Source organism: Chelon labrosus (assembly GCF_963514085.1).
Source record: "Chelon labrosus genome assembly, chromosome: 10".
Taxonomy (NCBI): domain Eukaryota; kingdom Metazoa; phylum Chordata; class Actinopteri; order Mugiliformes; family Mugilidae; genus Chelon; species Chelon labrosus.
In genome coordinates, this window is record NC_140360.1 from 18,041,617 (window position 1) to 18,276,296 (window position 234,680).

The window sequence follows — 234,680 nt, forward strand, 5'->3', positions numbered from 1 at the left end:
ACCTTCAAAAGCATGTTGCACTCAGGTAGATTTGATGAGTCATGACTGGAAAAATCACTGCACAGATATAAGTTTTTTTGTCCTTGCTGTCAACTTAGACCAAACCAAAAGATATATTTTCAATGTAGAGTTGACCACGCTCACTGCTGCAAACTGATAAGCACGCAGCCACGCAAACTGCACCCACTTTCCACACAGAATACACGTTCTTCACTTAAATCATTATGTGAATCTGGGATTTTAAATCTTATCCCAATTTCACAAGATAACCAAGGTGCCGTCAGTTGCTGGGAGATCTCCAGGGATCCTCTGACTAACATCTAAGAGGCTGCACTTAATCAGACATTACAGAGGGGAAGTCTGGAGTACGGTATCAATAAAGCTTTAAATAGGGTGCAGGAGCTAATGTTAAGTCCTACGGTGAAGTTTTAGGTACTAAAAGTAAAGAGAGTGCATGCTGTAAATAGTTTTTTTCTTCATTTAATGATAGAAGAACTGAGCTGAAATCAAGGATAAAATTCCAATGAAAGTCAATACTCTATAATTAAGACCCCATGTGTGAGCTTGGAGCTACCACGTAGGTCTGACATGGGCGGAGGCAAAGCTTTGTGCCGGAGTGAAGTTCCTGTGGTCTGTCAAACACATCCTCTGGCAGGGCCTAATGTGGCGTGTGACACGTCACACCCTATCACTCTGCCTTACTGATGACCAGCCGCTTACGTATGCCGCGTGCACCACTGGATCCCAAACCAGACACTGTCAGGTGTGATAACGGTTTGAGCGCCAAACCCACTCTGAAGCCTTGCCCTCTCCCATTCCCCCACAATTCATTTGATGCCGCAGCCGCACGACTCGCGGTCTGCTATGCACCACTGCAAGCATTCGCTCTGTCCTAAAGATGCTTTTATTCCCGTTTCACCTGCTCATTCCCTTCAGGCTGAGAGCCAGCGATAAAACGGCCGCTCCGCTCCCTCAGACCAATGAACCAGTCTCCGTCACTGGGGGTTTAACAGAGATAAGGACTGACGCTGATCCCAGCTGTTTGGAGGGAATCAAAGACTTCTACATTAGCTGGGGTTCACTGTTACACAGTCAGAGACTACACCAAATACAATTCAATGTAACCTATACGTTATGTATCCAATATGTCATCCTATGGGATTATTGTACAACACTAATCCTCAATCATCCCCTATTTAGAACATCTATTGTAATTTATTGGCTTCTTCTTATTCCCCCTGCACTTTGCATTGATATCAGCCTTTGGACAAAATGTGCAGGCTCACATTTGGCATTGGAGGTAAATGCGCCCCCTCTTCCCCCCAAACAGACACTCATTATTTCAATCCTCACGAGGCTGCGGACAGGCCCTGCCTATCTGACAGCATTTGATGCTCTCCTACTCTTAATCTCCGTGTCACCGTTTCTTCCACTTGATGGAGACCTTTGTTTAAGCATGAAAAAGAGACGGTTCGGTTTTCAGTTTGTTTTTTTTCCCCCTGCACTGTTTCCGTCCTGGATCTGCTGCGAGCACGTGTGGTTTGTAACGATTTTGTCACATCGGGAGAGAATTCTGCAAAACGCTGAGCGGAAACCCTTCCAGACAAAAAATGTTTTCATCACAATTGCATCAGTTATTTCAGGATGTAAAAATGAGGGCATTACAGGGGGGATAAAACACTGTAATAAATGAATATTTTCTGCAAAATTTTCTTTTCTTTAAATCAATCTCTGCTGTAACTAATATTTTGGGGACTGGGTTGTAGACTTTCCTGCATGTGTGTGTAACAAAGCAGGTAATTCAATGAAAGCACATCAAATAGTGAGGCGTAAGATCTTTCTACCTGAAGCATCTTCATGCCCTGCCTGATCTAACCTTTTTTCTTTTTTCTTTTTTCTTTACAGTTTTTCAGATCGGTCCCCATTTGCTCTCTTTGGTTTTCAACATGAAGGGGAACGCCGAAGCAGATAATAAGGCAGTCTACTGTACAGCCTCTTGGTACGGAAGCCTGATAAAAAACAAATGTGACGGTGGAAAGGGAAGGAAAATCGTCAAGGAGCAATTTTTCTGTGCTGGATTGTTCTCTTTGATCTGGAGTGCAGTGAAAGGAGGGCATTATGTAACGTCTTCAGCACACACATGGCCAACTGTGTGACTGCCAAACACACAGGGGGGAGTGGTAGTGGTGTTGGTGGGGTGCTGTGGCAAGGGGGGAGGGGGGGGCAGACAGACAAGGAGGAAAGAGATCGGTGCCATGGAAGACAGTAGTGGACGGCCGTGAGAGGAAAAACACGGCTGCTCATATTGGTGTTGGGTCACTTTCCTTATTAAGGCTGCTCAGTCAAGCAGCTGTAATTTGGGCCCTAACAAGCCTCATAATGAGACATGAGAATGCCCCTTAGTGATGGTTCAAACATTTATCTGCTGTTCAGTGCCCAAAACCCATTGTCTCAGTACACATGCTTTCTGCCTGTTGTGAAGAGAGGAAATTTGAATAATTATATGGGGTCGCGATCTTGTAGGAAAAGTACAGTCTCGAGCTAACGAGAAATATTATTAGCCCATCATTTGTGTGCCCCAATTGGAAGCAATTCATTATCTTGAAGGAACAACAAAACGGCAGCGCAGTCGAGCAGCAGATGGCCCTTTAAATCAATCATTTGCAAATCAATAATATATAAAAGCGCACAAATTTTTCGCCAACTATGTCAGTGGGAGATCACTGGCCGCGTCGGCGATGTAGCAGGCCAAACGTGTGCAACAAAACAGGTCATAGATGGAGCTGATGCAGCATATAGAGGGACGTAAAGGAGAAATGTATTAATAGTAGCCTGCCAAGCCGGTGTAGCAGGCACGCCACACAAGAGGGCCTCGCCAAGAAGGAGCTGTCTTAACTGATGGAGGGAGGAAGTGAGGAAAAGGCACAGAGCGATTGGTAAGAGTGCGTTTGCGGTGGTGTGCGGCTGAAAACTGATGCTGAGACGGCCTGACAGGGTCTGTTTCTGTTCATGGCAAGACTGTTATCCAGAGTGACCGTGTTGTCTTCCCCTCCCGCTACAAAGGTTATGCCATTGCCAGCAGTCCACATGACACAAAGAATGAGCCACAATTGCCTGAGCCGGAGACGTTCATCAAGTCGGTCTTAAAGCGCATACAACCCGGCGCTTAATTCATACCAAATTCAGGAGTCACACACACGAATAAACCTGCGCTGGATTTCGACGTTCTCTCCTCTTGTTTACGACCTATGGTGCGGCTGCGGCTGCATTTTAGAAATGACGTGCTCGGTAATCGGGTGTGTTGGGCTGTCAGCTCAGGGTGCATGATCTTGCCAGCATGACTCAAGTCTGCCCGTGAGCTGCTTCCTGTGCCTGTGCATCTACTCCAGTTGCTCGTATGATCTATTTTAGATTCTTTTGCCCAAGGATGTGTGTGCATCCTCACAGCAGAGAGCCACAGAAATAAGGAAAAAAAAAAAAAAGAGGAGGGGGAATAGATGATGTTCAAATAATCTACAGGCAATCATGCAAATTCCCCAGACGTGGTGCACTCAGGGATGCTGTAGATAGGGGTGCAGCTTTGGATTCTATTCAGGCACAACAAATTTGGAATTATGGATGAATGAGATCTCTGTCAGCCATTTGTGCAGGCCAACATGTTCTCAATATGTGAGCCAACATGTGTGACACTACAAGGGCCACTTTCCCCATTTAGCCTCTAGTAAAATCATGCATTTATCCAATTGAATTAATTATTACTCCATACCGTGTCCAGAGTGCACCGTGTTAAACTGCTCTCATTGGTTCCTTCCTTTTACGTAAGCCGGACATCAAAATGGAGAGGACAGTGCTCGACATACGCGTGTCTTGACTATGCCTGAAAGCAGCAGAGTTCATCGTGTTACTGAGAGACCAGTCCTCCATTGCGAGCGCAGATGTCGTGCTCCTTGTGGCCTTCACACATTGAAGAGGCCAAGCCAAATTTGGCGTGACCCTGATGTGTCATCTTGATTTAGACACTAGTTTCCCGCCGACCACCGATGCGGCCTGATACTTCTTCTGCGTGCCCGCGTGGGGATCTGCGATTGGCTTAACGCGAGCAGGAAAATGTGGATCTTCTCGCTGTAATCCCGCAAGAGCAGGCTTCCTTGGAAGGCATGGCGCGGCAGAAGCAGGGGCATTGTGTGGTTGGTGAATGGCTGGGTCTAATCTTGTGGAGGCAGTGGTCTGTTGGAGGGGCTTTTGAGCAGATCTGAGCCCGAGGGGTGAGAGCAACAGCAACAAAAAAAAAAAAATCTAATTTGCCAAACTCAAGTGGAGGTATACTCATTTACATTTTCATTGAGCGTTTAAGGATTCTATTTATAGGGTGAAATTTAACTATGCTAATCCACCACAATGTTTCCAATACATAAATGCATCCACAATGACATTTCATAAAAGATCCTTGAAAGCGGGAGTCTGGGATCCGGAGCCACGTTGGGTTACGTCGACAATGCATTCTGCTCTCAGCATAAAAGCAATGTGCTGTTACTCGAACACCCGCTTCACATGCAAAGTACATTTTCACATTACTAACAGACAGACTAAAGAAATGCTGCATCCATATCAATCTTTTCCCAGGATGATGACGCTCTTTGTTTGATCTCAAGGGACTGAAGAATTTGTGGGTGCCTGTAGAGTAGTTTAACGCTGCCATCTGCTGGTTGGTCAGCTAATCCCCCTGATCCAACCACAACTATCACTCACTTCATCCCATTTCCATAACAGCGTATCAAAATTGCTTTCTAGGTCAACGCAGGAGTCTGCATCAAACAATCCTCACCGCAGAGTTGTCGGCGAGCATAATTTCCCCATTCCTAACTTTAAAAGTAATGGATTTTTCCAGCAGCAATTATCCAGTCTTTTGTAACCATGACACCAAATCAAACAAACAGCATCTATGGCCAGCAGAGTGCAACTGCAATGTCTGGGGGAAGACGTCAGCTGCTTGTCAAGAACAAGACAACTTAGAATTTATTGCCCGCACACGCGCAGTCATTAGGTAGAAATAGAAAGATATTAAATATACAGCTGTTATGAGACCACCTTGTCAACGGGGTTTTTAATATTCTACTGGAAAACTAAATCTGTGAATCACAGGAGGTTTTGATTAATAACAAGCAAGCAGGGCGGAGACCCAAGTACAGGGACTGTGAGACAACAGAGACTGACTCACTGCTATACTGTGAATATTCCAATAGTTTCAACTAAAAGGTCAAAGTTTTATTAGGTTTTCAGTCGCAAACAAACTTTAAAAAAATATGTATATTTTTCCAAATGTTAACACAATGTTAACTTTTGGAAAAATCACATGTATTAACTGTCGGTAATAACCCAGTAATTAGTAGCCCCCACTTGGGCACACGTCACAGCCGATAAACACTTATTTCAGGCAGCTCAAAGTCGTTTTGTTCTCTATTTGGGACATGTTGCTCAGTCTTTCTTACAGATCACTTTAAGTTGATGATACTTAAGGCTGTTTCACAGATTATCTACTCATAGATTGTCAATACTTTAGAGATTATTCCAAAAGCAGTGTAGTTTGCGATGAATTTTAAGGTATGCATTGGATAACTGGATGCACTGTTCGAAAGAAGGCCCAACAGAGGCTGTACTTCCTGCGTCAACTCAGGAAGTTAAACCTGCCACAGGAGCTGCTCTTTTCATACTGCAAACACATTCGATGTTTGTGGACAAAGAGCTACATTTCAGCTTTATTCTTATTCTAATGTTGTCTGCATGCTTCAGACATTGATTTTTCATGAGTTTGGATGTCTTCTGAGGAGTCATCCATGTACAATCTATCAAATCTTTTGCATCAGTGCTACCGTGAATCACCCCTCTTGTGCCGCTCATAAAGTTGTACTTTAGCTTTGTGAGGTGATAGCTATCCTATCTTAGTCTCACTCTACTTTGTGTGTATACTTGAGCTTCATTTTCAGATGATTAGCCAGTTGTTTAGAAAAGTCCCGCTTTGCCGACTGAAGCCAAACAAGAGCCATACTCTCGCTGCATATACTTTTTACAGCATTTGATTTTCTAAAATAAATGCTGTGTGGGTGGAGTATTACAATAACTTCAACATTGGGGACACAAGATAAGGGTATTAGAAAAACTAGCAAAGGAATTTTGTTTTGTGGGGGCTAGGGTCACTTTAATCTTCCCAGAGAGCCAAACAAGTCTAAAAAACAAACTAACATTTACAGAATCCTGCATCGACACCTCCAGGCCCAAATATGAATACGGAACATAACCTCACATAAATAAAGGTAACTTTTTATATTCATGTATTAAACAGAACGGCGCGTAGAGTAACATGTAGATTAACTGTTATGACATCCATCTAGTCCTTGCCCCCCTGTTCTGAAGTGTTCTTTGACAAATCACCTAATACTGTAGCAAGTGTCTAATCAAAGTAGAGAATGAGCAATGACGCCTGATTACATGATTTTAAAAAAGGAGCACTCTAATCAGTGAAACCACCTCCTTCTCATTGACTCAAGTGTTTACAATGTCAGTGCGACAGTAACAAACGTGTCTGATACGGCAGTGGAAGAGATTCACTCGAGAGTGACTAAAGGTCACGTTGTCAGGCTTTATGACTAAATGCATGTCACACATACAGCCACAAAATATAAACGGGTCCTGTGGGAAAAAAAAGTATCTTAAAACTGCTGTTTATGCACAGCAGATTGATGATGAGGGCATTCGTGCACCTCTCTCTGAAAACCTTTCAGACTGACTTTTGGGTTTTTGGACCACCACGACCAAGGCCTTTGTTGCTCAAGTAATCAGTTAGGCAGGATGTCCAACTCTAGTCCTAGAGGTTCCAAACTTGTTTCTGTTTCACAACTATTGAATCCTCTGGGCTCCTGAGAAGACACGAACACATTATGCCACAGATTCCAAACAAGTTCTGGAATAAAAAAAAAAGTCACTCTTTTCCATTTTTCAACTGAAAAAAATAAATCTAAAAACATGTATTTATTGTGTTATTATGGGTTATTGAGCACTGATGAGTAAAAAGTACAAAAATTGAATCTCATCCTGCAAAAAAACCTTCATACACACAAGCAATTGCTTGAACCTATAACTTTGTAGTTGCAATAGTTTCCCCATCTTAAAATGCAGCCGAATGTAATTTGTGATTGCTTTACCAAAAGAAATTGCATATTTTTTTAAGTGTCTTTCTATGTTGTGAGCCTCACTTAACTACATTTTTAGATGAACAGTCAGTTGCTTAGAAGACCAACAATTTGCTGAAGTTTGAAAGGTCGAGAGTTCATCAAGATGTAATTTTTGTTTTTGACACAAATTTCACACTTGAAGAAACAAAGCTCATTGGTATGGTTTTCTTTTTTTTTTTCCTCATCATTACTGCACAGGGGTAATGTTTTGTGAAAGCCAAACAGACAGTGTCATGGTTACAGAACGTAGTTGCTTTTAGGACTGCTTTATGTTACAGTTTTAGTCATTTTTAAAATGATGACATAAAAATGAATAATGTAGGCATTAAATGTTTATTTGGAAGAAATGTTAAGTACAAAAAGTGGTATTTTCTTCCAGAGAAATAAGGTCAACGGTGAACAAACGTTTTATTTTCTTCTATGTGGATGACACCTAGAGCAGGTACTTTCTGCAAACAGTCTTGAGATACAGGTAGTCTAAATAAAGATATTAAATAACAATGTCCTAATACCCCAAACATATAAACTGAAAACTCCACTTGTGTCAAACAAGAAGATCCCATTATAATCCCTAATTTCTACCATGGTACACACAGAAAGCTAAAAAAAACAAAAACAAAGAAAAAAAACTCTAAACTGTTACAGAAGTCTCTCCGACATTGTGCCAAGAAAGACTTTAATCCAAAATCTGTTGTGTTCCTGCACTTATTAATCATCTGACAACTGTGGGAAAACAATCAACTTTTAAAAAGTAGATGCATGGTTAGAAAGTAACTAACATCCATGCTACAGATGAGTACATTACTCAGAACAGAAATAAAATATCTATGATCATTCCGCACGGCGCAATGATGGTCTTATGAGTAAAATAAAATATAAAGACAGGATAGTGTAACAACTTAAAAACTGCAGAATATTAATACGAATGTAAATGTTTTCACAGACAGTTAACTGACAAAACAACAATACAATACCATATCAATCAGTGTTCACAAAAGGGTTAGACTATAATAAGAGAATTTCAAAAGAGGGACATTTAATTTACGCAAAACTCAACTGCACTAAAAAAAAACAAATGAGTCACTTAAACCCTTTCTCCATAATTAAGAACATTTTTGCAGCTCACACCTTGATTTAAAAAAGACAAACATACTTGTAACAGGCTAAACACAACTGAAGTGACTGGAAGGGTTAGGCAGCAGCAGTGGAATGTCGATGCCTACTCGTTAGTTAAAAACAACAACATATTACATGTGCATCAAAATCTTATTTTTAAGGGTAGTTGAGGGTTTTGTTGTCATGTGTTGTAGTCATTAGAAAGAAAACACCTTCTGTCACTACATTTTGCCAAAAGTCAACGTGAATCTTGATTATGCTGAGAATAAATAAGGCCACTGCTAAAAAAAAAAACAGTGCTACAGATCCGATTTAGCTGTATTCAGTCATGTGAAAAGCTACAGCGTCCAGCTCCACAGAATAACACAAGTGATGCAGCCTACTGAACTGCATTGAGACAACCTTGCCAGAGGCTGTGATTTTTTGTAGATGGTTGCCAAGATATACACCTACATATAGTAATGAAAACCGGATACAAAAAATATATTGAGTACAACTGTACCAGCAGTGAGTGTTTCTAAAATGTTAGATAAAAAATAAATTCTGAGTAAATATATCGTATAGAATAAGGTTTGTAATAGAAACCAGCTATTTGAAACATGCTTTCTAGTTAGAGATTTCTTCTATGATTGATATTAGTTTGCTACGAAATCAGCCACAGTGAGTGTATAGACAGGAAACTAAAACTATTTATTCAACAGTGGATACGTCCAGTTCACCATCATAATAATAATCTAGTGTCTTCAGAAAGCGGGGGGACCAGAGCCTTACTTGCATTATCACAACCTCAAAACACTAAATGCATTGTGGAACGCTTTAGTTTCAAACGAAACAGGTAACCTGCTACCTAAACGCTCAGAAACGTAATAGTGCAAATGAGACCTGGCTGTCCTTTTCAAGTAATATTGATTCAAAAGCAGTGTGATTTTAGAATTACAAAAAAAGACTAGGTCTATGGCTTATATATATATATAGCTATATATATATATTGATGGAAAAGGCAGGAAATTTCTTTGGCTATGGAGGCAAGTGAACACTTTGCTGATCTCATTATCTTTGCAAAATTTAATATACGATTGTTCATTGTTTCAGCGACTAACATCGTCAAGTCATCTACGCAATATGAAGTTTCTCCTCTGTGACAGGGAGGTTTGCCAATTTAAGATTACAAAACCGCGCTGAGTGTTCTAATAGGAAGTCAAACTCAAGGTCCACATGTGAACAGCCTATGTGAGCACCATATGTCTTACACTGTTCTTGGCTAAGGGAAGTTGATTCTTGGCAAGGAAAGACAGTGGGCAATATCCACTCTCATATGCACACAATTAGGAAGAGATTGTAACATTTACTCCCCTCTGATTCAAGGATCAGCCTCTGGACTTTGAGGATCCCCACCCCTGGCCTTGATGTGGAGCCAGGTATCTCCCAGCGCCTTGGCAAAGTGGTCGTCCACTGAACCTGTGATGGACACCGAGTCAGACACTGCCTCCGCTTCTTTGTAGTTCTTTCCAAGGCTGCGACGGAAGTGCTCCTCAATCACAGGATCGCATACTGCATTAGCTAAAATTACATTATGTGTGAAGGAAAAAACTCATTATTACTAATACATGTACATCTAATGTAGTCAATAAAGAGAAAGCAGCTTTGGGAATATTCTCGGTAATACATTGTCTTTAAAAATGCCTTTGGATGGCACATATATTAAACATTAGAATGCACTTTTTTATTACTGTAGGTCCCAGAAAACAATGATTAGTATTTTGGAGCCTAAAAAAACAGGTGAAATATATTAAAGCCATTTACATCTTAAAGGCAATTCATCTATAATTATTAATGAATCTTGACAGAAACTACTTTTAAAAGGACTGTTTTGTTCTCAGCACAAACACATATCGCAGAATACAGTTAAAACACCTTAGTATCATGTGATGTATATAAAGATTTTTATCAGTGAGCTTTACATCAAAACTCCATCGCATACAACAGATGCAAATGTTACTATGCATGTAATTTAGTAGAATAGAAATTGTGCAATTTAAAAGGCTTACCGTTGGTCTTTCTCTGATCAATAGGTGGGCTGGGAGTGCAGCCATTCATGTGGCAGTGTGAGAGATTACAATTGCGGTTGCTCGCAGGGGCACAGGTAATAACTGAGGGACGATTCTGTAAGAGGAAAAGGTACAACTGACAAAGTGACACATAGGTTTTGGCACACCCTTGATGATCTCCTCATGTAAAAATACTGATTAAAATAGTAACCAAAATTTCATCCTAAATGCCACAGTGTATGAACAAGTAAATACAGAGATTTAAGTCTTTAAAATTTTTAAGTAGGTACTCAAAACACAGCAGAGTAAAGATAATCATCGGCATTATTCAGTGTAGTGAAAGACAAACATCCAAGCAAAGTAACCATAAGGAAATGATTTTTTTTTTTTTTTGAGAGGAGGAGGTCTTTAGGTGTGAAAACTATTACGTGAAAGAGTAGTTTACTGACCAGAATTACTGGTAAATCTTGTTTTTTTGGGGTGCTTGTTCTCCAGTAATGAGGCATGGATGCTCGTCTGTGCTGTTAATATGCCTCCAGCAGTGGAGAAGGGCTTCTCTGCTCTGTTATGCAAACCAACACACGGCTGCACCCGCAAAGTTCACTATTAAACTCGACTCGGTAGCTGCAATTATCTCCGGGTCAAATCTGGACCTGACGCGTTAATATATAAGACCACACTGGTGATTAAAGACACAGGATACACAGTCATATATTTTAAAGTGCTTAATTTTACTTGTAAAATGTGGGGAAAATTTGAATTTAAATCATTAATCATAACCCATTTGGCAAAATCAATTGCTAACGATGTTCCTACTCTCTAGGTTACTTCATTTTTTAACAGTTCTAACAGTAAATTTGTATTACTCTATTTTGTACCTATTACACTGCTTTTTTGCCAGAGGATACCAAACTTGGAGTTTGTCACATGAACTTGTTATTGAAAGACCAGAAGAAAAAGAAAGGCTAAAAAAAGAGAAATGTGTGTGACCGCTAAACAGAAATAGAACCAAAGATGGGGAATACAGTACCGTGGTGCAGGAGATAAGAAACATCAACAAGGAGTACCATTGTGCTTTTGTAGCACATGAGCCGCACAGTTACATATTTGGGCGTCAAGCGGACACCCATACAAGGGCCAGTGCTGACCTTTATTAATTTACATCAAGCAGATACCTCTAAGCTATGCAGATGGATGAACTTGACTTTAACTGATCCATATGACACTTATTTTATCCCACATACTGTCTTATAATAAATATCACAGTGCTTCCATTTTTAACAGTGAAAATAAGATGTACTCTCCAAGTATTACAAGTTGACATACCTGCTGCCGCTCTGCAGTCCCTCTTATGACAGACTTCGCTATTACGCCAACTCCAATGTTGTGGCTGCTTTTGGTCAGAGCCAGAGGCTGGTCTACAGCATAGCCAGAAATGGAAGAATACAGGTGGTTCCCATGGAGACCATTAGAGGAGGAAGTAATGTGCTCCACAGGACTGTGGCTCCAGTGCTCATTGCGGTTGTCTCCAGCAGAGGGACGGGCCCTTGATACAAAGAGTACAAATTAAACCCATACCAGCAAAAGCTTCACCTCTTTAAAGACAATTTTTTTTTCCAGCTGTTTGACAACTTTGTTGTGTTTTTGAAATCCCTTATGGTTAGGGGCATGTTTTTTTTACCACACTATTCAGACTGAATGGTTTGACTTATCCTGGACTTGAATACAATGCATTCATTTCCATTTCTTGCATAACAGAAGTTTCATCTTTTTATTCAATTACAGAAAATCATTAAGAAAACTGTGTCAGTGCATGTCACATGACCAAAGATGAATACATTTAGAACACTAACACTTTGAACACAATTTGTTTTACTCGTGAATTTCAGCAAACAAGGCAGTGAGAATGCCAAGACCGGCATGGGATAGTAATTAATACTTTAGTAAGGCACTTACAGCTGAGTGGCAAACAATCTGCTCATTTTGGTCATGTGGTCGTCATCACAGTTGATTCGGTCCTCCATTTGTTCTTCGCCGTACTTTCGCTTGCTCGGGCAGTGTGGAGGAGGCCCAGTTATGTTGGGCATGGCAGTGGACAGGGAGGGCATCCTGGACTCATCTGTGGCAAATGAATTGGGAGCACAAATTATCTAAATATAGATTGAATGTATTTACCAGCACATAACTTCACGCCAAGCATAATAAAATACAGTGGTTTCATCCGTATTTAATTGCATAATTTCCTTTTAATACGTAGTTTTTTTTGTTTTATTTTTTTTAACTAATTATGTTGTCCTTAAAACACTAACTACGAATGACAATGATGATTAAGTGTTTTGTAAACACTTCAGATAATGGAACTCGGACAAATTTACAGCTTCAATAAGACAATTTGTTGAAGAAAACTGACCAATTAAAATAACATCTTACGTCTTACTTCTTTGTCTAAAGAAAACACCACCACCAACAATTTGGTACACACATACATGCATTTTAAATATTCATAGAACCGCCTGCAAACAAATATTTTTCTACTAGTCCAGAATAATAAATTTTGACGCAAACTCTTGCAAGATGTGCCAGGTGACTGGAGGTCATGTCTACCTTATAATCAGAGAAACGGCAAATACAAGTGATCCTGGGTATTAACCAGCTGCCATGCTAAATACAAAAAGTCGAGGGCTCCATTTGACCATAAGAGATGAAACAGAGTTCTGAAAGCAACCGTGATCAAGAAGGTCGGGAATGCACTAAAATAAAATAAACCCCAAAGTAGTTGTGTATATAAAACTAATCACATATACAGCAGTATTGTAGATGTTGTAGAACATTTATTTGGCAAAACTGCGTTTACTTTACATTTATTTTAGTAGTATTATACATGGCCTACCTATTAGCACTGAAATGAAATTGGATCCTGCTCCATCAAAAGGGCCAACATGAGAATTTATACCAATTTAAAGTGAGTGTGCGTTATGTATACATTGTTTGGACTTAGTTTTAACATCTAACAGCTAAATAAATGAGCTAGATTATCTTCTGAAGATATTACAGCTAATACTGATGGTTTCACTGCCGTTTTTAAAGTAACATTATTAATCACCACAGTGACTCAGTGTTGACTAAAAAAAGTCAAACACAATGTTTTAAGTAACCCCAGGCGACAGCACAAGTTAAACGCACTTCCCGACTGATTTTCTAAAAAGAAAGGCGTAGCTTAAATTGTTTGCATGAATCTAGCCATTATGTAAATAGGTGATGCGAACCAAAACAGGTGATACTGGTATTATAATTAGTGAAACCGCAACGTGTCAGTTTCACAAATAAGTTACATGTTACCAGACAAAGAAGCACTATAAAAAAATAAATGTAAACTAACCTTCGTAGTGCAGTCTCCCAATGTTATTGTTCATCTTGTCCAGGAACTGAGAGTTCAACAGGTCCATTCTAGTGAAAAACATTTACACGAACAGGCTAGTTGCTAACATCGATGTTAGCAAGCTACACCGCTGAAGACAACAAACAGTCTTATAGCCTAGAGAAGAGATAAAACAAGGGGAATCCGATCAATGGACTGGGTTGAAAACATTGCTTACATTTGAGGTCATTTAAAGAGAATATGTAACGATCGGTGTACGTTAGCGGTTAGCTTGTTAACGATAGGTGTTTTGACGCTGACGTTACCGATTATATGGCTAGCTAAACTAGCTAAACGAGCTAACTGCTACGATGTTAGGCTAGTTTAACCCAGCTAGCATTTAGCGCTACAAAAGTTAGATGTGCCATCTAATATGTGAATAATAACACAATAAACAAGTGTGTTAACATATCTAAGATTAGTTCTCGCGATTATGAGCTTAGATATTCGAGCCAACAAGCTATTCAGCGTACTTTAGCTACTTTGTCCATAACGCAAACTAACGTTAGCCAAGTCGCTAACTTCGTAGTTTGGTAGCTCAAATGTTCCAAGATTCAACTAGCAAAACCGATGAGCTACACGGGTGACGACGACGGGTTCCGTTGTTGGTTTATGTCTAAAAGACTTAATTACAAAAAGCGTATCATTATTAGTCGGTTTTACTTACTTCATCGACAAAATTAGGTTTTACAGCCACAACACCATGGTTAGAGCAGCTTGTCTGTGCACTGCCTTCACGCACTTTCCCACAGTAGCAGTCCTCAAACAAAAGAGAGCTGAGCGACCCTAGCGGACAGACCAAAGACTTCAAATAAAAGACAAATAAAAGGTGGACAGTGGGAAGTTAACCCGTCTCAGACTATAAACTCACATCCCTACATATAAATTCATACAACCTGTAATATTTACTGTGACGTTTGTTTAGCTGCACAGCTCTGCAAATGCTCAACAACAACAACAACAAAAAAAAAAAAACGCTTTAACACATATTTAACACTAAAATACTGTCAAAAGTCGAATTATTTGACGCTAGAGTACTTGTTGCAATTACAACTGCCTTATCTGAGTAGCTGTAAGTCACACAGATGTTTATGAACCATCATGTGGTCGATTTTTATTTATTTTTTTATTATTGCCACTGTTGCCTACTCTGTGCATCCTGATCAACAGCAGCCTGACAGCCACACAACCTACTGGGGTCATGCTGCACTGTTGTTGGGGCCTCACATTAATTCTGTAACGCTGAAATAGAAAAGCTTAACTTCAACAAAGTTGAGGTTTATTTTATTGTTTACTACACCACTCTTACCAGTGGGGGTCACCATAGCACACATCTATAACATTCAGTGTAATCCACAGCCTCTCTCAGTAAATCCAAATGCCATTCAGGTTATTATCATAGTCTCTCAGACACCCAGGTCTAGTTTTTATGGTTTTTCAGTCATTATCTTTTTTTAACCCACTTTCTCATATAACATACTGTTCTGCACAAAGAGTACAAGACAGACTGTGCATGACCTTTAATTATATGCCTCAACTCTGCATTTGGGTTTTACAATCTGTACAGCATACACCATCAGATCAGTTTAGGAAAACCATACCCTCAGTTGCAGTTACAAATAGACTTGGCAGAGAAAGAGTAGACCAACTGTGTAATAGTGAAATCGCAATTAGCAGTGGCAAAAATGTAATCTATATTTAGAGCTGAGGTTGCTATACCAGGACAATTATTATTATAACTGGTTCAATTATTAATTTATTTTTAAATTCTATTAACGTCCTCAGAACAGAAGCTCCATCTTCATTTGTGTGCAGCATTAGGTTCAGTACATTGGACATTTGAAAAAGGAAACATTCATCTTCTAAAAGTATATTTTGTAGAGACGTTATATTATATGTCAATTCCATATATCCAGGAAGTGTTTCAAAACATTGGCTATATATTTAAATATCTACTAGCTACTACTATACTGCATGTGTTTTATGCTGTGTAAAATTTGCAGTGTAGTTGTATGCACTATAGGTTGCAGTCTTTTTGTGAAAGTAGCCTAGCGTCATATTTGCAGTACTATATCTAACTACCCATTATAAAGATATAGTAATGAAGGGGGTCTGTCTGTACCTGTGAGCACAGAATCACTTGTTAATCACTCGCAGACAACTAGTGAAATTATTTAGCTTTATTATTGTTTGGTAGAAAAAAAATCATTCTGAGGGATAAAGATCGTTTTGCTTCAGTAAAAATATGTATAAATTCTTGGATTATTTTTCACTTATCTTTGCATCTATCATATTCAGACTGTGTCACCCCTTGACCTCTCTCTGCATCACACCTTATTGGTTTATTGATCTGTTTCCTGGCCTTTTGCTGCGTTGGAGGTAACTTTCATCACACAGCTTTACTTCCTTCTTTACAGACCAATTCAAGTGAGTAAGAGCAGCAGTGGCAATTGTTAATTTTGTCACACAGTTGTTTTGTTTAATTGGTAATGATGTTATTGAGATGTTTGCTTTTTTCCAATGAAATTAATCTTAATTAGCAAACACTTTAGTACAGAGAAATATTGAAAGCTGTGTCCTTGTGCGTTTAGATTTTATGAGTCCAGCAGGAAATGTGTCTGATAATTGCACGTAATGAACTGTGAGTCTCATGATGGATAAGTGCTGGTCAATTAGGTCTAATAAATCTGTGAGATTTAATGAATCTTGGAGGAAATTTTAAGAAGTAAAATCAGTAGCTATTGAAAAGAACAATTAAGAGAGAGGGTTTATTGCATGCATTTGGGTCTCAAGGGACGGCTGCTGACGTTTTCCTCTCATTCAATAGTGCCCACTAGTCCTAACAGCCATTTTAGATGTCAGGGCTGCATTTTACACACACAGAAATGCTGTGCATGTCTAGAGGGTGGAGAAACCTGATGAACAAGAGCAGCAGGAGTAGGGCTATTGGGATGCAGCACTATACAGTATACCCTCTTGCACTTCCACTGGAAACCCCTCTATTTTCCATGCTGTTTTTCAAAAAAAGGATGACGCCTCTGAGGCAGTAGAAAATGGGGGAGGGGTAGAGAAGTCAGGCATGCCAGTGAGAGAGAGAGAGGAGAGTAGAGGACGAGAGGAAGAAGGGGAGGCACAGGCGGAGCATCATTTGCAATGCTGGAGGAGAGCACAAGCTAAGGGGATTGGTTGCAGGAGAGTGTAGCGTCACTGCCACTGAGGGGGAGCTTTGAGGATGCTCCGCTAAACTGGGAGGGAATATAGTCGCTGGGAGTTTGCATAGAAAGCTCAGCCATTATCAGTTGGACACTGACAACAGGGACTCCTCTGCAGAATACATTTCCACACCCTTGTTGCTTGTTGACTCTTCTGCTCTCTGCCAGCTGCAGCCATGAATTATTTGCGTCGGCGTCTCTCGGACAGCACGTTCATCTCCAACCTGCCCAATGGCTACATGACAGACCTTCAGAGGCCTGACCCTGCTCAGCCTCCTCCACCTGCTTCCACCTCACCTGCCAAGTCTCCTACAGCTGGGCCAACACCTCCTCCAGCCACTTCCCCCGCTCCAGAGCGGAAACCTCAGCAATCTCAGTCGACAGGAGCGGGTTTCTTTAGTTCCATCACCAACGTTGTTAAGCAGACAGCTGCCTCAGCAGGGTTAGTGGAGCAGACCCAAGTCACGACACCAAAGAAGTTTAAGATTCTCCTGGTCATTGATGATCCACAACAGGAGTGGTAAGACAATATGTTGCTCTACTAAGTCTTAAATAGATCATCTTGAGTCATTTATATACTATGAATTGGTTTTTTGCATAATCCTTAATGTTGCTTTTCACCTCATGATTCCTTTGAATGTAGCCGTTAGGTAATGGTTAAAGTACCACTGAAAGAGCATCTGTAGCCAGCACCCTGCAGATATGAATGAGCACTGCTGCTGTGGTTTGATGGTACAGCACGCCAGTGTCACAATAGAGGCAGCCAGTACTTAAGGAAATATGGTCCATTGATTCTCAGCAGTAATGACATAACGCCAAGATGGACGGTTTTATGGTCTTCTGTCCTTTCTGTGTTGCAGTGAATGCTTTTCTGATGTATTTTATTTTGTTATACACCTGGATATTTTTTTTTTTTTTCAAATTACAGAATTATCCACAGTATGACCTCTGCCTTTGTCCATTTTCAGAAATAAGTGTTCTACCAGTTGTGCAGAATTAGGAAATGCACATTATTTCTGTGGATGTAGTCTAAATACTGCAGTGCTTTCCCTCCATCAATGGGGTTTCCCCCTGCTCACTGATTGCAGATCACATGGCATGCCTTGCACTGACATAGATAAACATTAATGTAAGAAACGACAACCCATGGTGCATTAGCTTTCATTCCACTGTAAACGATAATACAACTGAGAAGGGAAAATTTACAACCTCATCTCCATAGATATGTTCCTCAGTCATGCTGGCAGGAAAGGGCCATCGGTGTCATCAGCGTTAAGAGCCTACCTTAAGGCATTTAAGCCGGGACACTGCCAATCAGTGTCCTGGGGGATGTTACTTATAGGTAGCTTAAAACAAGCATTCTTGTCAGTCTACTGTGTTGAAAACTAAAATCACTCTGCATGGGTCGACACTGGATTCAGAAGGAAATGATGTTGTATAGAGACTCATCCTGTTTAATAGTAGAGTGTGGTAACAGTATCTCCTCAGGATGAACATTTATTTGCAAAGCTGGCATATTTTCCACAGCGATGTGTACACCAGAGCATCCTTTATGGTTTTCAGAGACATTATCAGATGCCACCTGAAGATTCAAGCATCCTCCACTTATACCAAATCCAAACAAACAAATCTCTTTTATTGTATATGGATTTCTTAACTGTCAACTATCTGTGTAACGACTAGATGGCAAATAGCTGACAGATCTACCATTTGGTGATGCAGGGCGTAATGTGGCACTCACGTATATCAATATGTCGTCAGTGATGTGTACCACGTAGAGGCGATGGCAAAATGGCCACCGTTCCTGTGTGTTTATCCACACGGGACTGGCCTTTTATCCAACAGAAAGTCTGATCATTGCTAATAAAATCAGACTCTCATCAGGGCGATGGATGGCAGCCAGTGGAAAGGAAGTTGCTTGTTGAAGAATAAGGATTATTGTCCGATGTGCCAAATACAATGAAGCTGCTCCACAGATCTGGCAGAGAAAGACTATTTCATACATTAAACTAAAACCATGTCATTTTTCAAAGGTCATTCTAATAAATAATGGTGAGCAGGTTGAGCTGGCAGTAAGGTGATGTTCTGCACTCTGCTCACCCATTTTTTAACAAGATGTGATATGAATTCCAATACATTTGATAAAAATTGCACTGTATTTGGAACTGTAATAGTCTGAAGTGTTCATAACCTCTGTAGTCTTGTTTCTTGTGTCTACATTGTGCCCAGCCTCTCAGGAATATCTCACTGAAAGGGCTTCCTCTGTCTGAGTGCCGCATCTATTTTTTATGGCTGCTCAAATTCACCGAGGGGGAGGTCACACATGTTTGTTCACTATGTTTGGTTTCATCTGGTTGCTTCTATGAGACCTCTCACCCACTGGTTGTAAGTCACTATGGCAGTGCAAGTCAGATTTGGTGTACAAAGTGTAGTGTTGGTCTGCCTCTGGTGTATGGCTTACATAGCGCTATTGTTTGAAACGGTGACTGTTTGGACAGTAAAACATATAAGGATTGAAAGGGATTTGGAAAGAAAAGTATTGGTGGAAGTTATACATGATTTATTGCATTTGGCACTCACAGTGAGAGGACAATATAGGTGTTGGCAAGATAGAAGAAGATGAAATGTCTCTTTATCTTTATGCGGGTTTCGGTGAGTACCAATTTTTCTCTCTAATGTTGTTGATTCTGAGGTATTGTTTATGCGCTCCATCTCACAGCGTGACAGGCAGTGTCCGAACCTGTCTCCGCCTGCTGCCTCTAATAAAAGCCAGATTGATGAGGCCTGGGCCAACAGGAGCAAAATCTGGAAAGTTCTTCAAACTAATTGCATCTGGCAGAAAGCTCATCACAATCTGTTTATTGCATCCAATAATAAAAAATAAAAAAATCAAATGATTAATATGTGCGCTATAAATCCCTCCCGTTTCAGATGTATTATTGTGGAAGGGAAATTATGTGTAGTTTGCCCCAAGGAAGTACTTTACAATACATAACAGTACTTAACAATACAGGATAGGGATAGCACAACATTTGCAATGTAAAGAAAAATGTAAGATATTGTTATGGATGCACAGGGACTTAACAAGTTGTGTGAAGCAGAATACGCCGATCTGCCACAACATTATGACAGGAGAAGTGAATAACACTGATCATCTGGTGACAATTCAGTGTTCTGCTGGGAAACAAATAAAAAACATGAAGAACAGCACAAGGTGTTGACCTGGCCTCCAAATTCACTAGATCCCAAACTGATCAAGTATCTGTAGGATGATCCACAGAGGCCCCTCCCCTCAACCCATAGGACCCAAGTTCCCCCACTAACAACATTCTGTTGCCAGACACCACAGGACACCCTCAGAAGGCCCATGTCCATTCTCTGATGAGTCACAACTATTTCAGATGCACAAAGGAGACTTACACAATATCAGGAAGGTAGTCATAATGTTATGCCTGATTGCTAGATTCACCAAAGATACAGAGGCATTCTGTCATTCAGCCAGCGTTTTACTTACTTTACGTACGTTTCATCTGCTTTGTTAGATGAGGCTGTCACTCATCCACAGAGGTTTATTTTGTTCCAGGAACACCATGCTATAAATTACTCTTATGACAGGCGGAGCAGATGGTGCACTGTCGTATTTATCAGACTAATGTAGGCTGAGATGCACTGTTTCCTTATCCTCTCTCTAATGTAGTTCAGTTTAAAGTAGAAAGACTGTGACTCCTTTTTAACGAATCACCAAAATGTTCTGATTCACAAAAATCAACAGTTTTAACAGACATCAGGAAAAAGATCCTCTGCGCTGTAAACTTAATCGCATTCAAATATTACTCACATGTGAGAACTAATGTTGTGGAGCCAGAGTAATGAGACATTGAAATTCAACAAGGACTCCCGCTTACCAGGCTCTCGGGTGAATCATCTCAGTGATATGTAATTTGGAAAGACTTTGACTGTGCAGCCTGCTAGCATCAGTGACATTCCTTAATTTGTCATTGTTTGTATTGACTTACTATTTCAAAGTTGAGATGATTTTTTTATTTGGTTTCTTATATTTAATTCAAGTCAATAATGCTCCTATTGATTCTTACAAATGAATGATCCTAGTAAACATCTACGATCCTTCTTACAAAGCAGCCACAGGGCACAAAGCCCAGTGACTAAGTCTAATTTTAAGGCTAGTAGACTAGGGCAGAAGCACAAGCATAACTAATACATGACATCAAAGCTCAACTTAACACAGAATTCGTATTGGTTTTAACCAGAGCAGCTGGTTGCTGTGAGGTGACTATTAACTACTGATGCATATTAATGCAGCGCACTGAAAGGTCCTGTCCTCTTTCAACGTGTGACTTATACTCTGTATGCAGAACTGAGCTGTCCTCTGCAGAGTGATAAAAGCGTGGATCAATCGCACAGTGCTATAATCTCGCCCCGCGTGTTAACAAGGATTGATATTTGAATGTGCAAAATGAAATCAGAGGCTCACCGTCTTGGTGTCTCATCTCCGGTTTCTATTATATTTGTGTACTGGCAAAGAGCATTCATCACAGTGCAGAGTAGGTTATTCACATTTTAATTTGTGTTTTCCTGCACAGCCAAACAGATCCCCAGTGCTCTAATTAGATTGTGAATGAATTATTCAGCTCTGCCTTCTCATTTAAGACGCGGGGTGTGTGACGAGAAAACGACACAAACTAGGAGGAAGTGAGAACTTCAAAATATATTTATAAAGCCATACTGGAATATGGGTGTTCTACAAATTTGATCCGGATGAACTGATCATAATATAAAACTGTTGCACTGCAGTAGATGACGGCTAGTGTGAAACGTGGAGCAGTGGAAAGTAAAAACAAAATGTAACGTTCTCCATGGCAACTTGAGGAAACAGAAGGAAAGGGGTTCTTTACTGAGCTCCTCTTAATATTGATTTACTACAGTAGTTTCAGCTGTCAAATCTTATGTTGTCAGGGTCAGTCCCTGCACATCGGTACAGGAAAGATAGCCAAAGAAATCGAACTCTGACAATCACCATGTGGCTTCTGCAGTTTCCATCCCTGTGTGGTTTTGGGTCACTGATCCTGTCTTAATCTTAACTGCGGTGGGAAGGGTTCCTCTTCAGCAGGTGAAGAAGGATCTGTGTGTGGCATTTGTAGTCAAGTCAGAAACAATGCTATCTGTCTTCTTTTTATAAGTGCTGAGTCACATGTCACGACAGAGAGGCGCGGCCATTTTCTGAAAATTTCCACGAGGAATTTTACATCACTATATTGTCATGTAATTAAACCCATAAGTTGCCCAAAACGCTTCACCGTATCTGTGTGTTCTGTGCAAGACTTGTCTTTAAACTTATTTTTTTTTAAAGTGTGGCTATGTTTTAGCACCAGGCTGAGAGGGAAAGGTGTGAGAAATGCTGTTTATCAGCAGTTGGAGGAGCTCAAATGGAAACATTTGTTCTGTATTATTCGTGCATTCACCAAAGTGGTTTATATGCAACAGTAATTCATTTCTGAGGTTGCTAGATTGCTAGATTTACACTGTGATCGTTAATCAACTGGGAATTTCCATTTTTAGGATGTTCTGTATCTCTGTTATTTATTCTGCTTTTGCATTAACATTCATTCATTCTTTTTACCTAGGGCCAAATTATTCCGGGGAAAGAAAGTACTTGGGGATTATGACATCAAAGTGGAACAGGTACGTTTCATCCAGTCATATCCATTTCAAGTGCTTATGCAAAACAGAGAAGAGAGTTGTAAATACTCTGTCCTCGTATATCGTTCAAATTCTCAGGCTGAATTCAACGAGATCAACGTCGTGGCTCACGCCAACGGAACTTGCAACGTCAACATGCAGGTTCTCAGAAATGGCACCAAGGTTGTCAGGTGAGATGCACACATCAAGATGCATGCCCCCGCACTGCTAACAGCTTTTATTAAATGCAGTCTGTCATTTTTTTTCTGGTTTGTTTTTGTCACACCTTTGCTGCAATTTTATTTTTCCAGGTCATTCAAGCCGGACTTCATCCTCATCCGTCAGCATGCCTTCAGTATGACCCAGAATGAAGATTTTCGCAACATGATCATTGGTCTGCAGTATGGCGGTGTCCCGAGCATCAACTCCCTCGAGTCCATCTACAACCTGTGTGACAAGCCGTGGGTGGTAGGCACTTGGCACTGAGGGAGTGCTTCATTGTAGAACAAAGAGAGAACAACAATAATGATCTTTACTGGGTTTTGGGATTGCATTTTATCTTTTAGCTCACTGGATTTTTGTCTGTACAAATGATTTGCCTTCATGTGTGTGCAGTTTGCCCAGCTTATCAACACGTATAGGAAGCTGGGTGCTGAGAAGTTCCCCTTGATCGAGCAAACCTTTTACCCAAACTATAAGGAGATGGTGAGACCCGCATCACCACACCATTTTTTTCTGCAATGAGAGAAAAATTCAGAATGCCTTTCTGACATTGAACTGCAAGTTTGCCACTGAGGACAATCTAAGACAGTGACACAAACTATACTTTCTCACTTTAGGTAAGCATGCCATCATTTCCCGTTGTTGTGAAGATTGGACATGCCCACTCCGGTATTGGAAAGGTATAGAGCTGTTTCCTGTCTCAAGTTATATGTATTAATTTACTGTATTTTACTGTTTTCAGTATCATCACATATCTGTTTTTGTATGTGCGTGTGTGTGTGTACAGGTGAAGGTGGACAACCACAGCAAGTTCCAGGACATAGCCAGTGTCGTGGCTCTTACCCAGACCTACACCACCACAGAGCCTCTCATCGACTCCAAGTACGACATCAGGATCCAGAAGATTGGCAATGACTACAAAGCCTACATGTATGTACAACTACACCGCTGCTACTTAATCTAATAATTAAACAAGAAACAAAACTGAACTTGTTTTTTGTCATCAGGAGAACGTCTATATCTGGCAACTGGAAGACCAACACAGGCTCAGCCATGCTAGAGCAAGTGGCCATGACCGACAGGTGAGAGTTACATAAGAACCTTATACAAACACAGAGATTCATTTTTCAATAGCAAATGTACTCAGTCTTTAAGAATAATCTCTTACATGTGCTGACCTGTTCACTGTATGCCATGTACAGTATAATAGCATGTTCTGCCGCAGTGGAGACAAGTGATAATCAGATGGTGGTGTCTCATTGTGCTGCTGCTGGTTCATGAGTCATGCGTTGATTGTCTGTTTAGGTACAAGCTGTGGGTGGACACCTGCTCCGAGATTTTCGGGGGTCTGGATATTTGTGCAGTTAAAGCTATTCACGGAAAAGATGGCAAAGATTACATCACAGAGGTAGGAGTCTTGGATTACCAGGTTTGAAAGCTCCAGGAGTCAAAGTTGATAACATAACATAAACATATACTGTATTTCTTCAGGATATGAGTCAGAATGATTGTGACAGCTTTTGTACCAAAGCTAAAGTGCAGAATGAGTCTCTTAATTCTAGCAATGACTGTAGACGCACGTGTCCGGCATACGCCGACAATCTACAATCCATTCTCTTCTTTCAGTCGTCCTCTCCAATGAATGCTTTTATGTTTGGACTATTGTCTCTCCTCTGAACGACAGGTTTTTCTTTCTAATCTGGAGCATCAGAAACGTTTTGTCGGATGCTTCCTAGGTTCCATTTCATTCTTCCTGAGCACCAGAGGTGGTGAATTCATAAACCCATAGATACATTCGTAACTCTCTATTCTCCACTATAGGCTCAGCCGTTCTAGTATTTGTCCAGTCTGTTGCTACAGTTGCGCTACCTTCTTCAGCTGCTGCCCGCTACCCAGTGTGGAAATGTCACCACAGACACAAAATTACAAACTCTATATTACGTGAAATACGGAAAGATTTACCTGATTTACCCATTCAGCAGCGTGTGACCTCAAATGGCAAAGCGCTCAACTATACTGTAACATTAAGACGAGCTTTACTTACACAATTTCTCTGATATAAACAACTTCCATGTGCCACAGGTGGCTGGTTCTGCCATGCCCTTGGTGGGGGAACACCAGGCCGAGGACCGGCAGCTCATCGCTGACATGGTGCTGGCAAAGATGAACCAGTCAGCAGAGAAGGAAGCTAACGCTCCACAGAGACCCACCACCATACAGCCGACACAGGTACAGCAATACACAGAGATTGCTATAGATTGGTTGTGTTAGTTTACTATCATTGCTTATGTAAATATAGCATGTGTTTTTAGACCTTAGGAATAAAAAAGGATCACAGTTGTTGATGCATGACTTTGATTCAAGGCTGATTTGACGCATGATGATGTTTTTTATTTCTTTTTAGGGAGCTGGCCAGAAGGGAGAGCTCACTGGTGAACCCACTAAGAACGGTGCTGGTCGTCCACCTCAAGGTTGTCTGCAGTACATTCTCGACTGTAATGGCGTTGCAGTGGGTCCAAAACCAGTCCAGGCCAACTGAGTAACGCGGGATGAGAGGGGAAGTCTCAGAGTCTAGATAACGATAAAGTACCTTAGCCGAACACAAGCGCAGACGTTGAGTGTGGATGCTGATAGCTAGAATCAGATCTTGGTGATGTGAGCTTGGTACAGCTGAGCGCTGGCCTGGACTGTGTTTTTTTAACTCTATGCAGTGTCAAAATGTACTGTCTACTCGTTGACCTGTTGATTTGTGTGCTTGTATAGGTCACATATGTTTCAGTAGCTGTGGTTTTCTTCCTTTGGGGCTGTTGTTGATGATGTAAAAAGCAGACCGTGCCTACACTGAGTTCAGTGCTGCTCTGTGCAACCTGTTTGACCCAGCTATGAATTTTTTTATTTGCCCCCAACCCCCGTATTATTATTATTTTTTTTGTTCTTTTGGTGTGTACCTTTAGATATTGTTCAAACTGTGGGCGATCGTACAGTTTGAAGTTTGTGTATATCTCAATATGTATACGGTAAGTGGGTGTGTATGACTGTAGTGGTGATTATTTTCGTACTTACACTAATAGATATTTATTTTTGTTTTGCATGATTGATACAAAGGCAGGTGCAAGCCAGTTATAAGTGTCCGATCAAGTGGGATGTTCATGTAACGCCGCTGTTACATCGCTGTCTTTATCTAAGCTGTGTTCCCTGTGATTCATGCATTGTGAATCTGTCATAAGAAATGCATATATAAGTTACAGATACACACATACGTACAATAGAGACATTCAGTATTTTTGCCTTTCTTTAAGTGCATTTCTTCCATCCACAACAATGTCACCGTGTCATCAGAAAAAGAGATTATTTAGAGCGATTTAAGAATAAGAAGAATTAAAATTAGATTTATTAAAGATTATATTACGTAGGATGCTGCGCAGGCGTCTGCGCACACAACTTCAATATATTTGTATAATTTTAAACCAAAGAATATATTTAATTTCAATCAGCCTTTGCACTCAAGTTACCACACAATGTAAATACCAGTGAGGAGACTGCTCACCCTGCAGTTTGTCGCACGGAGTGTGCAATTTTATCAGACAGCAGCGCTCCAGGATGATTTCAGCGTGCCTGTTGTAAATCAGAGCTGAGCTGCTGCTGCTGCATTCAAATCGTCGTCGTCCTTTTTGCTTTCAGTTGTGTGCAAGCAGACATTTCTGATTACGAAACGCTGTGTAATGTACGATCTGCTACGAAATGCCAGACATAAAATTCCCCCCTGTGGCTCTCGCACTCTCATGGAGGTGTTGCCATGACAACAATGCATGTGCTCTGAGGTTTAGTGTGGACTACTGTTGTAGTAGTGCTGTGCCTGTGTTGCTGCCACTACTAAGATACCTGTGATTTGATAGAAAGTGCAATACAAATCGCGTTTCCTTTAATTCCTTACATCAATAATGTGCTTAGTTTGAAATCAGATCTTCCATCGAGTTAGTTCTAAAAGCTATATTCATCCACACGTTGAATTGTTTTAAAACATTTCAAAGCAATTTTTTCTTTCTTTCTTTTTTTTTTTTTACACAAATGTCACAAACTGGTTGTTGTCCGCTGGCTTTTGTGGAGGCCATTTCATATATCTAATACCCTAAATGGTGAAACAGCTAAAAAGCAACCAAATCAACTGTAAAAAGAAATCTGTACCGTTTTCCAACAATTTGTTCGTTACTATAGTATAAAGTGTGTCCAGCAAGCTCTGTGTGCAGTTCTTTTCCAAGTTATATGAAGTGCCATTTGTATCTGTGAGCGTATCCTTGTGCAAGCCATGCCTGAGGCTTTATGGACGTGTTGTTCTGTTTAATAGGAAATATGCCATGACATTGATTTCCAAGGGAAGAACATGCGCGGGTACCCCAGTGTTATAGCAGCATGGTTAGGCCTTGGTTGTTGGTGGTCGTGATTAAACATTTGAGAAATTATAACTGGGCATGTTTATTGTGCTGAGGTGAAACCTATGTCTTCAGACCTGGTGGACTGTAACTATTAAGGGCCGTGGTACGTTTAAAACTGGTGTTGAGCTGTTTAAATCAAGAGCAGAATACAGTATAATACTATGGAAACAAATTCCTCTCTGGATATTTCCCTCTGTCACTGGCAATAAAGCTTCCTTTGCAATATATGCTTGGTCTGTGTCCTCATATGCGTAATGTTTGAGTAATCTGTTAAGGAAACACTTATTATAGACTTTACAGTAGACAGATGTTCAACTGCTGGCCACACACACTGCACAGCTATCATTGCATTGGTTCCAATGCATGAAGAAATATCTGTTTTGAAGTAGAAGTTACTGTATTGTGATAATGTACCCCCTCTCCTCTCCCCCCGCTTTGCTCGTGCCTTTATTTTGTGGTCTTTGTCTTATATGTCAAGAATATCAGATACTATATTTGAAAACAGAACATACACATATTAACATACTAACATCACATTTTAAACTTTCATTCATCAGTCTGTCTTCATAGCCATGATGCCTGAATATCATAAAATATTTCTTGTGCTGATATCAGGGGGCCCAGTGGAACCCCAAGGATCACTTTCACTAAGGCCTGCTCCAAAACCGACCATCAAATCTCCTGCAAAGGATGAAAGCCCAAATCTCAGCCCTGCAGCACAGATATTTCAGTCTGTGCACCAAGATATTTTAACACCAGAAAGGCTGCAGGTCCAGTGTAATTTTAACACTTCTCTGCATCCCGAGAACCAGGGTCAGTCTCAAACACGTCGAGAAAACACAGCTACCAGTCTGCAGACAACGGTGGAGCATGAACGAGAGCAGCTGGAGGGGCAGGAAACTGGGGGGAAACCGCAGGGACTTCCACAGCTAAAGTAAGAATGAACAGCGTCAGTTGCCGACGCAATAGCAAAGATCCTAGCTTTCTGAACTAATCAAACAGAGTGTATTCAACTCTCGTGTGAGTTCACTTGCACTGACTCACTCTGCACATGAAAAGTCACGATTCTCTTGTCTTCCAGCAAATCCCAGTCTCTGAGGGATGCCTTTGGAATGAGAAATGCGTCCTTTCTCCGCCCCGACAGTGAAGACCCAGCGAATGCCGACACCATCCGCAGCTTAAGGGAGTCCTTTGCAAGTCTGTTCTCCGAATAAATAAACCGAGACTTCACTCTGAAAGCCTTCCAATCAGAATCTGACTGCGGGTGTTTAATTGCTGTCAATCAAATCTGTTCAGACAACACCAAGACTGAGTTCAGTCTATATTTTTGATTGTTGTTTACGCAGCCATTCACATTTTGTTTTCAGGGGTTCTATGGTGAAAGTCTTTTCAGTCTACAGTAGATGTATACACTCTCAAGTACAGTGATTTGGCTTGTGATTGACTGATTGTACTGCTTGACTAGAAATGTATTTTTTAGCTGCTTGATTACCCACTGCCAATAATTATCAGTAACGCAGTCATGACCATGTATGCCCTACTAGCACTTAATGCATTGCTGTGTTTGCCAGTGTCACATTTGCACTGTTAATACTGTGCAGTGAGTTATTTTATAACTTTATGTTTCTGTGAGAACTCCATTGTGATATGAGTTATTCTTTATTTAGATCGTCCCAGCAGGTGTTTAGATTTCTATTGTTGTTGCTAGTATAATTACCATTGTTCTAATATTTGTACAGAATATTAGTATTACTATTATCATGTGAAGTCATCCTGAAACCTTAAAAAAACCCTCCAGACATGTTTCGAGTTGTAAAAATATAGTACACTTGAAGTATACAGCTAGTGCACCTGAGCTGATTTAGTTTTTCCACAGAAAATTGGAACTGACCGTGTTAATGTCATTCATATCCAGAGATGTACATTCATGTAAGCTGCATTAAATCATGATTGGCTTGTGACGTCTCAAAGTCACATATACTATAACCTGGTGTTAACTGGTGTGAATGCACTGATGCACTCAGATCCAATATGGCTGCATATCGCTCTTGTAGCAACGTGTCCTGGCTCACCCTGAAGGACTGTGTAGTCCACAAGCCATCCCCTGCCTACACGGAGTCTTGCTCACATTAGGGTGAGTACTAAACAAAAAAACCTTACCCGTCACTAACGCAGATTACACAGTAAACATCCAATGTACAAATGTTCTTAGCAATAGGTCTTTACTATTATCTGTTCTTTGACCTCTTAACAACACCCACACAGCCAAACATCAGATATGCTTACAAGTATTTATGTAAACTCAGTAATTATATGAGGCCTTCTTCTCATTCATCAAATGATGGACTGGTTAGAACTTAGTAAACTGCCAACAGCTGTCAGCGCTGCTTCTTTTTCTGCCTACAGAGCAACCATGAGTAATCGACATGTCTGCAGAGGCCCTTCTGTGTTACAATGCAAGCATAACTTTGCCAGAAAGTCTCATATACTGGAGAGTGATGACGGCGTATTAGGCTGTCACATCTGTTATTTGTCTTGGAAACTGTAAACATTCGTACAGCAGGATAATTTTGTTTGTTTCAGCGAATTATCAGCAAACATCTCCCACAGATAAAATGTGTTCAGCATGATGCTTATGTCAGACTTCCAGATGGTGGTGACGGTTTTTTTTTTTTTTTTTTCTCCCGGTAACGAACAGACTGACCTGGCCTGGTGATAGTGAAAGTCCCTGAAGGACTCGGAGCGATGGTAGGCTCCTGAAGCTCCAGCTGAGGAGCTTCCGTCTAGACTCCTCCCAGCTGTCTGCCAGGCTGCTGCACGACGTGAACAACTTGTGCCCTCTAGGGGGAAGCTGCACTGGCCATCTGCTGCAGAGGAAGAGGAGCACATCCATCCCTTAATGAAGGAGAGAGTAAAGTTGACATAGCATAGCATAGCATAGCATAGCATAGCATAGCATTGAGGAAATTATTTTTGAGTGAATCAATAAATGCTTTAGTGTATGAAATGCCAAAATGGCATGACAAGATGACAGCCTTGACTGTCTCATTCTCAAACAGAGGTCAAAGATCCAAAGTTATTGAGGTTGCAGCGATATATGACGAGAGAAGATGGAGACAGGGAGACCTTGTTCAAAAAATGACGGAAAGCAATTCATTAAGTTAATAACTGTAGATTGTTCTCCTGTCAATTAATGAATCATTTCAAATCAAAAACAGAATGATACCAACAACTTTGCATTGCTTATGAAAACACAACAGGGTTTTCTGTCGCCTTCTGGTGGTAGAGTTAAGCTACACACTGTTACATAACCATTTGAGCCGCATGAGTGCATCTCAGAATTTATACAGAACACATGTCACACAATTTCTAAAAAACACTAATGGCAATGACAAATATTTTTCTAGCACCTTCATGGATAAAGGCGTGGCCTCGCGCTGTAGGAACATCAGATACTAACAATTATTGTCTTTTTATTCCCAGATTAGAACTGAAGGACATAATGGAGAGAGGCAAATAGCCCTCTTGGCAGACGTCCTCAAACAAATTGAAGCGCTCCCATAATAGATTGGTGCACCATGTCTGGAGGTTGTGTTTTGTCAAATCACATTAGTTTAATGCTTAGAGGAGAAAGCATCCCGTTCTTCCAGAGTCTTTCTTTGTCTGGAGGGAATTGTGCTGACACAGCGTCATGGCTTTGCAATACGCTCATACATTTACCCTGATGATGTAATAACTTAAAGGCCACAATTTATTATAATTAGCGGTTAAAATTACAAGTTGGATATTAAGTGCATTTACTCACATTTAATTACATTTAATTTAATTACACCTGTGTACACCTTCCTGTTTCTAAATACTTTCTCTGCATTTTATAATCAGCTTCATTTTAAGCTTATGAAGTACAACATATTACATATATTAACATATTTATGTTAAAGTGGTTCTCTGCCTTTTTGGTTGACCTTGTTTTTTCAGAGATATACGAGCTCTACCAAGTGATTTCCCTTCTGGGTATTCGTCTAAATAATTATTTGTGGTCACCTGAGGAACAATGATGCAGCAATTTCCATAGAAAAAGAAAAAAAAAAAAGCAGAACTTTTTTTTTTTTTACCTCATTGCTTATTTTCCTCAGTTTCACGTTGTGATCCACTGAAGTAACCTGAACCTTAAGTTAGGAGGCCTAAACTGCCTAAACTACTATACAGGAAGTAGGTGCTTCTGCAGTAATGCATTAACAACATAATAAAGCAATTTATATCAGTCACAGAGGACACTTGTGATACATTTTCTTGATAATTCTTCTTCCACCACAGATATCTAGACGGCCATCATGCTGGAAGAACCACTAGATGGAGCTATGGTATGTCAGGGAAGTAGGACACTTGGACCTTGTGCTTTCTCAGGATGCAGGAATAGAACAGATAAACACATATAGAACAAGTGTTGCAAAAATAGATGACTGATGGTTAAGCAAAGGCTTTGCTGTCATTGTGTTGCTCTACTTTTAACGACACTTACTTCACCCCAGTGCTGATGGTGTATGATGAGTGACCAAAATGATCATTAGCTTGCGTGCCCCGGCTTCGCCTCAAAGGGTCACAAAGCATGAAAAATAAACACTTATCCCCACATTTAGATCACAGCAAATAACCCATATTTACTATACATTTGTACTTTGGACTGAATGCAGTCAAGTGGTCCTGCTTAGCAGGAACTGCACGCTGGATGTTTACACTAAAACAAAATATAACTGTCCTCTCTCGTTTCCACCACATGTCCCCTCCCTTGCTGAATGATTGTTGTTCCACTCAGCCTGCCAGTGGCGGTGCAGTGCACAGGGTCATCAGCCAATGGTGGAATCCCTTGGTGGCGTGTCTGGATCGGATCCCCTGTGAGGTTACACCACGTTGCCACTGCAACAGCAAACATTACACCCTGCCACAAAGTCTTGCACATGTGTGGGATTTTGCTGTGTTAAGAGAACAGTATAATCTCATGCTAGCTGTCCACATTATCTGCTTCAACTTTTGCATTTAAATTAAAATTTGCGTCACCGACATGTTGAGTAACGAAAACATTTCCAAAACAAGAAGAAAGGATCCATGCAGTCTATTTTGGCAAAGGAATTTAACTTAATTTTATTAAAATATCGAATAAACAACTTTCTCACCGAGTTCAAAATAAAACGTTAACCTCCTGAAAGTGACATGATAAACAAAAACAAATTAGTCTCCAAATCATTTTAAATATTTAAGACAACCGCCAAATGTCCAGCTCGTGTGACCTACCGATGGTTGAGACCGACAAGAACGTGTAGGTATCTGCAAGTTGGTTTACACAGAGCACTGAAGGCGCTTTTAACCATTGCTTTAGCTTAAAATGTGCAGATTTCCATTTCCATCATGCTTGCTGACTGACAGGCTATAATTCATCCAAAATGACCCAAGAAGGAAAAGCAATTAAAAGAAGTCAACAACAAAAAAAGACAAAAAAAAAAAAAAAAAAAAATCCCATGTCTACTCCATTATCATTTAAGACAATGCAAAATCAACTACTACTGTGCAACTAAATGGACTACATCCAACGGCTTTGTGATATCAGGAGGAGGTGAAGTTGTGCAGGATCTTAGTCCAGGCTTTGTTTCCTCTTAAGGCAGGTAAGCTTAAAAACTCCTCTTCATCAGTGTCCAGGCCGGCTGATAGAAGGGTGTGCTTCACGTCACTGAAGCCAAATCAAGAGAAACATTCATCTTTCTCTTAAGCTTCCTTCAATGTCTGTTCATTGCTGTCTTAGGTAGGTGTGCGTGCATATATTTACAACTTATACCAAATACAATGCCAACACGAAGCCTCTGCATACTTCTTAATACATGTGGTGATAAGCAAGGCATCACCTCGATGTATCCTTTGCCAGCGTCTTCATGTGCACATCCATCTGGAATCCATCACCACTCTCATTTCCTTCCACAGTTAATCTCAGATGCAGTTCTCTCTGCACTTCCCTCTCTCCTCGTTTCCTGGCAGATTTTATTGATCAGCACGGGTTTAAGTATGATTGCATGTACATCTGTTGGTCTACATTAGCATCTTTATGGAGAGAATTTTGGGCGTACAGAATGTTTGGACTGATTTGTATATTTGGAGGAGGAAGGCAAGTTTAATGAGAGGAGGAGGAGGAGGAGGGGCAGTGCTGTGGTCTGATCTGCTAAAAAACAGGCAGTCTGGTGGAGGTCAGAGTACAGGCATTGATATCCTCAGTGTGTGAGGCTCTGTGCAGGGACGGTTCTGAGGCACTGCGGTTTATCTTCGGGAGGGCATGCTGCAGGAGCTCAATGGAGGACAAGATCTAAAAATTCACGAAAGAGAAGATTAAGATGAGTTGAACTACACACTCTTAATTCAGCTTGACTGTCTAACGTGAGAGTAGCTCACCTGTGGAAAGAGCGGCCTCTCGTCCTTGGACTTCTTGATGCAGTCTGCCACCAACCTTTTCATGGCTTTGGGACAGTTCTTGTAGAGTTTACTGAGGTCTGGGGACAAATAGCCTCTTCCCACCATGAAGATAATCTGAAAGAGAGGGAGTCACAAAGAGTTCAACTATTAAAGTCCGTGGAACTACAGCAGACACTAGTTCAATCATAAATCAGTCGTCCATCTCAGAGATACTTTATAAATATGGCCAGTGAGTCTAAGGTGACAGACATCTAAAACACTGGAGCTATTGTGAAGGCATGAGGGCATGATGTTGCAAAGATAAAGGATGATAGGAGTACTCTATGTGCTTGCCAGATCAGCTGAGTACAAAGTCATTCTACAGTATCAAGGAGAGTAGGATACGACAGTGGATCATAACACTTTTTATGGGAACACTTTGTTCAGAACTCAAATCTTATTTAAATACGGACCGAAGCGAAATGAAATGAGCAGTGGGTCAGGTATGATTCCGTCCAGTTCTCATGGCCTACGAGTTGACCAAAAACTACAGACACGCACGTATGAAGCCCTTTTCTCTCACACACATACAGGGTTGTGTTACGGGCTCTAAAATTAGGCCGCTGGCTCCATGGCGCCCGCCTCTGTTCCATGGTGGGCCTGGGGCCAGCTCCACCACCCCCTTCAGACAGTGACACAGTGTCTTTCCACCATCTTCTGGCCTGACCCTGGGTCCCAGGTGAGGACTAAGGCCTAGTCACATGTCTGATTGTGTGGTTACAGCTTTGTTTTGAAATAATCAAACTTAACAACTTGGGACGACAAAACTGGTGAAACCCATCATGCCACCTTAATGTCAAGACATGCACAGATGTGCTACTATACTATTGTCACCTAGCATACGGTAATACATCTGTAAATGACTTTACCTGATCTCTGATTGCTATCTGGGAATATGGGAGCTCTCCCGTCATGAGCTCACAGAGAACTATTCCATAGGAATAGACATCAGATTGGAAGCTGTATGGGTTGTTATCCTGCATCCGGATAACTTCTGGAGCCTGTCAACATACAATAAAAAGTAAGATTCATGGTGGGCATCTTATAATTTAAGTTTTTTGCTTTTGACAACACAAGAATCTCAGAACAGCCTCCGTATCGCTGTGGTAGATTTACACCCTGGAACATACACTTTTCCACAAGTTTTAAGGTTGTAGCAGCCAAGTTCCAACATTGATGACGGAAGAAACTGAACAAGGTGTTGATGCACAGCTTAAGTTCATAATGAGTGACCCACATTTAAGAGTGGTACACTGCTCTTAGGAGGTCACAGCTGTTATTTACCATCCAAAGAATGGAACCAGAAGGCTGCTCCACCTGATGTGAGCCGCTCCACCTGGCCTTCACCGTAGCAAGGCCAAAATCACCGATTTTCACCGTTAGCCCTTCATGCAAGAAGATGTCTGCGCTTCTGTCAAGGAATCTGATACAGCTACGACAAACTGATGAAAGATAGATCTTGTACTGCATGACGCTTATGGCAAGTGGTGTTATCTTAGTACACACACTGAAAAACCAATAGAAAGGATACTGTTGGACTTCATGTCGCGATGAATGATGTTCTTTGCGTGCAGATAGCTAAAAATGAGGGGAAACGATTATTATATCGCAGTTATTTTTAAACTGGTTTGTCAGAGAAGCCCCATACTTGATTACTTACTCCATGCCCTGAGCGGTCTGCCTGGCGATATCTATGAGCTGGATCATCTTGAAATTTGTCTCCAGGACATGAATGTGCTTGTAGAGGCTGCTACCTTCACACCACTGGGTAACAATGGCCAGGTTGTCCTTCGTCATGTAGCCCATGAACAACAGGATGTTGACATGTCGCGTTTTCCTGAGACAAGACGCAGAGGGGAAGAGGAAATCACCATATGAAAGATAAGATAAAAGTTAGAAATGAAGATGGTCCGGCTTGCAAAATATTGAAACTGCTGCTGTGTTCAAGTTATTTCTTACCTCAAGACGGCCACTTCATTCCTGAATGCCTGGAACTGCTCTGGTGTGGGGTCAGTCACCTTTAAAATCTTCACTGCTACATCACCTAAAACAAAAAAAAATAAAAAAATGCACAATAAATAAATGCATGTAATGCTGCATGCACATCTGTCATTTTGTGTTAAGTAACTCACTCCAGAATGTCATGAGTAGTATGAAAATGTATTCCTACCATGCCATTTTCCTTTGTATACAGTTCCAAAGGAGCCTGAGCCGATGCGGGATTGCAGATAAACCTCGCTGGCCTCGATCTCCCAGTAGTAACTGGAGTCACGCTTGTCCCGAGGCCTCTGGAAGAACACACATCAGAAAGATGCAACTGATGACACGCATTCATAAACTGTTAACTTAAGCCAATATTCCAAATGGCAGATTGCGCCAAGATGTTATGCGCCAAGTTATCAGCTTACAATTTTATTTTTCTCCTGAGTGTTAAAGGATGGGACCTTCTCTCTCTGGGCAGGTGCAGGGGCTTTGGACTGGGACCAGCCTGTGGGGCTCTGGTTGGGGGAGCTACCCGCTTTAAGAAAAAAATAAAAAAAGATCGTCAGATATTAAATTACTACTCACTCCTTTAAATTAGATTTTTTTTTCCCACTGTGCAATGCATGGTGGTATTAATCTACTACAGGACACATTTATTTGGGGATAATGCTAAATACAAATAGATCCTTTTAAAATGCAAACATAGTATACATATATAGTGAACATCAAAATATTTATTTTCTTTTTTGTATCATATTCATATTCAGAGAGTGCTGCAAACATCCCAGATGCAATACTTGATGATGTACAAATGAACAGAGGTGGTCAGTGGAATGGAAAATATATAGATTAACAAAGGTGCTCAGGGGTCTACCTCATCCAGTTTAGTCTTGAATGATATCAATGACAATTAAATGTGACAAGTGACCTTACAAAGGTGCAAGTTTGAATACCTCTTTGTTTTAAATAAATGCACAATCAAAAAGGGAAGTGTAGAACACATGGGAGGAGCCATAACACAAAAGTGCATGACATAAAACTTGCAGGACAGGCACTTACCCGAATCATGATCACGCATTGCATCCTTAAGAGAAGAAAAGAACGCAAACAAAAGATTGGTTAGCTTGTCCAAACAGAACACCATGTGCTGTTGTGTCACTCATGGTTTGACTGCAGAGCTAAGATATGAATGCAGATAGCCTGTTTGAAAGGCATACCATTCAGACTGCACACAGACACTCTGCTTTCTAACCTTTTCTGGACTCTCAGGTGAGGCCTCAACAAAAGACTGGGAGAAGTGCACAATACCTACTTTCCTCTTCAGCCAGAATCTATGGCACCAGGAGCTGGGGGAGGTATTCAGGCAGTCTAGCTACTCCCCAGAAGGGTACAATACAACAGGCCAGTGAAGAGACAGGAGGAAAAGGGACAGAGTAAAGGAAAGTGAGGAAGGAACAATCACAAAAGAGATGCCCAGGTTTCTACCTGGGCAGTATATAGGGGAAACTGTCTACAAAGCATGACAAACTAGAGCGCTGATTATGCAACAGTGACGGTATTAAAGCAGAAACTAGAACTGAACAGGGGGAAGTCAAATGTCACACGTATTTAAAAAAAAAAATGCAAAAATAAGATGCCAACAGGGGGAATTACAAAAAACAGACAGAGCCCTGTCCAGGTGGATTACTCAACTCAGAGGTAGATAAGAAGTAGAAAAAAAGAAGACAAAGATAGTTGGAATGCCTGAGATGTACGAAGGAGGGCAAGAACAGTCTCAGGCATGAGATATTTTAGGAGTGGCTGCCTGAACCTACAGGAGTACCCAAGGGGCCCATATGGTGTGTAGTTACCTCGATCATGCTGCTGTCTACAGGCAGGGTAGTGCTAACCATGTGGACGTTGGGTGTAGAAGTGGAGCGCTGCCTCTGGGAGAGACCGCCGCCTGTGGGTGGGTAGGGTGTGGTGTAGTTGAAGGCGTGGGGGGTGGAATATCGATGGGCTGAGCTGTGAGGGTGAAATAGTCAAGTATTAAGACTGAGCTTGTGACTTCAAAATAGCACCAACCGCTGACATTTAACAGGAACAAATGCTGAATTCTGTAACTTCTTTAAAACTGGACTGCTGTGGGTGTGGTGGCAGTTGGTGCAGGGGCTTTCTGGTTTCATTTCTGTCATTTTCTCTCACTTTCCCCATTCAAGCATCATATACTGTGTTTATGTTGTGCCATCAATAGACAACTGATGGATAATCACGCACCATACTTGATGGTTACAAAAAAAATTTATTGCCGCCTTCCCCTTGTGTCATTGCCAACTAGCTTTACACTGTAGAGGTATTTTGCTCTTGATGTTTGCCAAGATCGGTACTGGTTCAGTTGAAGAGTACAAAGCTCACAAGCCAAACATGTTAATCTCCAAACAATCTGAATGTTGGTCTGACTTGAAATGTTAACTTACAGGCAACGACATCTAACTAAAATACACACAAACAAAAGAACAAGAGCACTGTCAAAAAAAAACCTGTCCATAAATAAACCTCTGAATTCAGTCAGAGGCCTTGCTACACATTCTGCTAACCATACTGCGCTGTGGCTGCTGGTTGAAACGGGGTCAGTAGAACCCCAGCTGAACGACATATATACATGCAGAGATCAGATTATATCACACCTTCAAAAGTGAAAGAGAAGAAATACCCCTTTTGGCAACGCAAAACTATGTTTCAAAAGAGTATTTGAGAGTGCTCGACGTGGAACAACTCAATACTTTGTGAGTGCTAATTTGGCAGCTCAGAGTGCTTTTTGAACCATTTTAAGTGCCACTGAAACAACAGACTCTTTTCTTGCCTTATTACATCAGCTCTTGGACTGGTAAGCCCCCATAAAGCTGAGGACGTCACTAAAAACGGGATTTAATTCAATTACAATTAAGGGTCTTTGGAAACATAACTACAATCGTGTTGCAGTCAAGTATAGACCTGTGAACGTATCTCAGTTTACACCGATGTTTAACGCCTCAATTTTAGAATCATGAATCCACAAAAAGTTAACGCGTGCTTTCTGTTTGCTTTCGGTTTTGTGGGCCAAGCAGCACCCTCATCATCGGCTCTCACAACTAGAATGACTTGTGGAGACAAACCACAGTAGGTTACACCATTGAGTGCATCAGCAGCATTACACTGGACAAAAATCACCTTCAAACAACCTAACATGGGCATTCACAACCGCTGCTTTCAGAGACTGTGTACTCTCTCTACACTGTGCATGTTATTTGCCTGCTCTATTGCTTTAACTCAGATTTTACAGGAGTGGCTGTTTAAACGATCTACACGTGGTGATAACATGAATGCAAACAACGCAGGATTTAAATTATTTCTTAAAAAAAAAAAAAAAAAAAATCAGCTTTGTGTAAGTTTTATGAGGAAGAAAAACACATTCATTTAAAACATAAATTTAAGTCCACAGAATAGTAAGCCCTTAATCCCCAGTAGAAAAACAGGTATGGGTCTGTGGTTATTCATGAAGTTTGCATTTTGTCTATGCATACATTTAAAAAAAACAAACAAAAAAAAAAACTAGGGGGACAGGTTATGGACAGACTAAAGACAACATTTTTGCCCCACCTCGGAAACCGTGTTAAAGATTCCCTCATACGACGGGATGTCAGCGAGGGCAGGGACGGGGCACCACTCTCACCTGGTGTTGGACACAACCTGAAGACAGAAGCATAGGCTGAATACTTTATAGTTCCTGGTTATATGCAAGTGCTTCATCAAATAACAGCAGACTCCTTTAGACGACAGGCAAAAGGGCTACAGTGATATTGATCTGCAGCCTGCATGCAAAATAATACTAATAAACCACCATTCTGAGTGCAAGTATGCAAAGTCATGTATGCGCTTAGTGCCAGTACACTTTTCTCTTTGTATCTTAGCAGCACAATGAACAGTGCTTTATATCTGATTATTTTAAATTAAATTACAAGCTTCCATACAAAGAATGTGAGTATGTCATGCCTCTTTATTTCACATCTGTTAAAATAAATATTGTAAGAGGACATAAAGAAAAGTTATGCATGGTGTTTTTTTTTTTTTTTTTTAAATTATACTATCATATACTTACAAGAGTTGTCTGATGTTGCTCCAGTCCACACACATAGTGGGCACTTTGGTGCTACAATGCTCATGGAATTTGTAGCCGCATGTTTGGCAACGGAAGCCATTCAAAAGAAACTTCTGGCAAATATCACAGAACGCTAGTTTCAGGTATGTTTTCCGAACCTGAGGATGAAAAAAAAAAAAAGTGTGTATTTAATAATTTAGTGGTAGGACTTTTTTGGCGATATTGCAAATGCTCCGGGGTAACTCACAAAATTATGCGTCGTCAAAGGTACGTGATCTAAAACCTCCACCAGCAGCTCTTCCCCAATCAGCGAGGCCGAGTCGGTGTTCCAATCCATCCGGAACTTTTTACTGATAAAAAGCAAAACAGAAATTAACAAGATATATGCAGCACGTAGGAGAGAGAGAGAGGTCTGGGCAAGCTTTGTTTGTCTGATCTGGTTACAAATCATCAACAGTCCTGAGCTCACCTCCTCTGTCCTGGATGCAGCCTGAAGACGGCGCAGCACTGAGGCTGCAAGCCTCGAACCTTCAATGCTTTAATCAGGCAGTTGAAAAGAGTCATGCCTGGTCGCACATTTACCTACGAGAAAGAAAAAAAATATATATACAGAAAACTCTCTCTTGTCAGCAAGGATACCAACTGCTTCGTATATTTTCAAGTAACTTAATAACAATGCAGTTTTCCTGAAGCCTCAAATGAAGTCAAAATGGGCTGAGAACTCAACTCACCACAGTGCGCTGCTGGTTTGGGAGGTAGACGCGGATAGTGCTGCTAGTCTTTGAGTCGGGCATCTTGCTGTCATCGGAGGAGCGACGCTGAATGTGAAAGTCCTGGACCATGGTTGGGGAAAGGCAGTGGCCGTCGAACGCAGTGTCCCTCATCCCAAAGCCATTGCTCAGCGTCTTCCACGCTCCCTGAAGGTGCTCCATTAGTAAGGCCAAGTGCTCGCAATGGTCTGAGGGGGAAAAAAATCAATGTTAGCTGTCAACCCTCTAAGTAAGGAAATTTATAGTATGCAAAATGTAGAATGAATATTTTACATTTGGACTTCTGCATAAAACTGTTTCTATAGCTATTATCATATCAAATTATTAATTAGTCAATGTGCAATTAATTTTAATATTTTTGTATAGTATTATTTTTTGGTTCTATTGTTGATGCAGCTTATTTTTAATGAAGCCACTTTGTGTGTATTTAAAGTTGCACTGTTTCAGAAGTGGCAGTTCCATTTGTTTTTTGTACTTGTACAATGACAAATAACTCTTCTAAACATTCGCCTTGTGGTTTTAAAAAGGGACCAATTTTTATACTAAGAAATCAAACTTCCTCGAGTGCATGACTGTTGAAACTGATTAGAGGAATGATGACCTTTCAAAGTGGGGGGGGGAGTATCAAAATAAAGAATCGACAACTTGTTTGATGAAATCGCTAAACATAATCTCACCAAGCGCACGGGTTCTTGGATTATGGCACGATTAGGGCCATTTCAGGTATGTACGCAGCAACTGTATCGAAAGGCGTGACGAGAAAAGCAAAGAGGACATTTATGTTCCGACCTTTTAAGTGGTCGTCCGTGCTTATTAAAACTCTGGGCCCTAGCCTGCTCTGCAATGAAAATTATAGGCAACATCCAGCAATTGCATTTTCCTTTTTAAAGCAAGCAGCACAGCAATGTAGACGAACTAATCCACTCAGACCTGGAGAATCTCAGGCCACCGCAGAGGTCAGTCGTGTTATTTACAGTGTACGCTTTCAACAGAATCTTTTGTCTGCACGGTCAGACGACAACAGACAACTAAAGCTCAGCAATTTAAAACACACGGCAAAGGATTACAACATATCCACAGAGGGACGATTTAAATAAACAGAAGATAATAATAACTTGAAAAATACTGGCTGTCTAAAACAAAATCTACCTTCATTGTTCTGCTTTGTTTTCAATACAAACTTTAGGGCTGCACACAGACACATACACTACTTTTCTGATTCTTTTGACTCTCCCCCTGCAAAACTGCTTCATTATCTCTGGTGTGCCTTCCACAAAGAACTGCTAACACGGTGGTGGAGTTATGATTTACTGCTGCTGAGCTGTCACAGCAGACATACTGGTTTGTCAGTGGTGCAGAAAAGCAGGAACCTGTGAGAACTGTGGGTCCTCCACACTATTACCCACCATGCTGCTGGAATTGTGTTCAAAACAAGCGCCGTGGTGCAGCCAGAAAAAGGGACACCATCAACAAGAAATGTATGGGAATAATTAGGCTTTACAAACCCTCATCAGCGTTGCATCCACCTAAAAATAAAACGTCTCTGTGAGGCGTTCAAAGTCACAACTGTAGGTGAGAACAATGTCAGCAGGTTAGCATTATTTGGGAGCAATGGGAGAGGGAGCATTAAGCTTTCACCAGAGCTCCAGCTAAATCAAACTTCTTACTGTGCATACAACAATGTACGGCCACTAGTGACACGCGTGCAGGGTTTGTACAGCTTTGGTAGCTACTAGCAGCTACGTGTGTTCTTGTAAGGCCTGGTAGATCCAGTTAAAACAGTAAAAAAACTGCCCGAAGGCCCACAAGAGGCGGACTTACGGCGTTAAACTTCACTGCACGGCTCTGTTCGCCCTTCATTCAAATTTCACTTGTTCAAACGCCGCATTTCTTTCTCGTTACGGTGTAGCGGTTCAACAGCCACGGTTAGCATGTCAAATATGTGTCAAAGAGTAGCAATGCTAGGAGGCAGTAGCTTGTAACATGCTCACCAAGAGAAGTTAAAAAAGTTGTGCTCCGCCATAACTTCGGGAAAAAGTGGCGTCGGTGACATCATCATATTTGCAACGCATTCAAAGAAAAGAGGAAAAAAAAAAGTCGAAGCTGCTAAAGACCTAGAAACTGTGTCAAAAATACCCCCGTATCCGGTAAATGTAGCATTAATGCGAGACGTGAAGGTCACAGGCGAGTCTCTTTTGCGAAGCACTTAAAACAACACAGGAAAAGTTTAATCTCCGAGTCGTGGTAAATGCGAGAGGGAAAAAAAACCGTCGGACCGTCAAAGTGACACGACGAGGGATATTCTTTAAATCCAGCCGAGCGCTTTCAAATTAAAACTCCCATAAGTCGCTCGGTAACGCTCCGCGCTGCAAATCAATATTTACGTTGTTCGGGAGAAGGTGAGGCGGGTTGAGTTGGTGTCTTTGCGTCCGTCTGACGCCAGTGATTGAAACAGGACCTTGCAGTCATAACAAGAGTTGCAAGCATCACTCACACTGCGCAACGATAGCACAAACATAAGCCCTCCCACTTGGGCAAAACTGGTTTATTTGTTCATTTTAGAAAAATCGACAGTTTATTTTGAAAAACCCCGGGTTGTTGATGTGATCACGTTTAACACATATGCACTTTAAAGTCCTTCTCTGTAGCCTGCGTCGCCCGTAAGACTGACGCCTTTCCCCTTGGCTTATCATCGCAAATATTTCCGTAAAGCTTGCTGCGTATATGAAACGTATTTAATTTTAAGAGAAGGTTTTAATATAGAAGTTGCAACAGTAGGCTATCTTTTGAAAAGCGAAGAAATCTGCCTACTACCGGTTTGGAGTAAAAGGAGTGATCCATGTTAGCTCCGAGTGCTCCATCATCTGGAGACAAGGGGACACTGCAAACATTTCAGTCTTGCCAAAACATTAGGTACACTAGTGAAAATTACTGAATTTTAATATTACAGTCCTGCACGAAATCCCCATGTACGACTGTTATAATGCTCAGTTTATGTGTCATTAAAACTGTGTAGGAAAGGTGGTAATCCAACTGTACGATCATTTTGGAGAATGTAGTTCACTGTGCTGTTAAACTGTATTTAATTAAATACTAACTTTAGCTATCCTACTGACTAAAATGGGGTTGTCAAAATAATAAAAACATGTTTTGGTACACAACACAAGTAAATAGCACCACAAACCACAGTCTTTAAATGAAAACAAAGTTGAACAGCTCTCTATGTTATTTTAAATAAATGCTGAATACCATAACCTTCATAAAGCTAAGCTAATAGCTAAGATTTAGTGCATGACTTATATATTAGAATAACATTTCTTTTCACTAGTGTACCTAATCAACTGGCAAGTGAGTGTATGTGGTGGTCAAAAAGACAGTGGAGACATGTATTATGGCACGTAGATTAAAGTAATAAAATAACACCTACATTGTGTGGACCCAAATGCATCATTCTTTTAGTTGAATTTCAATATCCGTATTCCCGACATCATATTCATTTCCGTCAGCCAAGAAGCTAATTCTTTCCCAAACTGGCCCTGAAACAGAATCATCATGAAACCATAGCCTCTGCACTCACCATGTGTTCACCATCTCATCCCGGTCTGGGTCCCCTGAGGTGCACTAATCACATATGGCTCATAGGTCCTTGCAGAGTTGACACCATCTGAGAATAAAAACAATGCTCTTAACAACCCGGTATGTATGTCTTCGTGGGTTCAGCATACATTGTGTCCATAAAAAAGCAGCAGCAGCAGCAGCAGCGGACAATTTAAGCCAGGCATCAAAATCACAAACCCATGCTGCTTTCTTGTTCCCACTTTCATTCTACATATCAAACTTTACAAATTACTTTACTGAAAATGGCATGTTCGAACAGCTACGCAGTCTAACAAGTAACAGTGACAGCAAATAATGTTCCTGAAGATGAGGGCAGGGCTTTGTCATTGTGGAGCGTTTTAAGGTACTCCACCCCACATGCAACAGCATCACTGTGTTTCAGTCGGTGGCGGATATTATGCAGACCCACCTCTTACCCAATTCAAAATTAGACACCACACGTTGTTATATTTCAACCTGCTTTGAGTTAAAAGCTGTGCGCTGCAAAAGCAAGCCCGCAGAAAATAGAAACTGCTGCCTCAGAGCGTTACAACCAAAGCCACCTTAAGACTGCGATGACTGAGATCTTTCCCACTTATTGATCGGCCAGAGCACTCAGGCCCGTTAGCTGAGATGCGAGATGCTTGGACCTCCCACAGATCGTGTCTCTATCAGTCCTCTTGTATTCAAAATAAGATGCAATCAGGGCACGTAAAACAGTAGAGGTAATACAGCAATATGTATGTGAAAGCATCAGTTTAAAGCACATGCACACTCCTGTATGCTTGTTTTAATCTAGAATTAGGTCTGTTAGTCCCAGATGTTTGAAAGTTTTCAGAAATATATATTTTTAACGTTTGTTTCATCAGTTTAACTTTGGGGCTTTTCCAAACTAAATATATAGCCTATAAATTCTCATTTTAGTTATGTTTAAAAAGTGAGGAAAATATACATATGTTTTTTTGTATAACATTTTAAAAACAGTATTTACTATTCATCGGAATCTTGTAACAGTTACCAGTGATTTCAACCAAATAATTTGGTAATAATTCTTCTCCGAATATACAAATCTCTGTAAGGGCTTTTGCACTAATTGCATAAATCTGCTCCTGATATCTGTCTTAGTTTCTGCAATTGGCAGCAGTTGGAATCCCATACACACACATAGTATACCATAGTTTGTCTAGATCGTGAATTATTTTAGGCTTAATGAAATCAACATTTAAATTCCTGATCCTTAAAGATTTTCAGAAATATTTCATAAATTTGTTTAATTACTTTAACTATACAGCATTCACAAACCAAATGTTTCTGTTGTTTCGTGTGTGTTCAAAAGTGGGCAAATTACTTGAGTGTGTTTTATGTATGCTGTTTTTTAATGTATGTATTGGTCATCGCACTAGTCAAAATTATCAGTAAGTTTGGCCTAATAACTGAAAATGGTTCTGGATAATTCGGTCGTCATTAATTTACTCTCAGATTGTGATGTATTTTAATTCCTCACATTTTCATTTGAGTTGACCAGAACCTGATTCAGAAATCTCTACAGGTTATTGCACTGATTCCACAAACACACAGTGTTTTTGAGATCTGTATTAGTCACTGCTGTAAGTTTAATTAAATACAACTATAAATGTTTCAAGGAACTTCTCCATTCTGACGCTAACATAAGTAAGAGGTATAATAAAGTAGATTAGAGAGGTGTCTGTAAATCCTTACAAGCCATTTGATGAGGCTCTTCAAATTGCTCACAGAGACCTCCAATATGCAGATTTATCTCAAGCTTTATTCCATCACTAAAGTAATAAATAATAAAAGGGCCAGGGGAAAAAAGTTCAGGTTTCGTATTAAAATATTAAGAATAGTCAATCTATGTGAAGATGTCTTGATTTTTGGAAAATACCTGAAGAATTAGAGCTAATAATAGCAGTGTGTTTAGCTGTGCTTGTAGCAGATGTGTACATGTTGTAGTGTGAGTATATTCCTGTTGTAAACGGTTCATTTTAATGAGTTTTAAACGTTAAAAATTAAGTGGGTAAAATAAGGTCAGTCTATTAAGGGAATAGGGACCGTTCTAGCTCCGTGATTGGCTGATTCATAGAGGCGGTGTCCGAAAATCCTCGAGTCTGATTGGTCGCTTGCAGACTATGTGGCCAATGACTGTGCAGGTTTTTACTGGATACTGTGAATGACAATTCAGGAACTCCTGTTCACACCGCATGTAGCGCAAAGAAGGAGGCGTAAACACTGACACAGCTAGGTAGCCGTCAAGGTAAGCAATAAAACGGTATTGGCATTAATTTAATCAAAAGATGATTTATATCTATTAACTTAGAAACTACTGCACGATAAAAGTAATACTGGCCGTAAATTGGACGTCTTATCGGGCTTTAAGTGTGAGTACGCACTGGCTTGGTTTGGTTTCACTAACGGAGCATCGGGTCTTGAGTCCGGCCTGCTAATGTTAGCTCGTCACAACGACTTTGGTGTTTGTGCCCTGCGCGGGAAATTTTGTATTTGTGGTAAATTCTCTCGAGCGCGCGTCAAAAAGCCGTCAAATGTAAACATTTACCGCACGGAATGTCATATCGCCACTTTCTTACTGGAGAAAGAGGATCGATCGTCGACTGAAGCGTGCTTCTTGGTCGTGGTCGTGAGGTGGTGTGCTAGCATGTGCTAGCCAGCAGCACCAGTGTCTCGCGAGTGCGCAGAAAAATCAACGTGACTAGGCCACCGTTAGCGTAGCCTCAACCTTTGGCATTTGATTGCTGTTTTGCACGCGCAAAACGCATCGGAATCGCGGTACTTTGATTTCGTACGGGGCTTAGCGACGCAGTTTTGCGCATTTGAGCGAGATATCTTAATCTTTAATAGACCTGGGGTTTGTTGTTTTTGCAGATGTGAAATTAACATAACACGATGCGACGTGCTGCCCTCTAAAGCTAAGTTAGCATACAATCAGCAGCATGCTTTCATTGCATGCTCGTTTCTGTGGTGGTCAGCGGTATGCAACATTTATTGCACTAAATTCCCAGTGGTTATATAAACTCGACTGCTTCTGTCACATTGATCAGATTGATCTAAAAGAATACATTTGCGAAAACGGAAGATTTAAGTGGCACTAGTAAGGAGTTAAAGACTATTTTGAGACTTAAACTGGAGGTTGGGGCCCGATTAGAATACGGTTGACCATTCATTTAATAGTAAATGATAAAAAGTAAACATGTTTCACAGTGCTATTACATCTTTTAAACAGACATTTAAATCCAGCAGCCTAGCTTTCTCATCCCGCGTCGTCTTTTTTGGGTGATTAATGCGGAGATCTTGATTACTCATTAACTCACATTCTTCCTGACTTGATGTCTTCAGCTCTGTCAGCAAACAGAAGTTTGACCTATGGCGATCACATCATGATCCCACTGAGGAAGCCCTGTAAGTTAGATTAGTAGTCAACTGTAGTGTAATGGTCAGCTATGATAGACTCTGCAGCTGAAGTATGTGCCCTCCTGTTTGGCTGTAGATTAGACCCCCTGGTAGTCATTATGGTAGAGTGAATCTTGCTGTGCTGGTGTGTGAGTAGTTCATGTTTGACTCGGCCATGAAAAACTGTTAAAATTATTGTAGTCCACCAGAAAAAAATATATATAAACCACAGAAGAGACAGTTTGTTCGACTCAGACCACCCTGCAGACGCACAGTCACTTGATGAATATCAGCAATTTACTATTGCTTATTTTGTATCGGAGTAAACCGCTGCAATTGATTTAACAGCCAACAAGCTTTTACACCAACTATTTCATAGTATAATATGTGTGAGTAGATCATAAGCGCATTATGTTGGTGTGATTGTAAGTGGTTTAGACAGATTTAGCTATTGGTGACAAGAGTAATGTGCCGGTAATGCTTTTAGGTTTTAACATCACGCTAAGCAGCTTAGTTTTTAAACAAGGAGCCACTTTTTTTAAGCTTTATTTCATCCAGAATATAATAAAATAAAAATAAATGTGGCTTCTAGCACGTTTTTCCTCAGAAGATAATTATCTTCCTTTGTGCGTTTGCTGTGAGGTGTCGGCGCTGCGGATGCCCAGAATTTGCAAGCTCACGAAACGAAGCAGAATGTTGTCGACTGACGTGTGTTGTATTTTTCTTTCTTTTTAGGTAATGGAGATGAGCAGCAACAGCGAGTGCTTTGGATGTGGCCGTTCTGGGCATTGGGTCAAACATTGCCCTAACGCCAGCGGCGCACGTGGACGTGGCAGGGGCCGGGGACGAGGCAAGGGTACTATATGCTATTCTGACTGCATCCATTCTAATTACAAAAAAAAAATACTCTTTTTTTTGTTTTCCCTCACTTGGCAGCTGTCGTTCAGGGTTTGATGTTGGGTTACGTCACAGCATTCACTATTTTTATACTGATAATAGTCCTAGGAGAAACAGTTTGGTGGGAAAGGCATAAACAAGTTAAAATCAACCATTGTAGTCTTCTGTTCATCTTTGCATACCTTTCTGTGTCGTTACAGAGCTGTTCTGTTATCGTTGTGGAGACCAAGGACACATGGCCAGGGATTGTGACCAAACTGAGGATGGTGTGCATTGCAGTTCTATTTCTTCTATTTCAATTCAATTTAGTTGGTGTTGAGAGGTATTTTATGATACAGCATTTAATGGAGTGATTGTAACAGTCTGGGGATTTTGTGCACATTTAAATTACATCTACTAAGATTTAACATTTTTACAGTTAGCCAATATTTTCTCAAACTCTTTCAGCGTGCTACAACTGCCACAGGAGTGGTCACATTTCCCGGGACTGCAAGGAGCCCAAAAAGGAGAGGGAGCAGCTCTGCTACACCTGCGGCAAAGCCGGCCACATGGCCCGCGACTGTGACCATGCCAACGAGCAGAAGTGCTACTCCTGCGGTGGGTTTGGCCACATCCAGAAACTTTGTGATAAGGTGAAATGTTACAGGTAAGTGTTGATTGGAGAAGCTTTACTGAGCTCCAGTGCCAGTATGTTGCCAACTTTTTGTGTTTGACTTAATAGTAAGTGACTTCCGTCTCTATTCCAGGTGTGGCGAGATTGGTCACGTTGCCGTGCATTGCAGTAAAGCCAGCGAGACCAACTGCTACAACTGCGGGAAGGCCGGCCACCTGGCAAAAGAGTGCACCATTGAAGCCACCGCATAATCAGTGCCCTCTGTTGCCCCTCCTTTTTTTCAGATTGATGGTTGGTTGTATTATTTTCTCTGAATCCTCTTCACTGGCCAAAGGTTGGCTAACAGAGGCTAGTCCCAGGCCAGTGAGCCTCTCGACATGTAATACAATGAAAGGGGTGAAAAAATATCTTTCTGCATTCAATACAAAAATGTTTTAGTTTGGTAGCGGTGTTATGTATAATGCTTTGTTAAAGAACCCCCCCTTTCCAAGCCACTGGTGATCAGAGATGAATAAATGGGACTAAACATATGGGAATCTATAGGACCTCTGAGCTTGTGGAAGTGTGTCTCAGTAAAATGAGACAGAAGAAGGGAGTAAATGGAAACCAGACTTCCATGTATGGTTATTTTGGTTTGTTTTAGTGGGATATGAGTTGGCCAAGAGAGTATGACATGGAAATAGTTCATAACATGATGCATTTCAGCCCTACAAGCAGCAACGTGGGCGGTAACCAACTACATGTTATATTACTAAGATATAAACAATTTTGGAGGTATTAAAAGAAACATGCTCTTTTATAGAAATCTGTTTACAATTTAAATATCACTTGGTAGTCCAAGGTAGACGTTTCCTTTAAAATGGCTTTGGAAATTTTTTTTTTTTCTTACCTTGGCAAAATTTAACATCGAGAACAGTCGTCAGAGCAGCAGAATTAGGAGTTATTTGGGAATGAAAAAAAAATGTTTTCACAGAAATCAAAATGTTATTTTTGTACAATATCACTTAGACTACTGTATAAATACCATTTGCTTGTACTCAGTTTTTAAGTCGGAAGGAAAGTGCAACTGAAGTCCTAGAAAATAGAAGTGTAATTTTAAACTATCAATAAAGCTGGAGGAGCACGGGGAGGAGCTTGTTGTCTGGTTTTAATGCAATACATACATTATATATATATACATATAGATGTTTAAACATGAGCCTGTGTGGCAACAGGTCTTCAAATATGTGTAAATGCAACATAATCTGAAAGATGACCTACAGGCCAAGATGATTTGGCTTTATATTTGCATATCTTTCATTTGTTAAGCTACTTTTGCAGGGCATCTGCATCACTACGCCCATGCAGTCCAGCTAAATTCATCTTAACCTGTGTGCACCTATTTGTGTAAAAGCACTGCATCTTTCTTGTGTTTTCAAATTGGGGGATAGGATTTGAGCTATTGAGCGGGTCTGATTCCTTCCTGCATGTTTAGCACAGCTCTAGGACATGAGAACTGACTGCTGCATGTGACCCAAGCAACCAAAGCGAACTGGTTTTGCGCCCTAAAGGAAGTTAAATCTCCGAAGGTTTCTACCAGTAGCCATGTTGTGCTCTGCAAAACATATAAATAAATAAATAAATCCCTCCCTCCGCCCCCGCTCCCCGAAGAAATCAAAGAGAGCTGCGGTGATCGCAGAGAGGGCGGCGATCAATGAGCCCTTGTCTGTTTCTGCACTGCGGTCCCATGTGTCCCGCAGATTTGCTGGTGCGTGCAAGGAGCGGTAAGCTCCACCTCGGAGCCTAAAATGGCAGCGGGAGTTGCAGTGCAGATGCAGCTCCTACAGCTCCTTCCGGCGGAGATGCAGCAGGAGACCCTCCTACTCCTCATGTGGCGTCATCGGATCTCGCCCAGTCAAACTCTCGGCGAGGAAATATCTGAGAAAAAAAAGAAAAACAAGCCGAGCAGTCCGTCAGCCAGCCAGCCAGGCAGCCAGGCAGCGCGGCCGGTGTGAGCCGGCTCAGGCTTCTTCATGCGGGGGTCGTTCTGATTCGATCGTTTTTCTCCTTTTCGTTTTTTTAAAACCCGGTGATAAGTAAAGGAGATGAGGGGACTCCTGCCGTTTTTTTGCCGGGGCCTGTGCACCCTGAGTAACCGTCCAGCCAGGCGAAAAGCTGGGATTGTCGGTACTCGGTGCGGGCTTTGCGGAACTCGGTCCGATAGCAAGGTACGGTCCGATGCGTCGCCGCTCCTCGGCTCGGGTGAACAGTACGCCGCTGACAGTGGCGACATGGCGATACTTTGTTGCTCTCTCTGCTGTTTTTTTTTGTTTTTATGTTTACGGTGTGTCCGATCGACGTTGCATACATTGTTGCATGCAACTTTGGTCAGCTGCGGATGCGCCCGGGGGATGGAACAACAGGGGAGCTGACATCAGGGGCAACAGCAGCAGATGTAGCTTTGCTGTGTTTCTTTTTTTTTTTTTTTTTTTTTTCTCACCCTCACGAGAAAAACAACCGCGGATACACTGTGTTCCTGGTTTGCCTTAACCAGACCCAGATGCAGAAAAGCACAAAGGAAACGCACAAAGATGTTTCTGTTTACTGGTGTGATCGGATAACTGTGAGATTTTCTACTTAAAGCGTTTCCAGATATCCCTTGTTTACTGCTGTGTCACCACAGGATTCCCTCTACAGTGGCTCCCCCCCTCCTCTAATAAAGGCCCAAACTGTTTCATTTTTTATTTTTATTTTTATGGCCACGAATATGTTAGAAATGCATCATCACGAGTGGGAAAAAAAGATTGTTGTACATGAATATACAATGAATTAAAACTTACTCATGCGTTTATACAAATCTGTGGATTAGGATTGTGAGCCATGCAGGAATAAAGCCTTTAACTGCATCATCTTTTAACCTAACACATAAATGACATTAGTTATTCACTTAAGCTGCAAATCCTCATCTGTTTCCACTATTTTCTTTACTATTTTTGTTAGAAATAGTACTTTTTTACATTAACTTTCAATCATTTACAGTTTGGTTTATGGTATAGACCCCTTTTGCAGAACTACCATTGTATTTAATTATTTAATTTGCTATTTTTTGTATTTATTTAAGTTTACTGCTCCGTCCTTCTCTGTATGCTGCTGTAACACTGCAAATTTCCCCACTGTGGGACAAATGAAAGGATTATTTTGTCTTATTTATCTTATTAATCTCTCCTCCCTCCCTTCCTGCAGCCACAGCCGAGGTTCGGGCTGCTGTTCGACATCGACGGAGTGCTGGTCCGCGGGAGGATGCCAATCCCGGCTGCGAAGAAGGCGTTCGAGAAGCTGGTGGACTCTCGGGGACGGTTTGTGGTGCCAGTCGTTTTTGTCACAAACGCAGGGAACTGCCTCCGGCAAACAAAAGCCGACCAGCTCGCTCACATCCTGGGAGTGCCGGTGAGTAATCACCACACAAGATTCTTTTATTTATTTTATTTTATTTATTTTATTTTAAAACCTGGTTACTCCTACTGTGCTGCCAGTAATGTTCGTTGTTCCATTTCCAGATTACACAAGACCAAGTCATCATGTCTCATAGCCCCCTGAGGATGTTTAAGAAGTTCCACGACAAGTGTGTCTTGGTGTCAGGACAGGGGCCGGTCCTGGAAATTGCTAAAAAGTATCCTACAAGCTTACTTTATTACTTTTTTATTTAAACTTTGGACTTGAATAATGCTCCTAATTTCTCCTTAACGCCTTTTTATTAGTGTGGGCTTTAATAATGTTGTCAGTATCGACATGCTGAGGGAGTCTTACCCACTGCTGGACATGGTGGATCACAACAGGAGACCCAAACTGCCGGTGAGAATTAGACCTTTTCCACGACAGACATCTCGACTTGACACAGTTCGGGAACGCACAAGTGTTGTAATGATGACACAGTTCCAGGGTCGGTGTCACTGAGCCAGCATGTACAAAAGCAGGACAACCATCACAAAATAGACCTACTGTGTGCTTTCCCCTCCTGTGACAAGTCAAGATGTCTGCTGTGATCTAATTAGATTTTGGCTGCGAAAGAAAAACACTACGGCAAACATTAAGTCTCCATTCTTTCATTTCAGTCCAATCCTATTGTCAATCTTCCAAAAGTCGAAGGTGAGAACATAGCTCTTATATAAAATGAAATGTCAGTTCTCAATGTCATTAACGTCTGCTCTGCCACATTTACTTTGATCATCGCTGATAATTCAGACGTTGCATCTTAATCTTTTCGCACAGCTGTGATTTTGTTCGGGGAGCCAATTCGATGGGAGACCAACCTGCAGCTGATTATTGACGTTCTTTTGACCAACGGAAACCTCAGCAATGTTCACCAAGCCCAAAGCATGCCTCACCTCCCCCTGCTGGCCTGCAACATGGACCTCATGTGGATGGCTGAAGCACATTCTCCACGGTAAGGAAAAAAGAAAAGAAAAGAAAATCAGTTTTCATGCATTAGCAGCTAATCCTCAAAGGGTCCGAATCAACGAGCTGAGGCGTTTTCCCATCAGGTTTGGCCACGGGACGTTTCTCGTGTGCCTGGAGAACATCTATAAGAAGATAACGGGCAAGGACCTGAAGTACGAGGCTCTCATGGGGAAACCCAGCGAGCTGACCTACCATTTTGCAGAGTACCTCATCAGAAGCCAGGCCATGGAGAGGCAGTGGAAGCTGCCTGTCACTTCCCTTTATGCTATAGGGTGAGACACAGGTTATTTTTTTTTTTTTTAAGTTTTATCTCAATTTGCAAATAAATGAAGGCAGCATTAAGTAGACATTTGATGCAGTCTAATGATAATGCAAGTAATATGAAGAGGTAGAAAGATTGCAGACTAAAAAGGAGGAAGTCTTATTAAGACTTTGTTCTATAGTTCTGTGAGAAAAGCTGACCTCTTCCATGTGAACTGCCCGCAAGTGCGACCATATCATGCCTTACTCTTAGAACTTGCAGATTTCACTTCCCTTTTTTATCAACCCCATTGTCGTTGTTCTGCTTCTACCGCTGTTATAAACTGCCGCTTCATCGTTGCCTAGAGAACCAGGAATTAAACACACATCAGTACGCACTAACTCGCTGCCTCATGCACCGATTAATCTCTTTTCCCCCTGCCTTCTCAGGGATAACCTTATGACCGACATCTACGGCGCCAACCTGTACAACCGCTACCTGGAGGAGAGGGCAGCCAGAAAGAACCCCAAAGCTGTTGCCAAGTTGGCGGCCGCCACCGGGTCCACCGCGGCGGTGCCCAGGGAGGAGGAGGCCGAAAGCCTGTGGGAGAGCGAGCTGGCACTTCCCTCTGCCACTTCCTGTAAGTCCGTCCTGGTCTGCACGGGCGTCTACAACCCCAACGAGGAGGTGCCGTGTGACGCCAGCCACTGCATCAAAGAGACTGTGTTCCACGGCCACCGGGACTTCAGGTTCGACCCCGCGCTGGTGGAGCCGGGCCACATCGTGAAGGACGTGGCAGAAGCTGTTGACCTCATCTTCGAGCAGGAAAAGTTTGTGCCTCAGTAGAGCCATGAGCCGACGGTGTTAGCCCGGGGGTACCACTTAATGCATAAACCTGTAGGAGCCGAACACTGTGGACTTTGTTTAACCACCTGGCAGGGCGTTGACAAAATATAACTCATCTTTTAAACATTAAGAAAAAAAATTTAGAGAAAATGAATCGTGTAACTTTTACCATTGTCGGCTCTTTTATATAGTTTTTTTTTTCTTCTTCTTGTGGTAGTCTTCAATTACTTGTTTTTAATTAAGCAAATGTGTAAGAAGCTGCCTTATTTGACCCTACTAGGTATTTTTTTAGATGACGGTAATGTTTCCTAAAACCATCCTATATTTATTACAGGACTTTGCCGGTGTTTTTAGGCATATTCAAGAGGCGACTTTTATTATTGCATTTTTAGTCATTTGTTTACCCATCTATCCTGGAAAATCTATGCATGGATATGAGAGTCATACTTGTACTGTAAAGACGGCTGTGTGATGTGCAATATTGTCCTCTGGTAGTACCGTCCGTCCGTCCGTCTACATTGTGTCTAGTTGTGAGGGCCCTGACCAGTATTTGCACAGATTCCATCTTGGCTAAATGTTACCATACCTCCCTGCCGTAATCGGTTTGTTGTAATTTACAAATCCACGCTTTGAAAAAGGTAACAGAAGAAGCTAACCGGACTTTTACTTACATCAAAAGCGTTTACTGTCCCATTTGTAGTAATCCACTCATTGTAAATACGTTAAAAAAAAAAATATATAAGGAATAGTTACACAAGTTTTGCAAACTCTTGTCTTTTTCTTTTAACTAGAAATACTGCACAACTGATCAGAAATGACCGAGATATTGATGGACACCTATAACAGACTAAATAATGAGTAACAGATCAGTTGCAGGGCAATTGCGTATCTTGCACAGACTGATGAGACATCTTTCACTACACCTTGATCAATTTTAACTAAATTAGCAGTATTTCACAATGCTCTAACGTCAATAAGTAAATCCTTACAGTGAACAGCAGAAGCTTTTGTAGAATAATTTGCCACATACAGTAGGTTTCTGTTGCGTTTGTAAGATGTAAGAATCAAAATATGCAGATGAGGTGTCAAGAAACATGAGTGTAGCTGTTTGGCAACAACTGCTTTTTTTGTAAAAAAGAAAAAAAAAACTGCAAGGGGTCAGTTTCCCAGCTTTGACACTGCCCTCAGCTCAAGTCCTTCAGGTGGCCTTGATCTTTATATTGTGCTTCTTGTGTAACACATCCAGCACTTGTGGCAGTAACTCCATGTTGATCAGCGGCCTTTCTAGATCCTCCGTAGCGTCGAGAAAGTCTGAGCTGGAGCCGACTTCCGACAGCCCGGTGTTCAACCTCCTCCTGTGTTTGGGCTTCAGCGAGCGCAAAGAGTCGGCCTCGAACCCTGAATGTCTCTCGTCTATGTCCAGAGTGAAGGTGGACTTTCTGGCCAGACTCAAGCTCCACAGAAGCAGAACGACCAGGCAGCACAGAGCCACTCCTATTATGGCGCTGTAAATCCCATCTGTGCATCTTGCCGGGCGGCAGGATGAAAAGTGGTCATCGGTGAGTTCGGTGATGGCTTTCTGAGCCACAGAGCTCGGAGTGGAGCAGACGGGCTCCTTCACTACAATATCCCTGTTCCTCAGCAACCAGTTCCTCAAGTATTGGATCCTACAGTCACAGTGGAAGGGGTTATTGAACAGGGAGACCTTTCTGAGGCCAACGTGTCCGTCGAACAGACCTGGAACCACAGATGTGAGCTGATTGTCCTGCGCATTTAGCTCTGTGGTGTCTGGGGGCAAATGAGACAGCTCTGTGAGGTTTTGAGAGCTGCAGTCGACTTTCAGTCTAGCTGGCAGGAGAGCTGAACAGAGGCAGGGGTTACCAACACTGCATGCACTTGGTACGGTAAGGAGGAGGAAGACGGCTAGACTTAAACTGGAGCGCATCCTGCAGGATCAGGGAAATGTTCAGAATTACTAACGAGAATACTTTAACACAGTATACACTTAGCAAGTAGTCGCAGTATGTCCTTAATTCAGATTATGTACACAAAGCTGTGTATTAGCACAAATGACAAAAGGAACAGCATTTTGCAACAGTTTAACAGTTTAAAAGATAAGGTCAAATTAAAAGGGTGTACAAACCTTTCAGAGTAAAGCCAATGTCAACGTTGCTTCTTGTGGTGCCACTCATCCTTAAAATGTCATCCTATAGTCACCGTTCTGGCCCAGTGTAACGTCTGGAGTATTTAGGACGTTCTCCTGACCCCGGGGTATCTCCTCACTGTAGCGTTACTAAACTCAGAATAATCACACACCCAACACAGAGCAGCGTCAGCGTGAGGCATGAACCAATAACGCTGCACGTTTATGGCACGTATACCATGAAGGAAATCCATCTGCTTACAAGAGATAAGAGTTTATCTGGTGAAAATAGTGACGGAGGCTATCTGAGGCTCCCCCTGCACGGTGTTTATTACTGACATCCACTGCAGCGCTGACTGCAAACTACAGCCGGGAGAACATGCAACTTCATGTGGACTGGAATGAATCTGTTTCTTAAGGGAGCTGCAAACCAGAATGGATGCAAAGTTAATCCCGAGAAATCATTTTCACAGCTTCAGAGAGGTGTTCTGAAGCCGAGAAGTAAAGAACATGAGGTTTTACTTTCACTGCCTGATCCTTGGAGGAACCGTTGAGCGGATACATTTCTCACCCATAGGTGGTGTAATGGCACAGATTTTCTATCTCATTTGATGTGTCTTTAATGCATGCCCTCTAGTGGAACTGCTGCAGGACCAGTGCTGGAGTCTGGAAGTGGAAGATATGAGAGCCTAAAGATAAGGCACTAATGTGAAATGCCTTGCACGAAAAAAAGAGGAGAAAAACTGTTACTTTCATTTGATTCACAGTGACACTGATCAGCAGTAACACAAAATATATATAAGTGTGCAAAAAACAACACGTGTGTACCATAAGTCATATAATCGTTTATTTTGCGTTCTCAACATTGTCACAGTTGAAGTTTTACAATAACTGGGATCTTACTGACTCACTACTCACTGTACAAACAGAATGCACATATAAATGAGGCCATTCCCGTCTTTTTCCTCTTTTTGAAATGTGTCTCACGCCGGATTGATCAGCTTGCAGCAGGATGTGTGTACATTAGTCTGGGAGCAGGAGGGGGTTGCATCGTGTATGGAAAAAAAAAACAAAAAAAAAAGAGCTGGATGTAAATGGCAGCGAACTTCCTAACAGTCTGTTTTTGATTTCCACGGCAAATGTCAGTTCACAACAGCCGGAGGCAGAGGCAATCGATATGTTCATATATCACCCCGCTCGCGTCCCGTCTATGAGGTGATGTATATACATCCTGATCTTAACTGCGGATATCAGAATAGAGCACTGATCATATACACATTATGTACATCTCCTTTAACCCCAGTCTTGGTCCCTTTACAGCTTCATAAAGATAAACCCCTCCTACCAAGCAGCGCATCAGTTTGCACATCAAAATCCCATATTTACACGATGAAAGCCCTCAGCAACGGAAGTGCAATGTTCTTCATGTTTGTAATTTACACAATGGCTTCGTCGATGAAATGCATGCCGAGCTTCAATAACCAACGGGCTAACATGAAACAGCAAGAACAACATCAGGAAAATTCCAACTTAAGTCAAAATTTATAGGCTGATTTTCTTTTTCCCATCAGCTCACAGTGAATAGGACACATGATGCATCAGATCCATGCAGTGCATTGTTGGGGTACGTTCTCACAAAGAATGACTGGAGACATTTGAAGCACTACAACACACACCAAAATAAACAGGTTCACCGGTTTCACGTCGTCCCAAGATTCCAGAACAATAGCAATAGACATGAAATCGATGGAAAGACACATTCAGCTGATCATTAACGTCCCATATGTGATATGTCTGTCGTCTGGACTCGCTCCGTCAAAGTCACACGAGGAGAAACGTGAATGCGCCCGACTTATGGCAATGGTTTTCTTTGTGAATGTTAAAATACATTTACAACCTGAATATTGGGACAAACAGTTTACTGTCACTAATTTACACACTTGAATAGACTTTTGTTGAATGTAGAAAGTTAATCTTTACATATACCCAGTTCTTTTCTTCAGTTTGCATTTTGTATATTATAACTGCATTTCCTGAAAAAAATGAAAGTGTTCTTTCATATGTGCTTATCCAGCAAAATATTTCTGCTCAGCCCAAGGAGAAGCATATTCCTTTTATTAAAATATATACACACATTCTTCTTTCCACTGTGAACTGTGTTAAGTATTTATATATATATTTTTGAATGAAAAAAGAGATTTTTTTTTTTTCTTTTTCTTTTTTTTTTCACCTGAATCTCGTTCCGGACAACAAGATAACAGACTTCCACTCTCAGCACAAGCCTGCTTTTTCTGAACATGATTGCACTTAAACTTGCTATGGTAACACTGATTTGTTATACAATGTGCAGAGGATAGCCTCACATCAATAACATTACATGCAAAAAAATCACTTACTAGACATTCCACTGAACTCCGAGCCTGCACCTCTCGTAAGACCGCGAGGACAGCCAGACATTAATTTACCGAGAAAGACTCTGACAGGGGTCAAAAACAAAAATAAATAAATAAAGACGCAACATGGAAGGAAAAAAAAAAAACCAACAAAAAAAAGAAACGCACAAATAAAAGGGACACCTTGCTTGTTCTTAATGTACAAAATCAGTACAAAGGTATTGCACATATGATAGAAAAAAATGATGAATAAAATACTCACTCTGTAAGAACCGATTTCATTCGTTCACCAAATCTGGTCGGTGACGAAAAAATATTCTAAACAAGGCAAAAGATGATTTGAAGTGTTTCTATTTTTAGTTTGAAGAGTCAAGAAAGCAGCTGTTGGACGTGTCAAAAGGCAACAGACTTAACATTTTTCGTGCGTCCATTTGTAACAGGAACTGGGCCTCAAAGTGTTTAAAATGTCTTTTTTTTTTTTAAAGTGGCCACAGTATGAGAAGGAGATAACAAGCAATCTAGTTCATCAACCGCAAGAGCTGACAGGAAATGTCTGCTTTGGGGCCTCGGCTGTGACTAAAAAGCGTTTTGAGGCCCGTATGCAACAGCTGCCATCCAGAAGCTCCTTATGATCCATTCAGAATAGATTATGGGCCGGACTGAATGGGAGTTCACTCCTTTCAGATCTACATCCTGTTACCACACAGTCAGGATAATACTGATAAAATTCATTTTTGCTGATAATAATAATTGTAAGTATAATCTTACAAATTACTTTACACACAATATACTGTACATGAAGTCTTGACTAAATAGATTATGCATTGATAATTGGCACATTTATTTATGAGAGCTAGGAGACAACACATATAGCTGTCATCTACAGTAAATACAGCACTAGAACTACTATGACTGACTCGGTCGACTCAGTTGTTCACCTGTCCTTTGATTTAAGTTAGTGTGAAATGATTATATCTAGGTTTGTCACTACGTATGAGCTCTACGGGAGGCAACGACAAATAGCATTCATATGATGGTACGGTCTGCAAACCAAAGATTTGAAAGTTGACTTCCGAGAGAAAAAAAAGCAAAAAAAAAAAAAAGCTGCGCACAAGAAACTGTGCCATCGTTGTGACAGAGAAAACAGTCAGCCATGTTCTCATCTCAGGGCATCTTTCCTCTTGGTTATGTAAAGGTAGGACAGGTTATTGAGGGAATGAGGCATCGGGGAGCGGCTTGTGGAGAAAATACATTTTCTCTTCAGCTGTCACGGCCGGCCGGTGTGTGTGTGCCTGTGTGTGTTTGTGTGAAAATCCATCTTCCTGCGCAGAACCCCCCCTTCCCCTCCACGAAGCCCTGAATGGGACCAAAGCCCCTGATCAGGCAAACTAGTAAAGGCCCCTAGTGGAAGATTTGAGTCCGATTTCCATCCTGCATATTAGTTGGACCTGGATGTGAAAAAGGTGACTGCGTGTGATTCGTTTCCATCACAGCAGCAAAAACACAGTGGACAGGCCATAGAGTTATGCTGTCAGTCCCTTTGGTGTAAGCAATTGTCCCTCTTTCGTTAAGTCCCCTCCTTGCTTCTCCTCTCTGTGTTAGGAGCATCACACTACGGTGCTGATGCCACTGTGTTTGGGTTTGGGTCCGCCAGGCGCCGAACCCGCTTGCTGACTGTGGTGGTGAGGGGCGTGCTGTGAGTGGGAGGCGTGATGAGAATGCTGGCTGTAATGGCTGTGCTGCGAATGGGCGTGTTGGTGTGGGTGCGAGGCGTAGGCCGGGTGCTGGTGGTGGTGCGTGTGGGGCGGGGGGTGGTAGTGGTGGTGGTGGTGGTAAGGCGGCGGATTCTGCGGGACTTGGCAGTACTGGGAGTGGGGGCCGTGGAGCTGGGCCTGCACCACGTGAGCCACCTGCGCCGTGTGGTGCAGGTTGGTCGGGTGGGGCTTGTGGGATATGAGAGTGGGGTGGCCGGGCGGAGGGAAAGGGGGGTGGCTCTGAGATGACGGTTTCCCTCGCTTGCCGCCAAAGAGCGACCCAAGGATGGAGGTCGATGCTGAGTTGGGGATGGAGGGGTGGCCGCGGGGTGCGCCCTCACGCGGTGTGGTGGCTCTCCGGCGTGTGTGCGGACTGCTAATGATGGACCCCTGCAGGAGGGAGAAAAGGTAACAGCATGTCCGTCAGACACCGTGCTACTGCACAACACCTACTAAACTGCAGCCAAAAGGCGCCGGCAGAATGAATTCACAGTTTTCTTATTTCCGATAAACAAGTAGCAAAATGTTATAGGGCATGCAAATGAGAAACTAAAAATGTTTTCATGATAGGCAGCAGCAACTCTAGGAATATTTCAGCTTGGGCAAACACTTCATGATTATGGGAGCCTATATTCAAAGAAGCTCTGCTGATGTCGGGGAGCTAACGGTCTTGAAACAGTAAATCTGTAACAAGTGACATTACATACAACTGTCAGGAGCAAAAATAATGACATTAAGAAGGGTAGAAAAAAAAAAACATTTTCAATCTTCAATCCATTAAATGTGCCAAACCCTCTAAGAGTCACACATGCAACTTGTTATAAACAATGGAGGCACAGTTTCCACATGCAGAGGGTGTGGCAGGCAAACTCGTCATCCACACATTCAACTAGAAGTCAGAAGGCAGGAGGAGGAACTAAGCTCTTGTGTGCAGACTTCTCAACAGGCCTGGACACTCCCAGGCATGACTTTCTCCTAAAAAAAAAAAAAAGTTTTTCCTTTGGCACATGCTTTATCTTAAACCAGACCAGAGGGTGTCTTTGAAAGCAGAATGAAATTTCCAGGGTCCCAGACTTCAACCCGACACATGAACTCATGGACACATGAAATGAGTGAAACATGAATGAATGAAATCCACATCTCTCTAAGTCCATGTGAAGCCCATCGGTTAGACCTCTCACTACGAAGGCTATGTTCCTCCCTGAACTTTACAGCATTTAAGAGAAGTTGTGGATAAGAGAGACAGGAAGACCCAGACAGGAAGAGGGGCTGCAGGAGATGGACAGTTCCCTAGTGTCTTTCAGAGCTACCACACTGCCAAAGAGAAGAACCAAATGAAAAACCGCTTGGATGTGATTGAATGAAGGACAGAGACAGGCGGACAAGGGGAGGGATCGGAGGAGGCATTAGTAGAGTCATGCTTGTTTGAAGGTAAAGTGTATATTGGTCATATAACATGACCAAAACAGGAGATCTCTGGCTTCCAAAAAGGGGCAGGATCAGAGGCAGGCAACCCATGCATGCACACTAACTGAGGCAAGCAGGTTATAAGGCATCCCAGGAAGAAAAATAAATGATCCAAACAAATGGACGGAGTCTATGAAGCAAAGAAGGTGTAAGACCAAAAATAAATGGAGTGTTTCACAGTGCACATCATCACATAGAGAGTAGCTTGGATACCAGCTGCTTCCAACTTACTTCCATATTGCTGTCTAGTGATCCTGCACTGCTGCGACGCCCCCGCTTGCCTGCCCGAGACATGCAATACCAAAGATTAGAGATCGACAGCACTTCTGGACCGACTACAGACGTTTAGGCCGCCCACCATGTCCCGTAGGGGGCAGTGCAGTGGATTGTGACTGTGAGTAAGGTCTAAGTTTGGGCAGAAAGGGGAGACGGCATTCAGGTCTGAGAAGGTGGTGGTTGACACGTGGTACTGTGGTTTTCTTTACGGTGAAGTCACATCTTCACTCAGGCTGAACGCTAAAGCTGCTTTGAAATTTTCAGTGATTTGATTTTTTAAAACGCACTTCGAAGCGGAGGCTGAGCCAAGCAGTAGTTTTAGAAAATTTAAATGACACATCCAAATAAATGCAGACTCCGTGAGCACCGAGGAAACGTCCTCAGCTTTACAAAAAGACTGCCACCTATTTGTAAAAGCCTGAAATCGAGGGTTGATGCCGAAACGAAATGACCGTTGTCTCGATGCAAATTTGACAAATCGTTCTTAATGTCGTCCCAAGATTTTCCACACAGGTCAGGTTTGGCAAAAAGCCAGTCTCAGTGACAGTCACAAAGGAGGAGACACATCAAAAGCATTACAGTGGTTGCTGCACATGGAATGTACAGGCATATACAGGTCTGAGGGTGGACAGAGCACTTTTGCCGTTATTAGGCACACTCAGCCGATGATATATGACCAATAATTACACATAAACAGGAAAATACCTGATGTGTATGGACGTGACACAGTAAATACATGTGAAATGGAGTATGGCAGGAAAGGAAAAAAAAAATAAGAAGAAAACACTTAACAAAAATGACCCCACTAACATGCCACGTCCTGCATTGAAAAACACAGGAGACAGGAGGGCAGAGAGGACTTCTATGGACTTCTTCACTGTCTGACCTATCGTTTCCCATCGAGGTGGTGATCATAAGAACAAAGCATATCATATTGCCAACAGTGAGGCAGGCCCTGAACTGGATTTCATTTTGTTATCAAGTTAATCACCTGATAACTTCACATAGCTGTTATCTGTAATGAATGAAATGTATTCCTGCTTCAGAGACACAGCGGCTGTGTTAAACACTGATATTCATGGATATGGAATGACTGTTAACGCCAAGTTAAATCTCGATTCTCTTCGCTGCTTGCGATTGGTACACATCAGCACGGGCTTGTTCGGTTCACAGATATACTCGAGAAGCAATGACACATGATTTCTGAAATATAAAATAACAGATTATTGTGAAATGTCTTTGGATAAAACAAACTAAGAAATGCAAAAAAACAACTGGCTAAGCAATAAAAAAGTGACCATAAAAACATGAATGAAAATGTTCATAAATAAACTCAGCCGAATGAAGAGGGGTGAAAACTGCCCGTCAATTTCATTCATCATTGAGAAGACAAATCTAGAAGGACCGAAGCTCAGGTATGTCCCTATTAAGTTGTTGGAGCACACTTTAAGTTTCTCTAAACCAAAGTATGCAGAGTACAGAAGAAGTTAAACATTGTCCAGACAAAACCATCCAATCATGAGGGAGTCAGATAATGGATTTAAAGGGGAGAGCTCTAAAATCAAAGTATGGCGCCATGAAACAACATTTTGCTATTTTTATCCCCAGTGTGGTGGATGACAGAAGGAGAGTGCTTTTCCATTTAAGAACCAGCTGATAAAAAGCGGGACGTTTCGGCTATACCTGCTTCAGAGAGGTCTCGCAGGGAGCTGCTGAGGGCACTCCTCTTCAGGCCCTCTCCCATGGCGTAGCTGTCGTCCAGACTGGCACGGTTCATGTTCCCATTGCCAGCTTCCTTCTTCAGGCCGGAGCTCTGCGACATGCTGGGCCTCACCACTCCCTTCTGCTTCTCCAGCTCAGCTGTGGGAGGGAGCCATGGAAACACTGAGGTAAGTGGCAGTGGTTTTACATCTCTGGTTAAGGAATTATTATTTTTTTTTTCACTTTTTTCTGTTATATATTTAGCCACCTTTCAATATTGACTTTCAAACATCGTGCTCTTGTATGTAGCCATCGAAACACAAATGAATGTCCGGAATAATCTGCTCTCCCTTCTCCCTAGCCGTCCTGTGAACTCTGTAAACATTCTCTCTCGTAAACTGTGGCAGTTGAGTAATGAGGACCATGCCCTGTTTCTACTTCACGCAGCCTGAGGTGGACCAAATGAGAGGGGGATGGGATGGGGGAGGAAAAAAAAAAAAAAAACTTCAGCTCACACTCTATTCTGTATTTCTCCATTTCCTGGACCTCGGCAATGGACTCTCGCAGGTCGTCTGTAAACTTCTTCCGGTCCTGGGGGTTGGGCGCATTAAAGTTGATGAGCACTTTGATGTCCGCACCTGGTATCGCTGATGTAAGTCTGATTCCATTTGGGTAATCTGGGGCAATGGCAAACAGAGCGGGAGAGACATTTACAAAAAGGCCATTGATCACAAACGGAGGTAAAACACATTGGGCAAATCTGTGTGAAGTCTGGAGAGTATAAACAATGTCACAGCCCATTGGTTCGACTTTCTGCCGAGTGTGTTACTGTGCTACACAAAGCCTTTTGATGTAAACACTGTCAGCTAACACGATGCAGGGATTTAGACTGAAAAAAAAAAATAAAAATGGAAATATTTGGTGCAACTTACACTGGTTTTCAAACAGCATGACTTGCATCCCATACAGAGAGAAGGACTGCCTGAAGCTGTATGTCACTGAATTCTTCTTTTTCTGGAAAATCTTGGTTACCTGAAACCATGCCAAGAGAATAGTATGAGGAGATGGGACGAGAGGACAGGAGATGAGAGGAGAGGAGAGGAGGGGGCTTTTACCACTAGGAGGTCATTGAACAGGAAGATCTCCCGCTGATGCAGGCCTAACTTCTGGAGCTTGTTGGGGTCTGGGACTTCAAACAGGCGACAGTAACACACCAGCCGGCGATGGGGCAGCGACAGCACCTACGAGCACAGATACTTACACTTCAGAGGTAATTATGGCCCGAGTTCACGGGGTAATAAGGAAGTTATTCTGAGAAAATTTGAAAGGAGGTGCGGCCGAGGGGGTTGATTACAGAGACAGCAAACTGTGCATATATTAAAAATAATGAATTAAAAATTATGACTTTGAATGATTTAACATGATTTATGGATAATTAGTTTACTTACACATCCCAGGCCATGGTGGAGTGATCCGATCTAAAAAGAGAGAACAAAGGTTTGTGGATCACTCACACTTTTGCCTCTCTCCTGCTCATTGGTGAAGCCATGTAAAGATTTGCTCTTAAAAACATCTCACTGGCTACGGATACAGGGTGGCGTTCTTTGTTTGACTTGAAGGAATCTGTAGTTATTTTTGAATGATCACAATCCTCCCTTAAAAGCCCTCTCACTGCGGCACTAGTGGACCTGGTTATCATAGAGACGTATTCCAATGTGGTTTTTATGCTAAAGTGTTTCACCAAGTGTCCTCCTAAATTATACAGCTAAATGGTGACAAGGGATGATTATTTAATACATTCAATTATTACTGCCAGAGAAGAACAGACTGCCATTCACTGAAAACAGAAACAAAGTCCTTCATGCACGACAGGCCTCTCCCCGAGGCTGCATGGGCTAATCACACATTCAACCTTCACACATGACGGAGACATTATGGCCGGTAGAATCATGCAGAAAAATCATGAAGAAATGCTGACGTACGCTGCTCTCAAACAACAAACTGGCATGTTAATGACATATTAAAGCAACTTATGCCTTTTAGTTAAACAGAGGCAGCTTTGCTGCATTTTGGCTTCGCGATTACTTCTCTATCTAAAAATAGGTTGGTACTTTAATGTGCTCAGTTGGCAGCATGTGCCCATTTTTCATCACTCTGCAGCACCGGGCAACATGTCTCCAAGGTTTTGGGTGTGTTAAAATCACCAGCATGAAGGTCTAAACCCAGGCAAGTCCTTATTCATACAATGGTGCCCAAAGGTACAAAAAGACTTCTTTAAATCGCCCTGTTCCTCAGTAATTTTAAGATTAGAAATAAGAAGAAAAGTAGCAATAGGTCAAGACTGTGAGTACACATCTTACATCTTATTTCCTTAGATGCTCCAAAGATTGAAGCGATAAAAACATTAAATGGAATAGAAACTTAAATCTAAGTAGAAAGACATAAAAAAACATTACTCACTGGTTTCTTTCCCACAATGAGCTTCTCAACCTTCTGCACCTGTGAAACGTGGTCTTCATTTGTCTTGAGCTCTCGCTTACGAATCCTCTCATAGATGCCGACCAGAGTCTCCCGGGGAATGTCCTCTCCATCGTCCACACCTGGAACACAGGGACGAGCTGAGTTACTATGCAATATACTTTAGAAGGGTTTAATTTATTTTTTCAATTATTAGATGATTAGGAGAGTGGGAGAAGGCAATAAAACTAAATAAAACTACCAATTTAACTGCGAGTGACAATCAAATTCACAGATGAATGACTAATACATCTTGGAATGCAATTTTGAAGAACGTGAAACAAAAGTAAATGGATTCATATTAGTTTTGTCACCTCTTAAATTCTTGATGAAGTCCTCCAACTTCATCTTCCTCTCGGGCTTGACATTGGGGCTGTACATGTCAGTGTTGAGGAGGATGATTGCAAAGGCCAGGATGAAGATGGTATCAGGGTTCCTAAACTGCCGCACCACCGTGGGGTTACAGATGCAGTAGCGCTGGCTAGAGACACAAGGCAGGAGAACAATGTCAACCGCCTCAACTTTGCAGGTTACGTAGCACACACACAAACGAGGCATGCATAGTGGGGAAATATTTTCAACACTGCCTGTAGAAAGCAGAAGTAAAACTGCAACATGTTCTCTTTATCAGTAAGTATCTAGGTAACACAGCTGTGAGGAAGAGTGATAAGTTTTTTCTATGCATTATCAACGCTAACACTAATGTTTTTGTTGCTCTGTTTGGGGAACTGCACACTGGTTATTCAGGACCAGGATTCATTTTCAACATAAATGCTCGGTCGCTTATTATGTGCACAAGTGTGTAAAGAAGCAGATTATAATTGTTTTCTCTTCCGTCTTTCTTCATTGTGTTTAAATGTCAAACTAACCTGAAGGCTTCAATCAGCCGCTCCACCTTCTGTGCCTCACCCTGGACACGGATGTGGTTCTGAAATTTCCTGAGGGCCTCGTCAAGCTCCATGCCCTGGAAGTCCATTTCATCTACCACACAGCTGTTTAATGAGAGGAGAGGCAGACAAAAACAAAACTGCATAAAACATGTCACGGCTAAAAACCAATACTTTGATATCTTAACAAGGATTGTTTGGCCAAGATTGTGTCATGGAAGATATTTCAGTGACTGTAAAAGGAAGGAATTCGTCTGAGCATCTTTGTGCCACATGTGATTCTGTGCAGCCTTTCTTTGTAAATAACATAACCAAGTATGTTTTGGAATGTGCACCCAAGTTTAGGAAAGAACTACTCAAAAAACTTACTCAAGGACATCTCTGTTGAACTGTTTCTGCCGATTGCCGAGAAATTCTCCAATCATCTGCCTGCTTAGCCCTTTCCTTTGCAGCAGGAAGTGGGCCACGCCGACCGGTGTGTCTGGGATGAATCCCCTCTCAGTCAGGTACTGGATGCCTTTCTCTGGCTTCCTGAAAAATTCAACATGCACCAGGATTGTACTTTTCTGGATAAATTCAAGAATCTATCAGTGCTTAATTTTGACTCGGCATCCATGCTCAAAGCATCCATATATTGGCTTATGTCTAATCTCTTGTTCCATCTTATATAGTCCATATATAGCTTGTGTATCGTCTGTTAATAATAAAATATTGCATATCATCTGCATTGCTGGAGAATCACTAACATGTGGAAATAAACTCTTTGAATTGTTTTGTTTGTATTATGAGGAAACCCATATTAGTGAATTCTTGGCTCAAGTTAGCTACTCTGAAAGATGAATTAACTGTTCATTGAGGACCATTATACAGAGTTTGAGCGAGCACATGTACAGAATCCTGTTGGCCGTAATTGGTGACAGGTGTTACTTGAGCCATACTGTCCCAAAGCTGGCTAAACATTACCAGCCCTAAAAAAACAGACACACCTTCTTCAAATCTCTAATCAGTATTACATTGTCGTCATGTCAATGTTTACTCTTAAAGAAAGAGGTTTCTCGGGACAGAATAAATAATGATATTCAGTTTTATCAGTTTTATGAGGCAAGTAAAGCCACATACTCTTTATGGCCCTAATGATTTGTCTCTAATAAATAAATAACTCTATTAGACATGAACGCAACTAATTGCAGTTAATGGTGCCAGTGACTGCATGGATATCCAAGAGGCTTCTCTAACATCGTGTTACTCAGCTCTTACAACAAATCCAGGTCGTGTACCTGCTCCATCAGAGTAGGAGTACCTACTTGTTGAAAAGATTCAGGCCGATGCGGTAGTGTCTCTTGCGAATAACATCGTTACTGAAGATGGGCGAATCCCAGCTGTTGCGAGTCTCTTTGTGGTACGTCTGCTTACTCAGCGTCTGCTCTCGTAAGCTGTCTCTTGACGAGGACTCCGAGCTGCAGTTTATGGTGTCGTTCGAGTTAGATGTGCTATTGATGCTGTCGTTGTCTCCATCAGAGAAATCTGACTCGGACTTGCTCTGCCGGTTAGCCGAGCCGTTGATGGCCAAGTGGCTTTCTAGCTGCCGGTGGCGGTGGCGCAGAGGTGCATCGTCATCACGGACAGGAGCTCGTGGAGGGGGTCCGTGGGAAATATGTTTGGGGCTCGCCTGGGACGATGTTACAATGTGGCTGTGAGGTTCATACACAGGTGGACGTTTGACGGAGCTACGTTCAGACCGATCACTGAGCTCTGCAGAGCTGTCACTGGGAGGCTCAATGGTCAACAGAGGAAGATGGTCCATTCTAAGACGTTGCTCTTGGCACTCCAGGGAAGGAGTGCTGCGGCAACTTGTGTCTGTATCGCGACCCTCATCTTTGGGGTCAATAGGCCAGTATTCCTGGGAGGAGTTAACGGACCGCAAACGTAAGTCTGATTCAGTGCTGGAAGGATGGTCCCCAGACCTTGACAGAGCAATAGAAGGAGACATGTCCTCCTCATCGATAAACAGAGTAACATCACTATAGGATGCCATTGTTTCATCGTGCATCCGTCCAGCTGCCCTACGGTGGGACTTCACCTTATAGGGAACTTCCCCCTCGACCTCGGAGCAGCCTATACCCTCTGGATCAGGACCCTCATCGCCCTGAAGGCTGCGACAGTTCAGAGCATCATCTATCGACTCAGCCAGAGACTTGACCTGCCTGGAAAAGGCGTCCTCCAGCTCCGTGATTGCATCCGTCAGGTCACCCTGCTGTGCGGGGTGAGATATCATGTTGGCCTGCTGGTGGACCTCTATATCTCCACATTCAGACTGCACCATGGACAGCGGGGTGCCATCCTCCGTCATGGACACCTGCCTTTCTTCGAAATATGAACTGTGCACTTTCTCAGGGCCCTCAAATGAGAGCTGCATTCTCATGTTAGAGCGAACAATGCGTCTGGACATACGGTTCTCTGACATAGAGCTCCTGAGCCGTTCAAAGTTCTTGTTCATTTGATACTGACGGAAGGCTGTTTGAATGGTGCGAGCCGCATGCCGAGTTATGAATCGTCCACCATATTTACGCTCCAGCATCTCCACCTAGTGAAAAGAAGAAGCAAATAAAGTCTATAAACTCATCCTCCTAAATGTTACTGTTAAGTAGCTCTCCTTGTCAGCGCCTCTGTGTATCTATGAAAGTTCCCTACATTTTAAGTATCAAGAATAATCTCACACAGCTAAAATTAAACAAAAACTACAACACTTTCAATATATGAGCTGAAATCTTGTCCAAAACAAACCTGTTTATCCTGGAGGTCAGCAGAGAGCTCATAGCTTTCAGAGAGCGAGCGAGACCGCTTGATGGCCTCCTCCTCCGCCTGTTTACGGAGGATGGACTGTGAGTGCTGGAGCTTGGCCCGACGGGGCCTCTGAGGCCCAGGTTGGACGCCGTGGCTGTAAAGTGGGCTGTCAAATCGGTCGGGGCTAATGGCTGAGCCGTGAGTCACCGGGCCCTGGCCATAGTTTGCCCCACCATCCAAGGAATGGCCGCTCTCACTAGGCCGTCCATCCCCTTCCACACTGCAAAACGAGAACGAAAGAAGGGTTAGAGACTTTAGAAAGAAAGTTATTCCTTCATTCATTATTCGTAACCGCCTTTCCTCTAGAGGGTCGCGGGGGGCCAGAGGCCAGAGGCAATTCCACATTGGGAGAGAGGCAATCTGGGAGTAGAGTCTATCATAATGTCTATCATGAGGCTAACTAACCTACAGCCAATTTAGAACCACCAGTTAACCTAACAGGTGGGAGTCGTGGGAGGAAGCTCAAGTACCTGGAGAAAACCCACACAGGCAAACTCCAGACAGAAAGCCAGCCTCCTCTGAGGCGTCGGCGCTAACCACTGTACCGCCCTTGTAAAGAAAGTTATGAAAATTCAGCGTCTGAATTAAAATCTGAAGTGTTATGAGGTTAGATCCATTTGTTTTATCCCCCCCTAAATATCTGAAATATAAATATAAATATCTGATCTTAACTTAGCTTAACTTCTATCTTGAAATCAGAAGAAACACAACCCACATTTCATTCAGTCAAAGGTAGACTAGTATATTGTATACAGTACTTCACAAGAAATTACAGTCAAAGTATAGCATATCATAGCTTTTGCTACATTCAGAAATAAGAAATGCCAACCAAAACTCTCCGAATATGAAACATGTTCAGCGATCCACTGTCCTTGAGTAACTACCTCTTATGCAAATAATGAGAAAAAAAAATAGAGGTTACTCACTCACTCTTACATTCTGCTGTTTTACAAGGGGACTGCTTATTGCGAAAAGATCGTCTATTTTCAATAAATTGCCAACTCTTCCTCCATATTTTGTCCACCATACTTTCAGTCAAGTGAAGTCCAGAGTACACGGGGCTCCTCCAGGAAACCAGAGTTTACGCCACCACAAGGGCCAATCAGTGCAAACGTGAATTACACCATGTTTGCAGGCGCAACGACATGCTGTCCCAATACAAAGTCCAGTTCTGAGTGGAATGACACAGCAAATACAACTTGAGCGGCCCCGTAGAAATGCCAAAGATGTCGATTTCTTCAATAACTAATGTCACGGTAACTAACATTTCTTCTTGTCCATGGCGTGGCGCATGCAAAGTTTACCCACAGCCCGTGACTTGACACACCCATACAGTGTACACAATCCACTTCCTTCATTAGACAGCCTGAAATCAACATTCAGCAACGACAGCCTGCCAGAAAACAGCAGCGGATGCTGAAAAAGTGGAACTGAATGTGGTCAAAAGTTCAAACTGCAGATGTACTGCATGTGTAATCCCTAGTTGTGAGTTAATAAAGATTCACTGAACAGGATAAAAGAGGAATACAAAAGATGTCCATTGAAGGTTCTCAACAGAGTATGATTAGTATAAATCATTTATTTTGTGTGAATTATTAAAGCATATTGATAGGATTTTGCTGCCACTAACGACAGAGAGGGAGACAGAGGGATCCACAGAACATTCAGTCTGATTCCAACAACGTCAAATGGATGTAACTAGGAGTGATATTATGTCCTTGGAGCAGAATGGATGTTTACTTCCACCAAATGCTGCGGCAGAGTGAATTCTTGTGCACCACGTGTCCCCCTTTCTATCTGTCAGAGAGGAGATGACCCATTGAAAGTCAGACAAGGCCATCGTGACACAAAAAAAACTTAAGTAAATGCTGATGGACTCCCACAGGGTTATGGAGGGACTCAGTGCTTAAGTGCGGACCAGCGCAGTGCAACGGGGTCAAACAAAAAGGCCTTTAAACTGCTGGAAGAATACCAGACATTACTCAACACACTAAAAATCATACTGCACTGGATTATTGCCACAGGAACAAATCTCCATCTGTCATGGCAAAATGAAAAGCTGCCATCCCCGGAGAGAAAAGTCACACTACCTTAACTTAACTTTCACTTTCTGCATTAGAAATGTGATTACTGACCTAGATAAAGTGAAGTCTGTGTATATAGCTGTCTTAGCTGACAGGTTGCATGTGCTCACTCCCTAGAAACATTTTAGCATTGCTAGTTCATTTGTTGTCCATTAGTAAACACATTTACTCCCCGAGATGAGGACAGTAAATGCCTTTAATTTTCATCTAGCACCATGATCAGGTCAAATCTGAATCTGTCCAGTACTCAGATCTAATGATAAGCCCATCTTATCAAGTTAGCAAATGCTAACTGAATACCTGCTAAACTAAGATGGTGAACTGCTGGTGAACCACTGCTATGTCTGAGTACTTGCCCACAGAGCTGTTAGCATGGCTGTTATTTAGTTTTATTGTTTTTTCATCTGTATTATTATAGGGTACTTGCTTTTCCATTTGGTTTGGCTAATTGCTTGTGTAATTACAAACCAAAATACATTTCAGTCAATATAATATGACAATGCGACTGTGGGAATAAGAATTTAATTTAATTTAAAGAACTGAAAACACAAACTGCGTGCCGCTTTAAATAGCTGCAACATTGCTCCTCTGGGGTTTGCCGTCTCACTCCATCAATCCCACAAACATTCGAGGCACAAAGTCAAAACTCCAGCTACGCTACCGGCTTTGCCTTTCCCCAGTGGGACATGGTTGGTTGGGGCAAACCGTCACCTTTATTCCCCTTTGGTTTTTCTGGTTCGCTTTCTACCGACCAAGTATCCAGACAGTGTGTGATTGTGGGTACATGGAACAAAGAGAGTGAGAATAAGTGCTGCACTTTTTGCTCTGAGGTCATTGAATACTCTACAGAGTGAGGTCAGTTGCTAACGATGGAGGGGGAAAAGGAGGGAAAAGAGAGAGAGAGAGAGAGGAGCATTTTAAAAGCTGATATTTTTAGCTGTGATGGAAGTTAGAGGGGAAAAAGATGGAGCGAACTTAGCAGAGCAAGGACTGCATGACATTAATCTATAGTAGAGGTAGTAGTAGTAATGGTTCAAACAGAACACTGAAATGCACAACATGTTGTATCTTTGATATATGAGGATTGTGGAACCACTATTGAGAGAGGAAGGAGAGAGCAGCCATGGTGGTCCCAGGATCATTTCCTTATAGTAACTGTGCAGCCCTTGAAATACGATCTCAGAATATTAGCACCGACTGTCCCTCCGTCTGGCTCTTTATCCACCAGTAGTTCCCCTGTTAGTTCTGATGTTGGCACGGGTAAGCACGTCAGCGCGGCTGGCAGTGATTTTCGGCCACGGGATCCAGGGATTTGGAGGGGTGGGGGGTCGACAAGCGCTCCTTCCTCCCGCCTTCCCTCCCAACACATCCTGAACAAACAGGCCCGGGCCCCTGCCCAGGCCTCAACCCATTCCATCAGTCGGACCTGAGGGAGAAACATTCCTCCATCCCGGAAAAGAGGAGTCACATCTACAGGAGTTCTGGGAATAGAAGAAGGCTAATGAAGTGCAGGCTGGAGCTGTGGAGGAAGAGAGAGCTGCAGAGTGGAACTAGCATATCTTCCAAACGAAGTCATAGTGTAGTCTACAAACCAAACGGAAGCATAATTCCATTGTAAACTCTAAAGGTACTGCATAGACTTTCCACAAGTGACTCCTTACTTTTGCCAGAATTCAGATATTGAAGAATGCAGGTAACCCTGACATCCTTTTGCCATTTTCTGCTGCACAGTTAATTCAACAAGGTTTCTTTTAAACCAAATTACTTGAAGTGCGAAGTGTGATGACGTGCACAGAAAAGACCCAGAGTCACTTCAAGTAAGTTTGAAAAAGAAAGTTCAATCTTATCTATGGTACAATTCCTTTAATGGAGTAAACTGATGCCTTAGAAAACTTTATGTGGGAGGTTTAAGATAACACATACTATTTATAGGAATCCGTTTTTATGTGCGCGTAAACGCAGTCAGTGAACTGACCCTGGCAATAAAATCAAACAGCACTTCCATATCACACTGCTCACCCAAAAGGCAATGACAACACACGGTCCAAGCACAACAAAAGCAGATGTTTTCCCTCTTTTCAAAGTGACTCAGAGAGCTCATAAATACAGACGCACAAGCCAGATCCAACCAGATGCGAGGGAATACGTTTTGTTTAGGGAGAAGGTCAGGAGACCACACACTAACGCAATAATGAAGACCAGGATTAAAAAAAGGCACCAGTAAACACTCAGGTGTATCTGGTATTTCAGCGGCAATAACTATAGTAGTGAATGATTTTGCAAGAGCTATAAAAAGACAGGAAGGAGCGAGCTGGGAATTTACTGTTTGACACAGCTGCAAACTGGAAAGCTGCACTGGCCAGCACACTGACAGTACTGCTCTGGAGAGTTTGCAGCAGACAGCAGACAGTACACAGCCGACTGGAGTCTCATAGTAATGGCAACTACTGTTTGTTGTATACTTCAGTTAGACTGCTTCCAAGCTGGTATTTGGCGTCTAATATCACCAGAAATGAACAGTTTTTAACATGTGAATGAACAAGTGACTATCAGTTGTTCATTCATTTCTATACCCGGTTATTCCTGTTAAGGGTCGGGGGGGTCTGCTGGAGCCTATCCCAGCTGTCATCGGGCGAGAGGCAGGGGTACACCCTGGACAGGTCGCCAGTCCATCACAGGGCGACTATCAGTTGTATGTATGTAAAAAGAAATCTAAGCTTTGTCCAAGTTATTGCACTTAAAATACCCTACAAAATGCCACTGTGCACAAAGCACAACAATATTCAGCTTCTTTGTTTGCCTAAAGTCATTACCGACTAATGACAATTAGCAGTTGTGATATTTTAATTGTGTAGAGCTTCACATTTTTCACAACGACTTCAAATAAAAGCTCTATACACACAGCACAAGACAGGTGAAGCAAAGAAAATCACAGCAACTGCAATGAGCAGGTTGCCGCCATCTGCATACAGTAATCGGAAATCAATACTCTTCCCTTGTTAACTGCCAGGTCTCATTCTGTCTGATCAAGGCATTCCTCCTCCATCCTGTCAAGACTCAACAAAGGCAACAACAACAACAACAACAGCAGCAGCAGCAGCAGAGCCCCTGTCATTATCTTTCACTAATGAATAATTATGCTGTCTTTCACACTACGCTCAGCACCTGCCCTTGAAGATCCAGCTATGAAAAAAGCAAACAGTCACGGCCACCGAGTGGGAGGGCCGCAACACACCACAGGAATGCCCTTCAACCGAGCTTGGGGGGGGGGGGGGGGGGGGGGGGCAATCCCACTCACAGGGGGATTTTGTACAGTTAGGCTAAACACAATATGATAGCGCACGCAGTGACTCAACAGAGGGGACATGATCTGTTTTCCATTGTAGTGAAATCAAAACTGAAACAGCAGACTACAATATAAAATTCACGATTTTGTATTTCGTTCCTCCTGGCATCTTCTAATGTGCAGGAAAAAACAAAACAAGTGCTTTAATATTATGTGTGATCAGTGTTTTTTTTTCCACACACAGACACACTGCGTCTCTTTAGTTTAATAAACATAGCCTTATGAGGTCTGGCAGCTAGGTGTATACTCATTCAATGACACACACACACACACACACACACTAGAACAAACAGGCACATTTTACACTCTCCTATTACTCTTACCAGCCGTTCAGCTCCAGTTCCAGCAGCGACTGAGTCTTCTCTGAGTTACACTGCAAACACCACATGCTGGCCGCCACTCACAAGACGATGTACTCCAAACATTAGCGGGTCCCCTCACCAGTCCCCATTACTGCCTAAAAAGGCTTCTATAGCACAGACACATCTCAAAACTGCCATCTGCTATAGCTCGTAGCTTGTCGCTCCCATCTCTTTGCCTTGTGAGAGAAGCTTCTTATGGACTGTAGGCGTGCATGGTCAGAGCTAAGTGGCAGCCTGTAATCTCTGACAGACAAATGAAGCTCTTTCTTTTTCTCTTTCTTCCTCTCCGTACTCTGTGCGCCGGGATGGTTGGAGTGTAGGGGGGGGGGGGAGAGGCTGGGAGACAGGGGAGTGTGAGTTTCTGCCAGGCCCTGTGCAGTATGGAAGAAGGCGGGGTTCAGGGAAGGGGGTGTGAAAGGACGGCAGCTCTGTAGCTGGGTAGAACGGGAGAGAAGCGGATGAAATACCTCCTGTATGACACCAGCCGTGCGAGAAAAATGATTCGGAAGCAGGTGATGGAGAAAAAAAACAAACATTTTCAGGCACGTTATCAAAGAATGTGCAAGCATGAAAAGGAAAGCTCGGGACGCTGGGATCGAGGAATGAAAAAGGGTGCCAAAAACACATAGAGGACGTGCTTGTGCATGTAGCTGTGGTACATATGACGGAGAAAAAGGTAAAACAACAAAATATGAGGGGACACCAGAATAAATAAAGGTTTGGAAGTGTTTGAGAGAACCTTCTGTTAGCCTTTTTTCACAGAAGGAAAGGGACTTGCTGGATAGACATGTCAAATAAAAGAGAGCACCTCTATTAATAGAGTCTTTCAAGGTTGAGAAGTGACTGGTAAGATGTGCTCTAAGTAAAGAAGCAACAAGGATTCTGCATCTTTCTTCTGCAGAAATGAATCAGTCCAATTTTATATCCCCATTCTCTTTAAATCAGGATTATTTAATTTCTTGGATAATGTTAAAAAAAGAGAAAGATTTAAAAAAAAAATCCATCCGTATTGCACCATCAGTGCAATGCTGCCCAGCTCCAAACATACAGATGATCCCGTACTGACAGTGCCTCATCACTGAGTTTCACAAGGACTGTTGAGACAGGCCAGAGACTAATCACCCCTTTGAGAGAAGGGGGTTGGGGTAAACTGCCCCCAAGTCAAAGGTATTTTCTATCTAATGACAACAGGCACAGGAAACAGAGGAGAATGGGTCCCACATGGAGCCAGTTTACAGGGACACCAATCATCCACACACACACAAACACACAGACCAGTCTCTAGAGGGACATGTTGAATTCTTCTAATTACAGGCTTGAACGTTTAAAATGATCACCTTCTCTGGACTGTTTTCATCTGAGGCCTCAAATGAGAGGAGGCTGAGAGACAAAGAAAAGAAGAAAGAACGACTAAAAGTGAAAAAAATTGAATCTTAACATGTGTCACGGATCACAGCAGGGGATATGCGCAGGCTTCGCTGCGAGCGTGTGACTCAGGCAGAATGATTATGTGCAGAAAGGCACACAGACAGTAACTGGCCAAGTGATCTATTTCAGTTTGAGACCTTGGACCTACACTCTGGGGGCTACAGCTGCTAATGTCTTGTGGAGCTGCAGATACTTGACTCGACTTCTCACCTATCATGCAATCTTACTGAAAAAAAAGAAAAAAAGAAAAAGAAAAAGAAGACCTCCTCTTAATAAAACTTCCATGCTCATTATTCTATAATTTTCTTCCACTTTACCCAAAAGGCACACACAGACGGAGGCATTTAGTCTGAAAATATGTGCATGATATTAGACATTAGGACCACAGGGAGCGGCTAACAAGTTTATTTGTTTGTGAATGAGACATGAAGTAATATCGTGGCCTCGTTCCGAAGGCAAGCGTGTGATGCTTATAAGCCTGATGATTGTTTCAACATGAGGCTCACGGGCAGAATCAGTTTAAGAATCAAGGAGAGTTGCACTGAAATCATCTAATGAGGTAAATTCCAGGCAAAGCCGAGCAGTAAAAGTTTTCACAAATTTAGTAAGCCTGAGTAATTCTGTCTGTCTGCTTGCCTACATGTTTCCTCCTCCAGTGTTATGATGCAGTCTGGTCGTCCCGACTGGTGAAGGCCCACTCCATCTGAGTGAGTCCTGGCTGCACAGGGTTTTGCTCCAGAATGATGTCATTGAGAATTCCAAGCTGAGGCCCACTCTCTGCTCATAAAACCCAATTTCTTCAACTCAATACATATGGTCGCTCTGCATTTCAGCTCATACTCAATCACCCCCTCCCCTTCACTTTCAGTGCCCTCTCCTCTGTTCCCCTTCCTTATTGTTTTAGAGTAACAAAAGCTGGACGCATCACACTCGGGACGAGGCTAAAGAGGCATCCGCGGGTCAGCTACAGGCAAAAAGCTTTTATCAGGTGCATTCCCACACATGAAGTACCTGAATATTATCAGGGAAGTGAAAAAAAAAATAAACTTTCTCATTGCAAAAAGAAAGACAAAAGGCAGAGCAGAGGAAAAGACAGAGTGGGGAAAGTGATAGCTTCCTGGAAACTTGGTCACAAGATTTTGGCCTGGTGTGATTCGTCTACATGACATCATGAATCATTTCTGATTATCTGCTTTTGCTGGACGCTGAGCGACTGAGACTAAGAAACGGAAAATAAAATGAAAACTCAGCTCTCGCCGTGCCTGGAAACAATTACAACGGGCTGATGTCATAGTTTGATATAACAGCGTACTAAATGAGATGTAGTGGCCCGCGCTAAATTCGTGAACAGAGTGGACTTTGTATAGGAGGGGGGAAAAAAGAAACATTTATTTTTTTTCAGGAACAAAGAATTTCTGTGCATAAGAAAGATCTGGCAGCAGATGTATAAATAGCTGAAATAGGAGTAATTAAAGGATATACTGCCTCTGCTCATCACATGCTGGCTGCAAAGCTGGAGCAGATGTGTTGCCTGTGGGATCCTAAGGGAATGATCAAAGATCTTCACAGCAAGTGATGTCTGAGAGGCTTTTCTCTTTTCCACAGTTTGTACATCACGGCAGTGAGCAGCAGTGAGTAAATCCAGTCTAGATAGAAACAATCTGACTGTCCACACACATGCAAGCTGAGATGATTTTTGCTACATCTCAAAGTGTTAGCACCCCAGATATATCCTCTCCTCACAACTGGGTATTTGACCTTGCAATATTTTTGTAGTACTGACAGAATAGCGTCTGATCAAAGACTGTCGAGTACTAAAAGTGGGCTGTGGATTCCTGGTCATAGCTGCTGACGTAGCCTTTGAAAGAGTAGTTGATATACTAAGAAATGTGCTCGATTTACTGTCTGGAGTTAGATGTGAAGATTAATACCTGTCTGTTGTCTATGTTAGAGCCATGAGACGGTTATAGTAGATTTGCATTGAGCCTGGATGCAGTGGGAACTGTATGTGAGGAGGGTACTTTACCCAGCCTGAAATGAATGAATGAATGAATGAATGAATGAAGCTTTAATTTGGAGAATGTATCTGTGCTGGCAGTTGAGTTTTAGGGCACAATGAACAGATTGTTATAGTTTATATATATAGTTTATGCTAAGCTAACTGGCTCCTGGTTGTAGAACTACATTTGGACAGAAATTATTTAAAATTTTGTTTAGTTTTATTAGTAGCACTGGTATTTTTATAAAGAAAAACCGCACAGAGCCCTACCGCTGAGTGTTTAAGTAACACCTGGGTAGCCTGCACACAGGCTCAGTTTCGCTCCTCTGTCTTTTCAGGGTGGAGCTTTGTTCCCGTTGTGTTTGTGTGGGTGTCCTCTGGTTTTCTCTTACATTCCAAAGACATATGCAGGTCAGGTGGAGACGCGAAAATGCGCTAAAATATGAATGCGGGCATCTAGTGACCTGTTCCTGCACATTACCCTGCCATCCTTAAAATGACTGAGTGAGCAAGCAGGGAAATTGCATGAATAAAATGATACCCTTTCAAAGGATACCAAACAAACTGTGCCTTCACAACTCAACCACAAGTTTGTGGACTCCTCTTTCAGTGTTTGTACTTAAAATTAAAAAAACAAAAAAAATAAAACGTTTCACAGAACCACAGCAAATACAGCTGTACTTCTCCTGATTGCATGCACGTACTTTCTCCCTCTCTCTCACTAGCTGTAAAATACAAACAGAGGTCATGTATTGTGTACTGCTACCATTATTAGAAGCTTTTTGTCCATCTACAATATGTTCCTTTCGGTGCACTCCATTACCAGTTTCCATATTTCTCTGAAGCTCTCCGCCATAGCCCCACCTCAGCAGAGAAACGTACTCCAGCACAGTTCTCCCTTGCTAAAAATAGACCCATGTGAGGTGACACGCTCTGCTAAACCCTGTGAAGGAGACAATGCTGTGAAGAACAAGACAAAGGATGCACATTAATGCAACAGAATGGACACGAATGCGCTGCCGATTCCATCTCATTATCTGCTCCTTTGTGCCACATCGGTGTGCAGAGATTTTCAATGACACTGTTAAACTCTGAGGTCGCCTGGAAGACTCAGGCAGTGTCTCCAGTGGTTCGTGCTCAGAGCAGCCGTGACTGTAAATGTGACAAAGGCCACAGCAAGTATAAATACTCACGGCGGTCATGGCGACCACAGGAGCCCAGCACCGCAGCAAAAGTGACAAAACAGACCCGGCTCACAGTGGGCTATCAAGAGGGACATCGCCACCCACTGGTTAGAAATGACACTACATGCTCCCTTGAAGAGGAAACACTAGGCCTGGAGCAGACATGTGGCAGTGATGTCATTCTGGAGGACTGAGGTCAGACATGTTTGTCAGGGCTTGGAATCGGGAGGGAGGCTGGGTTATTCAAAGGCACCGGGATGTAACAGACCAGCTTTATCTGGTTGAGAGATGTTGGTGGGTCGGGGGTGGGGGTTGGTGGTGCAAAAATCTATTTGAGGCAGTAGCAGAGTCACACCTGTCTCAAGTCACGCATAGTAAGGCCCCGTGGTTTAGCACTATACGTCAGTATGAACTTGTCTTGTCTACAGCATATTCAACACATTTTCCTTTCCTCTCTTTTAAAGCAAAAAGTTTCATATTGGAAATAACTGAGCAGTGCAAGCTGCTGCAAGCATTCTTTGTAATGACTGAACATATGAAAACATGCTTTAACTTAAAGTGTAGAATACAAAACCACAGCAAAATATTTCTAATGCCTCCATTCAGACATTTTAAAGGCCCCCACCCCCCCGCCCCATGTTCCTAAAACATCTGCTTTACTGCCTTACAGCACCACGGTGGCCCATCAATCATCAGAAAGAGTCACGATTTGGATAACATCAGCCAAATGCTTCAAGGAACGCGTTGCTCTGCTGTCTTGATTCCAGGACCTATTTCCAGGAGCCATCCATCAGAAAAATAAAAGCATATCTGTCCTTTGATATAAACCAGACATCTTCCCAAAATAATTATTTGTGTGTGTGTGTGTGTGTGGGCGCGTTTATGTGTGTTTGTACGTCTGGCAATCATTTGGGAGCCGTGAGCTAAATTGCATTATTGAACTGGGTAATTTGACTGGAAGGGTCACAATGACAATAATTTAATCTTCAGATCAGATTCCATTCACTTCCGACTGCATCAGTGAGTCGAAGCTGATAATCGTGAGCACGTTGTGTTGCTCAGTCATCCAAATCACTCACCAAAATTTCATTAGCTGCCGAGCACGAAACAATATTATGGTTTCGAGCTGATTGTAGTTGTAATTAAATTTCTCGTTGGTAAACAGGCGCGCTAACCATTAAAAGTATGATGCTGCAGCAACTGTGGATATAAATATGTCTCTACAACAAAGCTGGAGGTGTCTTAATAATGTAGTGGCAGATAGAAGTGATTCATGTTGAAGAAGAACAGATAAAGGGAGGAAACTCAGATTGAAACCTCTACATTCCTTTAATACTCAGACTGCTTACATTCCACTATTACTCACCTAATCACTTTAGCACACTCAGGCTTGCTTTGCGCTCCAGCAGCCCTCAACTCCACAGTCACCCTTTCCTCAATGGCAAAACCAACTTTGTCTTCACGGCATCCACAGCGCTCAGCATAAACACTCCCACTACTGAGCCCTGAGGAGCGCCTCCCAGCTCGGCCATCTACACTGGCACCAGTCATTGTTTGTGTTGGCACTGCACATAAAGGCAGCTTTTCTCATGTTTGCTCCATCATGGCTTTCCAGTCTTTGACTCGGGAAAACAGTCAGCGAATAACAAGGGCTGCCCTGTGGTGATGACCATAAGACGCCTCAATATGTCAGGACCGCCAAATAATAATCCTTGTTTTCTTATGTAGACCCACAGTCCTAATCCTCCGTCTGTCGCTGTTTGATTTCCGCACCATAAAGAATCGTTCTTTCACCCCTTGGAACTGAAAGCAATGAAACGTATTTCATTTTAATGGCCCTCATTAGGCTGACAGGCAAGGAATGATTCAGGAAACATAATAATGTTATTTTAGAGGAAAGCGCCTAAAACTGGAGGGCTGAATACAGATGTGTAGTGAAGTGAAGTGAAGGCAGCTAAGAGCATCGTGATCAGCTGTGTAAATACTGTAAAGTCACCTGAAGATACAGCATTCATATAATTAATTTAAACCAGGAAATTCAAGTCGTTCCACAGAGGAGAGCTTACTGTAAAAACAAATGTTATTTCAGGCTTAGCTGTGCTGGGCAGGAACCTCTGGGTTGAAGAAGCTGAGACAATGAGGAAATGCCAGAAACTACAGTTCCACAAACGGCCACTTGTCTGGCTCAAAAGAAAGTCAAATCTCATTGACCTCCATGTAAAATTGTTTATATATACTGTATGTACACTGATCAGGCATAACATTATGACCACTAACAGCAGAAGTAAATGACATACAATAACATATCAATACAGTGTTCTGTTGGGAAACTTCTGGACCCGGCGTTCATAAGTGTGGATGTTACTTAGACATGTACCACCCACCTAGAACAGACCAGGTACAGAGGCCCCTCCCCTCAACCCATAGGACCCAAAGGCCCCCACTAACAACATCCTGTTGCCAGACACCACAGGACACCATCAGAAGGCCCATGTCCATGTTCTTATGAGTCACAACTGTTTTGGAGGCACAAGGGAGACCTACACAATATTAGGAAGGTGGTCGCTTGATTGGTATATATAACTCACTTGTTTAAATTGGTTTAAAATGATGCCTAATTAAGGGTGTGACCACTTTGAGTGACAGGTGTGTGTGCCATCGCTTGCTGTTTGCTTAGGGCCAGCATCTAGTCACCTGTCCTTCTAAGTTCTATAAAGGCTCCAATTCTTTGACCATTTTTAAATTAGCTGAGAGTCAGGCACTGCGCTCACCACACTAAGCTTCAAAATCGCCTTTCAGGCATCATATTTAAAAGTTTCGGTTGCGAAACAAATCCAGAAAAGAGTACGCAGGTTGAACAACTTTAAACATTTCAAGTGTGCTGGAAGCAAACCTAAATGCATTTGCTATTGTATGTCCAACAACATTTCCTATACATTCTTTTAGTCGCTAAGAGGTCAAGAAGTCGGAGCTTGGACTAACTTAGAAAGAGCAAAACTGCTGTGTCAAGTTCCCTAAGGAAATCCTCCTATTTTTCCTCTTTTGTAAAAACTCTGCACATCCCAGCAAAAAGACAACCTTCATTCCTGACCAAACATGAGACAAATCAAGACACATGTGATAAGAGCTCGGCCCCACTGTAATGAAAACTTGATCTGTTGTATTTAAATATTAATTCAAAGCCACACCTGAAACCGCCTCAACAATAAAAGCCAGATTAAAAAAGAAATTATTCATGATTCCCATCTCTCTTGTATACGTTTTCCTAGAGACATCCATGTCAGGGTATTCTGATGTTGACAATGGGCCAAAAAGAAGTTATGAAAGAAGAAAAATGACTAACTGCTCAGTGAATCATCTTCCCAAAGCCACACAGACAGCCAGGAAGCAATCAATCACAGGACAATAGCAGAGAGATAAAGCAGTCATCCTCGATCTACGTCCCTTTTCCTCACAAGTGTGGAAGAAAGCGGGAGGAAACCTTTTGTGCAGGTCACGAGAGTGCTGAGAAATGGATTCGTGTTGACATATTCCAGTGGAACAAGATATCCTGAGTGTACAAGTTCCATTCATACCGCATTTCCACAAGACCTGGTGGGTGCAAGTCAGCAGATATTTTTCACATTCAAGCAGGCTGCAGGACATGAGGCCCCGGCTTTACGGAGCGATGGAGACATTCAACTTCATGATAACAACCCCTTTGAGGAGGGGTTACGCAGCACCATGTTTGTTGTTTATTTCTCTCAGTGGCTTCCATAATTTGAGCTTGAGATGGCACCAAGGCGTTCATAAGAGAAGAGGATCACACACAGGAATATGGATTAATTCACCATCTTTATGACAAACTGCCTGACAAAGGCTAATGATGTTTGGTCTCCATTTAATTCACACACAACCAAATCTTATTTGATGGTTTCCATAGCACATACTGGAGGTCAATAACACCACAAGTCTTTGCGGAGTGAGCTAGAGAAGAGCCAACCACGCGAGTCATACATCAACATTAACATAAAGCTTGCAGCTGAAGAATCTCAGAATAAAAAAAAAGGAAATCATGTCATTACTCAGGAATGGGCTTCAAATGTAGTGTAAATCTGTCTGCTACCTTGGGCGTATCCTTGGAGGTTTAATGTACGCTCCATAAAGCTTACTGCTTTATTGACTGAAAGTAGCGCTCAGGTCTCTGCAGACTGCAGGGCCTATTGATCTGTAGCCCCTCAATTACTTATTAGAGGCCCCTGTCCTGGTTCTCTTAGCCCGCAGGATAACAAACCAATCCTCCTTGCAATAAATGGGCCCGGACAAGGATGTGTAAACATAACAGAGGAGAAAGGATGTGTCTCTCCACCTCCCATTTTCTGAGATACTGTCACTTCTTCTGAGAAGCCGAGGGTGCAGCAAGGAGACAGATGTGCGTTCTCTGTTTAACAAAAGAGTAATTCTTTCATTTTAATCAACTGAACATCCTAACAGCTTCAGGGGTCAATAAAGAGCATGAGGCTGTATCAGTAGAGAGCAATTCTCACACCCACATGGTAATCTATGACTGACATAAAAATCAACAAGAGCCAGATGAGAATGTTTTCTCTCTTGGTGGAGTCCATTTCCTCAGGCTGGTTCTACACTACAGATACAGTTTGAACACGAGGAGTTCACTTAGCCTTCATTTTTTTCCCTGGTGATTTGTTGACTTGGCAGAAATTGAGCGAAGCAGGTAACTGTGTGGAAACATGAATAGTTAATCTATGTGTTGGAGTAGTACACACTGTTTTCCGAGAATATAACCTCATTCCTAGTCCTGGAGTTTACATCACATTAAAGGTGAGGCCAGGTATGAATAGGATGCAGGAAAACAAGACACAGAAACACACGTCAACACTGGGAAGCAAAAAGTGTATTAGGAAAGATTTCATGGCGATCAACTGGAGCCATGCAGGTGCATTTAAGTTGATCTTCATGAGCTAATCTTGGTAGCAGGATTCAAATCCTACAACTGGTTCTGTTGATTAAGTATCAGTTGGGAAACCACCAGAGGTGCTTGTGCCATTTTGGGAAACATCTGCTTACTTTCCAAGCGATAGACAATGAATACAACGCTACAGCCAGAAGGAGATTAGTTTAGCTTCTGATCAAATGTTTAAAAAACACCCCAGCCACTCTAAAGCTCATTAATTACCTCCTACTAAGCTAAGCTAAACTTAACACCAATTGGTTATAGCATCATATTTAGCAGGCAGGCTTGACAGTGGTATTGATCCTCTCATCTGAAGTGTAAAGTATATTTTCCTCAAAAACTCTCTTTATTACTTTAAGCACCATCATACTAAAAAAACCTTTGCAATAAATCTGGTATTTTTGACCTTTTCGCTCAATTTGAGGACATGCAGGTAATCAGTTTACCTAAACAGCACATTTATTAAGTTTTTTCTCATTACAGTACATTGCTCAGTAGTTAAGGAATTTAGGCATTTATTCATTTTCTGTAACTGCTTGTCCTCTGGAGGGATGCTGGAGCCTATCCCAGTTGTCTTTGGGCGAGAGGTGGGGTACACCCTGAACAGGTTGCCAATCTATCGCAGGGCTAACACAGAAAGACAGACAGCCATTCACACTCACATGCACACCTACGGCCAATTTAGAATCAACAATTACACAAACAAGCATGTCTTTGGACGGTGGGAGGAGGCCGGAGTAGAGAGAACCCACACAGACACAGGGAGAACATGCAAACTCCTCACAGAAAGGCCCCAGTTGGCTGTTGGATTCGAACCCAGGCATTGCTGTGAGGTATAGTTAAAGAATTTTTATTTGCTAATAATATTAACTTTTTAATCTACAGTACAGTAAGAGTTTTAGACTAGCCTTGTGTAATATTGAACGCAACCTAGCCCAGACACTCAACGTCGGCTTTCTAGATACTTTGTCATCCCAGCTGTTTCGACAGATCCACTGTATAAATCAGGTCAAACGCCTCACTTAAACTTTGTGTAAACTGTACAGCATACAGCAACAATCTTGCAGTGACAGCTGAGGGGAGAGGTTTTAGAGGGAGGGACATACATCCTTAAAGCTGCCATGATAACAGGATGAGATCCTTTTCCTTGTGTAATCTGTTCAAGTGTTTGGAGCTGAGCACAGTCTTTATGGCTAGGAGTTCAACAGGAGGGCCAGTGCGAGTGTGAAAGGTCACATTATTGTCTGCTGGACCTCCTGTTCAAGTGCATAAACATCTGCTCAGCATAAGGCACAAGCTTTCAGAAAACGTTTCCCCGCATCATGTTTCCGCAGCTTTGCGATCTTATTTTAACAGTTTCCCACGACGACGCGACGCAGAGTAATGAACAGCCACTCCACAAGAGCCAGTTCACCGTTTTTGCCATTACGTTGCATTTAATGACGAAACACAGAGGAATTGTGTGTAATAAAAAGCTGCTAAGATTCATAGCCGCTGCACTGTGCCTAACTGTCCCAGAAGGGAATTCGGCCTTTTATTTGCTGTACCATAAAACGTAGCTCAGCAACGTCCTGCACCGGGACAACAAGATAACAGTGCATGTGACTCACTGGAGTGTAAACACGGCACAGGAGGAGATGGCTGGGATAGAAACGGTACAGAGAGAAGGGCACAGAGAAAGGGCTGAGTTGCATGTGATGTAAAGAGAGAAAGTACAGTGCAGCTCTGTATTCTCCAGTCGCATTTCTCACGTTATGACTGATGAGTGAGGAGCTGTCTCACGCTCTGTGCATCTAATAGGTTCTAATGATTTCCCCGATAAGCCCTCCATTCTCTTAATGAGAGGAGGCCCTTGTGAACAAAGTGCACAGGAACAGATCTGCAGTCATCAAAGGACCCGCTATAGGTTTCACTGAAAATACATAAACAGGATGCGTCTTACGAGCAGGACAATTAGATGGAAAGTGCATCACAGATATGTTGGGATTGGAAATAGCTCTTGCAAGCGTTTATGGACTGAACTTATCAGAGTCCTGTAATACATAACAAATTACCCGTGTTTGTTAAATATACAATGCATCTTGATAATGGTGTATTTTGACATTTAATCAGACACCCACAACTCTTCCTCTCCAGACTCCCACCCTCCTGGCACCGTGCATCAGTGTGCGTGCCAAACTATTCAGCATTCAGCTCTACCTTATACTTTCCAATGCAAATGCAGTTTTGCACTCACACGTTCATCACCTGTATACTCATCTCTCGCTCGGGGCTACAACGAAAGCTTATTTCCATTTTTTCCCACAGCCCAAGGTGATGTCTTTGCATAGCTTTGTTTCGTCTTGCTAAATGTCCAAAAACCTAAAAGATTCAATTCGCAACGCTGAAAGAAAAATCCTAACAATGGCTGGATGATAATTTTGGATTATAAATGACATTTTAATTTTTCGTCAGGCATGCATAAAAGCCTGCAACACACCTGCCGTGCTGAACAGTGTAAACAGCTCCTGCCTCCACTACTGAACCTATGTGAACCTGCACTTCACAGCCAGAGAGATCACACACACACACACACACACACACTGTCAGAGCAGAGCCCACCTACCTCGGCACAGCTGTCTCCGGGTTGGCCCATACACTATGAAACACGACCCGGGCTGAGATGACAGAGCGGCTCCAGCTCTTTGCAGAGAGGTAAGGTGACCCTGGTTACTGGAAAGCTACACTGGCTCGGACCGGCATAGGAGACTGGGAACCTCCATCTGACCGATTTACTTTCCACTAATCAGCACATTCTCCTAAACGTCAATGGAAAGAGGAGGCTCTCTACACTCCGAGCGCCCTCCCCCTGCCTCATTCATCAGCCACACTCAACCTCACTCTTTCGTTGAATCTCTGTCTCTCTCTTATTAGATCCTCTCTCATTCTATCATCACCTGTATTCTCATTCCCATCTAGTCTGTGGTCATTTACTCAGCTGCTCTGCTCTGTTGATGTCTGTGCTTCATTGGGGGCATGTTCGGAGCCTGCGTGTTGCAGCTCTGCAAGGTCACCGATTGTTTTTTTTTTCTCTTCTTTTTGCCTCCTTCTTTGGGACACATGGTGTGGCCGAAGGGGAAATAGGAGCTCTCAACCAGAACACATCCTCAGACAGCCAGAGCACAATCTGAAATGTAGTTAGATAACAGGTCGGCTGCTCAAACCTAACAAGAAATAAGAATCCTATTTACGTTGAGTCACCCGTTAGCCTGTCAGTGGACAGAAACTGGGGAAATATCACTTTATGTGACAACATATCCTTATGACTCAGGACACAACGTGACATTTTATACCGAAGGAACCGACACTGTAGCCCTGTCTTCATCTGATTTTGTGTCTGCACCGTCCCGCAAGTTCAGTCTAGTTGTGCATAGCTGACAAAAACTTGCTAATAAAAAGGAAATACTCAGGAATTAGGACGGTGGGTCTGTGCGTTTATCTTTGTTTCTGCACTCAGTTTGCAGTTTTCATACTACAGAAAAGAATGGTAGCCTCAAAGTCAAAATCCTCGTTATATCCAAACATTTAAGTAAAGTGTGGCAGTTCATTTCAATCACGGCTATCTGGGAAAAAGCCTGGCTACAAGGCTGCAGCAGTCTCTGCGGGACGGGAAGACAAAGCAAGAGACCCCATCTGCCTTAATTTGTTTCTCTCCTCACTGATGCCTCACAGTGGAATTCAGGTCCGCTCATTTATTTGACTCAAAATATCGGCCATCGTTTCATTTCTTAGCTCTCTGCCCTTGACTTGATCACAGAGGAACGCCCCAATCATGTGACAGTGCGGCCTTTAAGACGCAGACAGCTTTGACGGCTTCACAGTTTCTTTGTGGAGAATGCAGCCAAAGCTATCCGCAGACTATCCACACAGCGGGAGGGAGATTAACATAAGACCTCTATCAAGTAGTCACAGGAGATCTTCTTGGCCCTCGAGGCTGTTCTCTGTCCCGAAGCCTCTCTTCCAACAGATGGCGCCGGTGTACAATACAACATGCAGAGACTGATGTGGGGTTTAGGGATGCGTGGCTGATCAAAGGACTGCCACTTGTCATTATCAAAAGGGGGCAAAGGAAACAAGTTGACGTAAAGTAGAGCGACAAGTGGAGGATTATTGTTGTGAGAGGATAGAAAAGGTGGAGGGAGAGGGCTACACAAAGTGAGGGGGAGAATGAGATTATTCATTTCCCAAGGGGGCTCTTTTAAGCTGCAGGCGGACATTTTCACGTCTTCACGAAAACACAGGTCTGATCTCCTAGACTCGTTTGTCAGAAATGATTGTTCAGTTCCAGACTTGATTGGTCCTTATTAAAAGAAATGGTCTTTAGTCTGGATAGAAAGTCTTCTAAGCTAAAAACACATCCTTGCCTACAAGTATAAGGATGACTAATACTTGTATTAATAATTGTTATTCCACATTCAAGAATTGCGTAGCACCCACTGAGACTGAAAATATTTGCATTGAATGAATAAAATTTGGTGAATGGTGTCACCGGGAATAAATAAAGTGAGTCTACAGGAACATGAATGATACGGGCATTTATGTCTCTGAGCGATGCCTCATAGATTGAAAGCAGGATTTATCACAATTGCATGCACGTGCACAGATCTCTGAGGCTAGTTGTCAAGGCAACAGCTAAGGCTGACCGAAAAAAAAAAAAAAAGAGCCGTCCATACTGCTAGAAAAAGTAGATGTTCCTGTACGTGCAAAAAACACAGAGCTAGCTCCATTTACACACATCCCAAAGCAATTAGTCCAATCAGGACAAACATTTACTTTAATGACTGTTTACCAGTCGCTGGTCCAGCCTCCATGACAGCATGGCTATTTTACTCTCATGCTGGGAGATGTGATCATTTCAAAAGAAGAAAAATCCAGATCAGAATCAAATAAAAAAAAAAAAAAGAAATAGAGAAAATGGTGTGCTTCTAATCAGGCTGCACTAAAGCAGCTACAGACTAAGCATGTCCCTTCTTGTAGTAGGGCTGCAAATAATTTATGCGCTTATGATATTAGAATCTTGGGAAATGATGTTCTAATGTTTAGTCCTCTGCCAAGAGCGGTATTTTATCCGTTTATTCACCAATGCATCGCAGGCTGAGACAGAGCTGAAAGCCCCCAAAGGGACCACTCTGTTTTATAGGAGTAAATGTGCTGTTGTGCCATTATCAACCCCCCCCACCCCCCACCCCCCATCCCTTGACCCTACCCCACCCTTGCTTATTTCCGACATAAATCAAAGCATATTCTGGATAATGAGGGTCTGCTTTGTCACTGAAAAGAGTTGGTGGATTAGCAGCAATTACCAACCTGAGCTCTGGAGGCTCAGCTCGTTCACAGCTGAACATCAGCTCTCTGTACAAACAGGTATGCAGGTAAAGGACAGGGTACGCGCTCTAATTCCCATTCACAGTGAACCACTGAGAAAATTTCTCGGTGCTTCTGAAATTAACGATAAGAAAATATGAAAATATGTGCGCCAGCCTCCAATTCTGCAGCAGAATGCTAAATTAGCTTCCGATGACACAGTAATGAGCTGCTCTCTTCTCGTCTGCATCTGCACATTTATTTGTGAATCACTTAACTTATTATTACACACAAACTGCATGCATCCGTGCATGTGCATGCCATAAAGACCACAAGGTGCAGAGTGTGTCTATAAGAGCTGCAGTGCAGCAGCATGAGCTCATCACTCTTCTCTTCTCCCCCTCCTCCTCCCACCCTGCACACCCCCCATCTCACCCCTCCTCTTGCTCACCATTACATAAGTTAATGCAGCACACACCCTCATTATTCTCCAGGCAAGCGCTGTGAAGAGATGCAAAGGAATATGTCATCAAAAGTAAAATAACAGTAAAAAAGCCACATAAAGAGACAGTGCCCGTGTTTCTCTCTGAGCTTTCACAGTCACCCGTTGTTCACAAAGAGGAGAGCACAGGCAACACACATTTTGGCCCTGCTTTAATACAACACATAACATGTACAACATGGTAGACATTACAGAAACAGGGAAATTTATTTTTCTAACGTTTGCATGTGTGTTTGTACTGCGTGCATTTTCCTCATCAGGTATCTGAATAAACACCCTGAACATGCAATGTGCTCTCTCTAGAGGGTGGCATTCTTCAGCATTAAAGTAAACAAACTGTCTTCCACAGATGATTAGCATTTCAAAAGCTGTACAGCTTAACATGAGCGGTGTAGATACTGCAGCAGAGGCAATGTTCCCCTATAAAGTCACCCATAATGTTGCAACCCCGCAGCAATAGATAGTGAAGAGACAGTGAAATCGTAGCTTATTCTCTCTCTCAGCAAGGGAGCCAAACTATTTTGGACAATTATTCTAAAAGCAAATTTACGGAAGAGAACAAAAACCGTCTTGATACACAATGCTCATGTCCCTCCCGGAGAGACAACCATGTAAATTATTCAGTGGTGAGTGGACTGCAACTTAAGTATAGATAAGAAAAAGCCTGTACATGCAAAGTGCTGGATAAAGGACAAACTTCAGACAAGTAATGCATCAAGGTCTTTTCTGGCCAATGGCACAGATAAAAAAAACAAAAACAAAACAAACATCCAGCCCATGTAAACAGCACAAAAGGTACGGACTGTTGCAGTGTAAACCCATTTTCCAGTGGATAAGCATTTGGTCAAGCAAGACAGTGAGAATAAAATTCACAAACAGGTGATACGCTGGAATACGCTGAACCAACCACAAACACCTACATCTGGTAAGAGCACTGGTTGGTGCGACTGTGACCTAAAGAAACATCACTGTCAATTTAATTCTACGCAATTTGCGGAAGCCAGAAAACCAGTTGACTTTCCTGTTATGTCTAAATGCAACTCGAGAACTACAATAACAACCTCTTCATGTCTCCATCATCCTGACACTTCTGACCAGAGTACGGCTTCCATCCTAGACATGTTTAAGCTTTTCCACCCTGGAGAGTTTTCCCTTTTTTTTTTTTCTCACTCACCACAGTGGAACTGCAAGCTCGCGTTGGCAGGTTGCTACTTTTCCATTAAGCAGTTCCTCTCACTTGTCATATAGCCAGCGAACCAAAGCAGAGGACCAACAGAGGGGTCAGTGTTTGCTCTCATTTTATCCACAAATATCAATCAGGCCGAAGTATATCTATGCTAATTTCCCCCAAAGTTAAGTTCTTTTTACCTGTCATGAATCACCGCAGGTCTGTCAGAAGGGGTTTAACATCCCGTGCACAGTCTCTACTGAGCTTCTCTACTTCTCCGTCCCATGGATATCCACTATGGGAGACGAGGACGCACGGTTCACAAGCTCCAGATCCATGTTAAATAAGTAATGCTCTCGTCGTCACACTCTTTGACACAGGACCAGCCAGATCAAATGTACCCTGGTGTCTACAGTTTCTAGGATTCGTGTTCAAGTCAGACACACATGCATTGCCATATTACTTTAATCTCTCAGACATTTTAACACATAACCTCTGTTTCTATCACTTACTGTAACTTAATTTCCTTTTTGTTGTTTCTTTTTGTCTTCCACCATCTTCCATTGAGAAATTGGTAAGGGAGAGGGTCTTTTTTGACTGTATAATGTCCTACTCATGATATCAACTTAAATTATAGGGACCTTGTCCTAATGTTTGGTTGTATTAGTGACATACTGCTGGATCAGTATCACAGACCACCAATGATCCTATTAAACAGATCAGTTATCCACACCGAGGCAACTGCTGTGTCAGTGTGATTACAGAATACCTTATAACCACTATCAGTTACATTCACCTCGACACGTCACCCATGTGAGGGGACTCAGTTCTACATCAGTCAGAGCAATTTCTTCTTTTGAACCAAAATTCACCTTCTTGTTTAGCTCGAGGTTTTCTAGGGTTAGGGTTGCAAACAACCGAAACTGGAGGGTAAATAACAACATCTTTGATTTTATGATGTTTAAAATACTAATGCAAGACTACAAACATAGCTACAGTGTACACCGATCAGCCACAACATAAAACCACTGACCAGACCAGGCACCCCCCTTCACCCCATAGCAATGACACTCCTTGATGGCAGCAGCAGTATCTGTGGGATGCACTGGAACAAGCCTGAGCCACAGAGGCCCCTCCCCTCAACCCATAGGACCCAAAGGCCCCCACTAACAACATTCTGTTGCCAGACACCACAGGACATCCTCAGAAGACCCATGTCCATTCTCCGATGAGTCACAACTGTTTTGGAGGCACAAGGGAGACCTACACAATATTAGGAAGGTAGTCATAATGTTATGCCTGATCGGTGTATGTGCAATATGCGTCATTTGATTACATATGTTATAATCTTGGCAGGTGGCCATGGATGAATGATACTCCCTAGTTTGTTTCCATGATTGGAATGGACGGTGAAGTTTGCAACGTGAAGTGCCGCGGTTACTTCTGACTTTTCACAAAATTACCTAATAATATTGAGATCTGGGCTCCGTGGAGGTTATCTGCTGCGGGGTTCCTTATTCTTCTAGTCACTGAACAAAGTTCTTAATGGGAATGTCATTGAATGATCGTGGGACTGATCAGACTCCTCCTGATGAAAAATAAAAATCTAAAACAACCCTAAAAGGATTACATAAAAGGTCATAATAGCTAGAAAAGAGATGAACACATCTTTTCTTTTATGATGAATATATTTATGATTAGCTCATAGGTTGAACATATGTTAATATAGCAGAAAGGCTCTATGGAAAAGACTAAAATACATAATCCTATCACTAATGGAATTTTATAAGGCGGCAAGAAAGAAGATCTTTTCTGCATAATGGCTATATTTGTACTGGTTTCTAAGTTTAGTCCCAAAGAGATTTGTCAGGGGACATTGGTGCTGTAGTCCTCTGTGGCAAGACAAAGATAAGACGAGAACAAGGCTTAAAGGAAATAAAAAAAAGAAAAGCCAGCTTATTCTTAAGCCTTTATTATCAAAGACATAACCTTGATAAACTTCCCAGAAGGACCTTGAAAGCGCCTTCACTGTCGCCTGTCTGTCTTTTTCAGCTGTGTGATAATGTATTTCCATGGTCCTAGAGAGGAAACCGCCAGGCTTGAGCATATAGACTGGAATGTTATTTGATCGGTCAGACGTCAGAAATATCCGCGGTCAGTTGGAAAGACAACCACCACTTACACTGCAGGCCACGGCAATCCGCACTGGCCCATACCACATGGTCTCCTACCTTATAGTTCGGCTGGATATGCAGTACTTCCACATCGCATTCCACACGGCAGTGACATCACCGGAGGCATCGGACATGCCCGAAGAAATTGCACATGGCACCGAAAGGAAGTTTCCAAAAAGCTTAACAAACAAAAAACAGCAGCAACTCCCCTTAAAAGAGCCAGAAGAAGTAGAGTCTGTGCTCACTCCCTCCTCAACCACAAATTACACCCCACATCCTTAACTTTCCATAGAAAACCCACAGAGAAATTCATTCTTTCGCTGCTAAAGTTACTTTGTCCGTGCCTCTCCCGAAGTTCTCCCTGTCCCAGTTTGTGTTGGGCTCAGAGTTGCTGCTCTTTGCAAGCTGCCTGATGACCAAGTAAGGTAAAGGCCCAGTACGTATAGCAGAAGAAAATCATCCCTCTTCTTAACAAAAGCTCTCCACCCACAACGAACCGCACACCAGTCCCTTTTTCTCCCCTCTGCAGACACCCCCTTTCTTTTTGTTCCTTTTTGTTCTGTCCAATGCAATCTTTCACTCACGGTGCTCCCATGATGCACGCTCCCCAGTGGTGATGGGCAGGACCAGGGTTGTGTGTTTGATGTGTGCTTGTTTATGTGGAAGTGACTTTAAACGAGAGAGCTAGAGAGGAGTGATAAAGATAGATTGAAGGATAGAAAGAGCTAGAGAGCTTTCAGTCCTGTGTGTGTGCGTGTGCGTGTACGATAATACTTGGGCCGGCGTCCAACAATCACACTGCTCTCAATGGGAAGGCCATGCTGGAGGGAGGGTGAAGACCAGTTCAGCAGCTGGGAGAGTCTGTTTTGAGTTACAACACTGACCTTGCTTCAACAACACTCCAGTCCTGGGACACAATCTGACTATGTTACACCGAAGCCAGAGCAATGTAATGAGTTACGCCCAGTGACCGAGATATTCCAGTAACTCTGTGGGATTAGACACATGGTGACTTGTTCACAGAGTGTGGAAAAACTAAAGAATTGTCCTAAATAAGTCCATAGACCACTGAGTCATAGACTGAGACCAGCTGTGAGCAGCATATTTAGTTAATCATTATGAACTAACCTTTAAAGTTGGATGCAGGAGCACATTAGATGCTCAAATAATCAAAAATCTGATTAAATGTATGATAATAGTACCATGACTGTAAGATACCAAGGTGGCGCCTGCAGCTGAGGGATTCCCTGAAGCCTACATTCAAAGAGTTGCCAGCTAAATCAGTGATGCATTATTAATGAATCATGGAGTCGCTGTATGCTCACCTTCAGAATACTAATCCTTCTCATGGCCATGTGTTTATATATGTGCTATAAATCAGGTTTGATCCTTGGATCAGTGTCTCCACGCTGCAGTTTCCGTTACAGACACCTAACATCTGCATGGCGGGATGTGACTGAAGGACATAATTGTGACTAGTTAGAGCTCTCTGATGCTACGTTCAAAATAATGGACCATTATCGTAGTCGCATGTCTCTAGAATCCAGTGTCTAAATTATGTTGTTTAAGAAGAGAGTAACAACCGTGTCGAACTACAGACCTCTTAAACTGAAATTGCAGCTTGAAATAATCATGTGAGATTACAGAGCATCACACACATGGTAGACCACCCAAACGTTAATGCACCTTCATCATCATGGAAAATTCCACCCATCTCTGTGTTTTTCTTTACACCTCGAACAGGTGATGGTTGTTTTACGCAACATGACTCAATGCACATGTCAGTTTGAGAATCAGGAAGATCAAACATGTGTGTCGTGATCGGCAGCAGGGAAATAGGGGGAGCAATTTTACAAGTGAGAGAGGACCAACATAGCTCCGTGGTAAAACTTTTTATATGTCGCCATCAAAGAAAAGGAAGATATGATCCTCAAGCCGTTACACTGTGTATCTCGCATGCTTTGATTCTCCGTGATTTACTGCTTGTAATGACGGCAAAAGCCATCAATTGAAATCCGATGATGTGATCGACATGTTGAGGTGAAAAAAGAATCCCAAAACACATTATAGATTCATAAAATATAGATGTCAGATTTGAAGCAAGCCGCAGAGCTCGCCTCAGGAAGGAGGCATGGATTATGCAGTAGGTGAAAGGTGAACAAGAAGAGGTCCCAGTGGAGCAGAGATAAATGAATTCAGTCAGAGCCTGCTCGACTCAGCAGTGCCAGCGCTAAACAGACACTAACAAGATCGTTGTAAGTGCTGAGTTACTTAACCAAGTGCTTCTGCAAAATAACAGGCGTAACCTGGTTCACTCCGAGAAACTGATAATGGCTCAGCCAGCTCACACTCCCCTGTATAATGTCAGCCAGTGTGTCAGCGTGCAGAGCTGAGCTCCACAACAGTTTCTCTATCAGTCAGCCATGCTTGATGAAGTAATTCCAGAGTCTGTTTTTAAACATATTGATTTTTTTAACACTGGGACCTCTTCAGCGCAGGCAGCAACACCAACAGGCTGTGAGCGCTCTGTGATAATTATGAGCCGTTAAAAACTATGTAGCACAGAAAGTATGAGAAACGATTTTAGCCGAACATGACTGCACGCTGCAGGCATTCTTAAACGTACCTCTTGTAAAAGTTGTTGTGTGGGTGCAAACACAGCACATGCCAATAATCCAGGCAAAATGCTTTGAACTTCCACATCCTCGGGTCAGACGATCAACAGGGTAGAAGAGCAGCGGGATCCAGCACCATTAAAAAGCTCCTGGAGCGCAGGGAGCCTGCTCATTTCTTCGGCCAGTGAATCCCTGGTATGGACGTCAGATCTGTCGTCCTCTGGAGCTCCAGCTTCACCACTGCCACTGGATGACAGCCTGAGCGGTTTTAACCCGCCCAGAACGACCACATCACCCCTGTCTCAGTCAGCACTAACCCAGAAAGCCAGGCCTATAGAGAACCCTCTAGGATTGATTTGGACCAAGTATTAATGCTCGGGATCCACCTTCCAAAAATAAGCTCTATATTGGCTGCTTCGGCTCGGTTTGTACCCTTATCCAGGTCAGTCAGTCTGTCCTCTGTGCCAGTCCCTTCACAGAGTGCGTCAGCTCAGGATCCTCCGAGACATCATGGCTATGAAGCCCTGCAGCGCTCCGGCAGGCACAGGTAGTGGAATGTGTAGTTTCTCCAAAACTCACTGGTTGACTCAACACTATCATCAATGGCCTCCTCTTCTGTCTCCTCGTCCGCCGCAAGAACAAACTTTCTTACGAGGCGACAGACTGTGTCTTTTCTCCCGCTCTCAGCGCCGGCTCCTTCTTCACCTTAATGCAACCTTCTCTTCCTTCTCCCTGCACAATCCTGAACCTTTCCTCTTCTTCTATCTCTGTCCCCTTCTCTTGATCCTCTCCCTCTTGCTCTCTCAGTCTCCCTCTCCCTGTTCCAGCTGCTGCCATCCACACAGGACCTCCCAGAAATGTGCCGATTCCGGTTGCCGGGCAACACGACCGTACTACTGAAGCTTCAAATGGAAGCCTAGCAGAGCGGCCCGCGATTGGTCAGACTTTCATCGGGGAGGGGCTGCTGCAATGTTGTATGACCACATGAGTTTATACATATGCTTTGTTCAAATAAATATGAGCTCCTCGTGCTCCCGTGTTTTATCAGCATTAAGTAAAGCGAAGGAAATTCTGCTTTATTTGACTTATCAAGGTCACAGAAGCACTTCAGAAAATACAAGCAGACTGCTTGAACAAATGCTCAGTGATGGTCGATAAAATGATTCATGAGCTGAATTAAACTGTAATGTTGAGATTTGAACGGCGCAAAGGCAGAATTATGCAGAACAACAGTGGTGAAATTTAATCTCTGGGTATAAAATGCCAGTATGTTAAATGAGAATCAAATATGTCTCTTCAGTAGGACTATGCTAAACGCGATGCTGGATTTCTCGGTAGAGCTGTAAGACTTGAACAATTAAAACGCAACTCTTTTTTCTTCCTTGAGGGGGTTTTGCATTTGAACACAAGCACAGTGCTGTTCTTTCTCAGCCCGGGATGCTGTGCCACGCTGCAGTGCCACCCAGTCCCAGCAGTCATGGGAAACGGGTGTGGAAGGGCCTCTCATCAATATTCAGCCATTGTCAGCATCCAAACACACAAATACGACATATTTACACAAACAAGCAGATTCGTATATTCAGGCACCAACAAACATGCATCAATGTCTGCACATATTTACACATTAACACACTAATCGGTATAGTTGGATTTGTTCGGTCTGACAAGTCAATCGGCGCATGACTCTATTCACACGGCTCCTGGCACAATATGGGCTTCATCTGTTTTCCCAAGCCAAGATATAGAAAGAGCGGGGCAGCACAAAGGCTACACTGAGAGCCTGTGTGAAACAGCGGGGGCACTGAGGAGGAATTAATGAATCCACACACTAGTCATCAGCCTTTTGTCACAACTTAAGCATCCTGATTTACACACAGAAAATGTCTTTTTATCTGAGCTCCTCAAGTTAACATTTCGCAAACTCCCTGCAAAGAAAATGTGCTAATCTTCTTGTTTGCATTTCTGGATTTTTATGTATTCTTGTTATTTTTTTTGAATAAAGACCCATTTAAAGCAGATTATCATATTAGTATATATATATAGAGAGAGGCTAATGCTGGAAACAAAATCCATCAGCCGCAATTAAGGACGGAGCTAAAAGGTAAGCGACTGCACTTATTATCTGTTTTCTCACTGTTTCCAAAAGCACATGATGTTGTTTATTGTGATGATTTACTTGTGCCAGATGGAGAACCCTTCTAATTCCTGTGAAGTTGAGTGTTCAGCGTGAGCGTTTCCAGAAATCCCACCATGTCTGTTAGCAGAATATACTGGAGTCTGTCAAAGGCAAAGAAGGGCAATTATAAAATCGCTGCAACTGGCATTAAAATTTTGTGGATCACTTCAGGCTCAGAGGAGAGGTTATTATTTGTTTTTGTGGGATACAGACCTGAGCAAGTGTATATAAGCACAATGGGAGTAGATGAATCTATTGGCAAGCTTTGGCATGCCCCTAGTGAACTTGTGAGCGTGAGCTGCTTGTTAAATGAATGTTGCTTCCACTTATTTTGCATCCCTCCACCTTCAGCAGCCAACAGACATATGCGCTGTGTTTTCAGTGACAAATGCAGCTACACGGTGAGACAGTAGGTGTCTCCAGCCACCCCTGGGACTCAGCCAGTCACCATTATTTTTGATGCTCCTGTCTCTATTTTTGTGGGGATCCACCTTGAAATTTTTCCATAGAGGGCAGAGTCAAGGTCAGTTATCAAATGTGTTACATAAAGCTGTGTTTGTAAGTCAATATGTGTGAAAAGTAGAGAAAGATCATAAATTATGACAAATATTCCCTTCTAGCCAGACTAAAGTCTCATTTGCAGTGCAGGGGGATCAATACAAATCCACAGTTACAGAGATCAAAAGACTATAAGACACAGACAGTCGTACGTGCACAGACATCAGTCCGAATAAAGGACCTCGTTTGAAAAGCCTTGCGACAAGATATTACCATCTCTCTCCGTGCTGCTGCATTGTACTGTAGTATGCTGATATTGATCATCGACTTCTCCCTGCAATTGACACAGTCAATCACGGATAAGCTGCCCTGAGGATTTCACCACGGCCTGCTCTGAGCCGGAGGTGTGCAGTCAATAAACAGCTGAATAGAAAATGGCCTGCTGCAGGAAATTTTCTCATCAATGATAACTAAGCGGGGGTGAAACAAGAGGCTGGATGGAGAGGCTCTGACAGGAAATCCTGCTGAGCATGTGCCAAATATGGGAGAAAAAAAATTCGGGAATGAAAAAATTAATAAAAATGTGTAAGATTACACAGGATGGGGCTTAATTGCAGAGTGCAGAGTTGTCTTGCCTGTGAGGAACCTGATTGGACAACAGCCTTAACCCAAGCCTTGAGAGTAAATGGTTAGGCCATGCTGCTGACACATTTTACTATATGGTATAATAAAATATATGTAATAAAAAGGTAATTTATGTCCAATAATATAATAAAAGTCCAATATATTGCTATATCTACAATTTCATTAAGTACACAGGAGAGCTCCAATGTCTGCATGAAGCACAGTCTGTCTGTGTTCAGAGTTCACCCCCTGGTGGCAGAATGGGGTAGCTTCAGTGATTTAAAAGCTTTGCAGCTGATGGTCTGATGTGATCAGAGGAATGAGGAGTCTGACAGCCTTGCAGATTCACTCAGACTTCATCAGCACACAAAGCATCGTGGAAATCATTCATTCCTCATTGGTACCACATCAGAGGCAGTGTCAATAAATGAGAGACCGCAGATTTCTAGTGGCCAGCTTCACTTCCTACAAGGGGCATGTTTAAATAACTCAAAACTAACCGAATGGAAACTGCCACATAAACATCAGGAGAATTTACAAGTGCGATGTAAAAACACCAACTTACTGCACAATGACGTGTCACACAGTATTTGCTTCTTGTTCTGTTTGGAATTAAATAAAAGTATTTCGCTAGTTTAAACCAGCGCCAGTTTAGACTACAGATAATATCATTTTAGAGAGCAGCTCAGGGGAGTTCGTCTGACATTACAGTTACAGCGCAGTTTGCATGAACACAGGCTCTTGCATCACACTCATCGTACAGTATGGCCTCCAGCCTGAAAGCAGCCATGCAGAACGTAGTCGGAGGGTAAAAGGGACAGAAGAGAAAGAGAAAGAGGGTGGGGAGAGACAAAATCAAGAAAAACCGAAAGAGAAACAGAGGTTGGGAGAGATTCATAATAGCTGCAGACTCACTCCTCTAGTTTGGGTTTTGTATTGAAAGCACAGACAAAAAGCAAGGCAAAGACAAAGAGAACAAAAAAATAGGAAAAATCCTTTGTGGCTGGTGGAGGAGGATCCCATAACTTTCAGTCTCTGTCAGCTACCCTGAAGGCCTTTTATAACCTGAGGCTTGCCACAGAACTGATGCAGGAAGCTGTCTTCCCTGTCAAAGAGGATACACTTAGACAAAGGACCACCAGCACTGCGAACATGTCAACACAACATGATGCATTTGGCAAAAGTACCCAGCTTAATTCCGGTAAAGGACAGAAAGGATGAGCGTATCATCTTTAAACATGGCCTGTTCAATAATGTGTGCAGGCTTACAACTGAGCCAATATTAACACATTGCCATGATTTACCATTTTAAATCCCTGACAGGATTAACATGTTTTGTATGAAGCAAGCAAACACAGCACATATAGAAAATCCAGACTCATGAAAGCAAAACACACGTATACAGAAGATTTAGCATGAGTCATTCGTCACGCATATAGAAGCTCTGTAGCTTTAAATGTGACACCTTTTTTCAATTATAAAACACAAAACCATAGAAATCAGCATCAGAAAGATAACATCCTCAGTGATATCTCGGTACGCTTGCTATTACATAAGATTTTTGCTGATAAACACATCTTCTTCCTTGCTTTTATTTTTGCCAGAGAGGAACAAAATGTTCTGGAGATGCATCCTTCTCCGAAGCGCTCAACTCTGCCCTGTGCTGTCCCTTCTGACGCAGCTATTGGCAAAGGCACGGGCTTATTATGGGCTGTTTCAAACCACGAATGCATCAGCACTAGCTTTTCCCCTGAGGAAACTTTAACTCAGTGAGATGTGCCCCTGGGAGCCCAACAGCTCCCATCGGTTTGATGGTGCTTAGACATGGCTGACACGGCTCCAGCTGCAAACTCGGGCCACTGAAAACTCAGCGCCAGCCGACAGATGTCCAGCTGCTGACGTTTTAGCGTGCAAAATGACAGGCTTTGAACTGACTCAGCTCAGCATGATCCAAGTGTGTGCTATTTTAGCAAAAGTCAAAATGCTACTGTAGAGCTAGTGAAAAAAATAATAACGGTACAGTAGGCTGCTTTACTCATCTAGTGTTGGAGGTGATTCTTGACACGTTTATTATGCACTGTCAGCTCTTCATGACATGATTATTATTAGAGCAGAACGTGAAATCATGAGGTGTGGATGTCCTACATCTATCACACATTAAGAACGGATCAAGCAGCTGACCAGTGAATACAAGAAGTGTGGTGCTCTCATGACCATAATTACGTCCAGCATGACAATTGTCGTTTACGGCTGCAGAATCACTGTAGATATCAGACAAGTGAAACAAATCAAAGGGTTATTATGATGACAGGCCTGTTCATACTAAGAGCATGCATCTGCTTTAACAAGTGACTCACTCCTGCTCTGTAGCATTATGCCCCCATCCACTGATGCCATGTGAACTGACAGCACGCTCGGTGCCTGCCCATGTGCTGGCAACGCAAAGCATTGTATGCGGTTGTTGTCTTATGCAATGGCGCCACGCATCCCGCAGTTGCAGCCTACAGCGGACGCATATTAAGAGCAGCACGGCTAGTGGTCTGCGTGCACCCTCTCGGTTTGCAGACCAAGCACACTCCGCTGTCAGAGGCTTAAGTTCAAAGTGGAGGAATGTGCCGTCAGTGTCTTGCAGCTTTGGTGACGCACTCTCTTTTTCATCAGAGCTGGCGTCACTCGAGCAGGGGCATTGCTTTAAGAGCGCCTCAGCCAATAATGGAGAAATGGGCATTCCCGCTGAAATGGTTCCACTGCATCAATGCCCTCTGAGAACGCATGACATTATCTCAAGGAAGGATAAAACCCATTGATGTTTATTAGCCACCTTGTCCGCAAAAGGTTATGCAATCAGAGCACAGCACACTATAAGAATCCCAGGAATGAATCCATGCACAAAGTTAAAGCCTTCTGGATGACAATGTCATGGATAACAGGATTAGCAGTTCAGTTTATTTTGTGCGCATTTTGACACTTTTTACATTTGTTATGATTTGAAAAAGCAAAAATGAATCTATTATTAGAAAGCAATTATTTCTATCTACGTTATGACCCCAGAGACAACACCAGCATAATGGCTGTGGATTTAGCAATAACGTTCTGCGTAAACATTTTTTTTTTTTGGTTTTGCATCAAATCTCAGTATTTTGCTTTGTGCAAGGCTAAAAAACATTATCTCACAATGCTGTGTGGAAACCAGCCACCTAAACTCACTTACAGCATACATTTCAAGAGAAACAAATGGTACACACGTTCGGTCCACTGTGATGAACTGAACAAGATCCACATTACACTGCATACCTTTGATGCATTTAACTTAAGACAACCTCTGCATCCCTTTAGGCCAGAGAAGCAAAGCGTAATATTCTTAAAGGCCAAGTAACCCTTAGGCGAAACCCAGGATCTCCTCCTCCTCTTGGCCTTCCAGTGTTGTAGGCACAGAATTAAAATTCCAGAGGGGCAAGGGGGCTGCCAGTGATGATGAAATGACATTTATCACAGGACAAGCTCATCCCACACTAGGTGCTCATTAAAGGAGTACCGGCCAGGCACTGAACTTCAGTGTGTTTGACAGAGAAGCAACGCACACAGTATGAGTGTCAATCTGCAGCTCATCTCCTTCGTCCCCGAACAATAACTGCCAACGGTTCACCATCGATTTGCCCCCCACTTTCACTCTCCTGAGGTCTGCCCCTGGACCAAGTCATGTGACTTTCTGTGGTCAAACCTTTCTCTGCATTAAAGCTGCGAGGGAACAGGAAGAAAGTAATCAGAGACCATCTGAAACCTCAGCCGATATGTTCGGTTTAATATTCTGCCACAGCAAGAACAGTACTTCTAAATCAAGCATGCAGTGCAGCTATAGTTCTGTTAACCTAAAGAAACTAAGGAATGAGTTTAATAAGGTGTGCCGCACTCTATGAACGGACACAAGGCAAGGCAGCAAGGAGATTTAAGCCATTAAATTGCAGCAGCAGATTACCCGTGAAAGACTCAGTGGAGACCCATGAAGGTCTCGTATTCATTAAGATGACTGATCCCCATGTATGGTGTTAGATCCTGACATGACAGGGTAATTTGGCTCAGCGTTATGCATCAGCCGTTAAGTACATGTGTGAAAAACGCGTGTTCACGTACACGGTTAGACTTACAGGACCGTAAAGTAATCAGAGCGCCCACAGGGATGCAGACTACACATGACATAACGAGGAACCTAAACACCCCCTCTGCAGAGAAATAATAGCAAAATGCTTATTCAGCGGAGGGTGCACTGGGCAAGGGCAGACTGCGTACAAAAAATTCTTACTAATAATTACGACTCTAACTTGAAAAAGCAAGATCATTTAATTTTAGCCACCTTTTGTCCCCAGCAGAAATGACACATGATTCTCTGAAGCAGAAATGCAAGCTTTCCACACAGACTGTAGGACTCATCGCCGTCCCAAAAATAACAGCTCAGACCCAGCCGCATTTTACACACACAAGCGCACACACACTGGCAGTGACACACACACATACACACTGTACCAATCGCACACCAGAACACACTCACACCCACAAATATACAGCAGAGGCTGCAAGGAACTCGTGTGCCCAGTACGAGCTGTCACAGCATCATCCAGAAATGAGTCATTTTGCCCAGCCACCCGAGGCTCTCCAACCATCACTCACATGACTCTGTTGTGATTTCAGTCATGATGGTACTCTGGTAAATATGAAACAACATCACACATCCCTTAGCATGAAGGCACATGGTATTAATTCATAATCTGAGAATGTCATTCACACAAATGTATGTTCCACCCTGCCGCCCCTCCCCAGGAGAGGGATGTTGTTTACGAAGAACCCAGGAAGGGAACGTGAGAGGACAGAGCAAGGTCTGGTCCATAGGTGACTCAGCATGGACAGCGGAGAGGTAGACTCCGTGTTTTCCACCACCCACTCGACTGCTGTCTCTATGAATGGGAGATACACCGATGCCGCCGATGCAGGCAGGCGAGCCCGTCTGTCTGCCCGTCCGACAGCAGTTAAAACCGATCATGCTACTCACATGTCGTAGAGCCGGTAACCCATGGCTGAGCCCGGTCGGCTTGAATGGGACCCGGGGTCTCGTGTCCTCCTGGGGTCCGTGCTGCTCACCACGGCGCGCCACACGCTTGGTTTGTCCATCCTGTATGCTGGTCGGCGGGATTCGATTGCGGGACGGCGTGCGCACACGGGCTCACTCGCATTCACTCTCCCTCTCCCTCCCAGTCACAAACATGGGCTGCCAGAGAGCAGTGTGTGTGATGTAACAAGGAGCATCCAAGAGGCTGGCAGCTGGTGGGGATGGAGGAGGAGGAGGAGGAGGAGGCGGCGTGGGGTGGGGTGTTGTAGAACCCAGAAGCTAAAGAGGCTCTGTTGTGAGAAGCCTCTGTCCTGAAGCCTGCTGCATGATTAGTAATTCTTTAACGGTGTCTGTGCCAGAGGTGACTGCCACACCTAAATAAATAGCAGAGGACACAACCTGCAGGAGAACTACAGGGTGATTTACTGGCTCTCATAAATACAAGGAAGCATCTACATACACCTCTCTCCACCCTCTTATCTGAACTCAGTAGTACAGTCCTCAGCAGGGCCGTACGATTGGCTCCTTGGTCTCCATAGAAACAGGAGGATGTGTCAGAGGTAGGGCTCATTATTATGCCTTCTCTCTCCCCTCCCTCCCATTTTGTTTTCACTCCCTCTCTCTCCTCTCTCTCTCTCTCTCTCTTTTCCCATTTCTCTTCTTATCACACACTCATCCCTCTCTCTCTCCTCTCTCTCTCTCTCTCTCTCTTTTCCCATTTCTCTTCTTATCACACACTCATCCCTCTCTCCGCATCTTCTGGAATCAATACACTCTTCTCTGTAGTGTCTTTCAAAAGACATGCGGCTTTCAGGCAAATGAGGATGGGTAAAGATGCAGGTAAAACAGGTGAAGATGTTAACCGTGTCTGCAGAGCAAAACATAGGACTGTGACAAAGATGATGTACGAATAACTCACAAAAATTGTCCAACTATGTTTCTACAGTTCTTAACAGACACACCAAGTTAGCGAAGCAGAACACGGCTTGCACAGACATTGCATCACATACGAGTTATGCCAAAACCAGAAAAGGAAATGTGAAATATTAAGCTGAAATAATGAATGTTTTTGGCAGTAAAATGGGTCAAAAATGAGCACAATCTGTAGAGGCTGCACAGTCCGATACGGCGTGCCCCTGCTGGGAAATGGATGCTAACGCTGTTGACACCTTCACCTGGTAATGGCATCCGAAGTGGGACAGTACGCAGGCTAGATTGTGTATGTAGGAAAGCTCTCATCAGGACTTCATTAAGCCACACGTACACACACACTGTAGGCTAGAGACAGAAACCCCCGGCTCATGGCTCACATTCCCTGGGGAAGGATATGTTTCATCCCAAGCAGACTCGATGGCATGCAGTGCTGTCGATGTATTGAGCGCTGAAGTCAAGGTGACTAATAATGTCAGACCTTTGTCTTTTTGTTAATGAACCAGTGTAGCAGCTAATTATATATGCAAGTAATCTAACTGCAATTACACCGGCTATGTCGTCTGTAATTATCAAGCACAGGAGCTGAATCCTCCAGCTGTGACAAACTGTCTCCGCTGTTTAGCGTGTTTGTATGAGGGAGCGGATGTGTGCCTTTACCAGTTTTGATTCTGTCATAGTTCATCAATTCATATTGCCACATCCAAGGATTTCTAACAATAACTATGGAATTTACTGCGTTCATATATTGTTTTTGATGTCCACAGAGGATGAACACTTCCCATTTTGGCCAAGTAATGAGGCTGTGATATTCACTTTACACACAGTTTATATCAAAACATGAAGAACGTCAACAATATCCAGAATGATGACAATAAGAGCTGAGCTTTAGGATACAGACTTTTCATGTTTACAGGAATATACACCAATCAGCCACAACATTATGACTACTGACAGGAGAAGTAACTAACATCGACCATCTTGTGACAATACAATGTTCTGCTGGGAAACCTTTGGACCTGGCATTCGTGTGGATGTTACTTAGACATGTACTACCCAACTGGACCAGACCAGGCAGCAGCCATCCCCAGCAGGATGCAGCCTGACACAGGCGCACACGCAAAAACGTACACGCACAAGGTCCTCCAAATTCACTAGATCCCAAACTGATCAAGTATCTGAGGGATGCACTGGAACAAGCCTGATCCACAGAGGCCCCTCCCCTCAACCCATAGGAACCAAAGGCCCCCACTAACAACAGTCTGTTGCCAGACACCAAAGGACACCCTCAGAAGACCGATGTCCATTCTCTGATGAGTCACAACTGTTGTGGAGGCACAAGGGAGACCTACGCAATATTAGGAAGGTGGTCATAATGTTATGCCGGTGTATACATTTTAGACTCTGAGTTTAGCACATTTAACAGTTGTCTTTAATGGCTGGATGTTCTAATATAACATCACACATTGAGCCTTTTAACCAGTTCATTTGCTGTAATACAGGTTTGTAATACAGAGCACCTAACATCCAGGTTGCCTGTTGGCCAATTTGCACGTTTCTTCGGTGTGTGTTTATGACTGCGCCCGCAAGACAAAAGGTTGTAGGGGGAGGGGATCTGACGGGAGCCACGGTGAGCGCCATTCTGGTCAGCACTGAGTGTGTATCTGCAAACCCAGAGCAGAGCGTTAGTAGTCAGAGCACACAGAGGCAGAGGAGCGCAGTGGTGAGCGAGATGTTCTTTCAAACTGACAAATAACCTTAAATTTCATGGTTGCAGTTTTTCAGCACAGAGGAGCAGGTTAGGCCATCTGCACGAGCAAACACACACATTTCCAAGTGCCGATAATATTTAAGGTGCAAATGTTATTGTGTGGCCTGGCCTAGCTCTGCACACATCAAATTCTGTTGCTACTTCTTCTTTTAGATGTACAAATATTGCATACGTCGGCCTTCTTGAGCCAGCTCCCAGTTCTACTCTGTCACCATATGGCCCCTTTTGATCCATCTGGCCTCTGTGTATAATGTGGGCTGTATGATTCTGAGAGGAAATGCAGGAGACACACAAAACGGAGGCACCGAAATACAGTCTAAACACACACAAGGAACACACATAAAGTGATGTGTGATGCTTTTACCATTAAAGGGAGCGCATACTGACCCATTTGCCACATGTCTGTCGATCTAAAGAAAGAGCCGACTAGAAAACCTTACGTAGTCACTTCCCACTCAGTAAATGCAATGAAACCAGTCTGATAGATTAATGGAGACGCAGGAGAATGAAAGCAGCCACAGTAAGGTCTTAATGGCTCTGAACAACAGAGGGAAAAGGATCTGACTGACAGTGATTCACTTGATACACTCGAGCTGAAACAGTAACTCAATTTCTATAATAGACTTAAAACATCATTGCTACCATCCCGTTCAGAGCAAATATTCATTATTTTTTAAATGTATTTTGATATAAATGAATTACCATTTAATCTGCTGTCTCACAAAAACAAATAAAGATTAGCTCCATGGCACTCTGGACTACTGTGATTATTGCTTGACATTTTAAAATCTCGGCAATTTATCAGATCATTACTGACGTTGGGAAAACATCCGCCTTTCGGAGGTTTAAGGTTAGGGCACATGTGAAGAAACACTGCAGTACTGTTTAACAGAACAACATTAATCACACATGTTCAACAAACTATGTTTATCTAAAAGACAGCCGTGTTTAATCCCAGGAGCAATGCCTCATTATGTGCCTTTTATGAGCTTTTCCACAACAAAATATTGTTGTAGCAGCTGTGGGCTAGTATTGAGAGACGCCCATTTGGAACCATAAGGTCACTGGTTTGAATCTGTCCTACATCCATGGGTAAAGTGTCCTTGAGCAAGACCCCCCTTTAACTTTTCCCTAAGTACTACATGTGTGGCTGTTTGCCTGTGTATGAATGGATGGCCTACTTTTAGAGAATGAATTTCCTCACTGATGGATCAATAAGGGATCATTAATTAATTAATAATTATAATAATTATTTAATTACTTCATTTGGTTTTCACTGCATTTTATAATCTAGACAACCAATCCGTTAATAGAGTAATGAAACAATAAATTAATCAGTGATGAACATAATTCTTATTTCTTATTCTAAATAAATAGTCTTTTCTCCTATTAGATGTTTCCGTATAAATGTGCACTCGTTCAAACTGAGGAGACAAAACATTCAAGAGTTTCCCTGGTTCGTGCCATAGCTTGTTTCTAGCTGAATAGTCCGTCAGTCTCTGCTGACTTGCCCCAGCTGATATAAAGACAGATAACAGAGGTCACAAAACTCCTGAAAAACCAACGCAGTACTTTATTCCCATTAAAGTGCAATCCGTTTTCCTCTCTTTAGGGCGGCTAGGTGTGTTCTACCTTATTGAGCTTTGACGGGCGAAACCGTGCATTCAGACGGCAGTTTTGCACGTGTCTGCACAACATGTAGGAACAACAGTGGCGGTGGGACTGTCTGTGCCTGACAGTAGGACGCCTGATTTGCCGTAGCTGCTCTGCAGGGCGCCTGTCTCCTCTCATAAAAGTTCAGCCCAATTTCAAACACATCATAAAAAGAGAGAGAGAGAGGACAGACGTTTACAACAGCACTTAGAGCCGCAGACCACAAGATGGCAGTGCATCACCTCTTCTGTGTGAGCAACCCCTCCATGATGTGATCAATGCAATTACATCTGAGAAAACCTCTGCCTCAGGAGGTTTTAAGTTAGGCCACATGTGAGGAAAAGTTACATGTTTAATTCAGCAACATCGATCACACATATGTGGACTCAACAAATTGTGTTCAAGTGAGAACAATAACTCAGTGAACCAAATCCCAGGAACCTAATTATGTTCCGTTTATGTGCTTTATCACATCAAGTTAAAATGAAAACCACACCACAGCCCGTGTCCTTTAGTTATTTCAGCTTTGTTATGTTAAGCTTTCAGTAACCTCCTCTGATTATAAATACACCCATAAACTTTTATTTTTTTTTTCCACAATAACATTTTCCCAGCCACCCCAATTAGTGTCAACAGACATCGACCTCCGCGCCCCGCTCTGCTCTGATATGAGGTGAGAGGTTTAGTTTCCCTGTTGTTTTTCCACGTAGCAACGCAGCGCAGCCTCTCTGTGGCTCGCTGGCAGAGGGCACAGTGCTGTGCAAAAGGCTCCTTCTGTCACCGACTTGGCCTCAAGCCTGACAACATCAGAGGGGGAAGACAGGCGAGCTTTTCAGAGCGGGCCAAACAAAGGGCTGACTCTCTGGCTCCAACTACGACGCGCAGACAGAGCCATGACCCTTCAGGCCTCGACTGAGGCTCTTTCGCTGCCATCACACAGGTTTAGACTTAACGATAGGATGATGTCGGTTATATCGATGTAAAACTACTATTACTGTTATCATTAGCAGCGACAGATGTACTGTGAAAATTTTAAATAAAACTCAAGTCTTTAAAATATATCAAAGTATTATAAGCAACATGTAATATAAAAATATTCCTTATGCAAACAAACTCCCCTTCCACTGATATATCATCATATATTTTTATTATTGCCTTGCTAATACTCGTGCTTAAGTGTCTAGTTAGCATTTTACTCTTGTAGTTTTGGGATATTTTTACCAATTTGCACCTGAAGGAATAACGAGTCAAAAAGGATGGAACCACTGCTGGAGGTTTGACATTTTTATCACGTCTTTTTAATGTAATGTATTAATTAAAACATAAATAACAACCTTCAGAGCTTAAAAACGAAGACAAAGAGCTAAAAACTGCAGCTCCTCGACGACCACTTGACTTGCCAACAGGATGATACAAAACACTGCACTTGCATGCCACCTCTTCATCATTTTTGATGACTACCTTCATCATTTTTGATGAAGCGGTGGCATGTATATTACTTATGTAGCATGAAGCTTGGCTCACTTTAGGGCAAGTTAATATCACATCCACAAGATTACTTTGTGCAAGTACTATTTTATATTTATCCTTTTAAATCTCCCTCTTGAAAAAAAAAGGTGATTTTCCAATATATATATCGCAGGTACACTTTAAAGGACAGTTATAAGGTGATATCGTATTTATTATTCAGGGAATGTAATCCCTCCGTCATCCACAGTTTGCCATTCCGCTCTGCTCGCCAACTGATCCTACGTTCAGCTGCATCTTGCTGATATCTCGTTGCGCTCGCACAAACAAATCCCCCATCTTGAGAAGTAGAGCTGAAAAACAAGCGATCATGCTCTCCAGGCTTATTTCTCGAGGAAAAGTGTGCCACTCATTGCTCGCCCACCTTATCCCTGCAAGCCTTCCCTCTGCTCGATATGAGCAGCGATACGGAGCTATGGAATTGCAAATGCCTCCAATCAGGCTGAGAGACAGATCTGAAACGCTCCGAGGCCCTTCTGCCTGATATTACTGTGGCGTGGAGCTGATGAAAGGATAAGCCGTGTCAGGGAATCGCCCAGTCTCACTAATCTCTCAATATATCTAATTTACCAGGAAAAGTGGTAAAGAGTAGTACAGTGGAATCATCGGCTGAGAAAACGGGACGCTTCCACATGTTTTGACTAGCTCGAGGTGCATCGGCTGCGCTTGTACCACCTAGAGGCTTTCCGTATCACACTGATGTCACACATGATCTTGTCTTGCAATGTAACACCTGTGCACTGTCGCCACACATCTGGAGAGATGCATTCACAACAGGCACATTGCACTTATTCAGCCTTGAATGAAACATTAATAATAGAGCTGCTTTTTCATGCATAGAACTTGAAAACTGCAAAGTTGTTGTTTTTTTTTTTCATCACCCGAAGAAAATTTACAAGTGGAGTTTGTCTTCAGCGGTAACCGTATCACAGATAATGTCAGAGTAAATTACTGAGAGGGTTTTGCTGGTTCATATCTGATTCAAGACTTGAGGGTTCCAGGCTGCAACTGTAAGTAGGATGCGTGCTCGCTGCAATGATGATAGTGTGTTAAAGGACATCTTGGTTACTGTGGCTGTCACGGTAATTGTGCGCTTTCATGCTGACAGCTCTCGCCTTTGTATAAGAACAACACAAACCGTGTGAAAGAATGATCTCAAGAAAGGAATATGTATGGTTTGTCGCTAAAGTAACAGCCTTGAATACGACGTGATCAGAATATATCATCATGTTTTTTTTCCATCATGTATAATTTTCATGATAATACCTTTTTTAATTTTTTTCATGAATCCATTAATTCTGGTATTTTTAAACACGTGTCTCATTTTCCCATCTTTCTGGGTCTCAAAGATAAATGAAGACAAACGTATTTGGAATGGCTCCATTCAGTATCCGCAACAGTCTACGATGTAATTTAATGGGACATTTGTCTGCAGTCGACTAAAACTGCTCAATTTATCCATCCTGATTGAATGAATAATTATTCCCATTAGTCTGCAATGGTTTTCGTGTGTCAACAAAACTTTACATCCACTCTATCTGCAGCTCTTGTGGCAGCTCTTTTCTTCAGGAAAAAAATGCTTAGATCTATTTGACCTGCAGAAATCCTTGCAGTCAAAATGGTGACTGCCAACATTTACGGTCTGCAACACGCAGCGTATGGACAGAAGTGCTGTCATCCATTTTAAGCACAACTACCAACAACATCAGTGTGTTCCTGTCCACCAAAGGCAGTCTTTAAAGGAGTCATTTAGTTGCCAATATTCAGAAATGCACAAACAGGAACCATGTATTTAACATAGACTGTATAAATATGTTTTTACAGCTCTCACAGTCTCACGGGACCGCTTTACGGAGCGGTTGGCATGGTAACTGGTGGTCACCATTATGTCACATCCTGTTTCTATAGCGTCAAATAACTAAAATGAAACCAAAAAAATTGACACTTAGTACCTAAACTGACAGAAACCATCCTTGAAAAAATTTATTTGACGTGTACTTTAGTGTTTGAGTTCGTCTCAAGTCCCATCCACTAACATCGAGGAGGTGACCTATACTTATGCTTATGACCTATACTGCAGCCAGTCACCAGGGGGAGCTCTATTTGCTTTGGCTTCACTTTTAAAGAGCTGTCCCGCCATCCATCTTTATACAGTCTGTGGTTTTTAAGGTAGCTCTTCAATGTTACTCCACTCTTCCAGAGACTAAAATTTTACACTTCACACTGTTGTCCTCCTGGTGACCTCCTGTGAGATTTCAGAGTGAGACCTCTGTTATACAATGGGCATACATTAATCTCTGTAACAGTCTTATCCATAATGTTGTCGTACTCAAGCAGTTTTACTACAGTTTGCAGGCTATTTGATTTCATTGGAGTTGTTTAGCAGTTGCTAGTTACAGCATTCTCACTCATTAATGGACGATTTGTGTCCCAAATAATCGCTTAGACCCTAAAGATGGGAAAACAGGCCGAGGTTTGAAAGTAACCGAATTATAACTTTAAATTTCAAGACAAAAAAATGGAAACTGAGGCCCAAAACACAAACAGGGTCAGGTTTCCCATCACATTAAACACAGCTTTAAATTCTCACATCTGAGAAGCAGGAGCGGTAAATTAGTTGCTGTATTGATGGATTGATTATCAGTATTCCTGGCAATTACCTTTCAATTAATCAACTAAGTGATGAATCAACAAAGACTTCCAGCAGGAAAAAACACTGATGCACAATGTTGGTGCAGCAGAATCAGTTTAAATCTATCCAGAGTCCTTAAAAAGCCCCGGGACTCAAAATACATGAGCCAATATACTCACAAGTGATTGCTGGCCAGCTTTTATTATTGTATCAGGATCTTACGAAGCTGCATCATATATGTAGCACGGCTGCCTGAATGCAAACAATGACTGAACAACCACGCGCACAAAGACTCACATTCTCTCGGCCAAAAGGATCAGCATCAGAACCGATGGAAGTGAAAGGCACACGGCCCAAAGAGCCTCACATTTAAAATCACTTATCATCAGCCACATGGCCTGTATGCACCTCTGAATCAAAACTGTGCATTTCCAGCGATGCAGCTTCAGAGCGCAGCACGGCGCTTGTAATTAACTCTTGGAGAATGTGATGATGAAACAGAAGCTGGGAACTTCAAAAGACAACCGGGAGCTTTCCCAAGAGTTCAAACACATTATGGAAGTGAGCCCACCGTTTCATAGGCCTATTAAATCATTGTGCAGTTGTGATTTCCCATCTGGTGAAATCAAAACTTTATAATACTAACAGCAGTAAATAAAAAAACCCAATAAAGAAGGAATTCATACAACTGGCTGGATTTTATGAGCAGCAGAAGACGCTTTCATTGCCGCCTCTTTTCAAATCCAACACTAACTCCTCTATACAACAACTGCACATTCATTTACCCAGGACGCTTTGCTGCCACATACAATAAATGTTTACTGTGTCGTTAAGGCCTTTTTCCAAATGACCTCAGATCCCGTCAAGGCCTTACAGACGGGAAATGCCGCAGTGAAATGCACACAGCAGCAGTCACAATGCGGGGTTCATGAACTTATGGTAATACTTCTCGATATCTACAGTGTGTGTCACTTGTCCACCATCCCTGCGGCGGGATCACACACTCACGAGCTGCATTCCTGCCTCCAACTGCCAGCAAATAACACACAGGCTGTTTCAGCAGGGAGGCTGGGGGTCTGTGATCCTATGAAGACGGGCCATTCCCAGGAATCAATAGGCTCTGCAGTGGTATTATTAGAGGGCCTGGAGATAATCACAGGTTCTGCTCTGAAATAGCCTTTCACCATAATGAAGATCATAAAGCGTATGAATTATTTAAGCATGAAATGGAGCTCTGGGTTCAGATCTGTCCTAATGGTCAGATGCCAAATCAGAACCCAGGCCACAAATAAATGGCGGCGTGCCAAAATAATGACCTTTACGGCCTTTTGATAATACCACGGGAGACTTAAAATTGGAGTGAAAACAAAAAAAGATTCAATTTACAGTCTTATATCCATTAACAGATGCGTTCTCCTAATTGATGAGACAAAACAGGCTGAAAGAATTCAGACCAGCAGATGTTTTTCTTTTCGACTGAGTGGAAGAAGGAGGAATTAAAAGGGAGCCATGAAGTGAGGGAAACAGACAGGGAGAGCATCCAGGGTATTTAAAAGCATTCATTCAGCCTTGAGCTGGGCTTGACGGGTGCAGAGAGGTCTTAACTCTGGACGGGACTGAACTAGAAGGCAGCTGCAGGCAATGAATACAGCAGCTACTGCACAGGCAACTCCCAAATCAGTTTAAACATGCTTTTTCTTCATGGGTTTTAATGATATAGAGGAAGCGCACGGACGCAAGACGCTTTTCTTTTTCCTGAATTGATGATGTCTTCAATCCTCCTAGATTACATTTGTTAGTATACTAAATAACTTGCTGCTTTTTTAGCATTTTCTTTTCAAGTTTACGCCACATGCCTTCAGATAAACTCAGATTCTTCTCCCTCAGTAAAGCGTATAGAGCAATTATCCTGTCTCACAATAAGCTGCAATCCTGCATCCCTATTGGACTGACTGACTGCTTCAGTTTCTCAGTCTGACACGAACACACTGCCCGGTTTCACTTCCCGCTGCTGAAGACCACAAAGCAGTCAAAGGGAAGACGATATGAGCAGTGGAAATGAAACAGCCACAAGTATTTACAGTACACACACACACACAAGATATAAGTGAGAGGGAAGGCAAAGAATAACATGACAGAAGTCGACAAAGTCAATTGTAAGGCTGATGGTATGTGGGTGAATTTTTATATAACCAAGTAGCGTGAATATTATTAAGGCTTTAAGTTGTGCATGATTAAGACAATGGATTCTTTGAGTGACAGGTGGGCGGTGTCACGGGTTGATAGCTGTCCGCCCAAGCATCATCCGCCCACCTTAGCTCATCTAACACGCCACCTCTTTGCCTACTTTTGGATGAGCAGGGTGGAGTCAGGAAATGTCATGGTGGCGGAGGGGCGGAGCCACCACACTGGGCATTACATGTAATCAGTACTTACAGCAGTACTGTATTGTGCCTGTAATAATAAATACAGAACAAAAAAATTCTAAAAAATTTCAAATAATTCCAGGTCAAAATCTGTCAAAGCTTTCCACAAAGAGCTGCAGGAAATGTGGCATCACCTTGTCAAACAATGTAAACAGATTTGTTGTTCACGATCATAGATGGTCTTTAGTGTACTTCTCTGCCTTACTATGGTGAAGTTCAGATTAAGTTTAGTACAGCTTGCTATTCAGAATGAAACTAACATCACCACTTTCACTTAAATAGACCGTTGAGATATGTTTGAAGCTAATGGCAGCTAAAGTGTCTAATATATAATTCATGGGGAAGTAATTCTTTCTGTCATTTTAATAATTCTCAGTCCTGTTTTAACATTTACTTTATTTATTGCTGTGACTTCTCCTGCCTCCTTCTTCCCGCTATGCGGTGTATAAGCTCAGGTCTATGACCGGCTCCTGACTCTTGTGAGAGGACAATCCAAGAATGAAAAGACATTAAACACCTTCGAGAACACGTCAGTAAATGTGATATGAGTGTTCTGATGGAGGTCAGGTAATCTACCACCTCGGTTGGTCGCTCTGGTTCAGGTATTCGGGGACATCACTGAAACTTTAACTGTACGTGCCTGCGATTGCGCTACGTGATGATAACGGCGAGTGCTCATGTGGGAAGCCTTGGCGTCCCCTTAACTGAAATGCTTCGCTGTCCAAGGTGCTGAACCCCATAGACGATGGAATTTGGTTCCAGGTATATGTATCATATGGACAGTGTAGGCAAAGCTTTATATATATATATATATAATATAATATATATATATATATAAAACACATGCAATTTGGTCCATTATATTACATAAGTTGAAACAATTAACAGGAATTATGAAGGCAATTATTATCTGATTTTAGCTTTTAAGAGTGAGACTAGCTGTTATTCGGTGCAACTGCACTGATTAAAAACCAGGCGTTTAAAGAGTTTGCCTAATAATGATTAGCTGCAGGCAGAAAATATGTTTATTGCTACTTTTGAAAAATAAAGAAAAGAAAATCAAACCAAAAAAACAGACTAATCTAGGTCTGTTTTTATAAACAGAACCACAACAAGTAAATCTACGATATCTTTGGTCATTATTACACAAAACAAACAAAGACAAAACATGCTGGGACCGGTTTCCCTCGCACTCCAAACATTTGAATGATATTGCTATTCCACTCTGGTCATAGTGAAGTAAAGCGTTAGCAGGCTTATTGTTGTAGTGCTGAGCTCATTTACTCGACATGTACGCTCCCTCTTGTGATGATGGCAGAACATTTAGAGGCAGAATCATTATAACCAGCCCATCTGTGTTGTATCAAATGTGCACATTCAGGCATGGGAGATAAGTTATCCCATCTAAGCTACGACGCTACCTGCGCAGCTCAGTACTTGTTCAAATGCTTCTTCTGCATGTAATTGCTTCATTGCAGGTGGCAGAGTAGAGACAGGAAGGCAGCGAGAGAGAACAAGTAGAGTACAAACAAGACAAGAGAGGTAAAGAAAAAATATCCAGCAAGAAGCTACAATTCAAGTCAATCCCTTGGGTATGCCTCTGCTATTACAACCTGACAGCCACTCTGCTTGCTCTGAGTCTGATTGGTCGTCCCCAGAGATCACCCTGACTGTGGCATTAAGCATGTTGAGCGAGCCGGTCTCTGTGAGCAACAACACCAGAATTCTACACCGCTGATTCTAAATAGACGAAACTTTTATACGACAATATCATCCAGCAGATGTCTGAAAATAACACAATCTGTGAATATTGCTACACTACGCTACACTTATGACACTTCCTCCAATTAAAGTTTTCTTTATCATTTTCCATTACGCCCACACAAACTTATCTGCAACAAGTGAGGTGACTCAGCAGCTGCAGGGCATGACACAGCAGACCACAAATGGCCGAACAATTAATATTTCACTCCCTGCCTTACTGTTGGTGCCACACAGTCAGAAAATACTGTCACGAAGATCAATCAGTCACTGAGCGCCTCACACAGCCGCGCGCTGCTTCGATGGAGAATGATTACCCGACATTTTTGCACATTTCTCTTCAGATACAAAGTGAAAAATGTTGTTTTCTGCTCTGTGGTACAAAGCTTCAACATCCTGGGTTCAAATCTGGCACGGGACCTTTGTCACGTCGTGTCAAGAGAGCTTCCTGTCTTGCAAAAGGAAATAACATCCCCAAAACAAATCAAACGTGACAAAAGGCAGCCATGACCGAGGCCTTTATGATAAATGTTTGCTTTCACTTTGAGTTATGCAGCGACCCCTTTGAAAACTTTCAATCAGGGCTGCCTTTGAACATTTCTTTAGTGCGCATGATTCTCGCCCTTAAATTGAAAGCATGCATACAATGTTTTCAGTGAGCAGCCCATGCTTATCCAATGTCATCAAACATGAAGAAAAACTCATAAATATTGGCCTGTCAACAGTGGTTGCAACATTTCCAAAATAAAGTGAAAGATCAACAGCAATGAACCTTTACAATAATATGCTAGCAGACTCTAGGATTTCATTATTTTTTAATATGAGTTTCAACCAATGCAGACTAAAGAATGCTCTGCACACGACTGGGTCGCCCTACAACCAATCAGAACAGATTCAACTCCATGACGCTCAGATGCTGTGTATCATTATACCCAACGGAGTGAGCCAAGACCAACTTTCTGCCTCCAAGTCAGGCTGGCATCCAGGCTACAGGGACACATTAATAATACTGAAATAAATCATCCAAGTCTAAATGACCAGGTATTAGATGGGGGCATGCTCTTTTTCACTGTCAGCATTTAGAAACTGGCTGATAGTAACAGCGTGTGCCTGTGTGAAATGGGTAAGCCTGAAGAAACGCAAACAATGCTGCTGAGCTGGAAAAGGAAACAATCAACCTCTGATCACAGCCATCAGCTTGTTTACAGTCATGATCCATTTAACCTATTAGCTTTCAGCCACACTTGAAAATTACATACTGAGCAGCAATCACACTGAGACAAACAGAGAGAGCACAAATTAATGAGGCATTCATCAGGAAGAAATAGCAAATGTTTCATTTCTGCGAGTCTAAAAACAACCCACGTTGTTCGTACACATCAGAAACTTCTGAACGCTGTTCTTTAAAAATAGAACATCTTCCCACTATGGGATTTATTTTTGGGCTGCACATGAGCCAAAAGTGGGCTATGGATAAAGCACACGTTGCTTTTTGATGAGGAAGCACACAGCGCTTGGAGGCGTCTCTGAAAGCATCTCCAGCCTTTTGAAGCCCCCCAAGTTTGTCCCACCGATGCCAATGCCTGCTCTCTACTCTCCTCGTTTGTTGTAAAGTTGAAGAAGATCTGAGCTCAGCACAGGCTAATGAGTGAGCAGCAACGGAGGCTCATATGAGCAGGGCTCGTATTTCATTAAGGGCTAATGATATCCTACAGTGCACGTGGTCAGAGGGGCTCACTGGACGCAACAGGGAAACAGCAATGCAGCACTGTGACTGCTGTGTCATAAAAGGCTGATGACTGGAGGACAGCTGCATAGCCTCAAACATTAGGACAAAGCAAAGGCTGCAACTGTGAACTGTCATATCCATACATCTGACACAAAGATAGCACAACTAAAAATGAGAGCTGTGATGACTTTTAGGCAATAACAAGAGCAAGATAAGAAAAACTGCTGTGCTGTGATATCAAGCACGTGATGGTAAAAATAATATCTTACTGTACCCAAAGGAAGCCGACTTCCACCTGCGGCAGGGGGCGACTCTTCTGCACCCTTCAGACACTAACCTCCCGGGATTCCCAGTGACTTCGATTGGAAGCGATGCATGTCTCCTATGGAAGGACAAACTTTGTAACAACAAAATACAGACCTGGTAATACATGAGGACAGATATGATAATATTATAAATACCATTTAATATATACAGAGTATAGCTATGCCGCGGAGTACCATACTTTATAAAAGGTAAAGTACCCACAGAGTATGATCAGCATTCTCTTCTTTCTCATATTTGAGTATCAGACACTAACTAGGCTTGAAACCTGTTTGAGATGCATTGGAATCATCTGTTACAGTAAATGCTTTGTATAATTTCTGTTCCATTTTTGTTCTGCAGATGAAGTCTGGTGCACCAAGACAACTTTTCGGCCAATAGTCGAAGATATTAATGTTTTTGGTTTCTGTTTTTTCCCCCCTTTAAGACAGGGAAACCTGTCTCCAAAATAATGAAATGAACAGTCTGAAAGTATTTCTGACTGTCTTTCATCACATCATCTTCAAATGAACACAAATTTGATCATACAGATTTATGAAACAACTTTTTATGACGTAGAGAAAACTATTTCCAGAGAAAAAGAAGAAGGAGAAAAAAGGAAGAGAAGAAGAACAAGAAGACTAAGGAGAACAATGAAAGAACAAGAAGAACGAATTAAGATGATGAAGAAGAAGCACAAGAACAAGAGCAAGAAAAGAAGAAGGAGAATAACGAGAAGAAGGAGGAGGAGAAGGAGAAGAATGAGAAGAATAAGAAGAATGAGATAAAAAGAATCAGACAAGAAGGAGCAGAAGAATAAGGAGAAGGTGAAGAACGAGAAGAAGAAGGATAATGAGAAGGAGAACAATAAGAAGAATGAGAAGAAGAAGAAGAAGAATGAGAGGTAGAATGAGAAGAATGAGGATGAGAATGAAAAAGAAGAAGAACGAGAACAACAATAAGAAGGAGAAGAACGCAAGCAGAAAGAAATTAGCAAAAATGGATAAAGAAACAGGCCTTTTGGCCAGCAAGTTCAGTTTCAAAGTCACGACAGTCTCTTCTTCTGCGTTAGTGAAAGTTGTGACACCCTTTGGGCCTCAAGGCCTACTTCCTGTTTAGGGTGGCTGCTAGGATTGCTGACACCTGTGACTACCCACCTACAAAAACTGGGGCAGGCAGTTGCTCTCATACAGGCTCTTGCTCTCATACAGGCTTACATATTCTCACACTTTGCATGGTATTGAGGTTTTAGCTACAGTTTTATTTAAATTTCATCAATAAATTTTATTTTGATTCTAAAGAGACACGTGTGGTCTCCACATTTTGTCCCTCTCTGAGCTAGGTCGTGACAAAGCGATAAGTCGCGATTCAGTATTTTAATCTATTGGCAGCCCTAAGATGTAATTAAGTATGTGTTGTACCCATGGTGTGCTTTTATATTTTAGGTATACTTATACTTTTTTGGTCAACTATCATTAAATAATAATAAATCATCACATGTTGTTTCCAAAAATATTTATTTTGCAACCAGTGTCAGACACAAAGAAAGAAACACCACAAAGTCAGCTCATAAAACGTGAACATGCTGCAGTTTAATGGTGATCTACTTCCACTTGAAACCATTTCCACAGAGACATTTCTCTCGCATCTACTGTTTGTTAAGGTTTTCACTGAGCCGTGCCACCTTTTGGCCGGTCATCTCAGAAGGGTCAAGCACATTTCTCAAGCTGTTCGCTCGCAGTCCAACAGAACACCCCATCTCTCTCATGGGATGAAGACTTCATAAAATACTATCAAAAGCCACGCCCCCTTCACAGTCATGCATTTTGCAAAAAGCAAAGACTATATAATCATCCTTCATTCTTTAACTCAACATTCTTTGTGTTCTTTGAGTCAGTATGAGAAATCCAGCACTGGAGCCCTGAGAAATATCAGCGACTAATTGTGTCTTGGTTTCTGCCATTTGCTGCTGTTTCGGCATAATGAATTATTAATTTCAAAAATGCTAATGTCTCTGCTCTGGCTGAGTTGAATTCTATGAACCTTGAATTTGTCTGAATTTTCTTCCTGTCTTATATTAGTTAAACCGATAGTAACACAGAGTCAAACACTCAGACCTTGTTTCTGTCAGTGGAATGACTAATGCACAAACACTCCTGGTTCATCGAAAAAGATAGCAGCTCTTTTCCTCCTGGGAAATTCTGCGCTTGAAAAACCATTTGATTCTCCGCTTGCTTTCACTGTGCACACATGTTTAGTTCCATGTCTGCGGAGGGAAATCATTTCAGAACAATGACTGATTAAGACCTGACATCCAGTTTGCCCAGCCAAAAGGGACTCGCACAAGGACAAAGGCAGCAGGCTCGGTGTCCTTCCCATCAAAGTTGAGCATCGCTCTCCATGGCAACAAGAGATGGTGAAGGAGGCGAGAGAAGGCGGATGATTTGTGCGATCCCAGAGGAAGGCTGAGGGTGAGAGACAGCACTGGACCAGTTCTGAAACAGAGCACTGTCACCTCCCGTCCCTGCAGACAAACATCAGTTCAGCTGTCCTGACACCGAATGTCACTGCAACAGAGGACGGGCTGCCTCTTTTTTTTAGGTCAGATTTCTGTGAGAATTAAGTACAGCTCAGTCCACACACTGTGTTGTTTTAGAAAGTATTGAGACAGAAAACTGCAGCTCCATCTTCAAAAGAAGTTGCAGGGGTGGTGCCGCCTCTTTGAGTGTTTGTGCGTCAATTCCTCTGACATGTCATTATACTTTATAAATCATCTCACAATCCTTTTACAACAACAAGTTGGAGTGTTTAATTTGATTGGGAACACTTTGCTTACTGACGTTGTTTTGAGACACACATTTAGAGAGGTTGTGACCTCGACAACAACAGCCCAGCAAAGGTTTATTCTCTTCACTGTCATTTCTACAACAATGGTTGAGCTGTATAATCCCCGCCTCTCTGTTTTCTCCAACCCTCTGCGGAGAGGACATAAAAGCCGCAGACCTCGCCAAGGCTTTCCAGCAGTTCTCTGACAGCTATTCTGGCCGCCATATGCGTCGAGCCGTACACGTTAATTAAAAAAAAGACGCTCAAAAGGGCCGCAGTCATGGATGCGATCTCCCAAACAATATGAAATTTCAATTAGGTTTTTGTTCTTGGACACTCGCAGAGAAATGTGCTTCCATCCATGACAAAACACGAGCTCACCAGGGACAATTAACGAGGTATATTTAAAGACAAGCAGTTTTCATCATGAACTCCCATTACATTTGGTGTTTTAACATGTCAGACCACTCCTCAGCTGTAGGCGTTTTCTTCGCGTGCTCATCCGGGTTTATGGATGAGTATTGGACAAAAGTGCATCAGGTGGAGTGGGAGAACACGCCATCATCAGACATTCACTGAAGAACAATCCAATGGAAGCGGGTCACTGAGGCTGCTGAGTGCCCGCCTGCCTATCTCAGCCAGCTTCTAATCACATCTGAATGAAGTCATCCGTTCTGATTACAGAACAGCAGACCAATTAAACACGGCCATGTTGTTACTCCTCTCTCATTAGCCATGGCATGCGTATGAGAATAATCCCCACATCACCCACTAGGGCCAATCTCTCTCTCCACATTCTCAGACTTCTATCAAACCAGAGCGAAGCAATCCTTCGGGAGCGCGCCTTATTTATTTATAGCGCCTGTGCCAAGTTCAGCAGCTTTTACATTATTAATGATAATGAAATCTACCACGCCATGTAACACACAAAAATTTAAACAGCCAGGCTCACTGGTGTCATGGTGTGGCATATAAACAAGGTGAGAGATGTAAGCGACTGTAAGTCTGCTGTGTGTTGTCAGCAGAGTGCTGGTTTGGCAGCTGTAGTGATTTCAAACAGCTTTGAACTGTGATACTAGAGGGCTGTCAGAGCCTGGTAGAGAATCACAAGAAAAAATTCGCAAACCAGCTGCTGGTTCGCTTTAAATAGATGCTACAGAATAGTGACACTGAGATACTGTAGTCATATCACAGGGAAAGCATTAGAAGCAGTAAAGCAAAGTTTTCACAGAGGCTGACTCTTCATTGTGTGCAGTGAAGCTTGGTATGGAAGATGAAAAGTGCCCAAATTCAAAATTGAAAGTGTTAACACATCGTGAATATGTAATGTTGAAAATGTAAATTCTTAGTATTGGAATATTTTACTCTGAATCCCCTGTTTGAATTTTTAGAGACGGAAGTATTCAAGCTTGATGACTGCTGCTTCCTCAGACAGTTGAGTTACATTTCCTCATGTTGACTTTTGTTGCCGGTTGCATCATTCCCATTTGGTAAAAGTTACTGCCTCAATCTGACCTGAATTCTCCTTTAAATAATGGACACTTACATGTATTCATATTTCAGTTTTCAAACTGTATAAGGCATCTAACTTCACACTTTTGGAAATTGCACTTGAAATTACCCTGCAGAAACTAGAGGGGAGAGGGGATTCTCAGTAGATGGTAAGATGATGAGAGCAGGTTTAATATACACTCACATTAGATACACTAATGCTTCCTAATAGAACAGTCCTGCACTAAAGCCCCTGAAACAGTGTAAGACAGGATTTCAACTGTATGATCATTTTACAGGATGTAGTGTGTGGTGCTGTTAAAGTATATTGAATTAAACGCTAAAGTGTTCCTGTTATTTAGCCTACTGACTAAAATGGGGTTGTCAACATAACAGAAACATGTGTCAGTACAGCACAACATAATTCAATAGTACTACAAACCACAGCCTCTAAAATGAAAAATCAACAGCTCACTGCTATTTTAAACAAATGCTGAAAACCATAACCTCCATGAAGCTAAGATTTAGTGCGGGACTGTGATTAGAATGCATTCATTTTGACTAGTGTACCTTATGAGGTGGCAAGTGAACCAAAGTGGTTGAGCCATTCATCCTATGAGGAACTACAGGAAGCTACAACTATTCCACCAAGCAACTATTTGTTCAAAAACAACAATGGTGAGTACCTTGGTATGAAAGCTTGCTAGCTTTCACAGCCCCTCAGATTTTATCTTGTCGTGTTTCCTGGTTAGTACATGATATGCTTTTTTCAATGTAGCCCACGTATTTTTTATTTATTTTTCAACGCGCCAGCCCTTTATCAAGGAGTTTTCAAGGACGACATATGAGATGGCTCTGTGAAACAAACCATCTGGTGCGTCAGGTTATATTAAAGGTGCATCCATTCAATTTCAGTTTCAGGTCAATTTGAACATGTTTCAGTTAGGTATTAAATTTATTTAATCCCTTTGACCTTTCTTTGATTCACCTAACACAACAATGGAGCAAAAGTCAGAGAGAAAGCAAGAGCGAACGAGAGAGCTAGACAGACAGACAGACAGACAGACAGACAGACAGATAGATAGACAGATAGACAGACAGACAGATAGACAGACAGACAGACAGATAGACAGATAGACAGATAGACAGATAGACAGATAGACAGACAGACAGACAACAGGGAGCATTTACTTGGCTATGTATTTCTTGAATTGTATTTTCTTGAGTGCTGCAGAATTTCTCCATAAAAATAAATCTAAACATCAGTGGATTTTCACACAGGTCCTGAAATTAGACACAGAGAACCTAACCAAACAAATGAAACGGAAATATTATGCTTCTTTATTTGTTTATTCAAGAAATGAGCCAATATTACATATCTGTGGGGTACAAAAGTAAGTGCACCTCTCTAAGTTAATTTTGGAGCCATATTAGAGTCCCTGTTGGGAAGTGTTTCCAATCATTGTCTCAGGCGTTCTTCAGTGCCCTGTTTTGTAAATCAATGATTTGTCACAGTCTGATCTTCACGACAAATGTGTGTGGAGGTGTATGACGGCACAGACAAAAGAGCTTTCTGAGGGGTTCAGAAAAGGAGTTGTTGTTAATCATCAGGCTGAAAAAAAAAGCTTACAAAACCATGTCTGGGTTTGGAATCCACAAATCCACAGTCAGACAGATTGTGAACAAACGGAGGAGATTTAAGACGATTACACAGGAGCGGTCGAGCGAAAAAGATCACTCCAAAAGAAAGACGCATAATAGTCCAAGAGGTCACAAAGGAACCCAAGATAACTTCTAAGTAGCTAAAGGCCTCTCTCACGTTGGCTCATGTTAATGTTCATGAATCCAACATCAGGAGAAAACTAAACAGCCATTTCTGCCCATCTGCAGTTTGCTAAACATTATGTAGACAAGCCAGAAGACCTTTGGGAAAATGTTTTGTGGACAGATGAGACCAAAGTTGAATTGTTCGGTTTAAATGAGAGGCTCATGTCTGGAGACGAAACTAACACTGTACTCCAGCATCCTGTCGGTGAAACATGGGGGTGGTAATTCCCTTGTTTGGGCCTGTTTTGCTGCATCTGGACCAGGAGGGATTGCCACCGCTGAAAGACCAATAAATTCTGAAATATTATCAGGAAATTGGAAAAGAAAATCTCAGGACATCTGTCTGTGAGCTGAATCTTGAGAGAAACTGGGTCAGGCAAAAAGACAATGACCCCAAGCACAGAAGTCATTCTATAAAAGATGTTTAAAACAAGAACAAAATTAATGTTTTGGAATGACCAAGTCAAAGTCTTGACCTTAATCCAACAGAAATGTTGTTGAAGGATCTGAAGCAAACAGTTCTTGTGAGGAAACCCACCAACATCTCAGAACAGAAACGGTCCTGTAATGTACCTCTATAGACGACTTATCAGAGGTTAGCAGAGACGTTATTGCTGCACAAGGTGCTCACACCAGATAATGAAAACAGAGGTTTGCATACTTTTGCAACTCTCATATATGTACAAATGATATATTTTCTTGAACGAATAAACGCACAAGTATACTATGTCTGTTTCATTTGATTGATTGGGTTCTCTTTGTCTACTTTCAGTGAAAATCCGCTGATGTTTTGAGTCGTTTTTATGCAGAAATGTATAAAATTCTGAGCGGTGCAAATACTTTTAAGCAGAACTGTGCCTGTTTCTTTTAAAGGGCCTTGTTGAGGAATGCAGCTTTGTTGTGGAACCAATTTGGCTCTCAGTTGCTGTACCACCTGGTCTTAGTGTTGGACTCTAAACCAAGACAACAAAGAAACTCTGAGTACATTCAGTTCTCTCGATGGCCTTAGTTATTTATATATTTTCTTTTGAAATACTGAACTTATTTACCTCCACAGCCCTGTCTTTTCAAATGTTCTGCTTAGTGAATTCAAATGTTTTTTCCTTCACTTATTTTCCAGTTACATACAATAAAAATTTTTTTTACAATCACAGAGTTGTACAATGAATGTCTATTCTTAAAAGGCGAGCAGAAGTCAGCGATCAGCTTCAGTACAACAGTTATATACAGCTGCCAACGAGTCACATGATCAAAACAGTGCTGGTCGAGTTGTGCATGTGAATTCTGAACCTCCTCATACATAAGTACAATCACCAGTGTTGGCTTCGTATTAATGAACGGAAGAATCTAGTGGAAGTGTGGCCAAATCCACAACCCAGAATTGGATGCAGAAGGCTGCTGCTATTTGGGAGGTTTCCAATCACATCAAAACAACAGCTTGGTGAGATGGGATTGTTTGCCTCTGAAGCCTCGTCCTCCATTTCTGTTGTTTGGTTTTTATTTTTCCACTGTCTATGGCTGAGAGAAAGAGAAAATATTTGATAATCAGAAGGTTTCCTGATGTTTACAAAAGAAAACGAAAATCTCCGGGAAAGGTTCATTAAATTGGGCAAAATGTTAATAGATGTTTGTTTTCCAGTTTCTAAGAAATCTGACACTAATCCTGGACTCTGGACAAAACACCCCATTTGGATTTCATTATGGGACGTGTTTCAGTTGATACAGAGAAAAAATACCTCTGCACACAATGGGATAGTCTCAATACCATGCGGTTTTCTGTTTTCGTGGAACATTATTATGTCACATTAAAGCTGCACTAAGACATTTTGGACAGAAAGTGTCACATTTAGGCCCGGTTTCACAGACAAGGCTTAAGCCTAATCCCAGACTAAAATGCTGTTTGAGCTTGCTTAACTTTAAGTCACTTGCAGAGACCTATCTTAAATTAGTCATAGATTTTGTCTGTTCTGGATTAAACAAAGCCAATTGCAAGAGGGTAGATTAGAGCTACTCTAGGACTAAATTGTAGTTTATATTAATCCTGCAAAGAGGCAGGTTTAACTTCAGCTTGGTAGTGTTTGTGAAAGGGAGCACAGATGGTTTGGGAGCATGGAGTATTTGGAATATCTAAATGAAGACCAATATTCACTACAGAGGCCAGCCAGACAAATACCTGTGGACAGGAGCAATCCATTGAATCAGTACGATGAAATAACTTTCCGAGACCGCTTCCGTATGTACAAAGAAGATGCATTGGAGATCATTACATTGCTTGAGCCTAGACTTTCCTCCATGTCTCAAAGAGGAAGGCCTGTACCAAGTTCTTTCCAAGTTCTGATCACTTTGAGATTCTTGGCATCTGGAACCTTTCATCGTGAGACTGGTGATTTGTGTGGTGTCAGTGAAGCAACAGTCTGTAGAATAGTTCACAATGTCTGCAGTGCCATTTGTGAACTGAGAAATCTGTACATTATGTTCCCTGATGCTGCTGAGCAAGCCAACTATAAAATACGTTTCTATGAATATGGGAACTTCCCGGGAGTGATTGGCTGTATAGATGGATGTCATGTTGAAATCAAGTGTCCATCAACTCCTGATGCTGAGGAGTACAGGAACCGTAAGAACTGGTTTTCCATCAATGTCCAGGCTGTATGCACTCCCAATTTAGAGTTTTCAAACATTGTTGCCCGTTGGAAAGGAGCAACACATGATTCAAGGATTTTTCACAACTCTTCATTGTGTGCTCAGTTTGAGAGAGGGCAACATAGTGGACTACTACTTGGTGACAGTGGATATGCTCAGAGTTCCTATTTATTCACACCTTGGCCACATCCCACAACAACTGAGCAGCAAAGATACAACAGAGCTCATATTCGCACTAGAGGGATGGTCGAGCGTATGTTTGGAGTGTGGAAGAATCGATTCCAGGCTTTACGCAATACACTTCGCTTTGAGCCAAGAAGATGCTGCAAGGTGATCATTGCTACAGCTGTGCTGCACAACTACCTGAAGCAGCATAATTGTCCTGACCCTCCAATGGAAGACCAGATTGATCCAAATGTGCCCATGCCCGTGGCAGAAAATAACCAAGGAGGACTTGCGCTCAGAGCTGCTTTCACATTGCAGCACTTCAGTTAGAAAAAAAAATACATTTAACCATGGAATGCATTGATTACGGCTTGTTTTTGCCTTGCCTTTTGCCTTGCTTGTTTTGTTTGTTGTGTACAACATATATAAATAGTGTGCAGAAAAATTAAATGGGAAACTTAACCAAGGCTGTTCTAAAATGTAGGTAGTGGTGTTTACGTTATTCACACTCTCACAATTTCACAATCACTCACAATTTATTTTCACAAGATATTTCATTACACTATATAGCTGTCTCATGCATCTTTCTTTGAACAGCTCTCTCTTCTAATTTCATATCTAATTCGACCTGTAAAATTCTCATTTTCATGTCATGCTCTTCTTTCAGATATTTCATTTTCAGCTCATGAAATTCTAAGGCTAACTTTTCATGCATGGACATCCTTTTTGGTCTCTGCTGGAAGGTGGTGACAGTATCTTTTCTCTGGGATGCCGTACCAGATGTGGAGGGTGAACAGTCACTGTGCACTGGCTCTTCCACCAGGGTTAGAATGGTTTCCTCTGTGAAAAGATCACTGTTAGATACAAAAACTCACATGAAATGAAATAAAATAAACACAGACAGTGGAATAATCTGTATGTACAGAATGAGGTAACTAATTTGCTTTCTATCATATATTTACCATTTGTGCTCAGTTCTTCATGTCCACTGTCCAAATGGTCATCATCTGGTATACCATCCAGAGGTTGCTGGTCCTCTATTATCCCAGTCAACAAGTCCGCCAATTCATCAGTCTTGTCTTTACTAGGTGGGGGTCCACCACCAGTAGTAAATCTCTCTCTTCTGGCCTCTGCATTCTTTTTTTCAAATCTAATTTGATGTTCTTCCACAGAGTCTATGAATGCAGATATCATTCAATATAGACAATGTCACAAAACTATATGACATCTGTGATATACAGATCATAATTGACATGTCTCACCTGCAGTTGCTGTACCACTCTTGTGGTTACATTTTCATTTGCATTGAATTCACTACAAATGGCAGCCCAAGCACTCCTCTTCCTTTGTTCAATAGCAGCACTGTGGCCTTTACTTTCAATAACAGCATGAGTTCCCACAATCTGTTTAAGTAGAGTTTTTTCATATTCAGTATAGTTCTTAGAGCGTTTTCTTTTACCTCCAGCCATGTTTGGTGTCAGAATTCCCTCCAGCAACGCTGTCCTCAATTCCATTCCAGGTTTTTATGAGCACCAATAGGCTAACAGGCTGTGCTCCCACTTAGGCTAATGAGGCTTGACCCAGGTGTTCTCGTTTAAGCTTACTCCAGGACTCCACAGTCTGGGACTAACTAAGACAAATGTAAGCCACGTTCATGCAAGCCGCTTAAATGACCTAGCTTTACTAGTCTGACTTAGGCCTACTCCTGACTTGATATAAGCCTTGTCTGTGAAACCGGGCCATAATTTTCAGACTGTTACCGTAGTGTTATGGCCAAAAACCTCTAATTACTTCAACACCAAATGAGTCCAAATGAATATTTAAGCCTAAATTGCAACTTTTCCAAAGAGACAATTGCATTAGTTCAAACTGAAATTTCAAATTACTTTTCAACCCAAGCCAAAACCCTCCAAAAAGCCATTAAGTGACCACAGTAGGTGTCAGCTATGTCATCATGTCAAGCACAGTCAAACATTCTTAATATAATAATTGTGCTTTCCAATAAATATTTCAGTCATCAGTACAGGAACCCTGAATACCAGTGACAGCAGTCTAATAGACTATTTGCATATATATATGTATTTAAAAAAAATTAAACTCTTCAGTGTGAAATACGACAAAAGCTTTTAGTAATTCAGAAAATCCCTCTTGTCTCGGCATTTCGCCAAAGGCAAATGTCAGTTGCTAAAATCAAAACCAGACTTCTAAATACACCGATCAGGCATCTATGATCTAATATTGTGTAGGTCTCCCTTGTGCCTCCAAAAACAGTTGTGACTCACCAGAGAATGGACATGGGCCTTCTGAGGGTGTCCTGTGGTGTGATCAGTTTGGGATCTAGTGAATTTGTAGGCCAGGTCAACACATACTGTTTTTCATGTTTTTTTTAGTAGTTCCTAAACCGTTTTTGTGTGTGTGTCTGTGTCAGGCTGGATCCTGCTGGGGATGGCTGCTGCCATCAAGGAGAGTCATTGCTATGGGGCTGGGGTGTCTGGTCTGGTCTAGGTGGGTGGTACATGTCTAAGTAACAGCCATACAAATTCCAAGTCCAAAAGTTTCCCAGCAGAACATTGTATTGTCACAAGATGCTCAGTGTTATTTACTTCTCCTGCCAGTGGTTTTAATGCTGTGGCTGATCGGTATACAAGCATTTGTTGACCGTCACCAAAGGACTAAAACAGAAGAAAATCTGATTTTTTATTCTGCTGATTTTATGAATGATACTTTAAAATAACCTAGTTTCTGCATTGTTTTCTTTTTCTTTGGTACACTAATGTAAGTAGGGATGCAACTGTACTAGTAGACAAATGTCACATACACTTGTTTCACTCTTGCATGGACACACATTCACATCCACTGGGGCGGTACAAAAACAAAGACCGGCACAGATCTGGAGGCTGTGGCCCTCTGGATTTGCTTCAAATTTGTAATGGGACATTTAGAGCAGAAGAAAGGCGGCCCGGGGAGTTCAGACAGTGCAGCACCCAAGGAAAGAACAGGCAGACCTGAAATTTCTTTTACTAAAGCATGGGATTGGCTCGACTACACTCTTTTCGAATTATCTAGACACGGTTCCTTAATACACAACACTAAGAGGCAGAGGCGGTTTGGATCCCACGGCGAGGCATCCCTAAAGAGAGAAACTGCAGATAAGGCGTGTGTTTACCAGCGAGAGAAGCCCATCTATTCTCTGCATGCAAGCCGTGTTCACGGGAGAGATAGATTCACATTACAGTTTTAAATCAGCCCTCATCTTAACTCTGTCAGCAGAGGCATCCTAACAAATCTCAGGCCGCTGAAGTTCACATAGCCGACAAGCTAACAATGATGAAGGGTGACCTTGGACATAAAATCTCATCATTCCCTGCACACTGTGATACCCACAAACACCATAACAAGCCCCACATCAGGCCCCTAATCCTTCAGACAGAAGAAAACTACTCACCCGGGCAAGCACTATGATCTTTGGTTATTCAGTTTTTCACACTTAGATAAAAAAGACTTTTCTAAAACCAGTGTGGGTGGAAAAAGCATACATTAATAAAGCAGCTGGACATACCTGACCATTCTGGAGGAGTCACACTCAGACCTGAAAGGCAGAAAAGAAAAGACACTGGTTCAATGATTTTGTTGAGCTGGGTAGAAACAAGGATGCTGCAGTGTATCAGTAATGCAGCTGAAGACATGTGCTGTCACATAAAATGCCTCACTAACCACCATCCTTTGATTCAGCAGATACACCACTGCAGCCAAGTTTACAGTAGCTATCTAGCACTGACAGGGGATGCACTTTTCAATGGATCAATCCGGTCTCCTGAGACGTGGCCACAATTTATATTGCTTCCGCAAGTAAAGTGTGACATTCACAAAATTATACATAAATATTCCCCTGGGTGTGACAAAATGATATCTCAAAATGCCAATGTTTTTTCAGTTATGATAGAGCGTCTTGTCCTTGCAGAATGAAAAGGCTTTGTTTCTTTGGTTGATTTTACTCTACGGTCATTTCTGTTTTGTACGGGACTGAATAACCCCACACACACTAATGTGTGCAAGGACACAAGAGTGGACATTTCCAACTGACAGTCTCAAACATTGTCTCCACAACAAAAGACGTGTCACAGTCAAGGAGCAACCTCTAGGGCTGAAAAATGGAGCCGGCACAAAATGCCAAAAACTGCAGTTTGTCTAATGTCCCGTCGAGGCTGTCCCTAAAAACACATCTATCTCCATAGAACTCCATCTTTAAATGTCAAACTTCACGGCAGAAATAAACAAGTTTACAACCTGGTGTAAAAAAAAACATTTTCAAGTCTCTATAGCCAATTTCCCCTTTCGTGGTTTCGTGATTTTTCATCTAGCTCACCTGCTTAAACTGTATTAAAGTTAACAGATTAAAGTTGTGCACAGTTAAGGGTATGACTATAATGAGTTCAAAGATGGCGGCGGCCGGGGCCACCACACTGAGCTTCAAAACCGTTTTTCAGGAACTCTCCTTCATTCTTTATGTGCAGTCAATAGTCACAGCAGCCAAGGTACTAATTTGGTAATAAACTTTGCATTCATTATCTCAATAAAGTCCAGCTTTGGTGATTTAAAAAGCACTGGAGCGCTCCAGATAACTGACTATGTTACTACATATATTAATTATGGATAAATTCCGATTCAGTGGCAGCCTCTTTGCTGGTTGGAGCTGTCCACCTTAATGTCAGGCACCGTGAAGTCACCCATGGACTACCATTCTAAAGCTTGGTATTTCAGGCATCTTGTTTTTTTAAAGCCAGACCAAGTATAGTTGGACATGTGGGTGGAGCCGGAGGGGGGCGCCCGATAAATGAGCAACTTGACAATCACTAGGAAACCATGCTCTGAATTTTGCCATGCTCTGTCACTACTGTATTTTACTCTGAATGTGGTCATAATTTAATGAATGAACATCATGATGTACTGAAAAAAACTTAAAACTTGAGAACAGAAACTTATAAAAAATAAATTGTACTAAGTCAAGAGATCTAGTGGGAAGTAGGGTGCTTTTTTTTGGTCATTTGACGGACTAAAACAAAAAAGGATTAAGGAGCTTAATTAAACAGATATAGTCTGGTATAAACTTAACATTGCTGCTCCCATGGCATGGCAGGGGTCCCTCTGCTTGAATAAACATGATTCATTTGAGGGGTACACTTCAGAATACTTGGCCTTGTGTGCATTATATATTTTCTGTCATACACTTTGGGCTCTCGGTCATAAAATTTCATTGGCACGTTTAGAAACCGGCTGCAGTAAATGGCACTGCAACAGCAAGGGCACTATTCTGCACAACACCGAAATAAAATGCAGCCTGTTGTTCAAACCACAGCGCTCAGGGGGCAATAAAGCCACCGCATGGCTGTATCCGTGCGAATTCACGAGCCCCCTACTTGGCTCGTTTCACTTCTCGCGTGGAGAAAAGAATGAGGCCACAGCTTTTATTTTGCGTTGGCTTGAGGAAATAATGACCCTCCAACATTGTGGCCAATTTTCCATTGTGCGGCCATCGTTCCCCTCTGATGGCTGCACAGATTTCTTCTCATTGCAGAAAAATCTACATGTCGCCTAAACATCTGTTCAAGATTGCTTGTTCCGTCTGTGAATACATACAAATATGTTCATTATTTCCATATAGAACAGAGCAAATCTGATACCACTGCTGGTTTTCATTAGAGCAAATCCTAGTATGACTGTGGAATAAGACTGAGGTGGAGAAAAAAAAAAAAAACAGAGCTGGGTCAATATAATGCAGCGGTAGGAAGTGATTCATTGATGCTGCAGTCCAGATACAATGCAATTACTAAAGCTATTGATTTCTGTTTAAACAATGCATCACTGAAAAAATAAAAATAAAATGATCAGACCAAAACCATTTTTCACTAATCTTTTTGCTGAATAACATGTCCGTCATTTAAACTGCTCCCCACTGAGCCATCAGACCAAACATCTTCAAGGAGGTGGTCAGTACCCTGGACAGCTCCTCTGTCCTGCAAAAAGACAACCGCAACATACTACTAGTACTATTAATATCAATACAAATACTACAGAAATCCCAGTTGTTGTAAGGCCTAGACGGTTTTTATTCTAATTCTGCAACAGTTTCCCACTTGTACAGAGAGCCGATGGACAGTCCTCTGCAACCATTGGTATTCACATCAAATGTCACGATAGTGGCCATAACAGTTTAAAGAGTTTTAAGCCACTCGAGGACAGTGTATTAACTTATTGTGGCAAAATCGCTAGCAAACAGAGCAACATTAACATTAATTTGGAGTCATGTTTCTAGCCACCTGGCCGACGTACTGTGAGGCCAGCATTGATTCGGTTCCGTCTCTGTTTTTGCTCTCCACTAAACCCTGAGGGGAAATATCTGCCTGTGTTCACAGCTAGTTGCTACTTCATGGAGCTGAGAAGTGGGATTTTTAAACCATTTTCCTTGAACATAGCCGCCTGCTGCAGCAGACGTTAAGAGCTGTGAGAATAAACCAAAACACTGAAGTAGCAAAAATATATAAATTAAAGCTGAAAGTGAACGGTGCATGCTTCACCTTTACTGTATTAAGGGGAATGAGTATTAAACTGAGGAGTGTTTTTGCATGTGTTATGCTCGCTAACCATCTATATCTTCTCCTTTTTACAAAATGTGTTAATACTTGTTGTACTGCAATCTGCATAAACTGCCTCCCTGAGTGAAACAGAGCTGTTATATTTCAATTTGCGGTGGATTGCTAAACTTACATAACTGTGATAAATAGTGTTAAAGGACAGACTAACATAGCTCTTTCAGATTGTAGGATTAGTCGGGACAGGAACACTGATGGAGTATTATTTCATTCTGATTGTATTCTAGACAAAGCTCATTTGTCTAGTCATGAAGAAAATGAATTCCACGTTTTATTGCCGTATCTAAGCAGAATCTATCATCCTTATGATGATGGATACGAGAACTGAAATCAGAAAGTTAAACGAAGTTAAACACTTTTCTTCTGCACTGCGCAGAAACTCTAGCTACTAAGGCTCATTCAGGTGCATTCCCGAAGCCTTTTAAATAATGCATGAAATGCCAAATCCCATTGGAAGTATCATTCCACAGGAAGGCCTCCGCAAGCTGTGAAATTTATTTCTCCCATGGTGGTGCAAACAGAAGCTAAATCTCCAGAGGCAGAATTAAGGCTTAAACCGAATCTTAAAGTGCGGTCTTTACTGCCATGTCAGTGACTCCAGCCTGTCATTTACCTCAAAGCATGCGGGTGGTATTTTACGCCCTCTTTCCTGTGGCTCATACACAGAGTCTGTTGCAGCGAGGGCAGTCTGTTTCCTGTTGTGAGGGAGGAAGTGAGCAGAGGGCAAGCCGAGCGCAAGAAAAAAAAAAAAAAGATTTGCTGAGTCAGAGTTTATCAATCTGCCTTTCTGCAAGAGTAAGTGCAACTGGACACGGCTGCAGAAATGCACCAGCGTGCTCATTTAATCATAGCTCTCTGCTTGGCTTCAAATGAACTGGAACATCATCTACTGTGGGCCACACAGCTGCAATGATTCACACGTCAACACACCACGCTGTCCACCAAACCCTGGTTTTAAATGTGTGCATAGCTGATGGTTAGAATAATATTTTCTTTACTTTCAGATACGATTTGACTCCTTCCCCTAAAGCTGTTTTGCTTCTCTAAACCCTGTCAGGAAAAACCTGCTCCAATGTAATTAGAAACTCATTATTTGTTTTTGTTGCAGTAAAAAACTGAATAAGGTTTAAGAAATCGCTGCTAGCACTTCATCACGGTAGAGCCACTAACGTGGCAATAAGAAAAACAAAAAAAACGGTCTCGTGCAATAAAGGAAATACATGAGTGGCTATATCCTTTTCTGTATATTCGTGAGAAAATCAGAGGTAATTACAGGTTGTCCAAGCTGTGATTGATTATATTCCTTATACTGGAGATTACTGCATGAAAACATTGCTGTACTACATTAGCCTGGAAACCTGATCAGCGTTCCACCACAAAAGTTGGTCTGGAACTGCTTCGATGAGAGCTGATTATTCTCCAGAAAAAAAATCTGTTAAAACACACCAAATCATAAAATCCCAGTGACGTATCATCAGACTCATATTCTGCAGTGCCTGGCTTGAGGAAGCTAACAGCAGTGAACTTTGCTGAGTCCTTAGCTGACCTGCTTAGACCCGAGTCACCCAAACATTTATTGGGTTTACTGAGTATATACTGTGTCATTTCAGCGGCAACCGTGACAGTCGTGAAACGCTTCAAGCTTTTTTGCAAAAAAAAAAAAAAAACTCTTTCAAGCGGTGATGAGAAAGAATAAATCACATCTGAAGTAACAGTGAATTCACAGAAATTTCTACTGAGAACTGAGCAGCACCTCCTGCAATTTTGTGCCTCGTGGTTCCATTCACAACAGTGTCATCGAGTGATCAACGACTCGAACCCATGGTCGACTATAACAGCTCACTCACGCTGACAGGCTGCTCAGAGGAACACTGTGAAGCTTGACGTTCTTCTACACTATTTCATATTTATTGTCAATATTTTATAAGATCCATTTTTCCCCAACCAGAACGCAGTAGTCAAGATAAAGCATGCTGCATTTCAACATTTGATTCTGCTCCTCGGATGAGATGCATGCTTGTGTGCCTTTATGCCCGCTTCCTTTGGTTTAAAGGTTTTTCTCTGTCAAGTGCATAAATGAAGGGCATTCATCATGTGTTAGGCTCCTCAGTGCACTGCGCACTTCTGACGCACTGAAACCCAAATGATCTGTATTAATCAACAACTAATTACAAGCACAACTGTGTGTGTGGCTGAGCAGATCTAATGACTCAGTCCAGTCCTCTGTAGTGGTTAGCTTCTCTTCTCTTTGCTGTTAAATTAGGTATCTCGAAGGAGTTATTGGTGCATGACCCCGACTGGCTGGCTGCCCGTCTGACGCTGCCAAAGAGGAGGGTGGCCCGTCTTTCGCAAACACACACTTGTACGCACAAGTACGCGTTTCTGAAAACTGCTCAAAGCAGTCCACCTGCAACCTTCACCCACTTTAATTTCTCATCATCTAGTCTGACACCGTACTGCCAGAGAATGCATTATTTAGATAAATGCCAAACAGCTTGAAATGCACCGGCAGAGAAACTAGACCTTTAAGAGCTGATATACTGACCCTGTCAAGTTGAGGATGAGCCTGAAACCTACAAATGTTCTTCTGCAGCTTCTGACCGATATCAGAATACCATGTCAGCTTCTACTCAATCTCAGTATTGTTTTAAATGTAAATACATTCAGAGAATTTGAATAACATCGGACTTTTACATTTCAAATCTTCAAAAGATTTGTTCTTATCTCGAAAGGGCACGCTGCCTTTTATCTAACCTTGAATCCTAGAAGCTTTAAACACATGACCTAACACAGAGAGCTGGATGCAAGGAAATCTCACTTTCTCTGTGGCTGCATTCCTCAACATATTGCTTGGATTTAGATGAGCCCTCAGAGTCTCCAGCAAAATCCAGGGTTATTAAGAACACAGAGAGGTGTGCACACCAGCAGCTAGACTAGAAACACACAGCCCAACGCCTTCGAGTAGAGGCAATGCAAACCGTTGAACCGACAGGTCACGATCAGTCTATACTAAAGTAAACAAAGCAGCTCTGTTTGAAACAACACAAATGAGACACACAAGAAGAGCACAGTCACTCATATGTATTGTTTCATATGATTCCAAACTACTTCAGGAAGCGTGTGTTGACATCTACCCGTGATGACAAAGAGGATGCGTGAGCAGCAGCCCCTCATCTGCGCTCAGATGTTGACTCAGCCTCCACCTCGTCAGCTACACACACATACACGCACCATTTGGAAGAAAACTAGTGGCAGCCTTTCAAACAGCTCTCCACAGGTACTACGCTACAAATTGCCTTCGATTCAGCTGCTGCATCAGCCGGTTTTGACAGCTGCGAGGCGGATAATTGGTTCAACTGTGAAAAAATACAGAATGAACAGGCAGCCACACTTTGGCCTCGTGGCCCCTACAAGCGCGCTGCTTTAGTGTTGATCACTGCTTGTACTGAAAAGAGGGTGGAAAGAGATTCAAACACTTAAACACTTCAAACACTTAGCCGGCTTGAAGTAAAAGAGGTGGTGAATTAAAGATAAAGTGTGCGTCAACCACACAAAGCATCTTCAAGATCTATACTGTTTCCTCACAAACTGACAAAAAAGAAAACCTGAATGAAAAATCCAACCATTATAACGAAAAACAAAAGCTTTTACACTTATTACTTGTATTATAATTTCATAGCATCATAGCCAACTTCACAAGCTTATTTTAAAGTAAATTCACTGTGATTTTAACTAAGTAGCCAAGGAATATTAATTCGGCACTTTGGGATAAAAGCCTGTATTTATTATTAAAGTTAGATGAGAGGGTTGATACCACTCACTAAAAATAAAGCTACTATCAGCAGCCAGTAAACTTAACCTAGCATAAAGACAAGAAAGAACGGTTAAGAGTTTGCAAAGCTCTGCCCAAAGGATGGATCAAGTGCTCATGATTTAATAGAAAATTAAAATTAAGATCTTAAGCTTCGTATTCAACACAGTTAGCATCTTCATCCCTTCCTTTGCTGCATGCTTTGCTGCATCACCGCCAGCTGTAGAGCAGTGAAATGAAACAACTGGCGATGTGTCACATTAACGACATGCTCATACTTATGCGTTTGAGTCCTGCTGAGAACAAACACACACAAACACAAACAGGACTCCTACTACTGGTCAAAAACTCCACATGACACCTTTAGGTACATCCTGATGATTTTCTGATATGATTTTCCTCATATAATGCAGACCAAGACCATTCAAATGCCAGTCACACTCTAAAGTACTGATTGACATTGACGTTTATATGAACCACATGAACAAGTACTGATTTCAGTTTCTATTTGCAGAAAAATGCAAACGAGGCAAAGGCCTGTGCTTTCACATCATCCAGATGAAGTTACATAATACGTCTCCATGTTATGACATTTCCAAACTATTATTATCACAGGAATTTATATCATGACTTTTTCTTGCTCCCTTGCTCGTTAAAAGTTAAATCAAACTCCAGCTGAAGTTGAGCTTAGTGATTTAAACCCAATCGTATAGTTGTCTGAATGCTCTATGGTCAAACCCCCCTCTGTGTTGTATTTACCAGAAACTCCATGAGATAGAGGTAGCACCGCTCATCAAAGCCACTAGTATCCTTTCTCATGGGACAGCTAGCAATATCAAAGGACACAAACCAACCTTAATTCTGTCTTAATGGGCCTGATGGAAGGAGCTAGAGGTTGGCAGTGCCTGGCTCTCTTCCAGCATGCTTACAGCGGCGCTGAGATGCAAGGAGGGACATTACAGCTGAAGGCAGCCCGCAGTGGAGTTTGAGTGCAACTTGCAAATTGTCTTTGGCCATTGTGTGAGATTTATAGGTAGAGTCTGAATGCAAATCATCCCTGTGTAGACATTAATCTAGCAGGGGTATTTCATTAGAGGGGGCTTTGCAGGAGAGAGGGAGTCCGTGTGCTCGTAAATTTGGTTTGGCACACTGATTGTTCAGCAGATCGCTGGGTAAATGAGCGGACGCCGCCAGCCACGAGAAAGAGCTTTCTCCATTATGCTATTATTTCCTGCCGAAGGGTCCCAAAACACATGCTAGAGCTGTTACAGTGGCTACAGTGAACTATTTATGAACTTACCAATCACCAGTCTACAGGCTCCATCAAGGGGACGAGTGGGGTTTTCTTAGGCAGCAAATTACAAGCAAAGAAGTCAAGACACACGGAAGGCAATATTAAACCACAAGTGACTTTAAAGAGATAACACGACAGGCCAAAATAAAGAACTTTAAAGAACTCCTATCAAATATTTCAATGTGTATTGATTACTTCCTCTGACTATTAACTCCCCTGGCTCCCCTGGCTCCCCTGACTCATTACAGATGCGTTCATCTGTACTGGAATTTAACAAAGGAAATACACTGAAAATACCAGAGTATGTCATTTCAACACGTGTACACAATAATTACGTATACACGTATACAATAAGCTGTAATGCTAAACGGAAATGCCACAGTTTTAGTCTAAACCCTTCTAAAAAGACAATTCTAAGGCAAAATAATTGAATATTTGTATCTGTTCAACCAATCAGACATGACATTTGATTTGCAAGCTTATTTGTTCATCGCCCATGTTTATCTGTGACTACATTAACTCATCACTATGTGCATAAGCAACAGTAACATGTCAGATCATTATTTTTTTCTAACGTCCCTCTTCCATCAAAAAGTCCCATTTGCATAATTATGCAGCTGCTTTAACTTGTCAAACAGATTGAACTGCAGAGCTTCAGAATCAAAAAGCAATTACAGTTTAGAAGCAGCTAATTATGTTCGATGAACAAAAAGCATGGATATTTTGTAGGCGCTGTCTGCCTGTAAATGTTCTTCTACGTGCTCTCGCATCTCCACACAACTCCTAACCAGGCAGGCCGTGCCTCGGTCCACATCCTGGCACAAAATCAACAGCTCAGGGGATCTTCAGCTCGTTCATCAGCGTTGAAAGACACATTGGAATATTAGAGCATTAACAAGAGAGAGAGCTGGAGATTTCTCACATTAATCATCAATAATTGATTCCCCCAAGATTACTTAAGCTTCTTGACGACTTGGATTAACACTGAATTCAGATGACTGGGGAAAGAAAATCTCCACAAACATTTCTGCCACAGCCAACACACGCAAAACCAACAACATTTGAGATGACACTCCTCTAAATACATACTACTGAAATTTTCTATATTGTTTCAGCAAATAATGAATAACCGTCTCCTTCATAGAGTACACAATGCAGCAACTTTTACAGTTTGAAGATATGCATTTATATACCGTTATGAAGTATATTAAGGCCGTATATACATTTATATACCGTTTTAATATACTTCAAAAAAACGCAAAAGTGCTATGCAGAAAACGACACATCAGCTGTTTGTCAACTACATCAGAGGAAGTTATCTCTTCAGCGATCGCATCAGCATTCCAAATACCGTTTACACTCGGCCGGCTATCTGGGCCCAGGACAATGTTTGAATGCTAAATGTGGGCAGGCAGATGCATCTACCAGCTCCGAGATAAGAAATGAAAGCAGACACCAGGCCACGTCAAACCCCAGAGGACAGGTTCAGATCCACTGTGGATCCACTCTGATTAAACCACCAGCCTCCCCTGCAGCACGCAACGAAAACTTTAATCACAACCACTGTCGCAGACTTATTAAACAATTCATTTGTGACTTTATAATTGATTGTATTGATGAGACAGCACTGGCATGTGTGGCTAAAAGTCTGCTGAAACATTTAGTCTGGACACAATTACTCACGAAAGATCATTTATTGCTAATGTGTCCTATTAAAACTTGCAACCCTGTCTTATATGATCTGTCATTTAATTACACTGAGGACACGAGGGATACAACAAAGCATAGAAAGCTGATAAAAACAAACACTACAAAGGGTCAGCATAAACTCTGTAGAACTAAAGGGCTGACAAGGCAGGCAGTGTATGAACAGAAGAAACCTGATATGTATGCAACTGCTAACTCTTGCCTGAGTGCTACATACAGAAACTGGTTAAGACTCTGCTAATTCTTCCAGCTCATTGGGGTAACAATCGCCCAGAAGGACCAGTTCATAGATGCAAATCAGGGTCACTGAGGGGATTTCCATTACCTATACAGCAGTTGTTTATCCTGATACCTTGAATGGTAATGTTACTCCAGAGCCAGTTCTTTGGGATTCACATTCAAATCTGTCGACCTGGCACCACTGGTTCCACTATCAGTGGCGCATCACATTTCCTGCTGTCTGCACTTTGTTTCTAAAGGAGGGCAAAGCAAAAAAAAAACAACAACATAGAGGGGAAAGCCTTCCATTTATAGCCAAACCAAGATAGCAGCAACCAAGAGAATGTATCATTCAAATGAAGAAATGCTCTACGTCACTTTGATGCAATGACTGTTTTATGCTGTGTTGTATTTCTCTTTCTTCCCCCTTTCATTCCTCCTTTCTTTTCCATCATGCAGTCATTTATGGATGACGTCTTAAGCCACTTCCAACTGAGAACTGACAGATCCCCACTATCCATTTATAGTTTGAACAAACAAAACACTGCATCCAAGATCACTGCCTAGTAAAAATAAGTGCCACTCTTCCTGCATGTGTCCACTTGCTACCATGCAACAAATAGAAACGCAAAAGAAAAGAGAAGCAAAGGGGGATAAAAGGTTCCAACTAATTAATTATTAAAATCCAGATCAGGAATAAAATGCAATAGGCTATCACTACGGTCTATATAGCCTACTATAGGCTACCGCTATAAATGCATTAGCAAGAGTATAGAAGTAGTGAACTTAATATAGTGAACACAAATAAGCAAAGAGACTACAACAGCAGCATTAGGCGTGTGGTTGCCATACAGGATTCTCTCCAAAAGCACCCGCCCAAGCTTATTTTCCCTCCTAATAAAAAGTTTAACACCCAGCATGAGCTCAGCAGTTAGCATTTTTGTCTCGCGGCAACATGGTCTAGGATTCAAAGCTGACTGAGCTTAAAGTTAAATATCATTATGAAAAAACAACACAGGCCTGAGCACAGAGATATGAGAGTGCAGCAGGTTTCCTCGTTTTTTTGTGGATCCCTACAGAGATGGTGGCGATAACAATCTGGAAAAAAATAATAATTATCATCTACCTACCTACGAATTTCAAGCTTTGCCTTCCAGGGAAAGCCAGTGTTAGTAGCAGGACCCTCTCCTATGATCAAACATCTACTGCTACTTCTCTGCCAGCAGACTTATTAAGATTAACTTAGCATAGAGACTTAGTTTTACACTTCGGACACATCAAAGAAGCATTGTATGTGGTGCTAATCAGTGAGATTTACAGTACACACCGATCAGCCACAACATTAAAAACACTGACAGGTGAAGTAAATAACATTGACCATCTTGTGACAATACAATGCTCTGCTGGGAAACTTTTGGACCTGGCATTCATGTGGATGTCACTTAGACATGTACCACCCACCTAGACCAGACCAGGCCCTCCCACCTCAAAGCAATGACACTCCTTGATGGCAGCAACCATCCCCAGCAGGATGCAGGATGCAGCCGGACAGGGATACACACAAAAACGGTTTAGGAACTCAACTCAAGGTGTTGACATGGCCTCCAAATTCACTAGATCCCAAACTAATCAAGTATCAGAGTCAGAACTGTTTTTGAGCATCAAGGGAGACCTACACAATATTAGGAGGGTGGTCATAATGTTCTGCCTGATAAGTGTATGTAGTAGCAGGCAGACTTTCCCCTGTAAAACACAAATTGTTTATTCTAAATACGTCCAAGCATTTCCCAAACTTCATATTTAAGGTACAGGCAGATTCTGAAAACCTTGTCCTCTAATTGTGATAACAACTGTTACTCAGACAAGTTCCTGCTTTCTTACGAGTCACTTCCTGGTCAACATACCTACAGTTACATATCCCACGATAAGAAGTGACAGGACATGCAGGACACCACCAAGCAATGACGATACTGTCATGTCATTGGAAGCCGGATATGCACTAATATTCATATGCAGGATATAAAGTCGAGGCCTGAAGTCTGTCTGTTTAAACATTAGCACCTTCTGTTTGCCGACAGTGTTGATATTCAAGCATGTGATCTCTGACTTGTAACGGAGTGTTTTTTCAGTTTGTTTTGTGGTCACAGCGAGCGTCAACATCTACATGATAGAGGCTGCTGTTCCTCAAGAGAAAAAGGAACATATGCAGCCTCTGCTCAAGAATGGAATAAGTAAACGCCTTACGAAACATTTTGTAAAGATACCAGTCACCTAAAGTTCCCCTTTACCGGACAGTATTTGTTTAGACTATGAGATACAATCACAAGGTGCAGAAAAGAAACGGCAGATACAAGCAGCCAAATTTATTTTTCTCTGTTCAATAGCTCAGGGGGATCTTGTACTGAAAATTTGTTGCTTCATCCTTGTACAGAGAGATGTGGACTTTGGAGGTGGGTGCTACCAATATTGGTGATATTTTGATAGCACCATTACAAATTAGTTTTTAGATTAAGAATCTATCATGTTTCAACAAAATGAAGAGTGCAGCCATGCGAGCGGCTTTGTGAGGCGATACTTAAAGGTGGAAAAAGCCACTACGAAGGAAGTGTGTTGATATTCGAACTCAGCAGCCAAGCAAACACACCTCTCCCTTAATCAGCATGATTCGGGATGTGCTGCAGTTTGTAGCTCCTTCCTTGACGTGCCTGGGCCTTAACATTTCGTCAGTGCACATGGCAAAGGCAGCAGTGCTAATGGTAGCTTCACAGGATGGGCAACAAAGTTACAAAAGGGCCTTGCATGACTGACCAGCCTCGAAGTCGCCAAGTCAAAACTGATGTGTCGCTTAAGCATTTGTTCATGCCACATTGTCATTCATTTGAAAAGTAAACGAACACATGATTGTTTGACGCTTCAATTGGAGCTCTGGACTGTGTAATTTCCGCCACGCACCAACAAGTGTTGGGTGTCAGTTTGTAGGTTCATGTCGCCAGCTTCCACCGAAAACACACTATTATCGTGCGCAACACTAATGACACAAAATGTAACGTAGCAATAAAAGCACAGGCTATCTCGGTGCAGTGAAACCTAGCGACACTAATGCAGAGTGAGTGGCTTCCCCTTGTGGTATTCACAGCGTGATAAGTGGAAGGTATTGGTAAGGTCAAACCTCACGAGTTGTGACATGTTTGCTGACGTCATCAGAAATGGTGGAGATGGATGACAAGTCAATAAATATGATTTTAGCTGGACAGTGGTTTCTTTGTATTTATCTAATACGTCTGAATAAAATGTTGATATTCCCAACAGCCTCACTGTTTCATTATGCTTTGCAATTACTGTATTAAGTTATACGTTCATTGGCTTGCTAACTTATTAGCCTTTCTGGCTTCTAGGTACCAAAAGTTGTTTAGTTGCGGTGTCCTCACAACTTACGGCTAATTAACACTTAACCTCACCCATTCTGCGTACAAGACATCCAACATTGTAATCACAAGCAAAAAAGTTTCATTTAAAGGCAGCAGTGGTTTTCTGAAACATGGAAACATTACCCAAAGAAAAAGAACAACCTCTGCATCCATCTTCATTACTTCCAACTCTCTGAGGTCTCCCCACTGTTGGTATTTTATGTTTGTCTGGCCTTTTCTTCTTGAGGTGCTTGTTCTCTGTCATCTATCTTCTTGGAGTTCAGCACATAAGCATTAGCCAGATTTAGCATCACTCTTGTCTTTTTCTTGTTGCTTTCCTGTCCTTTCTCCCAACTAAAAAAACTGTCTTGCTCAAAGTACTTTATAAGTAACTGATCAAGGTAAAGGCTAATGACAGCACGGTCATGTAACTAAAAGTTGCTTACCATGTATAGCATGTTAGCATGCTAACGTTTTTCTAATTAGCAATAATTAGAACAGGTGTGGCTGAATGTATTAAACTAATTGGTGTTGGCGGTGTTTAGTTAGAAGGCTACTGAATTTTTTTAATTATTATTTTAGTTCAGACCGAAGTGGTGGACAACCTATCCAACCGACAAACTAACAAGCACTGCCATTTAAAGAGCTATGCTTCTATCACGGGCAAAAATAATAAATATACAGTTAGTGCTCACAAATTACTACAAAATTATGTCCACAAATGTCTCTAAGCCTTATAGGAGTTGCTCTGTCCTCACTTTGGGGATTCCTGGGAAACCCTCTGCAAAACCAGGAGTTATTTAAAAAAACAAAAAAAGATATTTAGGTTTCTTTATATAACTTTTGCCACCATTTCCTTAACCTTGCTAAATGGAGGGGAAAGCCCGGCTAGACAGATTAATTTCTAAGTATACACAGTTTAAATCCCATTATACCCATACTAAAATGACCTTTGCAGATCCTAGACGTAGTCTTGCTTAGGGCAACTGCATTCTTTAAAATGCTCACCGCACTTAAATGACATTTTAAATTGTGTACCCTCCATAAAGCGCACTTTATACTATTAGCGACTGTCATCTTTCATCAAGTTCACCAGGGTAATCGCAGGCTCCTCAGTAACCTCTGTGCCAGTCCACTAGTGCTGGGCTGAAACAGTGTTCAGACACTGCAAACGTGCAGAAAGAGACATGGTGACAGACTTTTCCAGGAAAATCAGACAGAATACCCCATAATGCCCTGGTGAGATTTATAAATGGAGGGCGCAAAAGGTCAGTGTTACAATGTCCTAATCTCACAAGTCTGCTTTTATCAGCCGGTAAAGACATACAGTCCATGAGTCATCTGTATTGATTTGCTGCCATGGATCTTCCTGACACTAACACGCCCCTGGAGACAAAGGTCAAGCACAATCACGTGATCCTGCAGACTGTCAGAAGCTGAGTTAAATGTCTGCACACAGAGGCATTTTTGAAGATGCAGCCAGCAGAGTGTGAACTTCAACACAGGCCTGATGCTTAGAGAGTAATCCTGAGTATCAGGGTCTTTACACCTAACAGCACTCTGCTCGGTCTGCAGATAAGCATAAAAGCATTGTTGCTTAGTGGGTTTATCCCAAGTTTATGCCCTTGTTTCCTTTTTTTTTTTTTTTGTTTGCCTGGGATTGTTGCTATTGCATCTCACATTTCAAAAATGTACATGACTGTTTGTGCAGATGAAGATGATCAGTCAGGGCTGCCCTTACAGAAGTTACCATACTTAGGAGAAATAATCATCATTTAAAAGTCAACAGAAACCTAAAGTGCTTACATAAGTGTACAGAGTTTTGACTACTGGCCGTTAAACACACCTTCAGGCAAAACAAATGACACTGGTTTAGCAAGACCATGCTCAGAAACGCACAGCGGTGAAATAATGAAAATGAATGCAGCTGAGTGATGCTCGTCATAGATATAACTGATTCTCAGTAAGGACTGCAATTCTGAAACTGTGTCTGTTGCTGCTTTGTCTAGCAACACACAGATCAGATTTAAGACAGATCAAATGATGGTGGTGGCTATAGTCAGTTTCTATCTTACATGTTCCCATATATGGTCAGGAGTCTTATGCAACACTGTCCGTTTTCTGTTATTGGGAGTAAGTCACAGAGCCCTTTTTCCATTTTATAGGAAAGCTTGATGCCAAAGTGAGTACTGCGGATGACTGTATGGCAGTCTGCTGTCTGGTTTGGCAATAATCACTCTAATTAAGTACAGTTTTTCACTTTTTCTGAAGAATAACATCCAAATAAAGATGAATTAACTTTTACAAAACAACATCAGCTGTTGTTATCCCTTACTTTTCCTGTGTGGCATGCTCCTCTATGGCTCCCAGTGTGGCCAGGCTGTTGCTGCCCTGCAGCAGCCTGCAGGTTGCCAGGTGCCGCTGGTACTGCTCTTTCAGACACACATTCTCCGTGCACAAGTCGGACACTTGCTGCTCCAGCTCCTCGATCCTCCCTCTCTGTCTCTCCAGCAACTCCTGCTGGGTCTCGATGATCCTGTTAAGCTCCTTCAGATATTCCGCAGCCCTGGTAGGGTTCTCGGTCGGGCTTTCCATGTCGCCCCGGCCGCCTTTCCGTTGCGCCGCGGGTTCCCTGTCGTAGCGCAGAAGCCGGGGAGAGAGGTGGTTCCGTGCGGCTCGGGCTGTACGTTCAAGCGCAACAATTCAGTCGGTCGCACCGTTTACGCCTCGTCATTGTTGGAAGTCGGCGTTTGTGGGTTATAATTCCGAATGAAAGGCACAAGTAGTCCCTCTTGCACAAAACAAACAAACAAAAAAAATAACTAAAACGCATCAAGCTGGAAAATGTCAGCGGGCGTCAAAATATCAATCAAACAATCGTGACAGACTTCATTGCGAGGATCGCGGTTGGTGCTGAGCCCGGCTCTTCCCCCTGTTGGCAACGCGATATGACATTTTCTCTTTGGTACCTTTCGCTCCATGCTGTTCCCGTGACTTTTCGTAAACAGAGGCTGGCTGTCGAGGAGGCGGGGTTTTCAAGTTTTATGAATCTGCAGGTCTCACTGGGCAGTAATGACTTTGCAGCAGCTGCAGGCACGCAACTGCATTTTTAGTTTATCAGATCAGAATACATTTTTTTTGTTATTGCATGCGTCGTGCAGCCTAAACACGCAAACATCGTGGGCTCTGTCACACACATACTCAGGCTGCAAACCGCATCACTCATTTGGATGAAATTTTGACTGAACTTTCGTTGCAGTGTTGCGTTCAATGCCGTGTGGAACAGACTGGTACAGACAGAGCTGGGCCTCGTCTTCCCTGCAGAGTTGTTTACTATGCTGTGTGTGGATTTCACCAGCAGGCACTCTATCCCCTCTGGTGACATGATTGTGATAGATAGATAGTAGCAGCCTGTGTTGGTTTTTGAATCAAAAATGACTCAAGTGTTCAGCCTGTGAGGAAGGGAGGCGCACATTTACACAAGCTGTGTTCCAGGGCAGGCTATCCGTGAGAGTAAACTGCAACACAGCTCTGAGATCAGGGGCCCATGCTTAATTTCCCACTGGAGTCCTGCCTTCAGACAAAGCCTTAAAACTGATTTTAGTTTGAAGACCGATATTAAGATGATTGTAGGATTTTAGTTTAAAGAAAACCAGTCAGCTATTTAAATATATCTCAATGTCTTATGGGAGACTGAGCAATAGCAGTTGCATCTTGTGCCTACTCCACCATTCCAGGATCTTATTTTATTTTTTAATCAATGCAGTGTGCACACTCACCTGTCATAAACTGCTGATATTCAGTGCTCGATTGTTTTTCATTTATGTACAGTTCAAACTGAGACAGTGAGTCCACTGAGGGCCTTACCTTCATGGTGCACAACCTGAAGAGCAGCACTTTTAATGTGGAGGCAGGGCAGCCAACTGGAGGCAGTGGGAAGCAGTTTACGGACATGTAGAGCAGATGGAGTACGTCAGGCTTTTGTTTTCTTTTTTCTTTTTCCCGTGGCTCCCTAACCCACATGGCAGGAGGCCAAGGAGGGCTGCAACTGCCTCGACATGCCGCCCAGAAGAAAACACAGCCCACGTCTATTTACGGTCAAATGTCCCAGTGTAATGATGCATGTCAACACTGCCGAGTGCCATGCCTGATTTCTTATTTCTAACGAACTTCTTTTTCACGGCACAATCCTACCTTCAGGTAAATGTGTCATGTGGCCGGAACAAAACTGCAGTCTTACTGTCCATTATCAGCTGGAAGGTGTGCATTCAAATGCAGCTTAAACCCGCCCTGTTAACATGCCTAAGGGTGTGATGTTCTTCAACTGACACACAGGGAAGGATGTGGGGGAAAAAAATACCACAAAAATCACATCATACAGTGTTATTTCTCTAATTACAAAACCCACAGATCAATCAGTCATAAGTACACGTCTCTCACAAGATTTGGAAGTACTGGAAGTCTTGACTTGTGGATGAGGAATGCCAGCACCCACAGGATATTAACCACTTCAAAGCGCACTGCTCGTCGTTATTACACTCTTGGGCCCGCTCCGTTCTTCCGTTGGCTGACCAGTCATACGCCGGTGCCAGTGAGGGTGCCAGCCAGAGAGATTTATTTTTTGAAATCGCCCATATATTTGCACTGAAACAAACCCACTCGGAAGCGCTCTTAGTTCAGGCACACAAAGCGTTCGCCAGCTGTGATGGAAGAAGGGTCCCGGTAATTTAACCAGCAGAGTGGAAAACTTTTTTTTTTTTCCTCGAGAATGCCAAATAGCCTCTGCTGAGCCCACAACAATCTTGTATAAATGTGCGTTTGTGTGATGGATTTGGACTTGCACACCAGAGGGAGCAATGAAGGGGCAATAGAGTAATTTACTCTAGTTCTGATATTTCATAAAATGCATAATTAAAGTCATAAATACCAAATGCAAACAGGTGAGGGAGTTTCCTCTGTGGTGCTGCTGCAGCGGTTCAAATATAGAGGGAGTATGATTAAGTGAAACTTTAGTACACAATATACAGTAGAGTGCCTGTTAAAGGTTTATTCACCCCTAATTTTCTACATTTCTGCTAAAAAATGACTGAAAACATCAGCAGAGTCAGAAGACCTTTGGGGAAATGTTTTCTGGACAGATTAGACCAAAGTAGAATAGTTTGATTTGAATGAGGGGCATCATGATTGGAGATGAAACAACACTGCATTCCACCATCAGAACCTAGAAACCTGGGGGTGGTAATATCCTCGTTTGGGCCTGTTTTGCTGCGTCTGGGCCAGGAGGGCTTGCCGTCCTCGACGAACCAATGAATTCTGAACTATACCAGCAAATTCTTAAAGTAAATGTCAGGACATCTGTCCGTGAGCTGAATCTTAAGAGAAACTGGGTCATCATGCGGCAAGGCAAGCCCACAAGTCGTTCTTCAAAAGAATAGTTAGAGAAGAACAAAATGTATGTTTTGGACTGACCAAGTCAAAGTCCTGATCTTTATCCAATAGAAATGTTGTGGAAGGACCTGAATCGTGCATATCATGCCAGGGAATCTACCAACATGTCAGAACTGAAGTGGTTCTGTGCTGAGGAATGAGCTAAAATCCCTTCCAAGCCTCTGTAGATGACAGATCAGAAGCTGCTGGAAATGTTTAGTGGCTGTTATTGCTGCGCAAGGGGGTCACGCCAGGTACTGGAAAAAAAAAAGGGTTCACATGCTTTTGTAACTCACAGAGATGTACAAATGATTAATTTAAGCATTATTTCAGTTTCATATGTTTGATTTGGTTCTCTTTGTCTACTTCTAGGACGTTCAGAGTCACTTTTATGCAGAAAAGGAGAAAATTCTGATGCTTTAATGCGCAGCTGTATGCGAATCCATATGTGCAAAACACATAAATTACTTCCACCAGGCTTACAGCACCAATCAACGAAACAATCTCTGACTTCCCTCAAGAAAAAAAAAAACTGATTTCCAGTTGGTCCTTCTCACTCAGTCCCGGACACCCGATGGGAGCAGCTTTACCATTCTTGTCAGGTCTCATTCAGTACCCACCTCATTGATCCCCTCCACTGACAGCACAGTAAGCCATCTGGAACAGTGGCGGTTTCCCTTCGCCCAGGATGCAGCACGACAGCTCTCAGCTCGACAGGCTGACAGGTGGGGGTTTATCCAACCCATGCGCCTTAATGAAGGGAATAAATTGAGTGTCACTTAACCACGGATGAATGCCTTAATGAGCTATAGATATGCTGCGCGGTTAATACCAACACTCCGCCATCCACTGATGGGAGTCATTTTAAAAGGGTCAATCCCAGTTTTGGGGTTCATTTTAAACGAATCGGACTGCGAATCAAAACCAGTGTTCTGCTGCGGTGGCTCCCGTAAGCAGCTGCCCATGGGGTGAGCCAACCAGTGGTCGGTGTGTCTTCCTTAACGCAACGCACCGGTTAACATGTTTTCTTTTCCTCGGCCGGGCCAGCATCTTAGGAACACCCCTGAGCACCCTGTTGTGGCCACAGCCTGGACTGCACGGCTGGTTTTCTTGTGCTTTCTCATAAACAGCTCTCAGGCATGAGTGGAGGCTCTGTCTGCCCAACACCCCCTCTGAGAAATAAGGAGCGCGTGGCCAATAATGCGAAGACTGTTGTCGGAGCTGTGCATGTCCCCCTAAAGATTATTTATTCTCATGTGTAGCAGTGTTTTATGTCTCGTAATAACACATTTTTCATAGACCCTTGTGGGTAGCCTGATAATAATGCCAAATTCTGATGCCCATGCTGAATGCTTACATTGTTGTTTGACCTTTTAAGACGATTTCAACAACTTGGCCTTGGAGTTTTTAGAATTAATCTAATCAAAAAAGAAAAGAAAAAGATCTAATTGTTACCTAAGTAACCTAGAATTACTTAAAATTATGAAGTGAACATGAAGATGCATGTGAGGCAGTGAGAGGGCTGCAGAGAGCCACAACTGAAGTTCTGCTTCTCTGCACATCCCTGTACGGTGCAGCATTCTGGTCACCTGCTTTAGATTGTGCAGCATTTTCCGACATGCCGGCGGCTGCCGAGGGCATACAAATGAGCTAGGTGACCGGGACCCAGCACCACGGTGGTGTCACAGGCAGATGAGAGATATTTGATCAGCAGCCGCAGACCTTTACACGTCCTCGGTGAGCCCGAGAGAAACGCACCCTCCCTCACCTTTTGCAGCTTTGTGTGCAATGCACAAGAGTGAGGGATGTCTTTCGGATCCGGGACCCGGTGCTAATTAATAATTTTGTCTCTACACAAAGCTACACAGTCACGTCAGGGCGTTCAAAGTGTTTGTAGTGGAAGAAATCAGCGACCTCTCCACTGAGGTTGTATTAAAAATATTGAATACTGAAGTAATGTTAGAGGTCAGCAAGAAATTAACCAAAAAAATCAATTCAGCGAGAGAATTGCAGAGTGAGTGGCAGAGCCGGTGTTGCTAACTTTAAGAGTTTGAAGCTTATTCAGTCAGTCCAGTGGTAATTTGTGAATATGGTGCATTTAAATCTAGATGTTTCAATGCTTTGTTTTTTTTTTTTAAAAGAATAATTATAACAAAACCAACACTGAACATAAAAAGTAAAAACTTTAATTAGCAAAGGCAGGAGGATATTCACACAAACCAAACATGTCTGCATTACGCGCTGAAAGCTGTTGAGATGCGCTTGTAAGGCATGGCTATGAATCTTTAACTAGCTATCATAAATACAAAGCCTTGTCAGCGTTTTTTTTCAAATACAAAAATACAGTATGGCATTTTAAAACAAAGTCACACACTGGTCTTCAAGCAATTCAACAACGCTACGGTAATCTCTGTCTGGAGATGTGGGCTGCGAGAATAAACAGAAGCAGGAACATTTTCAGAAAAGAGACCAGGGTACATTTCAGTGCTTTTGCAGTGAAGAAACGCTGGGATAAAAACTGAATGACTGTTCACATTTACTGTTTCACATTAATGAATTAAACAAGAAGCTGCATGTGCTGTGGCTCAAATACTCAGTCACGGGAAGTGAAAATTCCCTAAAAAATGCCTTGAACAGAAATACACCAACCATTTCCAGGTTAGTTACACATTCGAAGGGTTTATCACCTTTGAGTAGGACGGTTTCAGTGGACAGCATTTTTGTTTTTGTATAAGCTACAACATAACAAAAGGACATTTTCTGCTCATACAAATAAATATGTTCAAGTTAATGTTTGTCTTTTGTCTTACACGAAAGTGGTTTATCCTGAGTTACCAAACGTCACATGTCAGATATGTTTAAGTAAATGTCAAACACAAAAAGCAACTTTTTAAGCACTCAAGAACTCCTCAAAAGATGTCAATTAATAATGAGGAGTGGTCTCGTATGAAAACTATTTCCACAGCAAACCACAGCAATACATATAGTATATGTATAGTTGTGTACACACACAGAATTTATACATACACACAGAAGCGTACAGAGAACAACTGGAAATAAAATTGCGAGTTATTATTTTGAATCATCTTTTAAATTATCTGCTGTTCTGAAAGTTAAGTGTCTGAACCAATATTTGAAGACAACACAACAGAGATTTTGCTTTCAGATCCCACAGCATTCCTTCCTGAGGGACAGAGGCACATTCTTTATGCATTAACGGCCTTTGGTGCTCTACGTCAGAAGAGCAGAAACCAAGCGGAGGGCTTCATGAGGACCTGTAGGCGGCGGTGGACGGAGAATAGAGTTGCCGCCTGGGGCTGAGTGAGGAGATGCTGTTTGACGGCATGCCGTGGTTGAAGGAACTCAATCCTGACGAGTCTAAAGCTGAGAAAGAGCCAAAAAAATAATAAAGGAAAAATGAGCTATGGGATATATACGTTTCTATATATTGACAAATTCAATTAAAATTAAAAAACAAAAAAAACACTTGAATGTTCCAACAGACCCATCAAATTTGACTTGATTGTTTTTCAACAACCAGAACTTTCACAATTCCTTTAACTTTTAGAGAAAGCACCTCCTTTTTTGTGCATGTCTGCTTATTAGCTCCTATTTCATGGTAGGTACTTTTCCAGCAAGTACAGCAACACGCACAAACCTAAGATTCTGGTGTTTGGTCAAGGATTTATCAAACAGAAGAACACAGCAGAGCGAGCATGTGCTGTTGTAAACACTGATTAAACGTTAGCTGTGTAAACTACGACCATTATGCTCTGCCTTAAAACCGTAACAAAACACAGAAACAAATCAACAGTGCAGTCCAGGCTTTATGGAGCCTATATATGTTACAGTGGTGTACATGGTTCAGATTTAAGAGATGCTGCTATACAAACCGCCAGCTGGCTATAACATTAAGTCACTGCAGTGCTCCTGCAAATGCAAACAGTCAAAGTCCTTGAAGGTATGTAGTTCTCATGGGAGCTACTCAGTGGGTTGTTACCCTCAAAGTCCCCAGATCTGTTTGGTCTGAAGACACCCAATATCTCCAAAAAAAATACTGTAGCAGATCCAGCACAGGCTTTGAAACTATGACTGCTGCTTTTTTGTTTTTGCTTGTTCTTACACACAAATCATTTTTAATTTATGATGGATGAGATTTTATTTTATTTTTTTTAAATCTGTCTAGCTGTATGTCTGACTACCAGAATAGCTTGTTGAAGTTTCTGATTAATTCTAAGTTGGGCCGAGTGGCATCATGTATTTAGAGCTTATAACCTGTCTTTCAAAACCAAAATCACGTCATAAAGTGGAAGTATCAAATGGACTCTCATTTAATATTTATATTCTTTCTTTGTATATTCTGTTAAATCTAAGCTTTAGGCTGTATGAGGAAAGTTTCACAGTGACGTCGTCCTACCTGTGTTGGACGGCGGTGACCTCTGGATGAAAGGAGAGTGATAAGGTTGTTGTCTTGGTGAGAATGTGGAGTGGAAGACTGCAGGGAGAGAATACATTTAAAATTTAAAAGTTTAGTTTGAGTGTTTGGGGAGCTCAGTATCAGTACTAAAATAGTCACAAAATATATTAACAGAGCAAGTTACACGAGTATTTCACTACTTCTGACGGAACTTTTAACATTCTGCAACAACAGACATCAAAAATCCACCAGAAAAGAAAGCCCATGGAAACATCATCTTACACTGCCTGTGCCTGTGCACTTAAACACACCATACAGGCTACAGCCAATTGCCATGTATGAGCCTGCGTGAGAGGAAATAACTTTTCATATCAGCAGGTGACAGTAGTTTGCATTATTATATTAATATTCAAAAGAGTAAACATGAAGAGATCATATAAGCTGGGAGGCTAAGAAGCTAGGAAGAACTCAGTCGGTCTACAGTTTAGGCTTAAATAGGGATGTCCCGACTGAGTTCTTTTGCGCCCCGATCCGATATCGATCTTTTAAACGATCTATGTCATGATCCGATCTTAAAACAAACAAAAAGAAAATGTCCTTCATAAAGGCTTTTCCTATCTTGTATTCCCACAGATTGCGTGTCCTCAGTGCCACTGTATCAAGTCCAATAAATATGGCTGTCAAAGCTAATGTAGCAGAGGAGAGGCTAGCTGTACCGTGGCTCCAGAAGCTCCAACAGACGGTGAAAACCTGTGTTCTCTACGCCATAAATGGGGCTGATCATCCAAAGCCATATAGTCTGTAACCCTCTCTGTAATATTTTCTACTTGACACTGTCTAGATAAAACTTCTTTTCTTTTAAATGCAGCATTCAGTGTTCATTATTGTTTCAGTGCAGCCTTTGCCTGAAAACTATGTTGTTTTATTTTTTAGCAGACGTGTTTAGACTAGAAATGGTTCTTCAATTTTTGCTAACTTATAACAACCGCAACTAAAACAGAAAAAAATGTCTTCTTTGTTTTTTTTTGGCAGCTTTGACCCCAGCCAGTGAAACTGAAGACATGTGTGACGCTAAATGGACGTGGTTTTGGATTATGACAGAACTAAAATAAATAACTACAAAAGATCGAGCTTGGCTGAAGCACGATACGATCATTTTTAGAAATGACTGGATCCGTCTTGATACTGATTAGGACATCCCTAGTTTAAAAATATCATGAAAAAATTGAACATACTGAATTGGCTGAAAATTTGCCGACCGGGGTCTGAGTAGTGGCAACAAAGTAGGACGCACTGCAATGGCTCACCGATGGCTCGAGAACGCTTGTTATCACACAAAATAGCCATTCGTACCCTTTATTAGCATTACAGTTTCTCGGGCTCTCTCATAAGAGCATAGCAATTTAAACAGAAATGAGTTGACCCACCGATGATGATGATAGCTGTACCAGCCAGCAGAGCGAACAGGGTGCAGAACATCATCTGGTAGGAGTTTATGAAGCTGTGCAGGGAGTGACCCCCCTCCATGGCACTAACAGGAGAAGCAGCTGCTGAGAGAGAGTGGTGGACAAGATAACAAGCTGTCAAAACATCTTCCAAGTGCAGAGAACACACGGTGCGACACAGTAACATATTAGCTATGGCACAGGAGGATAATGATGCTCGTCAGTGTTCTCATTTCCCACAGAGGCTGTTCCTCAAATTGAACCCAAAAACATTGCAAGTCGAGTCAATACCCTGCCTATCATCATCATATATTATAACTAAATTTGGGAATACTTATTCAGTGTGTAATCATCATCAACCTACTTCTACTCCAAAACCATCTGATGCACAGGCTGAAAAATTGGACCTTAAGCAGGTCCTTACAGTTGAAGTGGTTATTTATTTTCAACATTCAAAACTATTTTCAAATAAAAAGTAGCAGCTCTACCTAGCGCACAAACCATTATCCTGAAAAGTTATGGTACTGTTCACATGTGTGCTAATCCAAATAGAAAACAATCAGAGAAATTATAGTAAATGTATAAGTAACTGTAAAATAAGTCATAGCAACGAACCCAACAATGTTAAATCCACAACTATATTTAGGATTAGGTCTGAGTTCAAATTGATGAATTATCTGTTAATTGAAATTTGTTAAAAATATATTTTTATAAAAAGGTGACAGCCCAGCTTCATTTCCTGTGACATAACACATGAAATACACCTAAAGTGACATGACCTTGTGGCTTGTACCTTGCATGTTGGCGCTGGGATCAGCTACGTGAATCAAAGTGACGGGGATGATGAGACTTTGACCAGATGAAGTGCTGCTGATGGAAATGGAAGCAGAAGCTGCCGACTGAAGGTCTACAGCACTGACGGTGTACTTTGAGAAACTGGGGAAGTCATGGTGTACTTCCTTCTCTTGGACAACAATGCTGAGAGACGTAGGCACTACCTGCAGACATCAAAGGGTAGTTTTATTTGAAATTCACAAAAGTCACAAAATATAATAGCATATTTAGTATGTAGTGATGTGCCAAACCTCCATGCTGGACAAGGCAGAAACAGGGCCATAGACTGTGAGTTCAGTTGATGGGTGTAAGTTTGAGAGCAGCAGCTCAGCTTGGTCCAAGTAGAGGCCTGGCTCTATGGGCAGCCTGGCGCTGACTTGCTCCCCAGAGAAGCCAGTGCCCTCCAGGCCTGCCTTCACCATCAGGTTGGTCATGGATATGCTGAGCACACGGGTCTGGTGGTCAGTCATGGGTTGCAAGGTCATGGAACATGTGTAGAGGCCTGGGGCAAGAGCAGACAGAGGTAAACATGACAGTTCAAGATAAATTATTCCCGCATGTATTTGGGGCAAGAGCTGACAACAGTATGTAGGAGTTTCCTATATCAATTTTGTATAGAAATATACAATTAATATAATTTATATACCCCTCTGTTCCATCCTCTGAATTTCTTAGAAAGGGTCATTTCAAAACTATTAGTCGGACTCAGCCGAGTGGTTACACCTTCGAATACACACAGTGCATCCCATCAGACACTAGCCAACAACTGGGGTGAGGTCCCAAACCCCAAACATAATTAGACCAGTGCTTACAAGCGACAGGAAGTCTACTCTGTTCAATACATCACCTGGACACCTTTGACTAGATTTATTGCATTGCAGTGCAGGCATTGATTACACTCTTGTAAACAGTATTTCCATGCCCCTCGTGCAGACGGTGCACATAAACACTGTGTCTAGGTTATACTGTAAGGTACTTTTATTTTGGAAAGCAGAATGTTTAAAGAGGTTGAAAATTATGTAAATGTCATAATTTACAGATTACAAGAAAAAGGCATCACCACAGAATTGGACCCTGCTGTGACTTTATCAAGGTTAGATTAGTATTATTAGCAAGTAAATAAGGTCTGATGTATCAGAGGATACTGAAATAAATTCACAGTGTTCAAATGCTCATAGGCTGTATACCACTATGAACGTACGACTCCCCACTTCTCTGACCACGAACATGATCCCTGTCCTTACCGAGGCTGGAGTCAAAGCTGACTTGTGTTTTGAAGACATCATTAGCAGGGAAGTCGACAGTGTCACTAGTAAAGCTGAGCTGGCAGTTTACAGAGGTTTCTGGTTGCAGCAGTGAAATAGCCTCAGTCTGGGTAGGGGAACAGGTTCCTGCAATGCAGAGCACAAAGAAAAATGAAATATAAAACTTTTATGATCTCCCAAAAATGTTAGTGACTCCAACTTATATATGGATCTTTAGTTTAGTTTAGCAGTGGGGGCAAATGAAAACAGGAACAACAGTGAAATAAAATAAATGTAATGGCATTTGGGAAATATGCTTAATGCTTTTCTTGCAGAGTTAGACGAGATGATTTATATAACTTTCATGTCTTTACATTAAATATAAAGCAACAGAGGAACATGGTGAGATAGCTAGTCCAGCTCGGTCCAAAGGTAGCAAACAATCGTTACAACTCCCTCTAAAATTATCTCTAGCAGGGAACACATAATCATCCTTAAGAAACAGTGAATTGTCATATTTATGGTTTGCCTTTTGTATATATTTAAGAAATGGTGAACAACCAAACCTTTATAGTTTTCTATACAGATGTGAGAGTGGTATCAGTTTTCTCATTTAAGTTCCAGCAAGTCAGCATAAAACTAACTTAACTAAAAACAAGACAGTTCAGTACCAATGAGGTTGGTTCCTCTTTCTCTGGTAGTCAGTAGGACCTTTGTCTCCTTGCCATTCCTGACAGGTGTAGCCTGCGCCATAGCTGCTGTCTTGGTAGACGCCTCCACTACTACCTACAGAACCATTCAGAAAAAGAAAACAGACAGTAAATGGCAACAAGCTTCATGGGTGTGTGAGGAATAATCATTGTAACTTACATCCACAACATCAATCACGTCCGACTGTCAATGAAACCAACTAATTAAAGCAGCTGAGTGTTTAATATAACATTGCTGCTCGTTTAAGTGTCTCCTCTACTAGTGATAAAACATTATCTTCATTCAGTTAGAATGCTTGTGAGCACTTTTAAGATAAAAAACAACTTACAACATGAAATCTCATCAATTCTCACTCTGCTAATAGGAAATATCTATTTAAAACCACTGGTTACATTCAGCTCACGAGGAGGAAGAATCATGACTTGAAAGAGAACGACCAACACTCAGAGCCAATTAATCCTTTCCACGTGCCATCATGTATGAAAGTCTCAACAGCAGCAACGTCTCGCACAACAATTTGTTCCTGAAAGGCGATGATGTATACACCTGTTTGCTTTTATTCTCATTATTGCTGAAGGATGGATGCACTAGCAGAGAAGATCAGATTCTCTGGAGAATAGAGATGTCAAGAGTAGAAATAAAGAAACCAGAGAGGTGTGCTGTTTGCATAATTAGAACACTCAGTCTGTTTCCTACCGCTCATTCATCACAACCATGACTAAAATGGAAGCTCTACCAGGTCGCACCTGGTGCATTTATCATAAAGTCTGTCAGTGAAGCACTACAGCTGAGACAGTAGTTACGACCACCACATAACATACCTCTCTGTACGTTTTCAAAACACCAGCTATCTCATAGTACACCGTTACTGTCCCAGAGTCTCTGGCTACAGCTGCACCAGTCTTAGGGTCCACCTGAAGAATGCCATCTGCAGAGGAGCTCCAAGTACCCTGGTTACCTGCAGAAAAAGAAAGATGACGCTCAGTTTTAAAATAAAAACATGCTCAGTAATCTGAAACCATTATAATATGCAAGGGGAAAAAATATGCACCTAACGGGTACTACAATGCCAATGGACTAAATTTTAATATAATAAAGCTAAATTGAGATTTTGAGAATGCTTTTGTCCTTACACTTTCTGTTCAGGACGGTCATTTTCTGGTACAACATGTGTGCTGCTTTGCTAACATATAGATTTCTCACCATCTGGTCCACTTAGATGGACACAGAAGCAGATGACATCTCCCACCACCAGTTCGTCAGGCAGGTAGATGGACTGCTCGACGGGAAGTGGAACATAGTCCGCCACACCCATGTTTTCACTGTCCCAAACAGCAAGAAGGGTGAGGCCGACATTGACTGTTCTCACGGTCAGGGTGTGGTTGTCAGGCCCAGCCCCCACCTGCACAAGGTCATCTCTGCAGGAAAGAAGGTACAGAGATGATGGCATAGTTTGTGAGTAATACAGAGGACTTTTAGTTGCAATAAATATATATGAAAGATAGTTGAAAATGTGTCTTCTAACGATACTGGATAATCTTTAAAAAAAGTACAAAGATTGTATCTCAGTATACTATGAAAACAAGCTCTTGTAATGCTAAATGTGCATTTTGGGAACACGAACAGCCTGCTCTCCAACATAGCTGCATTAATAAAATCAATCTCCAGCACCACCTCCATTCATTTATTTATAGTTCAGCAACTGCTTTAATATTCAATATTCACCAAAAGAAGCAGAATAAAGGCAAAACTAAGTTACTAGGCTTTGCTTTAATCCATTTCTCACTCTGTTAAATTACAGCGACACACATGGTGAGGCACTGATCCCCATTTGACCCTCTGTTCATCCCTCTGGATTCAACCTCACTGCTCTCCCTGAACAGCACCTGTAATTCTACTAATCCGATTTGCATTTACAGTAGAAATGAGACTGTATTTATAACTGAAGGGCGTACTGAAAATTAGACAATATTTTACAGTCAAAGTCTTAGTTACTTTTGCGTTTTATCTTCTTCTGGAACAGCTCTACATCCTACTTTTTTAATCCTTGCCCTGAAAAATATCCTATATTTGCTTCTTGTCCTAAAGTATCCATCCTGAGCAAATAGGGCCAAACTTCTCCAACCTGGGATAGCAGTAAAACCCAATTGGCTCCTTGGAGACTGAGTAGGGTTTAATCACAGGCCAGTAATCGCAGTCCCAGCTCCATCAGCCCCCTTGCCACTGATTTTGATACTTTCCCCCAAAATTGTCCATCAGCACCAGCAGAACAAGGTAATAGAATCAATTTATTGTGCAGACAGATGAGGGAGTCCCTCATGGAAAGCACAGCAACAATCCACTCCACCCAACACTCCTATTAATTTAGCTCACTCACTCAGGTGGAAATGAGGTTGAAGGGACAGCCCAGTAAATTAGTGTGGTGAACTCACTGTGGAGACTGCCACTAAACCTTGCCATGACCTCAACTGTTCTGGTTGGACTGCGCAGAAATTAGTATACACAGTGTCAACAAAACATTACCAGCATCATTTGTCTAAAATGTTGCTCATGCTTCGTGTATTTTTGCTCCACCGACACACTGACTCTATAAAACCTTTAAATGTCCTTGTGGCACAAAGACATTTTGAGTTGGAGCTGCAGTGGCTCAGAATTGTTTCAACACATCTTCCAGCACACTGTTCACAGTCCATCCTCAGGCTCGTCTGGAGGTTCTCACAACTGCTGAGTGAGAGCGATCCACAAGCCTTGTAACCTTGTCAGGGTTAGTCCTTTCATCTGTGAGATGTCATAATGTTTTGCCTCATAGATGTGGAACAATACTATAATAAAAAGATCATGCCAAGTGGATTTAAATGAAAAACCTGTGTCTAGAACCCATGGTTGACATTTTTACATGAAATAGAAGAATGATGGATGAAGAGATTCCCACTGGAACTACAGTTGGAGGAGTAGTTTGTGGGCTGACACGATTTGTCTGTCAGAGTTTGAAATAGTGGGAGACATTAGCTCACGCAAGGCTGAGTGAGGAAGCACCAACGGACCACTCAGAGACAGACCTTGGTTCTCTTGCTATAAAAACAAAAAAAAAAGCCTCGAACAGAACGATAATAGATTTTCAACCTTGGGGTATTAATCAAGCTGAAAAACATATCCCCCTCCTTCTCAGCTTGTCTAGAAGTCATGTTTTACTCGCAAGAGTCCCACAGTGTATGAATGTATAAGTTATATCAGTAATGGCACATAGTGGTAAGTGTTAAGTAAGCTTGGAGACTGACCTGTTTGTAGAAAATATAAGGTGGGAGTTGGAGCTGTGTAGGGTCTCTCCAGTGCTGGCATGAAAGTGAACTGTAAAGGTGAGCACTATTCCCAGGGGGAAGGCTTTCAGGCGCTCTCTGGTGTGCGTGTAGAGTACTGGACTGGTACTGAAGCGGAGGTAGGAGACAGGGACGACCTGAGGAAATCAAGGAAAGACCCAGAGTTACAATGATGATGTAAGCTGTCATGTCAAGGGTGAGTACTATTAAGATGTAGCTTCAAGCAGAACATTATAGGTAGCTTTGGGTCCAGTACAACATATGATGCATGGATACATTTGATACACTGATAACATTTAAAAATATGCATACATACATCTCTATAAAACGAAGCTGAAAAAAAAAGATATACAGGAGATAAGATGGGTTACCTGAGCTAAAATTCCCTTCTATCTGTTGTAGATTAGTGATTAAATCCACTATATTATTATTAATATGTAGCTCCATGATGCTTGTTTGACCCATATTGGACAATAAAGAATTTGAAAAATCTAAAAGTTTCATCAGTCAGATATACAAAATCTTTGGCATGTGGTCAGGAGATGTCTATTATTGTAAATATCCAGATAATACTGCTTTTAAAATAAAACATATTGAGCACTTTTTATGCAGCATCTTTTAAACTGACCTTCACAGCAAGGATGAGAGTCTGATTCACACCAAAGGTCTCTTGTGAGGTGATCAGCAGAGAGGAGGTGCCAGTGAGAGAGCCAGAGAAGATGAAGCCCTTATCATCCACTTGAGCAATAACAGCGTGGTCCGGGCACTCTAGCATCCGATACGAGAGCGCACCCACACCATCCCTATTGTATGGGGGGAAAAAAAAAACCACAATCAAATCAAGCATGTCTGTTGCAGACACACTTCTGTCATTTCATATTGTGCAATAAAAGTCACAGGACAGACATGCATGTTGTTACATCCCTCTTTAACCCTGCTGGCCTTGCAGTGTCAGCGCCAAGCGTCTGTGGATGTTGTATGGGCGAGGCTATCTTAATTAGATAAAAGGCATGGCAAGAGAGGCCTGCAGAAATCGCCGGTACTTATTTTGTTGCTTTTTGTCATTTCATTTAATTTATAGAAATGAAACCTTATTTTTGTAAACTCTGGTATCTGGTCTCCTCTTCATATTGCAGCCCATGTGCCGGGTTGTAACAATGTGCATTTAAAATGAGTCCACAGTGCAGGCACTTAAAACTCACCTGTTAGTCTGGAGCTTGAGCGCAGAGTTTGGAGCCATCAGTAACTCCCCAGCCTCCACTTCAGGATTAAGCATGTGCAGCTTGTCATAGACCTTGATCAAAGCAAATTGTTGAAACTCCAATTATCAGAGGGCTTTAGTCATTCTTTGATGTTTCGGCACTAGTGACATGTCATAGTTTAATACAGTTTGAAGCTGGATGCATTCAGCTCCAGCTAATTTGCAGTGTTATCACTTCACAAAGTTAACAACTTAAGATATTCCTAAGATCAGCAGTTCTGTGCTCTGCTGCCTTAAATGCCTGCTTGCCCTATTATCAAGGAGCATTAGTAGGGTGCTATTATGATAAGCAAAGCACTCCATAAACTCAATCTTTGTAAAATATCCTTAATATTTATAATGCCGGTGTTAAGCAGAAACAGATACTGTGTTAAAGTAGTGCCTCCATCAAGGAATTTGTAGGTACCTGGATCTGGATCTCATCTCTAAGCTCTTGCAGATTCCCCACAAGCTGCCGAGCCATGGGGTCAGTCACCCTGAGCACCACCTTCAGGCCAGTCCGTCCTCTCGTTCTTCCAGTCACACTCATGCCAAAGCTGTGCTGTGGCTGAAGCTCCACGTTAGCCTGTGTAAGACCGGGACCATTATGAGAACGGAAAAATCATGGTAAATCAAATAAAAAGGCAACAGTGACACAGCAGAGGCTGACAGGGAAGCAGAGACAAGGCAGATGCAGTTTTTAAAAATGAATCAAATAAAGGGGAAACAGGAGCAAGAAAAAGAATGGTTCAATGATAGAAACTATGTGACGTCAAATGCAGGAATAAAAATCCTGAGTGTAGAATACCTCAGTATGTCTAGGCTGGACATCCAGGATATCTCTCTTGGTGGTGGACCAGTGGAAGGTGAGACTAGGTAGAACATTGGCAAAGGAGAATGGTGTTTGACTATTGGTCAGACCCATCACATATACAGGCATCTAGAAAAGGAGAGAAGATGTTTCAATGCAATCAGTGTATATGCTACATCATGTTTTGTGAATATTAGTCCGTTAGATAATATTTTTACCTGTGCTCCAGTCTTCATTCTTGTAATAGGTGCTCGGATTCGAATGGCAGTCAAAACTACAACCTCGACTTCTACTTGATCCTGGGGAGAATGAAAAAAATAAATAAGCTTCTCATGTGTGAAAGTTAAGTGAGACTTACAGTGATGGACAACACCTTTACCTGAGACACAACGACCAGCTTCCCAGACTCAGCATCAACAGCTTGGACCAGTCCAGTCACAGTAACATTACCAATAGCAATGCCCCTGACATGACCCATGACATTAACGGAAGCTATTTCCTCATTGGAAATGGAGAAAAGGATATTGGACTGAGGTTGAGGGCCACCCTCAGATGTGATCTGTAAAGAGACGGGATGGTTTGAAAAAGAGAGGAAGAGGAAAAAAAGAGAAAAGCTGAGTATCACTCTCAAAAAGTGATCTTAACCATATTATTAACTTCTTTCATCAGTGCAGGGTCTGATCATAATTTCTGGTTTCGTGTATCAAACTACTTAAAATTATATGAATGAAGATCCAACAAAAATAAAGTGTCGTGCACACGTATTTCCGAGTTTAATGCCCAGCGATTAGGAGGCTACTTGGATAGATGCTAAATGCTTTCTAATTAGAGCATGAGATGAGGCAAATGACAGGCATGCTGCATGTTTAAACCAAGAGCAATTAGGCCAACGTCATCTTCCAGAAGAGTTCTGGCAGAGGGCTCTTCTGGGAGATAAACTAAGGCCCAGATGAACTCTTCTGACGAGAGAAAGTGAGGACAGCTGTTTCCAGACACAGCCCGTGCATTAGTATTACACATACCTGCATCATTGCTCCGATTAACAGAGTCATCTTCCTGGGGATGAGTTTGAACGGTGGAAATACCTGGAACACAAAGTTGCATTTTTTGGAAAAGGTGCAACACATACAGAGACGAAATTTGAAATAACATTTTAGAAAAACAAACCTAAATCATACCTCAATTTGCTGTGGTGTGGAAGCAATTTTTCTATCATTTTTATCCACAACGACAGCTGATAAAGTGGTCTGACCAATAGCGACACCTTTCACCAGGAAAACAGCTGTATCATTTTCTGTGGACTCCAGTAATGGCCTGCAGAGGAGACATTCAGAAATGAACATGAAGCTTTGATCGTTCTTACATTCTGAACATATACAATTAATGCTGCACTACTTACTTTAGAGAGACTATTGCAGAAGCTGACTTGAGTTTAAGATTCATGAACTGGAAATAGCTGACTGGGAAGGGCTTCTTGTTATCATCCAAGACTCTGACATAAGCTCTCACAGATTTGCCAATCTCCACCTGTAAGAGATGAATTGCATCCATTGACAAGGAAACAATAACTTTGGTTTACAAGAAGGACAAACATAATGATGCTAGTTAAAGACAGATTGACTTTGATTGAAAATGAAATATTTCGTGCTTAGACGTCACTGAGGCATTTCTGGAATGTGTGACACTGATAATGGAGATTATCTAGTCAAGCAGTGCCTGGAACCTCCGAGATGAGGGATTATGGAAACTGACCTTGTCAACCACTCTCACGTAAACCTCCAGGATATCAGAAACGTATACAGTGGCTTTGGCAGGTGCTGGAAAAGCCAGACAAAGGTCATGAACCATCACCTTCACCACGCCTGGATGGATGGGAGAAACCTGGACAAATATATATATTAAAAAAAAACATTATTCAGCAAAATCTCAATTCTGTGTATTCACTGAAACATTTTTCAGCACTAGTGCAATCAGTTCATGTAATGTAATGTAATTCCCAAACCAAGTCCATGTGTTCTTTCTTACCTGAGCTGTGCTTTGGGCCTCCTGGTATACCACATTTGCTATTCCTTTAACACTAGTATTGACAAAGAAGTGTCCTGAACCCTCTCGCAGGGCCAAGTTTGCCTGCAAAACAAAAAGCAGTCAATTATTTGTGACAGTGCTGAAATTGAGTATGACTAAAAGGATTTCACGACTCACAAAACTATCAAAGTTCATGTTTTTCCTGACAGACAGCTGGCCTCGTGTGTGTGACATCAAAGGAACGCCTGACCACACTTACTTTTTAAAATCCAATTACACAGGTCACTAGCTGTTACTTAACCCGCACACCTGCCAAACACTGCTCCTATATCATACAATATTAAGAGGTGAAACTTGCTGAAAATAGGGAGCCATGGACACACATTTCCACAGTGCCTAGAGCAATGATTAGTAAGTAACATTTGAATCCTTTCAGTAGTTACCAGAGGGATGAAATTAAATACTTTATTGGCTGTGCCACGGTGGAAAAAAAACTTCAAATACATTAGCCAATTTAATGTTTAGTAAAACAAGCCATTAAAAGCCAGGGTCAAGAGATAATATATAGGTTTGCATATGTATGTACAGGTCTCTTACCTGCACATCTGGGTGATTATATATGGTCACTGTGTCCGGAGAAACCTTCACATCTTCAACCAAGAGAAGCTCCAGAGTGGCAGACACAGGGGTCAAGGGTTCATACTGTCCAGGAGAGAAAAAGAACAGAATCAGTGCATTGGCTGGAGCATATGGAAATATTAGAAGTAATTATATGCAAATCACATGGCGTTAAAACTAGAAAATACATTTAATATAAAGAGTAACACCTGCACACTTACTCAAAACTACACATTTACTTAAAAGTACAACATGTTCATTAGAATTGGTTATTTGTTTGATCAAAAAGGTCTCAGTGAGGTAAAGTTATTTGTTTTGTGAGAGCAATGCTATTACAAGAAGACTCTATTGACATTCTGAATTGCATTTCATTCATCCAAAGTCACTGTGTTCACTTACTGTACTGGGAACTTTGGCTGCTGCTAGATGTGACGCCTGGTAATGCACAGCAGTCACTGTAATGGCAGCAATGCCCGTCTGCTGATGGACAAGAACTGTCTGGCGTCCTGTCATAGACCACACCACAAAGGAAAGAGCAAATGAATTAACACCAATTCAAACCCTTTGTAACTAAAGTACCTTAGAAACAAACAGGAAACACATTTAATCTTGGTGGTAGGTTAATGTATAATTTACCATTTCCTGAAGTTATTTTAGGATTAAATCCTAATTTTTCCTGCTGTTGCATCTTAACTTTAAACTTAAGCCAACCACCCATTCTGTCTTACACACAATATGAAAAGCAATTTTTTTTACCATGAAGTTTATTCTGTTTGTTGCCATCCTCCTGCAGCTGAAGTTCCATGGGCATAGTGGGTTCAATACTGGCCAACGACACTTTTGTTGATTCCCACAACATGTTCAGAGAGCTGAAGTTGTCAAACTTCCTTCCTTGTTGATCGTAAGCAGCCAAGTCCAAAATGGGGTTTCGGTAATTTGAAACAGGTACCTAAAAAAAAACATCTTTACATGATGAATTCAATTTCCAAACATTTTCAACATTGCAGGAAAAACATCTTACATTTGACTAATACGACTACCGAACTACATTTTATCAATAGTTTCCAGAGTCCTTTCATAAGATTGCTGTTCTTTAAAAAAAACATACACTATATTACCAAAAGTATTCGCTCACCCATTCAAATGATCAGAATCAGGTGTTCTAATCACTTGGCCTGGCCCCAGGTGTATAAATTCAAGCACTCAGGCATGCAGACTGTGAAACAAGACATTTGTGAAAGAATGGGCCGCTCTCAGGAGCTCAGTGAATTCCAGCGTGGAACTGTCATAGGATGCCACTTGTGCAACAAATCCAGTCGTGAAATTTCCTCGCTCCTAAATATTCCACAGTCAACTGTCAGCTCTATTATAACAAAATGGAAGCGTTTGGGAAAAACAGCAACTCAGCCACGAAGTGGTAGGCCACGTAAAGTGACGGAGAGGGGTCAGCGGATGCTGAAGCGCATAGTGCAAAGAGGTCGCCGACTTTCTGCACAGTCAATTGCTACAGAGCTACAAACTTCATGTGACCTTCAGATTAGCCCAAGTACAGTACGCAGAGAGCTTCATGGAATGGGTTTCCATGGCCGAGCAGCTGCAGCCAAGCCACACATCACCAAGTGCAATGCAAGGCGTCGGATGCAATGGTGTAAAGCACGCCGCCACTGGCCTCTAGAGCAGTGGAGACGCGTTCTCTGGAGTGATGAATCACGCTTTTCCATCTGGCAATCTGATGGACGAGTCTGGGTTTGGAGGTTGCCAGGAGAACGGTACATTTCAGATTGCATTGTGCCAACTGTGAAATTTGGTGGAGGAGGAATTATGGTATGGGGTTGTTTTTCAGGAGCTGGGCTTGGCCCCTTAGTTCCAGTGAAAGGAACATTGAATGCTTCAGGATACCAAAACATTTTGGACAATTCCATGCTCCCAACCTTGTGGGAACAGTTTGGAGCGGGCCCCTTCCTCTTCCAACATGACTGTGCACCAGTGCACAAAGCAAGGTCCATAAAGACGTGGATGACAGAGTCTGGTGTGGATGAACTTGACTGGCCTGCACAGAGTCCTGACCTGAACCCGATAGAACACCTTTGGGATGAATTAGAGCGGAGACTGAGAGCCAGGCCTTCTCGACCAACATCAGTGTGTGACCTCACCAATGCGCTTTTGGAAGAATGGTCAAAAATTCCTATAAACACTCTCCTCAACCTTGTGGACAGTCTTCCCAGAAGAGTTGAAGCTGTAATAGCTGCAAAAGGTGGACCGACATCATATTGAATTCTATGAGTTAGGAATGGGATGGCACTTCAGTTCATAGAATGAGTAAAGGCAGGTGAGCGAATACTTTTGGTAATATAGTGTATCAGGTAAAATTTCAGGCAAAAATTATTTGCACAGCTGAATAAACCAAAGAAAAGCCTGTTTTTAATGGACCACATAGACTACGTACCACTTGTTTGTTCTGCTGTAGCAGTGGACAGGTCAGGTCCAGTTGGGGGCTGGTATACACTGGGAGCAGGGTGAGGCGAGATGGGGGTGCACATACAAACTTGACCACTGCAGGCTCTACAGCAGGATAAGGGTTGGTCACACTGGGCTTGTTTCCTACCATCACCTCCAAGACCTAAGAATGAAAAAATGACAAATGAGTTCAAAGATGATACAATTCCACAGCTGTTTTCCTAAAAAAAAAATCAGTAATTTAGCAAGGACAGTCCCTTATACATTTTTAATCTGATGACATGGATGGTAAATGGAAACTAAATGATTTCTGTAACTCCTACCTGCTCTCCCAGGACCCTGCAGGTTGCTCTGACCCAGTGCTGATTATAGTTGTGGGATGAGGGACTAGTCAGAGTAAGGCTCAGGCTGGCCTCATCCTCAGCTCTCAAGTTGCAGAAGAACTTCGAGGGCTCCAGAACCCAAGGCCGAGGCCCGCCCTCAAACAACATGTCTTTAGATGATCCCAGGGTCACCACAGCCACAGATACAGGGTCAATCGCCTGCAAAATAATATCATTTCTTATACATATCCATACATTTACAGGACACTTTCAGGTGAACAGATTTTAAATCGGCAAAGTGTCAATGAAAGACTGTTACAACTCAGCTTGTGAGTTGCACCGTAAAATGGAGACTGGACAGCAAAGTTTACAAAACGAAGGAGGTTATTGCTATAATAAAACAATAAAAAAAAAAAAGAGTGAAAGTAAGCAGCAACATAAGAATACTTCAAGCGCTAGTAACAATGGCAGTGACTCTGCAGCCATGCCTTTTCAGTTAAGACAATTTAAGCTGTACGGTACACTTTTGAACTGTAACTATATGGCCAGTGAGGCCATATAGGAACAAAAATATGTTTTAATTTAAATTAATAAACATTTCGGATGGATTAGAAGCATGCTTTCTCTTATGCACGTTGCTCTTTGTGCTGTAAAGTGGAACTTAGCTGGGAAAGTATTGAGCTGAAATACTCAGATTTACCCAGCAGAGAAACAAAATTGGGTCAACATTCAGCTGCCAGGGGAGAACAAGTGAAGAAACATCACAAAACTGTCAGCAACATTTTGAAGAATACTACTTATTCCCACGCTAAAAAAAACATGCATAGCCTAAAAAGTTATGCATCATATCACTGTACTAATAATAACCCAGCTACTATATCTGTTAAAGACAAGATGATTCAGCATAGATGATTTCCTCGCCTTATCATTAGGCATGTCAAACGGATCACTTCAGCACTCTACCACGACAGTGGAAGTCAGTTTCATTCTTGTGCCTTACCAGAGCTCATGCATAGAAAACAAATCAGTGCAGCAAGTGTATGATGCATAATTAAAATGCACAGAGGAAACCCAGGAGGAGAGATTCTGAACACTCGCTGATCATTGCATTTCTGCCTCAACTGTAGGGGGAGAATTTCTGAATGTGCATATGTCTGCATGAGTTGGTTTCCTTTGTAGACAGCAGCTAATTGGTGAATTGAAAGAAAAGGCAAATAACAGCAACAACTCAGTTAAAAAGTCGAGATTATTACACTTTGCACCTGCCACAGACCATTCCAAATATGTGAGATGAGGTGCTTTCACACCAAACTGTTACTGTTGAGGGTAACAACACAGTGGAGAGCCAAAGACCTGTATACCAACTTCAAGAGCTCTTCTTCTGACTTCAGTTCGACTTCATTCACTTATAGTGGTGCTTAAAAGTTTTTTCATTCTTCAGAATTTTCTAAATTTCTGCTTAAAAATGACTCAAAACACCAGCAGAAGTCCTGAAAATAGACAAGGTGATTCCAGTCAAACAAATGAAACATAAATATTACACCTGTGCATTTACTTATTCAAGAAAATTAATAATTTGTACATATCTGAAGTCATAATCATAAAGTATGTGAGCACTTGTTCTCAGTCTCTGATGCGACCTCTTGAACGGCAACTAAGCGGACATTACTACCCCCATGTTACAGGATGAGGCTCTGATGCTGGAACGCTGCGTTGTTTCATCTCTGAAGATGATGGCTCTCATTTAAACCAAACATGTCTACTTTGTCTCATCTGTTCACAAAACATTTTCCCCAAAGTCTTATGGGATGTCCACATGTTTAGCAAACCTTTAGTTGCTTTGAAGTTACCCTGGGTTCCTTTGTGACCTCTCAGACTATTGTTGGTCAACCACTCGTGTGTCAACATACACTTTCAGAAACATCTGTTGTGACGGTCAGACTGCGATCACCAATTACTAGTTTATTTTATTTATCAAAAAAGGGAACTGAACGACAACTGAGTCCCACTACATTGATTGGAAACACTTTGAACAGATGGACTCAAATTTGGCCTTGAAATTAACTAGAAGTGTACTTATTTTGTATCTCACAGATATGAAACACTGGCTCATTGTCTGAATAAACAAATACACAAGTGTAATATTTTTGTTTCATTTGTTAACTGGGTTCTGTTTGTCCACTTTCAGGGCTTGGGTGAAAATCTACTAATATTTTAAGTAATTTTTATGTAAAAATTCTGAAAGGACCAAATACTATACACTGTATGTCACTAAAGGTTCATTCTCCTTGCAAAGTACCTATACGTAAAATAAATAATAAACTACAAATGGAAAGGAAGTTTGCAGTTTGATATAAATTCTCTAAGACTGCATCCATTATGATCATAAGAGGTCAAACAATAAGCGTCAAAGATCATAAAGAGCACAGTCCCGGAAAGACAAGAGCTTTGGACTCACTCTAAGAGGAAGATAGGCAGCGATGGTGATCTTGGCACTGAGGTGAACGTTGCCGTGTGTGTAGCTGACAGTAAGCATGGTGTACCCGGGGGCCAGGGCCTTGGCTCTCACTCCACTGCAGTGGTCCTGGCCTGGAGCGAGCCTCCCTGGATCAAAAGGAATAGGATTGGAGGAGGCAAAAAATAAGAGAATATTCAATATGATAATGTAAAAATAAAAAACAATGGCGCATGGAGGCATGCTCATTTATCTTCCTATCTTAAACCACACTGGAATACAAAGAGATCTTATTATTTTATCCAGCACATTCTTGTGATTAATAATAGAAGATTCCAAAATGAAAACCGTCGATCTGGGGAACAGAGGAACATTCAAAATAGATAAACGTGGTAATGATAATATTATATCCATAAGTGTTTAAATACTTTCATGTCATTCAAGACTGTACTCATACTGATCAAGCACCATCAACTCGCAATGCTTCCATATTTATTTAAGTGGCTAACTAGTTTCATTTCTATAACTTATGACATTTTCATATTTATTGCTTTAATTCTTCCTTCTGTATTGTGAAACTGTTGCTGAAAGAGTGGCCAGATTTAAAAGTTCCTACACTGTTTTTATGGGCAGTTGGACAGAATGTCTAGTAATTCAGGTTTTAATTAGACACACTGGAAAACGGTAGACATTTTCACATGGGACAATGCTACACGACATCCTTATACATGCAAATATGCATTTTTGCTAAATGAACCATACCCACAAGGCACGCTTGCCCCCAGGTCAACCCATGTACTGGTCAAAGTCATAATCACTCATAACTCCCATTGATTAATTGACATTAAACAAAGAGATCAATAAATGAGTCCCACAAATGAGCATCAACTGGTTAGTGACCTTTACTGAATGTCAGTCTACACAGCTGGAGTCCATGAGTGAAATGCCACAGTAAGTGATAGTAATAGACCACCAGCTAATCATGTGAATATATATTGTTTTTTTAAGTTGTTGCATCACAGTCAGATCACCAGGACTCACCGCCTAGCAGTTCAAAGACACCATGGTTCTCCTCCTCCACCAGCAGTTCAAAGTGGGAGCAGTCACTCAGCATGACCTTTTCTTTCTCCACCTCCTCCAGGACGCCAAAAATCCTGAGGGGCAGATCCAGGACCAGGCCCAACCTGGCCTCTACTGGACATGGGGCAAAGTCCATGGCAATAGGCTCGATAACATAGACCTAGAGGAAAAACCAGATCAAAGATGCACTGAATAGTGTTCAAATGAGGGCAGGGAATGAGAGTAAAAGTCTAGAAGCATAAAATTTAGAATATATGACACAATGAATATAAGTAATTACAGTATTAGTAGTATTGGGGTTTTAATGAGTTATAATAGTTTGGAAAGAATTATCCGCTATATTTATCATATTGACTTTGAGAATGTGAAATGTCTGGGTTTAGTTAAACTCAACTAATTAAACAAAGACATCCGTATAATCAAATGCGCCAAAACTTCTGTATTGTGTTGTTTCAAACAGTGAATGTTTTTCTATGTCACCTTACCTTCATTTGGCCAAAGTGCAGTGGGTTGCGTAGATCATGAGCATAGACTACACTGACGCCAATGTCACTGACTGTAGTCATCACTCCTTTCACAGTCACTGTAGCGACCGCTGTATTGGACGAAGTCCAGCTGAAATTTCCACTCCCTCCTGTTGCCTGCGACACGCACAAGAGAACAAGAGTCATCACAAAAGAATGACACCTCTTATTTTAAATCTCACATTCAGACTTGGTGTTAAGTGTGAATGAGGGTAATTGCTATAAACACTGACTAATACAGAAGGTGTCATCAAAACAAGTCATTCATCCACAAAGTTTGAAAGGAATAATTACCTTTATTGTGTACTGATAAGCTCCAACTTTGGGCTGCCATGGAAATGTAAGTATACTGGGACTAAGTACTATAGGGTTATAGATTTCAACTTCCTGCTCATTGTGGACTGGGTTGGCGAGTGCATGGACCTTTCCACTCTGAAACAGAACACAGGGTACAGAAAATGGTCAAGTTCTTTTGACTAGGAAGAAAGCGGCAGAAGTTCAATGAATAGTCATAAGCTACGTAAAATATCAATAGGATAAAGGTCAGTTGCACATGAACTCACTTCATCCACAACAGCGCTCAGGGTAGCATCAATGAGAGTGAGGCCTTCTTTGAGTGCTCGGACGTGATGATGTGATCCGTTCAGAGAAGACTCCAGGATTTCAAAATACTCCGCAGGGAAATCAGTCCCAATACGGACATTCTGCAAAATCAAAGCAAGCCTACATTTGATATCTTCAGAGAGGACACCATAATTCTGTTAACAAGGTGTTGTGGATATACAATTAAAATCTCTTAACATTAAGAGACGCATTACTTACATCAGAGAGGTAAATTTTGTTGCCGGATTTATCAAATACTTCAATGGAGATATCATATTCTCTGCCTGTTTCCAGAACCCAGCTGTCTCCTGGTTGAATTTTAAAACCTAAATAAATTACAGAGAAAACACAAGTTAGTTATGTCTTTTAAGTACTTTGCTATGGCATATTTTTCATTTGTTTTTAACTGGATATGCAAGAAACAGACCTAGGTAGCCTGGTTCAACGACATAGAGGGTGCTGTTGGGTAGGCGAGACACTCCTTGCATTCGAAGGCCTAAGTTAATGCTATTAAGGAAGATTAAGGCAGGCACGCTCATGGACAATGGCTATGTTTACACAGACACTAGTTTTCAGCTAAAATCAGAATACTAGTTTAATCAACAAACAAAAATGGCTCATAGAATTCCTGGGAAGGAATTTTCAAATGAGTTTGTGAGAGGAGTTGTAAACGTTTGATAATTGATTCAAGAGGAAAATATCAGGGTCTATTAATCATGGAAACAATTGGCACAACTGTTTCTTTCTAGCTTTTTAAAAGATGAAGAAAGCTGGAATCTATGTGGCCAGCAAAGTTGAAAATGTTGGGGGTAACTCGGTAAGGCTTCCTGGGCCTTACCATAATAAGGATTTGTTAGCCAAAAGTAACAGGGTGATGGAATCAATGGTTTTATGGTCAGGTTAGTTGTCTGTTTTGTTAGATTTATAAGTAAACCATTTTGTTTGTTAGAGTAGACTGGTATATTAACCAGGGGAAGCTTACTGTAATGAACTGTGAAACAGCTAATCACTGCAGCTAATTAACATACATCAGCAACAGCAGAAAATGTCATGACAAAGATCATGTCAGAAGGATACTCTTATGATCCAACACCACGTTAATGTGTCCCAGCTGAACTGCTGTAACTGTGGAGGTGCTTTGATCCAGACTGGCCACAGCAACATCTGGGTTTCCATTCGGGCCAATCACACTGTTCTGAAGATGCAGTTCATACTGATCACAAGGCATAGAGAGTTCTGGAGAAACACAAAACAAACATAAATTAGCTTGAGAGCTCTGTACTACATAGACTTGAAAGTGAAAAAGTGCTGCTTCAGTGATCTGTGACCACATGTTCACTTCACATTTTAGCTGTACTGATTGCATAACACAGAGTGCGTGTGGACAGATGGAGCATCAGGAACAGAGAAGTAGCCAAAGTAAAAATAAAATATTGAACTTCGCCTGCTAAACAGAGTCTGACCTGTGATCGTGCCCTGTCTCATCTTCAGGACACTGTATCGGATGGAAGTTCCCGCCAGCAAGTAGACGTCATGCATGGGACTCAGCATGATGTTCTCTAAGATCAGCAGCTTCACCTCGGCTGCACCCACATCCTGTTGCATGGATACCATGGTTACAGAAAAACACATCTTCAGCCTCCCGCCAAACAAACCAGAATAAGGCGGTACAAAAAAGCTGATATAAACACCCACCCAATAAAATTAAACTGCAGGTGGCTGACGGTTATTAATTTATTTCTTTTTAATATTATTACTTAAAATAACTTTTCTTTCTTCTTTTTTTGCACAAAAGCCTATTGTGAATAATTAATAAGATAAAAAGATTTCCAGAAAAAAATAATTGGTCGCTACAAATTCTTTGACAAGACAGAAATACAACTCAGCTGTGACTACTGATGTGACATCATGTACGAGGCAGTCCAGTGTTTTTCTGTTTTTAGAAGTCTGCACCTCAGTGGATGAGCTACCACACAGAGGGCCCAATTTAACCAGTACTTACTTTACTCCTCTGACTTCTTCCAACCTTTTAATCATCAGACTATCTAATGACTTTGAGTGCAATATTTTAATTTTGTGCAACAACTAAGAATTGTATCCTTTATGCCACACAACAGCTTACCTTATACAGTGACTCTTGTATTCTGGCTTTCAACTTGGCGTGTCCTGTTTTCAGTCCTGACACCAAAATAATATCGCCTTGTTTCCCAACACGCTCCATGTCAGATATGTATGCAGGGGGAGTGTATGTGGACTCTGAGAATTTTAGTACCCTTGAGGAGAAAAAAGAGACAGATGAGAAATATATTAGAGACTAACCATATAATGGCCTTTCACCTCAGTGGTTGTGTTTTCGGAGAAACCAAAAGCAAAAACAGGACAGGATCATTGTGCCAATGATTATATGGTTAGGTTATCAGTATGTGTGCCGATAACCTTATCTACTCTAGTTTTGTGCACACACCAGCATGTTCAGAAAATTAACACAGAGAAGCTTACCGTAATGAATTGTATGAATCAGAGAATCCATTCACATCTACGTCTTTCACAAAGGTCCAGTCAAACACTAGACCTGCAAGGGTGCTGAAGGTGTTACCTGCAATATATATAAAAAGAAATACTGTCTTGTGATTTCTTTAAGACAAAAATCTGAAGTTTTTTAACTAGTGTTGTAAGGCTGGGGTCACTATGCTTGGGTGTATAATGGATGTTGAAAACTCCAGGCAACGGAACCAATAGGGATTCATTATAGGACGCATGCTGACCTTTTGCAATCCATACCATTTGAGGAAACTAAATTGTACCTTAAGTCAAAGTTAAAAAATAACAAAATAAAACAAAACAAAAAATACCAGACCCTGGAGCCATCATCAAAAAGAATCAGGCTATAGCTACAGCTCATTAAGCTAAGTGTGGCTGCCCTAAATGGAAGCATTCAAGGAGAACAAACACAGCCACCTCACAGTGACAGCCTGAGGGGGAAAGAAACGCTGCCTGGAGCCAGCTCAGTCATTACTTTGAAGTCTTCAGAGAAGCAAATAAACAATGCAATGTGGACTCTTTGCAACGGAGGGATGGTCAGATAAGATTTTTGTAAATTAGTCTTCATCTCATCGGACTATGTACTTAACTTCAAATTAGAACGACGCCATGTTGTGATAAATTAATATACGTCACCTTCAGAGTCCAGTGCATGGATTCTGAGTGCCAGTGGTGAATCCTCAAGATGTAGCTCCCTGGTGGTGGACACTATCTGGATCTCACTGATGATGTCGACAATAGCGTCACAGCGCAGTACCTGTCCTGTAACTGTAAATGGAAGAAGGAATAAGGCTTCATAAACAAAGTACATACACCACAGTGCTTGAAATATTATACAGTTGCTACGTTTTCATGGACACTAGCAATCCGCTAATAATAAGAGTAATAGCCCAGTCAGAACAAAAACACCCTATTTAACCACCTCAGTCAGAGCCTAATAACCATGTAAATGCTTGATATGATAATTTCTCACAATGGAATTCTTCTTGTGCAATGTAAGACAAACATCACTGTGATGAGTTCCCAGGAGGGACAGAGACATGGTGGTAGCAAAACAACTTAAAGAACAAAGCTGAAAACGATGTAGGAAGCACCACTGAAAACGTGGATCCATCGCGGTTCGTCACAGTCATGTTTTCTAAATGAATGGATTCAATGTTGTCAATAAAATAAACTTTCTTACTTATATCTTCACTTATATTTTAAACAAAGTTCCAATCCAATCAAGTAGAACAACTTTGTTTGTATGAAGTCAGGTTGGAGTATCTGATCAGAATGATTAGAAATAGGTTGAGGAAATGCTGTCCAGTGTAGCCAATAAAACAACTTTATCATGAGAGCTAGCTGTACGGCGATAGCTCGAGTGATTGCTCTGAACGTTTGCTTTAAATTGTCAGGTCTTGGTAAACGCACTTTTCTATCTACTGGTACTCATTCATTCACAAAAGTGCACATATTTACCGACCAGTGCAAACACTTAAAGCAACTCTAAGTTCAATCTTACTGAATGATCAGCTGCTGACCCTGTAGTTCGCACGCACCACCCGTGCTCACAGTCTGAAACCACAAATTTTGACTAGTCTGATACGTGGCTGATTATGCTTCCGTAAACCCAAAACAGCTGGTGTGAGTTAGGCCACAAGCCAGCGACTGTGGTTTGAACAGATTATTCATTTATTTGACAGTTTGATGAAGACATTTCAGATGTACATAAAAAGGGACAGCGTGTCTGGCTTTTCCGGAATACAGAGCAAGTACAACTTCCAGTCACCCATATCAGGCCGACAGTGCCAAAGGCAACAGATGACATTCTGCATTTCACAACAGCGGAGACGGAAGAATGAAAAAATAAAAGAATGTGTTGAGCAACATAATGACGATTTACATGACACCATCCATTAGAAAGTCTACTCATCAATGTGACTTTAAAGCAGCTCAACGCAGACAAGCTCTTTTGACAGCATCCCGTTGCATGAATTAGTGCCACAAACCAGTTAAGTCTGTGCGCCTAACTTCTATTGTGACGGTACATAACCAAAGAATTGCAGCTGTTACAGCTGGAAAACCGACATTTAAAGAAACTGTGCTGAAGTTTGACAATTAAATTGCAATTATTCATAAGACAAATTTCTTGCCAGTTCATTAGGTACACTAGTGACAGCAAATCCATTCTAACATAGCAGTCTTGCACAAAATCTTATCTTTGTAAAGGTCATGGCATTCTCTCTCAGCTCTGCTATCTTGTTTAAGATAACACATGTTGTTATTATTTTGATAACACCATTTTATTCATTGGGCTAGGCTAAATAACAGTGAAACTTTTGTGTTTAATTCAACATACCTTAACAGCACCACAAACTAAATCTTCCAAAATGATCGCACAAAGTGGTTTAACTCTTTTCAGTTTGTGAGTCAGTTCCTGGAAATACTTGAGGCAAAACTGTAATACGCCATTGTTGTACTTACCAACATCTTCAGCTAAAATGATGCTGGTGAGTCTGGAGGGTTGTGTAGAGAGAGCCTGAAGAACAGCACTCCTGGAGCAGCCTCTGCTACCATCCTCATAAACAGCCTGGATGCTTGCTACCTCAGGTCTGGTAGAGGACCTGGAACAAAATCAATTTTAAAAAAAAAAAGAAAAAGAAAGAAAAGATCACATACTTAATGACATATTATCATATCATCATTACCATGAAGTCTAAAACAAAGGCAACTGGACATGTCAGGCTTCCTTGAAGACATTTTTTTATTTTATTTTTTTTAATTGTTTATTTAGATAGGGACCGTGCATATTGATGGACATCAGTACAAGTACACAATGTAAATATGCTAGAATTAGCACCATAGCTAGTTTTCTTCTATTGTCCCTAGGCAGATACAACTCTCAGATACAGATTTTGCAACTCATCCAAGTAGCTTCAGTACTAAACCAGTTAGGGCAGTTTGGGTTTTTCTTCAGAATAAGGAGTTTCATTTGGGGGAAAACAAACTCACTACACTGGTGTGTAGCGTTGCATGCTACTCATCTGCGGTCCTGGCCGCATCAACCTGCCCAGTATTCATTGCCTATACTTATCCATTCCTACCTGAATGTCATGCATAACTCTCCAACCTGCTTATGATACCGCATATATTCATACAACATGCCAACCAACTCACCTGTAACAGAACTATTGTCACTGACAGTTTTATGTCCCTGTGCTCTTGTTTTATTCGTATAACAGTAACTTTATGATACTTACTAAGATTTCTACAATTCATATTGTGAATGCTGGCTTGTTCCATATCTTCCAAATCACTCATTTGACACGGATCACCTATACCTCGTACTCTTGCCCATATAATGTTTATATGCTGCATATATGCTTTATTAAGATGTACGTATAAATTCATCTCATTCTTCTGCTCGTCTTTTCTTTGCCACCAGTCTACCACCACCTCAGGGCTTGCTCTGGGGGTTTCAGATCACGTGTCCTGTTAAGCGTCCTGAAACTGTTTGGATTATTATTAACACTATACAGATAAATTAAACTTCCCACCAGTCATTTAGACGTGAAGAAGCACCTTGGATGAGCGGTGATTTGCCTTCAAGCTTGCTTTGTTTTTGCATGTACCCTGACCTGGATGTCTGAGAACCTTCACATACATATCATCACACTAAGGGCTCAAGAGGGGCAACATTTTCAAAGAGGGGCTGACTTTGCATTTGAACTGGATAAAATCCAACAAAGGAGATGCACGTTGACTTCAAAGAGCTGCTTAATGGCTTCCACACCTCAGCCTGGAGGGGCATATCGTCCAGTGCAAACACTAAGCCATGTGGCCTCACATGTAACTTGACACTCCTACGGGAAGCATGCGACGTCCGCTCCAAGAGGCTCGTTTAGCGCTCACAGTTTTCAACTCACCATCTGTAGCAGCCCTCAGTGGTTTCCAAGGTGAAGTTGATTCTTGTGCTCCTAGCAAGCGGCAGCAGCACTTTGGGGATATTTAGTTTCGAGGAACCGTTAGCTCCATTAATTGATAATACTAACGGCAGCAGCAGCGCCAACAGTAACGATAACAACGGCTTCATCGTTTCCGACTCATGAGACTGCTGAGATTCACTGTCAATGAAACTATGAATGAACGAATGAATGAACGCTAAGTTTCCGTCCTAGCTAAACTTCCCAGTTCACATTAAGTTAGCTATTCGTGCTTTAGTTGTGCAGCTGCGGCTCTGAGACGGACGTTGAGGTGAGTTAGCATGGCCAAGAGACTAAAAGCTACTCTTCAACTCGGAACACACGCCGTCTTCCTGCTCACTTTCAGTTTGTGTCAGTAGTTAACGAGGAGCCGCCACATGATATTAACGGCTACAAAGTCCGCCGGTGCTCTAACTCCGCTCGGAGATGCCCCGAAGCACACAGCGAGCGTTAATTTGAAATTCACAGTTTTGTTAGCAAATAGTTAGCAAACAGTAGCTTAAAATACGCATGTTTCGTACAGTACCCGCCATTAGCAATAATTGGACTTTCAGTGAGCATGCCGGGAGTCAGGAAACGTCACGTAGAGGGAGTGGGGGCTGGGGGACGTCTTAAAGACACAGGCACACATATTTGATGACGATTGAACTGCATTGCATTCCATTGAATGACAGCACAGTGCTAGGCTAGGTTACTATTAATACATTTATCCAAAAAACAAAGTTAAAACAAAGGCAACTGGGTTTTCTTGAAGAGTTTTTCCACATCTAAGGCATTCTTATGACAAAAAAAAGCTTTTCATCAAGCTGCTGCTCAAATTGCACTGCAGATGAAGACCCTGCAAGGTTTTTTAAGGCAGCGTCGCATGCCTTATTGAAACACAAGCACAACCATGCTGAAGCAATGCCTCTGACTTACCTGTTTAAAGGCATGCACGTGCAGTCTAACCCAACCCAAAAAGCCTTTAAATGAATCCGCCCTATGAAGAGAGTTTTACATTAACCTCTGATGTAGATTATAAGGCTCCAGTTGTGTGTTGCGTTGCATATTCTGTAGTTTTCCAATATGCTGCCCCTGTCATTTATTGTAGTGGCAGACATTATGAACACTATAATTAAAGATGGTCCCAAACTCGGCCATACAGCGGAACCAACACTCGACAAAAAGTTTCTTTGTTTATTCGCCAAGATATGATTCATTGCTGAGCTATAGGAATGGATTACAGTAGTTTGCACAAGTGAACTGATAACTTTGTTCATTTTTCTTGTAGTGGTGTCCTCTAAGTGTTTGAATGACGAGATAAATGTAGCATCTCAATCCACTTGTCCCCTGGACTCTAGCCATGTGTTGCAATGAAAACAAACCTTTCTTAGCCTTTCTCGGTAGAGAGTAAATGTCTGCTCTGTGAAAACGGATGATTGATTGTGATTTGCAGAGAGCTTTTATCAGCTGGTTGGTACTAGTAACTGAAGACAACGTCCACATTATAAGAGATTTTTATACAGAATATGAACTGACAAGGCATATACACTCCCTGGCCAGAAAAAAAAAAGTCAACATTTCTTCCTTGAAGACAATGGTTCCCCACTGTCCTTCCAATTTTTAATAAAGTGTTGGACAGTTCTTAACTCAATTTTAGTAGTTTCTGCAATTTCCTTAGATGTTTTCTCTGCTGGATGCATGCCAATGATTTGAACCTTCTCAAACAGACTAACATCTTTTCCACGGGATGTGTCTTTCGACATGGTTGTTTAAGAAATGAGAAGCTACTCATTGCATCAGTTGGGGTTAAATAACTTGTTGCCACCTGAAAGATAATCACCCATGCAGTAATTATCCAATTGGAGGCTCCTACCTATTTGCTTAGTTAAATCCAGGTGCCGACTTTTTTTTTGTTCAGTCAGTGTATTATGACCATCTAGCTGCCACTGCATGCCACTCATTGCATCTTACAGCTTCAAGCATAGGTTAAACTCTCTGGGTCTCGAGCATTCAGTCAAGAACATGCAATGCACCACTTTACACCCCTAGGTGTCACTGACAGCTACCTGTATGTTATCTCACACAGGCATGGACAGAAGGATGTGGAAATGAATTTTTGAACATTTGTGCCTTTCAAGTGACTTTACAATTGAACAATGTATTTAGCAATGGCTGGAAGCAGGACATGAAAATGAAATGAAAATTAACTAAATGGCAGTAGTTTTAACACAATATAGAATGAAGCACAAGGATTTAAAATAGTTTAATTTCCCCTAAGTTTGTTTGTGTGCGAGATAATTTTGTGGCATTAAAATAAGCCCTGAGATAAAACACAAATTGCTAACGGACTGTTAATTATACACTCTGATTTCAATTGGCAGCTTTATTTCTGATCCATCCTCTCATCTGCTTTGAAGTCATCACGGCAGTGCTCCTCCTTGATTGTTCCTCTTCTAGACACAGAGAGATGCACAGCTTGATTAGCAGATACACTGCGGTTTTGAAGTGTTTTGCATAATGCTGCTTTGTGCCAAAAGGTGACATATTGTTTGAGTCAGATTGCATTAGCAGTAAAAGCCCATCACGGACCGGTGCTGTGTTCCAGTAGGCTGGTTTTAATAACAACCATATAGTTGCAACTGCAGCAATATACACGGAGAGATATACGCTGCAGAGGTAATGTGGTCTAAAGTGATGTATATATCAGTGTGGTTAGTCTTATTCAAGATGTTTTTTTTTATGTTGAAATGAAATGATAAATTGTTCTCTGTACAATCATGCCAGCTGTGAATGAAACCTAAGAAGAAAATACAGCTTTCATTTATTTTGACAAGGTCACACTGCGCGGGCTCCAGTCCTCCATTTAGTTTCATCTTTGTACCCGATCCATGCGAACACACATTCAGTTGATGTTAGGAGTGGATGATGTAATGTCTCTGAACATGGAAAACAATACCTGAATGTCACGCTTTGAGACCAGGGCTTCACATGGAGGCTCGAGTACAGAAAATACAAAGTGCAGGACTGAACTCATTCCAAGGGAAATGTGCTTGAAATGTGTTTGAGTCTGGGCCTAGGAAAGATCTTTATATGATTGCTTAGAACAATTCTGGCAATGTTCTTTTTAACATTTTGGACTTTATACATAAAAAAAATGAATCAACCACCATTTCTTAAAGGTCACGCTTTCAGCTTCCAGACTCCAGTATTATCTATTATGGCCACCCACTTTAATATTTATCTGTGGTGCAGCATTATATACCACAACTGAACCCTCTGAAGCTCTTCACCTCTACTATCAGACTAAAAACATGCCACGGCAGCCGTTTGTTGCACATGAAATATTCTTCAGCATTGCGAACGGTTGCAGCTGCTTTGCAAGCCTGTTAAGTGTCTCCTCATCTGGCATGCATCAGCAGTCACATCCTTCCTGGTGTAAAATCAGGAACTTTTCTTGGCCGGCGTGCTTGGCTCGGTCCAAACAAGAGGGTGCAGAAGGCCATAACGCTTACTTAAGCGTTTACACAATGGCAATGTTCTCAACTGCGGTGGCTCTGCTTTCATCAGAAATGTAATTGGTTCTGGAAGGGTCACTGCTTCAAATAGTTTGGGTAGTACACAGCTTAAAAGTCCCCCTAGGTGTGAGGCACCATAAAAACTGCTGTAGGTAGGTGTAATAAAAGGTGTTATTATCCAGTGAAATCAGCCTCTGCCTCAGGGAGCAGTCTTGTGTGTTCCGAATGTAAAAGAGTTTCAAATTATTACCGCTGCACAGTTCTGTGGTAAGAGCACAAAAGTTCAGAGGGTCTTCAAGTCTTGGCTTTCTCAGCAGTTTCAAGTTGTGTGATGTTTATATGTATTATAAAGAAAGCAAAAATACTTAAGCACCAACTTCCACCTGAGAAGTAATGACTGTATCTTTTCACTTATAGATTAACATGGTGTACATTAAGTAAAACAGGGGGAACACAGCAAGGCTACATAGCTGTGCTGTTGGAAATAAATCAATTTACACAATCTACTCCATGCTTTAAATTCCCTTGCCATTTCAATTGTATAGCCATTAAGTTGATAGAGCTGAGCGAGTTTGAATTTGCAGCTCTGTGCGTTCATGATCATGAACAATGAAGGTGTAATCTTGCTGAAGTGATTTAATTTAAATTTCATTTCACTTTGAATGACTAACTACTCTTCATTCGTTTCACTCCACATAAATGTATATTAATCACGGTCTAGTTTAGAATATTGTTCACATTGGACGTAAAGGTGTTAAATGTTCAATTCACAAGTCAATTAGAATTCAACATTTTTTTGTAGCTATTGACCAAAAGCTGTTTCACTATGGGGCCGCAGCCCTCAGCAGACATACCATTTAACTACAGCCTGGAAAGTCTTTACAAGACACAGGTGGGGAGTCACTTTAACCACATTACATTTGGGTCTTAATATTCTCTGGGTGTGGACTCTCCTGCGGAGGCTCAGTGCTCCATCTTTGCTGCTTTTCTTTAAAAACTTCCTCTCTTCACTTTATTTTGTGGATCTGCATCGGTGCAGCGATAGAAAACACGTTTGAGTTTGAAAGAAAACCTTTTTAATTTCCAGGGCTTACAACATTTATTGGTCATTAGCCACATGTGAGGGTGGTTAGTGTTGAACACTATTTTCTGCAGATTGAAACTAATCGTCCAGCAGGTTGTATTTGTATTTACTTGTTGCCGGGATTCTGGCTGATATATAAAACAATGCTGTAATGGGATTACGTGTAGGGCTGAGTTCAGCCACACTCAAGTCCTTGTGAAATATATCAACTTAGACCACTTCAAGCACCACCTCTGTGACCCAACAAAGGTTATGACAAACACTATCCAATCCACCTGTTTAAACAAAGGCAGAAGAGCTGGACAGTGTATCACACAATATACAGAACATTAATGCTTTCTACGTTATGGGGCCCATCGTAGACAGTGATGTCATAGTTGCTGGCATCTGTCTTAAAACCCAGAAGAATATAAAGGCTATGCAATCGTCAAAAGGACTGAGGCAAGACGGCATCGGCTGCGAGTACAAATAATAAACAAAGAGTATTAAACTTTAATTCGATATTGCTTGTGTAAAGAAAAGTAAAAATGCTCGTTAGGTAGATTATTAGGCGGCAGGGGTGCAGTCCCTGGCCTGGGCAATTATCAGTGGCATAAGTCACCATTCAAACATGCATGAATGAGAAATTACAACAGTGTGGGGTGCAATTAGCTCTACCAAATCAGTGCGTGTCAGATGACATTATCTCACAGCCTGAGAGTCATTACTGCACCGAGGGTTTCTGCCCCCAGAAGAGTCAGGAGGGGTCAACTACTGTGGGGGGAACAGACCATTTGGTCCCTGCCTGCAACATGAGGACATCTCTCTAGAGTGTGAGGGCCTCGACTGTTTTAAATCTAAAAGGTATGAGGCATTCACGCTTTCTTTATCCCTTTCCTTTTTATTTTTTTGTTACATTACTTATTAATTTTACATGTTGAAACAGTTGAAAGTCTACAATATAGATGAAAAGATGAGTGATTTGCGATGTGGTAATTACCATAACAGTCCAGAATATTTCAAGAGACATGCTTGTGTTATCTCCGTCATCTGTAGAGAATGTAAAACTCTAATGTTACTGGTGTTGATTTGTCTTGCATTGGTGCATTGTTGCTCAGCTGTGACTTCACAACACTGGTGGACTGCACAGAGGAGTGACAACAGCTTCCCGGAGGAATAGCAAGCCCCACTGCTGCTTAGCTCATGTCTCCAGGTTATTAATGATCACATGAGTGTGTCGCTTGAGGGATGAACTTGAGTTCAGTGGACTTTGTATATGTTTCTCTTTTAGGGCTACAAAAAACTTTGGCTACCAGGTGCAGGTCAGGCTGATATAATATTTACCAATGACCCGTAAATCAACAATGCTTACTGTCATTATCGTGGTAAGTTGTGCATATCAATATTTGCTCAGGATGTCCCAGGGTCTGTATGATGTTCTAGCTTCGATTCAAAGATGCTCACAAATCAACAAGTAGCATTTTTAACTGAACTGTGAATTAAATGAGACTTCCTTCAGCCAAGACCGACGTCTAAGAGAACCTTTGGGGTCTTGCTTACGTGTGAGTTGTGCAGCTGTGCCTGCATTTGGTAATGATGAAGAGAAAGAACGACTAAAGGGGCAACTGACTCATCTCTGTCACTGATGAGTCAAGGGAGACCCCTGAAACAAAGTGGCCACTGGCCCCGCCGGCCCTTGTGCCTGCGTGATCACTCCATTCAGTTTTGTCTACTTTTATTCTCAGCGGTGCCTCGTTGACCCTGAAGATCAAACCCACTCAGATAAAAGATATAATTCACCCTTTAGGCCAGTTCCTTGTATAGTACATCGAATTTGAGACATTATGGCTGTAATACAGTTAGCCTTTCCAAAACGCTGTGGAAAAAGATCACAGACGACATGTGATCTCTAATCATGCCTGTATGAGCTTGATTCGTGAGTGTGGTTAGTGCATCTCAAGGAGTAAACAGATGAAGATCAGGCACGATCTAGCACCAAACTGGAAGCTGCAACCTTTTAGGTTAATTGAGAATAAACAGGTCATTGATTTTAATGCTGCCATTTTCATTAGTGGCAGTTATTATTCCTTTGATATACAGTAAGCATAACAAACTATTAACTATGTATCATGACAAAATGAAAACACATCTTCTCACTTCCTCACTGTGGAGTCATTTTGGATGAACTGTAGAGCAGAAAATGAATCAGACATTATTTCACGAAAAGTTGGACATAATTCTATGAACGTTTGTCCCGCCCACCCACCAGAAAAAAAAAAAAAAAAAAAGGGGAGCGGAGGCGCTCCCAAGTCGGTGTCAGGGCATTAACTTTACGCACAAGTTCCCCTCCGACTCACACCAGCACTGTAAGATCAGGAACTCGAGGTATGTTACTTTTATAAATAAACCTCTCTGTGTCACTGCACGAACTGATACCGAACAAAGCTTAATGATTTCTACTTGACGGATCCCACGGGGCATAAATAAGCTGCTATTATAAGCGATGCGCGGTGACAAGTCATATGTGTGGTCAGTGATAGTCTGAGACAACATTTAGGTCAGTTCTTAGTTGCCGCGACAATCCAATTTTATAAGTAAGTGCGTAATTTTTAACTGTGCTCCCCAGTCACCTCTGAGGCTGATTGTTCTTTTTTTATTTTTTTTTATTTTTTGAGGCTTGAAAAGACTTGGAACCGTGCGCTCTACTTCCACAGACATTTTCCAATTCATCGGCAGTCATCGATGTATTTGAGCGTTGACATATCTGTGAGTTTACTTGTGCGTAAAAGAATGAGACGCGCGAAAACAGCGTCTCCACGTGTGTAAGTGCATGCGCGCGTCACAGTGAGTATAAGGATAATAAAGGTCCGTTTTTGGCGACTATAACGCACATGGATAGTCTCCAGTCTTTTTTTTTTTATTCAGAGCTAACAGGTATTTAAAGCTACAGCCATTATCACCCAGTAGCCCTTTTCTATGTTGGATTTTCTCTTTAACTTACCACGACTGTTGAAGGCAGGCAGAGTTTGGTTTCTGGTGCTTTAGGACCGAGTCCAGTACTGTTGAGACATTATAGCAGTGGGCCGTGTGCCTGTTAAAAACTCCAAGGATCTGGTAAAATGATTTTGTACCCGCAGCACACAAAGACATCATTGATTCTTAAATGGAGTGCACTTTGTGTTTTTTGTGATTTTGCCCAAATTTTAAAGGGAGACAGAGCAGCATGTGTCACGTTTGTTTTGATGACCCGCAGACTTTTATGACATATATATTTAATTTCGTCACTTTTGAATGGATATGGAAATTGGAAACAGTTGGAAACATTCACATGAAATAACTTAACATACAACACAAGCTTAAAAGTCACAACTAAGCACGTGTACTTCCGAGAACCTGTGTTTTTGTGGGAGAAAAGGTCATCTTAAAGCTTGCACTATCCTTTGCCTTTTGTAGCAGCTCCTCCTTTTGGTGGGAATCTATTCCAAGGACGTGGAGTCTGGGACAAGTGTGATAACAATGAACTTTGGAAAGTGCACCGCAGACATTGGTTGGAAATATGTCAGCAGGAAATGTCTGAAAACAAGTTTTGTCACTCAGAATGTTTGTAAGCCAGTCTTCAGTTTTGAAACAAATCTTTTCAGTGGGAAATGTCACTTGAGAATTTTGGCACAAAGGCAAGCCGCGAGGAAAACAGGAAAAGCAAAATAGAAAACACCTGGTATACCGTATGCTCTCTGATTTGAAGTCACATCACTTACTCACAGGATCAGGACTGACGCACTCTGTGCTGCCACTTTGTCTCTGTATGCTATGAAAGGAAAATCTGTGGAGATTTGAGTGGATGTATTTAAAGCTACTTTACGTTAATTCATGCACTTACAACAGGACGTTTGCCGGTAACAGCAAGAACACAGTCTGCTGAAAAGGTTTGGGCTCCTCCGTGAATTGATCGACTCAGATAAGCTGTGGGAAAAAAACATTCAAAAAAACATTCAGCGCCGTGTTTTCATTTGGTAAACTATGGCATTGTCATAGGAGGGAGGATTTGTTATTTCAGCACTGTTTTTTCAACAACTGAGACATTTTGTTGGGTTATTTTTGTACACCATTCCCCCAGTCAACCATGTGCCAAAAGAGTAGACGTGGAAAAATGCAAATTTGGCAGGTGGTCAAATTATAGCAGACGGATTATTATGTTAAAATCCCAAGAACTATGAAAACAAGCCCCAAATTACAGGATACTGATTGTTATCAGTCTGAACTGAAAATAACTTTTGTATTATTAATATCTCATTAACCATTATTTCCATTCGCAGGCTAAAAGAGGCAAAATCTTCTCATTTGGAATCAAAATACTTTAAGGAACTTGGACAAGATGAACATTCGACGTGGAATATTATTTTTATGCTTCATAATTCTGGGCATGGACGACTGTCTGAGTCAGAAAGACTGCACAGGCGTGGACTGTCCCGTTCTGCAGAACTGCCTTGAATCAGTTTTAGAGAAAGGAGCTTGCTGTCCCAATTGTACACAAAAGGGCTGCACCTGTGAGGGCTACCAGTATTACGACTGCATCCATGCAGGCTTCAAAAAAGGGAAAGTCCCAGAAGGGGAATCTTACTTTGTGGATTTCGGAAGCACTGAATGCTCCTGTCCCCAGGGAGGAGGGACTATAAGCTGCCAATTTATTCTATGCCCTGAAATTACCCCCAACTGCATTGACATTTTACAACGTGCAGATGGATGTGTGCAGTGTGGGCAAATTGGCTGTACCCATGGCAACAAGAAGTATGTTGCAGGACACACCTTTCAGATAGACCAGTGCCAGGTTTGTCATTGTCCAAATGAAGGTGGAAAGTTAATGTGCTCGCCCATCCCTGGCTGTGACCTTCGTAGTGCTAATAAGCCCGTGAGGGTAACAACCACAGAGAGCAACAACCCTTTGAGAGACATCAACAGCCAGCAAACAAGTCCTGTAGAACCATTTCCCAAGCTGCCACCGGGAAACACTCTACCACTGTATAAGCCGGACCCACCCAGTTTTGGCACAGAGGATTATGACTATACTCTGGCAGAGCCGACGTATTCCACCATCCAAAATCTGGCCCAACCACTGGAATCTACTACAATCCCACCAGCTAACTCAGAGTCAAGCTCTATTACCTTCAGCTCTCATGATGGCAGGAGACATGAGCAGAGAGGAAAAAGCTCCAGTCCGGAAAGGAGCGGTGGGGATGAGGTTACACGTAGCATGGATCCAAACACTATAGGGGCTCAAAGCAAAACATCAACACCACTAGCAACTGCCACCACACAGGGAGAGACCACAGGGGACCGCAGGCCGCGACAGGAAACTGGAGAAAGGACAATGAGACATAACGGTGGCAGAAACAGAGCGGTGCAGGAGACGTTGAAAGGCGCAGGACACACGGACCGAACCAACACAGGGGTCAGGCACTCTGGTCAGCATAAACATAGTCAGAGTAATCGTAGCAGGCATCATGGCAGCTCCCATTCTGTCAGCCATAAGGCACAAGAGAAGGTATCAGTGGAGGAGCAGGGTTCATATCCTACGGTCAAGTTCAGTCCCACAAGCAGAGCTCCAGTCATGATGAGAGAGGAAGGTGAGGAGCCTCGAAGACAACCTCATACCCTGCACAACTACCAGCCTCAGGATGTGGAGCAAGACACAGAAGGTAACTTAGCATACAATAAACAGTTTAGTAGCAAGTAACCTTGACCTTTTATGATCGCTGACCTCCTCGCTCTTTTGAATGTCAAATAAATCTCAGACATAAAATGCTCCTATTCTTTTTGGGCCTACATCACAATACATCAAAGCGTGATGATATGCTGATATACTGATAGGAAATCTTCCTTTTCCTCCTCTCACATCCTGCCTTTTCAGGAAGAATTCATAATCACTCTATTCGAGCTGGCAGCGTTCCAGGAAAAACAATTGTTCATGGAAGGCCTGTTTTCCCAAGATAGCATTTATCTACCTAGCTCAAAAGAGAAAATGACTGCATCTAGCATGTATTCATTTTTATGCATTCAGATTGAGAGAATGCTCTTTTTATTCCTCCAGAGGTCTGTAAAGAGCGATTGTTACTTGATTATGCTACTATACTGCAGGGACTGCAACAGAAAGCAGATTACGAGATGAGTAACTGCACTGGAAAACAAAACACCATGTCTTATAACAAAATGTGAAGCATATATGCAGTAAATTATTAAGGCAACAATCTTAATCTCATAAAATACAACATAATAATCCAAATTGATGTTGTAGTTGTGTGATTTTATTCAGATGCAAGAAAACTTAACAAGATATGTCACTCTTTATTGATTTATTGCGCAGACACGGTAATCGTGCTATAGATATATACGGATTTAAACATTTCACTGACTAAATTATTGAATAAAATGGTCTGAGAGTGGGATAACCCTTTCTTATTAGGGGTGTTTTGTCCGGCAAACTGCGATCTGGAGGTGTGTAGTTTACCTGCTTTACAAGACTGTGATTTTTGTTGAGGCCTGTCAAGACTTTCTTGTCCTTTCACCACCTGGCCCCTTTAGGTATGTGTAGTGTATGCATGTAGGCGGTCTGTCTGTGGCAGTGCACTCCAAGAGGCACCTGTGAAGCCGAACTAAAGCTAGAAGCTAGAGAGTGTAGAATGAGACCCTGTAACAATACCAACCCAGAAAATGTTTTATTTATTCAGAAAAAATGTGGGACATTCTCAAAGGTTTTCCACACTCTCCACAAGTGGACTATGTTTGCAACGACGCTGAGCGTTCACCGGACATTACTGGACTGTACTCCCATACTGGTGACATGTTAATGCACAGACAGGAAAAACCCGGCCGATAAGAGGCCGTGACTAACGCCTGCTATCAATGCCATTAGAGGAGGATGCCAGAGTTATTTGGGCAGGAAAAGAGAAAGTATGAATAATGAGCACACTGCCATTTTTCAGTAAGTAAAAATGGGTTGCCTTAGCTGCGGAACACGGCCCCAAGAGGTTTTGTTTTGTTTAGTCAATAACTCCTGCTCGTTTGCCCCCTTTTCTTTCCAGCCTGGTGACGCGCGTGCTGCGAAGGGGGATGTGATTGTTTAGGAATTCTGATGCTTGGCTGACCTGGTATAGGATTTCTTGGGGGTTGTACCTGAGCGCCATGATACCCATGTGATGAATGAGCCCACTGTTATGGCTTGATTGCCAGACGCTACTCAGCGCTCCCTCATGAGCCAGTGCGATTACCGATCTCCCGTGAGGCCGCTGGATTCTCTTCCTAGTAATCACCTTATGTGAAGCACACCTCTGCACATTCTCCTCTCAGTAACTCCCCTTTCCACTCTGCCCAACACCTAACACAGCGTTAGATGCAGATAAATTGATTAAAAAAAAGCACGGCTGAAGGGAAAAAAAATCTGAGGTGGGGTGAAATAAAGTGAAGAAGCGCTTGTTTTTGTCAACAACACTGTCACAGCATGCTGCATGTGGGAGTGGGCTGAGCAGATGTATAATTTTCCTTAGGATGAAAAGGAGGGTGAATTCCAGAGCAGCCCATGCGAGAGTTGACTCCTACCATAGCGCTGTTGCAAAGATCAGTCTGAAGAAGAAAGTTCTCTCTCTCTCTCTCTCTCTCGCACGCGCGCCTAATCTAGGGTGCCTTCCAGGTCATTTCCCGTAGTTTTGGCGTGTTTCCCGTCCTCAACATCTCCTTACTGAAAAACCGCCCGATCCACAGGTCACCCGCGCTTATAAATAAAAATACACATCTGCTCCAGATGCAGCAAACCGCTCATAAAAGACACCCACAGCATAAGTAGAGAGAGATTGGCGATAAATTGTGGAACAATAATAGATCTGCCTGTTTTGCTCATCTGCAGTAACATACAGGCGGAGCTGTAGTGCCGTAGCGCAGCAGTGTCATTGCCCCATATTAAACTCCTTGTTTAGGCCCCTCTCACATTATGAGACTGCACAAATGCAGAAAATATTCACTTCTAAAGGGACTTTTGAGCTTTGAAAACTACCAATGAGGTAATTTCTGAGTGTTATTTTTATCTATCAGGGCTACAATCAGGACTTGGATTGATTTCCTCTGCTAAGAAATTAGCAGATTTCCTGTGTTCTGGTTCGTGAGCATACCTTGGAATATGCAAGGCAAAATAAGGCAATGGGAAGCAGGTTCAGATTACATGTCTCTGGAAAATCTATTTGAACGAGACATGCGGTGGAATATATTTAGACCAATTTAATGTGCCAAACAAGTCCGATGCTGATGTCGTTTTGCTAAAATTGCCAAATAATTTTGTGGATGCATGGCATCTTTAGCAAACATTAGTGTTTCACTCAGATCATTGAACCACAAGGAGTTGTAATTGGATTCGAGGTTGACGTGTGAAACCGTCATCCAACCATAACCCCCCGATAAGGCTACAAAAAGGCAGATCACACGACAGCTGGCTCTCAAATGAAGGTAAAAGCTGTCAGTAATTGAAACCTGGATTGACTGTTTGGGAAATGAAGTCATGGCGATAGAAGGAGAGCCCACCCTGTTACGTCACAGCCAGCTGTTCTTGGACAGTGATTATGTGTTTCAAAAGACATGACATCTCTGCAGGCATTCACGATGATGGCAGGGAGAACATAGTGTTGCCTCCTCCCGAGCCCAACGCAGGCCTGCACACACACACACGAACACACACAAACACGAACATGCTTTTAAGCTTACAGCATTAATCATCTGGTTAGCTCAGCCCCACGACTTTGCATGTCGCCGACCTTTTGGCGCGAGCTGTTCCTGTTCTCTTCAGCACACCTGTAAGGTAAATCACCGCCAAATCCACTAAAGAAAAGCCCCATGAGCCTTGATTAGTGGCAGAGCACTACTGCTTCATGACACCTCCAGACATGTTGAGAGTTGTCCTTTTCGGTTGTTATTCTAGCTCCGTGTTTTCAGAGGGTGTGATGTCACCACTTCTGGAGATGGACAAAAGCAAAGCATCTGGTGTTAATGTTTGTCAAATGGACGGATAAAATGACAGGCCTGGAACGGAGAGATGCTCCTCAGCCACCTTTGAAACATGCCCCTTGGATCTGTATTGTGGAAGCACAGTAAATCAGCTGAGGTAATTATTATGCAGCTGAATGGAGTAAGCTGCCGTACGGGCTTAATTAGAAGGGCCGTCAAAGAGAAAGGAAGGGACCTGGTTGAGCTAGATGGGGCCTGGCTTAAATAGTTTATCACTGTTTTCATCCCCAGTAGCTATTTTAGCGAAAGAGAAGATCCTTTGGAAACATGATCCCCGACATTATGTATTTTAACTCTACATACGTCCCGCATTCTCGACGGATACTCGTACATGACAAGCGAAGAGATGCCACCTGGAGAAAATGAATAGGAGGAAATAGAAGGAGGGCGAATAATTATGTCTTTTAATATACATTCACACGACTTCAAAGGGACTTGTTTAACTGCGCAGTTGGCTCGTACACTGTATCAAAGAGCCGCTGTGCCTTTCAAGGTTTAGATTTTTCTCATATCCAGACCTTTAAATTATGCAGTCACTCGCTTTGTTCTGAGTAATCGCCTTGGTCTTATTATATAGGTATGCCAAGGAGAGGTATTTCCACCGAAATAAGTGGATGTGGAAGTTGAAAGTGACCTTGCGCACTCTCATAAATCGGTGCTGAGCGTCTGTTCAGAAGTGCAACATGATTTTTTTTTTTCTTTTGGCGACCTCTGCCCTCATTTAAGGCTTATGCTGCAACAGAAGATGCTGCGAGAGGCCAATTAAAGCTTTGAGATGGCTGTTTGTGTCATATCTTTGCCATTTTAGCAACATTGTTGAAGGTATAGCAATCTTTCACTTTTGTCCAGAAGGAATTATATATAAATAAAAAAAAAGTCTGCATTATGGATTGACATGAACTCCTGTATGTTCCCCAGAAGATGTGGGGCAGCATCACCGTGGAAAATGAAATAAATTCAACTAGAAGTGGATTTAATTGGATGGTAAAAAGAAAGTTACTGGTGAAAACACATCAGTGGGGAAAGAAACTGTCCATTGAATGGATGTTTTTATGATCCTGCGCGGCGTGACTAACTGGGGAGAATTGGATGTCATGAGTTGTGTCTTGTACAGTAGTGCAAGGGCCTTAAATCACGGCTGGAATGCACTGACCTGTTATTGAAGAAACACATTTTCCCCCTGTAAACCGGATAATGTGTTTTTGCTCTGTCTCCTCCTCTGACCCAGTTTGAATTGAAGGACTAATGTGTTTCACTCTGGTCCAGCTGTGATTAACCAGGATGTAACAAAAAAAAAGGGGCAATTTTACTCCGAAGGTAATTTTATGGACTCTTGGGTTTCATGCTTTTACTTTACAGTCAAAGTGAGAGCAAGGCGCCCAAAAAGTAAAACACACTTGCTCTTCTCAGTGTGCAGTCAACGACACCTGTGACAAGTGTCCCACTCAGGATGAAATTGGCTGCAGTTCGGCTATCAAAAGCACATTTTACCGCACCTCATTGACATGAGTCTCAGAGGGTAAAGGGTAAAAACCACTCTCGTCCAATTGGATTCTTGCTGTAAACATGATTTAATGTGATTCCTCTGAAACACCAGCTACACTGAGCATGTTAAATCTGGATCTGTGTTGTTGTTCATTACAGTGTCTGCCCAGGAGCTTGTGAAGACCTGCTGTGAGACAGGGGAGAAATGGGCTTCGACTAACGGTCACTGCAACGACATGGAGCCACCCACAAAAGACAGACAATCCATATGCTGGTACGGCCCTTATCTGGCGCCCCTCACTGGACTTATCATCATGGGGAATTTGAAAACCAGGCTAAATGGCAAAGAAAATATATAATCACGAGGCATATTTTGTTAATATGAAGTGTTTCCATGTTCGATCCATCACATTTAAGCTCGTTGGAAATGCTGAATGCTCCTGCTTGAAATTGTTAAGATTTTCATTTCACACTGTAAGTCCAACACTTTGGCAACACTCATGGGAAGAACTGTTGTTGCTGTTACTCCAGAGTTGCCGTCGAAAACACCCCTGAAGTCGTTTCTCATGTGTTCCTTTCCTTGCCAGGACTGCCCAACAACAGTGCTGCCTCGGTTCCCTCAGAGAAAGCCGTTGCTCGGCTGGAATTAGTGCAGCCAGGGCAGGAAGAACGTGCGAAGAGGATGCCGGCAGTAAATGCGGGATTGATTCCTACAAGGCAAGTATCTGTGACCGAGCACCGTGGCAAAGGGCAAACACAGTTCACTGGGCTTTGAAATTGTAAATTTCTAATTAAACCAAATTAATACGGCCTGCAGTGTTTGAGAAACTTTATTCGAGATGTCCTCTGAGGGTTACTGCTGTGGTGCCAAGTCCCTCTTATTTAATTATCCTATTTAATTTGGACTAAATGATTTGGGGCCTGAGATTCCCACAGCCCTACAAGCCCTTGCTATCTTCAAAGCAGACCTCAGTTGGAAATGTCAGATGTCAATTGTATGGCCTCTGAAATTGTGGATTAATAATTGATACGAAGGAACAGTAGCACCGGTAGATAGTGGGCTATTGTAGCGGTCAATCATGTCCAATTGTGGTGACCATGCAACAATCATGTTAGTCTACATCCCCAAAGCCGCTCATTTGCCATCTGATCTGTGTCGAAGGAGTCAAGCTCGTGTTTTCAGGCGCTCTTGAGCAGCTATGGTGCAGTACAGCTGTTAAATATTGGCTTTCACCACATTTCTCACAGGGACCCCAGTGGTTTTAGGGATATTATGCTATCTACAACCACGCTACATTACAGCAGTCATTACTTCAGTTTTATGTTTCGACACGCTCCCGTGCACTCTCAGTGGTGATCTCGCTGAGAGGTGCAGGCAAGCAGAGTAAGAGGAGAGTAAGCGGAGAGCTGGCCTAAACTCAGACGTGTAATTATTGAAGTTTAGTTGAAGCAGATGAAGAGCTGGTGGTTCTGTGAATTAGTTTTACACAACACCCACTTGGGCTAAATGCACGGCTAACACACTCACAGAACACAAAGTACCTCTAAGGCTGATGGGAATGTCAACGGTTCTTGTATATGAACACACTCTGACCTGATTTTAAGGCTAAGGGAACTCCAAAGCGATAGAATCTGTGAATGTGAGCGTAATCCACCCATTAGTGGATGTGATTTCACTTCACTCACAAATGACCTTAAGGTGCGAGAAGAAGAAAAGTCTGGGGATCAGTAAAGTTGGAAGGATTTATCCTCTGTGAGCCAAGAATGTCTGTACAAAATGTGTACACCCGTGAAATTTATTAGCAATCTGTCCAGTCCTTGTTTAGATATTTCACTAATGAACAACTCACAGTGTCGCCAGAGGAAAGATTAGGAATTCACCAAAATCAGTTAACTCCATCCTCTGAGGATTATTATGTCAAGAAAAGATTAGAGTAATTCAATAGTTGCTCAGATAATATAATCTTGACCAAAGTAGAGGACCAACAGACCAAAACCCACCCGCCCACAGGACCACATTGCTTAGCGGCTGAATGCAAATTGTGCACATTGCAAGGATTGTGCAAGTATAGTGATTAAAACATAAAACGGTTTACGTAATCTGCTCTTAAGAATAAAACCAAGCTCTGGCACCGGTCCTGTCTCTTTACCATGTAAGCACTGATCTGTGTATATAATACCTACATTTTATGAAAGTGTATTGTATTATATTTGCACTGTTTACTGTTGACAGTGTTTTGCTCTTTATGAATGCGTTGACTGCAGGATTGCTGCGGCTGCTGCTCTCTCGGGCTGCAGTTCCGCAGAGAGGGACACCGCTGCGAGGCCCACCAGTACCTGGGTTTCCACTGCAGACACATCTTTCTGACCTGCTGCGAGGGAGAGGAGGGGAGGAACGGGGACCCAGACGTCTGGAACACAGTCAGAGAGAGGCCTGCTTTAGACTCCACTCCGCCTCCCAGAAAAGGTATTGTCAACTACACGATTGCACAACGCCGAAATACATGTTTCAGGAAAAAAACAGAGGGTGCTGTGAGATGGGATGCGCTGCCAGAGAAATATGCTGATGTAAACAAAAATCTGTTTTCTTTAAACTAGCAACAGCGCTTGTTCCCAGAAGGAAGTATGATAGCCCTGGTCACCAAATTCTAAGAAGAGATGTTTCATTGTCATCCTGTCTGGCGTTGCGGTCACTTCTCTTCCAGTTAACCACTCTGCTGTTGGAAGTTGTCTTGCATTCGTTAGTTTCTGCTGCTACAAGGTGAAAAAACTCACAGGGCTCATATCAAATTCATCTTGAAACAACATCTTTGAACCCTAATCTGCCTTCAAGCCAAACATTTTAGCTCGTGAGATGTTGTGCATCTTGTTGCGCCGCGTGTGTATTTTTATAAGAACCGATCTAAGGATGGGCGTTGCTAACTTGCTTAGGATGTGAATGATGTGGTATGTGGCAGTGGTTGATGCTGTGCACCTCGCCCTGTAGAAACAAACATTGCAAAAAAACAAAAACAAAAAGAAATCATGCTTATCAAAATGCAGAAAAGCTGAGAATGACGACCCCTCTCTTCTTGTGCCGTAGTGTCCGACAGCCCGTACCCCAAGGAGGCTTTCTCCATTGGCGAGAGGCAGGATGGAGAGAATGCAGTGGAGCGTCACATTGAGGTGGAGGACATGGACGAGTGCAAGATGTACGAGGGCAAACTCTGCCACCAGAGATGCGTCAACACTCTGGGCTCTTTCCGGTGCGAGTGCTTCCCTGGATATGTGCTGCAAGAGGACGCTTTCACTTGTGCACAAGGTAGAGCGGAGGCCGCCGATTTTAGCGAGACAGTGTAATCAGACATCTTCAGTGAAGCCGGCGCACAAGAAAATGCGGCATTTAGTCTTTGAAGGGTGATTTACAGTCTGGGTGCGTGTCAGAAAGGCCCCATTTGTCTACACGTTCGCTGTGTGTTGCGTTCCTGTCCCGTTTGAGTTCCTTCCTGTCTGCGAGGCCTGATAGTGCCTAATAATAATTATCATTCTATTCATACACTTACATCCCTTTCCTGGACTGACAGCAACCCTCAACTAGAGACATTTTGGTTGTTATCATGAAGCATTTTTGTCTGGAGAGAAAATAAAAAGGTCTGCTCAGACGTACAGTCAGGAAGAAGTTTCTGGTAATTCTGTGCAGCGTACCAGACGTTAATCAGCAACGGCTTTTACCAACACAAGCCTGTCTCAACAGGATGCTAATGTCGGAGCTCTCAGCAAATTACAGTGAGAGATGGGGCTCACTAATAAAACCGAATGTTTGTCTGCAGGCAGTGTTTTTTCCTGTCTCACCTCCATTGCTATTACAACTTTCATCCTCAGCCACTGGCCTCAAATCGCACGCGTTGCACAAGGTCTCTAACTAAGACCGCTGTAGATGGAGAGGCAGAATTCATGATTACAGAGTTATTCATTGCTCCTGTGCTGATTTCATTCCTGTGCGTGCAGAGACCGCGGACGAGGAGAACAGACTGAAGGAGGTTGGCAGAGGAGCGCTGCAGCCCACCCCAAGACCTCTGCCTCCCACCCAGCCAGCTGTCCTACCCGACCCCTGCGGAGGTTAGAAATGCACGTCTCAATCACGGGAGAGAGGGCTGGGGGCCTGACAGCTCACGATGAATCAGTGACTGGAACATGCAGCGTGATTTTGCCGAGTGTGTTTAGAGGAGAAACCAGCGCTCGCTGCCATCGACTGACGTTGTTATTATTTCACACTCAGCCTTTCCATGAAATATAATTGCACTTCGAATGTCAAACACAAGCAGCTCTTCTGGCATCTCGCGAGTTCTCCCTGTCGTGATCTGCGCGGGGCAGCATTCTGTTTCTCTTGTTTAGTTTCCATGACACCAGGGTGGAGGTCCACCAAACTGTGAGCCAAAAGTAGGAAATACAATATGACCAGGTCAGGGATTAACCTGGAGAGAGGAAAAGAGCAAAGAGCAGCGCAGTAAAGAAAATGCTGCCCAGTCGCACACACACAAGCATCCCCGCTGTTTCTGCCTAAATACTGCTGTGTGCAGCAGTATATTTCATTTGAACTGACCACGCTGACTTCATTTCAGGAAACGGCATTTGCGACCAACACTGCACCCCGGTGGGCGGAAGGCCACAGTGCTCCTGTTCCCCTGGATACTCTCTTCAAGCCGACGGACGCTCCTGTGAGGGTAAGAAACTAAAACTTACATAATAACGCCCAAAACATGTTCTTCCATCACACCAGTGTGGCATGCAGACATGTTTACAATAGAAGTGAAAAATGGCATGGCCTTGAATTTAGTCTTCTTTTTCTGCCAAAGGAGGTGGTTTCCAGTTGAGTTGAGTTTCTTGGCAACGCTGTCTGCCGATGATCTGTCTCTTTCTCTCATCAGCGCCTCTTTATTTTCAGAGGTGATGCAGCTCTAATCCCCGTCTCTCTGAGCAACACACTGAAAAAAAAAAACCCACACATACAGTGTAAGTGGGATAGGTTCTAATCTACCAGAGGCCTTATCCCAACTATCAGTGCATTACGACAATTTATGCTACCAGCTATGTACCATAAATACCCATTATTTCCACTCAGAGTGGCAGTGGACTGAGTGTTTTATCCTGTGCCTGATCAGCTACAGGTCTATGTGTCCAAGCTGTCTCCCTGGGCACACATCTTTAGGTTAAAGCATGACTGGTGGTCCGTCACCGGCTTGACAGCAACAAACTATGACACAGAGAGCGGCTCAGTGGGGTGACAAATTTCTGAATTGTGTAGATTTTATACCCAGTGACCATGCTCCTAATTTCTCTCCTAGAGGATGATCAGACCTGTCTCTTTAATCCGCCTCCAACTGCAGACTGTTACACACATCCTACTTGATGTTTTTTTTATTTTTTTATTTTTTTATAAATCTTGTCTGCTTTTTCTTAATCATTGTTGTTGTTCATTGCCTGTTATTTGCCCTCTCCGTTCGCTCTCACACGTTCATCCTGAATCTTCTCTCTCCAACACGCAGACGTAAATGAGTGTTTGTCTGCACGGCCCTGCGAGCTGAACGAGCGCTGCCTGAATACTGCAGGGAGTTACATCTGTCAGAGGCCCATCACCTGTCCCCCTGGATACCAGATCAACAATGACATTTGTGAAGGTACACTGCACCTTATCAGCGTTAAGCAGCATCAAAGTATCCACTTCCGGCCACAGTGAACATGTTGCAAGGGAGTATTTGGACTGCCGTATGTTCACAATGTAAGGAAAGTGCTTTGTTCAGGCACAATCACTTTTCCCACCCATGAGAGAAGGTATTAAATTGCTTCTTTAATTTTTCACATTAAGTAATTTTAAGTGAGACAAGAAGGAATATTAAGTAATGTTACTCCAGAGATGTTTTTTCCCTGTAGTTTCTTGTGTGCTCTTAACTCCATGAAGAGCTGCCTGGCTTGTCTTTGTGGGCGGTGTCCCGCTTTGGGATGCAATAGTAAACCTCCCAACACGTCTCATTATTTCCATGGACCATAAACTGGTCTGAGTGATAAAGCTGCTGCATTGTTCAGGAAGAAGCGCCTTTAATTTAAGACGTAACGCTGTAAGTCCGGCTTGTAGCTGCAGAAGCATTTCTGTGGGCTGAGGCCGGGAGACTAATCCACACCCCTGATGAGTTTAAAGGATGTTCAATCAGGCCAAATGAGCATTTAACTAGAAAGTCTGTTTAGCGCGTACGCCTCCACACGCTTGCCACTTAAGACCGTTGGCATAAGTGAGTGGCGGTGTGAAAAAAAAAACGCCTTTGCGCTACCTATTCCCACTTCAACTCTTACCAAGAGGCTGTAATGAAAAGCTCCTTTTAGCCTCCTCTCATAAATGAAGCAAAGTCACCACTCAAACAGAAACTCAATTGTTTTCCTCCCTCATCTGTGACTCATCTAAAGAAAGAAATTAATTGTGCAACGCTGCAGCAGTACTCACTGCCTTGTCATTATGTTTGGAAATCACTGGTTTCTTCTCTTCTTGGTAATTCAGTCTAAACAGAAAGCACATGTGTCATAATCACATTGTTGATATATATGTTAGTGCATCTCACTCTTTCTGGACACAACGGTTTGTAAAGTCGATCTTGACTCATATACAAGAGTTTTGGCTTTTTTTTAATACATTAAATAGGTTTATTGTCTGTATATTCATGATTAGAGTACAAACATGACTTATTTATATAGCATTATACACTGTGAAAAGCAGGGGTTTATGAATAGCCCACAGCTAACGCAGTACATGATGGAGAACATTACATTTCTTGTTGACATTGCAAAAAGCATGATGCCATTTTTTTTTTTTTTTGTTTTTGCACAGTGTCCCACTCTATTAATAATGCGCAAAAGCACTGGAACAGGGGAAATAACAGCCAGCGGTTCGAACAGGTTAAATCCTCACAAGCAGTAGCAAATGGACTCTGGCCTTTCTAAGATCTTTGAGCCCTTTTGCCTTCACTGGAAGAGAAGTCGCTGCCAATCTCTCAAACATTTATCCTGCTGCCTGGTTTTACTCCTCCCTCTCCTTCTGTGTCAGGCTCACTCAGCCTCTCGCCGACTCTGCCAGTTTTGTGTCAGGAGCGAGATGCTCAATCACTGTATCTGCTGCTTAGAGACCTACCCTATATCCACGGGGCTGCCTGCCAGAGCTGGGTTAGGCCTTCATACAGCAATTATGGTGCTGAAACACTGCAAACCTGCTTGAAAACATAAGACACAAAATGCATTATTCACGCACACGCGCGCACACACACCATATGCACCATATTTTGTGGTCTTTTGAGATTGTTATTCCCTCCATGGCAACAGATGTGGAGGGCTGATTGACGGGAGGAAAACCCCTAAGTAGACAGGTGTTAGAGGACTCTGGGGGGAATATACCGCAACGCTCACTCACACACTCTTCACAGGAAGACTGATGCTGGTTTGACTCATTAGATGTATTCATCGAGTTGAAATAATAAGCTGTCACTCAGACGTTTTGCTCCTTGTTACAAGATGGATTACTATAGATAAGGTTCCTAAGTTGTAATGCAATTCTTTTACTCTTGATTAACCTCTAGAGTATTGGCCAGGAGAGCGTTATGATAGATGAGCAGCAGTTAATAAAATGAGACGTGCAGTCTGCTGTTTAACCACAGTGCCACCCAGTGGTGAATAAACGACATTACATATTCGTTTGAAACATGCCTTATATATATAGTGATCACTTCAGTCCACATTAATTCATTGTTTTATTTTCTCCTATAGACATTGATGAGTGCGCGCAGAGCAGCCATAACTGTGGAGTAGGCTTCGTGTGTGTGAACACCGAGGGCTCGTTCAGGTGCAACCCTAAACCTCGCTGTCCTGTTGGCTTCAGCCAGGACGCACAGGGCAACTGCATAGGTAAGAGACACCATGTAGGTATTTTTTTTTTCTCATTCTTGATTTGTTAAACTGATAAATGCTCACGTTGGGGTTGTAACTCCCAGTTCTTTATGTTCTCTTTATTATTGATGTAGTAGATGAAGAGCATTTACATCAATGCACCAGTAAATACAGGAAAAGCATATCTGCACACATTCAAGATCTATCTGTCTATCTATCTAGATAATAGTCAATTCTGCTGCAGATGTTATGATATTTCACTATTACTTTAATATGGCCCGTTATTTTTTCATTTGTTCCCCTTTTATCTTCAGATAAGAACTAATTCGAAATAATCTACGTATATATTGGGCCTTCTAATCCCCTATTTCTGTATTTGTGTTCCATTTAAATATAATTTTAGCATTTCACATGACCAAGATAATCATTTGTTTTCTGTAACCTCTTGACCTGGATAGGGTCACAGGGCTAACACCAAGAGACATGCACTCATACGACCACTACGGTTCAAACCCTGGACCTCTTTGCTGTCAGTGGTAACCAGTGGATGGATGGAGGTTTTCAAATAATTATAAATGTAGCTAATAAAAGTAATACACATATAAAATGTTTGGCTAGATCTGCACTACACAGAGAAAAACCTTCCTTAAGATATTGTTCTAATAACACAAGTGAAACCAAAATATGAGTCTATCATCTAACGGGCACCGTTGCCCCAATTAGCATGAGACTCAGCTCTGTTTTGGTTTTTGGAGCTTCCTTATCATGTTCCCAAACCGATGAGTTCACCAGGGCAAATACACAAAGAGAAATTTCCCACCGGGTGAATCATCGTCTGTGAAGGCACGCGGCCGTGCACCGCGCAGGTGAATCAGCAGGGCTGCAGTGACAGAGGGGTTAAATGCCACACAGACTGGAGATCAGAGAAGTTGCTGTTAGGGGCTACAGAGGGGTGGATAAAAGCCAATCCTCTGTCCTCCTCCAGTACAAACTGATGCTGTGGAATTAGCCCCCAGGGGCAGGAACTGGGGCATGTTGAGACAGCAGACACCGCTATAAAAGGAGTGCAAAAGAAATGCTCTGAGAAACGAGAAAACTGAGAAAATGTCAGACACACGCACGCACACACACACACACACGCACACACACACACGCACGCACGCACGCACACACACACACACACACACACACGCACGCACGCACGCACGCACACACACACACACACACACACACATACACACACACACACACAACAAAGTCATCCAGGGGAATGCGACTGTGTGATTTGTGTTTGCTTTGATATCACAACACAGTGTGGCCAAAGAGCTGCGCTGTGGTCTCTCTCTGTGCCTTTGGGGCTTTCCTCTCCTTCTGCCTTCCTTCACCTTTATCTCACTCACCCCTTCCATCCTTGTCTCTGTAACAGACGTTGATGAGTGTGGCGCTTTGACCCAGCCGTGCAGTCCAGGATTTAACTGCCTCAACACAGTGGGATCCTACGTGTGCAACAGGAAGATAATATGCAGCCGTGGCTATCACGCCAGCCCCGATGGATCCAGATGTGTTGGTAAGATGTGTCGCTATGACACATGAGGCATGTGTAATCAGATTCGATTTACAGACTAATGTTTGCAGAAGATGTTGCATATTTTTAAACATTTAAAAGAATTACAGAATAGCATCATTTTTGTCCTCTACTTTAGTGGCGACTAAAGATAGAAGATCCAGAAATAGAAAGATGATAAAAAGAAACGTTCACGTTTGATCCTTTTCGAGTCCTCATCCTCATTTCACTGACTTCTCCAACTTTACAATCCACGTGCGTCTTGTAGATGTGGATGAATGTCAGAGCAGCCTGCACCAGTGTGGAGAGGGCCAGCTGTGTCGAAATTTACCTGGTTCCTATCGCTGTGAATGCCAGACGGGCTATCAGTATGACTCGTTCAGGAGGATGTGTGTAGGTATGCTGGACATCAAATATTTCATGTGAATAAGAACACTTTTTTTATTATTATTATTTTGGCGCTTGCAGTTTCTTTTTCATTCTGCTACTCTCAGCCACTCCTCTCCTTTGTCTTCCCACTGCGCTGATCCTGTTTATTATTCTGTGGTGGGAGAGCTGCTGCTGCTTCCCAGCCTGTGCTGCTGGCTCCTGCAGTAGCTACGGGGGCTACCGATCACGTCTCCTGCTGCAGAGGACTCTGCTGCTCTGCCCCCGCTGCTGCTGCTGCCGCCGCTACTGCTGTTCCCTCTGTTTGGGACTCACTGTGTTGTGACTCTCATAATAATGGACACCGCTAAAGTGTTTAGACTATCAGCAGACAGATGGTCCCTTGACATCACACCACTCTCATTGACAGGCACAAAAACATGCACGGGCATGCACACGTACGCAGTTGTGCAGGGCGACAAACCTGCCCATGCTGGCTTGCACACATGGGTGCAAACACACAAACGAAAAGCGCACTTATCGAGGTATGATGACGATGTTGCCTCTTCCTCTCAGATGTGAACGAGTGCTGGCGCTACGGAGGCCGCCTGTGTGCCCAGACCTGTGAGAACACCCTGGGCTCCTACCAGTGCTCGTGCACCTCGGGTTTCCGCTTATCTGGCGATGGCAAGACCTGCGAAGGTGTGTTTGTGTTAATGTTGATGGGTGTGTGCGTGTGCATCGGAGTGTGCATGCCGATGCATGTCGTCCACTGTTTTTGTGTACTTGTTCATGGAAATATGTGTGTGTTAGGCTTGTGCGTGTTCACGAACAGTGCAGGTTGCAGGACTGACCACGGCATGGCATGCTGCAGAGGTGTGATGACGGTTACATGTATTAGTGCATCATACTGTATATCATGCCATGCCTTCAAGCAGGAACCAGTCAAAGCATAATTAGCTTAATAACAACATCTTGTTTATATCTTGGGATAAAAACTGAGAAACCTCTTTGATCAAGAGCTTTGTGACAGTAATGAGTTCTAACCTCTAATCTCCAGATGTGAATGAGTGTCTGGCCAGCCCATGCAGTCAGGAGTGTGCCAACATCTATGGTTCCTACCAGTGCTACTGCAGACAGGGCTACTATCTGAGGGAGGATGGGCACAGCTGTGAAGGTGCGGCACGTTCCATTACACAAAAAAGGCTTCTTTAGAAACGTTTGAAGTTTCATTTCTCGTGATTCACCCCCCCCCCCCCCCCTTGTCGCACACAGACATCGACGAGTGTTCCCAGAGCATCGGCCATCTGTGCACATACAAGTGTGTGAACGTCCCAGGCAGCTACCAGTGCGCTTGTCCCGAATATGGATACACCATGTCTCCGAATGGACGATCCTGCAGAGGTGAACACCCCGCACCGAGCAAAACAATAAGATAACCGCATGCACACTCACTGTACTCCGGGTGCTCTGGTGCAAGTGCGCCTCATTGAATCTTGCTCTGAAATCGATTTTAAACACGGCCCAGCACCCATTTAACTCTTCATAGAGCGTCTAGTAATGGTCCTGCACAGATTAATATAATTGGTACTTTTACAGTGGCTCAGTACGGTAATTACGCAGTCTATAAAACTTTACTGGCCTGAAAATCTTGTCATGCTAATTTGAATGTTTTGCTCGAGCGGTCTCTTTTCTCCCACAAGGAGGCTTTTCTTCAGAGTTCTATTATCCTGTGACTGACGCACATTTCCTCCTCTCCAGGCAGTAAACCAGCCCTTGTGCATTAATTGTGTGTTTTAGATATTGATGAGTGCGCCACAGGGGCCCATAACTGCTCTTTAGCTGAAACCTGCTACAACATCCAAGGAGGGTTTCGCTGCCTTTCTCTGAGCTGTCCGGCAAATTACCGCAAAGTGTCCGACACGTGAGTTATAACCATTTTCATGCTGAATTATTACCACTCTACACCTCTGACCTTCCCTATAGAACACTAAAAAAGTATTTGTCTTGGTCTTATTAAAGCACTTTGAACTGGATTTGTGTTAAAAGCTGCTTTACAAGTAAAGTCTACCTTGCCTTGGATCCTTTGCAGGCGCTGTGAGCGGATCAGCTGCCCCAACTACCTTGACTGTCAAAACTCACCTCTGAGAATCACCTACTACTACCTCAGCTTCCAGTCCAACATCGTCATCCCCGCCCAGATCTTCCGCATCGGGCCCTCCCCCGCCTACTCCGGGGACAACGTCATCGTCACTATCACGCAGGGAAACCAGGAAAGCTACTTCAGCACCAGGAAGCTGAACGCCTACACGGGGGCTGTGTACTTACACCGGCAGGTTCAGGGTTCAAGGGATTTCCTAATCACCGTGGAGATGAAGCTTTGGAGGCAGGGGACGTTTACCACTTTCCAGGCCAAGATATACGTCTTCATCACGGCCAGCTCTCTCTAACGGCCCGAGCGGCGCTGGCTGAGGGCCAAACAGGGACCTCGACGCAGTTCATGAGGACTTTTCACTGTATCACTGTTTTTTCAACAATACCTATCATGAGGGGCTTGAGTAGATAATCTCGCTTTTGTCCAGTTGAAGTTATTATTAAAGAATCTGCTCTGTGATTGCATGGAAACAATAACCTGAATTCTGTTTTTCTAACATGTCTTTTGAGCAGATTGCATATTCTCAAAAGTGCGTGAATTTAAAGTAATATCTTTGGGGACACCACACATTTTAAACGTTTTGCCATTGTAGTGATTATCATAACTTGGAGTGAGTGAAACATAACAAGGACAACAATGAGCTTCTCGGCTTTTATATATCTCAGTTTACCGCTCATCCTTTTCTCAGATATTAATTTTTAATTTGATAACCGTGATGAAAACTGTCCTCCATTACACAACAGATATACTGTTCAGTATGTCTTAACTCCTCTACCCTGCACTGCTGCTTTTTATTTCGTCTTAAAACTAATTTAATGTTACTCTATACGATGTATTTTTGTATCCCTGTACTGACATATTACCAATGGATGTATCATATTCCTATACTAGATTCATAAGCCTCAAAGTATTTTAGTAAAATATTTCAAAACAACCCTGGTGTGGTTTGGCGAGTGTGGCTCATGTTATTTGGATGCGTTCAATCATTCTGTCATTTTCACTTTCTTCACAAACTTTTGTTTATGCACCACTTCTCTCTAACCCTCTGTATATGTTGAACCTTATTCCCCGGCAAATATTTAATCCACTCTTGTCGGGGCACGCCACACGGTAAATATCCATTCCTGCCTGTTCACACCTTGCTATGAGTGTCATCCGTCATCAGACACATTTTATGCTGGCTTATGAACGAAACGGCCCTGCAACGTGTTTGATATCGGGAATAAAAGTGTTTGTAGCCTTCTTTTTTTTGTGTGTAATTAACATGTACTTTGCTTTGCACATTGCAGCTCCAAGTTTTTAACATAGAAAGTGCCACACTGCCACCTACAGAAAGAATGAAGTCATGCACCTTCCAGTTTTGGTGCTCCTCCAAATCAGTTGCTCGAAAGAAAAACAAAATTAAGGTCATTAACTGTGGTTACATTTTAATTAAATGAAGTAAAATAAACAAATGAATCAGCGAGGTTCAGTTTCTTTTCCCCCTTTGAGCAATAAAATAATCATGTGCCGCAGCTCAGAGTTCAGTGAACCTCCTGGACCTGCTGTAATCATGGGAAAGGGTGTGTGTGCCTCTGTGACAGCTGTATTAATGCACGCTGCACATCCAAACAGAGCTGCTCGCCAGTTTTCTGCCCTTCCAGATGAGTTATGCTGTCAAAGGTCATTTCCACAAAAGGGGCAAAAAAAAATAAAAAATCTTCGATTTAAGTTCGCTCCCTCGCACCTTGCTGGTTGAAAGAGCCGAGGAAACATTCAATACTGCTTTCACAATCCTCCAGCCCAAAGACCTTCCTCCCGACATAACTCATAATAATAGCTATGTGTGTGTGACTGACTCGAGCTCTCAAACACACCCAGCGACTGAGATGCCACTCTTGGTATGTACGGTACATAACAACCCCCGGAGCAGTGATTGATGTCTCTTTCCCCTAATTAGCTTTATCTGCTCTTCAAGATTAGGTGGTGCTGTATTTCAGGGACAGTGAATCACGCATCCCCACACCGGGGGAAGATACACACATCTATTATGGGTTTAGGGACACTGACGGGAAGTTTTGAATGTCCTGGACAGAGAAAGAAGGACTGTAAGAGACTATAAGAGCATTATAGGAACAGGCAGACATGGAAGAGGCAGACATAGTGGTGCAAAGGCTCTGCGCTAATGCAGTGTAGATGAGCTCTGTGGCTTGTAGTGATAAAATATCTCTGTTGCCATGTCGTTCCTCATCTCCGTCTGTTTACCTGGAAACTTTCCTTCTCACATAGTTTAAAGGCAAAAAATGGTCTCGACGTTACCTTACAGTTTGTACATCACATAGCATGCCCTCTTAGACTCTCAATTCTGAAAAACAGGATTAATAAAATGTAATAAAGAACAACAGAGAAGGGATCTGGGAGGCACAAGAACAGTATCCTTAAAAAATATATATATATGTTTCTGTCTGTGAAGGTTCTCAGTCATCCAGGTCATGGTATATCCAACAAAGGTTCAAAAAAGGCAACTGGACTTGTAGAGTTTTGGAGAAGACGTTTTACCACTCATCCGAGTAGCTTCTTCAGTTCTAGGCGACTGGTGGGAAGTCTGAGGTTTTTCAGGAGGAGTTCCTATTTAGACCTCAGACTTCCCACCAGTCCCCTACAACTGAAGAAGCTACTCGGATGAGTGGTGAAACGTCTTCTCCAAAACTCTACATGTCCAGTTGCCTTTTTTGAACCTTTGTTGGATATATGTTTCTGTTTTAAGCACCACAAACTAATTTTCCTTCCACTGAAACAAGAAGGTGAATACTTGAAAACCTCGATATAAAACAGTCTAACCGCTGTAGAAAGGCAAATAAATGTTTGCAATGTTACACAAAATCTAAATATTCTTTCGGGGGTGAAAACAACTGCGACCTGTTGCGGCCGTGTGCAAGTGCACAGCATGTGTTTGGGTGGAGGTCGGAGCAAAAGGCGGGGTGGGGATGGAGTGTGATGGGAGGGGGAGAGGAGGAGGAGGAGGAGGGGTGGAGGGTGGTGTTACAGACACGCTTGTCTTTGATAGCTCAGGTGGTCATCACCTGAGGGGAAAGAGAGCGTTAATGGGCATTCTCAGCAGCAGACAAGCACAGGCTAGTGTTCCCTCTTCCTCGGCTGCCATAAACAGGGGGAAGTATGCATCATTAGATTAAGCGGAGGCTAACTACCTGCAGTCAAGCCCACTTCACACAGCACCACGGCACACGGAGTCCGGCCTCCTCTGATTGGCTCGGACAGAAGTGGGGTCTTCAAGTAACAGCGGTGGGATTGGTCCGCGTGTGGAGCGGTTACCTGCATCACAGAAAGAGTCATTATTTTAGATTATGTTAGGTGTCAACATTTTTATTATCAGCAATTACACAAGGCATGATGATTGATCAAACCTGGAACATATTAATTACAATGTGAGAAAACAGAAAGGCGTGTGAAACCTCAGAAACAAATGTGGTGTATTGCGGTGAGAGTGAGCACCAGCACAGATAAAATCAAACTTGAAGAAGCGTGTTTGACTTTTCACCAAGGTTTTTAAAAAACAGAGTTGGGAAACATAGAAGGAGAGATGGAAGGAGAGGAATTCGCCTGAGAGGAGAATGAAGGAAGGTATGCAGGGTTGCCTGTCACTGCGAGGCTCCTGATAACTCAACCTAGGTGTCATCTTATCCAACTTATTGAGATGTTGCATCACGTGTGTAATATTCAAACCTTTTCGATCACAACTGAGACATAGAAAAGTCTCAGGAAGTCCTTGGAACATGTCTCCAGTCCGACCTGTGAGGAGGCCAGAAGGAAACGGTCCATGTTGGAGATTCAGGCCTGAGGGCAGAAACACAGGAAAGCGAGACTCATCCCTGCAGGAGCGCGAAGTGACCCGGGGCGAAACTGCTCTCCAAGGCTCCCTGGGTGGGAAGATTTACTGGGGTCTTAATCACAGGTCGACACCTTGGCAACAGGCTCTCTGACCAATGGGAGGGGGGGCCACGGATGATGCGCTGCCTTGTTAACTGCCATTTTGACAGAATGTAATGCCAGACATCTTCGGCATGTGTGACTTTTGACACCACAAACGATGTTTTCTACTTTCTGGATGTGCTGTATTCACTCACTAAACACTGGGGCTACACCTGAAGGACTGTATATAGACAAATGCATGTTTGAAGGGTAAGTTTGTAATTACTGAAGCATATTATTTTTATCTCTTGCAGACAGCTTCGGTTGAAATTTGTCCAGATTCTTTAGATATATTTTGGATATTTGGTCCTCTACTTCAATAAAATACTGACATTTTTAGTTGTGAGTGATATATCTGAACATCTGCAGGATGGGTTGCCATAAAATAATTGTAAGAACAATGGTTATCCTTCACTTTTCAGCTGGCATTTTCATTATAAAAAAGATTTCTTGTTCAGTATTTCGGTTTCTGTACATTATGTGCTAACCAGCAAGTAGGAGGCTAACGCACTAAATTATATGAAGCTAGTTTGACATCCTGAGCAACTTTCATTCATTCATTTTCTGTAACCGCTTGTCCTCTGAAGGGTCGCGGGGGGGGGGGGCTGGAGCCTATCCCAGCTGTCACTGGGCGAGAGGCGGGGTACACCCTGGACAGGTCGCCAGTCCATCACAGGGCTAACACAGAGAGACAGACAACCATTCACACTCACATGCACACCTACGGCCAATTTAGAATCACCAATGAACCTAACTAGCATGTCTTTGGACGGTGGGAGGAAGCCAGAGTACCCGGAGAGAACCCACGCAGAGAACATGCAAACTCCACACAGAAAGGCCCAGCAACATATTTGCATTATTATTGTGATTGCGTTTGCGCGGAGACGTTAGCATTTAGCTCACATCTCCAATGTGTGTATGACTTTTAGATTTGACAGTGAACTCTTTCTAAAAATGACATTCTTTGTCTGCAGGTATGGGTCAAGGTTCACTTAAAACACAACAGTAAATCAAGCAGCTTAGTTTAAGGAGGTTTAGCATTTTCTGAATTATTGGAGTCATGTTAAAGTCCTAAACATCATAATTTAACTTCTCTGCCGTGGTGATGAAACTGACCATGAGGAGTACACTGATCAATAAATGACTCTGTCTCATCTGTAAATCAACTCATATGGGACTGATTCACCAACCTTTCTCAATTCCTTGAGTTGTGATGTATATATATATATATATACAAAAGGTCCTTCCCAATTTAAGCGGTGAAATTTCACAATATTGAGCAAATGAATTTGCAAGATGCAACAGGCACTGTGCTGCTTTCGTGACTGTCTGCATACCAATGTGACCACAGTCTAACTATTACTCTCTTTATCTCTGCCCCCTCCGGCATCAGGGTAGAAAACCCTGTGTTCTCTTTCCAAAAAAAACCCTCTTCTTAAAGAGCTCTGTGGGATATGTACATTTGTTTGTGTTTACCCCTACAGCAAAGTATTACTTATGACAGGTCTTTCATTTACAGAACGCGATACAGAGCCCAGAGAAACTGTATTAAGACAAATCTTGATTGAGTAGAGACAAACCAGTGCGGTATTGTTTTCTGTTGCTCTAAAGACAACCTTCTCACTTGGCTGTGTTGTCTCGCCTGCCACCGCCGAGTGCTCCGAGTGTTTTCTTAGAAAGACTGATGCCCCTGTGTTTGTCTGGCGTAACTCCTGTTGTACGTGGCAGCGAGCAGTTTCATTCTGACTGACAGCTGCTCAATATCCTTATTCACAAACACAAGCAGCAATCAGCATAAATCATGTCATTCACTGCGCTTTATACGCTTCAAGAGTTATTTTTTTAACGACAGGTTGATTTGTTGTTATTTCTGTCTAATTGTCTAACTTGTCACTGATGCACACGCTTATGACTCACAAGCAACACGCCCACATAATGGTCTTGTTGCAGTGGGAAATTTCCCAAACTCTTCACAATAACTCTCGGGTTGCCGGGAGAACTGTGTGCGGATGCCCGTTTGCAATTCAAGGCCTTTAGGATATTTCCAGATTCGCTGTGGGAAGCGGCTTCACCTGTCATGCAGCAGTTTTTCCATCTGAAGAGGGAAAAGCCACAAAGCGCCAGTGGAAATTCGCATCGTGTTGAAAAGGTGTCACTGCAGAGGTATGGCAGAGAATACTGTCAGACATAGAGTAGACAGTGATGTCAGCTGTGTGTGCGCCTGTACTGTTGGAATTAGGCCATGAGATGATGACCATCGACACCATTGTTTCCTCATTGCAACAATCAGGCATAACATTATGACCACATTGCTAATATTGTGTAGGTCTCCCTTTTGTCTCCGAAACATTTGCAACTCATCAGAGAATGGACATGGGCCTTCTGAGGGTGTCCTGTAGTGTCTGAAAACAGAAAGTTGTTAGTGGGGGTCTTTGGGTCCTATGGGTTGAGGGGAGGGGCCTCTGTGGATCAGGCTTGTTCCAGTGGATCCCACAGATACTTGATCAGTTTGGGATCTAGAGAATTTGGAGGCCAGGTCAAGCTGTTTCTCATGTTTTTTTGAGTTGTTCCTAAACCGTTTTTGTGTTCCCTGCTGGCATGGCTGCATTGCCATGGGGTGGGGGTGCGTGGTCTGGTTTAGGTGGTTGGTACATGTCTAAGTAACATCCCCACGAATCCAACCCAGAAGAACATTGTATTGTCACAAGATGCTCAATGTACTTCGCCTGTCAGTGGTCATAATTTTATGCCTGATCGGTGTATGTTACTCCCTGTGACCCAATCTAGCTGCAGCCTTAACTGTTGTGGAAAAAAGAAAAAAAAAGCGCATCACTTGGAAATAGGACATTGGCTCGTCTTTAAAACGGCTCTCAAGATTACAGATGGTAGACGTGAACATCACAAGGACAAGTTTGCTTATTCCAAAAAAAATAACAGATGTAATATTCCTGCAAAGAAAAAGGGGGCTCAGAAACTATCAGTGTCCCCTTTAGCATAAATAACTTCTAGTACGCCTTTGAACTTTTGACTACACGTGCATGCAAAATTCAATCACTTGCAAGATGTTTGAGGGTGTTCATGCATGTGTACTGCCCGTTTCAGATCCCTCAGTTGGTCTGAAGTTCTTCTCCTCAATAGGTGCTTTTGTCTGTACTAAACTTGTCTGCAGTTAATGTGGCCCAACAACTCTACCTTTGAATTGTGAGGTCAGAGAACATGATTCCAAAACACCCAATATTTGCCTTTATGTAGGCAACCTGAACTTATGGCCTTCTTCAGACCTGGTATTAACATGGTCCCAAGTGTTCAGATAACAAATAGGCAGCTTTAAATGTGAGCGTGAAAGCATCCAAGATGTACTGAAAACAAATTTGAGATATGTTGCTCTGATCCAGCAGATGCCTGCTAACGTACATTTACATCATTTTGCCTTATTCATTTTATTCTACAATTTCAAGCCTTGCCTTGAAGGCGTTGTGTTACCTGGTGAGGTAGGACCCAAACACAGGACACAAGGGGAGACAGGCGCCGGAAATAAAATAACTTTAATGAAACTTACAAAATCAGGAACAAAAAGCTCTGCAGGGTGCACAGGTAAAATCCAAAACACAATTAAAACAAACAAAAAAACAAACAAACAGGTGAAATCCAACAAATAGAGAAACTAGAGAAAGAAGGGTGGAACACTAGGAAACAAACAGGTTACTTTACAGGCCACTTGACAAAGAGAAAGACAGGACTATATATACACACATGGGATGAGGGGTAAAGACGCAGGTGAAACTAATGAGGGAGGAATACACAAGGAGAAACCAATCCTACAATCAGAGGGAAAACACAGACAGGAAGTAAGGTAGGACAAGAAACACCAAGGGAGAAGCTTTCAAAATAAAAATAGGAAACACAACACCAAACAGGGTTACAGAAGATATTTCCATAAGTCCACACCGTGACTAAAAGTATGGGTTCAGCAGTTCAAGTTATCACATCAAAAAGGCCTCAACACTGAGCCAGCAAAAAAACACAGTAGCTATTATGACTAAAATATGGAGAGCATTAACAAACTAAACAACTAAATGATTCTTAGAAGTATGCAGTGATAATGTCTGTAAATGAATGAGACGCATGATAAGACCGTGTGAACAATGTTCTTCCTGGACATCTTTCTTTCCTGGCATGCCTCGCATGCACGTCACATTTGTGCAATCTTTCTGATTGGCGACACATGCGCTTTGACAACAACAACTGAAGGTCACCTGCATCCTGGGGTTGTTGGAGGTTTGCTTTATTTCATGTACCAGGCAAATTATCAGTTGTCAGTTGAAATTTCCTAATCTTTGGCACTTAATCTGGAACTCTGGAGTTCAGTTTCATGCATTTGAAGGCTTTATTTGTTAATGCATCTGACTGATTTGTGTGTTAATAAAAAGGATTGCACATCGTTTGTTTCAATACGTCACATTTGTTATAAGCGCTTTTCAAATGCTGCGCACATTGACATTGGCATATTAGATAAACTAAAATAAAGAAAGACGACAGGACTTGTAGAGCTGCACCATCCACTCAGCGTTCAGAACCTCTGAGGCGCTTCTCTACTTGCTGCCATGCACTTTTTATATCTCAACCACCTGGCACACTAACACCAAGCTACAGGTGTGCTTTCTCACAGCTTTGGCAAGTCACGTGACACATTTGTCCTTGAAGTCACCCATAAATGTCAAAACAGACAGACAGAAAACGGAGCACCATTCACTTCAAAAACAAACATGAAGTCTTTCTCATCCTTCGTGCTGGTTCTCGTGTTCTGCCATCTGTGCAGGGCCCAAGAACGCAGCAGTTACGATGATGTGTCACTTCCTGCGACACAGAGGTCCACGACTGTGGAAAGTGAAAAAACCACGGACCTGATCTGGGACGAAGTGAGGGATCTGAGAGACATGGTGGTGGCTCAACAAACTGAGCTGAGCTATCTGACATTGAGAGTAACAGCTACTGAAGGCCTGGTGGATTCCTTGCAGAAGGAGAATACAGGTATACACTGATGAAGGAGTCACAACAAAACAGATGCAGCTTATCTTACACTAACACTCTGGTTGTAGCCATGGAGGCCAGGATGACAGCTGCTGAGGCCCTGGCTGAGGAACTTCAGATGAAGAGCGACGGTAAACACCGGGCCTTTGACATTTGATCCTAACTGGAGTATTTTTGTGTTTTTTTAAAACTTTGTAATTCCACTTTACTTTCACAATCTTCATCATTTCAGCTCAGGCTTTACAGCTAGCAGAAGCTCAGCAGAAGCTCTACACACTACAGGAAAGGATGACAGTCAGTGAACGCCTTGTGGACAACCTGGAGGAACTGCAAGAAGGTAAAGGTGAAAGGATTAAAAGGTGTATCAATGATTTCAATGTACATCGTTTACTCACGAATGTATATCTATGTGATTTCAGGGCAAAATGTGACCATACAAGAGCTCCTAAACACCGACAAAGGTAAATCATTTTTGTGTTTGGGGATGTGTCAGGTAATAGTACACTGATTTTATGATTTTTATTTTTATTTTCAAACTTTCCGCAGTGAGAAAAGTGGCTTTTTCCGCGTCTCTTCTGCAAGCTGGAGAAGGCAACACAGGCCACTCAGAATATCACCAGCTCATCTTCAGAAATATCTTCACCAACATTGGAAACCGCTACAACCCAAACACAGGTAGCCTGACTAGGACTTTTATCATATTTGAAATATTGTAGTTTTTTTTTTTTTAAATAAATTATTTTAGTTCCATCAGTTGTGACTTTTCTTTCTTCTTTGTGTTTTAGGATACTTCACTGCACCAGTAAGAGGAGTGTATTACTTCAGAATTACTGGCCATGCAGCACACACTGGTGCTGGCATGCTGATGAGACTCGCCAAGAACGGATATACCATGGTTTTCGCAGGGGACCGTTCCACCACACTGACAGATCCTGAGGACAATGCATCCAATGGTGTCGTGTTGCAGTTACAAGTGGGAGATGTGGTTTGTGTGGAAATGGTTGGAGAGGTTTGGGATGATCAATACCACAGGACAACCTTTAGCGGCTTTCTGCTCTTCACTTTGTAACTGACGATGCCAAAGTCGCGTGAAAGGTTAGCGTCAGGTCCACCGTTGTCTTAATAACAATAAAAAGTAACTGAACCGACTGCTATTCTTGTTTGTTTTACCCAATTTTAAAAATTCAAACACATCAACAAAAGGCAGAGAAACTATGCTGGTTTTTCTCTCTTGTTTGGCATTAAATTACTTACTGTGACGTCCGAATTGGAAACCTGTGTATTTCTCAAAGGTGCTCATACTGTACGTCTAAAACACAGAACGTCTGCAAAAATGAACCAAAATGAACGTGATGTCCAGTCACAAAAAAATCCAAGTAAAGTATAAAATGATGAATGTAACTGCCCCGGGCTGGTTGCTGGCTTTGCCCAGGAGGTGATTCAGCCTTGACCCTATCACCACACAGCAATAAAAGCAACTGTAAAGTGTCAAAAGACAACTCTTCAGCTTCCCCCCTCTAGCAATGATCCCAAGTGGTATTATTTAGCAGAATTCTGCGACAACCAACAACAGAGGACCCAAATTAATGCACGCCACTTAGAGAGGAGAAAAATGTATTGAAGGGGAGCTACCGTTTTTTACAACCTGGACCTTATTTCTGGCATAAAATACGATTTTTTACTTACCCAGATAACTTTGGTGTCATTTGGAGTCCTTCGGAAGATATTTAGCTTCAGTGGAGCGCTGTGTACATCCATATAGTCGGAGTGACTGGGGCACCGAAACACAGCCTCTAAATAACGCATTATCTGCCACGAAACTCGTTCATTTCACCCATACTTTTATGATACACTAGTGCTATTCCCCGTTGAGTCCGTAGTTACCTGTAGATTGACCTACTAACCTCTGACCTGGATGATGTCATCTCCGAGCACCGCGCACACCAGCGTCAGTCGGCTTGTTTACCTGTAATTTGCTACTGCTAGATTTTTGCAACATTGCTAAATATTTTTTCCAATTCTGAGGTTGTAGACGACAACTTTGCTTATGATGGATGTCCTTACCATTTTGAGCCAGAGTATACGGATGAGGAGCTCGTTGAAAGGAGGATGCGGAGGCAGAGAGAGGAACAACTGGTCAAAGAACAACAAACCGCTGTACGTCCGCGAATAGATAACAGGTAACTCCAGACTCAACGGAGAATAGCACTAGTGTATCATAACAAAATACTGGTGAAATTAAGGAGTTTCGCGGCAGATAATGCGTTATTTAGAGGCTGTGTTTTGGTGCCCCAGTCACTCTCACTATATGGATATAGGCGACGCTCCACTGGAGCTAAATATTTTCTTAAGGAATAAAAATGACACCAAAGTTATATGAGTGAGTAAACGATCGTATTTTATGCCAGAAATAAGGTCCAGGTTGTAAAAAACGGTAGTTCCCCTTTAAAGTTTTGCTTCACGAAAACACATTCACTACATCAAGTGTTTGTGTCGTGTTGGAGGGTACAACCGAAGAAACCTATGATGGAAGCGTAAAAGCAGATGGATGTTTTTACAAAATGAAATAAAGTTCCCAGTGGAGATGATAATAGCGGATATGTGTTCATATCAAAATTAATGTTGTCAGTGTCTCTTGTGTTGGAGAAATGAACAGCAGTGTTTGCTCCTGGTTCTGAAACTAGCATGTTTCCTCGTAGTTCCTGGTTCATTTCAGCAAGAAAGAATTCTTATTTGAAACCACAATTTTAGTGCTATGATAAAGACAGTGGGCAGGTCTCGAAACTTAATGATCTTGTGGGACTAATGGTGTGTCTCTTTTGAACCATGTCAAGTCCCAAGAGCTCTCTCCATGAATTATTGGTTTGAGAAGCAGCCTTAGGACCATAAAGTCACTGGTTCAAAACGCTTCAGAAGATAAATGTGCAAACAAACTGCACAGTTGCAACAACGGTCTGAAAGGTCTGAAGTTAGAATATGCAAAAGTGGGCCAGACTACATTACAGGTAAACCTCAGCGTGGATGTTGCTGCAGAAGTAACTGCACCTTCTTAGTGATATGGAGGTCAAACTATACCTTCTAACAAAAACCCACTTAGGATAAGGCTGTCACATTACGTTATGAAAAAAAAAAACTAAAAAAATTCCTCAGATAAAAGTGGTAGAAAATGACATCTCATGAATGCGATCATTGTTTCCTTTCCTTTGGTGTTTCACATCATAAAGCTCCCGGAATGCAGCTGCATCAGCGTTTGAGCTTTGACTAAATCCATTCAGACTCTTTGTTGTGCAGTCATTCAGATCACGCATGTGCACACACACACACACACTTACACAACACCACACCTCAGTTATCAGTCATCTAGCATTGCTCTGATAACCGCGATCAACACACAACACGGGGCCGTGTGAGCTACATCTCTTTTCACTGTCAGTGTCTGTGGTGAATTCCTTCTCCGTCCTATTCTGCTTTCCCTGCTCTTTCCCACAATGCACAGAGAACGCTATCAGCCCCAATTGATCTCCGAGCTATCAGATGCCCTCATGGTAGAATTTCACACCCTTGCCGGGAGATACAGCGACACTGTGAAATTGTATTACACATCTGCCAGTGTGAGGTTCGCTGGCCGTTTCGACCCCTTTCTGCCACTACCAAGCGAGGCCGCTCAAAGGAATAATTCAGCTGTGTTTATGGAAAGAGCCTGGAGTGCAATGGAGACGCGGTGTCTCCTTTGAATCCTGATGAGGAGTTTAGATCAGACCTGAAGCTACTGTACGGCTAAGGAGCGCTGTTAGTCTGATCAAACAGCTGCCAATATGAAAAGGACTGCCATATCCTCTCTGCACCCGGGGCTGTGTGAAATGAATCCCTCTTGTTTCCCTCCTACAGGCACCTCTCAGGTTGGAAACATTTTTTCATAATTGCGTTTAATTCTATGTTACGTGTCCCCGCACTGCCACCATTAAAGCTGGAGGAGCTTTTTTAGCCTTTGTGATCAGGGTAATTAGAGGCAGCATCATTGATCCGACTCTAAGAGCACAGCGAAAGAACACACAGGAAATTAAGTTGTATCCCTGTCATTCTCAATATTTGAATTATTCCCATGAGCACAACGTTTCAATTGATTATGTGTGTCATACTGTGAAATCCCTTTGTTTTGGCATAATTAGGGAGTTGATGAATTAGACGGCTTGGGAAATGGATTTTGGTTAAGAGTCTTTAATGAGAGAGGGAATTCCCCATTTGAAAACTTTAGTCGTTGTTTCATTAAGGCAGTCTTTCATTTGATTTAAATTTTTTTATTTTTTTCGTTTGTTTCTGGGAAGCTTAAGGTGTGAAGGCTCATTGAAGCTGTGACAGCGCTGGGAAGGTTGCGTGTCTCCTCCGTCTCACTCACAAGCTCTTTGCAAGAGGATCTATTGAACTGTGAATGTTTTGGTCAGGGCTGAGTTGAGGAGAAAAGGATGTGCGAAGTATCTCTGATGTAATATGTCTCGGTAGGTCAGGATTTTCCTATTTGAACGTCACAACAGCGGCAACAACAAAAAAAAAAAAAAAAGGAAAAAAGAAAAAGCCACTCGGAGAAAACAGTTTGGAAAATCTGCGAAAGTGTACAGACGCACTCATGCCTCCACTTGCATGTATGTGTTCACAGACACACACACACACAAAACAGGGGGATGACTTTAAAATTAAAGGACAGATTCATTATGGGCTTATGAAGTCAGCTCTGGAAATAAAGGAAGCGCCTTTTGTGAGATTAGTTTCAAATCTTCATAAAGAATAACTAATTATGGGGTAATTTCTGACAAGAACAAAATGGCAAAATAGAAGGAATGCAAGGGAACTGTCATCTTAATTATCTGAGAAAATCTTGCGTAAAAGGAAATAAAAATGATGTAATTACAGTAGCTCCCCTTTTATTAAGGGCGATACTGTTTGCAGTCTGTTAATCATTTGTGCCTCCTATCATAAAAAATATAAAATCATTCTTATGAAGGGACTTGGAAGTGCGCCACAATTGGCAGTTTACGATACACATGTATACATATGTGAGCCCCCAGTAGGTGCTATTAGTCCTCTTTCTGCACTCCAGAAACAAGTTTGGTGCAGGCTAGGCCCCAAGGCGACTGGAGAATAAATGTGCATTCCTTTCTGCTTGATTTAAAAGAGAAGTCTCATCTTTTTTTTTATGCACTTAGTTGATCAGCGATGAGCAGGAGGCATTCCTTGATCAAAAACATGACTATATAAATGTAGAAGTCATGTGCCTGTTCTGGAAATGTTCCTCTCAGACAGATTTCCTAGAACTCTGTTGCTAAAGCAAGGAAGAATATATGAAGTATGTACATATATGAAGTATATAGAAAACGCAGCTCAGAGCACAGCATGTCATTTCTTTTGCCACAATATAAAGCTATTTAAATTACATGTTTGCATGAAACAGAACCTTGTGCACAAAAGATCCTGGCACCACATGTACATATCTCAAGCTCTGTGATCCAGACGTTCTGGTGCAGGCAACAAGCACACACGAAGCACCACACACACACACACACACACACACGCACATGCAAAGACTCATGCACAAACACGGGTACGCACACAGAGGGCAGCTCTGAGCCAACAATTCAGTGGAAATTAAGCCCTCCACCGTGCCATGGCCAGAGTCTGCAGATGAATATCTGCTCAGAGTCCTGAAAACCCCTGATTGTACTCAGATTCAGATGATGAACATTGTTAATTGAGCATCCAGACAGCAGATGGGCTGCAAGAGCATGAACGCACAGGAATGTTTTGCTCAAAAATACGCTTTGGTAAGTGATTTGCATGTTACTTTGTTGAGTTTTGTAATTAACTGGAAGCTGTTCAGACGCTAGAACATGTTAAAATGTGTGCAGTTGTTTTGGGTAACGGTAAACAGTTCGACTGATGAACCCTGAAACATCATCCAGCCACAAAGCTGCAGTTCTGCTCAGCCCTGTATCTCCTTAGGCAAGAAAAACAATATCAGCAGCTAGTTTACGCCAGGAGAAACAGATTTGCTGGTGAAGAACACCTACATGTAAGGTGAGTGACTGCCTCTGCAGTACTGGAAGCTCTGCCACCTACAGGCAATTAGCGGTACAGCGACAAATCCCTGCTTCTTCTTTTTTTTTTTTTCTTTTTTTTTTTTTTAAATGCCGTTTAAAGCTGCTGCTGGTAAGAATATTTTACATTGATATTTAAAATTTTAAGCCTGAAATGTAAATCTAGGAACGGACGTTTTTTCAGCCAAATATGGGAAGTATACAGATTAGATTAGATTAGATTAGATTAGAATAGATTAGATTAGATTATTTCAGTTTTTGTTACAGTAATATTTTATCATTATATTTTCATTGGCTGCATTTTGTGCAAGTTATTAAACTGCAATTTTGGGAAATATTAGACAGATAAGAATTAATCTGGAAAAACCTGAGAAGCCCTGACACACCAACTTACTGCATTACTTCTGTTCTACTATTTCTACTATTAAATTCTACTATTCGTTTTACCTACTTTTTTCGCTTGCTGGAAAACTAAGTATAACGTGGTCTATTAGCGAGCTAGTGATATTTCTTGATTTCTATTTGCTTCCCCTGTCAGAGACTGTGCTGACTTGGTGTGAAGGAGAGGTTTTGCGAGGTTGTGAGTGAGTTACCGTTTCCGTGAGACGCTTTGCACCAAAAAAGAAAGAAGAAAGAAAAGAAAAGAAAAAAAAGATTACGCACGCTTATTTACCTTGGCTAGGTGCTTATCTGCCTTGATGACATTTGTTTGGTGAAACACAAAGTTGTGGGTGGCCCCAAATGGTTCCTGGGAGTCAAAACCTAGATGCAACTGTGACTATCTGCTGGATGTCAATCTCAGTCAGGCTTTGAAGTTTCAGCACCGGAAAACATTTTGTTTATTATCTCATGTTAGTCCTCGCTTTTCAAATCAAGTGACCTTGTTGTGTGTGCGTTAAATTTAACGATGGGAAGAGATTGTTCAGCCCCAAACAGGTTGGTAAGACGTATCACACCTGACGCAGGAAGTTCTGTTTGGTGTGATTATCCCTTAAGAAAGTTCATGTCTCACCACTGTGGCTCAGTCGTGCATCCAGGTGTTATAACAGAAAGATATATTTGTGCAGTTCCTACTGGCACTGCAGACATTTAACGACGTGGCCTTTCAACTTTTTGCACGGCAATCTATTCAACCAGTTTCAAGCTTCCTCTCCACAAGAGTATTTTTACCTGCAGGGCTGTGTTTTCTGTGTTTTTGTCCTACTCTGCCTCATTGACTCTAATATGGGCTTCCTGAAAGGGTTATCTTCAGACTTGTTCCCACAGGAGCTGATGACTCAAAATGATTTCAAAGATGCATGATGAGAATTCAGATCTTTGTGGCCTGAAACAACTGGATTTGTTGCACTTTATCATACAGACTCCAATCAAAACTTCAAAGTCGTGCAGAAACCCGAAGAAAATGGCAGAGCAGCTGTGTTTCTTTCTTCTGTACTTCTGTGGAGATCAGAAGCTCCCGGCTCCTGAGGCCTCACTCCACTTCCAGTCATGTTCAACTGCCAGTGTTCAAACGCAGGTTTCTGAAAGCAACTGAATTAGTATGCAAATTTGAGAGCAAACATGGCACTAAGAGCAAATATGGACCTAAAGGCAAGGCCCCAATGCTTAGGGTCAAGAATATTTTGTCTTAAGTACATACACCGATCAGGCATAACACCATGACCACCTTCCTAATATTGCGTAGGTCTCCCTTGTGCCTCCAAAACAGTTGTGACTCATCAGAGAATGGACATGGGCCTTCTGAGGGTGTCCTGTGGTGTCTGGATACAGGATGTTGTTAGTGGGGGCCTTTGGGTCCTATGGGTTGAGGGAAGGGGCCTCAGTGGATCATCCCACAGATACTTGATCAGTTTGGGATCCATTGAATTTGGAGGCCAGGTCAACACCTTGTGCTGTTTTTCATGTTTTTTTGAGTTGTTCCTAAACCGTTTTTGTGTGTGTGCCTGTGTCAGGCTGCATCCTGCTGGGGATGGCTGCTGCCATCAAGGAGCGTCATTGCTATGGGGCGGGGGTGCCTGGTCTGGTCTAGGTGTGTGGTACAGGTCTAAGTAACATCCACATGAATGACAGGTCCATAAGTTTCAAAACATTGAACTGTTACAAGATGGTCAATGTTATTCAGTGGTCATAATGTTATGCCTGATCGGTGTATATGAACGCTGTCTTCAGTCAGCGTGGCACTAGGGGTGGTAATGTTTATCGACCAGACCAACACTTTTCTCCAGACTGAAATACTGGCCAGCTGCTCCCCAGAGGATAATCCTATTGAGTTTAGTGACCCTTGATTTTTCCTCTAGTGTCACCATGTGAATGATATGGTTTTGTGATTATTATTATTTTTTTTTATCTTTCCTCTACTTCCTCTACTGATTTATCACCACATATCTATGAAAGTAAGGGTTCCTTATGCCAGGACAGTCCTCAGTTGTTTTCCCAAAAAAAAAGGACAAACAGACAGACATAGAAGATCATTTGATACTCATTATGCTCATTTACTGTTCAATAAATACTGCTTTGTGCCACTCAAGGCTGGCTCCAAAAGCAAGTCAATGCCCACAGGCCTTTGTGATACTGAAATCAACATCTTGACAGCCACACAATTCCTCCCCGACAATTATACAGAGGCTGAGGTTTTACTCATTTTAATATATGTATGATGAATGCCCTCACAAGTTGTAAGCTGTCTTTCTAGGCTTCACTTGCCTGGATCAGCTCCACTCATGCTCCACCTCTTGAATTGTTTCGGCATTAGCTGAGAGTTAGGCGTAGTCAACACACAAGATGGCGACAGTCTGACCCATCACACTGAGCTTCAGAAGTGCTTTTTCAGGAAACTTACTGATGGCCTCCTTCCTTACAGCTCATAATGAGAACCTACACATAGTGTGATGAGTAACCACAGGTTGCAGAACATGCCAGTGCTGTACCGTGGATGTCTCAGACATATTTTCCAACACCATACTTTTGAGCAAATACAGATGTTTACCATGAATCATAGCTGATTGCTCCCTTTATTCAATTTACTTTGCTCTTCGTACGTGTCAACTTTAAACCCTTGAAGCATATTACTTCAACGTACATGTTAAACACCATGAACACACCATCCGAGGAAATATGATCATCTGAGGAGCTTGAGAATGTACTATTGGTCATGCTAAACATCGTCATTGCAACCATGTAAGTAAGCTATCATTTAGCTCAAAGCACTGCTACACATGTGCCAGCGTGGCTGTAGATTCTAATTAATCTGCCGAGATCTATTTGTAGTCGAAAGCGCCGGAGGCGTGGCTTCATACCTGACATCTCCTCAGCTGGCGCAAGGCATTCCTCTCAAACTTCTTGGCTCTGGCAGCCAACCGGCTATGGAATGCATACTGTCTGCTCTAAGTGGATTTGAGCGAGGGTAATACATTTTCTGTGGGTGAGCAATGGGCAGAGTTGTATAATGATGAAGAGTTGAGGCTTGTCTTGGAAGAAACAATGTCACCCGAGTAATGAGCTGGCTTCAAGTGTTTGTTATTTCAAAAGGCATTTTTCCTCTTCAAGGTGCAATCGTCATTCGGGTTGTGGACTGTGCTGTGGCATGTTGCACTCAGAAGAAAACGTGGAGAGGGATGTGCTGTTATAGCGTTCCCAAAAATACTGTCAGCCTGAAAAATGACCAGAATCTAAAAATAGTAAAACTGGATGTGGTGTTGGAAGTTTTGCTGCAGACTGAACTTTGATGTCCTGGGGCCTTTCATGAAAAAAGCTCACCTGGACGAAACTGACAATTCACAAATGTACCCACAATAATGCATAACATTACATTTAGAAGCATAAAGCAATAAAACAAGCAGAAGAGTCCAACTAACTGTATATCTACTGACACTGTAGCATGCTACACAAGGGACAAAAGAGTGTGATTTGTCACGGCTGGCTTCTTAAGATGCATTAATCAGTCGGATGCTCTCACCTCTCTCACCATTCTCTGCTTCCAGCAATGAACTGGATGCATCTCTCGCTCCAGACCCTTTAAAATTAAGATTTTCCAGCACGCAAGAACAGACAGGAATCGGTTAACGTGCGGTGAGGTTATGACATGCGAATGAAGTACAGGTATGCCTAAAAAAATAAATAAAAAAGAAAAGCTGCCTCCTTTTTTCTTCTTCTTCTTCTTTTTTTTTTTTTTTCAAGAGAAATGAGCATATAAACAATGATAAATAAACAAAAGTGTTAACCACATTTTAATTAGAAGTCTCTCCCAGTTCGCTGGGACACTTAATCTTCCCATAAAACTGAGTACATGTCAACTTACCTAAACCCCCGGGGCTATTTAAAGCACATGCAGGGCTGCATTTTGGCACGTCCCCTGCAGTATATGCCTGCTGACTGTTGCCACTTGATTATTTGATTATAGCACATAGTCGTGTCTGTTTGTACAATCAGACAAGTGTAAAACAACACGAGTTCTTCAACCCATGAGACACTCTGTTTACCTAAGCCAGAAAGTCATCAGGTAGCGTGTTGACTGTGTCCTCTGCGTTTACCAGCAACAGGCATCTGGAGTTTTGATGTTAAATCATTGTGTTCTTGGGTGTTAATGTAGGAGGATTAACCTGACATCGTGGCAGCCCACTTAATGCCGTTCTCCCACACATGAAACACGGCGTCCGTGAGCAAATACAGTTATGCAGGTTGGCACAGAACTCTGACGGAATGTGCTGCTCTTCTTTTTTATTGAATGCATAAATTCAGGAAGTCCAAACATTGGCTGACAGTGCTCACTACCCGGGAGAATTCTCAGAAGGCATGTTTTCAGATGTAAATGTGTGCACTCAGTCAATCCCACTCATCCATGCTGGGATGATACCTCTGTCAGTGTGGCCCTCTCAGATGGAATTACTGTCATAGTTGGCAGGATGACTCTCTTCAGGTGATAAAAGAGGTGTTGATACAGAAGCATCTGGCAGGCTTCTGAGCTCCAGACAGAATCTGCTCTCACCTAAATCTATCAAACCACAGACAACATCTGTTTGGGCCGTAGATTAGCCTAGTTAGCCGATATTGTGAATTTCAAAGCCTGTTTCTCGTGCAGAGCAAAATATTGATTTTGCAGATACAACTTAGATTAATCATAAATTCAGTCAGGGAGGGAGGGAGGGAGAAAGAGAGGAGGGGTTCACTCTCACCTAAAACCGTCTTCAGCTGCAGCTCTCACATTGCAGGGTTTTTCCTGAATATGTTGCCCAAGGCTTGTTTTGGAAAGGTTTTTGATTGATTGCCAGGATTTAGGGAGGAATCTCACACAATTTAACACAAATCATGAAAGACTCGGGGAATAAACCACAAGGATGCTCGCTGCCAGTGGCGTTTAGGGTTTTACACGGCCTGCAACAGTGCGGCCGCTCTTGTCCGCGACTTTGACAGATGTGGTGACTAAATTTTGACTGATGCCGGTTCATGAAGTTTAGCGACTGTCATTTACTCTGTATCAAAGAAACACAGACGGCCGTTTTGATGTTTGTGTCCCATCAAAACTGACCGTTTACACCCACATAAGTGTGCCCACCCCTCACTGTTTCTTCTGTATGCCAGTGTTCCCGCTTCACAATTAAATATACACACACAAATACACGCACACACACACACATAGAAGCACGCAAAGACACCTCTTCTGTCTCTCAAATGTGGCCAAAACCCCGCAGGGACCAAAGCCATTTTTCATGTAATTACAGAAAACCTGCCTGACTGGCTTTGAGGCAGCTTGTGAAAGGAGGGACTGAGTCTTCTTTACACTGTACAGTACATCTAGTAACTGTTAGCAAAATATAATTTCACTCGTTTCACTTTCAGTCACTCGTATAATTTCGCCGGCACTTTCAGGAGCTGAACTACTCTGTTGAAGCACATGTGAGAGACGTGACCTTCCTCTTTCGGTCACCTCCTGATGCTTCTCTTTAATATAAAGAGCTAAACCGTTGAGCCAGGGCATAGCTTTAGCTGTAGATTTCTCCTGCGCTTTGGGTCCTTCACCTAGCAAACCTCGTCTGGTCCCCGTCTTAATCCCACACTTGTCTTCAGGGTTCTCGTTCTGTTCATGCGTGCGTTCACAATAGCGGAATTTTTTCCATTATCGAGACACACAAATATATCATCATATGACCCAACACTGACAACTACAGTCTGCTGCAGAGAGGGACAGTAGTAGAAAGGAATTTCCCCCAGGACAGATCAGTACAGACTCGGTGAACTGATGCCGTCTTTTTCTGGGGTGGGGTTGGGGGTGGGGTGGGGGGGTGTACGGTGTAAGTCTGCAGCAGCGCTAGAGGAGGAAGATCTGAGGTAATGTTTGTCTCTGTCTCACTTCAAGATAAACCTGTCATTAAAAGCTCTGACAAAACCCGTCACATTCTGACTCCCCGTTCGTTTTTATTTTATTTTTCTAAGGCCTTTCATCTGCCACGGTCTGATTTTATCATATGAGATTTTATCATATGAGCCACAGGTTTCTGTCAAATGTTAACGTATAAATCTATCATGAAACACATCTTACTAAATAATCCAGTTGTATCTGTTTTAGCGCGTTTGTTCCCCCGGGTTGTCTGCACATTACCGTTAATAACTGTCATACATGGGTCCTCACTGACCCAGTGGGTGCTCATGGCTTTAAAATGGCAGCCTATACGCTGCACCACACCTTTGGAAAACTGCCACCTGCAGAAAGCGCTCAGCTCAGGTGCAGACGTTGGATAACACTTGCTTTTGTTTTAGCAGACGCTTATTTAATTTGCGTGGAACAGCTTGTTCACAGCGATGAACCCGTCGAGAATAATCACCTCAGGCGCAACACGCTGAGGACAAAGATAAAATAATCTGATATAATATGCCGTGGAGTTACCTTCTTGTTTACTGAATACAGATGTCACACTGTTGCGGCTCTCGTGGCACAGTTTGCGGTGTTCTTTCGTCTCTGTTTTTCGTTGTCTCCCCGTCCACCAGGTGACCGTCAGCTGATGGACAAAGGTGTGGGTGACCATCTGTGCTTTTAGGACAGAAGACGCCTCCACTCAGTGGCCAGTGGGTCCTTGGTGCTGCAGCCACGATTGTAGTTTGTTTGCTTTAGTTCGTTTCTGAGTTAGGCTGACCTCATTTCTCTATTATGGTTTTTCGTTAATGTTTGATCATTTTGTTGGCAAAATAAAACTGCCTTTATTTAAATCCATACACTCTAATGCTGTCTCCGCCCGGTCTGACATCTACACATTATTGTGGCAACATTATTGGCTCATGACACACACTTTGATCAAGAGTCATACGCAGATCGGGTATAACATTATGGCCACCTTCCTAATATTGTGTAGGTCTCCCTTGTGCCTCCAAAACAGTTGTGGCTCATCAAAGAATGGACATGGGCCTTCTGAGGGTGTCCTGTGGTGTCTGGCAACAGGATGTTGTTAGTGGGGGTCTTTGGGTGCTATGGGTTGTGGAGAGGTGCCTCTGTGGACCAGGCTTGTTGCAGTGCATCCTACAGACACTTGATGAGTTTGGGATCTAGTGAATTTGGAGGCCAGGTCAACACCTTGTGCTGTTTTTTCATGTTTTTTGAGTTGTTCCTAAACCGGGGATGCTGCTGCCATCAATGAGTGTCATTGCTATGGGGTGGAGGTGCCTGGTCTGGTCTAGGTGGGTGGTACATGTCTGAATAACATTCACATGAATGTCAGGTCCAAATGTTTCCCAGCAAAACATTGTATTGTCACAAGATCATCAATGTTATTCACTTCTCATGCCAGTGGTCATAATGTTGTGGCTGATTAGTGCCTAACCTACATGCAAAAATAATGATAAGATTGATTTGGTCATCTCTGTTCATTTGCTGTGACCTTTCTTCAAATTTAAAATGAATAATCACACCAAATATTCCATCTGCTTTACATTTCCTCTTCAGCCCTTCCAACGCCAACCTGCCTCTAGACGAGGTAAACTTGTTTGACGCTGTGTTCGAAGACAACCCTTCTTGGAATATGTCCTCATTCCCCTCCTCTGTTCCGCAGGTGCCATCTCAACAGAAACCATCGGCCCGGGCGTTATGAGGAACCACTTCCACTTCGTGTGAGTTTCTGTCACAGCAGACACCGCTTTGTTCGGCTTAGTCACCCTGTCACCAGACACCTATTCTTTTGAGGAGCGGTGATTTATGATGGAAATGATCGCAGCGGTATCTGTGCCAAATGACAATACTCCCGCTGCTTTTGTTCCCTCCTCAGGAGTCGCAAGCGACATCAGATCGTAGTCCGGATCATGCTCTTCCCCTTGTTGCAACTGTAACGCAGGAGATAGTGCTTTACCCTCACAGAGCAGTTTTCCCCTCCCATTAATATCCCTGTCAGTGCATGACAGGGTCATTTCTTTGGCTGCAAAAGAGCAAAGAATCCAAAGACTTCCTGCCAGAAACCCTTTAGGGTGTTTGTCATTGTCTGGCGCGGTATCAAGAGTCACTGTCCATCAGGCTTTTCATTCTTGATTTAACTAGGCCAAAGAGACACTCACTAATGAATGGCCATCCAAAGAAATGCCATTTGTATTGCCTACGCTCAGTGTCGCAAAGACAACAACAGCAATATAACATTACAACAACCGTAAATCAACATACTGTAGGTATAAAGCTTCTTTTTAAAATCATTAAAGCCGAGTGAAAGTGAGCTCCCCTCCATTGCTCCTTTTACCCCGTCTCCCTTTTGTCCTATTCTTTATCTCATTACCATCACTGAAGCTGACCTCGGAGCCGAGCATCCAGCTGTGTTCCCCTGCCCTACAGACAAACCTCTGACCTGGTGCTGAACTGTAGGATCATCTACCACTGTCACTGCTTCATCTACCACTGTCACCGAATGACCTCCACGACTCGGAGGTCGTTCGGTGCACATCGCCCTCTTTTCTCCGCTCCGTTTTGTGGATTTGCATCTTCACAGCGACTCCGGGAAGAGGATGAGGAAGGCGAGAAATGGAAAATGTGAATTATGTTTAGAGGAAGGAGCAAAATGACCTGAGATACTACCTGTCAGACGTCAGGCTTTTACCTTGTTTACAGCCAACACTGGCTATTATTTACAGGGAGCCACAGACATAAAACTCCCATACAAGTGGTTATTACAGTTCATGACATCAGTGTCGTGAACTGTGCACGCAATTTACCACACGCTGAAGGCCATTTTTGCGTCCCACGTGGTGAATTGTGCAGGGCAAAATCTTTCCCTTTCATAGTCCTTTCTGGATTATGCATTTCAATCCAGCGGCGGGGAAAGAAATGAAGATAACATGATTGAAAAGGTCTACAGCACTGACTTCAAAACACTTTTGTCACCAGCATTGCGGGATACATATCA

At 42.2% G+C, this 234,680-nt stretch overlaps 11 protein-coding genes across 23 annotated transcripts; 6 read left to right on the plus strand and 5 right to left on the minus strand.

Annotated features, from left to right (window-relative positions):
* Window positions 1-7,141: 7,141 nt before the first annotated feature.
* On the minus strand, window positions 7,142-15,274 carry LOC311494209 (transcription cofactor vestigial-like protein 4). The gene is made up of 6 exons (XM_084553140.1): window positions 14,479-15,274; window positions 13,773-13,928; window positions 12,350-12,512; window positions 11,720-11,939; window positions 10,394-10,508; window positions 7,142-9,905 (listed from the first exon to the last, which is right to left on the minus strand). The coding sequence occupies exons 2-6, from the start codon at window positions 13,852-13,854 to the stop codon at window positions 9,706-9,708; spliced, it is 780 nt and encodes a 259-aa protein (XP_084409266.1). The 5' UTR covers window positions 13,855-13,928; window positions 14,479-15,274; the 3' UTR covers window positions 7,142-9,705.
* A 1,094-nt stretch (window positions 15,275-16,368) lies between these two features.
* syn2a (synapsin IIa) lies at window positions 16,369-25,481 on the plus strand (the record flags this gene model as incomplete). 2 transcript variants are annotated; one of them, XM_084553473.1, is made up of 11 exons in its annotated part: window positions 16,369-17,543; window positions 22,666-22,723; window positions 22,820-22,911; window positions 23,032-23,188; window positions 23,336-23,425; window positions 23,560-23,622; window positions 23,730-23,872; window positions 23,950-24,024; window positions 24,248-24,350; window positions 25,025-25,171; window positions 25,347-25,481. In XM_084553473.1, exons 1-11 carry the CDS (start codon window positions 17,200-17,202, stop codon window positions 25,479-25,481), a joined length of 1,407 nt encoding a protein of 468 aa, XP_084409599.1. In that variant the 5' UTR covers window positions 16,369-17,199. The 2 variants fall into 2 exon arrangements, with proteins under 2 accessions (XP_084409599.1, XP_084409600.1); XM_084553474.1 differs by having other exon boundaries at window positions 25,025-25,165.
* A 7,010-nt stretch (window positions 25,482-32,491) lies between these two features.
* Window positions 32,492-53,630, minus strand: raf1a (Raf-1 proto-oncogene, serine/threonine kinase a). Of its 6 annotated transcripts, none has more exons than XM_084552704.1 (18): window positions 53,560-53,630; window positions 44,318-44,404; window positions 40,702-40,928; window positions 40,440-40,552; window positions 40,218-40,320; window positions 39,971-40,128; window positions 39,472-39,561; window positions 37,704-37,857; window positions 36,913-36,937; window positions 36,279-36,388; window positions 36,041-36,158; window positions 35,830-35,914; window positions 35,531-35,707; window positions 35,402-35,448; window positions 35,155-35,273; window positions 34,740-34,871; window positions 33,811-33,945; window positions 32,492-33,724 (listed from the first exon to the last, which is right to left on the minus strand). In XM_084552704.1, exons 3-18 carry the CDS (start codon window positions 40,900-40,902, stop codon window positions 33,584-33,586), a joined length of 1,908 nt encoding a protein of 635 aa, XP_084408830.1. In that variant the 5' UTR covers window positions 40,903-40,928; window positions 44,318-44,404; window positions 53,560-53,630; the 3' UTR covers window positions 32,492-33,583. The 6 variants fall into 6 exon arrangements, with proteins under 6 accessions (XP_084408830.1, XP_084408831.1, XP_084408834.1 ...); XM_084552705.1 differs by lacking the exon at window positions 53,560-53,630 and adding an exon at window positions 47,682-48,481; XM_084552708.1 differs by lacking the exons at window positions 44,318-44,404; window positions 53,560-53,630 and adding exons at window positions 37,106-37,225; window positions 42,732-43,196.
* On the plus strand, window positions 46,503-50,399 carry cnbpa (CCHC-type zinc finger, nucleic acid binding protein a). 2 transcript variants are annotated; one of them, XM_084552713.1, is made up of 5 exons: window positions 46,503-46,609; window positions 48,496-48,616; window positions 48,858-48,923; window positions 49,105-49,303; window positions 49,404-50,399. In XM_084552713.1, exons 2-5 carry the CDS (start codon window positions 48,499-48,501, stop codon window positions 49,519-49,521), a joined length of 501 nt encoding a protein of 166 aa, XP_084408839.1. In that variant the 5' UTR covers window positions 46,503-46,609; window positions 48,496-48,498; the 3' UTR covers window positions 49,522-50,399. The 2 variants fall into 2 exon arrangements, with proteins under 2 accessions (XP_084408839.1, XP_084408840.1); XM_084552714.1 differs by having other exon boundaries at window positions 48,496-48,610.
* LOC311493892 (haloacid dehalogenase-like hydrolase domain-containing 5) lies at window positions 51,199-55,317 on the plus strand. Its single transcript, XM_084552709.1, has 8 exons — window positions 51,199-51,477; window positions 52,493-52,696; window positions 52,807-52,919; window positions 53,008-53,101; window positions 53,362-53,395; window positions 53,519-53,693; window positions 53,791-53,979; window positions 54,398-55,317. The coding sequence occupies exons 1-8, from the start codon at window positions 51,355-51,357 to the stop codon at window positions 54,792-54,794; spliced, it is 1,329 nt and encodes a 442-aa protein (XP_084408835.1). The 5' UTR covers window positions 51,199-51,354; the 3' UTR covers window positions 54,795-55,317.
* A 134-nt stretch (window positions 55,318-55,451) lies between these two features.
* On the minus strand, window positions 55,452-57,216 carry gp9 (glycoprotein IX platelet). The gene is made up of 2 exons (XM_084552712.1): window positions 56,938-57,216; window positions 55,452-56,740 (listed from the first exon to the last, which is right to left on the minus strand). Exon 2 carries the CDS (start codon window positions 56,737-56,739, stop codon window positions 55,993-55,995), a length of 747 nt encoding a protein of 248 aa, XP_084408838.1. The 5' UTR covers window position 56,740; window positions 56,938-57,216; the 3' UTR covers window positions 55,452-55,992.
* A 546-nt stretch (window positions 57,217-57,762) lies between these two features.
* iqsec1a (IQ motif and Sec7 domain ArfGEF 1a) lies at window positions 57,763-150,157 on the minus strand. 5 transcript variants are annotated; one of them, XM_084552701.1, is made up of 16 exons: window positions 149,442-150,157; window positions 133,578-133,607; window positions 121,038-121,145; window positions 70,717-70,996; window positions 69,237-70,516; window positions 68,302-68,463; window positions 67,915-68,037; window positions 67,360-67,526; window positions 66,989-67,128; window positions 65,977-66,006; window positions 65,644-65,769; window positions 65,461-65,560; window positions 65,044-65,205; window positions 64,511-64,687; window positions 62,783-62,832; window positions 57,763-61,474 (listed from the first exon to the last, which is right to left on the minus strand). In XM_084552701.1, exons 1-16 carry the CDS (start codon window positions 149,699-149,701, stop codon window positions 60,938-60,940), a joined length of 3,732 nt encoding a protein of 1,243 aa, XP_084408827.1. In that variant the 5' UTR covers window positions 149,702-150,157; the 3' UTR covers window positions 57,763-60,937. The 5 variants fall into 5 exon arrangements, with proteins under 5 accessions (XP_084408827.1, XP_084408826.1, XP_084408824.1 ...); XM_084552700.1 differs by lacking the exons at window positions 121,038-121,145; window positions 133,578-133,607; window positions 149,442-150,157 and adding an exon at window positions 97,947-97,961; XM_084552698.1 differs by lacking the exons at window positions 121,038-121,145; window positions 133,578-133,607; window positions 149,442-150,157 and adding an exon at window positions 76,530-76,790.
* LOC311493894 (putative nuclease HARBI1) lies at window positions 129,057-131,749 on the plus strand. Its single transcript, XM_084552711.1, has one exon. It carries the CDS (start codon window positions 129,320-129,322, stop codon window positions 130,346-130,348), a length of 1,029 nt encoding a protein of 342 aa, XP_084408837.1. The 5' UTR covers window positions 129,057-129,319; the 3' UTR covers window positions 130,349-131,749.
* Window positions 150,158-154,388: 4,231 nt separating the features above from the next.
* Window positions 154,389-183,609, minus strand: nup210 (nucleoporin 210). 2 transcript variants are annotated; one of them, XM_084553561.1, is made up of 40 exons: window positions 183,087-183,609; window positions 181,645-181,784; window positions 179,815-179,946; window positions 179,137-179,233; window positions 178,760-178,910; window positions 178,101-178,233; window positions 177,715-177,873; window positions 177,065-177,133; window positions 176,857-176,963; window positions 176,598-176,738; window positions 176,329-176,466; window positions 175,996-176,151; window positions 175,472-175,670; window positions 174,434-174,579; window positions 171,976-172,194; window positions 171,642-171,815; window positions 169,952-170,144; window positions 169,595-169,701; window positions 169,175-169,279; window positions 168,578-168,679; window positions 168,305-168,433; window positions 167,952-168,079; window positions 167,731-167,866; window positions 167,575-167,637; window positions 166,932-167,111; window positions 166,771-166,851; window positions 166,550-166,681; window positions 166,169-166,327; window positions 165,704-165,795; window positions 165,130-165,304; window positions 164,463-164,638; window positions 162,388-162,602; window positions 162,006-162,142; window positions 161,145-161,259; window positions 160,474-160,620; window positions 159,481-159,731; window positions 159,189-159,393; window positions 158,378-158,497; window positions 156,951-157,028; window positions 154,389-155,917 (listed from the first exon to the last, which is right to left on the minus strand). In XM_084553561.1, exons 1-40 carry the CDS (start codon window positions 183,251-183,253, stop codon window positions 155,799-155,801), a joined length of 5,673 nt encoding a protein of 1,890 aa, XP_084409687.1. In that variant the 5' UTR covers window positions 183,254-183,609; the 3' UTR covers window positions 154,389-155,798. The 2 variants fall into 2 exon arrangements, with proteins under 2 accessions (XP_084409687.1, XP_084409686.1); XM_084553560.1 differs by having other exon boundaries at window positions 158,378-158,500.
* A 6,422-nt stretch (window positions 183,610-190,031) lies between these two features.
* LOC311494212 (fibulin-2-like) lies at window positions 190,032-211,564 on the plus strand. The gene is made up of 17 exons (XM_084553143.1): window positions 190,032-190,088; window positions 192,020-193,399; window positions 198,393-198,507; window positions 198,821-198,950; window positions 200,499-200,700; window positions 201,316-201,534; window positions 202,221-202,331; window positions 202,835-202,936; window positions 203,759-203,890; window positions 206,019-206,156; window positions 207,565-207,705; window positions 207,971-208,099; window positions 208,645-208,770; window positions 209,129-209,245; window positions 209,344-209,472; window positions 209,869-209,992; window positions 210,161-211,564. The coding sequence occupies exons 2-17, from the start codon at window positions 192,079-192,081 to the stop codon at window positions 210,516-210,518; spliced, it is 3,594 nt and encodes a 1,197-aa protein (XP_084409269.1). The 5' UTR covers window positions 190,032-190,088; window positions 192,020-192,078; the 3' UTR covers window positions 210,519-211,564.
* Window positions 211,565-215,171: 3,607 nt separating this feature from the next.
* On the plus strand, window positions 215,172-221,352 carry LOC311494054 (uncharacterized protein). The gene is made up of 7 exons (XM_084552897.1): window positions 215,172-216,355; window positions 219,012-219,223; window positions 219,292-219,354; window positions 219,456-219,560; window positions 219,643-219,684; window positions 219,770-219,898; window positions 220,009-221,352. The coding sequence occupies exons 1-7, from the start codon at window positions 216,270-216,272 to the stop codon at window positions 220,290-220,292; spliced, it is 921 nt and encodes a 306-aa protein (XP_084409023.1). The 5' UTR covers window positions 215,172-216,269; the 3' UTR covers window positions 220,293-221,352.
* Window positions 221,353-234,680: the final 13,328 nt, after the last annotated feature.

Coding starts and splice junctions, on each gene's coding strand:
- LOC311494209 (XM_084553140.1), bottom strand. CDS start 13,854: ATGTTTTTCACTAGAATGGACCTGTTGAACTCTCAGTTCCTGGACAAG. Junction 11,940..12,349: donor AGATTGTTTGCCACTCAGCT/GTAAGTGCCTTA, acceptor CTTTGTATCAAG/GGCCCGTCCCTCTGCTGGAG. Junction 9,906..10,393: donor TGATCAGAGAAAGACCAACG/GTAAGCCTTTTA, acceptor ATGTAATTTTAG/CTAATGCAGTATGCGATCCT.
- raf1a (XM_084552708.1), bottom strand. CDS start 40,902: ATGGAGCACCTTCAGGGAGCGTGGAAGACGCTGAGCAATGGCTTTGGG. Junction 40,321..40,439: donor CTGCATCCAGGACAGAGGAG/GTGAGCTCAGGA, acceptor GCTTTTTATCAG/TAAAAAGTTCCGGATGGATT. Junction 34,872..35,154: donor CTGGTTCCATTCTTTGGATG/GTAAATAACAGC, acceptor GTATGTTGACAG/GCTCCAGAAGTTATCCGGAT.
- cnbpa (XM_084552713.1), top strand. CDS start 48,499: ATGGAGATGAGCAGCAACAGCGAGTGCTTTGGATGTGGCCGTTCTGGG. Junction 48,617..48,857: donor GGGCCGGGGACGAGGCAAGG/GTACTATATGCT, acceptor GTGTCGTTACAG/AGCTGTTCTGTTATCGTTGT. Junction 49,304..49,403: donor GATAAGGTGAAATGTTACAG/GTAAGTGTTGAT, acceptor TCTCTATTCCAG/GTGTGGCGAGATTGGTCACG.
- LOC311493892 (XM_084552709.1), top strand. CDS start 51,355: ATGAGGGGACTCCTGCCGTTTTTTTGCCGGGGCCTGTGCACCCTGAGT. Junction 52,697..52,806: donor CTCACATCCTGGGAGTGCCG/GTGAGTAATCAC, acceptor TTCCATTTCCAG/ATTACACAAGACCAAGTCAT. Junction 53,102..53,361: donor ACAGGAGACCCAAACTGCCG/GTGAGAATTAGA, acceptor CTTTCATTTCAG/TCCAATCCTATTGTCAATCT.
- gp9 (XM_084552712.1), bottom strand. CDS start 56,739: ATGCGCTCCAGTTTAAGTCTAGCCGTCTTCCTCCTCCTTACCGTACCA.
- LOC311493894 (XM_084552711.1), top strand. CDS start 129,320: ATGGAGTATTTGGAATATCTAAATGAAGACCAATATTCACTACAGAGG.
- iqsec1a (XM_084552701.1), bottom strand. CDS start 149,701: ATGGAAAGCCCGACCGAGAACCCTACCAGGGCTGCGGAATATCTGAAG. Junction 66,007..66,988: donor TCATTGTGGGAAAGAAACCA/GTGAGTAATGTT, acceptor CTCTCTTTTTAG/ATCGGATCACTCCACCATGG. Junction 64,688..65,043: donor GGAGAAATACAGAATAGAGT/GTGAGCTGAAGT, acceptor TCCCTCCCACAG/CTGAGCTGGAGAAGCAGAAG.
- nup210 (XM_084553560.1), bottom strand. CDS start 183,253: ATGAAGCCGTTGTTATCGTTACTGTTGGCGCTGCTGCTGCCGTTAGTA. Junction 169,280..169,594: donor CAGCCAAAGTTCCCAGTACA/GTAAGTGAACAC, acceptor TCTCCTGGACAG/TATGAACCCTTGACCCCTGT. Junction 168,434..168,577: donor AGGCCCAAAGCACAGCTCAG/GTAAGAAAGAAC, acceptor ATATTTGTCCAG/GTTTCTCCCATCCATCCAGG.
- LOC311494212 (XM_084553143.1), top strand. CDS start 192,079: ATGAACATTCGACGTGGAATATTATTTTTATGCTTCATAATTCTGGGC. Junction 198,508..198,820: donor GACAGACAATCCATATGCTG/GTACGGCCCTTA, acceptor TTTCCTTGCCAG/GACTGCCCAACAACAGTGCT. Junction 208,100..208,644: donor GTTCAGGAGGATGTGTGTAG/GTATGCTGGACA, acceptor TCTTCCTCTCAG/ATGTGAACGAGTGCTGGCGC.
- LOC311494054 (XM_084552897.1), top strand. CDS start 216,270: ATGCAGCAGTTTTTCCATCTGAAGAGGGAAAAGCCACAAAGCGCCAGT. Junction 216,356..219,011: donor GAAAAGGTGTCACTGCAGAG/GTATGGCAGAGA, acceptor CCATCTGTGCAG/GGCCCAAGAACGCAGCAGTT. Junction 219,355..219,455: donor ACTTCAGATGAAGAGCGACG/GTAAACACCGGG, acceptor TCATCATTTCAG/CTCAGGCTTTACAGCTAGCA.